Source organism: Mustelus asterias, chromosome 12 (assembly GCF_964213995.1).
Source record: "Mustelus asterias chromosome 12, sMusAst1.hap1.1, whole genome shotgun sequence".
Taxonomy (NCBI): domain Eukaryota; kingdom Metazoa; phylum Chordata; class Chondrichthyes; order Carcharhiniformes; family Triakidae; genus Mustelus; species Mustelus asterias.
The window spans coordinates 66,762,740-67,051,097 of record NC_135812.1 but is presented as its reverse complement, the minus strand read 5'-3'; the positions used below and the strand labels follow the sequence as shown (position 1 = coordinate 67,051,097).

The window sequence follows — 288,358 nt, the reverse complement described above, 5'->3', positions numbered from 1 at the left end:
CTAGCAGAATTTCTTGAGGGCGACAACATTCCTTTTCTTCTTTGAGTAGTACACTGGGATCCATTAAATTCACTTCAGAGGGCATTTGGGGTTGAGTATTTCATCATAAAGGCAGCACCAGCACCAAATGTCAGCCCAAATTATATACTCCAGTTTCTGGAGGGAAGTCAGAATCCACATCAAATCAGGGGTGGGAATAAAGCCAAGACTGATCAAGAATGGGGTCAGTTTAAACCAACCCTCTTGGTGGGATGGGTTGAATCAACAGCTTTACACCTTGTACAATTTTACTCTTCAATGACTTCAATACAGAGTAAAATTGGGTGGGCTATAAAAAGATTTCACCCAATCCTTCTGATAGGGGTGATTAAAATTCCATCCATTATATTTGGGGTGTACCAAAAATGCCTTTTATTTGAAGGACTATTATGTTGCAAATATACTATTATGGTACTGATATGTTATAGACATTAGTTTATGGAAATTACCAGTTTGAGGACACCAAAACCATTGTTTGGCAGGAGTGACACTACAAATACACGTGCACATTAAATGAGGAAGATATCCCTCTGTGGGCACAGTGTAGGTCATATTTACGGCTTCACTGGGGCCTCGTCGGGGCCATTTTCATTACAGGGAGTGACTCCAGGAATGGCCCACCTTCTCTCTCAGCTACATACCTAAACACCCAAAAGGCCACAAGTATTTTTTAATTGTTTGGGGGGAGGAGTTTAGAAAAATTGAAACATTGGGCAGAATCTTCATTTCCCTGACATGAAGAGGTTGAAGTGGTTGGGAGTGGACAGAATTCCACAATTCGGGATTGCCCAATACGCAGGGTGGAATTTAATGCCCTCTCCAAAGGTGGGTTTGGAGGTGGGATGGCATTTAATCAGGCAGAAAAGTGGCATGCGGAAACTTAGCTGCCTTTGCACAATTCCCTAATTAAGTCCGTGAGGGAAGGTTTCTTCCCATCCCATCACTAATTGTGGTCCTTCAGTGAGCAATGAATGCATTCAGGCACTTAGTGCGTGATCGAGGGACCTGGTATTGGGAAAGGCATAGAGTCTGCTGGGACCTGCTCCCCTGACCGTGAATGCTATAGGAACAGGATTTTTTAGATAGTGTAATGGAGGAATAGATCTGATGTAATCTTTATTAATCTCCTCCCATATACCTCTGCCCTGTACCGATACTCCAACATATGAGTGCCAGTAAGAAAGAACCCTCATGATTTTGTGTACAGTCTTCTTAGGCTTTTCACGTCTAATGAAGCATGAGGCAGACAAAGCTCACATGCTTATGCCTTTTTGATTTGATTTATTATCATCATATGTATTAGTATACAGTGAAAAGTATTGTTTCTTGCGCACTATATACTCAAAGCATACCGTACATAGGGAAGGAAAGGAGAGAGTGAAGAATGTAATGTTACAGTCATAGCTAGGGTGTAGAGAAAGATCAACTTAATGCGAGGGTCTATTATTGATAATCAATCTGTTTTGATACACTATGAGCAGACTTTCTTTGACCATCATGTTCTGAAGTGGGACTTGAACCCAGAAGCTTCTGGCTCAGAGCCAGGAATGGTTAACACACTGCAACACAGATCTTTACACATGCTTTAATTTTTGAACCAAACCCTGCAATACATCATTCTCTTGTGATGAGCTAATACTCGCATCCAGCATCATAACCCAGGATTTGAATGTGAATCCATTGGTGTGAACTGAATCAGTCTGCCTCCCATGTACTGATAACCATCACCTTTATAATTACATGGCAATGATTTATTTGGAGAACCATTTTATAAATGTATGAAACTTGTGCTAATGTGCATCCTCCTCCCTGCCCTAAGAAGCAACCAAGGAGTTCCATTGGATTGGTCCATGGTAATTCTTGGCAAAGTGCTGCAGTGGTTTGCCGTTGCCTTCTGCAATATGGCTGCCCAGGAACCTCTGCCATTCATACTGCTTGCCATCAGGATTTACAGGCTGATAATCAACCTGTTTGGCTGTGTTATGAATGCATCTTCCATGACCATCAAGTCCTGAAGTGGGACTTGAACTCAGCTTCAGACACAGAGGTAAGGACGCAGCCGACTGCACCACAGGACCTCCAGCTGGTGAGTATACATGTGCAAATAAATTCTTTAAAGCTGGTGCACACAACAGGAGGAATACAGAATATTGTGGAAATGGTATGTAATGTTCTAACAATGTTAGGGATTGTAGGTTTTAACAGAAAAAGAAAAGACTTGGTTTGCACACGTAGATTCAAAGTAATACACAACAGACTTTATTGAAGAGCTGCTCTCTGCACTCCATCAAGTACAAAACTGAAAGTAGAACAGCAGCCTGAGCACACACCCGAATGACATCACCATCAAGTCATGTGATCAACTCTTAAAGCAACCAGCAACCCCTTTTAATATATAACAGTTAGCACTGTGGTAATACTTATTTTCTACTGCATTGTCTTTGGATTGGACTCAACGTGAACTCTGTTTTCTTTAAAGCTGTGGCTAGTTGGTGTGCACGGTCTGCAATGGCAAATGGGATTCAAACTGCAAGATCCGGGCTGGGAGCTAACTACACATTGTCAGTATAAGGGACTTTAATAATGAGAGTCTTTCAAACGGAAAGCTAACCTGACACGCACTTTACCTTTCCAGATGGGCATCAAAGGTCCCATGGCACTATCTACGGTGAGATTGGCAAATTTCAATCCAGTTCACATTAGGTCTGGGTCAATTAGGCAATCCTCTGCTATTGAGATAATAGCCTTAACAAAATGAAACAGGAAAATAGAAGGTAATGCACATACTGGTAAATACATATTCCGTGAATAGTATTGAAATAACTAAATCAAAAACGATTGAAGGATTTTAGTCAGCTCAATTCTCAATGTGGCCAGATTGTTAATTTCACTTTAGATTAAATTCCACAAACCAGAGACAGGGGGTGCGATCTTATCAGCCATTCACGCCTCGCTCCCACTGCAGCAATGTCTGAGATTTTGGCGGGCAGCCAAATCTCCGTTCACTGCGGCGGGATGGGAAAATCGGTGTGAACGGTGGTAAGATTCTGACCAGTGGATATTTGTTTCATGCTATTATTGGCTCCCTGTTGTATAAAAAATATTGAAAATGCTTTGATTCAATTGATCTGCTAATGTTCCTCAAAATGCTTTATTATTCGATAGTACTCAACATGATCGAGAATGTAATCAAGGCATAATTCATTGTTAAAATCTGACTGAATGTAGCCTATGTCCATATTGGTCAACTCATCTAATTAGATTATTTTACTTTAAAAGGAGTGGGTTGATGTCTGCAAAACATGCTTAAATGCAACATGGGTGGCACGGTGGCACAGTGGTTAGCACTGCTGCCTCACAGCGCCAGGGGCCTGGGTTCGATTCCCGGCTTGGGTCACTGTCTGTGTGAAGTTTGCACGTTCTTCCCGTGTCTGCGTGGATTTCCTCCAGGTCTCCGATTTCCTCTCACAATCTAAAGATGTGCGGGTTAGGTTGATTGGCCGTGCCAAATTGATCCTAGTGTCAGGGGGATTAGCAGGGTAAATACGTGGGGTTACGGGAATATGGCATGGGTGGGACTGTGATCAGTGCAGACTCGCTGGGCCAAATAGCCTCCTTCCGCATTGTAGGGATTCTATGATTCTATACATGGCTTTGAATCATAACCATATATTACTTATAAATTGGGGTTAGAAATGAAATAAACTGATATTGTTGGAGTAAATTGCAATGTAATAGAACCTAGTGTAAGGTATTTCATATGAGAAGATAAAAGATCATCACAAGACTTCATGAATAGTGTTGACATTATTAAATTGAAAGAGATCTAAGGTACCCGGCAGACCCAAAATTTAATATGTTCAACCACTGCAAAGCATCCATCAATCAAGAAAAAGGAATGCTGCACTTTGAAACGTGTCCTAATGTCAGTGTCCTGCAACTATAGTTCTGATTCCCTCTGCCTCAAGACCCTGATCTCGGGATTGCCGGGGTTTCGCCTGTTCTAGGTGTGCCATTCTATAGAGCGCAAAATCTAGCAATAGACAAGTACTACTTTCAGGCAAGTACAGCTAACTGCAAGTGTAGGACAAGGAATAGAATAGAATCCATACAGTGCAGAAGAGGCCAGTTAGCCCATTGAGTCTGCATCAACTCTCTGACAGAGTATCTTATCCAAGCCCCCTCCCCCGCCCTATCCTTGCAGCCCCACACATTTCCCAAGGCTAATCCATCTAACCTACACATCTTGGGACACTAAGGGGCAATTTAGCATGGTCAATCCACCTAACCTACACATCTTTGGACTGTGGGGGGGAAACCGGAGCACCCAGAGGAAACCCACACAGACGCGGGGAGAATGTGCAAACTCTACACAGACAGTGGACAAAAGGAAACAAGTTCAAAGCAATAAGGGGAAATTTAAGACTGATGTCAGAACATTCTTCACAAAAAGAGTCATCATTTATGGAATGAACTTTAGATGAGTTAATAGGCATGAATCATTTAAGAAACATTTAGGAACTGCACGTGGCAGGGTTTAAGATAAACTAAGATAGACTGTATCGCCTTCCTCAAACAAAATTATCCGATGATTCACTATGGGTTTAAACACGCTCAGTTGTGGTTGTAAAACACAGTGTCATAAGGCAACAGAAAAGTCTTCAAAATGGAACTGGCCTCAAAGTGTATCCAGAACAAACAAAATGTCCTGGAAACTCAAGAAGGAGAAACAGCACCATTGCAGGCCAGGTAAATCTGAAAGTCCCTGTCACCATCCAGACACAGGAATCGCTAGATCAAAAGACCAATGTCGATCTCAAACTGAAGTAAATTTCTGTAGATGTCGGAAATTTGAAGTAAAACAGAAAATGCTGGAAAAGCTCAGCAAGTCTGGGAGCATCTGTAGAGAGAGAGATACAGTAAGAAGTCTCACAACACCAGGTTAAAGTCCAACAGGTTTATTTGGTAGCAAAAGCCACTAGCTTTCAGAGCGCTGCTCCTTCGTCAGGTAAGTGGGAGTTCTGTTCACAAACAGGGCATATAAAGACACAAACTCAATTTACAAAATAATGGTTGGAATGTGAGTCTTTACAGGTAATCAAGTCTTAAAGGTACAGACAATGTGAGTGGAGAGAGGGTTAAGCTAGTGGCTTTTGCTACCAAATAAACCTGTTGGACTTTAAGCTGGTGTTGAGACTTCTTACTGTGTTTACCCGAGTCCAACGCCGGCATCTCCACATCGAGAGAGAAATAGTCAGATCAATCAAAACTGGGAAAGAAAAGTCAGGTGTTAAGCAGCGACAGCGGTGGTGGAAGGAGAGAGGTCTTGTGCTGCAGCAACAGTGACCGTGCCTCTGAGCCGGAAGCTCTGGGTTCAAGTCCCACCTCGGGATTTGATGACATGGGAAGGTGAGTGCATTCATAACGTGACCAACAGGTTAAGCATCAACCTACAAGTCCTTCCAACACATGCTAATGGGAGGTTGTAAGAGCAGGAGGGATTCCTGGGCAGCTAGATGATGGATGAAAATCTCTACCATCATATAGCTCGAGACGATACATATAAAAATGCATGTTGCCATAGCAACATAGATTTCCTGTGTGAACTCTATCACATCACCACCACAGAGGCCTGGGAAGAGGAAGGTGTCGAGGAGGAAAGAACAAAAGGAAAAGTCTGTGATTGTGATGGGAAACATTAAGAAGTCAGGTGAGTGGCTGATGAAGGGGCAGTGCTCCAAAAACTCGTGATTCCAAATAAACCTATTGGACTTTAACCTGGCATTGTGTGACTTCTTATTGTGCCCACCCCAGTCCAACGCCGGCATCTCCACATGATGGGAAACAGGAGTAAGTAAATGACAAAAGGCATTCAGTTCACCTATTACAATCCTGATAGACTCATAATCCATCAGCAATGGAGTTGTTGATTTATCCATAGCAATCAGTCTCTAAACTAGCCCACAACAGACCCAGACATAAGGGGCTGAATTTTGAAGCCCTGGAGGAGGTAATCATGGAGGCATGTGAGTGTGAAGTTTCTCCTTCCACTGTGGTGGGCTTTTTTTATTTGAAATTTTAAAAAGTTGGAAAGAAGGCACCTTTTTCTTGGTCTCTTTTCCTCATTCACCATCTTCAGTGCTAGAGGGCCAGTCCATTCCTTACTAGGCCAATGAGCCTGCCCTGTGTGTACTACTTGGCCAATTTAGGGAAAATCTCAGCTGAGAAAATATTCCCCACCCAGCAGTGGGCTCCTGATCCCCATTTTAACCCGATGGCGGGATCCTGAAACCTACGGGAAAAATACTGCCCAAGGTGAGAAAAATCTGCCAGACTTTTTCTTTTGTTCTTTCCTCCTCGACATGGGTAGCTTTGAGAACTATGGAGTTTCTTTTTGTTCCACCTAGTTTATGCACCCAGATTCCACTCTAATCAAACACACCATCACAAAAAATTGGGGAACTTTAATTGCAAGCAAGTTATATCCCAGACCATTTGCCATCCTGTTTCCCACAATTACACTGGTTTAGGTTTCAATTTGTCCAAATCAGGGCTGTTCCCACCCACAGACCACAACTGCAGATTAAAACTGGGAGATTACATTGATTGTGTTGGTTCAGTCAAGCTCTTCAAATGATGTTCCCTTTTTTAGATGCGTGCACACATTTTAAAAGCTTTATCAAAAAATATTTAATCTACTAAGAAACTGGCACACCAGTGAAACTATGAAATGGTTCGCTGTGGTTTTTAAAGACATGGAGCAGAATTTTCCCATATTGCCCACCACAGGAATCGTAGCGAGCAGAGCAGAACATTTGGCAGACCATTTAAAGGTCCGCTGACCTCCGATGGGAATTTCGGTCTTGGGGCGCGTGTGGCTGGAAAATCCCATCCATTATTGATGATTTCAAATCAAGTTGCTGACAGGTGGAAGACTAAAAGTTCTTATTTTTGGTGTTAATCCCATTTTCATTATATTAATCAAACTGCACAAGGTACATCCAGGGATACTTTATAATCAAAAGAACAAAGAATTTATTACAATCTACTATACTGTCTTATTGTGCTGCTTTATGGAAAACTTTGACTGGAATTCTCTGGTCTTTTGTGCCTTGCCACCACTGGCAGCGAGAATGGAGAAATTGACACTCAGCCAAAACTTCATTTACAGCAGCGGGACTGGAGAATCCCAGCCATGTGCAAGGTTGGAGAATTCCAGCCTTTATGTTAGAAGTCATGCAAATTCCTTTTAGCGAAAACTTGAAACTGTAAACTAACCAAAACAATTTCAAGCTCATTTTCTGAATACATCCCCTACAGAATCTTCTGTAGAAGGAGTACATAGGGCTGAAACGTTGGCCGGAATTTGATCGTCCTGCCCACCAAAGGAATTAGAGTGGAAGAGGGGCGGACCGTGGAAAGGTCCGTTGATCTCGGACGGGCTTTTACAGTTTCGGGACAAACGAGCCCGTAAAATCCCACTCGATAACTCTGTTTCTCTCTCCACAGATGCTGCCAGACCTGTTGAGTTTGTCCAGCATTTTCTGTTTTTATTTCATGGTGAGAAAAGCAGGGTGAATGTTTTTTTAAATATTGAATCAAATGCTTCCTTGATGATGGTTTATCATCAAGGAAGCACTTGATTCAATATTTGCAGAGAAGGTTCACCAGGTTGATACCAGAGATGAGGGGTGTTGATTATGAGGAGAGACTGCGCAGATTGGGTTTGTACTTGTTGGAATTTAGAAGGCTGAGGGGGGATCTTATAGAGACCTATAAGATAATGAAGGGGCTGGATAGAAAGGAAGCTGGAACTAGAGGGCACAGCCTCAAAATAAAGGGGGGTCAGTTTAGGACAGAGTTGAGGAGGAACTTCTTCTCTCAGAGGGTGGTGAATCTCTGGAATTCTCTGCCCACTGAAGTGGTGGAGGCTACCTCGTTGAATATGTTTAAATCACGGATAGATGAATTCCTGATCGGTAAGGGAATTAGGGGTTATAGGGATCAGGCGGGTAAGTGGAACTGATCCACTTCAGATCAGCCATGATCTTATTGAATGGCGGGGCAGGCTCGAGGAGCTAGATGGCCTACTCCTGCTCCTATTTCTTATGTTCTTATGTTCTAACCACACCGCTCCTATTATTAGGGGCCAAGCTGGTTCGGACAGTGAGGCAGCAAGTCTTGTGATAATCTGTATTTGATAGATATATTTTAGATAGTTATACCATAAACAGAACACATGTTGCTTAATTTGAACGTCGACATTGACATAAAGTTTAGTCTTTTATATGTTCTAACACAGGAAACAACTGGAAGGTTTGACAGCTAACTATCAGTTAGTATAATTAGATTTTTCACATTCCCATAAAACAAGAAAGACAATTGTTCAACATTCAATCCTTGTGCAATGTTGACATAGGGCTGGATTTTCCAGGCATTCCTGCCAGTGGGATTTTTCGGTCCCACCATCCTAATGTGGGATGGGCGAGGTGGGCAAAATGCTATAAACATTGTTGGAACCAGAAGATCCTACTGGCGGCCAATGGTGAGGCGCCTCCACCACCAGAAAGCACTTTGGTGTGTGGTGTGTGTGTGGTGGGGGGGGGGGGGGGGGGTGGGGGGTGGGTCGTGGGGCGTGGGTGGGGGGTGGGGGGGGGTGGGTGGGGGAGGGGAATCCCGCCCATAGCCTGGAATTTTATCATCCCGCTCGCCACAGGAGTCGGAGGGGGCGCGGGGGCGGACCATGAAAAGATCCATTGACCACGGGTGAGATTTTACGGTTTCGAGACGAGCGAGAGTCCACCTAACCCATTTAATTTGACAAACTGAACACACTGGGAATAAACTGTTCATTTTATTATAATCCAATGACATTTGCTGCTCCAGACTGATCTTGTGGTTTGCAGCTGATCTTGGAAGCTGCCATGGCCAAGTGCTGCATTTAACAACACTAATGACAGACATGTTCAGCTGCTGATCACTTTCTCACTACTGGATGAATAGGGATTCATTTGTTGCATTTTCCTTCATTCTGTGACAATGATAATCAGGCTGGTATCCATTAATCACCAAAAATAAAAATTTATTGTAAAGCTAGTTTGGGAATATTAGTAGGTAAGCATTATCTGCCACTCAACCAGTTTCATCTATCATAAGAATGTGTTAAGTGTTCAGAGGCTAATATTGCAAGAATACATTATTTATTTTTGCCTTCATGAACTTAAGAGTCATGGATTCATAGAGATATACAGCATGGAAAACAGGCCCTTCGGCCCAACTCGTCCATGCCGACCAGGTTTCCTAGTCCCATTTGCCTGTGTTTGGCCCATATCCCTCTAAACCTTCCCATCCATGTACGGGCAGCACGGTGGCACAGTGGTTACCACTGCTGCCTCACAGCTCCAGGGACCGGATTTGATTTCCAGCTTGGGTCACTGGTTGTGCGGAATCTGTACATTCTCCCCGTGTCTGCGGGGGTTTCCTCTGAGTTCTCCAGTTTCCTCCCATAGTCTGAAAGATATGTTGGTTTGGTGCATTGGCCATGCTAAATTCTCCCTCAGTGTACCCGAACAGGCGCTGGAGTGTGGTGACTAAGGGATTTTCACCGTAACTTCATTGTAAACCTACTTGTGACACTAATAAATAAACTTAGCTCTCCAAATGTCTTTTAAATGTTGTGACTGTACCTGCCTCTATCACCTCTTCTGGCAGCTCATTCTACATATGCATCACCCTCTGTGTGGAAAAATTCTCCCTTAGGTTCCTTTTAAACCTTTCCCCTCTCACATTAAAGCTATGCCCTCTGGTTTTGGACTCCCCTACCCTGGGGAAAAGACCTTGGGACAATTTTACCACTTAGCTAATTGATGGGCGGGGTAAACTGGTAAAATTGCGCGAGAGCTGAGAAATCAGGTTCACACACGATCTCTTGGCTCTCACGATCTTACCGACACCGGATATCTGGCACACTCAGCATCCCGCCAATTCTGGTGAGAGGCTGAATAAGTTATTTAAATATATTTAAATGTTCATTTTAATGTAATTAACCAGCCCAGATCGCAATCGTCCAGGGTCACTCACCTTTGTGGCCTCGCCAGGAGAGGTCCTTTCCGACAAGACTCATATATGGTCCCCACGAACGGGGACCAGTCATGATGACCTCGCCAGTAGAACTAGAGCCCATTGAGGCCCCCCAGGAGGTTGAGAGCAAGGGGGGTGCCCCTTGGGCAGTGCCACCCTGGCTCTGCCAGCTTGGCTCCCTGGCAGTGCCAGCCAGGGTGCAGGCAGCACCTTGCACTTATCTGAATAAAACTCCACCTGCCATTCCTCAGCCCACTGGCCCAGTTGATCAGGATCCCGTTGTAGTCTTAGATAACCTTCTTCACTGTAAACAAAATGCAAGTCATGATGTGGAGATGCCGGCGTTGGACTGGGGTAAATACAGTAAGAAGTTTAACAACACCAGGTTAAAGTCCAACAGGTTTATTTGGTAGCAAAAGTGTGGCTTTTGCTACCAAATAAACCTGTTGGACTTTAACCTGGTGTTGTTAAACTTCTTACAAAATGCAAACCATGTTAAGATTGAAATTGAGAGTTTGTAAATTTCTTTGTGAATGTTGATCCAACGTTAGAATTGTGAGTTGTTCGATCCTCAATTTGATTTCCTCAGTTGATTAAATTTGACAAATGTTCAACTAAAAAAGTTTTGAATTATGTTTGTACAGTGTGCTACTGCTTGCATAATGTCAAGAATTAAATGGTTTTGCAGTTTCTTGTTTGAATGGCTGATGATATTGTCACCTACAGAAGGTTGCTAATTTGCAACCGTTTTGCGCATTAATTTTCAGTTAAAGTGGCCTTAAATTGCCTAATCAAGGTTCATAGAATCATAGAATCCCTACAGTGCAGAAGGAGGACATTTGGCCCATCGAGTCGTGTGGGAGGAAACCGGAGCACCTGGAGGAAACCCACGCAGACATGGGGAGAATGTGCAAACTCCACACAGACAGTAACCCGAGGCCGGAATTGAATCTGGGTCCCTGGTGCTGTGAGGCAGCAGTGCTAACCACTGTGCCACCATGCCTCCCCAAGGTTATCTGTGTGATTTTGGTTTTACTCAATTTTCACATCATTTGAAATATTTGCGGTCTAGTAAATTGATATACTACAGAATGTCTGTATCATAGATATGTGGGGAAAAGGATACAGATTGAATTGGTTGAGACCCACATGACTCTGGGCCCCAAAGGAGGAAAGAACCTTAAGATGGACATGTTTCTTTACCTGAATAAAAAACCTTCATTAAGCAGTTGGTGATGAGCAAGTTGGATATGTGGCATCAGACCTGAGACATCTAGAACACCAATGCTGAAATCTGCATGATGTAGTTCCTTCCACTGTGCATGGGGACAGACATCCATCATAGAATGCATAGAATCCATACATCACAGAAGGAGGCCATTCGGCCCATCCTGTCTGCACCGACCACAATCCCACTCAAGCCCTATTCCCGTAACCCCTCATATTTACTCTGCTAATCCCCTGACACTCGGGTTAATTTACCATGGCCAATCAACCTAACCTGCACATCTTTGGACTGTGGGAGGAAACCGGAGCACCCAGAGGAAACCCATGCAGAGACGGGGAGAAAGTTTAAACTCCACATAGAGAGTGACCCAAGGCTGGAATTGAACCTGGGTCCTTGGCGCTGTGAGGCAGCAGTGCTAACTCATGCAGCTAATGAGTAAATTCAGTTGATTTCCTGACCTCATCACCTTTCAACCAAACTTTCTGCTGCTGCTTTCCTCCTGGACAGGTAGAAAGAGGAAACCTGAGGGTAACTGTCAATGTCAAAATTATCTGCCAGTCAATTTTGGTTACTCAGAGGAGAAGCCACTTCAGTGTTTACGAAATGATTTATTTAAATGAAAGCTTTACTTAATGTAACACCAAACAGCTTTGAAAAATAAATGGCATTCATATTACCAATTGTTGATAATTAGGGCAATATAAAATTGTATTTGTACACTTTATATGTGACCATCCAAAGTTTATTTTTCTGTATTCATGCTGAATATTATTTGAAAATGTTAATGCATGTAAAATGCTGATATCTGCACAAAGATTTACACCTTTCATTTTCAATCACAGACGCTCAGAATCATGTGAAGCAAAGCAGCTTTGATGAAAAGTACTATTCATGGCATTGGCTGGGTTAGTTCAGGCAGTGATAGCTCTATAATTGACAGAGCAATTCACCCCTTTTTCTATTCATTCGTGGGACAAGGGTGTCACTGGCTGGCCAGCATTTATTGCCCATCCCTAGTTGCCCTTGTTCAGAGGGCAGTTGAGAGTAAACCGCATTGCTGTGGCACTGGAGTCACATGTAGGCCAGACCAGATAAGGACGGCAGATTTCCTTCCCTAAAGGACATTAGTAAAGCAGATGGGTTTTTCCGACAATCAACAATGGTTTCATGGCCATCAGTAGATTCTTAATTCCAGATTTTTTTTTTTCATTGAATTTAAGTTCCGCCATCTGCCGTGGCAGGATTCAAAACCCGGGTCCCCAGAACATTAGCTGAGTTTCTGGATGAATAGTCCAGCGATAATACCACCAAGCCATTGCCTCCCGTCCGCATGCATGGAGGAATGAATGGAAAAATAAATCAGTACAATATATTGACACATTTGTGCTGCAAAGTTCACATCTGCCAATGTTGGGTAAGAACGACGTTGAGGTCTGCCATGCTGCCACCCTGGCCTGACATCACTCACCAAGACTACACACACGAGTGAGCACTTGGGTGCACTACTGAAGGTGCGTTAGCTACATAGGCTGTCAGTACCTAAGGAGCTGTACCACATCAGAGCAGTAACTGGAGGAGAGTACAGAGAGGTACATATGTAAGTTATACAACTACTGTTATAACACTGGATGGAGAAATTTATCCTCTTTCTCGCATTCTCTTGAACCGAAATAGAACTCATTATCCACCACATCGCCCTTATTCCTGGCTCCACTCTGACCAAGATTGTAAAATTGCTGCATTTAGACAAGCAGGATGTCAATAGAACAGCTGATGATTCACTGAGAAAGTGAATTGGCAGCTGCCTTCTAAATGGAAAGGATCATTTGAGCTGCAGTGACATTTGGATTGTTGGCATTCTTTTAAAGTGTAAGTGACAATTGGGTTAAGAAAAGGGAAAGGACTATAGATAAAGCAAGGTAACTGGGCAATAAATGCTGGCTAGCCAGCGACACCCACATCCCATAAAAATAAATTTTTAAAAAACTAATATACCTTTACAAAAAAAATTAATATACAGTGAATATGCTTGATAAATCAGAGTCTGGATATATTTGGGTAATAATATTCATTTTGAGGATATTGAAAATCAATCTCTTATCATGTTCAAAAGGCTGTCTTCTAGAAAAGGTCTTTATTCTCTACTTTGCGTAATGCCAAATTTACCCAATTTACAAAGAAAAACTATTCTAACATTTTTTCTGTTAGCAACTTGGAGATGTAAATAAAGAAGTCTGTGTTCTTTATATAAGTGGACTACATCCTTATTCAAACAAAAACAGAAAATGCTGGAAAACCTCAGCAGATCTGACAGCATCTGTGGAGAGAGAACAGAGTTAATGTTTCAAGTGTCTTAAGAGTCTGGATGACTCTTTGTCTGAGTCAGATTCTTACTGGCAGAGGTGACAAAATAGAATATATTTGCATGTAAATTTACACCAAGGTTATAAAACACAACAGATACATCAATAAGTTCCAATGTTTCTGCAATGTTTTTTCATGCTGTCCTCTCTTTGAATGTACAAAAGTTCGTGAATATAGCCCAATCCATCACGCAAACCAGCCTCCCATCCGGGTGTCTGCGTGGGTTTCCTCCGGGTGCTCCGGTTTCCTCCCACAGTCCAAAGATATGCGGGTTAGGTTGATTGGCCAGGTTAAAAATTGCCCCTTAGAATCCTGAGATGTGTAGGTTAGAGGGATTAGCAGGTTAAATATGTGGGGGTAGGGCCTGGGTGGGATTGTGGTCGGTGCAGACTCGATGGGCCGAATGGCCTCCTTCTGCACTGTAGGGTTTCTATGATTTCTATGATTTCTATGACTCTGTCTACACTTCCCGCTGCCTCGGTAAAGCAGCCAGCATAATTGAGGAGCCCACGCACCCTGGACATTCTCTCTTCCACCTTCTTCTGTCGGGAAGAAGATACAAAAGTCTGAGGCCAAGTACCACTGTAACACTACATTCTGCACTCTCTCGTTTCCTTCTCTATGTATGGTATGCTTTGTCTGTATAGCGCGTAAGAAACAATACTTTTCACTGTATGTTAATACATGTGACAATAATAAATCAAATCAAATCAAATCAAAATTCATTGGTCTAACCCTCCTTCGTATTGCCTCCTGACTTTTACCGTATGACCGCTACATTTTCTCATCTACCACAAAAAGTCACATCCCACGTGAATTGAATCAAGAGCTTGCGCACAAAACACAGCAACAATTGACTTTGTTTTTAATGGCAATTTAGTTTAGAAAATGTCCCAAATCATTTTACAAAGGCATAATGAAAGCATGTAGACTAAGCTAAATAAATACATGTTAATAGAGATGATTAAATATTTGGTCAAAATGATGGATTTTAATGAAGATCTTGAAGGAGGAGAGGTTAGGGCTGGTTAGTACAGTTGGTCAGTGTATGGTTCTTAATGACATCGATGGCATGGGTTCAATTCACAAACTGGATGAGGTAGCTCCATGGGCCTCTCTCTTCTACTAGCCCCACATCATAGAAAGAATGTGGTAATATAATCAGGGCCTAGTTTTAAGGCTGATTAAATTGGATATCCTAAATTAAAGAATTGGGCATATTAAAATCAAACACAGTCAAACCTCGGCCAGGCAGACTTGACTAAGGTCAAATATACAAACACACAGAAACATGTCTGGGCCTGGCCCATCAATTACCCATCAAAGATCATCGCACTCTACTGAGACCCAGCAGGAAATCATTGCACCCCATTGAAATGCACCGGCCTATTGTTAGAAGCCCAGATCGGGCCAGACTTTCTTTCACCTAGACTTCCTGGAGTTATCTTACATAGCAACAGGTTACATGTGTGCAACACCATGGAAATGGACACCTGGGGATGGGCCCTGGTATCCTGTCAGACAGATATCAAGAAACCCACTGGGCATTGAGACCCCCTCCCAAGACCTCATTGGCTGGAAGCCAGAGAAGTTTCTGGAAAGGCAGGCAAGCAGGGGGATAAAGGTACACATCTCAGACACACCAACAGTGAAGACACGATGAGGGAGGCGATCTTGACCATCTGTAAGACTGACCAGAGAGGAAGGAAGGAAGAAGCTGTCATCGAGACTCACTTTCGTGACGATGGACCAGAGGGACTCAGAGAATCAGGCCTGCAGTTTAACCAAACCATCTTTGCGGGTAGTATACTTGAATCTGGGGTATCCTCTTGTTTTATGTGGGTAATTTAAGGGTTAATAGTGTTATTATTAATAAACTTATTGAACCTTTACTTGTGTTTGTCCTTTGTCCATCTTGCCAATAAGGACACCGGGGTAAAACCTTGGAGTAAGCAAACTGGTCGAAAGTATCTGAGAATTACAGGTACAAGAAGAAGATATTTTAAAAAGACTGCTAGAGAAGAGTGGAGAGATAAGGATTGCTATCCTCTTACAACTGAGAGAAAGGAGGAGAGTGAGGTGAAAATATGGGCTGGAATTTTCCAACCATTCAAGCCAGTGGGATTTTCCCATTCCGCTGCAGTGAACAGAGATTTGGCTTGTGCCAAATTCTCTGTCTTCACTGCAGCGGGAACGTGGCATGAACGGGCGGTAAGATTGCTTGGGGAGCAACAGAAACGTTGGCTACTACTGATGAGGTGAAGGGAGGACTGATACTAGACTCAAAGAAGTGGATAGTTCAAGGATTGGAGGGGTTTCAGCACTGGAGGAGGTTACAGAAATAGTCAGGGACAAATCCATGAATGGATTTAAATACAAGGACAAGAATCAAAATTCTGAGGTATCAGGAAATGGGAGGTAAATTTAAGTCAGTAAGATGAGGGGTATGCAGGACTTGTCGGATAAAATACAGATCTTTTGGTTACGCTGAAGCTTAGGGAAGGTGGAGAATGGGAATTTGACCAATAGAGGGTTAGAATAATTGAGTTTGGAGATAATAAAGACATGGAAGGGGGTTTCAGGAACAGGGGATGGGGGTAGGTATGGAGCTTCATTGTGGCACGAGAAGCAGGTGATGAAGAGGATATTGGTTTGGTGGCTTACCTTGGAATCATGTAGAATGTTCTATCTGAAACAGCATCCAGTGAGGGAAATGGAGTCAATAGTGATGTAGAGAGTCTGTGGAAGGGAAAAATATGTTATTTTAGCTGGAGGATATTTATCGCTTACCCAAGACCAACAGCACAGAGGCAGAGTGGGGGATCCATTCTAACTCTCATCTACCTCTCGTTACCCCTCCTCTATCTCAATGTGGTTGTCTCTCAACTGCCCTCGGACAACTAGGGATGGGTAATAAATGCTGGCCAGCCAGTGATGCCCATGTCCCATAAATGAATTTTTAAAAATCTCAAAATCATCAGATCATTTGGCCGACATGCAGAACTAGAAGATATCCTCCAAGTAAATATTGAGATGGTAGAAGACATCGTTTCTGGATGTCATCCCAAACTCTGTTCCCTCACCACTGACTCCTGTTACAATCCCAATTGGTGTTATAACTGGACAGGAAGATCCTAGAATGGAACACTCAAAAGACAGTAACTTTTTAAAAATCAAACATGGAGGAACAGAATCACAGGACCACGATTTAGTTTTAACAATAAAAAAAAATATTTATTAAACGTGAAAAAGTTGGATTATAATTAAAAATCCCTTTACTCCTCCCTTAGCTTAACAAATACACACAGGTTTTAAGATTATCACAGATGATTCAGTACATTTGAAGCTACAATGATCTCATTAGCATACAAAGTCCCTTTGATGCACACAAGTAGACTTTGGTCAAATACCTACTCCACTCAAAATCTAAGTTAGTGTCTGTGGATTTCTCCTCAGAATCTCCCCAGATGATTGTCACATAAGAGTTTCCAAATTCCACTCATAAAAATCCATCTGGTTCACTGATATCCTTTAGGGAAGGAAATCTGCCATCCTTACCTGGTCTGGCCTACATGTGACTCCAGACCAACAGCAATGTGGTTGACTCTTAAATGTCACCTAACATGGCCCAACAAGCTGCTCAGTTGAAAGGCAATTATGGATGGGCAATAAATTCTGGCCCAGTCAGTGATGCCCACATCCCATGAATGAATTAAAAAGATAAGCTGATCTCTTGTCATATTATAATGCCCAGGAGGAAGTTCCCATTATACTGGGAGCAGAAAGAACCTTTTCTGAACAGGGAAGTGAGAACAGATCAGAACTGGTGTTCCGGTAGAAACCGCCAATTCATGGTGCCTAGAAGCTAATTGATAGTGCCCATAATAGATAGCTCCCATTGGTCCAAGTTAGTTTTTTTTCCAGTTTATTTGAAACTCTATTACAGTTAATAGAACAAAGGGACAGTACAGAGATAAAAAAGAGGAAGGTACCAGGAATGGGTCCATGGGTAAACACCACCACCTCTCCCAGGGGTATGGTAACAAAATGGTTATGTTACTGTTTAGTAAGCACAGTAAGAAGTCTCACAACACCAGGTTAAAGTCCAACAGGTTTATTTGGTAGCAAATATGTATTTGCTACCAAATAAACCTGTTGGACTTTAACCTGGTGTTGTGAGACTTCTTACTGTGCTTACCCCAGTCCAACACCAGCATCTCCACATCATGACTGTTTAGTAACCCAGAGGTCTGCACTAATGATTTAGAGACACAAATACAAATCCCTGCATAAATAGAACCTCTACAATGCACAAAGAAGCCATTCAGCGCATCGAGTCTGCACCGACCACAATCCCACCCAGGCCCTATCCCTGTAACCCCACAAATGTACCCTGCTAATCCCCTGGCACAAAGGGTCAATTTGTTATGGCACCTAACCAGCACATCTTTGGACTGTGGGAGGAAACCGGAGCACCCGGAGGAAACCCACGCAGAGACGGGGAGAACATGCAAACTCCACACTGACAGTCACCTGAAGCCGGAATTGAACCCGGGTCAATGGCGCTGCGAGGCAGCAGTGCTAACCACTGTGCAACCGTGCACCCCACAACCCCCTCCCACCCTCCTCCTCCCCCATGGCGTGTTTTGCGGCAACCCGCCATTGGCTGAAGGTGTGATATTCTGTTCCTGCCGCTGTCAATGGGGTTTCCCATTGTTTGCAGCATTGTTTGTGTCGGGGAGCCTGCGGTAGGGTGTCACCATCAGCAGTACCGGAATAGCCCGAAAATCCTGCCCGATGTTTGGTTTCGAATTTCTGGGAAGTGTTCCTCAGCACACCTTTGGGATACCCCCCCCCCCCCACCCCCCCCACCCCCACCCCCACCCCCTCCCCACCCCTGCCCCACCCAACCCCCCCCCCCCCACCCCCCCCCCCCCACCCCCCAATCTGATGCGCAGACGTTAATAGGTTAAAGGATAGATTTTGAATATTTTTTTTGTGACGCCTGCTATTCAGAATGGAATTGGGACTGGTAAACTCAGGTGTTCATCCCTCAAGGGTCCTGAATGAGACACTGCTCCCACACTAGTCACCAAAATGGAAAAAAAAACATGCTCTTACCTCTTGCTTCTCCAATACCTCGCTATGGCCAACTGGCCTAATTCTGCTCCGATACCTTCTGGTCTTATGGTCTTATGTTCTGAAAGGTCTTCTGCCAATGTACATATTCCTGCACACGTGGATTTTTCCTGCAAGAGAAGAAGAGTCATACAGGATTCAAAACATTAACTCCGTTTCTTTCTCCACAGATGCTGCCAGATCTGCTGAGTTTTTGAACACTTTCTGTTTTTATTTCAGATCTCCAGCATCTGCAGTTTTTTATTTCAATTTCCTGTGATTGGTTTCCCATTTTGCTGATGAGAAACAGTTATCCAGAACTTGAAAATTGACAAGTGGTTCCACAGTTGCCAGTTATTCTCCACGACTGAACCAATGACTGTATCTGGTCACCATCGCATTGCTCTTTTTGCTGCATTTCCTACATTACCAAAGTGGTTGCATTTCGAAAAAGCCCTTCATTAGCTGTAAAGTGCTTTGGGACTTCCTGAAGTCATGAAAGGTGCTCTCTCAATGCAAGTTTTGTGTTCACTTCGTAGGCACAGAGGACTCCTTCTGAAGCAGGAATTAAATATAGCCCTTGGGCTGAAAGGAATCAAAGGATCTGGGGGGAAGGCAGGAACAGGCAATTGAGTTGGATGATCAGCCATGATCATAATGAATGGCAGAGCAGGCTTGAAGGCCTCCTCCTGCTCCTATTTTTTATGTTTCTATGTAACAGGATTAGACCATTCAGCCCTTTGAGCCTTCTCCACCATTCAATGAGACTACTTAATAATGGGCAGCACTGTGGCACAGTGGTGAGCACTGCTGCCTCAGAGCGCCAGGGACCCGGATTCAATTCGGGGTCACTGTCTGTGTGAAGTTTGCACGTTCTCCCTGTGTCTTTGTGGGTTTGCTTCGGGTGCTCCGGTTTTCTCCCACAGTCTGAAAGACATGCTGGTTAGGTTGATTGGCCATGTTAAATTCTCCCTGAGTGTAACCCAACAGGCGCCAGAGTTTGGTGACTAGGGAATTTTCACAGTAACCTCATTGCAGTGTTAATGTAAGCCAACTTGTGACACTATTAAATAAATAAATGAAATCAGAACCTCTATAATAAAGAATGCAGTCCCTGCCATCTCTCATAAGCCACTACTGGGTCATGCACCAATGGAAAACATAAAGGATACGTAAGCCACTAAAGCAAAATCAATACTTACATATTATACACTGTAACAACAAATGAACATAACATAATAATGTATTAAGTGTCACACAGAAATCAAACAATACAGGGATGAAAGGAAATAATGTCACCCGTGAAAATCTCCTTTGTATTCATGGTGACTTTAACTTATGCCAATGAGTGCTGTATCTTGGTGCCTTCCCCTTGCTGGCGGCCTGGCTGATGACTGTCATGTTGGTCCTGATGACCTTGTCAGTTGTCTTCTGGCCAGCGGAGCCCGAGCAGGCACTGCTGGGAATGGTGCGCCCAGTGACATGGCTGGGCACTCCTCAGCCATCAACCCCTCCACAAATGGGATAGTCACTGGCAGATGGGCAGAGGCGCTGCTGCCCTCATTCGGAGCACCCTGTGAGGAGCCCACAGAGCTGACAGGAGCTCATCCATCAGCCTGCGGTTGGGTTGCACCTGCCTGCTCACCATTGACAGACAGGCATCTAACAGAGTGATGAGGTGCCTCATCCATCTCTCATCTGGGCTTGCAGGTCAGAATCCCCGATTCTGTTCCAGGAGCTGCCTCCCCATGAGAACCGCCAGTCTCTCAATAAAAGAGGCTGTGTGCTTGGTGCTCAATGTGGTGCTCAAGCTCTTCCTGGACTCCTCAATAGCAGAGACCAAAGCATGCAGATCCTCTGGGATCCCTGCCAGATCTCCCCACACATCCCACTGGACATCCAGCATCTGCTGTCTGATGGACAACCCCAGAGGCTCATCATCTTCCTCGGACTGAACTTCATCCTGTTCTCTAGTAGTCCTCTGATAGCTGGCACCCTAGGCACTCTGCCTCCAGCAGCTCCTCATGCCAGTGTACTGTCCCCTCCTTACAGCCTACAACCATCTGAGCCACCGAACTAAAGCCCACCGACTGGCTTGTATCTGAGCTGGTGCCTGGTAGAGAATGGGCGTGATGTGAGTGGCTCCTCTTCCAGTGTCAATGGAGGGTCCTCAGCATCCCAAGTGCCTCTGAGGGAGGAATATAAAAAGTCAGTGGTATCAATCATCACACAGTCAATATGCATACTAGGCAGGCTGGTGAGACTATGGACAATTGCATCATGGTGACATTGTCATTGCTGGATGACTTGGAGACTTGCTTAGAATTTTGCATTTGAGATGAGAGGACACAACATTGCTCTCACTCTCCACCAGTCTCTCATCTGTCCACTGGATTGTTTCCTTTCTCCGAGAAGCCTGCCTCTCTGCAACAAGGGTCATTCCCTCCAACCATGGCTCCTAATCATAGTTATTTCTAGTTGAGATATTTTCATCAGAGTTTTTTGTTTAACTATGTTTTTCCATGATGTTATCTGTTGATTCTTTGTTATTGCATTGTTAAACAGAATAAAAGTCTGTTTATTATTTAAGTTTTGCCCATGCTTCTTTCTATTTGCTTCATTGTAATGATCAGTCCACCTGAAGATTGTTCCAGATCCTCAATCCACTTCCGAGCAGGGGATGGGTGGGTGGTGTTGGCGATAAGACCCTGACTGGGGTTTAGGTTATCCAAACTGCTGATTCACCAGCTGAACCCTGATCTTCCTGGCCCCTGCCAATGTGTCCTCTTCCAGGGGGCCACGCCCATGTCCCTCGAATGAATTAAAAAAAACCTGCCGGATCCACCCAAACTGGCTGTCGGCCACCCATTCCCTCTCTGCCTGAAAACCCTTAACCTGCAGGTTAACCACCTTTAGAAACATGCTATCAATGTAGCTCTTAGCTTTGCACAGGCACCACAGTTAGCCCAGCTGCTATCTGACGTGGCTTAAGTGCACTGTCTGCATGCACAGGTCCTCTCACAGAATCTTAGATAGCATCTGTTAGCCTATACACTCTCTGTGGGGGTGAAAATAATAAGAGATCAGTCTCAGGACATTGTGTGTCAAATCTCCCTCTGCTTCTCTTCCAAGTTGTCCATCCTGATCGAGAATGGGAGAATAGCGCATGGATATCGTATTGCAATGCTTTCACTTTCCTAACATGTAGAAAGAAAGAGGTAAAATTAATTGCCTTCAGACATGAACAGGGCTCTGGATGTCAAAACTGCCCATAAGAAATGATGTGAATTGGAACGAGGAAGTACTGAGAACAACTTCTGGATTGCTGGGATGAAGCTCTATGGCCTTATGACCTTCATGTTGGTCTTCCAGGTTGACAGTCAAGTGAGGGCCATGAATTTCATTTCTACCAGTTCACCCACCCCATTATTTTTCACTCCAAGTGCCTGAGAATGAATAATTCGGCAACTCCACCAATTTTGCGAACACCTTTGACACTGCCGGCACTCCGAGTGGTAAGAACAAATTTTTGTTGGCTGAGTTGAAGCTATTGCTGGAACGACATAAATATCCCAGCAAATTACATTGTTATGCAACTAATGGCATAACTCGATTAATGGATATTTGCTGAACTTTTCTGCATACCTTTAGTGCGTCATTGCCATAGGTTTCCAGCAGATTCAGCTCAATGTGCCTGAACTAAATTTGATAATTTTTCATTCATTTTTATTCATGAGGATGTTGATGGAAAGGCAAGCAGTGATGCACATCCCTAGTTGTCTTTGAAAAGGTAATGGTGAGATGCCTTCTTGAATTCTCACATAAAGATGCCTCTCGTTGAATCCTGAAAACTAATAGTGGCACATAAATTGACAGCTGTTCATATCTTGGCTGCCACATGGAAAGCAAGGCTGATGAAAGACTCTTCCTACAGATGATTATTTAGGAAATGGTGTTGGTTTCCAACAACTGTCACCCACCAACCCCTCTCATCCCCCGAATTATTGTTTTTATTCCGTATTTGGCTGTTGCAAATATATGTTGAAATAACTGTTAAAAGGATTAGCAATAGGCCTCAAGGCAATTTACAGAATATCTGGACGTTTTAATACTTATTATCTCCTGCACTTTGTACTGAAATTTCTTCTAAATTTGTCTAATTTTAGCTAGGTAAAATGTCAAGAGATATGGGGAGAAAACAGGCAAACGTAGGTGAAATAACATCAGTCAAGATCTAATAGAATAGGTTCAATGGGCTGAATGGCCTACACCAATTGTCATGCATGTTATCATATAACTAATTGGCATTCTTGCATTTGTTCTGTGAGTGCAAAGAAAAATCTTCAGCACCATGTTTCTCTTTTCAACTATCTTCAAGTATACCTATTTCTAACAGTCAGAGGAACAAAAATTCGATCTAAATTTGATTCAACATCTATTAAATATGAAATTGAAAAAACAGAAAAAACTAAATATACCCAACAGGTCTTACAGCATCTGTGAAGGGAGAAAGAGAGTTAACCCTCTATTGCAACTGGAAACTGTCAGAGAAGTAACAGGCTTGGAGACTGTCGGAGTGCAAGAGTCAAGGGAAGAATGTGTATCATAGAATCATAGAATCCCTACAGTACAGAAGGAGGCCATTCGGCCCATCGAGCCTGCACCGACCATAATCCCACCCTATTCCCGTAACCCCACATATTTATCCTGCTAATCCCCCCAAAACTAAGGTAAATTTAGCATGACCAATCCACCTAACCCACACGTCTTTGGACTGTGGGAGGAAACCAGAGCACCCAGAGGAAACCCACGCAGACACGGGGAGAATGTGCAAACTCCACACAGTCACCCAAGCCGGGAATCGAACCCAGGTCCCTGGCACTGTGAGGGAGCACTGCTAACCACTGTGCCACCATGCCACCCAATGGCACAATGAGCAATGGTGTTGATGTGCTACAGTTCACTCCTGGGTTGCCGTGGCAACATACACTTTTACATGCATATTGTAGTCTGGAGCTATGGTCAGTGATGGTTAAGGCTCCAACATTCTTTCTATCACTCGGCAGACCAGGAATCTCTCCTGCTCTTACCACCTGCTGCTTGTTGGAAGTATTTGCAAGTTGATGCTTGGCTGTGTGATGGACGCGCCTTCCTTGGCCATCAGGTCCTGGGCTAGGACTTAAACCCAGATCTTTTGGCTCAGATGAAATGAACTTCCCACAAGGCCTGCAGAATGGACAACAGGAGTGATTAAACTGCAAGGGAAACAGGAGAAGCAAAGAAACAAAAGATGGGTCCAGAGGAGATGATTATGGCGGTATTATTGCCAAAGAAATGCGAGCAACAATTATCATCTGAAATTATTTAACTCAATATTGAGTCTGGAAGACTGTAAAATTCTTACTTGAAATTGTTCCTTGAGCTTCCATTGAGCTTTGTTCAAATAGCAGAGGAGGCAAAGGACAGAGAGGTCGGTGTGGGACTGCAGCGGAGAATTAAAATGGCAAACAACCGGAAGCAGAGGCTCAGGGTCACAATTGTAGACTGAATGAATGTATTCCAGAAAATTTGGTGCCCTCAATGAAGAGAGATTGTAACATGGAAAGTGAATACAGTGAACTAAATTGAAATAAGTACAAGTAAATTACTGTTTCACTTGGAAGGCCTCACAGCACCAGGGACCTGGGTTCAATTCCGGCCTCGGGTGACTGTCTGTGTGGAGTTTGCATGTTCTCGCCGTGTCTGCATGGGTTTCCTCAGGGTGGTCCGGTTTCCTCCCACAGTCCAAAGATGTGCAGGTTAGGTTGATTGGCCATGCTAAATTGCTCCTTAGTGTAAAGGTAGATTAGCAGAGTAAATACGTGGGGTTACGGGGATAGGGCCTGGGTGGGATTGTTGTCGATGCAGGCTTGATGGGCCGAATGGCCTTCTTCTGCACTGTATGGATTCTATGATTCTATGAATGTTTCAGACCTTGGGCAGTGAGAGTGGTATAGGACAGCTGTTAGATCGCCTGTGCTTGTACAGGAAGGTGTCATTGGAAGGGAGGAGTTAGTGAAGGTAATGGTCGAGTAGGTTAGAATGTTGGGGAGAGAATGCTCCCATTGGATAGTTGAGAGTGGAGGGGAAGCTGTGTTTGGTGGTGGCATCTCTCTGGAGGTGGCAGAAATGTCAGAGGGATGGTCACCAGAATATGGAGTTTGCTCAGATGATAGGCAAAGTCAGGGGATTTGTGGTTCTGGGAAGATGGGATAAGGGTGAGAGCAGAAGTGAGAGAAATGGGGCGGATGTGGTCAAGGGCCTTGCTTACCATGGTGGCAGGCAATCCTATGTTGAGAAAAAGTGTGTGTGAAACATCTGATACACCTTTTTTAACCCCCCCCCCGCCTCTCCCTAACACGTAGAAACCAATAACTTTATCCCAATGGCACTGACAGAAATAACTGGAGGACAAGATTTCACATTTAAAGAACTTTTACTATAACAAACATACTAAAATCAAACATTACTAGAGTAGTAAAAGAGAGAAATAATAAAATTTAAATTAGGGTTACTGTGCATGTATTTTTATTTATTAGTGTCACAAGTAGGCTGACATTAACACTGCAATGAAGTTACTGTGAAAATCCCCAAGTTGCCACACTCCAGCGCCTATGTGCATGGAGTGCAGTAAATAAGATCGGTGAGCTGCAGGCGCACATATGATGTTGTAGCTGTAACAAAGACCTGGCTCAAATAAGGGCAGGGCTGGATATTAAAAATTCCTGGATATATGGTGTTCAGGGAAGGTAGGAAAACAAGGAATGGGGTAGGGGTTAAAGTTAAAATTTTATTTATTAGTGCACAAGTAGGCTTACATTAACATTGCAATGAAGTTAGTGTGAAAATCCCCTAGCCGCCACAGTCCAGTGCCTGTTCAGGAACACTGAGTGAGAATTTAGCATGGCCAATGCACCTAATCAGCATGTCTTTAAGGCAGTGGTAGGAAACCGGGGCACCCGGAGGAAACCCACGCAGACATGGGAGTACGTGCAGACTCCACACAGACAGTGACCCAAGCTGGGAATCAAACCCGGGTCCCTGGTGCTGTGAGGCAGCAGCGCTATCCACTGTGCCACCGTGCCATTCCTTGGGTAATCTTGGGGAACATTGGAGCATTGGAAAGAGATGATGCCCCATCGGGATCAAGGGCATAATTGATCTGGCGTGGGCTAAGGATCAAAAAATGTGCAATTATCAACTGGTGGAAAAGATATAGAGGAATAAATTGACATGGAAATTACAGAGAAGTGCAGGAAATGTGGAGTAGTATAATGGGAGATCTTTAATTATAGACTGGGATAGTACTGTTATAAAGGGCAGAGAGGGGTTGGTGTTCCTTAAGTGAGTTCACAAAAATTTCCTACAGCAGTATGTTTCCACTCCAACGAGAAAGGAGGTATTGCTTGACCTGGTTCTTGGGAATGAGGTGGGCCAAGTGGATCAAGTGTCAGTAAGGGAGCAATTATGGAACAGTGACCATTATATCACAAGGTTTACGTTAGCTGTGGAAAAGAACAAGGAACAATTCAGAGTAATAATGATGAACTGGGGAAAAGCTAACTTCAGTGGAAAAAGAATGGATCTGACTGAGATAAACTGTAATTAAAAGGTTGGCGGGTGAAACTGTAACTAAGCAATGGGCTGCCTCTAAAGATGGGATAGTTCAGGCACAGTCAAGATATATTCCCATGAGGGAGAAAGGTAGGGCGAGCAAATCCGGAGCTCCCTGGATGACAAAACTGCCAAAGATTAAAGGCCATAACTTCCTGGCTCCCCAGCGTCACATTTGGTGAGAGGGAGAGAGTAGTTGTGGTGGTGGTGGTGGGGGAGGGGGGGGGGGGGGGGGTGCGGTGGCTGGGGAAGATACCCCAATGATGCACTGGAGAATTCCTCTTGGAAGTTCCCACGTCAGGACAATTGTCCAGAAAGGCTAATTTCCCCTGGACAATTGAACTGGGCTGGGAACCATCCAACAAAGAGATTTAAATCACTAACTTCAGATGTTTCAGCCAGTTTTACCCTCATAGTTACTCTGATAGAGTTAGAAAGATAAAAACACTTCTAACTTCAGAATAAGTACTTTAAACACCTGTGAGTCCTGCATGGTACACCCCTGATAGCCCGTCCCCAAGGGGATCCACATAACCCTCACCCTTGAGCCCACAGAACCCCCCCTTACACCACCCCACACCAAGCACCACCTATTCAGGTCTGACTCCGACTAAGATAAAAGGAAATCCAAAAGTCCTTCATAGGCACATAAATAGCAAAATGATGGTAAAAAGAGGAGTCAGGATGATTAGGGATTGAAATAGGGATTTACACATGGAGGCAGAGGCATAGCTGGAATACTAAATTAACACTTTATTTCTATCTTTACCAAGGAAGAAGATGCCACACAGAGCGTGGTGAAAAAGGAGGTAGTTCAGACACATGAATGTTTAATATTGGAGGGGTGGTACTTGATAGGTTGTCTGTACTAAAGCTGCGAAGGCACCAGAACTGGACAAGATGCATGCAAGGATACTTGAGGCAAATGAGTTGGCAAATGGAAATTGAAAAGACACTGGCCATAATTTTCCAGTCTTTTTTAAGACTTGTTCAAGAAAGGATGTAAAGATAAACCCAACAACTACTGACCAGTCCATTTAACCTTAGTGGTGGGGAGGGTTTTAGAAATTATAATTCAGGACAAAATCAATAGTCACTTGGGCTAATTTGGGTTAATTAAGGAAAGTCTGCATGGATTTGTTAAGGGCAAATTGTGTTGAACTTTTCTTGAGTGTGGTAACAGAAAGGGTCGATGACCATAAGAAATAGGAACAGGAGTAGGCCATTCAGCACTTCAAGCCTGCTCCACTATTTAATAAGATCATGGCTGATCTAACACTCACTAAGTCCACTTACCTGCATTCTCTCCCTTAATTCCCCAACTGATTAAAACCTATCAATCTCAACCTTGAAAATGTTCAAGGACTCAGGCTCTACAGTTTCCTGGGGTAAAGAACTCCAAAGATTCATCACTCATTGAGAGAAGAAAATCTTCCTCAGATTCATCTTAAACGAGCGCCCCTTAATTCTGCGACTATGCCCTGTGGTCCCACACTCTCCCATGAGTGGAAACATCCTCCCAACGTTTACCCTGTCTAACCCCCCTAAGAATCTTGGGGGCGATTCTCCCAGCCCGCTCCAGCAGCGCAGTAGGCTGGGAAACATCAGTGGAGGCTGGTTAGGTGGAATCCCCACTGGGTGCCACGGCCTTCGTGTGTCACCCACCCAGATGAAGATATTTTGCGTAATCAGCTCCATGCTGGAAATGAAGTAGAATTTGGTGCACAGAGCACAATTTCAAAATTTGCAATTTCAAAAATGATGCATTGCAATGAGGAGGATAGTTTAGAACTTCAAAAGGACATAGACAGGTTGGTTCAGTGGGCAGGCAAGTGGCAGATAACATTTTATGCAGAGAAAGACAATGTGATTTGTTTTGGTGGGAAGAATATAAAATAAAGGATACAATATAAAATAAAGGATAAAATAAAAATATATAAAATAAAGGATACAATCCTAAAGGTGAGAGAGCAGAGGGCACTGAGTATAAATGTGCATAAGTCATTGAAAGTGGCAGTACAGGTTGAAAGAGTGGTTAATAAAGCTTACAGCATCCTCGGTTTATTAATAGGGATACAGAGTACAAAAGCAAGGAAGTTATGTTAAACCAGCATAAAACACTGGTTCAGCCTCAACTGGCATGTTGCATCCAGTTCTGGGTACCACACTTTAGGAAAGATTTGAAGGCATTCGAGAGGGTGCTGAAATAAATCATGAGAATAGTACTAGAGTGATGGACTTCAGTTCCATAGACTGGAGAAGTTGAGACTGTTCTCCTCAGAGAAGAGAAGGTTGAAAGGAAATTATTTCGAGGTTTTCAAAATAACGCAGCATCTGGACTGAGTAGATATGGAAAAACTATTCCCTTTGCTGGAAATATCAAGAACCGGAGGGCACAAGATTTTAAACAATTGGCAAAATGAACAATGGTGACATGAGGAGAAACCTTTTCACACAGCAAGTGGTTTGCATTTGGAATGCGCTGCTTGAGAGTGTGGTGGAGGCTAATTCAGTCAAGGCATTCAATAGTGAATTGATTATTATCTGAAAAGGAAGAATGTGCAGGGCTATGGGGAGAAGACAGGGAAAATGGCACTCAGTGAGTTGCTCATGCAAGGAACCAGCACAGGCATGACGGGCCAAATGGCCTCCTTCTATGCTGTAACCCTTCCATGATTCTATGATTCATTCAATAACATAGATAAAACATTAATTAACAGGCAAATGACACATCAAACTGAAGAGAAAGATAAAATTCACATTATCAACTAACCCAATCAAAATATCCCTTCTTTAATGCTTTAACTCTATGTCATGCATCTGGCAGATACTTAGCATTAAAGATCGGCCTCATAATCACACCTTGTTCTGGGAACTCAACTATTCCACACTTTCTGGGGTTTCCAGATCCGGTTATCACCAGCAAGGCACATCTTGATGAATCCTCCTCTTACTCAGGTCACGACAATCCTGATGATTGAGAATTCCAGCGATTCTTGGGATCTGATAGAGTGTTTTCCCAACAGAACGTTATGTTTGCTACAGAACAGAGAAGACCTTGTCCCCACAAGAGTTCCAATTCCTTCTGCCCTGCCTGTCTGCTCTCTGAGTTTTTATGAGTGATGCTATGCATTGCAACTCTACATTTCAGTCGGTTTCTGTCTGAGCTTCTCTTCCCTCTCAACTCCCATCCCCATGGCAACCTGAAGACACATGCTTCAGGTTGCCATGGGGTGTTTATCAAATGGAGGTGTTTACCAGGAATTTACCAGGAATACCCACCTGTTCAGAACTATCTATTTTACTTTAAATTAAATGAGCATTTTAATGCAGAATTGTTTTAAGTTCAGTATCCGTGCTGTTAAGCATCACTAGCTTTTCTGAGTGAGTTGGAGAAAGATTCAGGATTGGAACAGAACAGCAACAGAGTTACATTTCTACCTGGCGATGGCTTTAGTTTTTTTTGTGTGTATTTTAGTATCTACTATTTAAAGATATTGTCTGTATCTGAATTTGAATTTCTACAAATGAACAAGAATTGTTGCAAACCATAACCTGGGGCCCTATTTTACCATTTTGATCCTAAGTGCTGGGCGGATTTGAATCTGGGAGTATTTCAGATCTGACTTTTAGACCCGTTCTCAGGCGCCCCCATACGCACTCTGCCTGAAAAAATATCAGCGATTCCAAATCGCACTGCAAAAGCCTGTGGGCGGGGCTTAATGCACCCAAAACCCTGCAGCTCCGATTGGTGCCTCCAACTGCGCATGCGCAGAAAAAAAAGATAGAATGCTGTTCCCCTGCCACATCTCTCCCGGGCCGGATAATGCCTCCCCCTGGCCTCCACAGACATTGCCCCACCTTCCATAACATTACTGACCCCCTTATCCCCCACCCAGACCGATCACGGGCTCCTCCCCCTCCTTCCCCCCCACTGATCTCAGGCAGAGTGGCAGCAGACCCCCCTTCCCCCCCACCGATCTCAGGCAGAGTGACAGCGCTCCCCCCTTCCCCCCTGCCCCCCCAACCAATCTCAAGCAGAGAGGCATCGGATACTCGGTACCTACCTCCTAACTAACTGGAGCACCCAAATCGGACTTCTATGGAGCATGTCTGTTTCGCGCCGATTCTGGATGGGTGAACACGGTGGTAAAGGGGGAAGTGCCAATAAAGTTGGGCGTGCAGCCCATTTAGTCAATTTAAATGCATTAAAATGCATTTAAATGGTCATCGCACCCATTTTGGGTGCGATCCCAATCGCGGCCATTTTCGGGCCTTGGTAAAGGGGGAACCAGCGTGGAGGCGGGCATGGATTGAGCTACTGGCCTCATGCCCGACTTTACCAAGTTTTCGCGCCCAAAAACAGGCGCAACGCGATGGTAAAATCAGGCTCCGTAGTGTCAGGAATTGAGCTAATTAGAAACATAGAAACTAGAAGCAGGCGTCGGCCATTCTGCCCTTCGAGCCTGCTCCACCATTCATTTTGATCATGGCTGATCACCAAACTCAATACCCTGTTCCCCCCTTCCTCCCATACCCCTTGATCGTTTTAACCCCTGGAGCTATATCTAATTTATTCTTGAAAGTACACAATGTTTTGTCCTCAACTACTTTCTGTGGTAGTGAATATTACACATTCACCACACTCTAGGTGAAGAAAGTTCTCCTCACCTCAGTCCTGAAAGGTTTACCCCTTATCCTCAAACTATGCCCCCCAGTTCTGGACTCCCCCACCATTGGGAACATTCTTTCTGAATCTACCCTGTCTAACCGTGTTAGAATTTTATAAGTTTCTGTGAGATCCCCTCTCACTCTTCTAAGTTCCAGTGAATATAATCCTAACCGACTTAGTCTATCCTCATATGGCAGACCAGCCATCCGTTACGCAATGGAGAACACTCAGGCCATCTTAAGTCATGATGCTCGTTTGGAGAGCTGGTGCAGACATGATGGGCCAAATTCATAGAATCATAAAATCTCTACAGTACAGAAGGAGGCCATTTGGTCCACCGAGTCTGTACCAACCACAATCCTACCCAGGCTCTATTCCCGTGACCCCACACATTTACCCTGCTAATTCCCCTGACACTAGGGTCAATTTAGCATGGCAAATCAACATAATCCGCATATCTTTGGACTGTGGGAGGAAACCGGAGCGTCTGGAGGAAACCCAAGCAGACATGGGGAGAAAGTGCAAACTCCACACAGACATTGGCCTGAAGCAGGATTAAAACCCAGGTCCCTTGTGCTATGAGGCAGCGGTGCTAACTATCGTGCCACCATGCCGCCTTCTGCTCTGTAACAACTCTGATTCTGTGATCTTGGTGACGTTAGAGCTATAGAGGGATGAAAAGGAGAGGGTATGGGCCAGGAAGCTGTAAGCCCTTAAAATAGTGGAGGGTGTCAGAAGAGTCACAGGTGTAGGTAGGGAGAGAGTGACCAAGAAGAATAAAAGTAAATTTGATATCAAATGAAATAAGTTCTCATGGGGAAGGCACAGAATGAAATGATGGGTCTATCAGGGCAGATTTGTTTGTTGATGATGGGAAGGAGGGTAGAAGGGGGCTGCACAAGATTGGGTCAATGATGTTGGACACCTTGGAGGAAGACTTCCAGAGGAGATTAGGTCAGTAACAGTCTGGGAAATGGAGGCTTGATCTTCAATAGTGGGCCCATCGGAAGCTGGGGGGAGTGTCAAAGTTGGAACAGAGCTTTCGCAAGGTGGAGGCTAGTTCATCAATCAATAGCAACAGCTCCACTCCAGTCAGCAGGTTTCATGACAACATGAGAGTTGGATCTGAGAGAGAATGGAATGCTGCAAATTTGCAGGAAGCTGGACTCGAGGGAGCGAGCAGAATAAAAAAATCAAAATAACCAACATCATGCCGCCTGATCTCAATGAAAAGATTTAGGGAGGATAGAGGGAGCGGTTCAGATAGAGGCAGACTTCTGAAGGCAGGAGAAAAGGTCTGCTGTACAAGAACAAGACTCCTGCCATAGAATTAGACACAGAGTTGATGGAAGTAGAAATCATCGTCAGCTTATCGAAATTCACTGAGGTGGGGGCAGAACGAGGTGAAACTGAGGCCTTTGATGAGGGTTGATAATTCAGGGTCAGAAATGGAAGGTCAGCGGGAAGTGTAAACATGCCAAAGGCTGAGATTGGGAGGAGAGGTACAATCGGAGGTCAGTGAAGGATTCAGTGTTGTCCAGATATCCAAGTGTTACTGAAGCGATGTTGGTGCTGCTGATTTAACTTTGCTCTGCAAGCTGATTTTTAAAAAATAAGAGGTAATAACAAATCATGAGCTGCTGCATAAAGTACTCGCTGCCCACTGCAATCATTGCTGAACGTAGACTGCTCCTGAATAGGAGAGGAAAAGGGGACTTTGAATGCAAAGGCTGCATCTACTGAGTTCTTTTCATCTGTTAAGTATTGAAAAGCTACTGCAATACATGAATTTGACAGAAATGAAGATAAAAAGGTATCGAATGTAGATGGTCCTCACCAAGGTGAATAAAGAGAGTTTGTAAGGAGAATTTGATATTCAACCAAAAGTACATTCACTGCAGCAGGACTGGAGAATCCCAGCTGCAGGCAAGATCGTAGGGTGGGATGTGGAACACTGCGCCTGTGCACGGATTAGTAAATGGAACTATCACCAGGCTGATGATCTTCGTTGAAAAGCACACATCAGATGAGAGCTGGTGTTAAAGACAGCCCAGTCTGAATGTGGGACACATCTGCCACTTGTGAAGGATGGCTCCACCGGCAATGGAGAAGTGTGGAGGAAAATAGAAGAAATTATTACATTGATGAAGTTATATTTCACATGTTTTCCTGATCAGTCCCAAGGTCTTGGTTGTTATTTTGGGTGTTCTAATTCACAGGAAACATTTGTCAATTTTAGAATCATAGAATTCCTATAGTGTAGAACAGGCCATTCGGCCCATCTAGTCTGCACTGACACACTGATAGAGCATCTTACCCAGGTCCTCACTACCACCCTATAACCCTATCAAACTCTTTACAGTGGACTGAAAAATCCATATTTTTTTCACACCAAAATTAAACTTAAAGCGAATTGAAATGTTGATCTGGTATTAGAAGGGTTAAAGACATCATTTGTATAATCACAGCTAACAGCCTTTAGCAAGGGGATTCAAATAACTGATACAGGGTTTGTTCAATATCTCAAAGATATCATAGAATCCCTACAGTGCAGAAGGAGGCCATTCGGCCCACCGAGCCTGCACCGACAACAATCCCACCCAGGCCCTACCCCCATAATCCCACATATTTACCCTGCTTGTTCCCCGACACTAAGGGGCAATTTAGCATGGCCAATCCACCTAACCCGCACATCTTTGGAGTGTGGGAGGAAACCTGAGCACCTAGAGGAAACCCACGCAGACACGGGGAGAATGTGCAAACTCCATACAAACAGTCACCTGAGGTGAATCGAACGCAGGTCCCTGGTGCTCTGAGGCAGCAGCGCTAATGACTGTGCCACCGTTCCACCCAAAATCCTCGAGGCACATTCTCCATCTATAATTACAGATAGTATTATGTACAGGCAAAAATGCACCGTAATAAAAGAGGTAATGAGATACAGTAGAGGACAAGAGCCTGAAGTAAAAGTCAATCAATAGTACCTTGCTGCAGGGAGCAAAACTTTAAGATATTTTAATATTGGCGATGACAACACCTGTTGGCCTTACATGAATGATCTTTTTTATAAATCAGTTTGAGACCTTTGGAATTAATGTGGACAGTTTTGGAGGACACACTTTGCAACTCCAAGGATGCTCAACATTCCCAAGATCCTACACCCCCACATGTGTGTTCTTAAATCTCTGTCAGCACTTTTAAAACAGAAACATTACAACATTGTTAACCCCCCAGCGCTGGCCAGGGTGAAGAAACAGGACCACATGTTCACCAATGACAATCAAGGTTATTCAATGTGTAAAACTAGATGTTACTAATTATGGCCACCCTACCTACCTGTGGTGAAATTACATTGCACTTTCTTTGAATTCTTCATCAATTAAGCACACCAGACCAGATATCTGGATTTGAACTATAAGTGCATTCTTGAAAATGAAACAAAGCTTGCAAATTGTTGATGGAAGTAATAGTAGAAGCTAATAATTGAATCATTTGTGTGTTTTTTTTTGTTTCATATATACCTGTTTAAGGTACGAGTGACATTCTACAAAAAGACCCCGTTTATGAGGATATTCCAAATGAAGAATGCAACTGCATTCATTTCCTTTTTTTCAAACGAAATCTTAGTCCACTGCCAAAAAAAGCGAACGCGATAGTGTTGGCTGGCCGCTGATCGATGTAGAATGACATTGTTGAGATATTTTATCGGCCAATCGGCCAATAAAACATTTCTAATTATATCAGATGATATCAAAAAATGACAGCAAATGCTGCGAGCAAAAATGGAGCCAACCAATTGCAAAGATCGCCTCTCCGGGAGAACCTCCCTATAAAAGTCCAGATCCGTCTCCCACTGACTGGGTTCCTCAGTTCACCATTCAGTGTAAGAATTTGACACTGAGGCAGAAATGATGTTGGACGCGGGGAGGGGCGATGATTACTTTTGTCCCAGATTACAATACCTTGCAGCCTCTAGGCTGATTGTTTTATAGAAACAATAACTTTTGAGAGTTCCTATCGATTTTTGTTTAAAATTGCAAAAGTCATTTGAATTAAGACTCGAGTTCAAACAATGTAAAATCCTTCACTCCACGATCACATGCATTTAAGATAGTTCTGTTACTGTTTATTTGCACGGTGGCCTATTGTCTAAACATCTGTGTCTTGTCTCTTACAGTTACCAACATCTGTCAGGCCCTCTGCTCTTGTTGCACCAGGTAAGGATCGTATCTATTTCCAGTCAAGTCCAGCAGTTTGATACATGATGGACTCTCCTGTTACCCTCGGCACTGATTTACTGGAAGGGTTCAGTGGAGAGACACAGACTTGCGCGGGACTGAGAGGGCAGAACGACTCATTTCTATTGGTGGCCTTCTTTATGGGAGGTGGGAAGAGCAGGTATCAAACAGTGAGCATCTATTTTCAACGCACAGCAGTGCAAACTGTGCAGGTTAGGCAGAATAGGTAGTCCAAAGATGGGCAGGTTGGGGGATTAGCCATGGAAAATGTGTGGGGTTATGGTGATAGGGGGGTAGTGAGACATGGGTAAGATGCTCTGTCAGAGTGTCAGTGCAGACTTGATGGGCCGAATGGCCTGTTCCACACTATAGGAATTCTATGATTCTAAAATTGACAAATGTTTCCTGTGAATTGGAACACCCGAAATAACAACCAAGACCTTGGGACTGATCAGGAAAGCATGCAAAATATAACTTCATCAATGTAATAATTTCTTCTATTTTCCTCCTTCTCCATTGCCCGTGGAGCCATCCTTCACAAGTGGCAGATGTGTCCCACATTCAGACTGGGCTGTCTTTAACACCAGCTCTCACCTGATGTGTGCTTTTCAACAAAGATCATCAGCCTGGTGATAGTTCCATTTGCTAACCTGTGCACAGGTGCAGTGTTCCACACCCCACTCTACGATCTTGCCTGCAGCTGGGATTCTCCAATCCTGCTGCAGTGAATGTACTTTTGGTTGAGTATCAAATTCTCTGTTCTCACTGGCAGCAGTAGCGGGGCGTACGAGATCAAAGAATTTGGGCCATTATATATTTGAGATGTTTACTCTCCATCAAGACAACTTTATCATAGAACCCCTGCAGTGGACAAGGAGGCTACTCAGCCCTTCGAGTCTGCACCAACTCTCCGACAGAGCATCCTACCTAGGCCCACCCTATTCCCGTAACTCTACGTATTTACCCCGCCAATCCCCCTAGCCTGCCCATGTTGGGACACTAATTTAGCATGGTCAATCCACCTAACCTGCACATCTTTGGACAATGGGAGGAAACCGGAGCACCTGGAGGAAACCAACACGGACACGGGGAGAACATGCAAACTCCACACAGACCATCACCTGAGGCCAGAATCAAACCTGAGTCCCTGGCACTGTGAGGCACGTGTCGCCCTGGGAAACGTGTGCTTACTGTGATTCAGAACGGCCACATATGGCATTTTTGCTCTCTGAACCTAGGAGTCTTCTTTCCGAAAAAATCATTTTAAACAAAACAAGTTACTGCAGCTGAGTATATTTGACTACTTTATTTCATTTCAGTACATTCTGGTTATTATTATCCAGTTGCCAGATAGAAAGCTGGACTTATTTTCTTGAACTGCAAAGGTTGTCTACTCTTTAAATTTTGTGCTTTACTGTGCAACAACAATATTTTAACCAGAGCTACACTAATATTTAGTTGCAATTAATACAGAAATTGATATTATAATATTTGAGTATTGCTGAAAAAAGAGAAATTCTATCAAAGCTTTTTGTCATGCATTGGTCAGGACATATGCATGAATACCAATTGTAAAAAGAACAACAATTTATACTGCATAAGAAGAGAATGGTGATATGTTGGCAAGTTGACTCTGCTACCATGGAGAATTCACCAGGGAACAGTTAACAAAACTCTATTAGTTTCCTGGGCATTATTGTTGATGCAAACTTTTTAATTCCAGACTTATTTAGTTAACTGAATTTAAACTCTCAGCTGCTCTCATGGGATTTGAATTTATGGTACCAGGTTTCTGGATTACCAGCCCAGTAACATAAGCACTATTCTACCCTACCCTCTAAGCTGAGGCAGGGCAGAGCTAAGTAAAATTACGGAAGTGGAGGCAAGTGGTATTGGTGATGGTGCAAATATGTGGTCGACAGCTCATCTCGGGGTCAAATACAACAGCAAGATTGCAAACTGAGTGGTTGAGCCTCAGACTGTTGCCAGAGGAATGGATGAAGTTGGTGACTAGGGAGCAGAGTTTGTTGTAGGGACCAAATACAACGGCTTTAAGTCTTCCCATTATTTAGTTGGAGGAAATTTCTGTTCATCCAGTATTGGACGTAGGACAAGCAGTCTGATAGTTTAGCAACACTGGAGGGGGTCAAGAGTGGTGGTGGTGAGGTAGAACTGGGTGCATCTGTGAACATGTGGAATCTGAAATTATGACTTCAGATCTTATCACTGAGGGAGCTGCGAAGAAATAGGAGGGGTCCAAGGATAAAGCTTTGGGGAGACCAGTGATAATGGTGTGGGAATGAGGAGATGAGCCATTCTGGAGATTCTCTGAGCGAGTTCGGCCTCACCGAACTGGATTGTGGAAGAGAGGCATTGGAGGATGATTATGTGGTCAACCATGTCAAAGTCTGCAGTCAGGTCAAGAGGACAAGGAGAGTGGTTTACTTTTCTCGCAGTTTGGGATGTCATTTGTGACTTTGATAAGAGCCATTCTGAGAGCCATTGTGGCAGGTGAAGAAACTGGATTGGAATTCCCAGAAAGATTGACAAGGATCTGGGAAGTGATAGCATGTTCAAGAACTTTGGAGAAAAAAGGGAGCTAGTGGATTGGGGATGATACAGTTATTGGCTTTAAAATAAAGTCAAAGTTTATTTATTACTCACAAGCAAGGCTTACATTAACACTGCAATGAACTTACTGTTAAATTCCCCTGTGTAAATATTGTGTGCAAAATACAAATTGTTGTATTCGAAGTCTAAGATGTGTGTGCTGAGGCAATGTTTACAATACTATGGGTTCAGTCAGGCTGATCAAGTTTGCAATTAGTGGCAAATTGAATTTGTTTCCCATTTATTAATTTTGGAATGTACTTGGATGGCAAGGCCTCAAGTGATGGCCAAATGAAATGGAATCAGACACAGTCTATCATCTCAGGTCAGTTCATTAGGCTACAATCATACTGTAATTTCAGCGAGGGATTGGAATGGGGATAAGGGAGTGGGAAGCCAAACTACCTCCCCTTAATTGAGTAATAACTTGGCCGAATGGTCTAAGGCACTGGGTTCAGATTGCAATCTTTATGGAGGGGGTGTTCGAAACCCAGCATTGCCAAAGTTTCATGTTTGGGGCAGCACAGTGGTAAACAGTTAGCACTGCTGCCTCACAGCACCAGTGACCTGGGTTCAATTCCGACCTCGAGTCACTGTCTGTGTGGAGTTTGCATGTTCTCCCCATGTCTGCGTTGGTTTCCTCGTACAGTCCAAAGATGTACAGGTTAGATGGATTGTCCATGCTAAATTGCCCCTTAGTGTCAGGGGGAATTAGTAGGGTAAGCACGTGGGGTTACGGGGATAGAGCCTGGGTGGGATTGTTGTCGGTGCAGGCTCGTTGGTCAAATGGCCTACTTCTCTACTGTAGGGATTCTATGACTCAATGACATCTATGACTAATTCTATAACCAGACTGAATTCATCTCAATTTATCTTGATTAGTAACATTAACCTTGATGTAAAACATAGGAAAAAGAGTCTGTTCAGTGTCCATTTCAAGAATCTGAAGACCATATCTGAACTTTAGACAGAGGCAAATGTTCACCATTAAATGCCATTATTTCTTTGTCTTTTTTTAAAAACAGTAAACCGCAAAGATGAGTTCCGACGCGGAAATGGAGGTTTTTGGAGTGGCTGCTCACTATCTCCGCAAAACGGAGAAAGAGCGGATTGAAGCGCAGAATAAACCATTTGATGCAAAGACATCCTATTATGTCACTGACCCAGTCGATTTATACATGCCGGGTACAATCAAGAGTCGGGAAGGTGGCAAAGTCACTGTGGAAACTATAAATAAAAAGGTCAGTGAGCACTTAATGAAAGGTCAGGGAACCCATGATACGAATTCTACCATTTAATTGAGTATGTGACGCTTTCCTTTGATTGTACGTGCAACTAAATGGTAAACATATTCTAAATTTTCAATTGTCAGTGGAGGAAATATTCATGGAAACATTCCCCATTGTCACTGTAAATAGGGACCAGAAGAAATGTTAACCCATTTACTAAGTGGTCATCTTTCAGATGCTAATTTACATATGATACACATCCAACGTTTCTGTACTGTTAGATTTTCAAAAGCTGTGATTTTAGCTGCAAGGGTGCAGTTTAACTATTTTTGGGCAGCATGGTGGCACCGTGGTTAGTACTGCTGCCTCACAGCGCCAGGGACCCGGTTCGATTCCCAGCTTGGGCCACTGTCTGTGTGGAGTTTGCATGTTCTCCCCGTGTCTGCATGTGTTTCCTTTGGGTGCTCCGGTTTCCTCCCACAGTCCGAAAGACGTGCTGGTTAGGTGCATTGGCCATGCTAAATTCTCCCTCAGTGTACCTGAACAGGCGCTGGCGTGTGGTGACTGGGGGATTTTCACAGTAACTTCATTGTAGTGTTAATGTAAACCTACTTGTGACACTAATAAATAAACTTAAACTTGTCCTTGCAAAGTGATGTCGGCTGGAATTCTCTGAACCGTAACTGGGATTCTCCAGTCCCGCTGCAGTGAATGGAGTTTTTTGCTGAGTGCAAAAGTGGGGATGAGAATGCCAAAGATTAACAAGTCTCTGAGAGAACAAATTCTTCCTCAACTCCATCTTAAATGGGAAATCCCTTAACTGTGCCCCATAGTTTTAGATTCCCCAGGGGAGGAGACATCCTCTCTGCATCCACCCTGTCACAATCTCATATGTTTCAATGAGACGGCACGGTGGCACAGTGGTTAGCATTGTCATCTCACAGCACCACAGAGACCCAGGTTCAATTCCAGTCTTGGGTGACTGTGTGGAGTTTGAACATTCTTCCCATGTCTGCATGGGTTTCCTCTCACAGTCCAAAGATGTGCATGTTAGGTCGATTGGCCGTGATAAATTGCCCCTTAGTGTCCCAAAATGCGTAGGATAGGGGAATTAATGGGGTAAATATGTGGGATTACAGGGATAGGGCCTGGGTGGGATGCTCTGATGGAGCGTTGGTGCAGACTTGATGAACTGAATGGCCTCCTTCTGCACTGTAAGGATTCTATGATTCTAAGATCAATTCTGTCTCTTAGAAGCTCCAATGATTACAGGCCCAACCTGCTGAATCGTTCCTCATCAGATAAACCTGCATCCCCAGAGTCAGCCCAGTGAACATTCTCTGGACTGCTTCCAATGCAGGTATATCCCTCCTTCAGTAAGGAGACCAAAACTGTACACATTACTCCAAGTGTGGCCTCATCAATGCCTCTTACAGTTGTAGCAAGATTTCCCTACTTTTATGCTTCTTTCCTCTTGCAGTACAGGCCAACATTACATGTCACCTAGGTCCTGTTGACTGCTTCCAGTTGAACAGTGTTTCGAAGGTGTTCAAAACAGTTCACTGTTTCACTCTTAGGATCTCTTCAATTCCATCCTCCCACCATATTTTATTTCAGGGAACTGAACATTACAAGTGAACATATTGCTAGTTGAAGCAGAAAATCTGCGATCATTGAACAACTAATAACTCAACTATATAACATTTTTAAAGCTTTTGTTTGAAAAAGGATGAGCATTGTACAATGGGACTTTGATGATTGTGCCCCACAGAAATGATCTTACTACAGTTTATCTGAAGCCTTGGATGATACCAACATATCTTCCAATCATTGGAATCAACTCAGTTTGTCTGCATGTTCATTTTTTTCAGACAGTAACTGTTAAAGAAGACCAAATTTTCCCAATGAACCCTCCAAAATTCGATAAAATCGAAGACATGGCCATGTTGACCCATTTGAATGAAGCATCTGTGCTGTTCAACCTCAAAGAGCGTTATTCAGCCTGGATGATCTATGTAAGTGCAGTTGAATGCATAGCAATGTTATGTATTAATGGAATTGTGATAAATAATCTATACAAATGCATATATGTTATTTTCCAGACCTATTCCGGGTTGTTCTGCGTCACTGTGAACCCCTACAAGTGGTTGCCAGTGTACGATCCTAAAGTTGTGGCTGCTTACAGAGGCAAGAAGCGTCAAGAGGCTCCTCCACACATCTTCTCCATCTCTGACAACGCCTATCAGTTCATGTTAACTGGTAATAGTGCACGCTTTTTAATGAACTTTATGGTTCTTATTTTCTGCATGCAGCAAATATATGCACTTTGCTATTCAGAATAGATTAGCTCAATTCACAGAAATTTTCAACATTTTTCCTTCCATGTCTGTGATTTTTATTACACAGATCGTGAAAACCAGTCCATTCTGATTACGTAAGAACCAATATTTATAATTACAATGATCAGAAAATGCAATATTCAACATTTATGGCAATTTGTTTGGTTTTTATAATTTGTCTGCTCATTCCTTCCACTCTAGTGGAGAATCCGGTGCAGGGAAGACTGTGAACACGAAACGTGTCATCCAGTATTTTGCATCAATTGCAGCCAGTGGTGATGCTCACAAGAAAAAGGAGACTAAAATGCATGTCAGTGGTGAATACAATCTTAATTCATACACATGTGCTATTTATAGGAACATAAAAACAAGAGTGGTCACATCAATTCAGATCCATGTGGCTGCCTTGGATCAATTATCCTTTGGTCGGAATTATCCGGTCTCGCACGCTGCACTGATGCTGCCAGCGAGAACGGAGAATTTGGTACTCAGCCAAATCTCCATTCACTGCAGCGGGACCGGGGAATCCCAACTTCAGACGTGGTTGGAGAATTCCGGCCGATGACAATTTTGCCCAATAAATATATACCCATCTCAGTCCTGGAAAACTCAATTTCCTCAAAGACACAGTCTTTTGGAAAGCAAATTCTAGATTTCTATTGGACTTTTTGTGATTGTGATTTTTGGTTTCACTTTGTGATTGGTCAAGCTCCAATTATAATATCATGCCCTGTTGTTGCAGATTCTTCCACCAGAGGAAATTGTTTCACTGAGCATGTTCCCCTTCAAATCCCTTCCTCATTTAAGTACTCAGACGAGGTCACTCTGTAAATGTCCAAATTGGAACATTTAATGTTCAATTTTTGTTATCTGCAGCCTTTGTAATTGATAAAATGCTGGCTTTTGAATGCTTGTGACATTTTTTAGGGAACTCTGGAGGATCAAATCATCCAAGCTAATCCGCTGCTTGAAGCTTTTGGCAATGCCAAAACAATGAGAAACGATAATTCGTCTCGCTTTGTAAGTTTCGTTAAACTTTATTTCTATAACATTTGTAACATATCGCGGTACAAATACTGGACTGAATTTTGCCGTGTTGGTGGAAGTGCTACTGCTGGGGCCAAATGTAGGAGACAACCCCGTTTTGACCAGTGAAGAGAACCAGGAAGGCATGTTCTCAGGTGTAATGACTTCAATCAGGCCATTGAGGTTGGCCTATTGGAATATGAACTCTGTGATTAAGGAGTCAATTGATGGGCCAATCAGGGAGTCTTTTCCTTGTATTTAACTGTGAGTGTCAGTTCCTCTCGCACTTCCAAACTTAGAGTGCTGACTGATAGCACTTTGTGTACTGCTGTTGGAATTGTAAATAAAGGGTTTTTGGTGAAGAGACTTCTACCTCTGATGACTTATTACACCAGAGCAACCATCTAATTAAATGGTGGCCAACTCCCAGCCAATCAGAGAGCCACAACTCAACAGCTTCAACAGTGCCACCGCTAATGGGGGCCAGAGCAGAAGTTGCAGCTTCAGGGAGAGGGTGCCTCAATGGTCAGGCACCCTTGAAGAGAAGTAAGTGGTTTTGGGGTTGCTGAGGTCAGCAGGCAGGTTGCTGAGGTGGGGTGGGTTTCGGTGCACAGGAAATGCTGTTGCCATGTGGGAACTATTGAAACTGGGGGCCCCCCATGGACTATGGTGTGGTCATAAGGGAGAACCTTTCTGGAGGCCGCCATGATTCACCTGGCAGTATCCCCACCTGGCAATGCACCACTCTGACAATGATAAAGTGCCTCAGAGACAGGAAATCATATAATCATAGAATCCCTACAGTGCAGAAGAAGTCATTTGGCCCATCGAGTCTGCACCAACTCTCTAACAGAGTATCTTACCCAGGCCCTCTGCTCCACCTTATCCTTGCAATCCCACACATTTGCCATGGTTTATCCATCTAACCTACACTAAGGGGCAATTTAGCATGGTCAATCCACCTAATTTGCACATTTTTGGACTAAGTGATCTTTAATTGTACAGTAAGTGGCTCAATTGGAATCCCGGTGGGTGGTTGATCTATCAATTTTCCCATAGCTGGCAAAATGCTGGTAGAAAGATTTTAAGAAGTCTCACAACACCAGGTTAAAGTCCAACAGGTTTATTTGGCAGCACAAGCTTTCAGAGTCTCAGAAAGATTTTGCTCGCTTTCCGCCTGTCAGCTCATTGGCAAGCAACTAGTAAAATTCTATCCATTGTTTGCAAATTCAATAATATTCCAACAAACACAGACAGCATACAGAGCGCAGCATTAGCTGGAAACTGTTCAGGAAATTAAATTCAAAAGATGGCTTTAACACTAACAGGAACATTTTCTCTTAATACCAAGGGTAAATTCATCAGAATCCATTTTGGGGCTACAGGAAAACTGGCTTCGGCTGATATTGAGACCTGTAAGTTATGAGTATATTTTGATTATTTGTGATCTGTGTGATTTTACTTTTTTCCAAAAGTTTTAGCTACATCAACTCAAACATAAATGTACTCAACAGATCTGCTGGAAAAATCTCGTGTCACTTTTCAGTTGAAAGCTGAAAGAAGTTATCATATTTTCTACCAGATTATGTCCAATAAGAAGACGGAACTCATTGGTAAATCAAAATGAATTTTGCCTTTCCGGTTACGTTTGAATGAACAATTTGATACTAATATACAAGAGTTATCATAGAATTCCTACGGTGCAGAAGTCGAGTCGAGTCTGCACCAACCACAGTCCCACCCAGGCCTTATCCCCATAACCCCATGCATTTACCCTAGCCTGTCCCCCTGACACTAAGGGACAATTTAGTGTGGCCAATCCATCTAACCCACACTATGGGAGGAAACTGGAGCATCCCGAGGAAACCCATGCAGACACGGGGAGAATGTACAAACTCCACACAGACAGTGACCCAAGCCAGGAATCGAACCTGGGTCCCTGGTGCTGTGAGGCAGCAGTGCCAATCACTATGCCACCATGCTGCCCAGTTAATATAAGATATGAAGACATTTCAAGTAATGTTGAGTTTTGCAATCAACATTTCTGAAATTCTTGAAAGTTCTCCAAAAACATATGTAACTAATTTGCAAATTCATTAAATCTTTACACTTCAGAAATGTTGCTGATCAGCACCAACCCCTACGACTTTCCATTTGTTAGTCAAGGAGAGATCACTGTCCCTAGCATCAATGACCAAGAGGAATTGATGGCTACCGATGTGAGTCAAACTATTCAGACAATAATTCAACTACTGGTGCCAAAGATTCTGCAGCAATGATGATGTTATTTCTTTGATCCTCTAGGAAGCCATTGATATCCTGGGTTTTACTTCTGAGGAGAAAGCAAATATCTACAAACTCACTGGTGCAGTAATGCACTATGGTAACCTCAAGTTCAAGCAGAAGCAACGAGAGGAACAAGCTGAACCTGATGGCACTGAAGGTGAAATATTTATATTATTATTAAAAATCTTCGGCTGGATTTTACAGCCTCACTTGACCCGAAACCGTAAAATCCCCCCGAGGTCCACGGACCTTTCCATGGTCCGCTCCTTGCCTGCTCCGTTTCTCATGGCAGATGGGAGCGTAAAATTCCGGCTCTTGTGCAGAAAATCAAAAGCTTACTCCCTATTGACCAAGCTGACTTCAAGTTTTCACCATTTTTCATAGAATCATGGAATCCTACAGTGCAGAAGGAGACCATTCGACCCATCAAGTCTGCACCGACCACAATCCCACCCAAGGCTTATCCCTGTAACACCATGCATAATTTTGTTACAGTTATCCATCAACATTAATCTTTGTAAATTGATGTGCTGACATTTTGTCACGCTTAATACAGGCATGTCACATTATGAACTTACAGTCGATACTTTTAACAATTGAAAACAAGCTCTGAAGATGGCTACTGCAAATCATGCGATGTTTGGTGTTTGGACTACAGATGATCTTGAGACTCTGTTGAATACCTCGTAACCTCACGGCCTGCTAGGAACCCTTCACTTTACAACATTGAATCTCAAATCCCTTCAAGGGACCAGAATTTGTAAATCAGAGATTTAATTAACTGTAACGTTAAACAATGCACTCTCTTTATCTGTACCCTCTTTGTCTGTGTGTGTGTGCTTGTGTATGTGATATTGCATTAATTCAGAGTATGTGTGAGAGAATAAATAACCTTTTATTTAAAAACCCACAAAAATGTGCTGCTGAATTATTTACCTGGAATACATAATGACCACATAATCTGTCTTTGTGATGTTGTTGAAGGATCAATATTTTTGTAAGTACAAATGCAGAGAGGATTCTCTTGGCAGTTAGATTCCCCTGGATAAAGCATAGTAAAATCCTGGTCTTTTACACTGTATTTTTCAATATGTCTCAGCTCTAATGTGGCCATAGCTAAATTAACAGATCTTGTTTTTTTAACAGTTGCTGACAAGGTTGCTTACCTAATGGGCTTGAATTCAGCAGAATTGCTAAAATCTCTGTGCTTCCCAAGAGTAAAGGTCGGCAATGAGTTTGTAACCAAAGGGCAAACTGTACAACAGGTATCATATCTAACTATTATTTTGGCATTATATCAAATTGTACTGTTTGAGTGATTCTGTAAAAAAATCCTGAATTTTGCTACATCCAGCTCAAATTTCTAAGGTTTACAATCCTTTTTCTTTGGCGTTGTTTCAAGGTGCACTATGCAGTAAGCGCACTGGCAAAATCTGTGTATGAGAAGATGTTTTTATGGATGGTTACACGAATCAATCAACAATTGGAGACAAGGCAACCCAGACAATATTTCATTGGTGTGCTGGATATTGCAGGCTTTGAAATCTTTGATGTAAGTCCAAAAGACAAAATGATTTTCGGAATAAGCACATTGTTTTCTGTTAAGCTTGCATGTTTTCATTATTATTTTTCACAAATTTCAGTACAACAGCTTGGAACAGTTATGTATCAACTTCACCAACGAGAAACTGCAGCAGTTCTTCAACCACCACATGTTTGTTCTGGAACAAGAAGAGTACAAGAAAGAAGGAATTCAATGGGATTTCATTGACTTTGGAATGGATCTGGCTGCTTGCATTGAACTCATTGAAAAGGTAAGGGAATGAAGGTAAATCCGATAGAGTTGAAAAAAAAAGAAATTTAATGTTGTAAAGCAAAGTCACACAAAAGGATTCTCACGGTGTAAGAAACCTTTTCGTTACATTTCAGCCTATGGGCATCTTCTCAATCCTGGAAGAGGAGTGCATGTTCCCCAAGGCCTCAGACACTACTTTCAAGAATAAGCTGTATGATCAGCATCTTGGTAAGTCAAACAACTTCCTGAAACCCAAGCCTACCAAAGGAAAGGCTGAAGCTCACTTCTCACTGGTCCATTATGCTGGCACTGTGGACTACAACATCAATGGCTGGTTAGAAAAGAACAAGGACCCTCTGAATGAAACTGTTGTTGGCCTATATCAGAAATCTTCAATGAAGCTTCTGTCTTCACTCTTTGTTACCTTTGCTGGTGATGGTAAGATATTTTAACTCAGCAAGAGCTATTCATTCATTCCCTTGCTGACCAGAGAAACCGCATTTACCACTATCTGTTCTCAATTTTGTTCCTGATAGATACCGGTGCTCCTAAGAAGGGTGGCAAGAAGAAGGGCTCTTCTTTTCAAACTGTGTCTGCACTCTTTAGGGTATACCTTCAAACTTAATGTTTTCACAATTATTAATACTTCACTAGCATCATTAACACAGTAGAAGACTCAAATACATACCGGAAGTAAAGGGTAACCAATGGGTTAACAAGAGAGATGTTTGAAGTTATTAATATCAATAGAGATAAAATATTGAGAAAATACAAGAGTTCAAAAGCCAACAAATTTTTGGGGACTAATCGCCTGCATTCCCAGAATGCAAAAGAGGTAGCGGTAGCTATAGTGGATGCACTGGTATAATTTTCCAAAATTCTTTAGTTGTTAGAAGTTTCCTAGCAGATTCAAAATTAGCATTGCTATTCAAGAAAGGAGCATGGGAGAAAACAGAGACCGACAAACCAGTTAACCTGACATTGGTCATTGGGAAAATACTAGTTACAGATTGTGTATCCGTTATCTGAAACACTTGGGGCCGATTATGTTTTGTTTTTCAAATATTTTGTCTTTTAGGATCTACCATACATACGGTGGGTCTAGGCCTATTTATATTGCAATGGCCTCCGTCTTGGCTGGCTAGAGTCTACAAATTCTAGGTTGTTTCTCCATTTGCGAACCCATGTACATCCTACTTTTTAACACTTACTACACCTGCAATATACTATTACATTGCTTTATTAACATGCATATTAACTGCAAAGCTGTTTTAAAAAAAAAGTTCGGTTTCCAGATGTATGGATAAACAATATTCGACCGCTGTCTATTATTAAGGAAGTCTTAAGAATGCACTAAGAAAATCATAATGTGATCAGATAGAGTAAACATGATTTGATGAAAGGAAAATCACATTTATCAAATTTGTTAGAGTTTTTGAGGATACAAGTAAGGTCAAAAAAGAGGAACCAGTGAATAATTTGGATTTCCAAAAGGCATTTGACAAGGTGCCAGACAGAAGATTCTTATATAAAATAAGGACTCATAACTTGGGGAAAATATATCAGCATGGACAGAGGCTATTTTAATGGACAGGAAGCAGAGAGTAGGGATGAATGGGACATTTTCAAGTTGTGACGCTTGGAGTACCACAGGGATCAGTGCTGAGGCCTCAACTACTTACAATTTATATTAATGACTTAGATGAAGAGACTGTGTTTGCTGATGATACAAAGCTACTTGGGAATGTAAGTCATGAGGAGGACACAGAGGTTGCAAAGTGAGTATGCAGCAAGTTGGCAGAGAGAGTATAATGTATGGAAGTGTGAGGCAATTTACTTAGGAGCAAGAATAGAAAAGCAGAATTTTTTTTTAAAGGCATGGAACTTTTAAATGGTAGTGTGCATTTGTCCAAGGGACTCAGAAAGTTAGCAAGCAGATACAATGAACAATTAGGAAGACAAATGGAATGTTGACTTTTATTGCAAGGGGATTAGAATATAAGAAGAAGGATGTCTTGCACAAATATACAGGGCTTTGTTGAGACCACACCTGGAGTAATGTGCACAAATTTGCTCTCAATATTTAAAAAAGGGTATACATGCTTTGGATACAGAAGTGAAGGCTTGCCAGATTGGTTCCTATGATGGGAGGGCCATCCTATGATGAGAGGCTGAGTATACTGGGCTTATACTGTCTGCATTTGAGGCGAATAAGACTTGGGAGAGCAATTCTGCAGGTGAAAATCCGATTATGGCCAGAGACTCTCGTGAGAGGGGCCATAACGTGAATTGCGCTGGGGGAACTCATTTTGAGTTTCTCCCCAACCCCGGCGGCAATGTAATCTAGTTCGCACCCAATGAGGCCATGAACCAGATTAGCATATTTAAATCTTTATTTAAATATGCAGGATCTGTTTTAAGCTGGATTCACCCGGCTCCTGGAATTTACCCACCCTCCAACGCAATGTTAAGCCAGCGGGAATCGCTATTGGTCTCCACAAACAGAGTCCAGACGTGATAACGACACTGGGGGGTGCTCAGAGGCCATTGGAACCCCTGGGCTGGTCAGGGAATGGCTGGGCAGTGCCCAGGCACTGTCTCCTAGCAACATGGCACTGCCAACATGGCACCGCCAAGGGGTGGGGCCCAAAGGGGCAGGGCCTGAAGGGGTGGGGCCTGAGGGGGGCCTAAGTGTGTGGGGGGAGGCCTTTGGCCACCCCATAGCAAGGTGTCGCACACTTGGGGAGGTGAGGGTTAGCACCTGCGATTGGGGGGGGGGCGGTGAGCCTCAAGCCAGCTTTTGGGGGCTACCTGAGCTGCTGTTGGGGTTGGGGAGGAGATGCCTGTCATGTTATTTTGAGACCGGGTGCCTTTAAAAATGTCGGCTGGATCTCTGAGGAGCCAGCCTTGCTTGCACATCTCTTTCACAGAGCAAATTACCCCAACCTCCAAAAAACAGTCTAACTGTGGGTGGATTGCAATTGGAATCTCACTGACCCACCTGGCTGGAATCACACTGTTTCCTGCCGGACACCACACTTTTCACTACAATTCTTGGAGGAGAATTGCACCCTTGACCTAATTGAAACCTGTAAGATTCTGAGGAAGTTGTTTTCCTCCATTGGGGAATTTATAACCCAGGGGGCACAGCCTCAGGATAAGAAAGAGTCAATCATTTCACAGAATCACAGAATTGTTATGGCACAGAAGGAGGCCATTTGGCCCATCATGTCTGCATCGGCTCTCCAAATGAACATCATGACTTAGTGCCATTTGGACTGAGAGGAGGAGAAATCTCTTCACTCCGAGGGTTGTGAATCTGTGGAATTCTCTATCCCAAGGGGTTGTGTATACATCATAGAATCCCACAGTACAGAAAGAGGCCATTTGGCCCATCGAGTCTGCACTGACCACAATCCCACCCAGGCCCCATCCCCATAACCCCATGCATTTACCCTAGCTACACTAAGGGGCAATTTAGCATGGCTAATACACCAAACCCGCATATCTTTGGACTGTGGGAGGAAACTGGAGCACCCAGAGGAAACCCATGCAGATAAGGGGAGAATGTGCAAACTCCACACAGACAGTGACCCAAGCCAGGAATCGAACCCGGGTCCCTGGCGCTGTGAGGCAGCAGTGCTAACCACTGTGCCACCGTACCACCCATTACTGTTGACCGTATTCAAGGCAGGGCTAGACTGATTTTTAACCTCGCAGGAATCAGGCAGATAAATCATGATCATAGTTGAGCAGCCTTGAGAGAATGAATAATCTACTACTGCTCCTATTAATTATGTTCTTATATCTTAAAAAATACTAAGAAAAAACCTTTCACAAGTAATGAACTAAAATGACATCAAATTGTTGAGAAAAAAGGTAATTTGGTTTTCCTTCTGGTTTTTGTGATAAAATAATCCCTCTGGTGTATTGCAGGAAAATCTGAATAAGCTGATGACTAATCTAAGAAGCACTCATCCACACTTTGTACGTTGTATAATCCCCAATGAGACAAAAACACCAGGTAGGAATTTTCAGATAATGTGTTGACTCCTGAAATGCTATTCTGTTTTCTACCTGATCTGCATTGATTCAACTGATATTACACTCCCCATTTAGGTGCGATGGAGAATCACCTAGTCATCCATCAGCTGAGATGCAATGGTGTGTTGGAAGGTATCAGAATCTGCAGAAAAGGATTTCCAAGCAGAATCATCTATGCTGACTTTAAGCAAAGGTAACAATTTGAAATATAAAATGAGATAGAAGGGACATCGACAAAGCAGATGGACTTTAAACTAAATGGGGGGGTGGGATTGTTCTGGAGAGGGAATGCGTACGCTTACAAAACAAACAGATATGGCACCATTGCAAGGCAGCTCTTTAAGTAGTGATACCCAGAGTGTACAAACACAAATAACTGCAGCAAATAAAGTTAAAGTTTATTTATTAGTCACAAGTAGGCTTACATTAACACTGCAATGAAGTTACTGTGAAAATCCCCTAGTTACCACACTCCAGTGCCTGTTTGGGTACACTGAGGGGTAATTTAGCATGGCTAATGCATCTAACCAGCACGTCTTTGAACTGTAGGAGGAAACTGAAGCACCCAGAGGAAACCCACGCAAAGAACAAAGAAAATTACAGCACAGGAACAGGCCCTTCGGCCCTCTAAGTCTGCACCGACCATGCTGTTCAACTGATCTAAAACCCCCTACCCTTCCAGTGACCATATCCCTCTATTCCTATCCTATTCATGTATTTATCAAGACGCCCCTTAAAAGTAACTATCGTATCTGCTTCCACTACTTCCCTTGGCAGCGAGTTCCAGGCACCCACCACACTCTGTGTAAAAAAAAAACTTGCCTCGTACATCTCCTTTAAATCTTGCCCCTCTAACCTTAAACTAATACCCCTGACTCTTCACCCTGGGAAAAAGACACGGGGAGAACGTGCAAACTCCACACCGACAGTGACCCAAGCTGGGAATCGAACTCGAGTCCCTGGTGCTGTGAGGCAGCCATGCTAACTACTGTGCCAATGGGGTCAAAAAGGGAAAGAAATGGTAACAAAGCTACATTAATTGTTCTTAAGTGCATGCAGTATTCTGCACAAAATATATGAATTAATGGCACAAATAGAGGTTAATGGGTATGATCTTATAGACATTTTATTGACATTGTTACAAGGATATCAAAACTGAGAAATAAATATTCAAGGATATGTGACTTTTGATAAGGACAGGCAGGAAGGAAAGGGTGGTCGGATAGTTTTGTTGGAATGAGATGGTATAAGTATGATAGCAAGAAATAATTTTAGATCAGAAGATGTAGAATCCATATGGGTGGAGGTAAGAAATAACAAGCAGAAGAAGACACTGGTGCGGGTAGTCTATAGGCGCACTAAGAGTAGTTATATTGTAGGATGGAGAATAAAGCAGGAGATAATGAAGGCATGTAAAAAAGGCAGTCCTTTAATCATGGGTGGCTTTAAGTTTCATGTAGATTTGGAAATTCAAATTGGCAGAGATAGCCATAAGGAAGAATTCATAGTGTATTCAGGATGGTTTCCTAGAACAATATGTTGTAGATCCAACCAGGTATAAGAGTTAATGTGAAAATGTGTAATAAGGTAGGTTTTATAAACAATCTCAGAGCAAAAGACCCCCTAGGAAACAGTGACCATGGTGGAATTTAGCATTCAGTTTGAGAGTGAGAAACTTGGGTCAGAAACAACAGTGCTAAACTTAAATAAGGGTAATTATAAAGGAATGAGGGCAGAGTTGGCAGGAGTGGACTGGAAAAGGAGTTTAGCAGAAAAGATGGCTGATCAGCAATGGCAGACATCTATGAAAATAGTTCATGACTCACAACAAAGATATATCCCGATGAGGGCGAAGAATTCTAGGAAGGGGATAGATCAATCAGGGTTAACCAAGGAAATTAAAGGTAGTAATAAGCTGTAAAAAACATACACTGTGGCAAAGATTAGAGGATTGGGAAAGTTTTAAAAACCAAGAGAAGATGACCAAATAAATGATAAAGAGAGAGAAGATAAGCTCTGAAGAGAAACTAGCAAGTAATATAAAAATGGACAGGAAGAGCTCCTTTAAATATATACATTGGAAGAGAGAGGCCAAAGTAAACATTGGCCCTTAGAAAAAGAGACTGGGGAAATAATAATCAGGAAGCAGGAAATGGCAGAGGAGTTAAGCAAATACTCTTCTGGAAGACACTAGTAACATTCCAAAAATACTAAATAATCATGGGCAAAAGTGGGGAGGAGATAACGACAATAACCATTACAAGAAAAAAAAAGTACTCGGGAAACTAATGGGGCTAAAAGCTGATGGACCTTGGACCTGATGTGTTGCATCCCAGGATATTAAAGGAAGTAGCTACAGAGATAGTAGATGCACTGGTAGTAATCTTCGAAGAATCTTTAAATTGGGTGAGTAAATTGGGGCTGTACTCATTGGAGTTTAGAAGAATGAGAGGTGACCTTACTGAGACATATAGGATTCTCAGGGGGCTTGACAAGGTAGATGCTGAAAGGTTGTTTCCCCTTGTGGGAGAGTCTAGAACCAGAGGGCATAATCTCAGAGTAAGGGGTCACCCATTTAAGACAGAGATGAGGAGGAATTTCTTCTCTGAGGTAGTGAATCTTGAGTGGTGAATCAGAGAGCGGTAGAGATTGGGTCATTAAATATGTTCAAGGCTGAGATGGACAGATTTTTAATCGGTAAAGGAATCAAGGGTTATGGGGATAAGGCGGGAAAGTGGAGTTGAGGATCACCGTATCCAATCATTCATGATCCCATTGAATGGTGGAGTAGACTCGATGGGCCAAAAGGCCTACTTCTGTTCTTACGTCTTTTGGTGTAGAAACACCACTACCTGTAGGTTATAAGAACATAAGAACATAAGAAATAGGAGCAGGAGTAGGCCATCTAGCCCCTCGAGCCTGCCCCGCCATTCAATAAGATCATGGCTGATCTGAAGTGGATCAGTTCCACTTACCCACCTGATCCCCATAACCCCTAATTCCCTTACCGATCAGGAATCCATCTATCCGTGATTTTAACATATTCAACGAGGTAGCCTCCACCACTTCAGTGGGCAGAGAATTGCAGAGATTCACCACCCTCTGAGAGAAGAAGTTCCTCCTCAACTCTGTCCTAAACTGACCCCACTTTATTTTGAGGCTGTGCCCTCTAGTTCTAGTTTCCTTTCTAAGTGGAAAGAATCTCTCCACCTCTACCCTATCCAGCCCCTTCATTATCTTATAGGTCTCTATAAGATCCCCCCTCAGCCTTCTAAATTCCAATGAGTACAAACCCAATCTGCTCAGTCTCCTCATAATCAACACCCCTCATCTCTGGTATCAACCTGGTGAACCTTCCCTGCACTCCCTCCAAGGCCAATATATCCTTCCGCAAATAAGGGGACCAATACTGTACACAGTCTTCCAGCTGCGGCCTCACCAATGCCCTGTACAGATGCAGCAAGACATCTTGCTTTTATATTCTATCCCCCTTGCGATATAGGCCAACATCCCATTTGCCTTCTTGATCACCTGTTGCACCTGCAGACTGAGTTTTTGATTCTCATGCACAAGGACCCCCAGGTCCCTTTGCACAGTAGCATGTTGTAATTTTTTTCCATTTAGATAATCCAATTTGCTATTTCCTCCAAAGTGATAACCTCGCATTTGTCAACGTTATACTCCATCTGCCAGATCCTCGGCCACTCACTCAGCCTGTCCAAATCTCTCTGCAGACCTTCTATGCCCTCCACACGATTCACTTTTCCACTTATCTTTGTGTCGTCTGCAAACTTTGTTACCCTACACTCAGTCCCCTCCTCCAGATCATCTATATAAATGGTAAATAGTTGAGGCTACTCACCATCCTGACTTGGAACTATATTGCCGTTCCTTCACTGTCGCTGGGTCAATATCCTGGAACTCCCTCCCGAACAGCACCGTGGGTGCACATATCCCACATAGACTGTAGTACTTCAAGAAGGCAGTTCACCACTACCTTCTCAAGGGCAGTTAGGAATGGACAATTAATGCTGGCCTAATCAACCACCCTCACATTCCATGGAAGAAGAAAACAATTGGCACATGATTCTGACAGCTATGTGATATTCCAAAGCATTTTGTAGCTATTTATACAGTTTTCAAATGTAATCACTGTTATAATGTGGAGAAAATGGCGGCCAATTTACAAGCTTCAAGGTCCAACAAACTGCAATGAGTTTTATGGCTGGCTAATAGAGTTTTAGTGAAGTTAGTTGAGGGATATGTATGACTGAGTATAACAGAAGAACTCACCTGCTCTTATTGAAGTTGTGTTACGAAATGTTTTTATGTCCACCCAAGATAGCAGATCAGCTTAATGTCTGACCCAAAACACGGCACCTTCAACATAGCAGCACTTTAACGGTGATATGTTAAGGTATCACTCGGGATAATGCGCTCCATCCTCTGAAATGGTTCTTGAACCTATAACTATCTGACTCAGCAGTAGAAATGCTACCACTGAGCCAAGGCTAGCTTCTGCCTCTTAATTCCACAATAGATCAATGAAATTATGGTTGCATTAAAAATAAATCTATCTTCTTTTGAAAACGCAGATACAAGATCTTAAATGCAAGTGCCATACCCGAAGGACAGTTTATTGATAGCAAAAAGGCTTCTGAAAAACTGCTGAGCTCCATCGATGTGGATCACAACCAATATCGGTTTGGCCATACTAAGGTAAATGTTCAGCCTCCAAAGAGTCATCTGCTAGAATTAGATGATCGTGAGCCACTGGTAACCCTTAAATTCAATGCATTATTTATCCTATTAAAGGTATTTTTCAAGGCTGGTCTCTTGGGTACTCTTGAAGAAATGAGGGATGACAAATTGGCTCAGATCATCACACGCACTCAGGCCATTTGTCGTGGACACCTAATGAGAGTCGAGTTTCAGAAGATGATGGAGAGAAGGTAAATTGATAGCTTTTCGTCGTGTAGATAAAGCAATGCAAGCAATAACACTTCTGTTTAATGCTATTCTACAGAGATGCCATCTTCACCATACAATACAACGTCCGCTCATTTATGAATGTCAAACATTGGCCGTGGATGAAATTGTATTTCAAGATCAAACCTCTCCTGAGGAGTGCAGAAACGGAAAAGGAAATGGCGAATATGAAAGTGGAATTTGAAAAGATTAAAGAAGCACTGGCTAAATCTGAAGCGAGGAGAAAGGAATTGGAAGAAAAAATGGTTAGCCTGCTTCAGGAGAAGAATGACCTGATGCTTCAAGTTCAGGCAGTAAGTAATGCAAACAATGGAAGTAGTTGTTTGAACCTTATTTTTTCTGTAATTTGACCTTGGCTTTCGTACAGTTCTAGGAAAATTGGGTGAAATTGTATGAGATGCAGTTCTTCTCAATCTGTTTTATGTTAGGTTCATTTGTCTGTTCAGGAAATATTCTGAGAGTTATTAAACTGCTAGAGCAGGACACAGAAATTGCACTTTTGGAATTTGTATTTTACTAGATAACTATTTAACCATAACATATTCCAAACCCTCCCATAGCCGGCATTCACTATTATTGAAATGCAAACCAGGCAGCAACTTCAGTTGAGTGCAGGTACACAGTTAAACACCAAAATCACTTACATTAACACTGCAATGAAGTTACTGTGAAAATCCCCTGGTTGCCATATTGTGGCGCCCGTTCGGGTACAGTGAGGGGGGTCACTGTCTGTGTGGAGTTTGTATGTTCTCCCCGTGTCTGTGTGGGTTTCCTCTGGGTGCTCTGGTTTCCTCCCACAATCCGAAAGATGTACTGGTTAGGTGCATTGGCCATGCTAAATTCTCCCTCAGTGTACCCGAACAGGCGCTGGAGTGTGGCAACTAGGGGATTTTCACAGTGTTAATGTAAGCCTGCTTGTGATACACATAAATACACCTAAAAAACTTAAGATGCACAGTTCCACCCTAAACTCCACCAAGAAGGACAAGGGCAGCAGCTGCATGGAAACATCATATTCTGTGAGTTCCCATCCAAGTCACACACCGTCCTGACTTGGAAATACATCACTGTTCCTGCACCGCTCCTGGGTCAAAATCCTGGAAATCCCTCCCTAATGGCACAATAGGCATACTGACACCATGGGCTCAATTTTACCATTTTGATTCTAAGTGCCGAATCTGGGCATCGTACAGATCCAACCTTGAAACCTGCTTTCAGCCGCGCCCATACGCTTTCAGCCAGCTCCAGTCCGATCCGTGCTGTGGGCGGAGCTTAGCGCTGCCGGAACGATCAGAGCTCTGAACTGCACATGCGCAGTTTGAAAAAAATTTGAAAAAGCGCGCCCGGGTTGGGAAAGAAAAAAAAAGAAGAAAGCGGAGAGAGTGACTCTCTGACACAGATCATCCTCTGGGCGAGCGGTTCATTAAATCGATTTAAATGCATGCTAACGTGATAAAGGCCTCACACCCGATTTTACCGCGATTTCGCGCCCAAAAACGGACGCAAATTGTTGGAAAAAATCGGGCCCCATGTGGACTGCAGCAGTTCAGGAAGGCAGTGCAGATTCTCAAGGATAATTAGAGATGAGCCCACCTACGATCCCAAAATCTGCCCTGCAGCATTTTGACACTGAAAGCGTTAAATGCTTTAAGGCCAGTCGTCAGTCCCTTTCCAGGAGGAAATCCCACCATAGTGATTTGCCTGCTAACAGGATGCCTCTTTATTTGAATAGAAACAATGTGCAGGGAGGTACGGGGAAAAGACAGGGGAGAGCCAGTGCTGACACGATGGGCCAAATGCCCTCCTTCTGCACCATAACAATTCGGAGATTCTTTATCATAGAATTCCTACAGTACAGAAGAGGTGATTTGGCCCATCAAACCTGCACCAACAACAATCCCACCCAGGCACCATCCCCGTAATCCCACATATTTACCCCGCAAATCCCTCTAACCTACGCATCCCTACACTAATGGGCAATTTAGTGCGGCCAATCCACCTAACCTGCACACCTTTGGACTGTGGGAGGAAACCGAAGCATCCAGAAGAAACCCACGCAGACACGGGGAGAATGTGCAAACTCCACACAGTGACCCAAGCCAGGAATCGAACCCAGGTTCCTGGTGCTGTGAGGCAGCAGTGCTAACCACTGTGCCACCATGTCGCCACACTCTGTAGTCCCAGTAGTGCCAGCTGTGAATGGTAGCCATTGCTGGGACTACAGGCAGACTTATCACACTGAGGAGCCCAGGTAAAAGGAGGGTCATGGAAAATTTTGTGAATAAGCTGTTTGGACAGAAAAATGTTTTCTTTTGTTCCCGAAAGGAAGCAGATGGCCTGGCAGATGCGGAAGAAAGATGTGACCAGCTCATTAAAAGCAAAATCCATTTGGAAGCAAAGGTTAAGGAACTCAATGAAAGGTTGGAGGATGAAGAGGAATGTAATGCAGAACTGACATCCAAGAAGAGAAAACTTGAAGATGAATGCTCAGAGTTGAAGAAGGATATCGATGATCTGGAACTGACATTGGCCAAAGTTGAGAAGGAAAAGCATGCCACAGAAAACAAGGTATTTATTTGTATCTGAAACAAAATTGTTTAATTTGTACAAAGTGGTGGAAACTATTGACTAACTTAAAAATGGGGTTCACCCAAAGGTTAAGAATCTTACAGAAGAAATGGCCACTCTGGATGAAAGCATTGTCAAACTAACCAAGGAGAGGAAAGTCCTCCAAGAGGCCCACCAGCAGACCTTAGATGATCTCCAGGCAGAGGAAGACAAAGTCAACACTCTGACCAAAACCAAAGCAAAGTTGGAACAACAAGTCGATGATGTTAGTATTTGCAGACACATAACTTTGAATCTTTGTGCTTAAGTCTCGATCAGTATTATGCTTTCCCTTCACAAAAACAAAAGATGCTGGAAAAAATCTGCTAACAGCATCTGTGGAGAGAGAATAGAGCCAATGTTTTGAATCTAGAATACAAGAGCAGTGATGTACTCCTGAAGCAGTATAAGGCTCTGGTCAGACCCCATCTGGAATATTGTGAGCAGTTTTGGGCCCCATACCTAAGGAAGGATGTGCTGGCATTGGAGGGGGTCCAGAGGAGGTTCACAAGAACGATCCCAGGAATGAAGGGTTTGTCATATGAGGAGCGGTTGAGGAGTCTGGGTCACACTCGATGGAGTTTGGAAGGCTGAGGGGGCATCTAATTGAAACTTGCAGAATACTGAGAGGCCCAGATAGAGTGGATGTAGAAAGAGGATGTTTCCACTAGTGGGAGAGATTAGAACCCGAGGGCGCAACCTCAGTGAAGGGACGCTCCTTTAAAACTGAGATGAGGAGGAATTTCTTCAGCCAGAGGGTGGTGAATCTGTGGAACTCATTGCCGCAGAGGGCTGTGGAGGCCAGGTCATTGAGTGTCTTTAAGACAGAGATAGATAGGTTCTTGATCAACAAGGAGATCAAGGGTTTCGGGGAGAAGGCAGGAGAATGGGAATGAGAATCATATCAGCCATGATTGAATGGTGGACCGAATTCTGCTCCTATATCTTATGGTCTTATGGAGTCAGGATGACCCTTCGTCAGAGCTGAACCCTTCGCCATCCAGACTTGAAACGTTGGCTCTATTCTCTCTCCACAGACGCAATCAGACCTGCTGAGATTTTCCAGCATTTTCTGTTTTAGTTTCAGATTCCAGCATCCGCAGTATTTTGCCCTTAACCTTGTGATTTTCCTTGATGGTTGTAGCTTGAAGGTTCTCTGGAACAAGAGAAAAAGCTGCGCATGGACCTAGAAAGAGTTAAGAGGAAGCTCGAGGGGGATTTGAAGCTGATACAGGAATCATTAATGGATTTAGAAAATGACAAGCAGCAATTGGAAGAGAAAGTGAAGAAGTAAGAGATGGTCTTGCTTTTGCAGTATATTCACAGAATGCATGCTATAATAGATTTTAACCTTCACTATACTTACCCTGCAGGAAGGATTTTGAAATAAGCCAGTATCAGAGCAAGATTGAAGATGAGCAGCTACTTGGGGCCCAGTTGCAGAAGAAAATCAAGGAACTCCAAGTATGTTTAAATCCGAGAGGTCTGAGCATGTTTGGTTACTATCAGAGGTAAAGAACTTACATAATGTCCAACTATTCCAAATTCTAGGCCCGCATCGAAGAACTCGAAGAGGAGATTGAAGCTGAACGTACAGTTCGTGCTAAGACAGAAAAGCAAAGGTCTGACTATGCCCGTGAATTGGAGGAAATCAGTGAGAGACTAGAAGAAGCTGGCGGTGCCACTGCCGTCCAGATTGAACTGAACAAGAAACGCGAAGCAGAATTTCAGAAGATGCGCCGCGATCTGGAAGAAGCCACCCTGCAGCATGAGGCCTTGGCTGCAGCTCTTCGTAAGAAGCAGGCTGATAGTGTCGCAGAACTTGGAGAGCAAATCGACAACCTGCAACGTGTCAAACAGAAACTAGAGAAAGAAAAGAGTGAATTGAAGATGGAAAGTGATGACCTCGCTAGCAATATGGAAATGGTTTCTAAATCAAAGGTATGTCACAAATTGTCTTTCTGTTGTAAAGTGAGGTATTGCAGACAAACCTTTATTGTCTACACACTGTTTATGTGCCAAAAATGATTGAATTACAGAGTATTCTTGAAAAGAACTGTCGAACTTTTGAGGACCAACTGAATGAAATAAAGACAAAATATGAAGAACAATCACGTCTTACGAATGATATGTCAGCACAACGGGCTCGATTACAGACAGAAAATGGTACGAACCTCATGAACTGTACGCTTAATGATCACTTGAGTTTCAATATTAAGATTGGGTTTTTACTTATTACCTATTTTGCATCTTTTCTATCTGCTGCTATGCAATGTTACCAGTCTCACAATAGGTGTTTACCACAGAATGGCTGACTATAAAATGCTGGTTAGGTCACAGCTGGAATCCTGTATACAGTTCTGGTCACCACATTATGGGAAGGACATAATTGCTCTGGAGAGAGTTCAGAGGACATTTCCAAGAATGTTGCCACTTGGGCTTGAAAATTCTGGCTCTGAAGTAAAATTGGATAGAAACACGGAAACAGAGAAGATAGGAGCAGGAAGAGGTCATTTGACCCTTCAAGCCTGCTCCGCCATTCATCACGATCATGGCTGATTGTCCAACTCAATAGCCTAATCCTGCTTTCTTCCCATAACTTCTGACCCCGTTCGCCCCAAGTGCTATATCTGGCTGCCTTTTGAATACATTCAATGTTTTGGCATCAAATATTTCCTGTGATAATGAATTCCACAGGCTCACCATTCTTTAGGTAAAGAAATGTCTCCTCATCTCCGTCCTAAATGGTCTACCCCGAATCCTCAAACTGTGACCCCTGGTTCTGGACCCCCACCATCAGGAATATCCTCCCTGTATCTACCCTGTCTAGTCCTATTAGAATTTTATAAGTCTCTATGAGATCCTCCCTCATTCGCCTGAACTCCAGCAAAGACAATCCTAACCTAGTCATCTCTCCTCATACATCAGTCCCGCCATCCCCAGAATCAGCCTGGTAAACCTTCGCTGCACTCCCTCGAGAGCAAAAACGTCCTTCCTCAGATAGGTTAGTGTTGTTTTCCTTAGAACAGAGGAGGCTGAAGGCTGATTTGAGGTGTACAAAATTATGAGTGGCCTAGATAGGGTAGACAGGAAAGACTTACTTCCCCCTCGCTGAGGGGATCAATTATCAGGGGACATAGATTTAAAGGTGATTGGCAGAAGGATGAGGAAAACCTTTTCACCGAGGGCTGAGGGCATCTGGGATCCACTGGCTGAATTGGTGGTTGAGGCTGAATTGCTCAACTCAATTAAACATTATCTGGATCTGCACCAGAAGTGCTGGAACCCGCAAGGCTACCGACCAGGGGCGCGATCTTACCACCCATTCATGCCATGCTCCTGCTGCAGCGAGGTCAGAGAATTTGGCTGCCAGCCAAATCTCCATTCACTGCAGCAGGATGGGAAAATCCCACTGGCGTGAACAGTGGTGAGATTCCGGCCAGGTACTGGAAAATGTGATTAAAATGAGCGACTAGCTTATTTTTTTCTCTTTTTTTGGCCGGTGCAGACACAATGGTCTCTTTCTGTGCCACAACTTTTTGATGAATGTGATGCCATTAATATTATTATTTTGTTCTAATTGCATTTTCTTTTAATTTAAGGGGAACTAACTCGCCAGGTTGAAGAAAAGGATTCCCATATTTCACAATTTATCAGAGGGAAACAAGCATTTACACAACAAATTGAGGAGCTAAAGAGGCAATTAGAAGAAGAAGTTAAGGTGAAAACTGTGGTGTGATCATATCTTAGCATCCAGCAGATAATGAAAGCAATTCCATAATTACTTGGGCCTGAATTTTTCCAGTGATGAGGTCTAGTTCTCAGCATCTTGAAAAGTCAGCGGGGAAAATCCCCATTGACACCAAGTATCCCGTGACCATTTCCTGCTCAAACGAGTGTTGAGTGGCTGCAGGAGGGAATTCTGCCTCTCGCTCAGGAGGAAGGCCCACCTGAGAAAGCTGGCAGCCAATCTGACTGGCTGGCAGCTCTCCAGTTCCTGCAGCAATAGCGCTGCAGTGGACAGAAGTGTACGTTCAGGATGGTACCTGAGACTAAGTTTGGGTACTGGATGCCCTGGTAAGTTCAAGACGTCCCAGGACAGGGCGGCTAGGGAAGGACTGGGCAGGTACGAAGGGGCTATCGGGGGAGAGGCCAGGGTGTCAAAGAGGAAGGTCCAAAGGCCACTGGACCTGAAGAGAAGGGCACCTGACTTCGGGGGGGGGCTTCTGATTAGCTGGCCATGTAAGGGCCTCAACTGTGGCAAGGGTGGGCTTCCCGTCTGAGACCTTGCCCACCCCAACACAAAATCACTGTGATCGGAACAGGTGAGAACCCAAATGGAATCCAGTCCCTTCAATTTCACACTTGCCTCCCACCTAAAAATCTGGTGGGTGAGCATCAAATTCTGGTCTTGATCTATTTTAGAACTGCTATCAAATATCGCAGATGCTTTTGTTTCTATAAATGATCATTGTTTGGCAATTGTTTTAACACATAAGGTAATAAAGGATTCATTCTGGTAATAGACTACTTTTATTTGATCTTGTAACCTGCGATTTAAGCACATGGACTGAACAAGGGTTATAAAACAAGGTTTGTTTATTCCACTAGCATCAAAGTAATATTGACTCTTGAGAAAGCATAATTCCAAGAAACAACTATTTACAGAGAATAGTCACTGCCGATGCCTCAGAGCTCTGTCCTGTTCTGGGCCTTGCATCCTCAATGCAATCACTCATCATGTTTGTTCCTTTGCCCAGCTTCTGGCTGTAGTCCTGTTCCCCTCTCTCTCACACTCTCACTAAAGGCTTCTCAGACTCAGGGATGCTGCTCGTCAGTTTGAATAGGTTTCCAATCTCCTTCCTTACTCCTTAACCACCCTCAGGGGATTCACGCTGTGCTAGGCTCCTGCCACTCACAAGCGCCGGATCAGTCCTTGTTGCTTTCTCCCACGTTTCATGGTATCTAGTCCCATACTTTAGCTTGTCAAGGACACTACTTCCGAAGGGAGGGGCCCACAAGGACTGACCAGCTCCCCTGCTTGGTGTTCTCCCCCAACATCACCACCTTCTGCTGGAGGGACCACTACGACCTGAAAAAAGTATTTTACATTTACTTAAATAATATTTTAACCAGTAGCTTCCAAATTAATATATTTCAGGCTAAGAGTGCCTTGGCACATGCTCTGCAGTCTTCCCGCCATGACTGTGACTTGCTCCGTGAGCAATATGAAGAGGAACAGGAGGCAAAGGCCGAGCTCCAACGTGGCATGTCCAAGGCCAACAGCGAAGTCGCTCAGTGGAGAACAAAGTACGAAACTGATGCAATTCAGCGCACGGAGGAACTGGAAGATGCCAAGTAGGTGCATTAAGAGAACATGAGTTTATACTTTCTTTGGGTGAATTTTGGCTGTTTTGCTGATAGTTAAGTGGATCATTATTGTCTTCAGGAAGAAACTGGCACAGCGACTTCAGGATGCTGAGGATCACATTGAAGCAGTGAATTCCAAGTGTGCTTCGCTGGAAAAGACAAAGCTGCGGTTGCAAGGTGAAGTGGAGGATCTAATGATTGACGTGGAGCGAGCGAATGCTGTTGCTGCTGCTCTTGACAAGAAACAGAGAAACTTTGACAAGGTACAGTCACAACAGTTGGGCTGTTTAGAGGAGGGTACATGTTGTTTTAAACGACATTCTGACTGTGGGTTACTGTGACATCCTAGATCCTGGCAGAGTGGAAGCAGAAATATGAGGAAAGCCAAACCGACCTGGAGACAACTCAGAAGGAATCCCGATCTTTGAGTACCGAGCTGTTCAAGATGAAGAATGCTTATGAGGAGGCTTTAGAAAACCTGGAAACCCATAAACGAGAGAACAAGAACCTGCAGCGTGAGTGTTTTACCAAGTGATGACGTGTCCCTTTGCTACAAGCACGTGCACACAAAACTGAATGGAAAACTGTCCCTAACCTACTTCAAAGCAATATTTCTTTCTTTATACAGAGGAGATCTCGGACCTTACTGAACAGATTGGGGAGTATGGGAAGACTATCCATGAGCTGGAAAAGGCCAAAAAAACAGCTGAGCAGGAAAAGTCTGACCTTCAAGCTGCACTGGAAGAGGCTGAGGTTTGCTTACTGGTTTTAGCTTGCATTCACTGAGTCCTTGCTGCAATATCTTTCAATACGCACTTTTAGTTAGAACTCTCCCTGCATCCATCAACTCGAAGGGTGCAATCTTACTTGCCATTCTTGCCACATCCCGCTGAAGCGAGGTCAGAGAATTTGGCAGCCAGCCAAATCTCCATTCACTGCAGTGGGATGGGAAAATCCCAGCAACATGAACGATGATATGATTCCGGTCAAATATTTTAATTTTCTATCTAGCTTAACTGCTTATATACGGACTCCAGAATTTGTCGTCAGTTTTTTAAAAACGATGATAGTAAAGACTGACAATTTTGATGATATTACCAGTGCAAATTTGTCAGTTTTTTAAAAACGATGATAGTAAAGACTGACAATTTTGATGATATTACCAGTGCAAATTTCAGCCCATTAGCTGGTCGAATCAAAATTACCACAGGTTCGTAGGAATGCTACCATTTTAATAAGCTAGTTTTTGTATTTAGGGCAGCATGGTGGCACAGTAGTTAGCGCTGCCGCCCAACAGACCCAGGGACCCAGCTTCGATTCCCGGCTTGGGTGACTGTCTGTGTGGAGTCTACACGTTCTCCCTGTGTCTGTGTGAGTTTCCTTTGGATGCGCCGGTTTCCTCCCTCGGTCCAAAGATGCGTGGGTTAGGTTGATTGGCCATGCTCAATTGCCCCTTAGTGTCAGGGAGATTATCATAGAAATCATAGAAACCCTACAGTACAGAAAGAGGCCATTCGGCCCATTGAGTCTGCACCGACCACAATCCCACCCAGGCCCTACCCCATATCCCTACATATTTTACCCACTAATCCCTCTAACCTACGCATCTCAGGACACTAAGGGGCAATTTTAGCATGGCCAATCAACCTAACCCGCACATCTTTGGACTGTGGGAGGAAACCGGAACACGCGGAGGAAACCCACACAGACATGAGGAGAATGTGCAAACTCCACACAGACAGTGACCCAAGCCAGGAATTGAACCCAGGTCCCTGGAGCTGTGAAGAAGCAGTGCTAACCACTGTGCTACCGGCAGATTAGCAGGGTAAATACCTGGTGTTACTGGGATAGAGCCTGGGTAGGATTGTTGTTGGTGCAGGCTCGATGGGCCAAATGACCTCCTTCTACACTGAAGGGATTCTATGATTCTATTCTATGATAATGGTGATTATAGAACAGTCAATTGAACTTCTGTGATTCTTTTCTCAGGATGTTTTCGAGAATTGCATCATATGGTGGCTGCTGTAAGATATTACCCAAATTAGTAGTTTAAGTTGTGCTATGTCATGTGTTTTAAGGCATCTCTGGAACATGAAGAAAGCAAGATCCTGCGTATTCAGCTCGAACTGACCCAGATAAAATCAGAGGTGGATAGGCGGATTGCAGAAAAAGATGAAGAGATTGAGCAAATAAAGAGGAATTATCAACGGACAATGGATGCCATGCAGACTGCTCTGGATGCTGAGATTAGAAGCAAAAATGATGCCCTGAGGGTCAAGAAAAAGATGGAGGGGGATTTGAATGAAATGGAAATCCAGTTGAACCACGCAAACCGTCAAGCTGCGGATGCTGTAAAACATTTTCGAAACTTGCAAGTCCAGTTCAAGGTTTGTGCAGCTTCATTTCTCGCAGTAACAATTGAGTTAGTGTCAATGAAACAAAGGCTTTTGTGATTAAAATTCAAATTTTGTTTTCTTTAATTTATGGGATGTGACCATCGTGGCTAGGCCAGCATTTATTGCCCATCCCTAATTGCCCTTGAGAAGGTGCAGACCGTGTGGTGTAGGTACACCCACAGTGCTGTTAGGGAGGGAGTTCCAGGATTTTGACCCAGCGACAATAAAAGAAAGGCCATATATTTCCAAGTCAGGATGGCGAATGAATTGGAGGGGGACCTTCAGGTGGTGGCGTTCTCTTGTGCCTACTACCGTCCTTGTCCTTCAAGATGGTAGTGATTGTGGGTTTGGAAGGCATTGCCAAAAGAACATTGGTGAGTCTTGTAAATGGTACACACTGGTGCCGCTGTGCATCAGTGGTGAAGGGAATGAAAGTTTGCAGAAGAGATGCCAATCTAGCGGATTGATTTGTCCTGGATGGTGTCAAGCTTCTTGAGTGTTGTTGGTGCTACACCCATCCAGGCAAGTGGAGAGTATTCCATCATACTCGTGACTTGTGCCATGTAGATGGTGGACAAACTTTGGAGAATCAGGAGGTGAGTTACTCGCTGCAGGATTCCCCTGACCTACTCTTGTAGCCACAGTATTTATATGTTTAGTCCAGTTCAGTTTCCGGTCAATGGTAACCCCCTCAAGGCTGTTGATAGTAGGGGATACAATTAATGTAATGCCATTGAAAATCTGGAGGCAGTGGTTAGATTATTTTTAGTCATTGCCTGGCACTTGTGTGCAAATAGTACTTGTCAGCCCAAGCCTGGATTTGTCCAAGTCTTACTGCATTTGGACACGGACTGTTTCAATATCTGAAGATAAGCAAATGGTGCTGAACATTGTCCAATGATTCTGTGCACCAGATTGATCTTCAGAAGCAGTAAAGATGATTTATTTCCATTATGGCCATAATGTGTCATCAATAGGCACATGCAAAACTTGTTATTTAACTTCCAGGAACTTTCAAAGCTGACTTAAAGGTTGCAACAGACATGAGTAATGCTTAAATGTACCATTTGTTTGGATTGGATTATGTGCGTGTATTTTTATGGTACAATTAATTAATATCAATCACCAATCTGATTTTAAGGAATGCCAGTTGAATCTTGATGAGGCTGTCAGATGTCAAGATGATCTCAAAGAACAACTGTCCATGACCGAACGAAGGTGCACCCTCCAGCTTGCAGAAATTGAAGAATTAAGAGCAGCACTCGAACAAACTGATAGAGCCCGCAAAGTTGCTGAGCAGGAACTGGTTGATGCAAGTGAACGTGTGCAGCTCCTACATACCCAGGTAAAGATGATGACAGCAATTTTTCAGGCTGATTCAGTAGCTGTGCAACATTATGGAACATGGCCCATAGCAACTCTGATGAATTCTTCCAACAGAACACCAGCCTAATCAACACTAAGAAGAAACTGGAAACTGATATTAGCCAGCTTCAAAATGAATTGGAAGATGCTATTCAAGAGTCAAGAAATGCAGATGAGAAGGCGAAGAAAGCCATAACGGACGTAAGGCCCTGAATGCAATGTTAATAGTAATCTCAAAAGCTTGTTAGTTATGACATGTTTCTTCCTATATATTAAGCCAATAATGAAAATGTTGTTTTATAATGCCGTAACAAGGCTGCTATGATGGCGGAAGAGTTGAAAAAGGAACAGGACACCAATGCCCATTTGGAAAGAATGAAAAAGAATCTGGAGCAGAGTGTGAAGGACCTGCAACTCCGTCTTGATGAGGCTGAGCAGCTTGCAATGAAAGGTGGAAAGAAGCAGCTCCAGAAACTGGAGGCTCGGGTATGGGATCTTCAATATACTCATTACGTTATATATGATCTAGATCTGCTTCCTGTTTGTTACAATCACTTCATGCGATCTTTAGAAGAGAAAACTTTACAATGCTTTCATTGGACCAGATATAAATGTGTTTAGTGTTTAATGTTCAAAGTGAATTCATTCTCTCTGTAGGTACGTGAGCTTGAGAATGAACTTGAAGCTGAGACAAAGCGATGTGCAGAGGCAATTAAAGGTGTTCGCAAATATGAGAGGAGAGTCAAGGAGCTCATTTACCAGGTAGGCAGATTTATTTTGGTTTGACTTTTAATATTTTAAACAGCAAACACTTTCTCCCCTCCTCTTCTGAAACTACTGACTCCTACTGTGATATAAGAACATAAGAACTAGGAGCAGGAGTTGGCCATCTGGCCCCTCGAGCCTGCTCCGCCGTTCAAAAGATCATGGCTGATCTTTTTGTGGTCTCAGCACCACTTACCCACCCACTCACCATAACCCTTATTTCCTTTACTGTTCAAAGATTTATCTATCCTTGTCTTAAAAACATTCAATGAGGTAGCCTCAACTGCTTCACTGGGCAGGGAATTCCACAGATTCACAACCCTTTGTGTGAAGAAGTTCCTCCTCAACACAGTCCTAAATCTGCTCCTCCTTATTTTGAGGCTATGCCCTCTAGTTCTAATTTCACCTGCCGGTGGAAACAACCCCCCTGCTTCTATCTTATCTATTCCTTCATAATCTTATATGTTTCTATAAGATCTCCCCTCATTCTTCTGAATTCCAATGAGTATAGCCCCAGTCTACTCAGTGTCTCCTCTTAAGCCAACCCCCTCAACTCCGGAATTAACCTAATGAATCTCCTCTGTATCCCCTCCAGTGTCAGTATATCTTATCTCAAGTCAGGAGACTAAAACTGTACTCAGTACTCCAGGTGTGGCCTCACCAGCACCTTATAAAGCTGCAACATAACCTCACTGTTTTTAAACTCCATCCCTCTAACAATGAAGGACAAAATTCCATTTGCCTTCTTAATTACCTGCTGCACCTGCAAACCAAATTTTTGTGATTCATGCACGAGAACACCCAGGTCCCTCTGCACAGCAGCATGCTGCATTTTTTTACTATTTAAATAATAGACCATTTTGTTGTTATTCCTACCAAAATGGATGATCTCACATTTATGATTTTAGAAAGTACTTCAACCAAGTACTGTAGTCATTTTATGTGAAATCCTTGCCAAAGTATATTGGCCAGCTGCCATCTGCAAGACATGTGATGGAATACTCTCCACTACCTTGGTGAGTACAGCTCCATCAACACTCAAGAAGCTCGACACTATCCAAGACAAAGCACTCCGCTTAATTGGCACCCCATCCACTACCTTCAACGTTCACTCCCTCCACCACTGACACACAGTGGCAGCAGTGTACAATCCACCAAGGCTCCTTAGACAGCACCTTCCAAACCCAGAACCTCTACCTCCTAGAAGGACAAGGGCAGCAGGTGCTTGGGAATACCATCATCTGCAAGATCCCCTCCAAGTCACACACCATCCTGACTTGGAACTATATCACCATTCCTTCATAGTCACTGGGTCTACATCCCTAACAGCACTGTAGATGAATCTACATCACATGGACTGCATCAGCTCACCACTACATTCTCAATTAGTGATGGGCAATAAATGCTGGCCTAGCCAGCGACACCCATCTCCCCTGAAAGTAAGAAAAAGCTATTTAACTATGATAGCAACATAATAACCAATTCTGTGCTCTTTTGACATTCTCATGTCATACTTTCTAGCAGTTGACACTGGATAGTAACATGAGCAGGATCTATGCCTGATTTTCCCTTCTTTGGCTAAGGTGGCTATAGGAAATTGCACATCCAAAATTTCCAACCTGATTGAGATCAATAGAAGGTGGAACCTATTGGTTCCCAACTACCCACTCAAGCACCCGACTACCCCTTTCCTGACTACCCAATCACCCACCTCACCCCCTAACTGCCTATCCAACTCATCACCTGCCCACACTATCCACCTACACACCCACCAACCCGCCCTACCTAAGTACCCACCGACCCAGTCACCTTCTCACCTATTCACTAACATTCAGAATGGACATTTCAATCTACCACACAGCAGCTAGTGCCATAAAAAAGGGGCCTGTCCTTTCTTCCCCAACCCTGAACTCGGCTCGGACAGAGTTTCCCAAGAAACACTGCACTGCGTCTTTTTCTATAAAAGCCAGGATCAAAAGATCCCAGAAGAAACGTGCAGTCACATTGGGTCAGGGTGTTTTTGAGTGCGGCAGCAGTCCGACCATCATTGCCGCCGCTGGAAATATCCAGGCCCTTGTACTCACATTCCATTTCTTGTTTCTCATCACTTTTCACTCTTCTTAGGACGTGATTTGTTGAGATTGGCTCCACGCACCCTCACCAAATTATCATCAGCCATGTATATCTCTGGACAGGCATATCCATGGTGATAATTTAGTTACACAATGTCACAGCCAAACCTGATGCAACCTTGTGCTAACCCATTGTCTACAGATATGCAGTAACCCCAGGAGTTATTTTTAAATTTTTGCACACCATGGATGGGGAAAACCCTTAATCCATCTCCTTTCTTATTCCAAAAACCAATTCAAATTACATGGTCTCTACAAGAGAGACATACATGATCCAAGCTGACAGGAAAAGGCACTGCATCTGATCCTGGGCTTAATCTGACACTTGTGCCGGAATTGGGACAGGCGAGGCTCGCGGAATGGCATTTTCCGTTGGCCTCGGGTGGGATCTTACAAGCCTCAGGCGGGTAAGGCAGTAAACATCTGGCATCAATCTTAGCCATATAGCCGAGAAACCCCAGTAACTGAATACTACCCAAGAGGGAAGCATTGGCTAATGCTCTCATTCCCTCACCCATCACTATTAAGGCCACATTGTGCCACTTCTCTTACTCAGATCAGCCAACTCAAAGAGCCTGCAGCTCAATCCTGGGATTTTCCTACTTGACACTCCCCGTCCAGGGAGAGTTAGTTTGATTACTCATCTTGAATGTTTTCATACAGAGATATAAATGAAGAGCTTTTCAAATAGCCATGTATTTAGTGCACTTTTTCAATACATTTCTGTTTATAAATTCGGAATGCAGACTGAAGAAGACAGAAAGAATAATCTGAGACTTCAAGACCTGGTTGACAAACTGCAATTGAAGGTTAAAACCTACAAGAGGCAGTCCGAGGAGGCTGTAAGTGACACTTATACTTTCAATTGCCAGCAGGTAGCAAAGGAAATGTAATCCACCTTGGCCCATGCTTTTGCATTTATGCATTTATCCTTTGGACCTTTAGTTTTAAAATTAGAAGTAAAAGCTCCTGTTTATTTTATTTCAAATATGTGATTAACTGCAAAAAACAAGTTTTGAATCAACAACCACAACCTGCATTGATGTAGTACCATTAACACAATAAAATGTCCAAAGACAACTTCACAGGAATGTTATCCAACAGTGGGCGGAATTTTACAGGCCCGTTGTGGCAGAGGCAGGGCTGTAAAATGAAGTGAGCCTTCAGTGTCACACATTGATTGGGTGGTAAAATTCCACCCAATGTGTGACACTGATGCACATCAGGGGGTTTGAGGGCAGTTGTCCAAAATATTGGAAAAGTTGTCTTAAAGAGAGGGACGAAGATTGAGAGCTAAAGGGAGAGAATTCCAGAGCTTCAGGTTTCAGCATCTGAAGGAAAACTGCCAATGGTGGGGCGATTAAAATCAAAGGTGTGCGCACAAGGTTGTAAGTAGTCGAGCACACAGGTTTGCAGGGAATTACGGAGATAGAGGGATAAGACCATAGAGGGATTTGTAAACAAGTGGAGGCGTTGTGGGATTGGGAATCAATGGAGGTCAGTGAGCACAGTGGGGAATTGGTGAACAGGATTTAATGCAAGTTAAATATTGCGGATACTGGAATCTGAAACCAGAGGATGCTGGAAAAACTCAGCAGGTCAGGTTTCCGACATCCTCTGTTCTGGATTTTATGTGAATTAAGGACATGGGAGCAGAGTTTTGGATGACCTCATGTTCATGGGGAGGAGAAAATGGGAGTAGTGGATTGGAATAGTCAAGTCTGAGGTTCCAAAGGCATGGTTCAGTCTTTCAGCAGCAGATGAGCTGAGGCAAGGCTGAGATTGAACTAAGTTGTGGTGGTGGGAATAGGGAGCCTGAGTGATGGTATGGAAAGAATTTGGAAGCTCATCTTCACGTCAAATGTCAGGTTGTGGTGGGGATTGAAGATAAAGGGGGGGAATTTTCCCATCCCGCCTGCCATGGGAATCGTAGAGGGTGGGGGTGGACCATGCAAAGGTCTGTTGACCTCGGGTGGGAATTTCTGGCCTTGGGGCGAACGCGGCCAGAAAATCCCACCCAAAGTCTTTCCAAAACTTCGTTGGAGGAAATTTCTGCCCGTCAGTGCTGGATGTCAAATAAGCAGTGGGACAATTCAGGGAGAGTTCAAGAGAGGTGGTGGTAAGGTAAAACTGGGTGTCTTCAACATAGAAGTGGGGACTTTTTGGATTATATCACTGAGGGGTAGCATGTGGGTGAGGAATAGGGAGGGGTGAAGGTTGGATTCCTGGGGACCATCAGGCCCGAAAGCAGGGTTCAAAAGGGCCGGCACGGTAGCACAGTGGTTAGCACTGCTGCTTCACAGCTCCAGGGTCCCGGGTTCGATTCCCGGCTCGGGTCACTGAAGGGTGGAGTTTGCACATTCTCCTCGTGTCTGCGTGGGTTTCCTCCGGGTGCTCCGGTTTCCTCCCACAGTCCAAAGATGTGCGGGTTAGGTTGATTGGCCAGGTTAAAAATTGCCCCTTAGAGTCCTGGGATGTGTAGGTTAGAGGGATTAGTGGGTAAAAATATGTGGGGGTAGGGCCTGGGTGGGATTGTGGTCGGTGCAGACTCGATGGGCCGAATGGCCTCCTTCTGCACTGTAGGGATTCTATGAAACAAAAGAGTAGACAATCTAGGCGATTCTCTGGCTACAGTTGGACTGATAAGAGCAGATAGTACATTATTTGTGATCCTAAAGTGCTAAAACCAGTTAGCAGAGGTGAGGAAAATGCAGTACAACTACTTTATATTTTCCAATTAAATTGATGTTACACATGAGATAAATATGATGCTTTCACAACTATAAATGCAGCTGTCAGTATTTAGCTGGTCGCATCACCCCTTATCTACTTTTCCTTTCAGGAGGAACAAGCCAATGTCCACTTATCCAAGTTTAGGAAGGTCCAACATGAATTGGAAGAGTCAGAGGAGCGTGCTGATATTGCAGAATCACAAGTCAATAAACTCAGGGCCAAAAGTCGTGACTTTGCCAGCAAGGTAATGTGTGTGTTGTAAATTCAAACTTAATGTGTTGGTGCACAAAGAACAAAGAAAATTACAGCATAGGAACAGGCCCTTCGGCCCTCCAAACCTGCACCGACCATGCTGCCAGACTGAACTAAAACCTCTACTCTTTCCGGGACCATATCCCTCTATTCCCATCCTATTCATGTATATGTCAAGACGCCCCTTAAAAGTCACTATCGTATCTGCTTCCACTACCTCCCCCGGCAGCGAGGTCCAGGCATCCACCACCCTCTGTGTAAAAAACCTGCCACTTACATCTCCTTTAAACCTTGCGCGCGCACCTTAAACTATCTGCGGATTAGCCAAAATATTCATATAAGTGACCAGAGGAGTAGCAGGGTGTATAATGATGTCTGCCAGTAGTTTAGAAGAATGAGGACTAGAACTGGGGGGGGGGGGTACATTTTAAAAAAGAGGGTCTCCAGAGAGCAGTCGAGGCAGGGTCATTGAATATTTTTCAGGCTGTGTTAGATAGATTTTTGATTGAAAAGGGAGTCAAAGTGGACAGGAAAAGTAGAGTTGAGACCACAAGCATATCAGCCTTGCTCTTATCAATTGGTGGAGAGGCTCAAAAGGCCAAATAGGAATATATGAACATAGGAATTAGGAGCGGAAGTAGGCAAATTCAGCTCCTTGGGTCTGCTCCGCATTCAATCAGATCATGGCTGATCTTTCCGTGGTCTCAAATTCACCTCCTTACCTGTTCCCTATATCCCTTTAAATGGCCTACTTCTGCTCCTAATTTGTAAGTTTATATGAAGGACAGAGCATAAAAATGAGTCTCGCTGACAAAGGGCGGCATGTTGGCACAGTGGTTAGCACTGCTGCATCACAGCGCCAGGGACCCGGGTTCGAGTCCTGGCATGGGTCACTGTCTATGCAGAATCTGCATGTTCTCCCCATGTCTGTGTGGGTTTCCTCCCACAGTCCGAAAGATGTGCTGGTTAGGTGCATTGGCCATGATAAATTCTCCCTCAGTGTACCCGAACAGGTGCCGGAATGTGGCGACTAGGGGATTTTCACAGTAACTTCATTGCGGTGTTAATATAAGCCTATTTGTGGCACTAATAAATAAACTATAAAAAGACTGCAGAAAAGGATTAAAGGGATGAATTCATTGTCTAAAAATATATAGAAAGAGAAACAAATGCAGGGGAAAGAAAGATTGGATTAAGAGACAGCAAAAAAAATGGGTACACAAAAAATTTGACATTTTTAAAATTTTTCCAAAATAATTCAAAACCTGGTGGGATAAGACTCCACAATGCAATGGTTAATTTTTTACCATCAGGAGGCAGATTGTCCACAATTAACAAGTAACAACAGTTTAAGAAGCTGATAATGGAGAGGTGGAACTCTGACTGTGACTTTTGGATATTTATGTTGAGCTGCACATTTACCCTTCGCTTGCAGTTGCTGAATCTTTTAGGTATAAATAACAATGAGTGCTATTAACCTCATCGCTACTTAGACAGAAAATTCTTGCCCAATAGATATGAAAGTATCAATAACAGTTTTATATTTATGCATATTGGCCTTGGTGTAACAATTGTTTCTAATTTTACTTTACAGAAAGGACTTGAAGGCGAAGAGTGAACCTGATTTGGAAATTCAGCAATGATTACAAGAAATCTGCATAATGTGAATTTCTTTGTATTCAATTGAAAAAACAATAAAATCTTGATCTCCTTGCAAATCCATATCTTTATCTGCTTCAGCTGATAATAATTTATGACATTTTATTGATCCTTTGAACCTCCCTTTCTATCATAGTTAACTTCCATAGTTCCTATTTGCTATTGAAAAGATTGGATAGTCTTTTGTTCCGCCAACCTGAATGAAAAGTGTGATATTTATGTTGATATATTTTGTATGTGATGGGGAATGTCAGGAATAGGTTTTATAGTTTATCCATTTTTGTGAAATACTCAAAATTAGAGTTTTTTTGTGAAACCATGAGCATAAATCCAGTTACCAGAAATTGATTGCACACTTCTTATTGGCTTCAGGAGGATTGGGCATCCCTACCTTGAAAGGAATTTTGCATTCATTTGATATACCCAAGCTCTGTCAGTGATTTGACTGTTATTATGCACTGTTACAAAAGATCTGAAACCACCTGAGAATTTGTCAATAAAATTTTGAATATTCATGCTAACAAGAACTGGCTAACCTGACTGGTCACCCCCAACATTAAAATGTAACCAGCAATTGGAGACTAGTAATCAGAGCTCTCTGCAAGCATGAAGGCACAGAGTTTGAACTTACCTTGGAAAAGTGACAAAGCTGCTCAGCAAAGCTGCAAGAAGACCCCTAAATCATTTCCTCTTCTTGAGCTCCCTCCCAGAAGGCCGGTCTGCCCCACAGCACTTTGACCTCCACCATGCGCAGAGCAAGGAGGCAGGTTCCGAATCCACCCCACTGGAACAGGGTGAGGGGATAGTCGAACCTGTCACATGACTGACCAGGAAACTCTCCCGCTCTCACCACCTGTCATTGGCATATGTTGGAAGGATTTACAAATTGATACTCAACCTACTTGACAATGTTATGAATGCACCTTCCTTGGCCATCAAGTCCAGTACTGAGACTTGACTTGGGAACTTCCAGCTCAGAGGAAGGGATGCCACCCAGATTCCAGAAGAGTTCCTGTCCTTAAGCCACCTAAACTTAACCAGATATAGAATTTTATTGAAAGCAAATGTTAACTGAATAATTACTGTCCTGGGGCTGCCCTACTGATGCACCACATCTTCCACATGTAACTAACCACAGCAAAAAGCACCAAGTTTGGTAGGTTTAGCATTGGCTAATAATTTCCCATTTTCCTCACATACACAGAAGCTGGAATGGAATCCACAAGTCATGTCCTAAAGTTTATATAATTGATATTGATTGGCTCACCTTTAAACTGTCATGCATTCTCTCTCTTCAGGTACCATGCCCTAAAATGTATTGGCAACCATGGACTTCTATGTGTCAGTTCATGAATATGTTTGGCAAGGTACTGCAGTGATCTGCCTTGGCCTTCTACAATAGGGCTGAGCAGGAAACTCTCCCACTGTTACCATTTGCCATTGGTGTACTGGAAATTAATAGTCAACCTGCTTGGCCACACCATGAGCATATGTTCCATGGTCATCAAGTGGGACTCAAACCCAGAGCTTCAGTCACTACCCACTGCACCACAAGACCTCCCTGTCATACATTACCCAGGCCAAATGATCTCAATTGTTGCATCCAAAGCCAATCACCATACAATACCATGTATATTGCTATGATGTCAGTTCATTGTTTGGTGACAGAATCAAAGACAAAGTCAGAAACAAAGATGTATTACGTAGTGATACTTTATTCAACAACATAAAATACTGAAAATACTCAACAGGTCACGCTGCATTTGTAAATAAATATTATTTATTTAACAATATCTATAAACATCTATGAAAGCACAATTAATCCCATGACAAAAGTTAAGTACTGTGGAATACATGTGATTAAATACTGGAGTCTAAATCATTACAAGCTGAAAGGTAGGTTTTATTCCAGCTTTTCAGCAGTAGTAATTGAATTTCTCAATTGGAACAACAACTTGTATTTCAGTTTGAAAAGATGGCAAGATTAGAATATATCTTAGCAAGGTTACATTTTCAGCGTATATTCAGTGTATCACTGGTAAGTTCTAAGGTTTGAATATGCAGGATATCGCTCTAAGTTAGAGAGTAAGAAGTCTCACAACACCAGGTTAAAGTCCAACAGGTTTATTTGGTAGCAAATACCATAAGCTTTCGGAGCGCTGCCCCTTCGTCAGATGGAGTGAAAATCTGTTCTCCAACAGTGCACAGAGACACAGAAATCAAGTTACAGAATACTAATTAGAATGCAAATCTCTACAGCCAGCCAGGTCTTAAAGGTGCAGATAATGTGGGTGGAGGGAACATTAAACACAGGTTAAAGAGATGTGTATTGTCTCCAGACAGAACAGCTAGTAAGATTCTGCAAGATCAGGGCATTCACGGGCATTCAGCCTTGGATCTTCAGGTAAGCGTTCTCCAAGGCGGCCTTCACGACACACGACAGCGCAGAGTTGCTGAGCAGAAACTGATAGCCAAGCTCCGCACACATGAGGACGGCCTAAACCGGGATGTTGGATTTATGTCACATTATCAGTAACCCCCACAGCTTTCCCCCTGATCTTGCAGAATCTTACTAGCTGTTCTGTCTGGAGACAATACACGTCTCTTTAACCTGTGTTTAATGTTCCCTCCACCCACATTATCTGTACCTTTAAGACCTGGCTGGCTGTAGAGATTTGCATTCTAATTAGTATTCTGTAACTTGATTTCTGTGTCTCTGTGCACTGCTGGAGAACAGATAACTACTCCATCTGACGAAGGGGCAGCGCTCCGAAAGCTTATGGTATTTGCTACCAAATAAACCTGTTGGACTTTAACCTGGTGTTGTGAGACTTCTTACTGTGCTTACCCCAGTCCAACGCCGGCATCTCCACATCTAAGTTAGAGATACAGTGTACAAATCTTGTCCTTCTAGTTCATTAGGTATTTTGGTCTTGACGATGCTGAACGTTGCTCTGGAGATTATCTGTTGTAAACAATGACATTATCTTCTTTCTTCAAATCCCCTCAAGCAGTCAATCTGTAGTAAAAACAAACATATATTTTGCCTAAATCAAAGACAGACATTCATTTAATAACTTCTTAAAACAATCAAATTGCTCACAAGTAGTTCTGGAGTTTTGGAACTCAATTCATGGCAGGCTCAGCTGTAATAATAAACCATTTTAACTAATAGACAATGAAGCATTTTGAAATTGAAAAAAGAGCTAACTATCCTTTTTTTTCTAAGCTACACCAGATGTCCTGCCTATCAATGCAATGCAGGCATCTTATTTTCTCCAAATGAAAACTTAAATGTCTGAAAGATTTAATTCACTTCAGATCATGTCACTTAAGAATTCCAAGCAGTGTTTTCTTGAGTTTTCAGTGGGAGAAGTAATCTAATGCATCTCAACATATATACAATGATATAGTGGTCAACTTACCTTTGCAGGACAGAGCCCTATAATCAATGACTGCAGTAAAAGCACACTTATAGTGCGAGATAACAGCTAACTATTGAAACTGAAAGAAACAGACCTTTCTTTTGTATTTCAAAGCCGGTCAATTAAAAAATTTCAGGAGCAGATAACGTTTCCTTTGTTCCCTGGCTCGGGCGAGGGTAGTATGGTGGCATTGCTGCCTCACGGTACCAGGAACTCAGGTTTGATTCTAGCCTTGGATGACTGACTATGCGGAGTTTGCACATTCTCCCTGTGTCTGCGTGGGTTTCCTCCGGGTGCTCCGGTTTCCTCCCACAGTCCAAAGAGGTGCAGGTAAGATGGATTGGCCATGCTAAATTGTCCCTTTATGTCCCAAAGTGTATAGGTTAGGGGAATTAGTGGGGTAAATATGTGGGATAACAGGGATAGGGCCTGTATAAAATGCTCAGCCAGAGAGTTGCTGAATGGTCTCCTTGTACATTGTATGGATTCTATGACTCGGGATTCCCCCATTGTGCATGACTCCTCGAAGTTACCATAAAACATATAATCTTACCACATGTGAGTGGGCTACCTGCACCCTTATGCAAAAATAGCTGGATACAGGAATGGAGTCAGGAATCCCAGAATTAGGTCTCAAAGAACAAAGAAAATTTGAACAAAGAAAATTACAGCACAGGAACAGTTCTTTTGGCCCTCCAAGCCTGCACCGACCATGCTACCCGACCGAACTAAAACCCCCTACCCGTCAAAGAAAAGAACAAAGAAAATTACAGGAACAGGTCCTTCAGCCCTACCATCTGACATTAGAGGGCTCCTGAGTCAGGCCAATTCAGCAAAAATCTGGGCCAGAGAGAGAGAATTGGGCAGATGGAGATGAGCACAGGCACACTTAAAAACCAACAACTGTAATGGAACATTACAAGCCAATCTGTAACTTATTTGCCCTAATGGCTATGGATGCTGGGCCAATGGGAATTTTCAGCACTGGGATCAATCAATTTACCATTTTAATTTTGCATCCCAATCTGATGTCTCTGTCCTTGGCTTTCTACACTCTCCTAATGAAGCTCAACGGAAGTTTGAGGAACTGGACCTCATCTTATAGGTTACCAGACTTAACACTGAGGTCGACAATTCAGATCACAAGCACCATTCCCATTTTTTGGACTGGTAATGATTCTGTTGTCAATTAAACTCCTCTAGAATCACATTTTGTTTCTTTCCTTATTCCTATTCGCACCCCCTTTTGCCTTGCCTCATCATTCCATTTTCCATTTAATCATCTCTGACTCCCATCCTATCACAGGCATTCCCTTTTGTTAATTCCCTCCCTCCCCATATTCCCTGCCTCTCTACTTGCTCAGGATCTGTTATATCCTGGCTTTGCCAATACTGATATAAGGTCAATGACCTGAAACACTGGGTGGGATTTTAATTCATTTAAAACTCATTCATTCACACATAATTAAACATGGTCCCATTAACTCTGTTACTCTCTCCACAGATGCTGCCAGGCCTACTGAGTATTTCCAGCCTTTTCTGTTTAAATTATTGACAGATAAGGTTGTAAAGGGACATGGAACAATGGCAAGTAAGTGGACTTAAGCTTTAGATGAGGAATGATCTAACAGAATGGAGGAACATGTAGAGGGGCTGAATGGCCTATTCCTGCTCCTGTATTTTTTTTATACTTTTCCAATTCAATCAAATCAAGTCCAATTCAGAGTCTCAACAAGTTGAGACATTTCCGATCCAAGCTGACAAGACAGGGCAAGCGACCATTTACCCTGTCCTGGGCCTGATCTACATGAGCCAAGCTGATAGGAGCAGGTGGAGAATTCCTCCTCCAAGGCTTGATCTCATTTGCATTCGTGCTCCTGTATTACTTCATGTAGAGAATTATATCAGGTCAGTTAATATATAGTTCTGAGTAATTAAGCTGTGGTAGGAGGTTAGTGAATACACTTCAAGGATGCCCTCAAAGAATCACTAAAGAATTCATATGTACCCGCTAACTTGTGGAGACCCTGGCTGTTACCAATCAATATGGAGGAGGTTCATTCAGGAAGGTACAAAGCACATTGTGAGATTTCATCAGGAACATGCAGTGGCAAGTTTGATGCATGGGAGTTAGTGCACAAACCTTCAAATAACCCACACACCCAACCCATCAAGCAACACCTGCCCACAGATAGCAGAGTCTGCAGATCACATATTGGACTTATCAGCCATCTCAGCACTCCTCGAACCAAAGTGGAAACTAGTCATCTTCAATCCTGAGGAACTGCCGAAGAAGAAGAAGGAATATTAACATTTCCTAATCCTTAAAATGGTACTTTGGAATTTTTATTGACATTCTGGTGAATGAATTATAGAACTCTGTCCATTATCCCGTGAAAACTGTGAATGAGTGACAAAGAAAAACACAGGAACATTGGAACAAAGTGGGTATTAGTGTTGTAGTATTTTAATAAAGCAGCCTGCTTAATTGGCACCCCTCAAATATCTCCAACACTGACACACAGTGTCAGTAGAGTGTACCAAATCCAAGACGCCCTGCAGCAACTCACCCAGGAGCTTTTGACAGCAACTTCCAAACCTGCAACCTCTACCTCCAAGAAGAATAGGGGCAACAACTGCATGTAAAACCAAAACCTGCAAGTTTCCCTCTAAGCCACAGGCCATGCTGACTTGGAACTATACTGTCATTCATTCCCGGTCACTGGGTCAGAATCCTGGCAATCACTTCCTCTGTGTGTACCTACAGCACATGACCTGCTTGGGTTCAAGAAGGAGGCTCACCATCACCTTCTCTAGGGCACTTTGGATGAGCAATAAATGTTGGACTGACAGCAATGCCCGCATCCCATGAAAGAAAAAAAATTGAAAGTTCCTTGTTTGAGCAGTCCTATCTGCTGCCAGCACGAGGGATGGTCCTGGCCTTTTGTACACTTGTTATTTGTCAGAACTGAGATGAAGGTTATTGACAGTAATAATTCTGCACAAAGCACTGGGATTTAGCAGCATCTAGCATCTCTGCAGGGATTTAGCAGCATCTAGCATCTCTGCAGGGATTTAGCAGCATCTAGCATCTCTGCAGGGATTTAGCAGCATCTAGCATCTCTGCAGTTTGGCAGATCTGTGAAGATGATCATAAGGTTTGGCGCAATTGGGATAATGAATCTCACTGGCAGATTCTGGACTCGACCTGTAGAGTAGTGAGGCGAACGGACCAAGAGCATTGATTCGGGATCCCATTGCGAACAATACTGATTTTTCCCTATCTAAGGGATCTGTTTCAAATTGAACTTGGCTATGTTTGCACCACCATTGAAATACTGCAAATAAACCCTTTCAGATGAAGGTCACCCATGTGTGACTTTTACAACGTAATGGACAGAGTATGGAATTCAATCCTCAAAGCACCAGTAAAAATTGCAAAATGCTACTTAGTAAAATGGAATTTGATTTATTCAGCCACTGTAAACCAGTGACCTTGATCTTAATCCCCTCAGGGCATAATACATTCCTATTATGATTATGATTTTAAAAAAGTATATCTGCTAACTCACCATGAACAATAATGCAGGTGATCCGATAGTTTTTAATTAAAACTAATAATTCCAAAGTCTCACTTTGCCTCATTGCACGCTCCAAGTTTATGGGCACTTGGCAGCATGAGGTCATAGGCCCAGCCTATAACCACTGTGGTTAGCACTGCTGTCTCACAGTGCCAGGGACCCAGATTCAATTCCTGGCTTGGGTCCCTATCTGTGCAGAGTCTGCACGTTCTTACCATGTCTGCATGGATTTCCTCTGGGCACTCCGGTTTCCTCCCATAGTCTAAAAGAGGTGCTGGTTAGGTGCATTGGCCATACTGAATTTTCCCTCAGTGTACCTGAACAGGTACCGGAGTGTGGCGGCTAGGGGATTTTCACAGTAACTTCATTGCAGTGTTAATGTAAGCCTACTTGTGACACTAATAAATAAACTTTTTTAAAAACTTATTAAAGTTTGCCGTAAAATAAGTACTAGTTAGTTGTTAGCTCTAAAAAAAAGAAAACAAGTTACATTTATATTGCACCTTTCACGAGCACTGGACATTTCAAAGCACTTTACAATCAATTAAGTACTTTTGACCTGTAGTCACTGGTGTAATATATGAAACATGGCAACCCCAGTTTGTATACAACAAACTTCCATAAACAACAATGTGATAATAAACAGATTATCTATTTTTGTGATGCTGGTTGAGGGATAAATGTTGCCCAGGAGACCAAGGGGTGGCACGGTGGCACAGTGGTTAGCACTGCTGTCTCACAGAGCCAGAGACCTTTGTTCGATTCCCGGCTTGGGTCACTGTCTGTGAGGAGTCTGCACATTCTCCCCGTGTCTGTGTGGGTTTCCTCCGGGTGTTCCGGGTTCCTCCCACATTCTGAAAGATGTACTGGTTAGGTGCGTTAACCCGAACAGGTGCCGGATGTGGCGACTAGGGGAATTTCACAGTAACTTCATTGCAGTGTTAATGTAAGCTTTACTTGTGACTAATAAATAAACTTTAAGGATAACTCCCCCGCTCTTCTTCATAATAGTGCAATGAAATCGTTTACATATACCCAAAAGGGCAGACAGGGCCTCAGTTTAATGACGCTTCCAAAAGACAGCACTTCTGACAGTGCAGCACTCCCTCGTGTATTTGGACAGAAGTAGCAGCTTTCAATTTTTTGTGTTCGAGTCCTGGAATGGGAGCTGATCCATAACATTTTGACTCAGCCGTATCCTTACTCTGCAGCTTTTAAGAATAACTTGTGAAAATGTCTGTTGTATGCATCTATCCTTGACTGATGAAGGGTTTTGTAACCCAGTTGTGGAGTGTACCACAATTGTAATAAAATCAATAAAAGGTAGGAAATAGCAATTTGTTGCCAATATTATCTGTTGCTCAACAAATTTAAGAAGGAGATAGATAGGTTTTTAATTAGTAGGGGGATGAAGGGTTATGGAGAGTGGGCGGAAAGGTGGAGTTGATGCCAAGATAGTATTGAATGGCGGAGCAAGCTCGAGGGGCTGAATTGTCCACTCCAAGTTCTTATGCTTATATATATGGGTGACATAATTGGGCTCTCTAGCCCCTCTGATACCAATGCTCCAGAAGCCCAAAAGAAAAAAGATTACGGCGACATGGCAACCTGCTGCAGTTTAATTAATACAACTAAAAATGGGTTTATCACAAAGAAATAAGCATTTAATCAGTCTCTAGTCCACCACTTAGAAGTAACCAATTTTGAATAACTGAAAAAGACTTTAAAATGATAATAATTTACAGAAATCATCATTTTCATGCACTAGTCCCTTAGTGCCCTTGACCCTGAGAAACCAACTTCACCTTCAGAGCCTTCTCATAGGCTCATAAGTTAGAGGAAGATTGTGATGGTGATTAATTCGATCCAAGGGAAGCCTCCAGTTTCTGCGTTGCTGTGGTCTGGTTATGCAATTGATTATATATCTTTAGCTAGATGTTAACCCGATTCTCCAGAAGCAGCAGTGGAATATCAGTGTAAGATCGGGTCAGCGTTGTTTGGATTTGGCACATGAATGTTGGACTAGTGTGCAGCTGGATTTGAAGTGTACCGGGATTCTGGACAGTTTACAGATTTAAGCGCCCGGCTGCCCGATACCCCAAGATATGGATAAAACACACTCCCCGAGTCAGATGTTAAAAGGTTGTTGGCGGCGGTGCTGTTGAAAGGAGAAGGTTCTAATGTCTTGCAGAGAGAATCCTTCTTTGAGAAACGGGAAAGTTCCAGTGTCAACACTGAAAATACAAAACAGTGACTTAAAAATTGATCCAAAGTGACTGGCGGTTGAAGTAACCGCGCCTCTTGCGATTGGATACCTAAAGATTTGTGTTGTGAACACGATTGGAGACAGAGCTGGAGCGGGCAATGCAGCCTTCACACTTTCAATTCATTTTACTCTGATTTAGTGTGGAATTTGTGATTCAACCTTCTGCGATTTCCTGCATCATTCTGTCCCAGCCCGTGTCAAAACGCTTTCTACTGCTGATGGAATCTGAACTGGCACATTCTCCTCTCATTTCTCTCCACCTCCCCCCTATCCGGCTCCACAACTGGGTTTTATGTTAATCGCTTCTTAGCCGAGGCGACGAAGCGGTAAATGAAACACTTCCTAACTACGGAGCTCCTCAAATAGATCTCGACACCCAGTTCACATCCAAAGCCCATATTCACCTCCCATCTTTCAGCCCCTCACACAGACAAGGACAGCACTTTAAGCCTTTAATCTGGCAGCCCCACATGTTCAGAGGCATGAGCTCCGCGGCAGTGAGTTAACTTTGCCCACTCATACAATAAGACCATTAGACTTAATGGGCCGAATGGCCTAGTTCTGCTCTTGAATCTGTTCTGTCATTCAATAAGATCACAACTGACATGATCTTGGGCAGCACGGTGGCACAGTGGTTAGCACTGCTGCCTCACAGCGCCAGGGATCCAGGTTCGATTCCCGGGGCTTGGGTCACTGTCTGTGTGGAGTTTGCACATTCTCCCCGTGTCTGCGTGGGTTTCCTCTGGGTGCTCCATCCAACAGTCCAAAGATGTGCACGTTAGGTGGATTGGCCATGCTAAATTGCCCCTTAGTGTCAGGAGGAGCTAGGGTAAATGTATGGAGCTATGGGGATAGGACCTGGGTGGGATTGTGGTCGGTGCAGATTCGATGGGCCGAATGGCCTCCTTCTGCACTGTAGGGATTCTATGATAATCCTCAACTCCACTTTCCCGCCTTATCCCCATAACCCTCCATTCCCTCACGGAATAATCTGTCTGTCTCAGACCTGAACATAACTAATGATGTGGAGATGCCGGCGTTGGACTGGGGTAAACACAGTAAGAAGTTTAACAACACCAGGTTAAAGTCCAACAGGTTTATTTGGTAGCAAAAGCCACACAAGCTTTCGAGGCTCTGAGCCCCTTCTTCAGGTGAGTGGGAATTCTGTTCACAAACAGAACTTATAAGACACAGACTCAATTTACATGAATAATGGTTGGAATGCGAATACTTACAACTAATCCAGTCTTTAAGAAACAAAACAATGGGAGTGGAGAGAGCAATGAGAGTGGAGATGCTCTCTCCACTCCCATTGTTTTGTTTCTTAAAGACTGGATTAGTTGTAAGTATTCGCATTCCAACCATTATTCATGTAAATTGAGTCTGTGTCTTATAAGTTCTGTTTGTGAACAGAATTCCCACTCACCTGAAGAAGGGGCTCAGAGCCTCGAAAGCTTGTGTGGCTTTTGCTACCAAATAAACCTGTTGGACTTTAACCTGGTGTTGTTAAACTTCTTACTGCATAACTAATGACCCAGCCTCTGCAGCCCTCTGCGGTAAAGAATTCCACAGATTCACTACCCTCTGAGGAGAAATTCCTCCTAATCGCTGTCTTAAATGGGTGACCCCCTACTCTGAGATTATGCCTTCTGGTCCTAGACTCTCCCACAAGAGGAAACAACCTCTAAGCATCTACCAATCTTTTTGGCACCTCTAACCATCTACCCTGTCCTGAGAATCCTAGATATCTCAATCCGGTCGCCTCTCACAATAATTACACATTAGCGAAATTTCTGGATAGCTGATAGTGTTTAGATCAGGTCGGGGAAGAAGTAGTTCATTAAACACTGGCGCTCGAAGTCTTCATCCCCGCTTCGTCATTAAACAGTATGTATTTTAACCAACTAAATACAAACTTCTTGCTGCAACCAGTGGCTGAAGTTACTCACCAGAAAGTCACTGCCAGTCTGCGCTGTCCTATATCTTTCTCTCTCCTAAAGCAGCTATTTACTCGAAATCGAACTGGGTTTGATTTTATTTGATTCTTACATTGGGGGATGTTCCCTGCTGCAGTTGGAAAAGTAACAAGCCTCGAGCTTTCTGCAAACAAGGTCTGCGCTCCATCCGGGCTGGAGAAAATCACTCGACTGCCACCTAGTTATAATCCGGTGAGAAACTAACTCCACGTGATAGAGAGTGTGATAGAGACAGCCCACAGTGATCTGAATTCAGCGTTGAGCAAATAAAACACAGGGCAGACGGAAGGAAAACGAGTTGTCTGTTGTCTAGCGGACTGATTTGAAGGGACTATGGCTTATGTGTTAGTAATGTGTGTGAAGCAAAGGGGACTTCAATCGAACATTATAAAATATTACACCTCTCGCGGCGCCAGGCGGTTCTGCTATATTTGCATTTAACCAGACCTCAATTTCTGTCTCAATCCTTTTGTTCTTATTTGTTCCTGGCATGTGAGGGTCGTTGGCAGGGCCGGTATTTGTTAACCCGTCCCTAACTGCCTATTAGAAGGTGGTGCGCTGCCCCAGGTGGTGTAAATACATCCCTGTGCTGTTAGGGTGTAAATATATCCCTGTGCTGTTCTCGTCCCGCCCGCCCCGGCAATTGCCGCGGGCGGAGGCGCGGACCATGTTGACCTCGGGCGGGGGATTTTCCGGTCCTGGGGTGAGCGCGGACGGAAAATCCCGCAGAAAGTAATTGACGCAAGAAATCTGAAAGTTAGAAACTCGCCACAAATTCTGTGTGGAGAGGTGTTGGTTGTCAGAATTCAACCTTGATCTTAAATAGCGGTAGGATCACAACAGAGCCAATGTTACTCTGATTTATTTAAAGATCTGTTTAACTGTATTTTGAACCGCTGGAACACCATTGTACCGGATTATTTGCAACCCAGATTAAATTCTGTGGCAGTTAGGAGCAAAAGGAAATTCCTATTTTATGAGATGTTCCAGAGAAAGGGTTTTTACGTTCAAGTTTGCTTTTTTGCAGATGTGGCGTTGCACAAAAAAATTAGGGGGAGGGGCGCTTCTGAAAATGGGAATTCTTACACCCAATGATGTGTCTCTTTCCAAAAAATTAAGAAAAACCCACCACAGAATAATTTGTTCAATAAAAGTATAATGACAGGATGCTGAACATCCAAAGATGGATTGACCATGCTAAATTGCCCCTTAGTGTCAGGGGGACTAGCTAGGGTAAATGGATGGGGTTATGGGATAGGGTCTGGGTGGGATTGTGGTCGGTGCAAACTCGATGGACCGAATGGCCTCTTTCTGCACTGTAGGATTCTCTGATTCTATGGTTTTGGATTTTCCCATTGGGAACTCCCAGTTGATTCGGGTTAAAGCTGTGATACTGGAACCGGTTGAAGGAAGACCGTGGGTAAAATTATGGCCACACTCCCTACGTGTACATTGCTGCAAATGCCCAAATTAAACCAAGAACAGCAAGTTCCCCTCCAACATGCTGACTTTGGTACAATGTTCCTTTGGCTGGCTCAAAACTCATGTTTCTCCCACCCTAACTGCCCTGGGATGTATTTACACCGTCTGGGGCGGCACTCCCCCACCTTCTCCAGGGCAATTAGGGACGGGGTAACAAATGTTGGGCTTGTCAACGACCCTCACATGCCAGGAACAAACAAGTCTATTACACTGACACTACCCCATTCACTCACGCTGGGTTTAAACGATATTAACTACGTATACAAAGCAGTATTCGTTTGAGCTTCATAACAAATGATGCATTAATTCAGAACAGACATCATCGCGGCATCACTAACACACAAGTTAGCATCGGTATCACTCACTGGGTTTATATAACCACCTCTGTGGCTGTGGAAACCGCGTCAGATAGGCCGACCTTTTTTTTAATGGCAGCAAGATTTACGACTTGATCATTCCAATATCTGAGGGCTTACACACTTTTCTACTAATTATAACTCTCCCCTCTGAAAATGATAGTTGACAACGTCGCCAGAAACAACGGATCAGGCCAATTGTTGCCCTCTCCATATTTGGAGATGACAGCCGCTGAGTCGGCAACATTCTTGTTTTAAAAGCCAGTGTAGTGGATGCACTGGGCATCCTCCAATTGGGTGGAACAGCAAGGTAGGTTCTGATGAGTCCTCTCTCGCCCAAGTTATGCATCCATCATGGAATGGGCTTAATTATTTAACGTTAGCTTTGCAATCGTTAATGCTGTTGGAAAAAAACATCCTTAGGGAAATAACAAAAATACTATTTCTATTTGTTATATCGATACTACAGACCCCAGCCCATAGTGCACGTTTTAACATTTTCTTTTAACCACATTACCTGTCTGATTGCCTTTTTCCATTGCCTCTTCGTTCCTATCCTGTTTAATGTGCCTCGATTTTTAAAAAAAATAATCAATAATTATCCCAGTAGAGTTGAATTGCAACAATCGCATATTGATTGAATAGCCTAGGTAGATACTAACCAGCAGCGAAGCCATGTCTATTGCTGCTCATGTATCCTGCAATCAGACTCGAAACATCGAAGGAAACTTGATGGGTAACACTGGGGAACATCTGACTCTGAAGCCACGTTATAAAACGGTGAGCTGCAGAAGGAAGTTCCGCCCATATGTTGGCTAAACAGAGCGGCAGAGCTGTTATCTGTTGTACTGAAAGGAATGAGGTGGGGGAGACCTCCTAAAATCGCGGTCGAAGCGCACTCTCACCTTACTACGGACTTTCAGTCCCTGTTCAAAGCAAAGTCTTTCCCCGTCAATGCAACACATTCACACTTAACACTTCTCTTTGCTTGTAAATACAGCTTCTGGCGGCTGTCTAAGGTCTACTATTTCCAGCTACTTGAATCGAACAAGGTAAGATTGTGTGCGCATGAACTTTGCTTTCTGATGTATCAAATGAACCGAGTTGGTTGTCAAAGCGGCTGCACCCTATGACATTAGGGATGGTGATTGTATGTGGCGTTACAGGGGCATAACATGCTCAAGATGTCTCACTAAGATAGTTCGCGTTCAGCAAATCGCACTTGCATGCAGCCGAACAAACATAGGAAGACTTTTTCTTCTTGTAAATGTAGACATCACACAAAAGGGAATCGAGAAAGATGAGCTGGAACGGCGCACTGTGTCTACTGGTAACTACTCTGGAAATGCATTGTTGCTAAACACAAATTGTCGCCTTCAAAGAGCAACTGTGCAATTGTGTGAATAATGTGGATGCCAGTGCTGCTTCTGAATGTGATACTAACATGTATCAGTGGCAGTACAAAGATGTAGGGCAACAGCAGGTGCTGTACAGAAAGAAACAACCTAGCTAGCTTTACAAAGTCTCGTAACAAACGATACTTCCATTATTGGAGATATCTTGCGGTGTGCAATATATATTCGGAGAATGGTGAATGGTTTACTGAAATGTATTTTAAAACTTTAAAAAAAGCCTGGAGTTCCTGTAACTTTGGTCAACATTGTGAGTCGCTAAGTGTTTGGCTTGACTTCTTGCCAAAAACAAAGATATTGTTACAAGTATTCTGCCTTTCTCTGATGGTACCAGCAAGGAATATTTCAGGCGTAATTAATACGGAGACTATAGATCTCAGATCTGTAGGGATTTGACGCTGGATGCTCAGCAGACTGACTCCACAGATGCTGCCCACATTTTATTGCTGCCACTCCAGTTATACCACAACTGCTGGCCTGAGACCAGTATCTGCAGCCTGTTAACTCAACTACATTGCTTTGGGCACGGGCACGCATGCAGAACTAAAGTTATGAGTATGGTGGCACAGTGGTTGGCACTGCTGCCTCACAGCGCCAGGGACCCAGGTTCAATTCCAGCCTTGGGTGACTGTTGGAGTTTGCACATTCTTTCCGTGTATGCGTGGGTTTCCTGCGAGTGCTCCAGTTTCCTCCCGCAGTCCAAAGATGTGAGCGTTAGGTTGATTGGTCATGCTAAATTGCTCCTTAGTGTCAGGAGGATGAGCAGAATAAATGTGTGGGGTTGTGGGAATAGAACTGGGTGGGATGTGGTCGGTACAGATTCGATGGGTCGAATAGCCTCCTTCTGTACTGTTGGGATTCTATTCTATGATGGTATGTGTGTTTCGTCCAAAAGCTCATTGCCAACTGATGTTTCACCCTGAGCCATTTTCTGGGCACCTTCTGGCAGTGATGGATTTAGAATAATAGAACCACTAGATTGCAGAAAGAGACTATTCACCCATTGAGTCTGCACCCATTCTCCAAAAGTGCATCCCACCCAGGCCCTTCCCTCCGATCTATCCCCATAACCCTGCATCTTTGCCACAGCGAATCCACCTAACCAACACATCTTTGGACACTAAGGGACAATTTAGAATGTCCAATCCACCTAACTGGCACATCTTTGGACTGTGGGATGAAACCGGAACGCTCAGAGGAAACCCATGCAGACACGGGGACAACGTGCAAACTCCACATAGACAGTCACCCAAGGCCAGAATTGAACCCAGGTCCCTGGCACTGTGAGGCAGCAGTGCTAACCACTGTGCCACCGTGCCGCCCACTCTCAGGGATACCAGCATTAAAAACACAATGCAGAAACAAGGAAAGCAAGTTGGCTCACCTCAACTCATCCGTTTAGAAAATCTACAACCCAGCCCCAACTTGTCGCTTAAGTCATTGCAAGACTTTATCTCCACTATGCCAGCTGGGAGCCTACACCAAGTCCTAATAAGTGGGCACCTGAACACTTTTAGGATCTGGCTTGAACTCCGTGTCTGTGAATCCTATTAGAGAGGATTTGACATTTCTCGTTTCCCAATATTTGGCAGGCAGACTGACTCTCTGTGTCACTTTCATGTGGAAAGCATTTTGCATGGGTCAGGTCAATTGGTATCAGAATTGCTCACATACAGTGTGTATAAAGAACTCTTATTTACATGGCCAGAATAAAAATAAGATTGAAGTGATCTAAAGACATGCAGCAAGATCCTGCATAAATCAGTACAGAGAATAGATCAGTATCGCATCTTTGATCATAGATTTGGAATGGAAACCACTGCAGCAAAGGAAGGAGAGAATTAGACTGCCATGTTCTTTAAAATACTGTGGAATTGGCAGGAACAATTACCTGATCTCCTCCAATGACAAAACACAAGGTAGTCATCCATACCAACTACAAAGTCCATTTGTATCCATTTGCGTATCAACAATCTTGCTTTCCCGTGACAATCCTGGAATGGAACAAGCTACCAAAGGAAATAGCCACAACATCATCACTTTTCTTTAATATGAGGCTTGGTCAGCATTTATTGCCCATCTTTAATTGCCCTTGGTGGTAGTGAACCACTTCCTTGCACCATTGCCGCCCATGTGGTGTCAGATAGATACACCCACAGTGCTGTAGGAAGGGAGTTCCAGGATTTTGACCCAGCATCAGTGAAGGAACAGTGACATTGCTCCAAGTCAGGATGATGTTGTTTACTTTGCCTAGGTCAATCCAGGTGGTCCTTCCAGTTTCATTCCCTTTCCTGCTTTCATTTGCTGTAATTTGATGCAACTCAATGGTTTGCAAGGCCACTTAAGAGTTAACCACATTGCTGTCATGGAAAGGCCAGACCAGGTGAGGATGGCAGACTCGAGGGAACCAGTGAACCAGATCCGTTTTCATCACCATGGGAATAGAGGGATATGGATTGTGTAGAGAAAAAAGGTCTTTAGTTTAGAAAGGCGTAATATGTCAGCACAGGCTTGGTGGGCTGAAGGGCCTGTTCCTGTGCTATACTGTTCTTCGTTCTTTGTTTCATGGTCGTCATTACTAGCCTTTAATTCCAAATTTATGAATTGAATTGAATTTCAACCAGCCGCCATGGTGGGAATGTAAACCTCTGTCCCAGGAAGGTTAGCGCTGGATCGCTAAAGTCATGTGACATTACCACTATAACACACATCCCCTCTTGAAATCGTCAAGAAACATCTTTAGCATATTTCCATTTAAACGTTTTGTTATCAGGACCATCATCTCAGCAGGTCCTGTCTGCTTCCACCAGCACTACCTACATAAATGTTGGGAGAATACCAGTATTAGTCTGTGATTCCGGCACAATTAAAACAGAAGCAAGGACTAAATGCCCCCACCAGGAATTTGTCAACATTTTGGTTGGCATAGTGTGTTTGGAGAGTTGCCTGTGTGGAATTTGCACCTTTCCCCATGTCTGCATGGGTTTCCACCCAGTGCTCCAGTTTCTTTCCACACTCCAAAGATGTAGATTGGCCATGCTAAATTGCAACTTGTTGTTCAAAAGATGTGCAAGTTGGGTTGATTAGTCATGGAAAATGTGTTATGGGGGAGGCAATGGTGTAGTGGTATTGTCACTGGATTATTAATCCAGAGAACCAAGGCAAGATCTGGGGACCCAAATTCAAATCCACCATGGCAGATGGTGATATTTGAATTCAATAAAAATTTGGAATTAAAAAGCCTAATGATGACCATGTAACAAAGGGGAATTAACCCAAAATAGGCTAATTTCTTGTAGTATTTGGAATTACCTACCGAATTTCCAGTATTTTTGTGCTTTATTTATTTAATTGAGGTGGTGGCATAGTGGTATTTTTACTGGTCTAGTAATCAGTGAAACCAGGGTAATGCTCTGGGGCCACATGTTTGAATCCCACTAGAGCAGATGGTGGATTTAATTCAATAAAAATCTAGAATTAAAAAGTCTATTGATGGCTATGAACCATTGTTGATAGTCGTAAAAACCCATCTGGTTCACTGATGTCCTTTAGTAAGAAGTCTCTCAACACCAAGTTAAAATCACGAGCTTTCAGAACGCTGCTCCTTCCTCAGGTGAGTGGTCAGGAGCAACATTCCAAAAGCTCCTGATTCCAAATAAATCTGATGGACGTTAAACTGGTGATGTGAGACTTCTTACTGTGCCACTCCCCCGCCCCCCACACACCAGTCCAACGCTGGCATCTCCACACAATGTACTTTAGAGAAGGAAATCTGCCGTCCTTACCTGGTCTGGCCTACATGTGACTCCAGATGCACAACAGTGTGGTTGACTTTCAAATGCTCACTGAAATGAAGGGCAGTTGGGAATGAGCAAAAAATGCTGGCCCAGCCAGCAATGCCCACATCCCGTAAATGAAAGAAAAAAAGCTAACCCAGTTCTTTAAAAAAAATACAACTATTGTCCTTTGCAGCTTAATGGATGCAATGCAAAATGGACATGTGGGGGATACAGGCGAACATTGTTATTGGGCTGAAATTCATTAAAAAAAAATACCTTTCAATAACATTCTGGAGTTTGGTTTTGGTTTTGACAGTAAACTGCGACCATGAGCTCGGATGCGGAAATGGCCGTGTTTGGGGTGGCGGCGACTTTCCTCCGAAAGCCTGAGAAGGAACGAATTGAGGCCCAAAATCGCCCCTTCGAGGCGAAGACTGCGTGCTACTGCGTCGACCCAAAACAGGAATTCACTAAAGGCACGATCAAGAGCAAGGATGGTGGTAAAATCGTCGTTGAAACCCAGGACAAGCAGGTATGTACTTCAGGGGGGACAGCTTAGTTAAACTTTAAGGAAGTTTTAATCGTATCACGTTCATTTCCCACAGAACCTAAGATCGAGATCTTTTGGTTCTTTTTGCAGACTGTGACTCTTAAAGATGACCAGGTCTTCCCAATGAATCCTCCAAAATTCGATAAAATCGAAGATATGGCCATGATGACCCACCTGAGTGAACCAGCCGTGCTGTTCAACCTCAAAGAGCGTTATGCAGCCTGGATGATCTATGTAAGTCAGTCCTCCATTGAGAGTTCAAAGCACAAACACTACTTGTTGCAAGAAGGTTTGAACAGAATTTTGAAGCGCTTCTCTGATTTTCTGATTCTCTTACTGTAGACCTACTCTGGGTTGTTCTGTGTCACGGTGAACCCTTACAAGTGGCTACCAGTGTACAACCCCGAGGTGGTGACCGGTTACAGAGGCAAGAAGCGACAAGAGACTCCTCCACACATCTTCTCCATCTCTGACAACGCCTATCAGTTCATGCAAACCGGTAAACTGGATTTATCATTTGTAATTGCAGCAATGAACATCTAGTTTGGCATTTCATCAGTTTAAATTAAATCCCGCTGATTTTCACGGGAGTGGGTGGGAGGGGTGGATGGGGAAATGTCCCCATTCTCCATCATTGCCCCTCTGCCCTTTGATAAGCAAGAGAACTGCCCCTGAAAAAAATTGATATTGACCAGGTGTTGATTAATAATTAATTAGCAGATTTCTTTAAAAAACTATTTGAAAAGTCAGAATATTTTATCTTCTACCTTTATCCCAATCTTTAATTTGCTCTGCCTAAAAATATTTTAAAGTGATTTTATTTTCCTGATTGGAAGTTGTGGAAATCCTTTAATCTGGTTGGCTGCTGAAACGCCTGATGATCTCACTGCTGACCAATGCCAGTAAATGCCCAGAGATGATCATTACAATCAGTTAGTCATAGAGTTATAGAGATATACAGCATGGAAACAGGCCCTTTGGCCTAACTCATCCATGCCGACCAGGTTTCCTAAACTGAACTCATCCTATTTGCTTGCGTTTGGCCCATATCCCTCCAAACCTTTCCCATCCATGTACCTGTCCAAATGTCTTTTAAATGTTGTAATTATACCCTGCCTCGAGCAGCACCTCTGGCAGCTCAGTCCATATACGCACCACCCTCTGTGTGAAAAGGTTGCCCCTCGGGTCCCTTTTAAATCTTTCCCCTCTCACCTTAAACCTATGCCCTCTAGTTTTGGACTCCCCTACCCTGGGGAAAAGACCTTGGCTATTCACCTTATCTATGCACGGGGAGGGGGGCTGGAGGGGGTGAGGTTGGGGAATGACAGTGTCATCAAAGCGATTGCTCGATTCTTCAGCCAGATTTACTTTGCGGCCAATGGTGAAAGGCCCTGCTTTGACTGCAAAATCCATGTCATGACATTTTGCACGGCTGGGTTCTTTATTTTCATAAAGCACGATAGCCAAAGGTTTGATGTTGATCCACGTTAGTGGCAGTGAGTTAACTTTATCCAACACAAAGTAAGTCTTGATATGCTGCAGCATTCAGGTGGTATTTTACAAGTTATATATGAGAATCATGTGTCCTCATTTTTGGCTTGTAAAATAGTTGTAGAGACAAAGCATCTGTACAACTAGCATTTCCTCCAAGTGTCTTGATCACTCCCCATGGCCTGAATATCTAGCTTGTTCTCTGTTCTCCTCAAATTTTCTATCTTGATCATTTGTCTTCCGTTTTTGTACCCCCTTTCTATTACCCAAGGCCACAACATTTCACTAGACCAATCATTGACTTACAACCATTCACCAATTATAGGCATAGCTCTTATACAAGAGGGCTTGACTCACGTTTCAGTCTAAAAACCCTTGATATCACTTACTTTCCCACTGCTGGACCTGTGATCAGTGTGGCTCTGCCATGTATTTATACAATAGACATATAATGGCCATGATGGCACCTTACCTTTACTCTTTATCATATTCCAACTAAAACACCCAGCTTTGGTTCTCATAGGAATGAAGTTGTCTCTCCTTGCTGTTTGCTCTTTTATTTTGGCTTGTCTTTTTAATTTAAATTATTTAACAATGTGACCCATTGCCCTCTTTTAATTATTTGTTTGTCCTTTCCTCATGTAATCTGCACCTTCAAGGAATAGTGGTCTCTTAGGTTGATGCAAAATGAAACAAAACTTGCATATGTATATAGATATTCCTGGGATTACATGATAGCAGTATTCTAACAAGAACATTTTCTATTTAGGTGCTTATCCTTGTAAGTTATTAATGTGTGTACTGGACGACTTCTAGACACTCTAAGTTATACTTGTTTTTTCTTTTCACAGACCGTGAGAATCAGTCTATTCTGATCACGTAAGATTTTTAAGTTCTTGTATACATACTTAGCACCTGGAACTTATGACTTCATTTTGATTTTTACAAAAGACCTCTGGAATGTTTTTCATTTTTTCCCTTTTCTGCCCCTAGCGGAGAATCCGGTGCCGGGAAGACTGTGAACACGAAACGTGTCATTCAGTATTTTGCCTCAGTGGCAGCCAGTGGCGATGCCAAAAAGAAGGAGCAAGCTGTCGGTTCACTCAAGGTAAATCAACACCCTCTGATTCAAGGGCATGGTTAAACTGAAGAAACCCCTCAAGGTTCAGATATAAAATGGCAGGAAATCCCTTGCTGATAATGTAATGGAAATAGTTTGCAGGCACAAGGTGATCAGCAGCACATCAGAAGGGTGTACATTTGGATGCAACTATGCCATGGTCTTTGATTAACATTTTACATAAAATGATGTTGGAAGTGCAACATGGAAAATGTCACTAGGCTTAACTAGCTAGTGTTGGTGATCATCGTCCACATGACTTAAAGTTCTATCTGTTCCCATTCCCCTGGGTGAGGAATGTGGAATGTGGGGACACAGTCTGAGAATGAGCGGCTGAACATTTAGGCCTGAGGTGAGGAGAATGTTCTTTCTTCAAATTATTGTGAATCTTTGGAATTCTCTACCCCAGAGGGTTGTGGTTTCTCCATTGTTGAATGTACTTAAGGTTGAGATGGACAGATGTGGGGGCGAAATTTTCCTGTCCCGCCTGCCACGGGAATCATAGCGGGTGGGACACACACCATGCAAAGGTCCATTGACCTCGAGTGAGATTTTCAGGTCTTGGGGCGAGTGCAGCCAGAAAATCCCACTCTTGGTCTTTTATGAAATCAAGGGTATAAGGGGAGTGGGGTGGAAAGTAGAGTTGCAGCCAAAGATCAGTCATGATTGTATTAAATGGCAGAGAAGCACACAGAACTATGAGATCTGCTCAGGCTCCTGTTTCTTTGTTCTTATCCTCCCCTTTCTTCAAGCATCTACTTAACCAATTGCTCAGCAATTCTATTCTTAAATTTTGACATGGTCTCAACCGCAGGTTTTATTCATACATCACAGTTAAGTTAATAGGACGGCACGGTGGCACAGTGGTTAGCACTGCTGCCTCACAGAGCCAAGGACCCGGGTTCGATTCCCGGCTTGGGTCACTATTTGTGTGGAGTCTGCACGTTCTCGCCATGTCTGCATAGGTTTCCTCCGGGTGCTCCGGTCTCCTCCCACAGTCCAAAGATGTGCAGGTTAGGTGGATTGGCCATGCTAAATTGCCCCTTAGTGTCGGGGACTAGCTAGGGTAAATGCATGGGGTTATTAGGATAGGGCCTGGATGGGATTGTGGTCGATTCAGACTCGATGGGCCGAATGGCCTCCTTCTGCACTGTCGGATTCTATGATTCTATGATAATGAGACATTCCAAGGTGCTTCCCAGGTGCATTACTTAACAAAATATGTCACCAGGCCACATGTCTGTGTGGATTTTGCACATTCTCCTCGTGTCTGCGTGGGTTTCCTCCGGGTGCTCCGGTTTCCTCCCACAGTCCAAAGATGTGCGGGTTAGGTTGATTGGCCAGGTTAAAAATTGCCCCTTAGAGTCCTGGGATGTGTAGGTTAGAGGGATTAGCGGGTAAATATGTGGGGGTAGGGCCTGGGTGGGATTGTGGTCGGTGCAGACTCAATGGGCCGAATGGCCTCCTTCTGGACTGTAGGGTTTCTATGATTTCTATGATAAAGAGATATTCAGATGGACAAATGTTTAGACAAGGAGGCACGTTTTAAGGAGTGTTTAAAAGGAGAAACTGAGGTAGAGAAGTCGAGGGAGGGAATTCCAGAGCTTAGGGCCCGGACAGCTGAAGGCACAGCCACCAAAGGTGGAGTAATTAAAATTGGCGATACCAGAATTAGTTGAGTGAAGAAGTTGGTGGGGCTGCAGCAGATTATAGGAGAGGCAAGACCTTGGAGGGGTTTGAACCCAAGGATGAGAATTTTAAAGTCAAGACATTGTTTGAGTGGGAGCCAATATAGGTCAGCAAGCACAGGGGTGATAGGTGAATGGAACTCAGTGCGAGTTATGACATTGGCAGCAGAGTTTTGGTTGACCTCAAATTTATGTCGGGTAGAATGTGGGAGACCTACCAGGATTGCATTGAAATAGTTGAGTCCAGAGGTAACAAAGGCATGAATTAGGGTTCCAACAGCAGCTGAGCTGAGACAGGTACAAGGACAGCTGATGTTATAGAGGTGGAAATAGGTGCTGTTAGTGATGGTGCCAATATGCGGTCAGAAGCTCATCTCAGGATCAAATATGTTATAGACAGTCTGCATTAGCCTTGCAGTGGCCAGGGAGAGGGATCCAATACTCGATGTCAGATAAACAGTCTGACAATTTAGAAACAGTGCAACTAACACGGTGAAAACTAACACGGTGCTTTTGGATGCCAAGGGATAACAGGTATATGAGAAATAGAACGGGTCCAAGAACAGATCTTTGGGGAACTTCAGGGGTACCGGTGTAGGTATGAGATGAGAAGCCATTGCAAGTGATACTTTGGCTGAGTTTAGCTAGTTACGAATGGAAACAGGCAAGAGCAGTCACTGCATCTATCTCAGGTAATACATTCTACAGCCTCACAGCCCCCTGAATAAAAAGAAAGTTTATTCTCCCTGTTCCAAGTTTTTATATCCTTCATTCTGGACCCCTTGACTACAGTTTGTTTTCTGTCCCATCTCTTAAACATCTCCAGCAAATGGCTTTGTAATCACATTTGTTCTCACAAAGAAATCAAACCCGATGTTTCCTTTTTATATACATGCCAGTTAAATATTCATGTGTTTGCATCTTTGATTCAAGTTAGTTAGTTTTTTAATTATTAACACTTGTCAAATCTACTTCCAGGGAACTCTGGAGGATCAAATCATCCAGGCTAACCCCCTGCTGGAAGCTTTTGGTAATGCCAAGACAGTGAGAAATGACAATTCATCTCGCTTTGTAAGTATTTGGGCAGCATTAACATGAGATGTTAAGAGACTTCACTTATATCTATAGGAAATTGACTACAAAAAAAGTCCCTAGTCATGCACATAACACTCCGTTTGTGAGACATCGCTCGAGCAATGTTAACCAGTGTTTTCTGTCATTCTAATTCTAAGGGTAAATTCATCAGAATTCACTTTGGAGCCACAGGAAAACTGGCCTCCGCTGATATTGAAACTTGTAAGTATTCATCTGGTTCACATGTACGAATTGAAGTTTTAAATGTTGCAATTAACTTACTGGGGAGGCAGTGTTCTTAATTAGTTCTGATGCTCCCAATGCAGATCTGCTGGAAAAATCCAGAGTTACATTCCAGTTGAAAGCTGAAAGAAGCTATCACATTTTCTACCAGGTTGCATGCAACAAAAAACCAGAACTTATTGGTAAGTCTTAACAGTAACTTTCTTGAAAGTTCCACCAATTGTTGTTTTTTTTTTATTAAGCTATTAATGTTAGCACTGCTGTCTCACAGCACCAGGGACCTGAGTTCAATTCCTGGCTCGGGTCACTGTCTGTGTGGAGTTTGCACGTTCTCCCCGTGTCTGCGTGGGTTTCCTCCCACAGTCCAAAGGTGTGCGTGTTAGGTGGTTTGGCCATGCTAAATTGCCCCTTTGTGTCAGGGGGACTAGCTAGGGTAAATGCATGGGGTTATGGGGATAGGGCCTGGATGGGATTGTGGTCAGTGCAGACTTGATGGGCCGAATGGCCTCCTTCTGCACTGTAGGATTCTAAGATTCTATGAATGTGCTGCAATCTAAATCTGTTGTTTGATTTCAGAAATGTTACTGATTACCACCAACCCCTATGACTTCCATTTTGTTAGCCAGGGTGAGATTACTGTTGCCAGTATTAGTGATGATGAGGAGCTCATGGCTACTGATGTAAGTTAAATCTCCATGGCTGTTAATTTAAAATTCAGTGCATTTTCAGAGCACTATAATTTTACTGGATGTTCCTGTTGGCCTCTAGGAAGCCATTGACATTTTGGGCTTTACAAATGATGAAAAGATCGGCATCTACAAACTCACCGGTGCAGTAATGCACTATGGCAACCTTAAGTTCAAGCAGAAGCAACGAGAGGAACAAGCTGAACCTGATGGCACTGAAGGTATCATGAAAGCAATTTCATAGATTTGGAACATTGTAAAGCATCAAAGATGATATTTTTTGCACCTCAAATTTTAGACACAGCACAATTGGATGGTAAATTTTCATAAGTGGAATGGGGCAAAGGATATTAATTCATCAGTGTGAACTTGACTTCATCTTCAGCAGATGCATTGGTAATAGAACACAATTATCCACCTGTTTTGAGGAATGACCTTTTGTCAAATCTGTGCTGTTGGTGCATGCCATCTCTTATATTAATCCTCTCATTAAGACTACACTCAGCTGTTCGTGTGCTATTTTTAATAACAAATTGTGCTTGCTAACAATAAGGGATTTCAAATGTTCTACTGATGTTAGATTGTTCAGTGAGAATTTGTGCTAAGTGACATGCTGCAGTGCTACCGTCATTTGCATGGGAGGGCAACATTCCGTGTTTCATGTTCTCTTGTTTTGTGACGAGGCTATTTGGCCCATCACATTTGTGCTGCTTCCTTGGTAGAAGTGCCCAATAATCCATTCCCTTGTTTTTTCACCCATAATCCTCTAAGTGTATCCCCTTCAACTATTTATCAAATTCACTTTGAAAGTTACTGTTGAATCTGCTTTGACCAGCCTTTCAAGCAATGCATTCCTGATTATACAACTAGATAAAAGATTCCTCCTAATACCTCTGGTTCACATGAGAGAGGAAAAAAATAACAAATACACTTAAATTTTGTGATTTGTTTTGAGCATTATTCTTAATTCATCATGTCCTATTGCTCCCCATGACTGTTTTTCTATTGGGATCAAAGGTTATGGGGAAAAAAGCAGGATTAGGCTATTGAGTTGGATGATCAGCCATGATCATAGTGAATGGCAGAGCAGGCTCGAAGGGCCAAATGGCCTCCTCCTGCTCCTATCTTCTAAGAATATGTTTATAAGACAAAGGTAGGTATATTTTCACCAATGCTTCACTTGCATGTTACACAGTTCAGGTTTGTGAATTACTATTTGCGCAGCTGGGATTTCTTTTGATTTGAATGGAGATAAATCTGGGAATTTCACACAACCACCAAGACACTTCAGCGAAATCCTTTCGGCAGCACTGGGGCTAAATTTCCTCAGGGTTTGTCCCAATCCATTGCAATAACTATGATGTAGGTTCAGAAGAAACCCATAACCGTTAGGTTATGGTAGTAAACTGAGATATTAGAACATTTCAAAGTGCCTCACAGGTTCAATAATAAGTAAACTTTGACGGCGAGCCACAGAGGGGTCTTCATCAAAGAGGTAGGATTTTAAGAGATCTTAGAAGAGGTGAGTGAAGTGGAGATGATAGACTTGACATGGGAATTCCAAATCCGAACAGGAGAAGGAGGGAGGATTGAGCAGAGATTACGGAAATAGGGTGGGGGCGTGGGCATGAAGAAATTTGGACACAACGATAAGAATTCTAAATCTGAGGTGCTGCTGAATAAATAAAGTGACATAAATCCAAGATGAAACTTCAAAGTGGAACAAAGTGGCTCGAGGAAAGGAAGGCATGGAACAGAGGCAAGGCAGATAACTGTGAAGGGATGAATTTTGATTGGCTGAAGGAAGAGAAGCAATGTAAACAGAATGGCACAGAAAGAGTTTAGCAACAGAGCTATCTAGGGGTGCATGCCCACAAATCTTTGAAAGTGGCAGGACAAGTTGAGAAAGGTGTTAAAAAACCTCCTGGATCCATTGGCTTTACAAATTGAAATGTCTAATGCATAAGCAAGGAAGTCATGCTAAAGCATTAGAAATCACTGGTTAGGCTCTAGCTGTTGTAATGTTGTAAGCATTTCTGGGCACTGTAATTTAGAAAAGACTTTAAGGCATTAGAGAGAATGCAAATGAGATTCACTGGGACATTCAGACAGCGTCTGTGGGCAAAGAAGAAAGACTTACATTTATATAATTTTTTTGTCATGACCACTGGATGTTTCAAAATGCTTGACAGCTAATGAAGTACTTCTGAAGTGCCGTTACTGTTGTAATGTAGGAGAATGGCAGCCAGTTTGCATACAGCAAACTCCCACAAACAGCAATGAGGTGATGGCCAGATCATCTATTTTTGTGATGTGGATTGAGGGGTAAATATTGATCGGTACACTGGCAATACCTGAGAGAGAAACAGAGTTAACAAGGGGATTTTCTGGCCTCCCCATGATGTGTTTCTCATGACGGGAGGTGGCATGACATTCACTGGTGACGGGATCCACTGTTCCCGCTGCTATCACTGGGATTTCCCATTGACTGTACCTCACGCTGCTGGGAAACCCACAGTGGGGGTGCTTCATCAGTGGGACCAGAAGATCCCGCCGGTGTGAACTGCAGGAAAACCCTGGACAACGTTTCAGGCCAGTGATCTCAAAGACCATCGATCTGAAACGGTAACTCTGCTTCTCTCTCTACAGCTGCTGCCTGATCTGAACACTTCTGACAGCTTTCTATAGCAGAGGAAGTGAAGGAAAGATATGATAGAGGTCTTCAAAATCATGGTGGCACAGTGGTTAGCACTGTTGCCTCACAGCACCAGGGACCCAGTTCAGTTCCCAGCTTGGGTCACAGTCTATGCAGAGTCTGCACATTCTCCCCGTGTCTGCGTGGGTTTCCTCCAGGTGCTCCGGTTTCCTCCCACAGTGTGAAAGGCGTGCTGGTTAGGTGCATTGGTCATGCTAAATTCTTCCTCAGTGTATCTGAACAGGTGCCGGAGTGTGGCAACTAGGGGATTTTCACAGTAACTTCATTGCAGTGTTAATGTAAGCCCACTTGTGACACTAATAAATAAACTTTAAAAAAAACTTATTTTGATAGAGGCAGTAGAAAGTATTGCCAGCTGCAGAAGGTTTGGCCATCAAATAACAGGGTTTCTAAGATAATTGGCAAGAGAACAAGTAATGAGATGAAGAGAATTGCTCTTTACATGATTAGTTTTACTATCTGGAATGCATTGTGCACAGAGTGGCAGAAGTAAATTGAATAGTAACTTTCAAAATGGCATTGGATAAATGCAGGAAAGAGGAATGTTTTCAGGACTATGTGGAAAGGGTAGTGGGATTAATGGGATAGTTCTGTCAAATAGCTGGCACAGGCATGATGGCCAGTCTCATTCTCTGCAGTGTGATTGAACCATTTTTCTCCTTTTTAGTTGCTGACAAGATCGCTTACCTGATGGGTCTCAATTCTGCTGATTTGCTCAAAGCTTTGTGTTACCCACGAGTAAAGGTCGGCAATGAATTTGTGACAAAGGGTCAGACGGTGCAGCAGGTATCGATTCCCCTCTGATACTAAAGAGAGAGTCTTGTGAAAATGCTTCTGAAGATTTAACTGAAGTTGCTGATACACAGTCTGTCACTGATGCATACTTTGTCTTGTTAGGTGAACAATGCTGTTGGTGCCCTTGCGAAATCAGTCTATGAGAAAATGTTCCTGTGGATGGTTATCCGTATCAATCAGCAATTGGACACCAAACAGTCCAGGCAGTACTTCATTGGTGTGCTGGATATTGCAGGCTTTGAAATCTTTGATGTAAGAGACAATACATAACTTTTAGCAATACCTACCCTCCTATATCTATTTATATGATATTACCTCCATTTTGTAAATGGAAATCAATACCCAGTGTACTCTTCAGGTGACAGAGTTAGAGTATGGGTGAATAATTGCTCCAGAGTACACTGATCAAAGTAATCCTCTGTTTAAAGTAATCCATTTTGTCTTATCTTTTTATTTCCATTATACATTTCTAGGTACACGTTTAAAATGAAAACTGTTTATGTAAATTCGTCATGTGGCATTACTCCCATCTGCTGCTGGCATTGTAGTTCCTCTGTTTGGAGTATGAGAGTTCCTACTGTCAGTGTGGACTTGATGGGCTGAAGGGCCTCTTCTGCGCTGCATGATTCTATGGTGTCAGTTATGGCTCACTGATTGGCAGCACTCGCATATTTGAATCGGAAGGATGTGTGTTCGAATCCCATTTCACAGACTTAAGCATGCAATCCAGGCTGACACTTTAGTTTGGCACAAGAGAATATTGTGAAGTTGGAGGTGCTACTTTTAAGATAAGGCAGCACAGTGGTTAGCACTGCTGCCTCACAGCATCAGGGACCCAGGTTCGATTCCCAGCTTGGGTCACTGTCTGTGTGGAGTTTGCACATTCTCTGCGTGGGTTTCCTCCGGGTGCTCCAGTTTCCTCCCACAGTCCAAAGATGTGCGGGTTAGGTGGATTGGCCATGTTAAATTGCCCCTTAGTGTCAGGGGGACTAGCTAGGGTAAATGCATGAGGTTATGGGGATAGGGCCTGAGTGGGATTGTGGTTGGTGCAGACTCGATGGGTCAAATGGCCTGATTCTGCACTATAGGATTCTATGATTCTATAAGGCATTAAACGGTGACTCCTTTTGTTTTCTCAGGTAGATGTAAAAGATCCCACTGCTATTCAAAGAACAGCAGGGGAACTTGTCCAGTGTCCTAAACAGTAATTTACCCTCAGCTCACACAAATTATCAGGACATTGCTGTTTGTGTGACCTTGCACTGTGCAAATTGTTTGCCTTGTTTCCTACATTACACCAATGACTGCGGTACAAAGCATCAAATTGGCTATCAAGTTCTTTGAAAAATGCTGAGGTCATGTGAGGTGCTAAATCAATGCAAGTTGTGACATCTTACACGGTGACAAGTTTACATAGGTACTTTTCATTAAAATAATGGACATGTGATTTTGTAACATAAAGGTCGGAATTTTACCACCCTGACCACCACGGAAATTGGAGCGGGCAAAGGGCGGAACATGGAAAGGTCCAGTGACCTCGCATGGGATTTTACTGTTCGGGATGGGCGAGGCTGTAAAATCCCACCCAAAATATTCATAAGTTGTGCAGCTGTTGTATTATTTTTTAATATGTCACTAATCAATTTCTTGTCAAGATCATGAGCAGATTTCAGATAAAGTTAGGTTAGAGAACAATAGTGGGACCTGGTGTACAGATGTATTGTAATCTTCATTCTGTTGCTATTTTCACATGTACTAAAAATGTGTAGGTTTACATATATAATGATTGGAATTCCTGTGTAAACCTCTCACCCAATAAGTGACACAAAAGCACCTCTACTGGGGTAGGGTGCAATTACAGGGTGATGAATGTAAATGGACAATTTCCATTATAAATGCAGACGCGTATACTCGAAAAGGGAAACATGAGAGAAGAATTATTTACAAATGTAAAATGGTGCATACCTTCTCTATGAATTTAGTTTAAACAACTTGGATGATCCAATGACTAAATAATACTTTAAATTGCTCCATATATTCAGTACAACAGCTTGGAACAGTTATGTATCAACTTCACCAATGAGAAACTGCAGCAATTCTTCAACCACCACATGTTTGTTCTGGAACAAGAAGAGTACAAGAAGGAAGGAATTGAATGGGAATTCATTGACTTTGGAATGGATCTGGCTGCTTGCATTGAACTCATTGAAAAGGTATGGAAATCAAAATACATTACATATAAGAATTACTGCTAATAATGGACACATAATACAACTGTAGCTGTCATATATGCTTACAATTGAATGAATATCTGATGCACTTTATTCCAATACATCTATATTTCTGTTAATAGCCCATGGGGATTTTCTCCATCCTGGAAGAGGAGTGTATGTTTCCCAAGGCTTCTGATATTACTTTCAAAAATAAACTGTATGACCAGCATCTTGGCAAGACTAAAAACTTCCAGAAACCCAAGCCTGCAAAGGGCAAGGCTGAAGCTCATTTTGCCTTGATCCACTACGCTGGCACTGTGGACTACAATATCACTGGTTGGCTGGAAAAGAATAAGGACCCACTGAATGAAACTGTTATTGGGCTGTTTCAGAAGGGATCTCTGAAACTCTTGCAAGCACTTTACACTGGCCATAGTGCGGAAGGTACGATTTGATGCACTCACAATGGTTTTATTAATTTCGAGAATATGCTGACAAACTGCTAATATTTGTCTGTCACTTTCCATTACTGATTACTGAAACTATCCTTTGCAGCTGAAGCTTCTGGCAAGAAGGGAGGCAAAAAGAAGGGTTCATCTTTCCAGACTGTCTCGGCTCTGTTTAGGGTATGTTTTCCTTATAATATGTCAGGACTGCATGATTTTAGTCATGGAGTGATCATTTCCCAGAAGGAGGCTATTCGGCCCACTATGTCCATGCCCCGGTGGGGGGGGTGGAGAGAAAGCTATACATAGTCATAGTGTTTCACGATTGTAATTAAAAAAGAGTAGAATGGAGCTTCAGTATGGGGAACCTTCTGTAACTTTCCCACGCTGGTTACATTGTCTGTTAGAATAAAAAAACAGATTCAAGACTAGACGGATTAACCACTGATTGGAACAGCCCCATAAATTTGTAACAATACAGTATAATATTGCATTCAATTTCATGGAAATGCTTGTAAGTAATCAAGATAAATTGTCTTCTACAGGAAAATTTGAACAAGCTGATGACTAACTTGAGGTCCACACACCCACATTTTGTGCGTTGTATAATCCCCAATGAGACAAAGACTCCAGGTAATTGAAGTAGACTGTATAAGTCAAACAAAACAAATCTTGTAGTAAAGTAAAACATAGTCTTTTCTTTTCCCAGATTTTTTGTACTCGCTCATGAATATCCAATTAATTTGATTTCTGAAACAAAAATGCAGCTCAAGCAAAACAAAAGGAATTTGTTCTCATCATTCCTTCCATTTCTTAGGTGCCATGGACAATCACTTAGTCATGCACCAGCTCAGATGTAATGGTGTGCTTGAAGGAATTCGAATTTGCAGAAAGGGATTTCCAAGCAGAATTCTATATGGTGACTTTAAGCAAAGGTAAGGAATTAATGTAATTTGAATTCAATAAAAATCTGGAACTAAAAGTCTAATGATGACCATGAAGCCACTGTTGATTGTTGGGATGACACAGTGGCACAGTGGTTAGCACTGCTGCCTCACAGTGCCAGAGACCTGGGTTCAATTCCTGGTTTGGGTCACTGTCTGTGTGGATTTGCATGTTCTCCCCGTGTCTGCGTGGGTTTCCTCCCACAATCTGAAAAATGTGCTGGTCAGGTGGATTGGCCATGCTAAATTCTCCCTCAGTGTACCCGAACAGGTGCGGGAGTGTGGCAACTAAGAGATTTTCACAGTAACTTCATTGCAGTGTTAATGAAGTCTACCTGTAACTAATAAATAAACTTTTACTTTTTGATTGTCGTAAAAATGCATCTAGCTCACTAATGTCCTTCAGGCAAGGAAATCTGCCACCCTTACCTGGTCTGGCTTATATATGACTCCAGAGCCACAGCAATGTGGTTGACTCTTTAATGCCCTCAGGGATGGGCAATAAATGCTGGCCCAGCCAGCGATGCCCACATCCCATGAACAAATAAAAAGAAAATGCACAATGATTCATTGAAAATAAGCTGTAAAGTTGCATTTCTTAAGATTCTCAAATGTTGTATATAACAGATACAGGATTTTGAATGCAAGTGCAATTCCTGAAGGACAGTTCATCGACAGCAAGAAGGCATCTGAAAAACTCTTGGGTTCCATCGATGTTGATCATACCCAGTATAGGTTTGGCCATACTAAGGTCAGAAGCTGTTTTGTAAATGTGCCTGACATTTTACCATTTGCCAAAGGGACTTTTGTCACTATGTGAAATTCTTTGTTGAATTAAAGGTGTTTTTCAAAGCTGGTCTCCTGGGTACTCTTGAAGAAATGAGAGATGACAAGTTGGCAGAACTTGTTACCCGTATACAAGCCGTCAGCCGTGGACATCTCATGAGAGTTGAATTCACGAGGATGGTGGAGAGAAGGTGAAGTTAATCTACGTGCACGGCAATACCTATTGTTTTAAGTGATGGAAAACCAAGAAAGGTGCATACTGACATTGTTTGTACAATTCTGTTTACTATTGTTTCCTCCAGGGAAGCTGTCTTTACCTTGCAGTACAACGTCCGTGCATTCATGAATGTCAAGCATTGGCCGTGGATGAAACTGTTCTTCAAAATCAAGCCTCTTCTAAGGAGTGCAGAATCTGAGAAGGAAATGGCGAATATGAAAGTGGAGTTTGAGAAAACTAAAGAAGCACTTGCTAAATCTGAAGCAAGAAGGAAGGAATTAGAGGAGAAAATGGTGTCTTTGGTACAGGAAAAGAATGACCTGCTTCTTCAAGTACAGTCGGTAAGTTTTCTTATTGCACATATTGGGGCGGCACACTGGTTAGCACTGCTGTCTCACAGCACCAGGGACCCAGATTGGATTCCAGCCTTGGGTGATTTGATTTGATTTATTACTGTCACATGTATTGGGATACAGTGAAAAGTATTGTTTCTTGCGCACTATACAGACAAAACATACCATTCATAGAGTACATAGGGGAATAGAAAAGGAGAGGGTGCAGAATATAGTGTTGCAGTTACAGATAGGGTGAAGAGAATGATCAGTTTAATATATGATAAGACCATTCTAAAGTCTGATGGCAGCAGGGAAGAGGCTGTTCTTGAGTCAGTTGGTACATGTTTTCAGACTTTTGTATCTTTTTCCCAACAGAAGAAGGTGGAAGAGAGTATGTCCAGGGTGTGTGGGGTCCTTAATTATGCTGGCTCCTTTTCCAAGGCAGCAGAAATGTAGACGGAGTCAACTGGGTGACTGTGTGGAGTTTGCACATTCTCCCCGTGTCTGCGCAGGTTTCCTCCGGGTGCTCCGGTTTCCTCCCACAGTCCAAAGATGTGTAGGTTAGGTGGATTGGCCACGCTAAAATTGCCCCTTAGTGTCCAAAGATGTGTAGGCTAGATGGGTTAGTCAAGGTTTACAAGTCCAATGATGTTTTTTTATATTCCTTCTTGTTATTGAAAAGTAGTAAGAATGCACATTTTATCTGTCAGGAAAGTGAAACTCTGGCAGATGCTGAAGAAAGATGCGAGGGGCTCATTAAAAACAAAATTCAGCTCGAGGCTAAGCTTAAAGAATCAAACGAAAGGCTGGAGGATGAGGAAGAAATAAATGCCGAGCTCACAGCCAAGAAGAGAAAATTGGAAGATGAATGCTCAGAACTGAAGAAAGATATTGATGACCTGGAGCTTACCTTAGCCAAAGTTGAAAAGGAGAAACATGCGACAGAAAACAAGGTATGAACAGACATTGATTCCTACAGCTCATAGATTCCTACTGCCTACACTGCATGGACTGCAGTGGTTCAAGCAGGCAGCTCACCACCACCTTCTCAAGAGCAATGAAGGATGGACAACAAGTGCTGGCCTAGCCAGCAATGCCCACATCCCTTGAATGAATATAAAAAAAGATTAAGGTATTATATTTTCAGGCACTGGGCGACATGTTCATTTTATTTTTCAGAATATTAAATATTGACAATTTTATAGAATGGTGAAACACATGGATGTTTTTCCCAGACCGTGATAAAATAATTAACGACTCTGGATGTTGTAGAAAGCAGTGGAATTTACATGTTCTTTTGTTCAAAACAGGTCAAAAACCTTACGGAAGAAATGGCTACTCTAGATGAAAGCATTGTCAAGTTATCAAAGGAAAAGAAAGCTCTACAAGAGGCCCACCAGCAGACGTTGGATGATCTCCAAGCTGAGGAAGACAAAGTCAACACTCTCACCAAAGCCAAAGCAAAGCTGGAACAGCAAGTTGACGATGTAAGTGTCTGTAAATGTAACATAACTCGATTGCAGGTCTTTTCTTCTCTTCTTCCTGAACTCATTCTGAATGTGTGTGCTTGCCTTTAATCTATACCTATCAGCTCGAAGGGTCTCTGGAACAAGAGAAGAAGCTGCGCATGGATCTTGAAAGGTCCAAGAGAAAACTGGAAGGTGATCTGAAACTAGCTCAAGAAACTATAATGGATTTGGAAAATGACAAGCAGCAAATAGATGAGAAGCTGAAAAAGTGAGAATAATTGACCCTGCTCTTTTCAATTGCTGCATTGTATCATTTTTCAGTATGCACTTACTTAAATTGATCCATTTCTATTACAGAAAGGAATTTGAAATTAGTCAACTATTAAGCAAGATTGAGGATGAGCAGGTCCTAGCCACTCAGCTGCAAAAGAAAATCAAAGAGCTTCAGGTAAGTCGTGATATATAAAGAAAGTTCGCAGGATTTTAAGCAAATTGTGTACAATGAGAAATGTAAGATGTATCAATACTTATTTTAGGCTCGTATTGAAGAGCTTGAAGAAGAAATTGAAGCTGAACGTGCCACTCGTGCCAAGACTGAGAAACAGAGAGCTGATCTTGCTCGGGAACTTGAAGAGATCAGTGAACGTCTAGAAGAAGCTGGCGGTGCCACTGCAGCACAGATTGAAATGAACAAGAAACGAGAAGCAGAATTTCAGAAGATGCGCCGCGATCTGGAAGAGTCCACCCTACAGCATGAAGCCACGGCTGCTGCTCTTCGCAAGAAGCAGGCTGATAGTGTTGCAGAACTTGGGGAACAAATCGACAACCTGCAACGTGTCAAACAGAAACTAGAGAAAGAAAAGAGTGAGTTGAAGATGGAAATTGATGACCTTGCTAGCAACATGGAATCTGTGACTAAATCTAAGGTATGGTTCCAAAACCCTTTCAATCCCTTAAGAAATGATAAATTTCTTTAGTTTAATATGTGTAATTGACTGTGGCTATTTCCCTAAAGGCTAATTATGAGAAGCTCTGTCGTACCCTGGAGGACCAACTTAGTGAGACAAAGGTGAAGAATGATGAGAATGTTCGCCTGGTTAATGATCTATCTACCCAGAAAGCTCGCCTGCAAGCTGAAAATGGTATTCATTGCAATAAAGTCAGAATTTCTACCAGTTCAATGTTGCTATTTGTGCTGCATTTTTTAAACCAGGTTGCTGACAATCCTTAATTTATTCCTAGGCGAATATTCACGCCAAATGGAAGAAAAGGATTCCTTGGTTTCTCAACTGACAAGAGGAAAACAAGCATTCACTCAACAGATTGAGGAATTAAAGAGACAACTGGAAGAAGAAATGAAGGTATTTAACTCTGCAGGCAGTCAGAGTGTGGCAAAACCATAGAATCCCTACAGTGCAGAAAGAGGTCAAGCGGGCCATCGGGTCTACACTGACTCTCCGAAAGAACATCCCACTCAGGCCATTCCCTCTTCCCTATCCCCGCAACCCTGTGCATGTACCATGGCCAATCCACTTAACCCACACATTGTTGGACGCTAAGGGGCAATTTAGCATGGCCAATCCACCTAACCCACACATCTTTGGACACTAAGGGTCAATTTACCATGGCCAATCCAACTCACCTGTACATCTTTGGGCTGTGGGAGGAAACCAGAGCACTCGGGAGGAAACTCAGTCAGACATGGGGAGAACGTGCAGACTCCACACAGCCAGTCACCCAAAGCTGGAATTGAATCCAGCTTCCTGGCGCTATGAGGCAGCAGTGCTACCCGCTGTGCCACCATGCCACCCTCTTCTGTGTGATATACATAAAATAAACTGCTTAACAAGATGCCAAGTGCATATACCAAGTTTTGAGGAAAAATATTTGGCACATATTTTTCCATTCAGCTGGTTGAAAATAGGGAAAACTCATAATGTAGTGTGCGTTAACTGACCAAATGGATGTTGTATTAGTGCTTGTATCAGACTGCATGGATTCAACAAATTAATGAAGCATGCATTTGCCAGTTAGGATTATAATAATTCTTAAATTCCATTTGCATATTCAAGTATTTGAAATACAAGATTTTTTCGACATTTCCACTTGATCATTTCCTTTTATTTATATCTTGTTTAAAGGCTAAGGGTGCCTTGGCACATGCTCTGCAGTCTTCCCGCCATGACTGTGATTTGCTCCGTGAGCAATATGAAGAGGAACAGGAAGCAAAGGCCGAGCTCCAACGTGGCATGTCCAAGGCCAACAGTGAAGTCGCTCAGTGGAGAACAAAATACGAAACTGACGCAATTCAGCGCACGGAGGAACTGGAAGATGCCAAGTATGTCCTGACCACCATATTTTGTTTTTACATTAAATTTACAACACAGAAATAAGGTCATTTTGCCCAGCTGATCCATAGCAGTGATTTTATGCTTTATACAACCTGCCTTTTCTAACTCCAATCAGTGTGTCCCTCTATTACTGTCTCCTTCATGTATTTAGTTAGCTTCTCTATGAACACATATATGCTATTTGTCTCTGTGTTAGTGAGTTCAACATTCAAAACACTCTCTGGCCAAAGAGGCTTCTTTCAAATTTCCTTGAAGATTTATTGGTGATCGTTGTATAATTATTGCTCCTAGTTTTGAACTCCCCACATCATAGAATCATACAGTGCAGAAAGAGGCAATTTGGCCCATCAGGTCTGCACGAGCCTCCGAAAGGGCATCCCACCCAGACCCTCCCTTTGCCCTATCGTCATAACCCCATGCATTTACCATGGGTAATCCACCTGATTTACCCATCTTTTAACACTAAGGTCCAATCAACCTAACTTGCTCATCTTTGAACTGTGGGAGGAAACTGGAGCACCTGAAGGAAACCCACGCAGACAAAAGGAGAACATGCAAATTTCACACAGACGGTGACCCAAGCCGGGAATCGAACCCGGCTCTCTGGCGCTGTGAGGCAGTAGTGCTAATCGCTGTGCCACTGTGCCATCCCATCTCTATGTCTAGTCTATAAAATCTCTTCATAGTTTTAAACCAAGTAACCTTTCAGCCTTGTCTTTGTTAGAGGAAGTGGCCCCAGACCAATATTTCCTGATTGGTATAAGCTCTCAGTTCTAGTATTATCCTTGTAATTCTTTTTTACATTACCTCCAGTGCCTCTAAATCCTCTAATGAAAATGAAACCAGAGTTTTGAACAGTACGATAAATATGGGTCTTTACATATTTTTACATAACTTCTCATAGAATCCCTACAGTACAGAAGAAGGCCATTCAGCCCATTGAGTCTGTACCCACCACAATCCCACCCAGGCCCTATTCCCGCCAGCCTCATTTACCCTACTAATCCTCCTGACACGAAGATAATTTTAGCATGGCCAATCAACCTAGCCCGCACATCTTTGGACTGAGGGAGGAAAACGGAGTGCCCAAAGGAAACCCACGCAGACATGGGGTGAACGTGCAAACTCCACACAGGCAGTGATCCAAGGTCGGAATTGAACCCGGGTCCCTGGTGCTGGGAGGCAGCAGTGCTAACCACTGTATCACCTAACTACTGCCCTTTCTCTGCTCTTCAATTCTGTTCCTCCGGAAATGAGCCTCAGTGTCCTTTCTTATGTGAGTTAATCAATTCTTTGTCCATGATTTTGTCATGTTTCAATTCTGCTTAATTTTGCAACGTTATTTTCCAGAAAAAAACTTGCCCAGCGACTCCAAGAGGCTGAGGATCAAATTGAGGCAGTGAATTCCAAATGCGCCTCACTGGAAAAGACCAAGCAGAGACTGCAAAATGAAGTGGAGGATCTAATGATTGATGTCGAGCGAGCGAATGCTGCTGCTGCTGCTCTTGATAAGAAACAGAGAAACTTTGACAAGGTGAGGTGGTGACATAGTGGTAAGATCCCCGGACTTGTAATCCAGAGATCCAGGCTAATACTCTGGGAGCCATGGGGTCACATCTCAATTAATTAATAAATCTGTAATTAGATGTTAGCCCCAGGAATGGTGATTGAATCCATTTGTCGACTGTTGGAAAAATACTATCTGATTCACTATTGTCCTTCAGGGATGGAAATCTCGCTAACCTGATCTGGCCTACATGTATGTAAATTCAGGCCCACAGCAATGTGGTTGGCATTAAATGGACTAGTTGTTAAATTAAATGCCACTCAGTTGTACTAAACTGCTACAAAGTCAAAAAGGATTGAATCCTTATGAATCACCCTACATCAGCCCAGTATGGTAGATCCTACAAAGTCCTCCTTACTCACATTTGGGCGTTCTACCAACATTGGGAGAGTTGTCCCACAGACTAGTCAAGCAACAGCCTGACACAGTCATGAATCACATATTGCAGACAATGTCTCAGACACCAACATCACCATCCCTGGGCCTGCCTTGCCGATGGGACAGGACACAGCAGTATACAGTCACACACCATCCTGACTTGGAACTATATGACCGTTCCTTCACTATCGCTGGGTCAAGATACTGGAACTCTCTTCCTAACAGCACTGTGGGTGTTCAAGAAGGTGGCTCACCATCACCTTCCCAAGGGCCATTAGGGATGGGTAATAAATGTTGCCCTAGCCAGCGGCACCCACCTCCTGTGAAAAGGTTAAAAAAATTGGATCTGTAAAACTGATTTGTGAAGTAGAAAAGTTATAAAAGTTTCAGCCGAGGAGTAATGACAACCTTTTAATTCTTGTGTACTGACAGATTCTGGCAGACTGGAAACAGAAATATGAGGAATGCCAGTCTGAACTGGAGGCATCTCAGAAGGAATCTCGTTCTTTAAGTACCGAACTCTTCAAAATGAAGAATGCTTATGAGGAAACTTTGGACCAACTTGAAACACTCAAACGAGAGAACAAGAATCTTCAGCGTGTGTTATTTTTCAAATTTATAATATTCTTTTAGTATTGTGTATTAACCTCTTGTGCAATACCAATTTAAATTACTCCACCACTGATGGCCATGCCTCCAGCTTTCTAGGCCTTTAGCTCTGAAATTCTTTCCCTAAACCTTGTCACCTCTCTTCTTTAAGATGCTGATTAAGCCTTCCTCTTTTGGCCAAGCTTTTGATCAACGAACATCTCCTTCCTGGAGTACCGCTTCAGGTGATGGTGTCCTGTTAATGGCCGGAATTCTCCGATTTCACTCCTGCTACCAGCCAGGTCTCCATTCACTGCAGCAGGACTGGAGAATCCCAGCTCTGAGCGAGGTCAGAAATTCTGGCCACTGTCACTGGCCTTGTAATCCAGAGGCCCAGGCTAATTTTCTGGGGGCATGGGTTCAAATCCCACCATGACAGCTGGTGGAATAGGGTGGCACGGTAGCACAGTGGTTAGCACTGCTGCTTCACAGTGCCAGGGACCCAGGTTTGATTCCTGGTTTGGGTCACTGTCTGTGTGGAGTTTGCACATTCTCCCCGTGTCTGCGTGGGTTTCCTCCGCGTACTCCGGTTTCCTCCCACAGTCTGAAAGATGTGCTGGTTAGGTGCATTGACCTGAACAGGCGCCGGACTGTGGCGACTAGGGGAATTTCACAGTAACTTCATTGCAGTGTTAATGTAAGCCTTACTTGTGACTAATAAATAAACTTTAATTTAAATTCAATTACTAAATCTGGAATATGGAGCCGGTCTCAGTCATTGTTGCAAAAACCCATCAGATTCATGATTAGGGAAGGAAATCTACCACCATTACCCAGTCTGACCTACATGTAACTCCAGGCCCACAGCAATGCCATTTGGTTTCAAGGGCAATTAAGGAGGGGCAACAAATGGTGGCTTTGCTGTCGACATTTATATCCTGTGAATAAATAAAGAAAGAAAATAGGCTCAGTGTCAAATTTTATTTTATAGTACCACTGTGAAGGTGTTTAGAACAGTTTGAAGCTACAAATGCAAATGTTTGTTGTCGTAGAGAAAGCTGATTTACTGTCATGTTTTTTTAAACAGAGGAGATAGCAGATTTGACTGAACAACTTGGAGATAGTGGTAAGGCACTGCATGAGATGGAAAAGGCTAAGAAACAGGCCGAGGCAGAAAAGACTGAAATCCAGAGTGCTCTGGAAGAAGCAGAGGTATATGAATAAATGGTCATGGTTTCCATTGAGATCACACTATTTCCAACAAATCTGAAGGTGGGTTCAACAGCATCCAAGACTTTGACTCACTTGCATATTTTTTTGTCCCTCTACTTAGGCATCCCTGGAGCACGAAGAAAGCAAATTGATGCGTATCCAGCTGGAACTGAATCAAATAAAATCAGAAGTCGACAGAAGGATTGCTGAGAAGGATGAAGAAATTGATCAAATTAAGAGGAACAGTCAGAGAGTTGTGGACACTCTGCAAGCTTCTCTGGAGGCAGAAATCAGAAGCCGAAATGATGCTCTGAGAATCAAAAAGAAAATGGAAGGTGATCTAAATGAAATGGAGATCCAGTTGAGTCATGCAAATCGCCAGGCTACAGAAGCTATAAAGCATCTCAGGACTGTACAGGCTCAACTTAAGGTATGGGCAATGTTGTTCATAGAATCATAGAAGCCTGCAGTGCTGAAGGAGGCCATTCGGCCCATTGAGTCTGCACCGACTCTCTGACAGAGCATCTTCCAAAGGCCCTATCCCTGCAACCTCACATATTTACCCCACTACTCTTCCTAACCTACACATCTTGAACACTAAGGGTCAATTTAACATGGCCAATCAACCTAACCTGCACATCTTTGGATTGTGGGAGGAAACCAGAGCACCCAGAGGAAACCCGTGCACACACGGGGAGAACATACAAACTCCACACAGACGGTCACCCAAGGCCGGAATTGAACCCAGGTCCCTGGCAACATGAGACAACAGTGCTAACCACTGTGCCACCGTGCCGCCCCCTGTTCCACTGTAGCCCTTCAAATACTTGCAATAAATATTAAAATTGGGTTAAATGACCTCTGCAGGTACTAAGTAATTATTTACAACATTAACTAGTGGTTTCATCAAATGTAGAGAATTGCAACTTAACGAAAGTCCCTCGTTATGCTATTCAGGATGCACAGTTGCAAATAGATGAAGCTGTGAGGAGCAATGAGGACCTCAAGGAGCAGCTGGCTATGTCTGAACGCAGAAGCAACCTTCAGCAGGCTGAAATAGAAGAACTGAGAGCAGCATTGGAACAGACAGAAAGATCTCGCAAGATAGCTGAACAAGAACTTATTGATGCTAGTGAACGTGTGCAACTTCTGCACTCGCAGGTAATTTGCTGTCAGAAGATTGAAGAGTATTATCTAAAGGCTTTTCATGGAATACATTTTTGCTGCTTCTCTCATGTAATCAGAACCATTGTTTCGTTTCTGATAGAACACCAACCTCATCAATACTAAAAAGAAGCTTGAAGTCGACATCGCCCATCTTCAGTCTGAAGTAGAGGATGCCATTCAGGAGGCCAGAAATGCTGACGAGAAGGCGAAAAAAGCAATTACTGATGTAAGTTCTAAATTCAAAGTGTAGTGACACTTAGGTCTTTCATGCTGATTTATACAAATACATGGGATAAGAGCATCATTGGCTGGGCCACCACATTGTTGTAGGGGGTTATAGTCACAGAGAGCAGACTTTCCGAGGACAACGGATTTCCTTCCCTGAAGGGCATTAATGAACCAGATGGGTTTTTATGACAATGATTATTAGATATTTGATCCCAGATATTTTTAATTGAATTCAAAATTTACCACTTGCTGAGGTGGGTATAATAACTCCACGGGTCAGTTGTGAAGAAACCGTGCTTTTATTGCACAAATGAAAATAAACAAGAACCTCAAGCCTATGGTGAACACAACAGATCCAAACTGCAACCAAAAGGTTAATAGGCCCTCTCAGGATCTTGCTTTATATAGGGCTTGATATACGAGTTCCACCTGGTGGACTAATTATCAGTCCTCAAGGAGCTCATATTCTACAAGCCCAACCGATGATTCCCCATGCAGATCATGAGAGTTATCACAGTGGGACTTGAACCCAGGGTCACTAGGCTAATGACAATACCACTACACCACCGCCTCACCTAATACATTTATTGTACTTAATTACTGCAAGGCGGCTATGATGGCTGAAGAGTTGAAGAAGGAACAGGACACAAGTGCTCACCTTGAGAGAATGAAGAAGAACCTGGATCAGACAGTGAAGGACCTACAACATCGCCTGGATGAGGCCGAACAGTTGGCAATGAAGGGAGGAAAGAAGCAGATCCAGAAACTGGAAGCTAGGGTATGTAGTAATACTGAACCCTGAATGACATGTCTGAATAGCAGAATGGAAACATGGAGCATTTACTTTGAAAACACAACTGTTTGTATTCTCCGACACTAGGTGCGTGAACTGGAGAATGAATTTGAAGCTGAACAGAAACGTAGCGCAGATGCTATCAAAGGCGCTCGCAAATATGAAAGGAGGGTCAAGGAACTCACCTATCAGGTATGGAAATAAAATTTTAAATAGAGTCATAGAGGTTTACAGTATGGAAACAGGCTCTTCGGCCCAACTTGTCCATGCTGCCCCTTTTTTTTAACCATTGAGCTAGTCCCAATTGCCTGCGATTGGCCCATATCCCTCTATACCCATCTTACCCATGTAATTGTCTAAATGTTTTTTAAAAGACAAAATTGTGCCCGCCTCTACTATTACCACTGGCAGCCCGTTCCAAACACTCACCACCCTCTGTGTGAAAAAATTGCCCCTCTGGACTCTTTTGTATCCCTCCCCTCCCACCTTAAACCTTTGGATAGGCAAGGGGAGTCTAAAATTCATTCTAAAGATTATAAAAGTAGACCAGAAATGATTAATTCTGATATTCCACCTTTGCTTACAAGGTAAGGACTAGAATTACATGGTTCTTGTTTCTATTTTTAACAGTCTGAGGAAGATAGAAAGAATCTCCTGAGGCTGCAGGATTTAGTTGACAAATTACAATTGAAGGTTAAAGCCTACAAGAGGCAATGCGAGGAGACGGTAAGTAATTCGGAATGGCATCCAGTGCTGTATTCCCATTTCAAGAATTGAATTCTACTTTTAGAGATGTATGCCTAATCATCATTCTTTTTGACACCATTCCAGGAGGAACAGGCTAACATTCATCTGTCCAAGTTCAGAAAGGTGCAACATGAACTTGAGGAGGCTGAGGAGCGTGCTGATATCGCGGAATCCCAGGTCAACAAACTCAGGGCTAAAAGCCGTGACATCCAGGTACGTTTTTTGTTTCAAGTACAGTAGGTATATTGTCACGTAGTCCCACAACTGTATATTATTCCAATCAATTGACATTAACTCTAAATACCAATGTGCAGGTAGCTGTAGCTTGGAACTCCAGCTTGACAGAGCTACACTTAAGTTGCAAAGCTTTTGTCTGACTGCAACTATAATAAATGTAAAGTTTATTTATTAGTGTCACAAGAAGGCTTAGGTTGACACTGCATTGAAGTTACTGTGAAAATCCCCTATTGCACCTGACCAGCACGTCGTTCGGACTGTGGGAGGTAACTAGAGCACCCGGAGGAAACCCCTTGTAGACACGGGGAGAACGCGCCGACTCCACACAGACAGTGACCCAAGCTGGGAATCGAACCCGGGCTCCTAGCGCTCTGAGGCAGCAGTGCTAACCACTATGCCACCATGCCGCCACATAATAGTCTTGTCCAGGAGGGAGTTGTTGGCTTGCCTTGACACAGGGAAGGGTAGAGGCCTCAATAAAAGTTTTAAAAATTCAAAGTTTAGAAAGTGAGGATCTAAATGTTTAAGATGATGGAACTAGGACTCTGAGCATTCTGCAAACCAGGTTTGACAATACACTAGATTTAGGCCGGAATTCTCCTGTCCCGCACACTTTTTACCGCTGCCACTCAGCCAAATCTCCATCTACTGCATCGGGACTGGAGAATCCCAGCCTCGAGCGAGGTCAGAGATTCCGGCCTTGAACTCTAATGTATAAGCTAAACACTGCGGATGCTTGAAATCTGAACAAGAAATGGAGAATGCTGGAATTACTCAACAGATCTGGCATCATCTGTGAAGGGAGAAACATAGCTAACACTTCAGGTCAATAACTCATTGTCCCGATTGGGAGTACTTAGAGACTTAGAGATGTGCCAGTTTGTAAGCAAGGAAATATGGCTGGGGGTGGGGGGAGGGGGGGGCGGGTGGGAGGTGGGGGGGCGGTGTAAAAGAACAAAAAGCAAGGTCTAATAGAACGGGGAAGCTGGAGAAATTGATTGACAAAAAGATGATGTTGCATGGTAAAAAGAACTGGCAATGGGACAAGCGAAGAAAAAAATGTGTGAACGGGTTAGGCAGAATTATGAAAGCTGCCATCCGAGAGCAAAAGAAGAAGGGCAGGGGTAAGGGTCTGAAGTTGTGGAAATCAGAGTTGATTCTGGAAGGTTGTAAAGTGCCAAGTCAGAAGCAGAGTTGATGATCCTTAGCTTACATTGGAATAGCATAGGAGGCTGAGGACAGAAAAGCCATAATGGGAATGGGATGGAAAATTAGAATGACAGACAACCAGAAGCTTGGGGGGGTAGGGGAGTGGGGGGGGAGTCATGCCTGCAGACTGAATGGAAGTGCTGCGTAAAGTGATCACCCAGTCTGTGTTTGGTCTTCCCAATGTAGTAGAGAATGGATTGTGAGGAACAAATACAGTATGCTTAATTAAGGAGCAAAAGTAAATCATTGTTTCACGGGAGTGTTCAGGGCTTTGAACAGTATGAATGAGGAGGCAAACGTTCTCCTGTGCCAACATGAGTAGGTATCATGGAGAGGAGGCTGTCAACATGATGGGGGAGGGGTATGGTGTTCTCAGGCAAGGAAGAAAGAAGACATATTGGAAATTGCAGAGAAAGGGTGGTTTAAAACAAGAGTTTCCCGAACCTTTCGAGCCAAGGAACTCCTAGTGACCTCCCAAGAGTATCGGGGAACTTCAAACATTCACATAATGTTGATACCCCTTTTTTTGCCGTGATATATGTGCAAGCAGAGAAATCAAATGTAACACAGTTGCAAATATATTCACCAGCTACATAGCCCTCTCACATTAACCCCAGGCCAAGCCACACGCCCATGACCCCTTAAAATAAACCCCTGATCCCTGGAAGTAGTACCCACTTTAGGAATGGGTAATCTAAAAACCAACAGGTTTATTTGGAATCACGAGCTTTCGGAGCGTTGCTCCTTCATCAGGATGACTCACGAGATGAAGGAGCAACGCTCCTAATATTGATTCCAAATAAACCTGTTGGACTTTAACCTGGTGTTGTGAGACTTCTTACTGTGCCCACCCCAGTCCAATGCCGGCATCTTCACATCAGGGTAATCTAAAAAGTCATCTTCTTATTACCAAAAAATTTAAGTCATTTTCTTCGTCATTTTTAATGGGAGGAGTGATGCTAGAAAGCACACACACACACACACACACACACAGGCGCCCCTCCACATGAGACTTGCTCTGGACCTCCTCCATCCCATCCCATGTCCGGGACCCACTCCGAGTTCCATTCCCAGACCTTCTCTTCCCATCACTTTGCTGTCTGCGCTTCCCTAGAAATCAACCGCTGACTGGACAAGCAGCTCCTCAGCATTTTTCAAATTTTCAAATATGCCTGTCTTGTCACGGACCGCCTGGGTGGCTCCCCCCAGTTTGGGAACCCCTGGTTTAAACTCTGGCTTGTTTCAAGCTGAAACAAAGTGAAACTAAGCCTGGGATTTTTAGGCCCTGTCATGACAGGACCCTTCTTGGCTCAGCCAAAAGTTTGTTAAGTTCTGGCAGGACAGGATGTTCCCGGTGGAGGACAGGGCTGAAAAATCCCACCTGAAGTCCTTTGGAGACTTGGCCTCTTACTGGTATACTGTTAGTTTAGCATCACTGCTCAGCAGCAATTGCTTTGTACTGAATATACATGCAACTGTAATTACAGTGCTTTCCCAGAAATTATAATACTGTCTATACAAGAATAGAATCATTTTAAAATAAAGTTTACTCACTGGATCTTGTTTGTTATTTTACAGAAGGTAGTGCAAGCTGAAGAGTAACTACGAGCTTGAAGAGTTCACTGAAGAGATCCACAAAATGTGTATTTCTTTGTAACTTATTTTTCTATGTTGTGTTAGACTTACAAGTTATGTGTTACCAATAAAGAAAGCAGCAACATGTTGAGATTTGTCCTGTCCTAATTTCTTCAGTTAGGATAAATCAATGGAGAAAAACAAAGATAAATCAAATATTTGACCAGAAGTATAATTAAAAGTCAAATTGGTATGTAAGCCAATTGTATTCTCATTGGTGTTGCTAACATTTTATTCTCAAATACAATAAATATACCTGCTGATAAGAAATATGAAGAAGGTTCCCTGATACCTCAGTTATTTATCCATTGACGGGCAGAGTCAGATAATTAAGATTGGCAAGTTAAATGCTCAGTTAACCATTTTCATTCCAGCAAGGAAGGTTGCTATAATTGTCTAGTGAGAGGTAGAACAGTCAGAAGCAGCCTGTGCTGCACCCCTCCTTCATTCCCACAGTGACATTAAGCCAAATGGACTGCTTCATAATGGAGTAGTAAGGTGCTATAATTCTGCCAGCTGGGGTTTGGCACCTTCAGCACTTGATGCTCTTGTTGATTTTTTTACCCTCCACGACTTTCCCCAAATGATCACTCCTCATATGCTACTCTAGCAAATGAATGTAACCCTGCACATTCTTCCTTTCGAAGTATATATCCAAACTCCTTTTGAGAATGACCATTAAATCTGCTTGCTCGGCAGCGCATTCCTGATCATAACTTGCCCCCACGAAAGGGTAAATGCATTAGTTAGAGTTCTGACAGCATTGAGGGGGCAGGAGTGGTGGCAAGTAATGTTTCCAAAATAAAATGAAGAGTTTTGGAATGGGTGTTATTTGTATATTAATTGTGTTTAATTGTATGCAGGTAATAGACATTAATTGGGCTTTAACTTGAGAATATATGTAAAAAGACACTTACTGAAACTCGAGTGTGTTAAGTTTAGAGGTGAATGCTTGCAATGTTTCACTGTTATAAAGTTAAGAATGGACAAAGATACTATTCTTCACCTACTGGCTCTTTGGAATAACATGGTTTCAGAAGATGGTTGCGTACAGGTGAAGGTTGAAAGCTTTTTTAAAAAAAGGCTGCACTCCTTGTAGCCAATGTGAAAAGTTATAGAAATCACGTCAAAATTGTTGGGTCTTGATTACTCTGCAATGTTCTTGAAGACTGGCTGATATGACAATGGAAGTATGTTGTGGATGCAGGTCACGTCCCTGCAAAGAGGAAACAAGGCATGGCCTTGGCATTGTTGCTTCTCACCAGAAATATCATCAGGAATAAAGTATTTTGTGCGCAGGATGCCGGTCAATTGGATTATGATGAAGGTTTGAAGCATCTATTGGAATTATTGGATAAAATTTACAAGGTAGATGACTTTTGAAATGCCCATGAGGCATGGTCTGACTTCGCTACATTTTGAAAAACAGGTGGTTATTCAATGGAAGAATATATCATGGACTTTGACGGACAATATAAGAGAGCCTTCGTTCAGTCCTCATGGTTAAACTGCTGGATCGTGCTAAGGTGTTACATTATGGACTGACTTCAGGTTCTAACTGGTGTTCAGTTCTTGGAGATGGGCTCCCTATTGGAATGGATATCTGCTGCCTTGAAACAATTCCTGGGGAAACAGTAATTTTCTGCAGCCTTTGTGGAACAAATGGGACTTCTTGTGGTGGATGGAGGACTCAATGATCGCCTGATTTTAAAATACTGGATGCAGTACAATGGAAGGGTTGGAGACAGGCAGGATGAGGAAGCAAGTGCCTATCGTGGATCTGGCTATTACAGCAGTAGAATTGAAGTAAGCAAATGAATATGCAAGCTTCAGGTGTAACTCAAAATGGTGTTGTGATGAAGAGCCCAAAGCGGAAACACATGATCCTCAACATGACACAAAGAATTCTGAGGCAGCTGTAAAGATAATGATGAATCTGAATGAATTGTACTGGTCACAAGGAGCTTTAGACCTATGATCAAAATGTCAGTTATGGACTCATTCAACTGAACTGTGCTAGATCGCACCTGCACAATATGTTGAAAAGATTTGTTTAAATGTTAAATAAAAACTGAAAATGCTGAAAGCGCTCAGCAGGTCTGGCAGCAGCTGTGGAGAGAGAAAGAGAGTTAACATTTCAGGGCTGTGACTTTTCAATCAGGTCACAGTTCAAAGTTGTAAGACCTGAAACTCTGTTTCTCTCTCCACAGATGGTGCCAGTCCAGCTGAGTATTCCCGGTATTTTCTGGGTTTTTTTCAAATTTCAAGCATTCACAATATTTTGCTTTTAGTTAAATGTTATCTAGATTTGCCAGATAGTGGATATTGATGAAAAGTGGAGGGGTATGAAAGTACAATTTGCTATTTTATCAGTAGCACTGCAGTCTCTAGTGAGATAGCTGTGCTGTCAAGTAAACCATCTGTGAAAAATGCACAAATGAAACTTGACCAATGCATGATCTGGCAATTATTTTTGAAAAGTCAATTCATTGTCAGGATATTATTACATCTCATTAACAAAACCTGATGTTTCTTGTCAAGTGATAGTCAAGCACTAATCACACGTGAACAAAATCAGAGAGAAAAAAACACAGTGGGCGCGATCATACTGGCCGTTCACACCACGCTCCCGCTGCAGCGAGGTTGGAGAATTTGGCGTCCAGCCAAATCTCTGTTCACTGCGGCGGGATGGGAAAATCCCACCGACATGAATGGCCATAACATTCCAGTCTTAAAAGTCACAGAAAAAGTTTTTCATCCTCCTTGTCAAAGATTTAAAACCTTGCTAAAGGATGCAGCTATGGTTGATGAAGAATGTAAGAGGCTATTGAAGAGATTAGAGAGAAGGGCGAAGCCTGTATAGATCAGGAGACGTCACCATATCACAACCTTCCATTGGCTTGTTATTTTAATCCAATAGTTGCCTTGAACCTAAAAGCATAGACAAAATATTTTCATTTTACATTTTATAAATATGGCAACTAAATTTACTCTTTCTGGAATAATACCTCGTGAGGCCAAAAGGTGATAACAGACAAAATTATGGAGAAATGGATAGCGACTAACCAAACTTCTGACTGATCATGGAAAAAAGATTTTCAATGATGCATTCAAAGACATATGTGAAAACATGAACATTATAGTCATTTGGGGCGGCACGGTGGCACAGTGGTTAGTACTGCTGCCTCACAGTGCTAGGGACCCAGGTTCAATTCCCAGCTTGGGTCACTGTCTGTGTGGAGTTTGCACACTCTCCCCGTGTCTGCGTGGGTTTCCTCCGGATGCTCCAGTTTCCTTCCACAATCTGAAAGATGTGTTGGTTAGGTGCATTGACCCAAACAGGTGCCAGAGTGTGGTGACGAGGGGAATTTCACAGTAACTCCATTGCAGTGTTAATGTAAGCCTTACTTGTGACTAATAAATAAACTTTTGAATACAGCAGCTGAAAGTCCTTTCTGCAATAGAATGCATGAAAGGAATCGTGTGGTGATCAACAAAATTCTGCATAAAGTTTTGCCTCTTATGCAAAGAATCCACTTCATATGGTTAAAACTAGTCCCTATCAATTGGTCTTTTGGCGAAATCCCAAGTTGCCTTCCTTGCTGTGTGATAAACCTGCTGGTCTGGAAAGAACTAGATAGTTCCATTTTTTTCTGCGCTTTTGAATACTTAGGTGGAAGGATATGGGCTTTCATCAAACCTGAGATCTCTGAGTAAATCTGGAGTGCTCTGAGACATCACATAAGACCATCCAAAGCTCAATTAAATTCAGGATATTTGATGTATTATAAAAGAGAGGGTCACAGAGAATGGAAAGGACTGGGTAAAGTATTGGGTCAGAATCATAGAATCACATGATTACAGAACTGAAGGAGGCCATTTGGCCCGTCATGCCTGTGCTAGCTCTCTGAAGGAGCAATTTACCCTGGTGTCACTTCCCTGCCTTCACATAGCCCTGCACATTCTTCCTTTTCAGATAATAATCCTATTCCTCTTGAATGCTCAATATTTATCACACATGGCAATCAAAGTGATAAGATTCAATCCTCGTGATTTATTGGGATGAGTTACAAAATCTCAGACTCTGAGTACCTGATAGAAGGAAATGAGAATGGAGAAATGGATAGAGACTAACTAATTTTCTGACTGATTCTGGAAGAGAATTTTCCAAAGACATATGTGAAAACATGAACATTATAGACATGAGTGCCACAACCAAAAATCCTTTTTGCAATAGACTGCATGAAAGGAATTGTGTGATCAATAAAATGCTGCAGGATTATAAAATGTAAAATGAAAATATTTTGTCCGTGTTTTTAAGTATTTCATTCAATTATCTTTATCCAGTACTACATCTATTTCCAAATTTGAAAAAACTATTTGCAGATGACTAAATCCACTATTACTTTGTGTTAGGAGTCAGACTGACTCTTGGGGGATTTTTCTGTCCCGCCCACCACAGGAATTGTAGTGGGCCGGGGGTGCGTGGGGGGGGGGGGGGGGGGTGGTGAACCATAGAAACGTCCGTTGACCTCGGGTGCGATTTTCTGGTTTTGGGGTGAGCGCAGCCAGAAAATTCCACCCAATATTTCTTTGCTCTACCCCTTCATTTTGTTCAGTTGCATGTACGGTCTGACTTTCAGTCTAAATTTTCTTGGGTGCTGATTGGCTTACTGTGTATTTCCAGAAGTTCTCTAATATGTACAATACATGGTATATTTTAAAGTGGAGAGATAACTCCCTGGCCTAGAAATTCAGTTCTGTGCATTTTCAGACACCAAGGGCAAAAGGGGTGCAGTCCTTGGGACTGAATGGTGAAGTTCAATCTTGGACTTCAGGCTTCAATTCCATAAACCAGGGTATCAGCCCCTTAAACTCCGCAGCTCACCTGAAAAGTCTCCTTGAAGGTCAGGGTGTAGTAATGCTAGCAGCAGACCTGAAGTGCGGCACAGCGCCAGGGACCCGGGTTCGATTTCCCGGCTTGTCTGTCTGTGCAGAGTTTGCACTTCTCCCCGTGTCTGCGTGGGTTTCCTCCCACACTCTAAGAATGCACGGGTTGGGTTGATTAGCCGTGCTAAATTGCCCCTTAGTGTCAGGGGGACTAGCAGGGTAAATACGTAGGGTTACGGGGATAGGGCCTGGGTGGGACTGTTGTTGGTGCAGGCTCAATGGGCTGAATGGCCTCCTTCTGCACTGTTGGGATTCTATGAGTAAAGATGGTGATGACCAGAGTCCTTTGGTGGGAGGAGGGCTGGGCAGTACAATTGTCAGTGCAGGCAGCATGGGAAAGCTTTCTTGAGAGTGGACACTTAGAAGCCAGTGAGGTGAAGTGTCATTGGCTGGGGTGGAGGAGTGATTGGGGACAGGGAGACCTTGGTTGAGCTGGGCGCAATTACTGACTGAGAATTGAGGCTTGGAGGAGATTGGGCCTCAGGCCAGGGCTACACAATTGGTCATGTTGGAGGGAATCAATAGCCAGCCGGAGGACAGGTTTGCCTGCCCGTTTAAGGTGATTGGTCAGCTGTGGCAATTGATGGCTGGATTGGAGGGTGGGGTGGTGGTGAAATTGGCCAGTAAGGTGGGAGTTTTGCAGACATCACTTTCTGTATGTAGAATTAGGAATTGCATTCTGTCCCTACCGAGTGTTTCCAGAATTTTGCACATTCAGATTCAGAGGGGGTCTTTCAACACATTAGTGCCCCCTGGTGCTATGTTAGTTCAGCACATGGAAGGTGAAATACTGTGATATCTGAGAATAAAGGACGGGGCGTGCAAGAATAATAAAAACTATAAATTGTGACTGATAGTTTCAGTGATGCAACAACATTTGGATTTTAAACATTGCATATACAATAAATGTATTTTTAGAACTCAATTGCTCTCCAGACATCTGTGTCCACGTTCAAGAATAACAACAGAGAATTTTTGGAGTTGCAACTTTATTTCTATGAACAGGGCTAACTTTAATTAATATTAGTTACAAAACGGTGTGTCAAAGAAATGCACATTTTGTGTATTTCTTCTCTGGAATATTTCAGCATTTTGTTCTACTCTTCGGCTGCCTAATGTGAAAAAGAAAATGCAATTAAGTGATACAATGACAAAAGTGCTTTTAAAATATGATTAACATACTAGAAAATCAACCCAATACTTAGAATAAACTGCAGTTACACTAAAAGATATCAGTCTCAGACGATATTTATTCAATGCAATGCTCAGCTGCAGGTCCTGAATGATACAGCTAGTGCATCTTGCAGCATCAAAAAGGAATTTAAAATGTGCAATAAATGTGATTTGTGCTACCTCAGTGCAAACTTCATAAGATGCAAGACTACTTTTTCTTTGGTGTCATGCCTGTTTCGCAGAGTCTACTCTGATTTTGTGTTGCCATGTACTCAAATGGCTTTTCCTTGATGGGGTAGTGTAAGTAGCTGTATTGTAATGCAGTATTTATTATGTAACTTAATCTGTTTTTAAATTACTTGCTTCACCTTGCCAGCACCAACATCACGGCTTTTAGCCCGAAATTTGTTGACTTGGGTTTCTGCTATATCGGCACGCTCTTCAGCCTCTTCTAGCTCATGCTGGACCTTCCTAAACTTGGCGAGATGCATATTGGCTTGCTCCTCCTAAAGAAAATACATACAAGAAATATCAGTGCAAAATATTTCGCATTGCTTAAAATTGATGAATAGTCACTGAAAAGTGCATTTAAATGAAGAACAAAGAAACAGTAAATAGTAAATACACTTTTGCAACAGAATAACTTACAAGATCGTGATTGAGCTCAAGATAGAATTTTAGGTAAGGGGCCTTTGGTTTTAAGTGCTGACTTGTGCGAGGACTTGAAAATTTGAGAATACAATGGATCATCAATCTGAGATTGATCATGGAGTTCCCAAACCATCACAAAGTCCCTGAAAATCAGCAGCTACACAGTGGAGTTCCTGTGCCAAGACAAATTCAGTCAGAACGTGGCAGCTATAAGGGCATTAGATTGGTTTCCTTTGAGAACAATTGGCAAGGCCACTTTTTCTCATTGTTTACATAGTTGCTAATTTAGGTGGAGCTCAGAGAGCAACATTTGTTTAGCACAAAAGCAAAATACTTCAGTTCGTGGAATTTGAAATAAAAACACAAACTGCCAGAAATACGCAGCATAAGACCATAAGGTATAGGAGCAGAATTAGATCACTCGGCCCATCGGGTCTGCTCTGCCATTCAATCATGGCTGATATTTTTCTCATCCCTGTTCTCCTGACTTTTCCCCATAACCTCTGATCCCCTTATTAATCAAGAATCTATCTATCTCTGTCTTAAAGGCACTCAATGAGCTGGCCTCCACAGCCTTCTGCGGCAAAGAGTTCCACAGATTCACCACTCTCTGGCTGAAGAAATTTCTCCTCATCTCCTCATTTAAAGGATCGTCCCTTTAGCCTGAGGTTGTGTCCTCTGATTCTAGTTTTTCCTACCAGTGGAAACATCCTTTCCATGTGCACTCTATCCAGGCCTCGCAGTATCCTGTAAGTTTCAATAAGATCCCCCCTCATCCTTCTAAATTCCAATGAGTACAGACCCAGAGTCCTCAACCGTTCCTCATATGACAAGCCCTTCATTCCAGGGGTCATTCTTGTGAACCTCCTCTGGATCCTTTCCAAGGCCAGCACATCCTTCTTTAGATACGGAGCCCAAAACTGTTCACAATACTCCCAATGGGATCTGACCAGAGCCTTATACAGCCTCAGAAGTACATCCCTTCTCTTGTATTCTAGCCCTCTCGACATGAATGCTAACATTGCATTTGCCTTCCTAACTGCCAATTGAACCTGCACGTTAACCTTAAGAGAATCTTGAACAAGGACTCTCAAGTCATTTTGTGCTTCTGATTTCCTAAGCATTTTCCCATTTAGAAAATAGTCTATGCCTCCTTTCCTCCTTCCAAAGTGCGTAACCTCACACTTTTCCACATTGTATTCCATCTGCCAATTCTTTGCCCACTCTCCTAACCTGTCCAAGTCCTTCTGCAGCCCCCCTGCTTCCTCAATAGTACCTGTCCCTCTACATATCTTTGTATCATCTGCAAACTTAGCAACAGTGCCTTCAGTTCCTTCTTCCAAATTGTTAACGTATATTGTGAAAAGTTGTGGTCCCAGCACCGACCCCTGAGGCGCACCACTAGTCACCGGCTGCCATCCTGAAAAATACCCCTTTATCCCCACTCTCTGCCTTCTGCCAGTTAGCCAATCCTCTATCCATGCCAGGATCTTACCCTTAACACCATAGGCACTTAATTTATTTAACAGTCTCCTATGCGGCACCTGATGAAAGGCCTTCTGGAAATCTAAATAAATCACGTCCACTGGTTCTCCTTTATCAAACTTCCTTGTTACCTCCTCAAAGAACTCTAACAGATTTGTCAGACATGACCTCCCTTTGACAAAGCCGTGCTGACTCAGTCCTACTTTATCACGCACTTCTAAGTACTCCGCAATCTCATCTTTAATAATGGACTCTAAAATCTTGCCAATGACCAAAGTCAGGCTAACCCGCCTGTAATTTCCCGTCTGCTGCCTCCCTCTCTTCTTAAACAATGGTGTTACATTAGCTACTTTCCAGTCCTCTGGGACCCTCCCTGAGTAGGGAATTAATGTTTTGGGCCAATATGCTTTCATCAGATGAAAGTCATCGACTTAAAACATTAAATTTGTTTCTCTCTAGATGCCTGCTGGGGACTTACAATATTTTTTGTTTTGTTTATCACATCATTGCTTCTCCTACATTAATGCAGCTATTGGAGAGCTGCCTGTTAATCCAAATGTACATGCCTTGCAACTGAAATTCATTTGTCTATGTGTGCACCTCACATAGTGAGAGGAGAACCACTTAAGAATTATTGAAGGAGTGTGCTTGTGGCCAGAATCAATAAGCCTGAAATGTGATGAGAAAAGCATTAACTCTGGTTTGCTACTGATGGGGGAAAATTGATGGGCGTTAATGTCCAAGCTGTTAATGGCATGAGGTACGTCAGTGATGGCATGCTATGCCTTAGTCTATTCCCCAAGTACTTTTTGCAAGATAATATTTATATATATATAAAAATCAAGAGCAGAAGTCCCCAGAGGAGTATTAAAGAAACAAAGAATGAAATAATGATCAGGCACCTGGGAAACAACATAAAATTCCCAAAGAGGTGCAGGAGATAATGAAAGAAAAATAGGAGTTCTCTGAAGGCAGGAGCTCAGCTTGATGTCTGGAAATGTTACTTTGACATTACAGAAAGGAGAGAAATAAGAAATTTAAAATTACTACAACTATGGCGGTTAAACCCGAGGGTTTAATTCAGAACGCCATCAGAGGTCATCTAAAGAGCCAGAGGTCATAAAGATTGGTCAGGATGGATTCAGGAAATAATCATGTCTCCCAAAGCTGCTGGAATTCTTTGAGGAGCAACTAAATTACAAGACGAAGGTCTTCTAATGACATAAAAGAGCTTACTTGGCTTTGACTAATTTTTAAAAAGTCAATTAGCAGGGGACTTGTAACAAAGTCATGTGACAGGAAGCTGAATGATCAATGAGAAAGCTGTGAATGAGAGCAGGGATTGTGGAGATTCACAGGTCTCTGTTGAGTCCTCTGTTGTTCACAATGTTTGAAAATAATATGGTTGGGCAATTTTTCTTGTAATATAATAAAATTTACTCTTAGTGTGGCCAGATGGCAAATATAAGGATAATAAAAAGAATCAAAAGATCTAAATTAAGTAATAGCAGCTGTATTTAAAAGTAGGTAAATGTAAAATAATGCATATTGAAACAATGCAGTAAATACAGAAATGTTGAAAGGGTGTCTTATCGGCAAAGTTAAAGAAGGAAATGTTAGGTTGTGATTATCAAGAATTCATTGTAGATTTTCTGTAATTATTGTGAAACCCATCCACCAAATCAATCAAATAATAAGATATGTGCTAAGGTTTAGTTAATGCTAAATTGAGAGAAGTTATTCTAGTTTGAAGCAGATCACTGAAAATGCTTTTGGAATGTTATGGGCAATTTTTGGCACCCTGCCTCTCAAATTACACTGATACAGCAGCTTCAGATAAGTGAAGCAGGTTAACTGCAACTCAGGGCTCTTTTCTATAAGGATTCACTCACAATTATGGATTTTTCATTAGGCAGAAGAAATTTTAGGGACATGGTTCATGTCTTCAAAATGTTGACATTAATATAAGATTTAGGCTGCAAGCATAGAATTAGAAGAACTGTTTAAAGTTTAGGAGCCTAAAGCTGACTCTCAACAAAGCATTTGGCTATTAGTGCATTCAAAAAGGGTCTGATTAATTAATGGCTGGTTGGAGACTGGAAAGGAGGTTAGCGCAATAACCAAGATGATTGTAATCTCTTTATTCAAGAAGGGCGGGAGGCAGAAAACAAGAAATTACAGAATCATGGAATCCCTACAGTGCAGAAGGAGGCCATTCGGCTCATCAAGTCTGCACCAACCACAATCCCAACCAGGCCTTATTTACCCTGTAACCGCACATATTTACCCTGTTAATCCTCTGACCTGAGGATCAATTTAGCATGGCCAATCAACCTAACCCGCACATCTTTGGACTGTGAGAGGAAACCGGAGCACCCGGAGAAAACCCACGTACATACGGAGAGAATGTGCAAACTCCGCATAGACAGTGGCCCGAGGCCGGAATTGAACCCGGGTCCCTGGCGCTGTGAGGCAGCAGTGTTAATTAACCACTGTGCCATCGTGCCAATTAACTTGACGTCTGTTGTAGGAAAGGTGTTAGAATTGATCGTTAAGGAGGTTATAGCTGGGAACTTAGAGAAACTCAAGGTAACCGTGAAGAGTCAGCATGGTTTTGTTAAAGGGACACTATTTTTAACCAATTTATTGGTTCTTTGAAAGAGTAATGTCTGCTGTGCATAATGGGAAGCCTGTGAATGTGCTGTACTTGGATTTCCGGAAAGCATTTTTAAAAAACCTCATGGTGTAGGGGGCAACATATCAGCATGGATAGAAAATTGGCTGGCCTTTTCTGATTGGCATGATGTGATGAGTGAAAAGCCACAGGGGTATGTGCAGGTGCCTCAACTCTTACAATTTATTTTTCACAGTGCTAACCACTGTGCCACCTTGGGGCGGCGCTGTAGCACAGTGGTTAGCACTGCTGCCTCACAGCAGCCAGGGACCTGGGTTCGATTCCTGGCTTGGGTCACTGTCTATGTGGAGTTTGCACCTTCTCCCCGTGTCTGCGTGGGTTTGCTCTGGTTTCCTCCCACAGTCCAAAGATGTGCGGGTAGGTGGATTGCGGGTAGTGTCAGGGGGACTAGATAGGGTAAATGCATGGGGTTACGGGGATAGGGCCTGGGTGGGTTTGTGGTCGGTGCTGACTCGATGGGCCAAAAGGTCTCCTTCTGCACTGTAGGATTCTATATCAATGACTTTTATGAGGGGTGTAAAGGCATGGTAGTTAAATTTGTAGATTACACAAAGATAGGCAGGAAAGTATGTTGTGAAGTGGACATAAGGAGGTTGGAGACAGGTATGGGTGGGTTGACTGAGTGGGCAAAAATCTGGCAGATGGAATATAATGTGGGAAAATATGAAGTTTTCACATTGACAGAAAAAATAAAAAAAGCAGAGTAGTATTTAAATGGAGAATTCTGAGGCACAGAGGGATCTCGGTGTTCTAGTGCATGAGTCACAAAAAGTTAGTTTGAAGGTACAGCAAGTAATTAAAGAGGTTAATGGAATGCTAGCCTTTATTATAAAAGAAAGTGAACATAAAAGTAAGGATGTTATGCTTCAGCTATGCAAGCCATTGGCAACTCAAATATTGCATGCAGTTTAGGTCTCTTTATTTCAGGAAGGATGCAAATGCATTGAGGGCAGTTTGGAGGAGGTTCACTAGATTGATACCTGAAATGAACAAGTTGTCTTATAAGGAAAGTTTAGGCAGGCTGGGCTCATTTCCACTGGAGTTTAAAAGACTAAGGGATGATTTCATTGAAATATACAAGGTCTTGAACAAAATTGTCAAGGTGGACGTGGAAAGGCCGTTTCCTCTTGTGGGTGAGTCCAGAACTAGGGAGCACTATTGTAAAATTAGAGGTCACCCTTTTAGGACAAAGATGAAGAGGAGTTTTTTCTCTCAGAGGGTTGTGTGACTTAGGAATTCACTGCCTCAGAAGGTGATGGAGGCAGGGTCATTGAATATTTTTAAGGCGGAAGTAGATATAATCGTGTTAGGCAAGGGAATCAAAGATTATCGGAGTAGATAGGAATGTGGAATTCGAAACATACACAGATCAGCCATGATTTTACCAAATGACTGAGCAGACTCGAGGGGCCAAATTGTCTACTTCTGCCTCTATTTGGAATGTCCATATCTATCACTTATAACACAGACCAGGTTAATTTGTGCTTTTGACATTAGGATGGAGGCAGAAATATGTGTAAAACAGAATGAGGTGTGGCTAAATGGTACAGATGGGGCAAAAGATAAACTTTGCCTTTAGGCTTCTTTAGGAACTAGGGAGAATTTAGAACATTCCTTTGAGGATAAACTAGACAAGTATATTTCTTACTAAGGCAATTTATCTATAGCTTGTGGAAAGAGAGGCTTGATGAGCCGAATGGTCTTCACTCATCTAATATTTTCTTACATAAACATGAGTTGGTGATGATTGGTGGATACGGTAACTGTTGGATATTCTTTGTAGCTGTTATTAAAAAAACGATTGAACAACCTTACTATAAATTTTTATAAGATAATTTCATTAAAATATTTTAAAAGAAATACAAATACACTTGGACATATACATATATATGTATATATATTATCTTTGAAATTTAAAAGGAAGAATTACTTACAGTTTCTTCACATTGTCTCTTGTAGGCTTTAACCTTTAACTGCAGTTTATCAACCAAGTCCTGCAGTCTCAGAATATTCTTTCTATCTTCATCTGACTGAGAATAGTACAAAAGAGCAAAACTTATTTATATATCAGAAAACAAATAATTAGACTTGGATGACAATATATTGTGCTTATGCAGATAAGAAGATTGTACAGAATTCTGAAATTAGCACCAGAGAAAACTACAATACCTGATAGGACAGCTCCTTGACTCTTCTTTCATATTTGCGAACACCTTTGGTGGCATCATTGCTCCGTTTCTGCTCAGCTTCCAATTCATTTTCCAACTCACACACCTAAACCAGTCACCAATTTGTAGTAGTTGTTTTATCAGCATGTAAATTCTACACTGATTTTTCAAATTATTATTTCCTCCAAGTTATTTCAATACAACTTGTATTCAATAATATTGCTGAGCATAACATAGTCATGCCACTTACCCTAGCCTCCAGTTTCTGGAGCTGTTTCTTTCCTCCTTTCATTGCCAGCTGCTCAGCCTCATCCAGGCGATGCTGCAGGTCCTTCACTGTCTGCTCAAGGTTCTTCTTCATTCGTTCAAGGTGAGCACTGGTATCCTGTTCCTTCTTCAGCTCTTCAGCCATCATGGCAGCCTTATAACCGTGAGGTAATGGAGCAAATCATTATTCAAGCTCAAACTTGAAATAGTATGAACAAAGTAATTGAGTGTGACAAATCACCATTTGTGAAAATGTGAACATGTAATTAAGTTAACTTGTGGCTTACATCTGTGATAGCCTTCTTTGCTTTATCTTCAGCATTCCTCGATTCCTGAACTGTGTCCTCCATTTCAGTTTGGAGATGATTCAGATCAGCATCCAGCTTCTTCTTGGTGTTGATGAGACTTGTGTTCTGCAAGGAAAGTCAGTCTGTAAGAATATGTTTTGTAAAATCTGTAAACTATTAGACTGCACTTCTATTTGGTCCAAAGTTGACAGTGCGAGGACAAACCTGAGCATGCAGCAGCTGTACTCTCTCAGTGACATCAATCAGCTCCTGTTCAGCCAACTTGCGAGATCTATCTGTCTGTTCCAGTGCTGCTCTCATTTCTTCAATCTCAGCCTGCTGCAAGCCACTTCTGCGCTCAACCATAGCCAATTGCTCCTTCAAGTCTTCCTGGCCTCTGACAGCATCATCCAGACGTAACTGGGTATCCTATTTCCAACATAGATGTATTAGAATGTAAACTTTTATTGGAAACCAACCACTTACATTGTTTGCAACATTTACAGCAGGTTGCAGTGAATAAGTTTTCTTCTAACTTTTTATTCAAAATGCTTACAATTTGATTACCTAAAGGCACTGGCAAGCTTGCTTTCACCAATTGTTTTTAAATGTGATTACATGAAAACCAAACAGAAATGCTCTATGAAACAGACCTTTAGTTGACCCTGCAGGTTTCTGAGATGTTTCTGAGCTTCAGAAGCCTGACGGTTCGCATGTCCCAACTGAATCTCCATTTCATTCAGATCACTCTCCATTTTCTTTTTTACTCTTAGAGCATCATTTCTGCTCCTGATTTCAGCCTCCAAGGAGCTCTGCATTGTGTCTACAACCCTCTGATGGTTCCTCTTCAGCTGGTCGATCTCCTCATCTTTCTCTGCAATTTTCCTGTCAACTTCAGATTTGATTTGGTTCAGTTCTAGCTGAACACGGAGGATCTTGCTCTCTTCATATTCCAGAGAAGCCTGCAAAAGGGTATCATCTATGTCACCCATTTGTAGTTATAAGAATTGTATGAGTTACAATGACAGGATATGTTAGCTTTTAATTATGTAATTGGATGCGATAACTGTTAAACTGTTATTTTAAGAGCGATAATTTGAACTGCTTAATATCAAGAGCCCTTACACTTCAGATACCAGAGTTTGAAATATGCAACTAGATTATGCATGATGGCTCAACACACCAACATCCTCACTGTTTCGGGGTCCCAACCCCATTCCAAGAGGGAAGCAGTGACGGGATAATGATTTTCCCGGAAGTTGGCCCGAATCAGCTACTGACTAGGTTGCCGGGCCCTGCCTGCTCCCTCATCAGCAAAATCACCGACTGTCGGAATGGCGTCTGGAGAGGAGCATGACTGTCAGTGTTGGAAAATTAACTGGCTGCCTGCCTCAGTTCCCACTCCCATTTGGCCACCAAAGTCCTCCATCATGTATTAATAATTATGACCGTGCCTTGTCAGGGTTATGGATCTAGGCAGGATGTCCCCATGGTGAGCAATCAGGGATTACTTCAATGATTCCTATCTGTTTACTTTGCTACTTCAACAATGAATAGAAAATTAACATTAGAATGAGAATATATGAAAAAAGGGTTGCGGTCTGAGTTTTAAAGGTTTAGTAATTTGTATCGCAGAAAGTGTGATTCATATGGATCAAATCTATTAAATGCTGCCATGATTGAACAATTTAGATCTTGCCCAAAGTTAAGTAATTTTGATTCTTAAAAGATCATTCACAAAATCCTCTTAAGGAGTACTGTTCAGTGCATGAGTTGGTGATGTCTTTCAAATGAGCAAAGTGATTTTTTAAAAATCCAATACATTTAAACTAATTCTGCAGCACTATTGCCTCCAAAAATAAATTAACCAATAGACATTCTGTGGCTTTCCCCCGACCTCTCTTCCTGTGTGATCTGTGTGCCCTTCTCATTCTTTAGTTTAGTTTATTGATCAGTGTCACAAATAGGCTTACATTAACACTGCAAAGAAGTTACTGTGAAAATCCCCCAGAAGCCACACTCCAACGCCTGTTCGGGTACACCGAGGGAGAATTTAGCATGGCCAATGCACCCAACCAGCACGTCTTTGAGAGAGTGGAAGGGAACCTGAGCACCTGGAGAAAACCCACACAGACACGGGAGAATGTGCAGACTCCGCACAGACAGTGACCCAAACCGGGAATTGAACCCGGGTCCCTGGTGCTGTGAGGCAGCAATGCTAACCGCTGTGCCACCATGTGATCCACTGACCTCTCTCTCTTTTGCTCTCTTTTGTCATGTTTTCTTCCCTCTCTAATCATTGGAAATAGGCCCACCTTTTGTACCAATTTAAAGAAAAATTTAAAGGGTCAAGGGTATAAAGATCAGGGAGCAAGATACTCTTTTTTACCATTTTGTGCAGCTGATAGAAAGGAGAATGGGACCTAATGTTATTCAGAGTGCACTGAGTCAGAGAATTATATAATATTTACAGCACAGTAGGAGGTCATTCAACCCATCAAGTTCTCGCAGGAGTGACTCATCTCGACCCACTCACCTGCCTTTTTCCAATAGATCTGCAATTTTTTCTCTTCAGATATAATTCTCTTCTCAATTCTCTTTTGAAAGCCTCAACTAAATATGCTTCCAAACATACTCAGGCAGCGCACTCCAGATCCTAATGAATCAACGTGTACAAAGGTCTTTTCTCACATCACCAATGCTTCTTTTATAATTAACTTAAATGGGTATCTTCTTGTTCTCCACTCTTTCTCAATGGGGAAGTTTCTCGCTATCTACACTGACTGGACCTCATGATTTTGAATACCTTTATCCAATCTCCTCTTAAGCCTGTCTTCTTTAAAGAGGATAATCCCAGTTTCTCAAAATTATGCACTCAACTGACATTTCTCATCCCTCAAACTGCTCCCGTAAATCTTTTCAGATCCTTTAATGTCTTAACACCCATCCTAGAGTGTTGTGCCCAGAATTGGACATAATACTCCAGTTGAGGCCAAACCAATGTTGATGTAGATTTTATTTTTTTTCTTAAAACCCCTAAAACTTGAAATCTTGATGTTGAATTATTCCCATCGGTCACTGGCAAAGGCATATCTCTTCTTAAAAATTAGCAGCCTTTGCAGGGACCATAAGAACGGGTAAAATCAATTGGAGACGCAGACAAACTTTATATTAAATAGTTAGCTACATGAAATAAAATAATAACTTAAGTACAACTTGTGGATTAGATACCTGTACTGGCTGTAAGATTTCTAATGTAATATAGAAGTTTTTAATGAATATTGATTTCAAGAAAAGATGTTCTCAAGTACAATTTGCAATATGAGATACAAAAATAAGAATTATTTTTACCTCTGCTTCCTCCAAAGCAGCCTGCATTTCACTTTTCTCCTGCTCAGAAGTTTTCTTTGCTTTTTCTAGTTCATGGAAGCTCTTACTGTTTTCAGCGATCTGTTCAGTAAGATCAGAGATCTCCTCTGTTTTAGGAAAAAATTGCAAATTATATTACTCTATTATATTATTTATAGTTATATTATTCTCTATTATGTTATACATATTACTCTATCACATTAACTCTCTAATTAAAGCATTCTATAGTAGATGTAGTAATTTTAAAATGCCGAGTATAATATATGGTTAAATAACAAAAGATCAAGATTTACGCTGCAGGTTCTTGTTTTCTCGTCTAAGAGTTTCTAACTGATCCAGAGACTCCTCATATGCATTCTTCATCTTGAAAATCTCGGTGCTCAAACTGCGGGTTTCCCTCTGTGTTGTTTCCAGTTCAGCCTGGCTTTCTTCAAATTTCTGCTTCCACTCTGCCAGAACCTTTATTATACAATTGCAATAGTTATAGAAGAAATAGAAGAGAGAAAGAGGGCAAATATAACTGTCTTTGGAATATGACTCATACCTTGTCAAAGTTCTTCTGTTTCTTGTCAAGAGCTGCTGCTGCTGAGTTTGCCCTCTCCACATCTATCATTAGATCCTCCACTTCATTTTGCAACCTCTGTTTTGTCTTTTCCAATGAAGCACATTTGGAGTTCACAGCCTCAATGTGCTCTTCTGCATCCTGCAAGCGCTGAGCAAGCTTTTTCCTAAAATGTTACAAGACCAAAGATGTTGTAATATCATCTCAAATTATGTTTTATGTCAAACTCTCATTTCATTCTAACATACTTGGCCTCCTCCAGTTCCTCTGTGCGCTGAATTGCGTCAGTTTCGTACTTCGTTCTCCACTGAGCTACTTCGCTGTTGGCCTTGGACATGCCACGTTGGAGCTCGGCCTTTGCCTCCTGTTCCTCTTCATATTGCTCACGGAGCAAATCACAGTCATGGCGGGAAGACTGCAGAGCATGTGCCAAGGCACCCTTAGCCTGAAATAGTTATCAAGTTAGTGGTAATAGTTAATACACCATCACTTATTATTGTAATAATAAATCTTGAATCTCCCTTGTGGGGAGTCTCGAACCAGAGGGCATAATCTCAGAGTAAGGGATTGCCCATTTAAAACAGAGATGAAAAGGAATTTCTTCTTTCAGGGGGTAGTGAGTCTGTGGAATTGTTTACTGCAGAGGGTTGTAAAGGCTGGGTTGTTAAGTATGTTCAAGGGGAGATAGGCAGATTTTTAATCAGTAAGGGAATCAAGGGTTATGGGGATAAGGCAGGCAAGTGGAGTTGAGGATTATATCAGATCAGTCATAATTTCATTAGATGGCGGAGCTGGCTGGATGGGCTGAATGGCCCATTTCTGCTCCGATGTCTTAAGGTCTTATTTTGCTTATGGACATATTGGAAATATTGTCACTCATAATGGTAGCCAGTTACTAGACAATTCATCACCAAATGTAATATTTTATAATGTTGCAATTTGGATCATTTAAATTGTGGCAAGAATAAATTTTAAAAATGAAAATTAATTTACCATATTTCAAATAATTTTTTCCAAAACTAATATGGACAGTTTACTTAAATTATTCTGTTACCTTTGTTTCCTCCTCCAGTAGTCTCTTAAGCTCCTCAATCTGTTGAGTATGCCCTTGTTTGCCTCTTGTCAGCTGAGATACCAAAGCTTCTTTCTCCTCTACTTGGCGATTCAATTCACCTGCAAATCAGAAGAGATTCCAAGCAAAAACATTACTAAATTCATAAGATTATATTAATTGTATTCGATTCAATGCAGGTAATGGAAATTAATTGGAAATTCACTTAGCACAGAAACAGGCCATAACTATGATTGATGTCTTCAGACTTAAGACTTTAGTTGTAATGTTTAACTCTGGAAATAAAGATGGAAGTGTGCAATGATTGGCTCTAGATCACTAACTGGCTTTCTGGAATAGAACAAAAACATACTATCTTCTAGAATTTGAATAATAATTGATAAATACCGTTTTCTGTTCCAAGGCGTGCTTTTTGAGTTGATAAATCATTGATCAAACGCTGATGCTCATCATGTTTGGTCTTCAGTTCACTGACCTGGTCCTCAAGAGTCCGGGCCACTTTCTCAAGGTTTGCCTAAAGGCAATATGCAGAATTGTCAAAAGATGCGAAACTAAATGGACAATTATTAAACATAATTATATGAAAGAGTTGGGTTTAGCAACATTCAGAACCATACCTTGCTTTTAGACACAGATTCCATGTTGCTAGCAAGGTCATCAATTTCCATCTTCAACTCACTCTTTTCTTTCTCTAGTTTCTGTTTGACACGTTGCAGGTTGTCGATTTGTTCCCCAAGTTCTGCAACACTATCAGCCTGCTTCTTGCGAAGAGCAGCAGCCGTGGCTTCATGCTGTAGGGTGGACTCTTCCAGATCGCGGCGCATCTTCTGAAATTCTGCTTCTCGTTTCTTGTTCATTTCAATCTGTGCTGCAGTGGCACCACCAGCTTCTTCTAGACGTTCACTGATCTCTTCAAGTTCCCGAGTAAGATCAGCTCTCTGTTTCTCAGTCTTGGCACGAGCGGCACGTTCAGCTTCAATTTCTTCTTCAAGCTCTTCAATACGAGCCTGAAGATGAATATGTATTGATTGTAATTTTAGAACAAGTAACATCAGTTCATGCACAGAACCTTTACAAAGGATGGATCGCTAATGTTATTGGACATATAAATCACCTGTAATTCTTTAATCTTTTTCTGCAATTGTGAAGCCAAAGCCTGCTCATCTTCAACTTTGCTTTGAAGTTGGCTGATCTCAAATTCCTTCCTTTAATAATATAAATGAAAAAGAAAATTACACATTTTGAACATTTTTAAACTCAAAAAGAAAGCTTTGAAGTGATAAGGCAATAAAATATTTAGGATAGCTACAGAATACTTAGAATGCAATATTAAATCCTGAGTTAAAACCATATTAATATGTGAGAAATGTGTTTCCATGAGCCAACTTATCTAATCACAGATGTTTCGAGTGCTCCAAGGGTTAGATTATGGGGAAACATTACATAAAACCTGCTTGAATTTATTTCAGGTTAAGGGGTGATCCGATTATTTTTGGGATCTTCAAAGGAATCGAAAGGGTTGGTAGAGGTACATAACCCTAAAATCAGGGCCAGACTATTCAGAAGAAAAGAAACACTACTTCACACAAAGGTTAGTACAAATATGCAATTCTCTTCTGCACAAAACAGTAGAAGCTGGTTCAATTAATGAATGTTAACTGAGATTTCTGGATTTTTATCAGCACAGAGTATTATGGGATATGACAAGATAAAGTCACCATAGTTCCAGATGACCATAGGCTGCTCTTCCTTTTGAAAGATAATTTAACCTGAGGATCACCACACTTCATGCAAGGTTGAGAAGGTTGGCATTCATGAATAACCTCAGCTGGTATGGGAATTGAACCCACTCTGCATCACAAACCAGCTGTCCAGCCAGCTGAGCTAACTGACCCAAATCAGGTAGATGGAATTAGGAGACAAACCAGCTAATTTTTGTTCCTACCTGTTTATGTGCTCAAGGGCAGAAAAATCAGCTAACTAAAGTACTGGCCATGCAAGGATCTGCAGCTAGCCAACTATATACCGGGTGGATTAAGAGCTCAAGCAATTATGTGAATAAAGGAGTTATTGCCAGGATTAATGGTAAAATGAAGACTGACTTTTTTAGCTTCTCATCTAGTTGCTGCTTATCATTCTCCAAATCCATCATGGTTTCTTGTGATAACTTCAGATCACCTTCAAGCTTTCGCTTAGCACGTTCAAGATCCATGCGAAGTTTCTTCTCCTGCTCCAGAGAACCTTCAAGCTATTAAAGGAAAAACATGTTTTGTCAGCATTTGCTTCAAACAAGGTGATCTTGTCAAATCCACTTGGTCTGGCTGCGTTTAAGAAGACTTACATCATCAACTTGTTGCTCCAGCTTAGTCTTTGTTTTGGTCAGAGTGTTGACTTTGTCTTCCTCTGCCTGAAGATCATCTAAGGTCTGCTGATGGGCCTCTTGGAGGGCTTTCTTTTCCTTAGTTACTTTTGCAATGCTTTCATCAAGAGTAGCCATCTCTTCAGTGAGGTTTTTCACCTACATTCATTAAAAACAAAACAATAGAGTTTTTGAAGTATCGTCAACCAATATGAAGAGCCTTTCATGAGTTCTATATCTATCATACATAAAAAGTACCTATTCCTACCTTGTTCTCTGTTGCATGTTTTTCTTTTTCAACTTTGGCTAAAGTGAGCTCCAAATCATCAATATCTTTCTTCAGTTCTGAACATTCATCCTCCAGTTTCCTCTTCTTAGCTGTAAGTTCAGCATTTATCTCTTCTTCATCTTCCAGTCTTTCATTAGCTTCCTTTAATTTAGCCTCCAGTTGAATTTTATTCTTAATCAATCCCTCGCATCTTTCTTCTGCATCCACCAGAGTTTCACTTTCCTACAGAAAAGTGATACAGTTAGTTATATCAGGCTACATTTTTATATGTTGTATAGAAACTTGCGATAATAAAATTGTAAACATTGATACCGATTGAACTTGGAGTTCAAGATCATTCTTTTCCTGTACAATAGCCACTATTTTCTCCTCTAATTCCTTCCTTCGTGCTTCAGATTTGGCAAGTGCCTCCTTAGTTTTCTCAAACTCATCTTTCATATTTGCCATTTCCTTCTCAGTTTCTGCACTCTTCAGAAGAGGTTTGATCTTGAAATACAATTGCATCCATGGCCAATGTTTGACGTTTGTGAATGAACGGATGTTGTACTGTAGAGTATACAGTGCTTCCCTGAAGAATACAGTTATTCGCAACACAGTTCATAACAATCTTTCTACAGATTTTGTGTAACAGTAACATCATATAGTATTGCATAAGATATATTTTACTGGCAAATACAGCTTGTATATTCATACATGAAGATATTTACCTCCTTTCCATCATTCTCTTAAATTCAACCCTCATTAGGAATCCACGACAAATAGCCTGGGTACGGGTCACGAGTTGCGCCAACTTTTCATCTCTCATCTCTTCAAGTGTACCCAAGAGGCCAGCCTTAAAGAACACCTTAAAGAAATTAAAGTAAGTGTTTACGTTTCATGATCAATGCACAAAATAAAATTTAAAATCAATTTGGTTTTACGTTGTTGAATTGATATTAGACTTTTTGTGTGTGCAAACGGTTCATCCCCATCCAAATGTAGTGGGTCTGGAATAGCTCCATATATCTAACCCCCATAATGATGCAGGAACAATAAGGCAACTTTTATGCTTCCAATTTAAACTCAAGGCTGCGAGTATAGTTGCATCGACATGTTGGCCGCGATTCTCCCATTGTGATCTGCAACTTTTCTGTTGGGACGCAGTGGGAGAAAGGCATCTCCGGCCTTGAACAGGGATTTGCGCATGCGCATGTGAATGCATGCACATCTCCCAGAGCTGGCGAACAGTCGCCAGTCAGGCCATGCTAGAAACGGGCGGAAAGGCATTTTTTGCATGTATTTGAAATGTGTATATTAGTTAATTATCGGTTGAATCTCCCACCCCACCAGGAGTACTTTATTCCGGCAGGGTTCAGACTGGCTCCCCACGTTCGGGGAACTGGGGGGAGACTTCGCCGGAATGAAGGGGGGGCAATCGGGCCACCCCAGGGGGTCTGCGGCGGGGTTTGGTGCCCCCTGGCATAGGCACCCTGGCAGCGGAAGCCTGTGCCCCCGGGCCCAAGGGGCAAAGTGCCCATGCCCAGGAGGCACCTTGGCATTGCCCACTGGGGGTGGGGCCGATTGTGGGTGGGGCCTAGGAGCAATTGGTGGGGGTGGGGGGTCCTGCTGCCTCTCTGCAGACAGGATCAGTCTGGCTTGGAGGGAGGGCAGTGATTGGGGCGGGCTGGGGATGGTGGTCTGCCTCCAGGTGGGGTCTGCCTCCGGTGGGGCGGGTGGGGGGGGGGGGGCGGCAGCGGTGGGGGGGAGGTGGGGTGGTGTGCCGGAGTGAGGGGTGTGGGGGGATCACCACTGCTGGGGGGGATGGGGCCTGGACATCGGGGCGCTCCGAACCGGGAGGGTGTGCGGGGGCGGGGGGGGGGGGGTGGGGTGGTGGATCAGGATTGGCCCAACAATCGGGCCACGCGGGGTGGGGGCAGTGGTTGGAGGGGCAGCACTGTGGGGGTCCCGGGCTGGCCAGTGATCAGACTGACCAGCAAACGGGGAGTCTGACAGATCGGGACCACTGCTCACGCGCAGAGTTCCAGAACTGTCAAACTCCGGTGCGAATGGGTTTTTAATGAGATTCACGACTGGGACCTCTTCAGTGCACAGAGTGCAGAGATTCAGGTGAGAAGCTGAACTGACAAAACAGTCGGGATTTAGAACAGTCCTCCCACCAATTCAGTACTTTTGGGAGAATCGCAGTCGTTATTTCACAGTGAGAAATGTCAATTTTAAATCTAATTACCTTTGTGTGTCCAAATTTGTACTGTGTATGATCTACGTCAATGGATCCCAGTAACTTCTCAGAAGCCTTCTTGCTATCAATGAACTGGCCTTCAGGAATGGCACTTGCATTAAGAATCCTGTATCTGTTGCATCAGAGTTTTAAGCACGTTATTGTTTATCTCTTTAAAATTCCACATACTTACAATTCCATAGAATAGAAAATTTAGGTGCAGTTTTTAAGTCCCATTACCTTTGCTTGAAGTCACCGTAGATGATTCTGCTTGGGAATCCCTTTCTGCAGATTCTGATGCCTTCAAGCACACCATTGCACCTCAGCTGGTGAATGACAAGGAAGTTATCCATAACACCTGATGAATGCAACAGAATGATTAAAATGCAGCACATCAAACAATTATCCTAAGACCTGAAAGGTTGACAACAATTGACTGCATCCATTAGTATATAGCAAGGGAATCACACTTGCCTGGTGTCTTTGTCTCATTGGGGATTAGACAACGCACAAAGTGTGGATGTGTGGTTCTCAGGTTAGCCATCAGCTTGCCTAAGTTTTCCTGTGAGTTGAACAAAAAAGTAATTTGATCTCCAGTTTTGTCCCAATATTGATCCCGATATCTGTCCCATGATATTTGTAATAACAATACAAGACCAACCGACAAACACTGATCGTATTTGACACAATCAATATTTTGCTAGTTGACACAAATTTATTTTTAAAAATTTACTACACATTGTAAATATATATGTCAGAGCAACTCACCCTAAACAGAGCAGATACAGTCTGGAAGGAAGAACCCTTCTTTTTGCCACCTTTCTTTCCCGCGGCTTCAGCTACAACAAAGCAATGAATTAGTTTGTTCTAAACTGATTGGGAAAGGTGTGAACACAATGTTAACAAAAAGCAATATCAATATTTGAGTGTCTTAGAAATTTACCTTCAGCGGATGCAGCGTAGAGATGAGCCAATAGTTTCACTGATGATTTCTGGAATAGGCCAATTACAGTTTCATTCAGGGGGTCCTTGTTCTTGTCCAGCCAGCCAGTAATGTTGTAGTCCACAGTGCCAGCATAATGGACCAGTGAGAAGTGAGCTTCAGCCTTTCCTTTGGCAGGCTTGGGTTTCTGGAAGTTGTTTGACTTACCAAGATGCTGATCATACAGCTTATTCTTGAAAGAAGTGTCTGAGGCCTTGGGGAACATGCACTCCTCTTCCAGGATTGAGAAGATACCCATGGGCTGGAGCAATTATAAAGGTAGTTAACATTGAGACACTTAATAAAATAGGGTCCACATAAATGTATTTCAGTTCTAATTAATGTCTTGCATGATATTACTGACCTTTTCAATGAGTTCAATGCAAGCAGCCAGATCCATACCAAAGTCAATGAATTCCCATTCAATTCCTTCCTTCTTGTACTCTTCTTGTTCCAGAACAAACATGTGGTGGTTGAAGAACTGCTGCAGTTTCTCATTGGTGAAGTTGATACATAACTGTTCCAAGCTGTTGTACTAAATATACAGAGCAAATTAATGTCTCATTTAAGTGTTGGATTGTGATTTTTAGTGCAGTAAAGTTTCAGTAATTTATTTTGTTGATATTTATGTTTCTGATTCTTACATCAAAAATTTCGAACCCAGCAATATCCAGCACACCAATGAAGAACTGTCTGGCCTGTTTGGTGTCCAATTGCTGATTGATACGGATAACCATCCACAAGAACATTTTCTCAAAAATGGATTTGGCAAGGGCACCAACTGAGTTGTAGACCTGAAAGAATACAATATGCAAGTTAGTTAAAATAGCAGCCGAAATCAAATGTGTTAAATGTTTACATACATATTGCTTTACGAAAATGATAGGAAAATGTACCTGCTGAACAGTTTGACCTTTGGTCACAAATTCATTGCCAACCTTTACTCGGGGATAGCATAGAGCCTTCAGCAAATCTGCGGAATTGAGTCCAGTCAGGTAAGCAACCTTGTCGGCATCTGAAAAAATACAGGAAACATATCTGTGAGCCATGTACAGAATTGACGTTAAATTAACATCAATTAACAGTAAATAAAGTTTTCTGCTGCTTGATTAAATTACTTATATATTTTAAGTGTTGAGCATCTGCAAACCTTTCAGGTTAATAATGCTGTACTCGTATAACCAAGATGAGTCTTTCTGTGTTGTGTTTTTTATATGACTTTTGCTAAACTTGCTGAATGAAAAACAGATATTTTCTCATGCTGTACCATGACCTTTGTATGTCCTAAATCTTTTCATAAATAATTAATTGCTTATGAAAAGCAGTCAGTAGTTTTAAAAGGTTAAAGCAATTTGGAAATTTGCAGTAGTTAGGTATATTTTGGCAAATTTTAGATTTGACTTTCGCAGCCTATTGGAAAGTCAATTGGAGGGGCAGAGAGGTTTAATCAGGAAATTCTAGATCTTGGGATCTATGCAATTGATGGCATGGTTACCAATGGTGGAGCAATGGGCGGCACGGTAGCACAGTGGTTAGCACTGCTGCTTCACAGCTCCAGGGACCTGGGTTCGATTCCCGGCTTGGGTCACTGTCTGTGTGGAGTTTGCACATTCTCCTCGTGTCTGCATGGGTTTCCTCCGGGTGCTCCGGTTTCCTCCCACACTCCAAAGATGTGCGGGTTAGGTTGATTCGCTATGCTAAAAATTGCCCCTTAGTGTCCTGAGATACGTAGGTTAGAGGGATTAGTGGGTAAATATGTAGGGATATGGGGGTAGAGCCTGGGTGGGATTGTGGTCGGTGCAGACTCGATGGGCCGAATAGCCTCTTTCTGTGCTGTAGGGTTTCTATGATTTCTATGAATTAAAATTACGAGTATCTCAGAGAGTTGTGAGGCTGTTGAAGATTACAGGGGAAAGGAGGGGAAAGGTCATGGTTGCAACTTGAAAACAAGGAGGAAAATGGTAAAGTCAAGGCATGGCTTAACCCGGAGCCATACTAAGTCAGCAAGTACAGGGGTGATAGGTGGATGGGATTTGATGCAAGGTCAGACATGAACAACAGAGTTTTGGATAACTTCAAATTTTCAGAGGTCAAAGATGTCCAAAGATGTGCAGGTTAGGTTGATTAGCCATGCTAAATTGTCCCTAGTGTCAGGTGGTTGGTATGGTAAATAAGTAGGGTTATATGGATTGTGGTCAGTGCAGACTCGATGGGCTGAATGGCCTCCTTCTGCACTGTAGGGATTCTATGATTCTATGAAATGTGGGAAGCTAGCCAGGGGTGCGTTGGAGTAGTCAAGTCTAGAGGCAACAAGAACATGGTTGAAGATTTAAGCAGTAGATCACCTGAGGTGGATGATGTTCCAAAGGTGGAAATAGGCAACCTTGGTGTTGGCATAGACCTGTGGTCAGAAGTTCAAACTGAGTCAGATATCACATAAGGTTGCAAACTGTCTTGTTCAGGCTCAGACAATTAAGAGGGAGAGAGATAAAGTTGGTAGTGAGGGATCAGAGTTTGAAGTTGACACCAAAGACATTGGCATATATCTTCCCAATGTTTAGTTGGAGGAAATTATGCTGGATGTTGGACAAACAGTCTGCTTATTTAGCAACAGTGGAGGAGTCAAGGTTGGTGGTGGTGAGATGGAGCTGGGTGTCATCAGTACATGTATGAAAACTGACCCTGTGCTTTTGGATGATGTTGCTGAGGAGCAGCAAATAGATGAGAAATCGAAGGGGCAAGGATGGATCCTTGGGGGACACCACAGGTATGGTAGTGGGAAGTGATGCCATTGCATGTGACACCTTGGCTAAAATTAGATAGTTCAGAATGAAAGCAGGTGAATGCAGTTCCACCCAGTTGGATGACGCATTGTAAGATTGTATGTTCAATCATGTCAAAGGCTGCAGACTGCTTGAGAAGGTCAAGCATGATATAAACTGGATTTCTGGCAGCTCCATGCTCACTCCAGACCTGACTTTCTAACATCTACATGTTTCAAACTTCAGCTGCATATCTCAGCCGCAGCACATATATTATCTGCTGCTGTTTGGTTACCAAAAATAGATTTTAATACGGTTAAGATGACAAAATATTCGACTTGCATCCTACAATATTAGTAATTTCTGGTGACAGAGTAATCCTTTTAACCAGGAGCAAAATAACTGAAAAATCAGCGACGAATGCAAGTGTGAGCTTAGACCAGGTTAGGGAGATGCAACCAATGGAGTTAAGATTCACATTTAGATGCCAGGCATTAATTATATAGGTGTATATATATATATATATATATATATAGAGGAAATAGACTACTTTTATGATTTATTACTTATTCCATAAATAACAATTCCAAGTGTTATAGTACTGTGTACATGTCTGAATTGAAATGTTATTTTGAATTGATAAATGTTAATATAGTATTAAAGGGAGATGTACGAAACTGTTACCTTCTGTGCCTTCTGGCTCGGCCTGCTCCTCGCGTTGTTTTTGCTTGAATTTCATATTCCCAAAGTGCATTACTGCACCAGTGAGTTTGTAGATGCCGCATTTCTCATCACCGGTGAAGCCCAGGATGTCGATGGCAGTCTTTAAACCCAAACAATAGATTCAAAATCCAACAAAAAGATTTATGCTGAAACAGTTTCAGCAGCTTCCTTGTGGAAACTTCTGCAATTTACTTTAACAGGTTTTTATGCTGAATCTTCAACTTCAATCGTTCTAAATTTTAACTTTGCAGGAAGGGATTGCAAGTATTAAGTTTTTAATTAGTATCATTATCTATTTATATTCTATATCATCTTCATTCTGTGGAGATGCTGGCATTGGGCTGGGGTGGGCACAGTAAGAAGTCTCAGAACATCAGGTTAAAGTCCAACGGGTTTATTTGGTATCATGAGCTTCCGGAGCACTGCTCCTTCATCAGGTGAGCACTTACCTGATGAAAGAACAGCGCTCCGAAAGCTTGTGATACCAAATAAACGTGTATCTTCATTCTAGATGTGTGTATTTTTAAAAAAATTAATTATTGGTGCTAACTGTCTAAAATGGATATGCTTTACGATACAAGTGTCCAGATAAGAAATTACAACTAAAGATACACAACAGCTAAAACTCACATCAGTTGCCACCAATTCTTCTGTATCATCGATACTCTTAACTGAAATCTCACCCTGGCTGATGAAGGGATAATCATAGGGGTTGGTGGTAATGAGACAACTCTCTGTAGATAACAAAATAAGTTAAGTTTTGTCAGAATACTATTGAGTGACTGAATGAAAGAAATATACTGTATCACCCACTTTTACAGTTAGAATTCCCCTCCTCCATTCAACTAAAGTATCAAATACAGCTTTAATTCAACATTTACCAGGTAGTTGCTATCCTAAATCACCACTGAAAGCATTATGGACAGGACATAAATACAATGTAAATCAGATGAAGTTGAAAATAAAGTATGAAAAAAACAATTGAATTATAACAATGGGCACAAGGATTTTATTTCTATCCATCTAATTATACACTGAGATAAAGGTGTATTGCAAAAATTAACATGTTAGAACCAATAATTCTTGTGTTAACAGGCAACAAAAATTCAAGGTAGCAACTTGCCAAAACTCCCATGCTTACCAACAATTTCTGGTTTATGATTGGTCATCATCTGATAGAAAATGTGGTAACTCCTTTCCGCTTTTAGCTGGAATGTTACTCTGGATTTTTCCAGTAGATCTAGAGAGAATGTACACACACAAATATAGATTCACTGAAGAACCAGCGCATATGTTCAAAAATTGATTGACGGCTGATATTTGCAAATAAAATTCAGCAGAACTTACAGGTTTCAATATCTGCAGAAGCCAGTTTCCCAGTGGTGCCAAAGTGAATTCTGATGAACTTACCCTGAAATGTAAAGATTTTTTCAAATCGGTGATTTGGAAGGCAATTTCACAACGTGGATGCTGTACAGTTCACGTTATTGAAAAATGCAGATTGATATTCTAGTTAGGAACACAGTAACAGGAATAGGCCATCTATCCTCTTGAGCTTGTCCTGTCGTCATTGAATGAGACCGTGGCTGATCTGGGATATATATCCGCCTTTGCCCATTTGCCTTAATATTTTGGATAACACAAATCTATGAAACTCAGCTTTTACATTTAATTTAAGTAGCACCAATTGCTTTCTGTGGAAAAGAATTCTAAACTTTTATCACTCTTTGGATGGAATTTAGTCCAAAAAATGCATTCTTGCTGGTGGATCCAAGAGTTGGTGGGATTCCTGAGTCGGCAGGAAAGGACTGGCCAACTGCAATTATGCAGTGTCATTTAATTAGGGAAAGTAACATATGGGATCCATCTGATTACATAGAACAGTACAGCACATTACAGGCCCTTCGGTCCTCGATGTTGTGCCGAGCTTTGTCCGAAACCAAGATCAAGCTATCCCACTCCCTATCATTCTGGTGTGCTCCATGTGCCTATCCAATAACCGCTTGAAAGTTCCTAAACTGTCCAACTCCACTATCACAGCAGGCAGTCCATTCCACACCCCAACCACTCTCTGCGTAAAGAACCTACCTCGGACATCCCTCCTATATCTCCCACCATGAACCTTATAGTTATGCCCCCTAGTAACAGCTACATCCACCCGAGGAAATAATCTTTGAACGTCCACTCTATCTATTCCCCTCATCATCTTATAAACCTCTATTAAGTTGCCTCTCATCCTCCTCCGCTCTAAAGAGAAAAGCCCTAGCTCCCTCAACCTTTCCTCATAAGACCTACCCTCCAAACCAGGCAGCATCCTGGTAAATCTCCTTTGCACTCTTTCCAATGCTTCCACGTCCTTCTTATAGTGAGGTGACCAGAACTGCACACTATATTCCAAATGTGGTCTCACCAACCTGTACATTTGCAGCATAACCCCACGGCACTTAAACTCAAACCCCCTGTTAATAAACGCTAACACACTATAGGCCTTCTTCACGGCTCTATCCACTTGAGTGGCAACCTTCAGAGATCTGTGGATATGAACCCCAAGATCTCTCTGTTACTCCACGTTCCTCAGAAACCTGCCTTTGACCCTGTAATCCGCATTTAAATTTGTCCTCCCAAAATGAATCGCCTCGCACTTATCAGGGTTAAACTCCATCTGCCATTTTTCGGCCCAGCTCTGCATCCTATCAATGTCGCTTTGCAGCCTACAACAGCCCTCCACCTCGTCCACTACTCCACCAATCTTGGTGTCATCAGCAAATTTACTGACCCACCCTTCAGCCCCCTCCTCCAAGTCATTGATAAAAATCACAAATAGCAGAGGACCCAGCACTGATCCCTGTGGTACACCGCTGGTAACTGGTCTCCAGTCTGAAAATTTTCCATCCTCCACCACCCTCTGTCTTCTATGAGATATGATGTGGAGATGCCGGCGTTGGACTGGGGTAAACACAGTAAGAAGTTTAACAACACCAGGTTAAAGTCCAACAGGTTTATTTGGTAGCAAAAGCCACACAAGCTTTCGGAGCTCTAAGCCCCTTCTTCAGGTGAGTGGGAATTCTGTTCACAAACAGAGCTTATAAAGACACAGACTCAATTTACATGAATAATGGTTGGAATGCGAATACTTACAACTAATCAAGTCTTTAAGAAACAAAACAATGTGAGTGGAGAGAGCATCAAGACAGGCTAAAAAGATGTGTATTGACTCCAGACAAGACAACCAGTGAAACTCTGCAGGTCCACGCAACTGTGGGAGTTACAAATAGTGTGACATGAACCCAATATCCCGGTTGAGGCCGTCCTCGTGTGTGCGGAACTTGGCTATCAGTTTCTGCTCAGCGACTCTGCGCCGTCATGTGTCGCGAAGGCCGCCTTGGAGAACGCTTACCCGGTAAGCGTTCTCCAAGGCGGCCTTCGCGACACACGACAGCGCAGAGTCGCTGAGCAGAAACTGATAGCCAAGTTCCGCACACACGAGGACGGCCTCAACCGGGATATTGGATTCATGTCACACTATTTGTAACTCCCACAGTTGCGTGGACCTGCAGAGTTTCACTGGCTGTCTTGTCTGGAGACAATACACATCTTTTTAGCCTGTCTTGATGCTCTCTCCACTCACATTGTTTTGTTTCTTAAAGACTTGATTAGTTGTAAGTATTCGCATTCCAACCATTATTCATGTAAATTGAGTCTGTGTCTTTATAAGCTCTGTTTGTGAACAGAATTCCCACTCACCTGAAGAAGGGGCTTAGAGCTCCAAAAGCTTGTGTGGCTTTTGCTACCAAATAAACCTGTTGGACTTTAACCTGGTGTTGTTAAACTTCTTTCTATGAGATAGCCAGTTACTTATCCAATCGGCCAAATTTCCCTTTATTCCACACCTCCTTACTTTCTTCATGAGCCGACCATGGGGAACCTTATCAAACGCCTTGCTAAAATCCATGTATACGACATTGAAGGAGGGAAAGGGTTAATGTTTTCTGTACTCAATGTATTTTGTACCTAAAGGGTTAATGTATTTGTACCTAAAAGGTTGAACATTGTACTTAGAATGTATCACAAGCATAACCCTTCATTATGGCTAATCCCCTTGTTTATACTGCTTCTGACATTAATACAAGTTAACTTTTATTCTTATAACAATAGATAGTCAAATGTAAATGTAAATGTGAATGTGTTTGCAGACTTGCAAGTCTTACCTTTTCTACAGGCTTGCATGGCAAACGTAAACGGAAGAAAGCAATTACAAGATGTGGATTGCGATATCGGCCGTTTGAAGAGGAACTCCCGCTGAGGCAGCTGGAAGAGCGCCGGAACTTCAAAGGAAAATCGCAGGAAGAACAGGAAACAGAAGACCTGTGCTTCGTGAGCTGAGAATGCCAGATACACTGGTTTATGGTCAGAAGCTATCAATGTATTTTTGATTTGTAGCTGGTCTGGAAGCTTGCTTCATGACCAGCAGTTGTAAATTGTATTTTTGGGTCGTGACTGGTCTGGGGTTGATTCGTGACCAGTATTAGAAGCCATGTTGTATATATGTCCCCACTTTTCTGTGTTCAGGGAGAACTTTGGCTTCCGCTTTCAAGGGGTCAAGTTCTCCCGCAAGCTTGTGAGAATAAAGCCGACTCTATTTTGACTCATACCAGTCTCAAGAGGTATTTTGTACCTACTACAATTGGTGCCGAAACCCGGGACCCCGGGATCTGTTTGCGGGGAGTCTGTTTGCGGGCTCAGGTTGAACGGCCACAACCTGGGTGCTTGAATAGAGTTCTGAACCTAATAGGGTGAGTCAAACTACAGTGGGCTGATCATATGTGATGAGAGAGTGTGAGAGTGAAAGATGTCTGAATTGAACATATACAGACAAGGAGGCATTTGTCTTTAATACTCAAGTGAGTTTAAAGACTGGAGAAAAAGGTGCCTAAGATGTGATGTTCAGACGTGAGTGAGAAAGAGAGACTGTCTGAGTGACCACCAGAGTAAAAGCCGGCTTAATGGTGTAAGCTTAATAGTGTAAGCGGTGGTACGGAGGGATTTGATCAACCCTGACAGGTAACACCGGACTCCGATAAGAGCGACCTCGGAGTGGGAGAGTGAGAAGGGAGAATAGAAGGCTCCAGGTGGTGAGTATAAAACCTATCGGTATTCTGGCAGGATCACAAAGACAGTGGGGACCTCCGGAATCCCTGATACATGAGTGTATGACTAAGAGGAACAAATTCATTAAACAGATGAGAAAAGGGGGGCGGAACTTATCCTACCCTCTGGGCCAACAGCATAAGTGGTTGGTTAAAGAAAAGAGAACCATGACAAAGAAAATAGGAGTATTGTTAATACATCAGTTAGTTGGTCTAATTGAGCAAGTAGTCGCCTCTACTAAGAAGTGGAGTGAGGATAAAGAAAGGATTAGGGAGTTAGAATCCAGAGTAAGGGAACTATTAGAAGAAAAGCAATGGAGAGGGGAAACCGTTCCTCTACCTCCTTATGAGTCCACACAACAGGGACTAACCGCTCCTCCAGAGGAGTGGGAAGCGCTAGAACACAACTTAGTGCCAGTAACCCAAGGGGGAACAGATGCGCAGCCAAAAGTAAATTATGAACCATTCACCCCAGGTGAGAGACAGCAGATAATGGCTTCTCTGGGTAAATTACAACCTAGAAGCGTAAACACTAAATTCTGGGAAGAATTAGACACAATCTGGGTAGGACACCTATTCCACCTGAGAGATGTACACCAGCTGGTAAGGGCAGCCTGTCTAGCGGGTAAGTGGAGGCAGGTAGCAGGTGGACCCGCTGCTCCTCCAGCACAGGATTATAGTGGGGGACGGTGGGCACATGTAGTCGGCCTAACATCAGAAATAGATGCCCAACAGACACCCTTCGCCCAGTTTGAAACTCTGAGAGTGTTAGGGAACGCTCCTACTAACTGGAGCAGAATAACTACAACGAAACAGTTAAAAGGGGAAGGAGCTTCTGAATATGCGGAATGGTTGTTCCAGGTATATCAGGAGTGCTCAGGACAAGGAAACCCAGATCGAGGAGATCAAGCATTCATCCAGGCTTTTAAGGATGAATCCTTTAGTATTCACCAAAAAAATCCTTAAAATGGGAATTCTCAGTACCCCGAACTATGATGAGTTGGTAGAATGAGCTAGTGGCATACCTGGAGGTGGATAGGAGAGATCTTAGTTTTTGTATTTGTGTGTTTGTGTGATCTGGTTGCTAGTCAAATGTAGATGGTTGTTGTTGTATTAGATTGAGAGCAGGACTTGTTGAAGCCTTTGTTTGCTCTTGTGGAGTGTTTCTTGCGGGTAATAAATGACCTTAGCTTAGCCTCAGGAGAGCTGGGGAGGTGTTAAAGATTAAAGTGATAAGATTTCTTGAATTTACTTCTGTTTTGAGTTTAATTACAGTTTGGAAGCAAGAAGAATAAAAGTGACTGTCTTAATCCAAGTTCTGTATTCTTTTAAATGTTTTACTTACATCTCAGTTTAAGATGTTAAGTTTGAATGAATGTTGGAAGCTTCCATGTGTGTTTATGTGTGTGTTTACCAAAGTTGTTTGCTTTGGTGTTTTTACAATAGTGGGTTTGATACAGAGTTTAAATAAAATTGGAAGGTAAATTGAAATTTCAAAATCAAAGTACATAAATTGAAGTTTGAAATAGCCAATTTGAATTTTGAATAAACTTGTGTTTGAATTTTGTTAAGAAAGGATTTAAATCTTGGAGGGAACCATGTGCTCTCTCCTTTGTCTTGAAGTGAAGATTATGAGAGAGTTAGTTGAGAAATTGGGAAAAGAAAATAAGTAATTTTATGGAAAAGTAGATAAGCAAGAACAAAAGAATGTGGTAAATGTACTGTCTATGAGTCAGTTTAAAATATTTTAAGTTAAATGAAATGAATTGTAATTTTGCTTATTTCAAGTTCCAGCAGGAGATTAATCAATTAAATCTTAGTTGCCAATGCAAATTGCCTTTACGAATGTCTGATAGTTTAATATTCTGTAACTGGTTAAAATTATGCACTGCCGTTGGAATTTTATGCGCTATCTATTGTTCAAAGTTTGCCAAATATAAAATACTGCAAAGCTTAAAATCTAGCCAGTTAAAATCAAACCAAAATGTTACTGATTAGTTAACTAGTGTATGTATTGTACCTACTTTGGTTTTGATTTGCCGCCTGTTGTTTTCCTCGAGTGCGGGGGTTTTGATCTGGAGCTCAGTTTAAAATTGGAAACGGCTTGGATTAAAAGGGTTTGGATCTCACAGTTATGATGTGTAAAGTGGTATGATACTACTGCCGCTTGATTATTTTTATTATACAGTATAGCACTGCTATATAGACCCAAAAATAAAATAAAATCCTGAAAAGCCTTCACCAATTTTGTATAACATAGTTATATATTATATGTTGTGTATGGATAAAACATAATTCTGTAGGAGCTTCCTGTTTTCCTCACCATACAAATGATTAAATTAGAGATAATGTCGGGGTACATTATATAAAGATTGGAGCTGTATGGTATGTGATTTTAATGGGGAATGCGATGTCTTTTAATGAAATTACATACAAATGAATGGATGTCCCACTGCAGCCAAGAGGCCAGTGTAAAGTATTAGTTAATTCACACTAAGCTTTCTATGGAATGGGAGTGTGTAGTTAACTGTATAATGTACTAGCTAAAGCCATACAGATATCGGGAAATTGTGGACAGAGATACTGCCCACTTTACTGATGAGATTAAGAGTTACCACAAACCGGACAACTGGATTAACCCCTTATGAATTAATGATAGAATGGGCGATGATGTACGTTCACTAAAAGATGAATTCAGGAGATATGTTTTGGAACTAAGCACCCAATTAAAAGGGATGCGCAAATTGGTAAAAGACAATCCGGAACAAAGAGACACAGAGAGAGAGAGCTTGAAATGCTCCCTGATGGGCGGGAAGTTTCGTCCTAGAAATCTGGGTTCGCCCCTAAATGAGAGGGCCCCGATGAGGTTAAAATTGTGTAGTGTGCTTAATTCACAGATATGCTAGACGGTTGACCTCCAAGCAAGCTGAACGGGTTCGCGGGCAGTGGCGCGCGGGCGGTATAGCCTTTGGACCATTGTATAACAGTCGCGTGGGTTATTAGTTAAGTGATAGGATGATTTTCTTGCTGCTTCTCACGACCCTTGCCCTGCTAGTTACGGAGGGGAAGTATAGATGGAATTGTGTAGATTTGAGGATAGAGCATCGTAAGCATCTCTGTAACGATGGCTCTGTCTATTTTAACCTTCCGACACATGGAATAAGTCCCTGGGAGGTAACCCGTAGGGACCGATGCTTGGGATTCCTTAACCATGCCATGTTGCCAACTCTGTTGGAGGGGCGAGGTGATTGGGGTCTCCCATGCAATGTAACTTGATGTAACTGGAATTTTTGGTGTTTGGTTGAGGGACCGGGGTGGACCTGTACCCAGCATCAGCAGAGGGCTCGAGAGGATGAGTACACGAGATTTGGCCGATCCAAGTGATCATTGTACCAATCCTTTAAAATCCGACCCTATCACATGAACACTTTCATGTATATGTCTCACTTGTATGTATTGCAGTCACAATTTTGAGCAAGTGCTGGGTCTGCTTACATATTCCCATGCACGGAGGAAAGGGGGGAAAATCCTTTATTCCCTCTCCCTTTGTCAACTCCGGGAATGGTAGAGGGGATTTTGAATCAGAATGGAACCCAAGACGGGACAAGGAAAGTGACATTTAAAACCCCATCAGGCATGTTGTGAAAACCCAACAAGGGGGGATCTGTCTGCTTGGTAGGAAACGGAACCATACTTGTTGGCCGTAGCTACTGTACCCAGCAGGTTAATGTCACCAGTCGTGCCTGGGCTTTGGTGCAACAGATTACAATCCATTGCCCCATTGATGATGTCCTGGTCAGCCTCTCCTCTACTTATATGAGCAGCATGACTGCATATGATGGTACCTGTTTTGTCTGTGGAAACAATGCCTACCCATGGCTTCCTTGGGATTGGGTAGGATCGTGTTATTTGGCATATGTGGTACCCTATATTCACCATTAGTGAGACAGAACAGTTCTTCATGATAGCTTTCCCACTTTATGGGACAGCAAAAGCAGCTCAGGAACTTATACATATGGCCTCGACCTTAGAGAGAATTGCGAATGAAACTAGAGACGGGTTCGAGGAGGTGAGCACTGCCTTCTCTGAAGTATCAGCCGAAATTGTAGCTATCCGGACTGTTGCTTTACAGAACCGATTGACACTTGATTATGTGTTGGCTTTCCAGAGAGGAACGTGCGCTCCGAATGCTGCACGTATATTCCAGATGTTTCGGAAAATATAACTCGTTTGGCAGATCATATCAAACGAGTGGTGATGACAATACAAGATGAAGGGAGGCAATATCATAATTACAACCCTCCGGGATGGCTAGGGCAATGGTTCGGGTCGTGGGGATCATACCTGATGCATGGGTTGATTGTATTAATTGTCATTGTTATTGCTTGTTGTATTTATATGACATTATTGAAGGAACAGCCCGAATTGTGCCGAGTGCAAGTGTACAGGCAGAAGGGGCAGTCTTCCTGACGAAGGAGGTAGGCCCATATATATTGGTAATCTTTGGCTCTGAATTGGTCATGGGGCCATGTTTGAACTTGTCCCCGACCAAAAGGGGGGATTGAAGGAGGGAAAGGGTTAATGTTTTTTGTACTCAATGTATTTTGTACCTAAAGGGTAAATGTATTTTGTACCTAAAAGGTTGAACATTGTACTTAGAATGTATCACAAGCATAACCCTTCATTATGGCTAATCTCCTTGTTTATACTGCTTCTGATATTAATACAGGTTAACTTTTATTCTTATAACAATAGATAGTCAAATGTAAATGTAAATGTGAATGCGTTTGCAGACTTGCAAGTCTTACCTTTTCTACAGGCTTGCATGTTAAATGTAAACGGAAGAAAGCAATTACAAGATGTGGATCGCGATATCGGCCGTTTGAAGAGGAACTCCCGCTGGGGCAGGTGGAAGAGCGCCGGAACTTCAAAGGAAAACCGCGGGAAGAACAGGAAACAGAAGACCTGCGCTTCGTGAGCTGAGAATGCCAGATACACTGGTTTATGGTCAGAAGCTATCAATGTATTTTTGATTTGTAGCTGGTCTGGAAGCTTGCTTTGTGACCAGCAGTTGTAAATTGTATCTTTGGGTTGTGACTGGTCTGGGGTTGATTTGTGACCAGTATTAGAAGCCATGCTGTATATATGTCCCCACTTTTCTGTGTTCAGGGAGAACTTTGGCTTCCGCTTTCAAGGGGTCAAGTTCTCCCGCAAGCTTGTGAGAGTAAAGCCGACTCTATTTTGACTCATACCAGTCTCAAGAGGTATTTTGTACCTACTACAGACATCAACTACTCTACCTTCATCTACATACTTAGTTACCTCCTCAAAGAATTCAATCAAATTTGTGAGGCCAGACTTCCCCTTCACGAATCCGGATTAAGCTGCATCTTTCCAAATGGTCATAAATCCTATCCCTCAGGATCTTTTCCAATAACTTACTGACCACCGAAGTAAGACTAACCGGCCTATAATTGCCAGGGTCATTCCTATATCCTTTCTTGAACAGAGGAACAACATTCGCCACTCTTCAGTCCTCTGGCACTATCCCCGAGGACAGTGAGGACCCAAAGATCAAAGCCAAAGGCTCTGCAATCTCATCCCTTGCCTCCCAAAGAATCCTAGGATACATCTCATCTGGCCCAGAGGACTTATCGACCCTCAGGTTTTTCCAAAATTGCTAATACATCTTTCCTCAGAACATCTACCTCCTCCAGCCTATCAGCCTGTATCTCACACTCATCCTCAAAAACATGGCTCCTCTCCTTGGTGAACACTGAAGAAAAGTATTCATTCATTGCCTCTCCTATCTCTTCTGACTCCATGCACAAGTTCCCACTACTGTCCTTGACTGGCCCTAACCTCACCCTGGTCATTTTTCTATTTCTCACATAAGAGTAAAAAACCTTGGGGTTTTCCTTGATCCGACCCGCCAAGGACTTCTCATGCCCCCTCCTAGCTCTCCCAAGCCCTTTTTTTTAGCTCATCCTTGCTACCTTGTACCCCTCAAGCGACCCAACTGAACCTTGTTTTCTCATCCTTACATATGCTTCCTTTTCCCTCTTGACAAGACATTCAATCTCTTTTGTGAACCATGGTTCCCTCACTTGGCCATTTCCTCCCTGCCTGACAGGGGCATACCTATCAGTATTTGTTCCTTGAACAAGCTCCACTTTTCATTTGTGCCTTTCCCTGACAGTTTCTGTTCCCATCTCATGCTCCCTAATTCCTGCCTAATAATTACCCCTCCCCCAATTATAAACATTGCCCTGCTGTATGGCCCTATCCCTCTCCATTGCAAGAATGAAAGACACCGAATTGTGATCACTATCTCCAAAGTGCTCTCCCACAAACAAATCTAAAACTTGGCCCGATTCATTACCCAGTACCAAGTCCAATGTGGCCCCACCTCTTGTCAGCCTATCCACATATTGTGTCAGGAAACCCTCCTGCACACACTGTACAAAAACTGCCCCATCCGAACTATTCGACCTATAAAGGTTCCAATCAATATTTGGAAAGTTAAAGTCACCCATGACAACTACCCTGTGACCTCCACACCTATCCATAATCTGCTTTGCAATTTCTTCCTCCACATCTCTATTACTATTTGGGGGCCTATAGAAAACTCCTAACAACGTGACCGCTCCTTTCCTATTTCTAACTTCAGCCCATACTACCTCAGTAGGCAGTTCTTCCTCGAACTGCATTTCTGCAGCCGTTAAACTATCCTTGATTAACAATGCTACTCCTCCACCTCTTTTACTACCTTCCCTACTCTTACTGAAACATCTATACCCCGGAACTTCCAACAACCATTCCTGTCCCTGTTCTAACCATGTCTCCGTAATGGCCACAACATCGTAGTCCCAAGTACCAATCCACGCTCCAAGTTCACCTACCTTATTCCGGATGTCGCTTGCATTGAAGTAGACACACTTCAACCCACCTTCCTGTCTGCCGGTACACTCCTGCGACCTTGATACCCTCCTCAGTACCTCACTACACTGAACACTGGCTACTGGACTACAGCTTGTTTTCCCATCCCCCTGACAAATTAGTTTAAACCCCTGCGAAGAGCCGTATCAAATTTCCCTCCCAGGATATTGGTGCCCCTCTGGTTCAGGTGCAAACCATCCTGTTTGTACAGGTCCCATCTTCCCCAGAATGTGCTCCAATTATCCATGTAACTGAAACCCTCCCTCCTACACCATCCCTGCAGCCATGTGTTTATCTGCACTCTCTCCCTGTTCCTCAACTCGCTATCACGTGGCACCGGCTCCCCATTACATGTGGGGATAGGCCTTTTACTGCTCTCACTGATAATGGTGCCTCTAATACCAACAGACATCTGTCTCAGCACTTTTCCACTCATGCATCCAACATTGTATTCTTCATTTAAAAAGCAGCGTTATGCTATTTGGAGAATGACCAGCATTAATCTTGTTCTATGTCATAGTGTTGTAAAATTACTCTTAATTTAAAAAAACTGACAGGTCGTTGCATTCTATAATACAAAGTTGTCCTGTTATTGGATCATTTTAATGATATTTTATATTTCCCACAACCCAGGCTCCAAGTAGCGGCACGGTGGCACAGTGGTTAGCACTGCTGCCTCACAGCGCCAGGAACCTGGGTTCGATTCCCAGCTTGGGTCACTTCCATGTGGAGCTTGCACATTCTCCTTGTGTCTGTGTGGGTTTCCTCCGGGTGCTGTGGTTTCCTCCCATAATCCAAAGATATGCGGGTTAGGTTGATTGGCCATGCTAAATTGATTCTAATTTCAGGGGGATCAGCAGTGTAAATATGTGGGGTTACAGGGATAGGGTGGGATTGTTGTCTGTGCAAGCACGATGGCCAAATGGCCTCCTTCTGTACTGTAAGGATTCTATGTCCATGAAGTTACGCCTCGCTGAGATTAACTTGACTAAAAATGGCACTGGCTGGTGCAGCTGGATTGGAAGTTCTGATCTGTAACCCATAGACTGTTCCATCAACCTGTTCCCCCATCTGATCAGTGTTCCTCAGACAGTTCCACCAGGTAGTTCTCTCCCCTTATCTGTGTTCCTCAGACTGTATCATTAGGCTGTTTCCCCCTTTGATCTGTGCCCCTGGGTCTCCAACTTTTTGAACTCATTCCTTTATTCCTGCGGAAGGCAGCAGCAGAATTGCTGCTCCTCTAGCTGCTCATTTGAATACAGCCAGCTTTCATTTGTCAGGGATTTAACCACCCATTATCCTTGCTTGTCACTCGCTTAATCCCAAAAGGCATGCAATATCATTCAGCAGCAAGAAAATGATTGTTAACAGACAATTCCTAACTATCTAAATGGACTTGGCACAGTGACACAGTGGTTAGCACTGCTGCCTTACAGTGCCAGGGACCCAAGTTCAATTCCGGGCTCAGGTGACTGTCTGTGTGGAGTTTGCACGTTCTCCCCATACCTGCATGGGTTTCCTCTGGGTGCTCCGGTTTCCTCTCACAGGCCAAACATGTGCGGGTTAGGTTGATTGGGCATGGTAATTTGCCCCTTAGTGTCAGGGTATTTGCAGCTAAATACATGGGGTTAAGGTGTCAGAGCCTGGGTGGGATCGTTGTCAGCGCAGGCTTGATGGGCCGAATGGCCTCCTTCTTCATTGTAGTGCTTCTATGATTTCCCACTGCACTGATCCAGGTTCACCACATCACTGCCTTCCCACCCGCCATCTAAGCTTGCTCTAATTTCTACTCTTCGTGTATTTCCTAGTTTCACTCTTGAAAGTCTGGCTTTAATTCTTAGACAAAGTCTCCTCGACCAAGACTCCCCAGCAAAGCCAGCAGAAACAGTTTCTCTCAATATATACCCTATCTGTTAAACAGAATCATGCACACTTGGGGCTACGATTTATGCAACTGCAGGAAATGTGCAGGAAACTTACGAATCGAGACGAGTTGTCATTTCTCACGGTCTTGGCATTACCAAAGGCTTCCAGCAGTGGGTTGGCCTGGATGATTTGATCCTCCAGGGAGCCCTGTAAAAATATCAGGAATTGGAGCATTTACCGAGTCAAGAAATGAATTACAGCCAAACAGCAAGAAATTGGCGAATTTTACTGTATCGATTTTCTTTTACCTGCATCTTTCCGGATTGTTGAGCCTCTTTCTTCTTGGCATCCCCGGAAGTACCAACTGATGCAAAGTACTGGATGACACGTTTCGTGTTCACAGTCTTTCCGGCACCAGATTCTCCGCTGGACGGGGCAAGAGTAGAAAACGAAGAAATCGAGAATTATTGGACATAAAAGATGATTCGAAAATATTGGAGTCAATTTCAATTGCATTAACAACTCTGCGGGAATATGTTGAAGCAGCAACACTTACGTGATCAAAATGGACTGGTTTTCACGATCTGTAATAAGATGACCATGAAACCAACACTCAAAATTCAGACAACAGAAAGTTTTGCTGAAATTTACTCTGATTTTCAATAGAAACAATGAAAACAATTCTGCACTCGATGCAACGAATTAAAACCCACAGACTCACCAGTTTGCATGAACTGATAGGCATTGTCAGAGATGGAGAAGATGTGTGGAGGAGCCTCTTGTCGCTTCTTGCCTCTGTAACCGGCCACCACCTCAGTATCGTACACTGGCAACCACTTGTAGGGATTCACAGTGACACAGAACAACCCGGAGTAGGTCTAAAGTCAAGGAAGGAATTAAAGGTCTTTAGGGCCCTATTTTACCATTTTGATTCTAAGTGCTGGGTGGACTTGAAACTGGGAGCGTTTCAGATCCGACTTTTAGACCCGTTCTGAGGCCCCCCATACGCACTCTGCTTGCAAAAATATCAGTGAGTCCGAATCGCACTGTAGGTGGGGCTAAATGTGCCTGAAACCCTGCAGCTCCAATCGAAGCCTTCAACTGTGCATGCACAGAACAAAAAGATAGAATGTTGTTCCCCTGCCACATCCCTCAAGGACCGGATAGTGCCTCCCCTTGGCCCCCACAGACATTGCCCCACCACGACAACATTACTGACCCCCTTATCCCCCCACCCCCTCCGCCACCCAGACCGATTGTGGGCCCCTCCCCCCCTTCCACCCCCCCGATCTCAAGCAGAGAGGCAGCGGACCCCCTTCATTCCCACTGATCTCAGGCAGAGTGAACCACCCTCTCACTTCCCCCTCATCAATCTCGGGCAGAGTGGCAGCGGACACACACCCCCCCCCTCCCCCCCCCCCCCCCCCCCCCCACCGATCTCAAGCGCGATTCGGACTCACTGATATTTTTGCAGGCAGAGTGCGTATGGGGGCACCTCAGAACGGGTGGCAGTGGACCCCCCTCCCCCCACCTCCACCCCCACTGATCTAAAGTAGAGAGCTGTTGGACGCTAGGCACTTAACTCCTCACTAACCCTCACTGATTGAGCGCCCGAATCAGACTTCTGTTTCACGCCGATTCCGGATGGGCGAACGCAGTGGTTAAAGGGGGGAAGTGCTGGTAAAGTGCATACATTTAAATGGCCGTTGCGTCCGTTTTGGGCACGGTCCTAATCGTGGTCATTTTTGGGCCTTGGTAAAGGGGGAACCGGCGCAGAGGCGGGCATGGATTGCACTATTCGCCTCATGCCCGACTTTACCAAGTTTTTGCGCCCGAAAATAGGCGCAACTTGATGGTAAAATCGGGCCCTTAGTGTCTTCAATTATCGTTTTCATTTAGCAATCTGAAGTTTCTGTACTTACATAGATCATCCAGGCTGCATAACGCTCTTTGAGGTTAAACAGCACGGATGCTTCATTCAAGTGGGTCATCATGACCATGTCCTCGATTTTATCGAACTTCGGAGGGTTCATTGGGAGGACGTCATCGTCTTTGACAGTCACTGTCTGAAAAATGATCCACAAGCCTAATATGTTATTTAAAGAAATGTGAGGTTTGTGAAAACACTAAAGCGTTTCAGGATGATTTATTTAAATTTTTCAACTGACCCTCTTGTCCAAAGTCTCGACGGTGGCTTTACCACCCTCTCTACTCTTCACTGTAGCTTTCACGTACAGTTCTTTCTGGTCAGGGACATAGCAGGCTGTTTTAGCCTCGAATGGTTTGTTCTGAGCCTCCAATCGCTCCTTGTCACATTTACGCAAAAAGGGCGCCGCCTTTCCAAACACTGCCATTTCCGCATCCCCCATGGCTTCGGTTTATTGCTAAAATAGACAGGTGTGTTTATATGATACAATCAGCATCTTATATTGCATCATTTCTTGACACGATTAAATCATTCCTTAGTTTATCGTAAGCAAGATCCCTCACATTTGAACTTAATCAAATTTAACTACTGCTTATAGAGGTAAAAGCATCAATTCCTATCCATTTATTTCAAAATTGTGATAAAGCCTTGTTTAAATGTATTGTGTTGCATGTCGCAATAATTAATACATTTTCTAGCTTCCTTTATTATCCCATTCATACTTTTAAATTCGTTCAAATAACTGGTGTTTTGTGATTTGAATGGGATGAGATTGCAAAATACAGTTTAACTGTTCAGGGCAATAAGACTCTATGAATGAGAAGCTATCGTTACCTGTTTCTCATATGAAATATATTTGTTGCTATTTTCCTGGCCATGTTTTAAAAATAGGAACACAAACACTGCTCCTATACTACTGCCAAAAGGCTGAAGGTGGGTCTAAATGTTCAAAACTACAGCAATTGTGCATCGCTTGATTTAACAGTGGTGCAAGTAATTCTGGAGTCCCTTGTTAATGGCATGATATATTTAGATATATATATTTATGTTGCCTGGCAATTAAGATTTAAATATCAATCAGTGCAATGTAAATTATATTGGCACATGTTTCATTACACCAAATTCTTCAGGATGAAGTGCTCTGTAACTCAAGGAAATGGTGATTATTCCGTCACTGTTGTATAGAATGTGTGCAATACTTATGAATCATTGAACATGGTATTGTGCTTATAGGTCTGAACCAGCTGCCTGTAATGTAATACTGGAAAACGGTTGAGAGTTATCAAAGCCTGATGAACATGTAATTAAACTTGCTGCCCTCTGTCTGAAAAATAACCAGCACTTAGCATCAAAATCAATTTCAAAAAATGACATTAAACTTATCTGATTAATTTTCTATTCAAGCTATGTAGTTCACATTTGCTTGTCTGAACATTGGTTACCTTTCTCAGATCAGGCAAGAAAAAAATCCTCCACAGCAATTCTACCAAGACAAAGGACAAAATAGATTGATTAATTTTATTTCTTTGGATCTGAGTTAAATGTACCAGTTAGATTTGTGTCATTTGGCTTCTATTTATCTGGAGATAATTTTCCAGATCTTTTTCCTTTGTTATATTATTTAATATTTTATATAATTTCCCCCGTTTCACTGGCATAATTATCAGTCCCCTAATTAAGATAAAGAAAGTTAGTGAGAAACTTACCCCGATGCTTGGACACCAGCAGCATTTTGTGTTCTCTGAGCAACGTATATATATGTTTTTTCCTGTGGGCACAGCAGGTCTAGTTTCTATATTTAGTGTACCAAACCTGATTAGGAGATTTTCTTATTGAATTAACTGAAATTCTAATATCAGGATACAATTACAGAAGCAATGTCAGCAATTTGGTTTGGAATTCTTTAGCATTAATCCCAATCATCAGCATGTGTGGCCATATAAGTTGAACACATAAAGTTGACATCTGACAGGTCGAGTTTTTAGAATCTGAGCCTTTAAAATAGGCTCATGCTGACCAGGTGGCTCTATCTTGGGAAGTGTGGGTACACTTATAGTTTAGAAATTTGTTCACCAGAAAAACAAAACCTTGCTTCTTATAAATCCACATAGTCCTTCATTGCTAATATAGGTTTTGAAAGTACGGTCTCAAATTCTTATTTCAATTTGTAATATTTAGCTGCAGTTTTTTTAAATTAAAATGCAAAATTTTGTATATATATATTTCCAAGATGTCATTAAGTGCCTTTCATACAGGCTCTGTTTGTACATTGTTCCAATAATTAATAGATATATAATGGTGTTAAAGACACTGGCCAATAATTGTGCTAAAATTGGCAATTTGTGCCAAAGATATGTTGCCAGAGTTTATTCTTAAAACAATGATGAGGCTAATAGTGTATGTTATTTACATGCAAATGATAAACTTCAGCTGAGAACCAGCTGCAAGTTAAACTTAAAAATGTAAAAGATGCTGTCCAATTCACTTTGCAAAAATGCTATGTCTTTATCTGCCTCAACAGTGAAATAAGTTTATTTTATTTATCACAAGTAGGCTTACATCAACACTGCAATGAAGTTACTGTGAAAATCCCCTAGTCGCCAAACTCTGACACCTGTTCTGAGGGCGAATTTTGCACAGCCAATGCACCTAACCAGCACATCTTTTGGACTGTGGGAGGAAACCAGAGCACCTGGAGAAAACCCACGCGCACACGATGGGAAAATGTGCAGACTCCACACAGACAGTGACCCAAGCCAGGAATCTGGCGTTGTGAGGCAGCAATGCTAACCACAGTGCCACCATTAAGTTGCAGTATTTCCTGTAGTATAAAAGCAACGACACTTCACAAAATATTTAATTGGCTCTAAAGTGCTTTTGGATATCCAAAGATCATGATAAACAAGGGCAGGGAAAAGCCATTTTTGGCCCTTCAAGCCATGGTTTCCTAATCTACCATAACTAACTTACCTTGTATTTGTTTTGTTCCAATTTAAGACTATATGATTTGCCTAACTGAAGTACTCTGAACTTCAATATAAAATTTGATTTGACTTATTGTCACATGTATTAGTATACAGTGAAAAGTGTTGTTTCTTGCGTGCTATACAAAGCATATCGTTCATAGAGGAAGAAACAAGAGAGTGCAGAATGTAGTGTTACAGTCATAGCTGTAGAGAAAGATCAACTCAGTGCATGGTATGTCCATTCAAAAGTCTCATGGCAGTTGGGAAGCTGTTCTTGAGTCAGTTGGTACGTGACTTCAGACTTTTGTATCTTTCCTGATGGAAGAAGGTGGAAGAGAGTCTGTCCGGGGTGCATGGGATCCTGAATTATGCTGGCTGCTTTCTTGAGGCAGTGGGAAGTGTAGACAGAGTCAATGGATGGGAGGTTGGTTTGCATGATGGATTGGGCTACATTCACGACCTTTTGTAGTTCCTTGCGGTCTTGGGCAGAACAGGAGCCATCCTAAGCTGTGATACAACCAGAAAGAATGCTTTCTATGATGCATCTGTAAATGTTGGTGAGGAGTCATAGCTGACATGCCAAATTTCCTTAGTCTTCTGAGAAAGTAGAGGTGGTGGTGGGCTTTCTTAACTATAGTGTTGGCATGGGGGGACCAGAACAGGTTGTTGGTAATCTGGTCACTTAAAACCTGAAGCTTTTGACCATTTCTACTTCATCCCCATTGATGTAGACAAGGCATATTCTCCATTACGCTTCCTGAAGTCGATGACTATCTCCTTTGTTTTGTTGACATTGAGGGAGAGATTATTGTTATCACACCAATTCACCAGATTTTCTATCTCATTCCTGTACTCTGTCTCATCATTGTTTGAGTTCCCATCCACTACGGTGGTGTCATCAGCAAACTTGAAGATTGAGTTGGAGGGGAATTTGGCCACACAGTCATAGGTGTATAAGGAGTACTGAGTAGGAGGCTGAGAATACAGCCTTGTGGGGCACCGGTGTTGAGGATGATCGTGGAGGCGTTGTTGCCTATCCTTACTGATTGTGGTCTGTGGGTTAGAAAGTTCAGAGTAATTAAAATAAATTTATTAATTTATTATAATTTAAAATAAAATGAGTATTTTATTAAAGGCCCCTGTTAGGTTTGGGACCCCAGCCTGGAACTGATGCAGGGGTCTCAACACCAGCCTGAAAATTCAACCCACCATGTCAGGACAGGTGAACGAGGTTGTAGATCGGGGTAGAAAGCCTGATTCTGAAATTGCAACAGCTATGTTTTGTTTTGTGGCTCTTTTTCGGGAAAGGTGCACGACGTCAAAACTCAACAGCACAAAATAAAGCCGCTGCAACAAAGCTGCGCATGCTCTAATCTGGGACCAAACCGCGCATGCGCCTTTCTGGGGCTCAGCTGCGCGCGCTGCACTGTGGGGCCCAGCTGCGCGCGCTCCACTCTGGGGCCCAGCTGTGCGCGCTCCACTCTGGGGCTCAGCTGCGCGCGCTCCACTCTGGGGCCCAGCTGCGCATGCTGTATTCGGGCTTCCTTTGACAGCAGGTGGTCATGATGGGGTTGGAGATGAACGTTGCCTAGGCGACTGGTTGTGTGGCACGAAGGCCCCACCGTCGGGGTAGCATAAGAAAGATGGATCTGGGTGTTGTTTTGGATGAATCGAAAAAAGTAACGTGCAGGTACAGCGACTAATAAGGAAAACAGAAGGAGTTTTGACAGTTATAGCTAAAGGAATAGGATATAGAAGTGAGGATTTGTTCCTGCAAATATATAAGGCATTAGTGAGACTGCACCTGAAGTTCTGTGTACTGTTTTGGTCCCATTTCTTAAGGAGGGATGTAGATGCATTAGAGGCATTTTAGAGGAGGGTCACCAGATTGATTCCAGAGGGGTTTGTCTTATGAGGAGATTAAGCAGTTTAGGCCTAAACTCCTGGAGTTTAAAGAATGAAGGGAGATCTAATTGAGGTATTGAAGAGGCTAAAGGGGATTGACAGACTCCATGTGGAGAGGATGTTTCCTTTTGAGAGGGAAATCTAGAATTAAAGATCATAGTTTTAGGGTAAGGGGTAGCAGATGTAAAACAGATGAGGAGAAATTGTTTCTCTCAAAGGGTCGTGGATCTGGCATTCACTACCTCAGAGTGCGATGGACGCTGGGATATTGAGTAAATGTAAGGAGGTGATAGACAGATTTTTAATTAGTAATAGGTTGAAGGGTTATGGAGACAGGCTGGAAAGTGGGATTGAGGCCGAGACAAGATCAGCCATGATTCTATTGAATGGTGGAGCAGGCTTGAGAAGCTTGCTAGATGGGGCAAGGTCAGCGCTTGATGACCGGTGCAGGTCTCTTTCCGTGCTGTAAAGCCCTTCGACTATTGTTGAATTGCCTACTAATTCCTAGGCAATTCTGGAATTGCTCCTAGTTCTTATAAGGTTGCTAACTCTAGTACTGTCGAAGTTGGGGTGCAGAGAACTACCAGGAGCAGTAGCTCCTCAGTGCAGCTGGGAATTGGGGGCCCTTTCAAATCTACAGACAGTGCAGCTGTTGGGATTTATAAAAGTTGAGGCTAACAGGATCTCACAGTGGATTTTACTATACTTAGTGAAAAGCAGAATGTTTTGTCAATTGCAATTACTTTTCTGGCAAGGGAAGATTTATCCCTGAATGATTTGCAATAATTAACCAAAGTTAGGTTAATAGAATTAAAACCAAACATAATTGAAACAATAGCACAGCATTTGGAAGAAGAAGAAAAGTCTGACCCAGTTAGAACACAGTTTGTGTTGACTAGAATTCACTTGCAACTTGAGGTAGAAAATAAATTATACAGCTTGAACTGTGAAAAAATGCGAGGGCTTGAACTTGAACTCGAGAGCAAAGTTAGTAAAGGAGAGAGAGGTAAACAAAAAGATTTCCAAAGTGATAAAGAAATCAGACAGCATGAACTAACTGAAACAACTTGGGTTATGGGGTGAAAGAGAAACTAAAGTTCAGATGATAAATCAAATTTAGAGGGATTTAACTCAAAGAGCTTGATGCCCAAATTCACTTAAGGAGTTGAGAGATATTTTATCTCACTTGAAAAAGTGGCTACAAAGCGAGGATGGCCAATTGATATACAAACTCTTATTTGACAAAGTGTTTTGGCAGGGAAAGCAACATATGTTTTATTCTAGTCTTTTTGAAGAACAATCCTCAAATAATGAGACAGTTAAAATTGCCATACTTAATGCTTACAGGCTTGTTCCCAAAGCATATCAATTAAAATTTTGGGCTTTGAAGAAAATACAGAATGAAATGTTTGTAGAATTCACCAGGGAGAAAGAAGTGTGGGACCGGTGGTTTTGGGCATTGAAACTTGAACAGAATTTCAAGATTGTGCGAGTGGTAATAATAATGGAAAATTTTCAAACTGTGTCTCGATAAGCATTAGTTCTGACTGGAAGAAATAAGGGAAGGAGAGGTTCTGGAAGATAGATATGGTAAATCACAAAGGAAACGAGGGAGCAGTAAATCTTCAGTTTAAACCCACAGGAAAAATGGAGTAATAGGAAAGATTTCTGCTGGGAGAAGGTGAATAAAAAGAATATAGAGAATAAAAACGATATAAAGAAACCAGTATGCTTTCAATGCTTTAAGACAAGACTTGAAAAGCAAATTGTTAGAAGCTGAACGTTAAATTAGTGGCAGTGATAGGAGCACCTGTCGAAATCTCGACTTCCGAGTTTGACTTTAATACAAACACACATTAATACAAGATACTTAACCAACAGATTGTCTTTATTTACTTGCTAGCAAGGGGAGGATCTTGACACAATGGGTCAGAAACATCACTCCTCCGGGTCAAAGAAAATCATCCTGGTTTATACAATTCTGCAGCTCACAGTCAGTTGGACATAGTCCAATCAAAAGTGTTACAAATGACATACTTTAGATATTGATCCAATAGAATGAAAATACTGAACCACCCTGATCTATGAGATTACGATACCTCGTGGGATACCCCAATATATCATCCCTAAGCCTGTCCTCTTGTCTCTTAGTCAGACATCATGTCTCTATATTGATAGTAGCTTCACAAAGCATCTTCACTAAAACAGTTTCACATGGGTATCCTTTAATTGATAAAGGGGACCTACAAAAGCCATTAGTATTTTATGGCCTTGTCAATGAAATTAACTGAATCTCTCAACTTGCCTTCAGGATATTCCCCGATTGTTGCCCTGATAAGTTTGTTTATTGCCAAAATAATGAAGCACATGCATACATTGCTTATCAATCCAATGACTGACTATTTCGAAGGGTATCATCAGGTTACCATTAATCCTTGTCAGTTCCTACCCTAACTTTTTCATTAGCTGTGACAATGTCTTTCTGACTTTGATTTGATTAGAAACTGTGAAGGCAGCCTCATTAAAACTCACTCCTGTATCAGTTGTTTCTGATAAGGTGTCTGGTAAGGCAATTAAGTGTCCTTTATGGTCTTGTCATTCCAACAGTTGGGTGCTTTAAAGGAATGTATCTAACATATGTTTAGTATCAAAGGGCACTCTGTAACTGTGCATCTAAGTTTCTTTGTTTAACTTCTAAAAATGTATAGAAGATATATTTATATGTATGGATTAATTAAAGGTATTACATATACCTTTAAAACTACAAAGTATTTAAAACATCTAATTACAATTACTAACAAACTTACTCCGCATTGATAAAGTGAATTCTACATCTAAGTTGATTAAACAAAAACCGTAGCAGAGTTTGGCAATTTTATAGTAGCCCCTTTCTTTTCTATCTTTCTATACACCTAAGTAGTCTGTGATAGGACTGTAGCAGCAAAGGAAATGGGTGTTATAACATTGGCAGTAGAACAAGTGCAAAGTGATGCCTCAGAACCTACTAGAGTGGTTCAAGATAGTCAAGGGAATTCTTCTCTGGATACTGATGAAGTGAGTCAGGTTACTGAAGATTGCAGATATTTTGTCTCTAAGGAGGAAGTATCCTTCAACAAAACAAGTAAACAGATTAATGTTTTGAGAGACACAGGTCAGTTCAGCCACTGATGGTGGTGGATGATACAATTTGTGTTCCAGATGGCTTGATGAAAGAAACCATATTAATAGGGGTTCTCATGAGACTCATGAACCTGTTCCCTTGAACAGAGTTAATTTGTGAAGTGACATAATAAATGGAGCTGTTGGAGCATGGAGCAGGAATTGTTCCTAGTGTTATGATTCAGGCCAGAAACTTCAAAGTATTTTATGGAGCCTGCCCGCATCATAAGTTTTGCATCTTGAATTTGGCTAGGATAAGCATGATTCAAATGACCCACGAGGGAGCTTTTATCAAACTAATTTTATTTAAGAATATAATTAACATGTATAGTAAGAAAATTAGCAAGAACTCTTATCAATTACAAACAAGAAGCAAAACAACCACTATAATGGATAACCCTTAACGTATATATCTAATGTGTTCCAATCAAACCAATCCTGTAGACAAAAGACCCTTTTTACAGGTTTAACACACCAAAGACTAATGCTCACGTGATAATGGTTTTGGGACCTTTGGATGAAATCTGCAGTTCTCTGGATAGAATCAGAATAGTTGGAAGTCAGAACAGCTTCCCAAAACAACAGGGACTTTAGACAAGCCGCCAACAGCTGATTCCCCCCCTTCAGAAAGGCAAGACCTTGCTTTCAGACCACTGGGGAACCCAGGGAGAGAGAGACTTCTTTTCAGCTTGATGCCCCTTCTAAAACCTCAACTCTAACTGCAGCCAAACAGAAAATGAAACCTTAAACTCATTAGAAAGGGGAAAAAAGTCCAAAAACACATGATTGACCTCCAAACAATGCAGGATTGTAAAACAACTCATTTAAGCGACTGAAGTAGCAATAAAAGGAGCTCTTCATTAAAGCTGGTAACAAATGACATCCACTAAGGCTATGAGCTAAGAAAATACTGGAGCTATGAGAGCTGCAGAGATCATGATTTTAAAAAAAACTTTCTTAAAGGTACACTAACATCACACTAGTTTACATATTGAAAGGTCGATTTTATGCTAGGTAATTATTTAACTGGTGCAAATGTAAACATGGTAGCACTTGTTTGACCATGCTGTACTTGCTAAACTCTCCAAAAGTATTGTGGCCAAACTCAAAACATATCACTGATAAAGAGACAGATGGAACTACCTTAAAAGCCAAATGTGAGCAATTTTAAAAATTGACCGTGAGAAACAATATTTTAAAGTGAAAGAACAACTATCCTTGGCATTAAGAAAAGTTAGTATCTGAGATGCAAGAATGCAGGAAGCACTGTGTGAGGAACTAAGATCTGCAAAGGGAAGCTAATGGGGAGAACCTACTTTTAAGCAGAAAAGGCAAGTTAGATAATGACGAATGAGAACTGGTGAGAAAACTTGAGTGTTGGTCACTGGAAGTGTGACAATTAAATGAGAATTTGAAACATCTCAATGATAAACTTGTAGAAGCAAATTCAGCAAAGACAGATCTTATATTAAAACTTGATGGACTTCAAGTATCAGAAGTCAATTAAATATAATGAAAATGTATCAAAGCAGGAAAATGAATTCCTGATAAATCAGAACTATTTGTTAAATGCAGAATTAAAAACCAGGACCTACAAACTACTGGAACTTCATTGTGAAGAGAGCAATAAAATTGATGAACTCTGATGCAATCTGGAGAACAAAAATGTTTAGATATGCAGTATGAAAGAGCAGATCCAGACTTTAAAAGCAGTTAAGGACAATTTTATGAAACAGATTGAGGATTTAATGAGTAAATTGAAAGAGTCCAAGGGGCAGTGGGCAACCATGGAAGAAAAATTCCAAAATGAATTGACTGCCCTTTAAAGTTGTCAAACTTGTATACAGGTTTCGCAGGTGATTCTGGAACAATGGCAACTGAACTCACCACAGCAGTTGAGGAGCTTCAGAGGTTACCAAGCCAAGCAAATGGAGCCTATAAATTCACTGAAGATTTATTGGTTGACGTAGATACCTCCAAGATCAGTGCTGTGCTAAAGCTGTAGGAAAATAATAAAAACTTGAAAAAGGATTGGAAAATAAGAGAGAGTAAACAAATATGCGAATGAAATTGTGAAAGAAGGGTAGATGAAGGTTACACATCTGAAACATCAATGGGAAGAGTATGAACATGTGGCGAAGGCTGTGGAACATTGTTCAGCTAAACTAGTAAGAAGTTTAACAACACCAGGTTAAAGTCCAACAGGTTTATTTGGTAGCAAAAGCCACACAAGCTTTCGAAGCTCTAAGCCCTTTCTTCAGGTGAGTGGGAATTCTGTTCACAAACAGAGTTTATAAAGACACAGACTCAATTTACATGAATAATGGTTGGAATGCGAATACTTACAACTAATCAAGTCTTTAAGAAACAAAACAATGGGAGTGGAGAGAGCATCAAGACAGGCTAAAAAGATGTGTATTGTCTCCAGACAAGACAGCCAGTGAAACTCTGCAGGTCCACGCAACTGTGGGCGTTACAAATAGTGTGACATGAACCCAATATCCCGGTTGAGGCCGTCCGCGTGTGTGCGGAACTTGGCTATCAGTTTCTGCTCAGCGACTCTGCGCTGTCGTGTGTCGCGAAGGCCGCCTTGGAGAACGCTTACCCGAATATCAGAGGCCGAATGCCCGTGACCGCTGAAGTGCTCCCCAACAGGAAGAGAACAGTCTTGCCTGGTGATTGTCGAGCGGTGTTCATTCATCCGTTGTCGCAGCGTCTGCATAGTTTCCCCAATGTACCATGCCTCGGGACATCCTTTCTTGCAGCGTATCAGGTAGACAACGTTGGCCGAGTTGCAAGAGTATGTACCGTGTACCTGGTGGATGGTGTTCTCACGTGAGATGATGGCATCTGTGTCGATGATCCGGCACGTCTTGCAGAGGTTGCTGTGGCAGGGTTGTGTGGTGTCTTGGTCACTGTTCTCCTGAAGGCTGGGTAGTTTGCTGCGGACAATGGTCTGTTTGAGGTTGTGCGGTTGTTTGAAGGCAAGAAGTGGGGGTGTGGGGATGGCCTTGGCGAGATGTTCGTCTTCATCAATGACATGTTGAAGGCTCCGGAGGAGATGCCGTAGCTTCTCCGCTCCGGGGAAGTACTGGACAACGAAGGGTACTCTGTCCACTGTGTCCCGTGTTTGTCTTCTGAGGAGGTTGGTGCGGTTTTTCGCTGTGGCGCGTTGGAACTGTTGATCAATGAGTCTAGCGCCATATCCTGTTCTTATGAGGGCATCTTTCAGCGTCTGGAGGTGTCTGTTGCGATCCTCCTCATCCGAGCAGATCCTGTGTATACGGAGGGCTTGTCCGTAGGGGATGGCTTCTTTAACGTGTTTAGGGTGGAAGCTGGAGAAGTGGAGCATCGTGAGGTTATCCGTGGGCTTGCGGTACAGTGAGGTGCTGAGGTGACCGTCCTTAATGGATATGCGTGTGTCCAAGAATGCAACCGATTCCGGAGAGTAGTCTATGGTGAGCCTGATGGTGGGATGGAACTTGTTGATGTCATCATAGAGTTGTTTCAGTGATTGTTCACCATGAGTCCAAAGGAAGAAAATGTCATCGATGTATCTAGTGTATAGCATCGGTTGAAGGTCCCGTGCGGTGAAGAAGTCTTGTTCGAACCTGTGCATGAAGATGTTGGCATATTGAGGTGCAAATTTGGTCCCCATGGCTGTTCCGTGTGTCTGGATGAAGAACTGGAAACGCCCACAGTTGCGTGGACCTGCAGAGTTTCACTGGCTGTCTTGTCTGGAGACAATACACATCTTTTTAGCCTGTCTTGATGCTCTCTCCACTCCCATTGTTTTGTTTCTTAAAGACTTGATTAGTTGTAAGTATCCGCATTCCAACCATTATTCATGTAAATTGAGTCTGTGTCTTTATAAACTCTGTTTGTGAACAGAATTCCCACTCACCTGAAGAAGGGGCTTAGAGCTTCGAAAGCTTGTGTGGCTTTTGCTACCAAATAAACCTGTTGGACTTTAACCTGGTGTTGTTAAACTTCTTACTGTGTTTACCCCAGTCCAACGCCGGCATCTCCACATCATGACTACCATCGACACCGCAAACTACCGGCTCCAAGTGGGGAGGATCGCCAAAAAGATTGCGCATATCGACACAGACATCAAGTTTCTACAAAGATGCAAGAAAGCAGACAAGATACCGAAAGGACTACAGATCACGAACCCACTCAGGTCAACCTATAACACAGACTACGCTGAGAGACTTTGCCGTCGCACCTCTCTCACCCTCCTCAAACACCTCATACACCAACTCTACAGCAAACGCCGCAGCCTGGAAACCAAGATCGAATCCATATTCTCAACTTGCGCTCAGGACGCAGACCAGCTGCGAAACTCTGCCAAGCAGACGAGACAAAGGAACTACACCATCTACATGCACACCAAGAACAGGAAACTGGAGAAACTCGGCATCACCACCAGCAGCAACCAAGCCTCCCCCGGTACCACAGTAGAAAACAGTACCACTGCAGGGAAGTCCATTGTCAACTTATCCGACTACACACTTCAACCAGATGAAATCGAAGTTCTCAGCCGAGGGCTTAATTTTTGCCCCACCACCAAAATAGACCCCATCAGTCTCGCAGCAGACACAGAGGAATTCATCAGGCGAATGAGGCTGAGGGAGTTCTTCCACAAACCCCAAGAGGCCAACAACGAACACAATGAGACAGCCAATGAACCGGAACAGCCGACAGAGAGATCCGCAGTGCATCCGAAGAGGAAAGAGTCGAATTGGACTCCTCCGGAAGGCCGCTGCCCTCGACTTGACATGTATGCCCAAGCCGTCAGGAGGTGCGTCAACACCAAATTCATCAGCCGCACTCACAAGACAGCCCCGAACATCACCCAAGCGCAACGTAACGCCATCCACTCTCTCAAGACCAACCGCAACATTGTCATCAAACCAGCAGACAAAGGAGGGGCCATCGTCATACTGAACAGAACAGATTACTGCAAAGAAGTGTACCGACAACTCAACAACGAGGAACACTACAGACAGTTACCTGCAGATCCAACCAAAGAACACACCCGTCAACTCAACACTCTGATCAAGACCTTTGATCCGGACCTTCAGAACACCCTCCGTGCTCTCATCCCACGTACTCCCCGCGTTGGAGATCTCTACTGCCTCCCGAAGATACACAAGGCAAACACACCCGGCCGTCCCATCGTATCGGGCAATGGGACACTGTGCGAGAACCTCTCCGGCTATGTCGAGGGCATCCTGAAACCCATTGTACAAAGAACCCCCAGCATTTGTCGCGACACGACGGACTTCCTACAGAAACGCGGCACACATGGAGCAGTTGAACCAGGAGCGCTCCTCGTCACAATGGATGTCTCGGCACTCTACACCAGCATCCCCCATAACGATGGCATTGCTGCAACGGCCTCAGTGCTCAGCGCCAACAACTGCCAGTTTCCAGATGCAACTTTACATCTCATCCGCTTCATCCTGGACCACAATATCTTCACCTTCAACAACCAGTTCTTCATCCAGACACACGGAACAGCCATGGGGACCAAATTTGCACCTCAATATGCCTCAACCCACACACATGCTGTAGCTGTAACATGTGAGCAACCTGTACTTCCCTGGTTGTTGTGTGGTGGGGTGGCATGTGGGTGCAACTTACTGAGAACATTGGTTGAATGCCCATTCTAATCTACCTGCCAGGGTCTGTATTATGCCTGCTCACTCATGGTACAGATATGAAAGCCAGAAATAAAATAAAAATGAAGCATCCCAGTTGAAACCAGACATTTCCAGGTCTCCCACAATGTCGTGTGCGTGTCGTCTGCTAATGCAACTCCACCCCTAACAGTTCCACTATCATGCCTCTGTTAGTGTTGGTGTCATCGAATAAAACCACTTTGCAAAGTTATGTTCGGGCATAAAAGCTATCATGTTTAAGCTCGCTTGGCTTGAGACATCGCATTGGCACATAAATTAAATACTACACGTTACTCAAATGACTAAAACAACAATATATTTTGGCCTTGATTTTCACCATTCTTGTAACTCTTCCATTAGCATGTCAAATCAGGGGCAAGTCAATTCATCATCACTACTAAAGAAGCCATAATCATACCAGAAATATCTTAACGTCACTTAATATGCTTACATGCTGAAGAGATAACTGCCTTGTTACACAGAATAGAAACACAGAAAATTTATGCACAGATGGAGTTCAGTTCATCTTATTTCTGCCAGCCAAAAAAAAGTTATCATACTTAATACCACTTTCCAGCTTTTGTAATCTGCATTTTAAATGATATCCAAATTCTTTTGAATGGGATTGGGGCTTCTGTCTCTACCAGCCTTTCGGGCACTGAGTTCCAAGCATTTCAATTACTTGTTATGGTACTTTAATTATAAAGTTAGTGTTTTAATGTTATTAATGGTTTATGTTGAGTACCTATTATTTGCCAAGATAAACTAGCACATAAACTCCCGCGGTAATGGCTGCATCCAGAATGACCTAAACAATGGGATTCACATTAATTGCTGGCTTCCTATAGAAACCAAGTGCCATCGATTGCACATAGCTTCTAACTCATCCAAAGCATTTGTGAACTGCAAGAAAATTTAATTCTGTCAATGTTCAACTTGCGTGCGACAACAAAAAAAATGGTTTATGCAGGCCCGAACAAGGTAAAGCCGCCATTGTCCCAGGTGACAATAGACTGATGGTGATTTAACTTGAGGAACAGCATAATTCTGGCATAGGGCAAGGTTGAGCAGACGGGGCCTACATGAATAACCTCTGCCGGCACAGAAATTGAGCCTGTGCTGTTGATGTTGCTCTGCATCATGAACCAGCTGTCCAGCCAACTGATCTAACCAAATCTCTGGGCCTGAATAAGATTTCCAGGGAGTGGTCAGCATGATTTCATACTGGCCAATGTGACATCTAATCACAGAACGATTACAGCATAGAAAAAGGTCATTTAGCCATCACATCCTGAGGAGTCCTGCATCGTCTCTGCAACGTTTATCAGTGAGTCGCAAGGATAATCACTATGTTGTGTGCTACACAATATAGCACAGAGATATGGAGATTGGGCAACAATGTGGAGTTTAGGTCAAAGGTCAGCCACGAGCTTACCATTTTCAATGATCAAGGAGAGAGTTACTGCTTATATCCAAAGTTTGTTTACGCTATCAGGTAAACTTCAACAATTGTTGGGTGTTTGCTATTGGTTTTTGCCTTGCCCTCAGCATTTAGTGTTTCCTTTTTCTACAAGAATTGCTTATCAGAGCAGTGCTGAGGAATGGGTGCACCTCAAAGATGCAGAGCAGGCAGTGATGGTGACAATCCAGCACAAGTGGGATTGATATGTATTGAGGAATGTGTTGACAGTGGTAGTTGAGGGCATGTGCTAAGAATTGGGGTGGGGAGGAAGATATTTGAAGTGGATTTGATTAGGGGTGGTGACTTGCTATGGTCAGTGGAGGAAGTAGTTGAGGATGTAAGGTTGAGACAAAATGCAGGTATGCAGTAGGACAGGACCTGATGAAAGTGAAATGAATATGAAAAGTGCTGTGAATTACAATTAGAAAAAGAGTGAGAGAATGTTCATTGAAAGATGCAGGGCTTTCCTCATCTGGTTAGGTCACTGAACTATTGCTGCACTGGATCCAAGACCTCTTGATCCCCTCTTCTGCATGTCCATCTATCCATGCCATGGTGGCAGTAGGTTTTTCATTCCACTGCTGGGATAAAGCATGTCCATCCTGACCTTAACTGCATCCCAGCACGACATCGAATGAAATGTCTATGAACCTGGAGGCAGCCTTCCCACTACTTGCAGCAACATCACACCTCTTTGTCTTCTTCTACAAAGAAACAAACCTATTTTTCATTTCAATTCTGCACTGGGTCTTTGAAGAGTCACTAGGGAATGGAGATATTAGGGTGGACATCATATGCCCTCATGCTCAATTCAGCCACAGATCCGATTAAAATCAGCCAAGGTTACCCACTTCATGATGAACAATTGTCACAAGCTAACACCCCTAGCCCTGTTCCCTAATTCATCCCTATCTCCAAATTAATATTTCAGCTTCACTGTATTGGCAACATAGTTTACATGTACTCATGGAGTGAAGGAGCAGCTTAGTAGCATAGAGTATCTTGGTATCAAGCCACTAATATCTTTGAAGTGAGCTAAGTTTCAAATAAATTCTGTCACTGCTGTATGATGGCTAAATTGATTGTTGCCTGTCAAGAGATGGAGTATCACACAGATTCCAGACCTAAAATTAGATGTCAAACTCCAAACTCAGCCATAAATTCTTTATCTTCTTACTTCCTGATGTGACACAAGATGATGCATGGTCAAGTGAAATCTGTGGTTTAGTGAAATAACAAAACTGTAAAACAAATGTAGAATGATAGTTGGCTTGATAGATTGGCATAATCAGTTTCATCTAACTACCAATAACTTAAATATTTCTATGAACTGTTGTGCTTCACTGATCACAAAACTGTGAATGCAAATATCTGGACTAAAATGTCCGCCAATCCTTAAATTTCTGTCAAAAATATAATGCTCCTTTTGATCAATATCTTTATGTAACAACATAATATTTAATATGGGAAGTTAGTGGCTTAGTATGGGGAGGCAAGTGACATAGTGGTATTGTCGCTGGATGAGTAATCCAGAGACCCGGGGCAGGTGGTGAAGTTTGAATTCAATAAAAATCTGGACTTAAAAGTCTAACCATGAAACAATTGTGGATTGGTGTAAAAACCCATCTGGTTCACGTGAGAATGTGTATAAGGTAGATTAAGAAGAGGAAAGGGTTAAAATTGGGATGCGTAACTAGAAATCAGTTGAGGGATAAACTGGTTTTGGAAAGGGCCTGAGGCGAGGGCGACACGCGAAACTAATGATCCCGTTAAAGAAACTGCTAATAAGTAATTGTGGTTCTGGCTTCGGAGGGCAGGGCCTTATCGATTGGCCTTTTGTCCTTGAAAATAATCTAATCAGAAACTTTAATAGCCATGTCTTTACGTGGCTATCGCTTTTTGTTCTTGAAAGTAATCTAATCAAAATGTAACAATACAGCTATGCCCTTGTTGGCTAACAGAAGTATGTGGATGTATCTCCGTCAGGTATAACTGAAAACTGTTTTGTAAGTCGGACAGAGACTCACAAACCCATGCTGGATGTGCATGGTCTTGTGATCTCTCCTCCGATGCAATAAAGAAGGCTTTCGGAGAAACCTGTGTCTCTTCAGTTTTTGATCCGACTTCTGAAAAACGAATTCTACACACGAATGCCCTTTAGGGAAGGAAATCTGCCATCCTCAACTGGTCTGGCCTACACGACTTCAGATCCACCATGATGTGGTTGACTCTTAAATGCCCTCTGATATGGCCTAGCAAGCCGTTCAGTTCAAGAATTAGGGATGGGTAGTAACAGCTGGCCCACCCAATAATGCCCACATCCCACGAATTAATACATTTAAAAAAAATTAAAGTTACATGACATAAACCCAACTGAAATAGTACTTCCAAAATAAGGTGAGAGCACAGCTGAGACAGGTTAGCTGCTGTTCCTTGGAAATTTAAGAAAGTGAGGCAATATTGCCCATTCATGCAACACTAAAGCCCCAAACTAGCAATGAATGTTCTCCTAGTTTTAGCCCCTTGTTCGCAGCCTTCAAATTCCCTCAGTATGGTGGAACTGCAGAGCTTGTGAATGATAGGACAAGGCTGAAAAGCTCCTTAAAAACGTGGCCATGCATCAGTTACAGAGAAGCCGCTCTGGACCCCCTAAATTAATCTCATGCAGTCACTGAACATCCACCCTCGTGTTTAGTCCATTCAGTGAAATCTTAGAGTGCAGGTAATGATGATCACAGCACCTAGATTGAAAGCAGAACATCCAGTTGTCTGGCCAAAGCAGTTGGTTATGTGGTCTTGGTGGGGAAGGGCCTTGTGGGAATTTTGATGTGCAACTTGCATTGGCCATCAATTCAGGAGTCAGTACTTTCTGGCAGGCAGAAAAAGACTTTGAGGCCATAATCACTGACAATGTCTTGGCACAACGTAGTCCTTTGGAAATAAAAGCAGAGTCTTGTTTGTTTTTCACTGATATGCAGTGAGCAGACCAGAAGATGGAGGCTGGTGTTATCACTGCTTGCATTATTACTTGTAGGCATGAGAGAAAAAAAAGAGAAATTTGCAATGGAAGAGTCTAGTTCACCAAACCGAGGCGCAAAAACCAAGTGGCAGTCGGCCCCCTCCCGACGCAGAGGGTGAACTTCAGAGAGAGAGATGTGATTCGTAGGTGTCTCGCTAGACCCAAAGTGACTAGGTGTCGCATGTGCTATCTACAGATTAGCATGAACCAGTGCAGCCAACACCTCTGCATGTCAAAAGATCTGGTGACTCATCTTCAACACATTCTGCAGGATTTGGGACCATGGGGACTTGGAGGGCATTCGCTGCCCATGTTCGTGAAAGTAACTGCCGCACTCAACTTCTATGCCAGTAGCTCTTTGCAGGGCTCCAGTAGGGCCCTCTGCAACATCCCCAGACACAAATGCATTCAAAAGGCCCAAGATAGTAGAACCAGGTGACAGAGGTATGTGTCTCTATGCTGGTGGAAGTGGTGGTGAACACTCTGCATAGCACAATTACAGCTCTCTAGCTGCTCTGAGCAGAGCAACACCACCATTGCTTTGCCTCCAACTGCCAGATTCACAGAGCCAGTAATCCAGGGATTCTCTGAGATTCTCTGAGACCAACTCCCAAACACAGAGCTATTAGCTGCTGCTAGGCTTCTCTGATCCCCAGACTGCCATGAGCTTCTCTGAGCCCCAGCTGCAAGGAGCTAGCAACCAGCTCCTAGCTAAAAACTGTACCATGGATTATTTCCCATGCCAATCCCAGGTACCACAGTCAGGTTCGCACAATGCACACCAACTCACATGGCAACTTTTCCCACCCCACCTCCCCGGCCATCAAAGGGAATCCAAACATATGCATCTGTTCATTATCATTCATTTAACTTATTTTTGATGAAATCAGAAAGAGGCCTCACTTGCACTAGGACCCAGGCATGTAGTCCTCAGCTTCCACTGAAAATACCAGATAAAATCCATAAACATGGATTCTCTCACAATTTTGCACCTTGGGAAAAGGAAGCTACTCCAAAGTGAAGGTTTTTTTTAATACTAGTTCTTTAAAACAAGCTCTTATCACCAACTTCTAACAAATAGCTCAATAAATAGTGTACAAGTGAACTTTTCATTTTTCATAATTACACATATCGTATTTACAAGTAACAAGTAGGATTAGCAGGAATTTAACATTATAGAATGGTCAGAAATCAGTGCCTGCATTTTCTCCTACATTCTTTCTTCCAACTCACAACAGAACATCATCAATTACATTGAGTTTTCCAGAATCTTTTCATAGTCAACCAAGTATGGTGAAGATACAATGAAGTTTCATAGAACAGTACAGCACAGTACAGGCCCTTCGACCCTCGATGTTGTGCCGAGCTTTGTCCGAAACCAAGATCAAGCTATCCCACTCCCTATCATTCTGGTGTGCTCCATGTGCCTATCCAATAACCGCTTGAAAGTTCCTAAAGTGTCCAACTCCACTATAAGAAGTTTAACAACACCAGGTTAAAGTCCAACAGGTTTATTTGGTAGCAAAAGCCACACAAGCTTTCGAGGCTCTGAGCCCCTTCTTCAGGTGAGTGGGAATTCTGTTCACAAACAGAACTTATAAGACACAGACTCAATTTACATGAATAATGGTTGGAATGCGAATACTTACAACTAATCCAGTCTTTAAGAAACAAAACAATGGGAGTGGAGAGAGCATCAAGACAGGCTAAAAAGATGTGTATTGTCTCCAGACAAGACAGCCAGTGAAACTCTGCAGGTCCACGCAACTGTGGGAGTTACAAATAGTGTGACATAAATTCTGATTCTAGGATCGCATGATAAAGACTCAGGAGGAAAAAAGCAGAAATATTTATGTGAAATAGTGTGACATAAACCCAATATCCCGGTTGAGGCCGTCCTTGTGTGTGCGGAACCTGGCTATCAGTTTCTGCTCCGCGACTCTGCGTTGTCGTGTGTCGCGAAGGCAATTCGTGTGTCTGGAGACAATACACATCTTTTTAGCCTGTCTTGATGCTCTCTCCACTCCCATTGTTTTGTTTCTTAAAGACTGGATTAGTTGTAAGTATTCGCATTCCAACCATTATTCATGTAAATTGAGTCTGTGTCTTATAAGTTCTGTTTGTGAACAGAATTCCCACTCACCTGAAGAAGGGGCTCAGAGCCTCGAAAGCTTGTGTGGCTTTTGCTACCAAATAAACCTGTTGGACTTTAACCTGGTGTTGTTAAACTTCTTATAGTGGAGTTGGACACTTTAGGAACTTTCAAGCGGTTATTGGATAGGCACATGGAGCACACCAGAATGATAGGGAGTGGGATAGCTTGATCTTGGTTTCGGACAAAGCTCGGCACAACATCGAGGGTCGAAGGGCCTGTACTGTGCTGTACTGTTCTATGAAACTTCATTGTATCTTCACCATACTTGGTTGACTATGAAAAGATTCTGGAAAACTCAATGTAATTGATGATGTTCTGTTGTGAGTTGGAAGAAAGAATGTAGGAGAAAATGCAGGCACTGATTTCTGACCATTCTATAATGTTAAATTCCTGCTAATCCTACTTGTTACTTGTAAATACGATATGTGTAATTATGAAAAATGAAAAGTTCACTTGTACACTATTTATTGAGCTATTTGTTAGAAGTTGGTGATAAGAGCTTGTTTTAAAGAACTAGTATTAAAAAAAACCTTCACTTTGGAGTAGCTTCCTTTTCCCAAGGTGCAAAATTGTGAGAGAATCCATGTTTATGGATTTTATCTGGTATTTTCAGTGGAAGCTGAGGACTACATGCCTGGGTCCTAGTGCAAGTGAGGCCTCTTTCTGATTTCATCAAAAATAAGTTAAATGAATGATAATGAACAGATGCATATGTTTGGATTCCCTTTGATGGCCGGGGAGGTGGGGTGGGAAAAGTTGCCATGTGAGTTGGTGTGCATTGTGCGAACCTGACTGTGGTACCTGGGATTGGCATGGGAAATAATCCATGGTACAGTTTTTAGCTAGGAGCTGGTTGCTAGCTCCTTGCAGCTGGGGCTCAGAGAAGCTCATGGCAGTCTGGGGATCAGAGAAGCCTAGCAGCAGCTAATAGCTCTGTGTTTGGGAGTTGGTCTCAGAGAATCTCAGAGAATCCCTGGATTACTGGCTCTGTGAATCTGGCAGTTGGAGGCAAAGCAATGGTGGTGTTGCTCTGCTCAGAGCAGCTAGAGAGCTGTAATTGTGCTATGCAGAGTGTTCACCACCACTTCCACCAGCATAGAGACACATACCTCTGTCACCTGGTTCTACTATCTTGGGCCTTTTGAATGCATTTGTGTCTGGGGATGTTGCAGAGGGCCCTACTGGAGCCCTGCAAAGAGCTACTGGCATAGAAGTTGAGTGCGGCAGTTACTTTCACGAACATGGGCAGCGAATGCCCTCCAAGTCCCCATGGTCCCAAATCCTGCAGAATGTGTTGAAGATGAGTCACCAGATCTTTTGACATGCAGAGGTGTTGGCTGCACTGGTTCATGCTAATCTGTAGATAGCACATGCGACACCTAGTCACTTTGGGTCTAGCGAGACACCTACGAATCACATCTCTCTCTCTGAAGTTCACCCTCTGCGTCGGGAGGGGGCCGACTGCCACTTGGTTTTTGCGCCTCGGTTTGGTGAACTAGACTCTTCCATTGCAAATTTCTCTTTTTTTTCTCTCATGCCTACAAGTAATAATGCAAGCAGTGATAACACCAGCCTCCATCTTCTGGTCTGCTCACTGCATATCAGTGAAAAACAAACAAGACTCTGCTTTTATTTCCAAAGGACTACGTTGTGCCAAGACATTGTCAGTGATTATGGCCTCAAAGTCTTTTTCTGCCTGCCAGAAAGTACTGACTCCTGAATTGATGGCCAATGCAAGTTGCACATCAAAATTCCCACAAGGCCCTTCCCCACCAAGACCACATAACCAACTGCTTTGGCCAGACAACTGGATGTTCTGCTTTCAATCTAGGTGCTGTGATCATCATTACCTGCACTCTAAGATTTCACTGAATGGACTAAACACGAGGGTGGATGTTCAGTGACTGCATGAGATTAATTTAGGGGGTCCAGAGCGGCTTCTCTGTAACTGATGCATGGCCACGTTTTTAAGGAGCTTTTCAGCCTTGTCCTATCATTCACAAGCTCTGCAGTTCCACCATACTGAGGGAATTTGAAGGCTGCGAACAAGGGGCTAAAACTAGGAGAACATTCATTGCTAGTTTGGGGCTTTAGTGTTGCATGAATGGGCAATATTGCCTCACTTTCTTAAATTTCCAAGGAACAGCAGCTAACCTGTCTCAGCTGTGCTCTCACCTTATTTTGGAAGTACTATTTCAGTTGGGTTTATGTCATGTAACTTTAATTTTTTTTAAATGTATTAATTCGTGGGATGTGGGCATTATTGGGTGGGCCAGCTGTTACTACCCATCCCTAATTCTTGAACTGAACGGCTTGCTAGGCCATATCAGAGGGCATTTAAGAGTCAACCACATCATGGTGGATCTGAAGTCGTGTAGGCCAGACCAGTTGAGGATGGCAGATTTCCTTCCCTAAAGGGCATTCGTGTGTAGAATTCGTTTTTCAGAAGTCGGATCAAAAACTGAAGAGACACAGGTTTCTCCGAAAGCCTTCTTTATTGCATCGGAGGAGAGATCACAAGACCATGCACATCCAGCATGGGTTTGTGAGTCTCTGTCCGACTTACAAAACAGTTTTCAGTTATACCTGACGGAGATACATCCACATACTTCTGTTAGCCAACAAGGGCATAGCTGTATTGTTACATTTTGATTAGATTACTTTCAAGAACAAAAAGCGATAGCCACGTAAAGACATGGCTATTAAAGTTTCTGATTAGATTATTTTCAAGGACAAAAGGCCAATCGATAAGGCCCTGCCCTCCGAAGCCAGAACCACAATTACTTATTAGCAGTTTCTTTAACGGGATCATTAGTTTCGCGTGTCACCCTCGCCTCAGGCCCTTTCCAAAACCAGTTTATCCCTCAACTGATTTCTAGTTACGCATCCCAATTTTAACCCTTTCCTCTTCTTAATCTACCTTATACACATTCTCACGTGAACCAGATGGGTTTTTACACCAATCCACAATTGTTTCATGGTTAGACTTTTAAGTCCAGATTTTTATTGAATTCAAACTTCACCACCTGCCCCGGGTCTCTGGATTACTCATCCAGCGACAATACCACTATGTCACTTGCCTCCCCATACTAAGCCACTAACTTCCCATATTAAATATTATGTTGTTACATAAAGATATTGATCAAAAGGAGCATTATATTTTTGACAGAAATTTAAGGATTGGCGGACATTTTAGTCCAGATATTTGCATTCACAGTTTTGTGATCAGTGAAGCACAACAGTTCATAGAAATATTTAAGTTATTGGTAGTTAGATGAAACTGATTATGCCAATCTATCAAGCCAACTATCATTCTACATTTGTTTTACAGTTTTGTTATTTCACTAAACCACAGATTTCACTTGACCATGCATCATCTTGTGTCACATCAGGAAGTAAGAAGATAAAGAATTTATGGCTGAGTTTGGAGTTTGACATCTAATTTTAGGTCTGGAATCTGTGTGATACTCCATCTCTTGACAGGCAACAATCAATTTAGCCATCATACAGCAGTGACAGAATTTATTTGAAACTTAGCTCACTTCAAAGATATTAGTGGCTTGATACCAAGATACTCTATGCTACTAAGCTGCTCCTTCACTCCATGAGTACATGTAAACTATGTTGCCAATACAGTGAAGCTGAAATATTAATTTGGAGATAGGGATGAATTAGGGAACAGGGCTAGGGGTGTTAGCTTGTGACAATTGTTCATCATGAAGTGGGTAACCTTGGCTGATTTTAATCGGATCTGTGGCTGAATTGAGCATGAGGGCATATGATGTCCACCCTAATATCTCCATTCCCTAGTGACTCTTCAAAGACCCAGTGCAGAATTGAAATGAAAAATAGGTTTGTTTCTTTGTAGAAGAAGACAAAGAGGTGTGATGTTGCTGCAAGTAGTGGGAAGGCTGCCTCCAGGTTCATAGACATTTCATTCGATGTCGTGCTGGGATGCAGTTAAGGTCAGGATGGACATGCTTTATCCCAGCAGTGGAATGAAAAACCTACTGCCACCATGGCATGGATAGATGGACATGCAGAAGAGGGGATCAAGAGGTCTTGGATCCAGTGCAGCAATAGTTCAGTGACCTAACCAGATGAGGAAAGCCCTGCATCTTTCAATGAACATTCTCTCACTCTTTTTCTAATTGTAATTCACAGCACTTTTCATATTCATTTCACTTTCATCAGGTCCTGTCCTACTGCATACCTGCATTTTGTCTCAACCTTACATCCTCAACTACTTCCTCCACTGACCATAGCAAGTCACCACCCCTAATCAAATCCACTTCAAATATCTTCCTCCCCACCCCAATTCTTAGCACATGCCCTCAACTACCACTGTCAACACATTCCTCAATACATATCAATCCCACTTGTGCTGGATTGTCACCATCACTGCCTGCTCTGCATCTTTGAGGTGCACCCATTCCTCAGCACTGCTCTGATAAGCAATTCTTGTAGAAAAAGGAAACACTAAATGCTGAGGGCAAGGTAAAAACCAATAGCAAACACCCAACAATTGTTGAAGTTTACCTGATAGCGTAAACAAACTTTGGATATAAGCAGTAACTCTCTCCTTGATCATTGAAAATGGTAAGCTCGTGGCTGACCTTTGACCTAAACTCCACATTGTTGCCCAATCTCCATATCTCTGTGCTATATTGTGTAGCACACAACATAGTGATTATCCTTGCGACTCACTGATAAACGTTGCAGAGACGATGCAGGACTCCTCAGGATGTGATGGCTAAATGACCTTTTTCTATGCTGTAATCGTTCTGTGATTAGATGTCACATTGGCCAGTATGAAATCATGCTGACCACTCCCTGGAAATCTTATTCAGGCCCAGAGATTTGGTTAGATCAGTTGGCTGGACAGCTGGTTCATGATGCAGAGCAACATCAACAGCACAGGCTCAATTTCTGTGCCGGCAGAGGTTATTCATGTAGGCCCCGTCTGCTCAACCTTGCCCTATGCCAGAATTATGCTGTTCCTCAAGTTAAATCACCATCAGTCTATTGTCACCTGGGACAATGGCGGCTTTACCTTGTTCGGGCCTGCATAAACCATTTTTTTTGTTGTCGCACGCAAGTTGAACATTGACAGAATTAAATTTTCTTGCAGTTCACAAATGCTTTGGATGAGTTAGAAGCTATGTGCAATCGATGGCACTTGGTTTCTATAGGAAGCCAGCAATTAATGTGAATCCCATTGTTTAGGTCATTCTGGATGCAGCCATTACCGCGGGAGTTTATGTGCTAGTTTATCTTGGCAAATAATAGGTACTCAACATAAACCATTAATAACATTAAAACACTAACTTTATAATTAAAGTACCATAACAAGTAATTGAAATGCTTGGAACTCAGTGCCCGAAAGGCTGGTAGAGACAGAAGCCCCAATCCCATTCAAAAGAATTTGGATATCATTTAAAATGCAGATTACAAAAGCTGGAAAGTGGTATTAAGTATGATAACTTTTTTTTGGCTGGCAGAAATAAGATGAACTGAACTCCATCTGTGCATAAATTTTCTGTGTTTCTATTCTGTGTAACAAGGCAGTTATCTCTTCAGCATGTAAGCATATTAAGTGACGTTAAGATATTTCTGGTATGATTATGGCTTCTTTAGTAGTGATGATGAATTGACTTGCCCCTGATTTGACATGCTAATGGAAGAGTTACAAGAATGGTGAAAATCAAGGCCAAAATATATTGTTGTTTTAGTCATTTGAGTAACGTGTAGTATTTAATTTATGTGCCAATGCGATGTCTCAAGCCAAGCGAGCTTAAACATGATAGCTTTTATGCCCGAACATAACTTTGCAAAGTGGTTTTATTCGATGACACCAACACTAACAGAGGCATGATAGTGGAACTGTTAGGGGTGGAGTTGCATTAGCAGACGACACGCACACGACATTGTGGGAGACCTGGAAATGTCTGGTTTCAACTGGGATGCTTCATTTTTATTTTATTTCTGGCTTTCATATCTGTACCATGAGTGAGCAGGCATAATACAGACCCTGGCAGGTAGATTAGAATGGGCATTCAACCAATGTTCTCAGTAAGTTGCACCCACATGCCACCCCACCACACAACAACCAGGGAAGTACAGGTTGCTCACATGTTACAGCTACAGCATGTGTGTGGGTTGCGCGCAAATATTTTTGATTTGCTTTATTCTTGTCACATGTATTAACATACAGTGAAAAGTATTGTTTCCTGCGCGCTATACAGACAAAACATACCGCTCATAGAGAAGGAAACGAGAGAATGTAGAATGTAGTGTTACAGTAATGCAAGGTAAATCTATTCAAAAGTCTGACTGCAGCAGGGAAGAAGTTGTTCTTGAATTGGTTGGTACGTGACTTCAGACTTTTGTATCTTTTTCCCGAAGGAAAAAGGTGGAAGAGAGAATGTCCGGCATGCATGGCGTCCTGAATTATGCTGGCTGCTTTGCCGAGGAAGAGGGAAGTGTAGACAGAGTCAATGGATGGGAGGCAGGTTTGCGTGATGGATTGGGCTACATTCACGATCTTTTGTAGTTTCTTGCGGTCTTGGGCAGAGCAGGAGCCATACCAAGCTGTGATACAACCAGAAATAATGCTTTCTGTGGTTGCATCTGTAAACGTTGGTGAGAGTTGTAGCTGACATGGCAAATTTCCTTAGTCTTCTGAGAAAATAGAGGCATTGGTGGGCTTTCTTAACTATAGTGTCAGCATGGGGGGACCAGGACAGGTTGTTGGTGATCTGGACACCTACAAACCTGAAGCTCTTGACCCTTTCTACTTCGTCCCCATTGACGTAGACAGGGGCATGTTCTCCTTTACGCTTCCTGAAGTCAATGACAGTTTCCTTCGTTTTTACATTGAGGGAGAGATTATTGTTGCCGCACCAGTTCACCAGATTCTCTATCTCATTCCTGTACTCTGTCTCGTCATTGTTTGAAATCTGACCCACTACGGTGGTGTCGTCAGCAAACTTGAAAATCAAATTGGAGGGAAATTTGGCCGCACAGTCATAGGTGTACAAGTATAGTACGGGGCTGAGAACACAGCCTTGTGGGGCACCGGTGTTGAGGATTATTGTGGAGGAGGTGTTGTTGCCTATCCTTACTGATTGTAGTCTGTGAGTTAGGAAGTTCAGGATTTAGTCGCAGAGGGAGGTGCCGAGGCCCAGGCTACAGAGTTTGGAGATGAGTTTCATGGGAATAATAGTGTTGAAGGCTGAGCTGTAGTCAGTAAATAGGAGTCTGACATAGGTGTCCTTGTTATCTAGGTGTTCCAGGGTTGAGTGCAGGGCCAGGGAAATGGCATCTGCTGTGGACCTGTTGCGGCAAACTGTAGTGGATCCAGGTCATTCGGGAGTTGATTCGTGCCATGACTAACCTCTCGAAGCACTTCATAATGATGGATGTCAGAGCCACCGGCCGATAGTCATTAAGGCACGTTGCTTGGTTTTTCTTAGGTATTGGGATGATGGTCGTCTTCTTGAAGCAGATAGGGACCTCAGATTGTTGTAAAGAGAGGTTGAAGATGTCTGTGAATACCTCCGCCAGCTGATCCGCACAGGATCTGAGTGCACGTCTGGGTACCCCATCCAGTGAGAAGTTTAACAACACCAGGTTAAAGTCCAACAGGTTTATTTGGTAGCAAAAGCCACACAAGCTTTCGGAGCTCTTAGCCCCTTCTTCAGGTGAGTGGGAATTCTGTTCACAAACAGAGCTTATAAAGACACAGACTCAATTTACATGAATAATGGTTGGAATGCGAATACTTACAACTAATCAAGTCTTTAAGAAACGAAACAATGTGAGTGGAGAGAGCATCAAGACAGGCTAAAAAGATGTGTATTGTCTCCAGACAAGACAGCCAGTGAAACTCTGCAGGTCCACGCAACTGTGGGAGTTACAAATAGTGTGACATGAACCCAATATCCCGGTTGAGGCCGTCCTCGTGTGTGCGGAACTTGGCTATCAGTTTCTGCTCAGCGACTCTGCGCTGTCGTGTGTCGCGAAGGCCGCCTTGGAGAACGCTTACCCGAATATCAGAGGTCGAATGCCCGTGACCGCTGAAGTGCTCCCCAACAGGAAGAGAACAGTCTTGCCTGGTGATTGTCGAGCGGTGTTCATTCATCCGTTGTCGCAGCGTCTGCATAGTTTCCCCAATGTACCATGCCTCGGGACATCCTTTCTTGCAGCGTATCAGGTAGACAACGTTGGCCGAATTGCAAGAGTATGTACCGTGTACCTGGTGGATGGTGTTCTCACGTGAGATGATGGCATCTGTGTCGATGATCCGGCACGTCTTGCAGAGGTTGCTGTGGCAGGGTTGTGTGATGTCGACACAGACATCAAGTTTCTACACCATCGCTACCCCATCCAGGCCATTTGCTTTCCGTGGGTTGACCTTCAAGAAAACTGCTCTGACATCCGCAATGGTGACCCTAGATACAGGTTCATCCAGGGCTTCCAGGGTAGAGGGCATGCTCTCGCTGACCTCTTGCTCAAAACGGTAGAATGCATTGAGCTCATCAGGGAGAGGTGCGTTGGAGCCGGCGATTTTACATGTCTTCATCTTGTAGCCTGTTATGTCTTGCAGACCTTGCCATAGTCGGTGGGGGTTGGTGTGGCTAGCCTGGGATTCTAGCTTGGTCTGGTACTGTCTTTTGGCATCTTTGATGGATCTCCTTAAATCGTATCTGGCTTTCTTGTATAGTCATGATGTGGAGATGCCGGCGTTGGACTGGGGTAAACACAGTAAGAAGTTTAACAACACCAGGTTAAAGTCCAACAGGTTTATTTGGTAGCAAAAGCCACACAAGCTTTGTTTCTTAAAGACTTGATTAGTTGTAAGTATTCGCATTCCAACCATTATTCATGTAAATTGAGTTTGTGTCTTTATATGCTCTGTTTGTGAACAGAATTCCCACTCACCTGAAGAAGGGGCTTGCAGCTCCGAAAGCTTGTGTGGCATTTGCTACCAAATAAACCTGTTGGACTTTAACCTGGTGTTGTTAAACTTCTTACTTTCTTGTATAGGTCAGTGTCGCCTGATTTGAACGTCTCAGACCTGGACTTCAGCAAGCAGTGGATATCCCTGTTCATCCATGGTTTCCGGTTGGGGAACACACGGATTTGCTTCTTTGGCACACAGTCTTCTACACACTTACTGATGAAGTCAGTTACTGTAGTGGCGAACTTGTTCAGGCTGGTCGCAGAGTTTTTAAATACTGACCAATCCACTAACTCCAAGCAGTCCCGTAGGAGATCATCCGATTCCTCAGACCAACATTGCATGAGTCTCTTTGATGGATTCTCCCACTTCAGCTTTTGCTTGTAAGCTGGAAGCAGGAGCACAGCCTTGTGGTCTGATTTGCCAAAGGATGGGTGGGTGATAGAGCGGTAGACATGTTTGATATTTGTGTAGCAGTGGTCTAGGATGTTTGGGCCTCTGGTGGAACAGAAGATGTGTTGGTGGTAACTTGGTACTACACTCTTGAGCTTGGCCTGATTGAAGTCCCCAGCCACGATGAACAAGGCCTCTGGATGTTTTGTCTCAAGGCTATTCGTAGTGGTATATATTTTGTCTAGTGTGATCTTCATGTCCGCATGGGGTGGGAAGTAAACTACCATCAGGATAACGGAGGTGAACTCCTGCGGAAAGTAGTAGGGCGGCATTTTAGCGTCAGGTATTCTAGGTCTGGGGAGCAGGAAGTTGCCAGTGTTGCTACATCTAGGCACCATGAGATGTTGATTAGGAAACAGACCCCACCTCCCCTAGCCTTGCCTGAGGCCACTGTACGGTCCATTCGATGGATTGAAAAGCCCTCTGGTTGTAGGGCAGTGTCCGGTGAAGCAGGAGTGAGCCACGTCTCTGTGAAACAGCAGTCCCTCAATTCTCTATGGAAAGTGAGTCTGGCTCTAAGTTCGTCTAGCTTGTTTTCCAGAGACTGGATATTTGCAAGGAGTAAGCTTGGGACCGCGTTGTTTCACTCTCACCTGCAGGCCTGCACGTTTTCCACGTTTTCCAGATATAAATATTTATAGGCAAAGTGTTCTAATGAACAGGTCATACACAATGAAAAGAATTTGCAGGGACATTCCTACCAACTGATGTCAAAGCTGCTCTCCCTTAGAATAACAGGATGGATGTTCCATGGCCCAGGAGAAGGAGGGAGATTAGAATACTAACTCAACTCAGAGTTGGCACCCATGCCTACCCTGAACTAATACCCGACATACTGCCCCTTCTCCCAAAAGTGCTGATGAAGCTGTAATTAATAGAGCCCTCAACAAGTCCAGCACCCAGATGTTGTCAACAAAAGATACCTCAGAAGTCAGTGCAAGGAGACTGCTACTGTAGATAGCTCAAAAAGAGAGAGACTCCATAATTCACCAAAGTTTAAAACATGGGTCTCTTTGAATATTTATTAATGTGGATTATTTGTTACATCATATTTAATTAATTATTTTTCACCAGTTTCCAATGTTCCTCATTCTTGAATGGGCCAGCAAAGTTCCAACTCTGCATTCAGTTATTTCCTGTTTAATGTGGAGTCATGGGTTGACAGACACCAGCTGTGAATAGATGGATAAATAAAGGATTGCTTTTGTGTGGGAAGTGGGGTGTGAAGAGAGCAGGAAACGTTATGGTTACTTTAGCCTACAGTGAGAGACTAACTGAACTTCCAAGCTATTATGACATCTCTGGCATTTCAAGCAGCAATTTGATTGGCAGATCTGGTGTTGAGAATCCCATCTGCTACCTCAATATTAGGGTGGCACAGTGGCTTCCGGGTTCGATTCCCGGCTTGGGTCATTGTCTGTGTGGAGTTTGTGCATTCTCCCTGTGTCTGTGTCGGTTTCCTCCGGGTGCTCCGGTTTCCTCCCACAGTCCAAAGATGCGCAGGTTAGGTGGATTGGCCATGCTAAATTGCCCTTTAGTGTCAGGGGGGCTAGCTAGGGTAACTGCATAGGGTTACGGGGATAGGGCCTTGGTGGAATTGTGATTGGGGCAGACTCAATGGGCCAAATTGCCTCCTTCTGTACTGTAGGATTCTATGATTCTATCCTCATTGGATGAGGGTTGCTGAAGTGATTGTTCTTCCTATTTATGATCCTTGTTGGTGCATTGAGACCTGCAGCAAACTTTGGTAGAAGCATCATTTAAAATTGGGCTCCCATTGCATCATAGGAGCCTATATTAATGCCACACTGGCCTCTGCACACTGGGATACCCGAACACCCCAATTTCTAAATAGTCCAAAGAGACTTATGGAGCCCATGCACCTTGATCATAGCATGTCTTGAAAAGGTGAATAAAACAGTAAGGCTAACGGATATCTGATCTTTATATCGAAGAGGACTAGAATACAAGACGATAGAAGCCCCAGCAAATCTATCCAAAGTCCTGATCATATGACAGCTAGATTGCTGTGTTCAGATCTGGGCATCACATCTTTAGGCAGGATTTATTAGCCTTGAAGGTTTATTAGAATTATAAATTTCTCTAATGTTACATTATGAGGAAAGATGATACAAATTAGGTTTGTATTTCTTAAAAAAAAACAGGAATCATACAAACTCAATGTTAACTCTGTTTCTCTCTCCACAAATGCTGCCAGACCTGCTAAGTTTATCCTGCATTGTCTTATTATTTCAGATTTCCAGCATCTGCAATATTTTGTTTTTATTTTAGTAACAAATTGAGTTGGCCCCTCAAGCACTACTTCAGTTGAGATAGTTCCCGGTGAGTGGCTTCGAGAAATCAGGAAGCCATATCCCAGATGGTGAGAAGATATTCCCTCTTTCAGTTTTGATAAGCGTTCCACAGAGTTCACCAATGCTCTGCTGAATAGTTCTTCAAAAATGATATAGGAATTAGGGAAGCAGGTTTATTTGCAGGTTGGGATTTCCCCACAACCTGATGTGTGTGACTTGTTTTACAGAAATCCACCACATCCTTGTGGAGGTATGTGCAATAAAAATGTTGACTATGCAGGCATACATTTTTTGGATACTGACATGGCCAGCCGTTAGGATTTTGTGGGAAATCCTCAATATTACCCAATGGTATTTCGGAGGAACTGCTACCTGTGGACACTGTCCATAATTTGTCCACAGGCCTCTGAGGAGATCTCCATTTTCTCATCAGAACCTCACTCTTTAAATAGTAGCACTGTAGAACTCCCTCAGTTTCAATTGGCCAACTGTGCTAACTTGTTTAACACTTGGTTGTCTTGTTGTTCCTTGACTGAGGAAAACCATAATACTTTCTTTGGTTAATCTAAATTTCCAAAGGAGGTTTTGGCCAACCAGACTGCAGAGTCATTCATCTGCAGTGCTGGTTCAGCCTCTTCTGGTGGAGCTTGTTTGGGCATGGATTGGGTTACCACGCAGTAGGGAAAATGCAAGAAACTGCTCCTGTAACTGCTGTCTTCCTGACTTCTTTCAATTTCTGTAAGAATATTGGGGAAGATGCCACCTTTGCCCCTGCCAGGTCATTACGTAGGGGCAGGTTGATTCCCCTCTATATGTAAACAAGGGATGATCCCTTCAGTTACCGGTCTTGAAATTATGTCACACTCCAGGTATATTTGATATAAAGATTCAAGTTTGTTAACAGAAGGGATTGGGTGGCTCCTATGTCCATAAGTAGGACTATGGGATTACTTGCCTCATTTGAGGGCTATGAGGTCATTTCCTCTTTATACACAAAATCCTGGTCCTTTAGGAATTCTGTTAAATTCTATCAGTTTTTTGTTTGCAAAGGTTTACAACTGCAGTTAGAGTCACCACCATGGTTGCTGTGCTTTCCATCAGGGCATCTTTGCCTGCACTGGTCAGGTTTTCTTTTTAATGTCCAGCTTGGAGGTGACCTACTTTATTACAATGAAAAAGCACAAGCTTTTGGGCATCATTCCTATTCTCAGCATCTTAATTTTGGCCAGAGTTGGGGCCCTTGTGCTTCCACTTTTATTTGCCCACTGTTGGGAAGGATTTGTCTCGGGGCAAGAGTTTGTGAACAAACGTGTAATCATCAGCCATAATCACGATGGATTGGCTTTGGAGACCTTTGCTCTTCAAAATGTTTCTTTATGGAAAGGAAGAGCAAATTTTTGAATTCCTCGGGGAGAATCTCTTTTTCATATATGGGATTTTTCTTAAGTACCCATATTCATCATTGAAAGCAATTTGCTTAACTTTTTGAACTCCATGAAAGTTTGCTTGTCGCATCTGAGAAGTTCAAAATTTTTGGTGGTATACCTCTGGTACTAGCTTGTAGACACTCAGATTGGCATTTTTGGTTATTTGGTAGTCTGAAGAACTCTCTGGAATTCTAGCAGAGAAGCATCGTGCAACCTTGCTGCAGGCTTCTCAAATGACACAAATAATGCTTCAACAGCCTCTGTAAGAGAGAAATAACAAATATGGTTTATTACAATTTATTAGGGCACATATGAATATAGTTTATTAAGGAATGTAAGTGTTAAACATCTCACCAAAAGGGACTAGGGAATCTATGTAAAACTGTTAGAAGTAAGTAAAATACCACAATCAGAGGAAAAGAACATGTTGATTTAAACAAAGCTTGCTTACGTGATTGAGCAACTAGCTAGTATGTCTAGTGACTCTGTACCACCTCAAAGCTGGCAGTGCAAGGCCAAGCCTAGTAATGGCAAGAGATCAGGAAGACACAAATCTTGGAGCAACAGATACCTTGCCACGTAATGTCTATAAATTGATTAATGTGAATCTAAACAGGCAATGTTGGAATTTAAAACTGCTTACCTGATTTTCAATACATAAATATCTCAAAGTTTTTTTAGTGGGGTAGAGTCTGCTTCAGAAGCCTTCCTCTGAAGTAATACTCTCCCTGCATATGCTTGAATAAAAGATCGTGACCTGATCTGAGTCACCTGTGATTAGTTCATAAGAAATCAGCGCTAATAAGTTCATAAGATAAGATAGGCCGAATGGCCTAATTCTGCTCCTATCGAGTCTGCTTCGCCATTCAATCATGGCTGATATGCTCCTCATCCCCGTTTTCCTGGCTTCTCCCCATAACCTTTTAACCCATTACCAATTAAAAATCTGTCTAACTCCTTAAATTTACTCACCTTCCCAGCATCCACCGCACTTTGGGGTAGTGAATTCCACAGATTCACAACTCTTTGGGAGAAGTAGTTTCTCCTTAACTCTGTTTTAAATTTGTGACCCCTTATCCTAAGACTATGACCTCTCGGCCTATAATGCCCCACCAGCGGAAGCATCCGCTCCATGCTTACTTTATCCATAAGTGAAATGATTTGAAAGAATGAAGGATTTTTTTCGTTTAAGAAATTAAGATATATAGATGTGGCTATATAAAATGCCTTGAATAGAGATTGAATAATTTTAAATGGACATAAGGTTTTGTGAAAGTTGTAGCAAATTTTGTTCCATAAACAACTGACACTTCAAGATCTACAACTATCCCTTGAAAGATTGCTACTTGACACTAAAATGTGGATGGTGCAAATATTAGGGCTGCTATTAACATTAGCGGCTAGTGTTTGGATTTCAAACTGAAACGAAACACCCTTTGAGCTAACGCTATCAAGTAACTTTGTAATATAATATTTAAATTAGAAAAACATGTGTCCAGTATTTATGTCTGTTCCGCAAGACATTATGCAATAAAGTGATGGATTGCCAATTTAAGAAAACGAGGCTTAAAATTGGTTTGCATTTGATTTCAGTCATGTGGTTTGTAATTGATGATTAGAGTGTATCCAGTTCCTGAGAAGTAAACAGCATGCAAACTAGGACTGAAAGTTTCTCGTCTCGCCCGCCGTGGAAATTGTAGTGGGCAAGGTAAAATTCAGAGGACCATTTAAAGGTCTGTTGAGTTCGGGTGGGAATTTCTAGTCTTGGGGTGCCCGCAGCCAGAAAATCCTGCCCATGGTTTCTGAAGAAGAGTCATCTCGACTCAAAATGTTAATTCTGTTTCTCTCTACAGATGCTGCCAGATTTGCTTAGTTCAGCATTTTCTGTTTTTATTTGCGCAAACATGGTGCAGCCTTGCACTGGGTTTGTAGCATTTAGTCAAGTGCAACCCATGCTGCTGATGGCTGAATGCACAAAAGGGGACCCAGTAGCTTGTGTGGCTAGCACATGATCCCGCTAGCCTGCACGTCTTAAAGGCAACCTATTCCTCTTAAAACCCTGCTGAAGGAGATTGTGCTCAACATCATAGAGCATACTGTGACAGATATTGCTGTATCCAGTGCTGATGAGAACATGCAGGATGATTATCTGTTTCTGTTTCATGCTCCTTCTGAACTTCAGCATTTTTTTTATTCATTCGTGGGACATGGGAGCCGCTGGCTAGGCCAGCATTTATTGCCCATCCCTAGTTGCCCTTGAGAAGGTGGTCGTGAGCTGCCTTCTTGAAGTGGGTTGACTCACAATGCCGTTAGGGAGGGAATTCCAGGATTTTGACCCAACGACTGCGAAGGATTAGCAATATATTTCTAAGTCAGGATAGTGAGTGGCTTGGAGGGGAACCTGCAGGCGATGGTCTTCCCATGTATCTGCTGTCCTTGTCCTTCTAGATGAAAGTGGTTGTGGGTTTGGAAGGTGCTGTCTAAGGATCTTTGAATTTCTGCAGTGCATCTTGTAGATAATACACACTGCTGCTACTGAGCATCGGTGGTGGAGGGAGTGGATGTTTGTAAATTTGGTGCCAGTCAAGTGGGCTGCTTTGTCCTAGATGGTGTCAAGCTTCTGAAGTGTTGTTGGAGCTGCACCACCCAGGCTAATGGGGAGTATTCCATCACACTCCTGACTTGTGTCTTGTAGATGATGGACAGGTTTTGAGGAGTCAGGAAGTGAGTTACTTACCACAGCATTCCTGTTAAAATCCCAGTTGATGTTATAACTGGACAGGAAGATCCCAGACTAGAACCCTTGCTCAAAAGACTAACTTTTATTTTTTAGAAAACATGGAGGAACAGAGTCACAGGACTGTCAATTAGTTTTTAACAAGAAAAATACATTTATTAATCATGAAAAGTTTGACTCTAATACAATGCTCCTTCACTCCCACAAATCTTCAAAAGGTACACAGATTTCAAGATAACACTGAAACCCCTCTGAGACCCAGGCGCCACTCAATCCAAAATGGGCGGCACGGTGGCACAGAGGTTAGCACTGCTGCCTCACACCGCCAGGGAGCCGAGTTCAATTCCAGTCTCGGGTCACTGTCTGTTTGGAGTTTGCACATTCTCCCTGTGTCTGCGTGGGTTTCCTCCGGGTGCTCTGGTTTCCTCCCACACTCCAAAGATGTGCAGATTAGGTTGATTGGCGTTGGTAAATTGACCCTAATGTCAGGGGGATTAGCAGGATAAATATGGGGGGTTACGGGAATAGGGCCGAGGTGGGATTGTGGTCAGTGCAGACTCGATGGGCCGAATGGCCTCCTTCTGCATTGTAGGGATTCTATGGAATTGAACTCCTGCGGATTTCTCCTCAAATTTCCCTGAGATGATTGTCATACAAGCGTTTCCAAACTCCGTTCTCAGAAAGACGCACTTTCAAACAATGCCTACCCTCAGCTCTTTTCATCAAGGATTTGCCACCAGGTTTTCGAACTATTCTTTCAAACAAGACTTCGTCTCCACTGTGTTAACAAGGATTCACCTTCAGGTTTTCCAAATCACCTTTCAGGATTTCCTTTGTCTTGAATTACCACAGCATCCAAACGTCTATACAAAAATTCAGGTACACAGTCCCCAACAGAATACTATAGTTTCCGAAGGCTGGAAATAAGGACACCAAACTTACGATTGCTTCTGATCTTTGACTTTTTGTAGCCAATTTTACCTAGGTCTGAACTTCCAGCTCTGCCTTTAACTTCATTGACCAGTACCCTGTTCCAATGGCAGTTCGTCTTTATTCCTTTAATTTCTAACTTCCTGGAAACTTCCTAGTTTCTAGAAGTAACTAACATTTAGCTCCTCTGGACTTGCTTTCTAGCTCATTACTCCACTATATGACTTCCCTGCTTCCAGCAGAGCTGAGAGCGGTACATGTTCTAGCTTCTTATTTCCAACTGCGTGGATCCAGTTAAAAGCTAAAACTCAAAATGACTTCTCCTTAAAAGTGACCCCTCGTTGCTAAGTAACATCGCATTCTTTCCCCAATTTCGTATTTACTTTACACATCGTAAACTCTCTCAGCACAATTGAAATGCAGTTTCAACTGAATCCAAAACCCCCTGTACATGCAAACACCTTTGTTTAACATGAATCTAATTAGAGTTGTGCCCTTTTCTGCACAAAACACTAAATTAAACCCACTATAAACTGTACTTTATTTCTAATATTTGACAATGCAAATGTCGATCACTTAAAACTAACTCTGTTTCCATGACAGTGACCATGAACCTCATATTGAGTTAATGCTGTTACTGCAGATTTTTCCTGATTGAGTGCTCGCTCATACATATCCTAGCACAAAACTTACACAATACATAAGGCTGAGTTGCTATAAGTATGTTGAAATGCGAGAAAAAACTAAATTTACCAGTTAGTGTAGAAAGAGCAATTTAATTCTTTGTGAGTTAAGTAACAAATAAACTACTACTAAAGGTGCATTACACTTGACTATCGGGAGTGACTCTGATTCTTAATTAAATAATTATCATGCAAAGGAATCATAGAATCCTACTGTGCAAAAGGAGACCATTTGGCCCATCGAGTCTGCACCGACCATAATCCCACCCAGGCCCTATCCCCACAACCCCATGCATTTACCCTAGCTAGTCTCCTTGACACTAAGGGCAATTTAGCATTGCCAATTCACCTAACCCGCGCATCTTTGGACTGTGGGAAGAAACCGGAATACCTGGAGGAAACCCACGCAGACACGGGGAGAATGTGCAAACTCCACACAGACAGTGACTCAAGCCGGGAATGGAACCCGAGCTCCTAGCACTGTGAAGCAGCAGTGCTAACCACTCTGCCACCATGCCGCCCCAAGTTCCAAGCTTAAAATTAGACCTCTCATTACGACCTCTGTCATAAAACTCATTAATTTTTTCTGTATGTAATTATTGTATTGAGTACAGACCTTCCATTCAATCCTACCCACCTCCAACCTCAACTCTACTTGTCTGCATTTCTACATTCAGTTACCCAGCCAGTGGTACCTGAGAATGAAGGGCCAGAAAAAAAGAACACTTCTGTCTGTTGTCATTGTTGTGGGTCATTGACGAGTTTTCCTTGGTCAAGCTTGATGGAGACATCTGCAGGCAAGAGGTGAAATCATGATCGAGAAGGTGGTTTGCACTTGTCAGGGGTGCACTTCTCGGCCTTTTGGGTGCAAAACCTTTTCTTGTCAGCTTGGATCTTGTACATCTCTCTTGTGGGGACTATGAATTGGATTCAATTTGAATTTGGTTTTTGGAGCAAGCAAGGAGATGGATTAGGGTCTGCCCAGTCTGCTCTGCGCATTGTCTTTGTAACTTTAAGAATGGAGTAAGGCTGTTGGTAACCTTTACCTTTAATTGAGCATTCTACTAACTATTCACACCACAAAGCTTAGCACAGGACTTCACATAGAACGATCTCAGCGTACTCTGTGCCATGTGATCTTGCATCACTGGTGATGTAGACTGTCGTCTTACATATGGAGCTAAGTTATGCGAGGAGCCACAGGAAGTGGGTGAGATCCTTAATGAGTACTTTGTATCGGTATTCACCAAGGAGAAGGACATGACAGATGTTGAGGTCAGGGATAGATGTGTGAACGCTCTAGAGAATGTTAATATATCGAAGGAGGAAGTGATGAATATCCTAAATTGCACTAAGGTAGACAAGTGGGATAGGATCTATCCCAGGTTACTGTGGGAGGCAAAGGAAGAAATAGCTGGGGTCTTAACAGATATCTTCGCATCCTGTTTGAGCACAGGTGAGGTTCCAGGGGACTGGAGAATAGCCAGTGTTGTTCCCTTGTTTAAGAAAGGAAGCAGGAATAATCCAGGAAATTACAGGCCGGTGAGCCTGACGTCAGTGGTGGGGAAGCTTTTGGAGAAGATACTGAGGGACAGGATATATGCACATTGGGAAGAAAATGGACTAGTTAGTGACAGGCAGCATGGTTTTGTATGGGGAAGGCCATGTCTCACAAACTTGATTGAGTTTTTGAAAAGGTGACAAAGATAATTGATGAGGGAAGGACTGTGGATGTAGTTTATTTGGACTTTAGTAAGGCATTTGACAAGGTTCCACATAGCAAACTGCTACAGAAACTAAAATAACATGGGATTCGGGGTGGGATGGCTAGATGGATACAGAACTGGCTTGGTCATAGGAAGTTTAACAACACCAGGTTAAAGTCCAACAGCTTTTGGACTTTAACCAGGACTTTAACCTGGTGTTGTTAAACTTCTTACTGTGTTTACCCCAGTTGCTGATAGTGCTGGGGATTGTCAGAGGATACAGCAGGATATAGATAGATTGGTTTGATTTGATTTGTTATTGTCACATGTATTAGCATACAGTGAAAAGTATTGTTTCTTGTGCGCTATACAGACAAAGCATACCGTTCATAGAGAAGGAAACGAAAGAGTGCAGAATGTACTGTTACAGTTATAGCTAGGGTGTAGAGAAAGATCAACTTAACGTAAGGTAGGTCCATTCAAAAGTCTGATGGCTGCAGGGAAGAAGCTGTGTTTGTGTCGGTTGGTACGTGACCGTAGACTTTTGTATCTTTTTCCTGACGGAAGAAGGTGGAAGAGAGAATGTGCGGGGTGCATGGGGTCCTTAATTATGCTGGCTGCTTTGCTGAGGCAGCGGGAAGTGTAGACAGAGTCAATGGATGGGAGGTTGGTTTGCATGATGGATTGGGCTACATTCACGATCTTTTGTAGTTTCTAGCGGTCTTGGGCAGAGCAGGAGCCATACCAAGCTGTGATACAACCAGAAAGAATTATTTTTATGGTGCATCTGTAAAAGTTGGTGAGAGTCGTAGATGACATGCCAAATTTCCTTAGTGTTCTGAGAAAGCAGAGGCGTTGGGCACAGACTCTACGAGACTTGGAGACTTGGGCACAGAAATGGCGGATCGAGTTTAATCCGTACAAATGCAAGGTGATGCATTTTGGAGCATCAAATTTAGGTGAGAATTATACTGTAAATAGGATGGCACGGTGGCACAGTGGTTAGCACTGCTGCTTCACAGCTCCAGGGACCAGGGTTCGATTCCCAGCTTGGGAGTTTGCACATTCTCCTCGTGTCTGCGTGGGCTTCCTCCGGGTGCTCCGGTTTTCTCCCACAGTCCAAAGATGTGCGGGTTAGGTTGATTGGCCATGCTAAATTAACCCTTAGGGTCTTGAGATGCGTTGGTTAGAGGGATTAGTGGGTAAATATGTAGGGATATGGGGTAGGGCCTGGGTGGGATTGTGGTCGGTGCAGACTCGTTGGGCCAAATGGCCTCTTTCTGCACTGTAGGGTTTCTATGATTCTATGTAAATAGCAGAACACACTTAGGAACATTAACATACAGTGGGATCTGGGCGTGCAGGTCCACAGTTCCCTAAAAGTGGCAACACAGGTGAGAAAGCATATGGCATGCTTGCCTTATCAGCTGGGGCATTGAGTACAAGAGTTGGGAAATCATGTTGCAGCTATATAAAACCTTGGTTAGGCCGCATCTGGAGTATTGTGTGCAGTTCTGGTCACCACACTACCAGAAGGATGTGGAAGCTTTGGAGATAGTGCAAAGAAAGTTCACCAGGATGTTGTCTGGTCTCGAGGATGTTGGCTATGAGGAGAGATTGAATAAACTAGGATTGTTTTCACTGGAAAGATGGAGACTGAGGGGAGACCTGATAGAGGTCTACAAAATTATGAGAGGCATTGATAGATGCAATTACAAGGTGGCAGAGGTTTAAGGTGAGAGGGGGAAAGTTTAAGAGAGATGTGCAGGGGAATTCTTTCACGCAGAGAGTGATGGGTGCCTGGAACGTACTACCAGAGGAGGTGGTGGAAGCAGGCACATTAGCAGCGTTTACGAGGCATCTGGATGGGTTCATGAATAGGGAGGGATTAGAGGAATATGGACCAAGTAAGGGCAGAATGTTTTCTCTTTAGTTAGGGCATCATAATCGGCACAGGCTTGGAGGGCCAAAGAGCCTGCTCCTGTGATGTACTTTTTAAAGTTTTTAAGTTTATTCATTTATTCGTCACAAGTAAGGCTTACATTAACACTGCAATGAAGTGACTGTGAAATTCCCCTAGTCGCCAGAGTCCGGTGCCTGTTCGGGTCAATGCACCTAACCAGCACGTCTTTCAGAATGTGGGAGGAAACCGGAGCACCTGGAAGAAACCCACGTAGACACGGGGAGAACGTGCAGACGCCACATAGACAGTGACCCAAGCCAGGAATCGAACCTGGGTCCCTGGTGCTATGAAGCAGCAGTGCTAACCACTGTGCCACCATGCCGCCCCTTTGTTTGTTTGTTCTTTTATTATTTAACATTAACCCTTTATACTGCATCTCCTCCAAGTCTCTGGCCCCATTGAATGTGTAGTAAGTGCAATGATTGGTAACCACCAGTTAGCTGATGAATAACACCGGGTTTATTACTATTTACACTATTTACAGTATTATAATGTCATCATTCCACAGCACCAGGATCACACTGGCTGCAAAAGCCCGCACTCAGCTATAAGGACCCCACACTCTTTCCCCATTGGACAATTGGGTCACATGATCCTTCTAATGCACACCCCTTAAAGAGTAGCCAACTGCCACATCCCTCCCCCTTTAGTTCCCTTATTACCCAGTACGTTCCAAAACATTAGCAATAATAAACATTTGTAGACGGAGTATTAGAAACTCAGTCTGTCAGGGGAATTTCTCTTTCTCTAGAGCTACGTTGCTCAACTGATTGGGGTTCACTGTAGAGGTAGGGATGGGGCAGGCTTCACTCGGACCCTCTCCAGCTATCAGTCCATCACTTCCCACTATTTCCTCGGTGTTCAGCCACTTCACTCCTTGGACAAACAACAACATGGGGCGGCACGGTAGCACAGTGGTTAGCATTGCTGCTTCACAGCTCCAGGGTCCCGGGTTCGATTCCCGGCTCGGGTCACTGTCTGTGTGGAGTTTGCACATTCTCCTCGTGTCTGCGTGGGTTTCCTCCGGGTGCTCCGGTTTCCTCCCACAGTCCAAAGATGTGCGGGTTAGGTTGATTGGCCAGGTTAAAAATTGCCCCTTAGAGTCCTGGGATGCGTAGGTTAGAGGGATTAGCGGGTAAATATGTGGGGATAGGGCCTGGGTGGGATTGTGGTCGGTGCAGACTCGATGGGCCGAATGGCCTCCTTCTGCACTGTAGGGTTTCTATGGTTTCTATGATTACTTGCTGGCACAATTGGATCTGGCTGTGACACTGGTCCATGGATTGACACCTGTCTCTTCAAACGAACTGTGTGTTTCTTCAAAAATATATCTGCACCTTCACTTTCTAGGACAGTGGCCCCCATCCTGGCCCCCACAACTCCAACTTGGTCTGCTGCCAAAATTCTTGACAAAAGCTAGATAATCTATTTCAAACACTCTCTTGACTTTCAGTGAATCATGGTTCCTTTTCTGACAACTCTCGCTTGTCTCCACCCTTCCCACAAAGTTTGGAACTACCAGAGTTAATCTGGTTCTCGAGCGTCACTACTCTTATGGTGGTGTATGGGGTAGTCCTGCAGGCTAACAGAAACTGTGCTGTCTTGGTGTCTGGCGACACAGGAGTCTGTTTCTTCATTCCAGCCTTGAAGGTCTGAAATGCGCAGTCAGCCCATTTGATGACGGATGATATGGTGCAGTTCAAATGTGCTTCATTCCATTAAATGCCATGAACTTGCAGATGCCGTTCTGTTGTCCTGTACAAGTACTTCTGGTACACCGTTGGTTGCAAAGCATTGCCGCAGTTTTCCCACTGTGCCGTATGAAGTTGTGACTTCTATTTTGAACATCTCCTATCATTTTTAATGGGCGGCCGTGAACAAAAGGAATATGGTGCCCATAAATAGGCTCACGTAATCCATGTGAACCCTCACCCATGGCCAATCTGGCCATTCCCAGGAGTGTAAAGGGGCTGTGGCAGGCAATTTATATTGTAATTCGCACTGGTCACATTGTTTCATGATCCTTTTCATATCAGCATCAATGCCTGGCTACCAAAAATAACTTCTTGCCAGCATCTTCATTTTGGAGATACCTGGATGGGCACTATGTAACTCTTCGAGAAGGAATTCTCTTCCTGGTCTGGGGTGACCACTCTGGATCTCCAAAGGATGACACCATCCTCATAGCTAAGCTCATCTTTCCTATCTGATAAGGTTTGATTTCTTCCAAAACAATCTTATTATTCTACCATCCAAACATTACCGTATGTTTGATCTTCGATCATAGTGGGTCTCTATTTGTCCGATACGTAATTTGTTGTGTAGTCACTGGCAAAGTGTCCAGACAGTTTAAGGCCATTAAGGTCTCTTCCGGCACTAGAGGGGGTAGTGCACTCTCTGGCAACGGGAGACGATTTAAGACGCCCACATTAGCTATGTGTACCCCAAGCCTATGCTTGAAGATATATTCATAGCCCAACAGGAACAGGGCCTATCATTGTATTCTAGCAGAAGCAACTGGTGTCCTCCTTGAAAATCTGCAATAGTGGCTTGTTGCCTGTGATGAAAGTAAAATGTCACCCATATATGTATTGATGAAACTCTTTGATCCTGTAGATAATGACTAAGTCGCCTTTTCTAGCCTTAAACACCCATATTCCAGTTTGCTAGGGTTCTTGATGCTTATCCAATGGGTCTTTCATATGGGGAGGTGAAGGCCTGGTGGTATTATCGTTGGACTATTAATCCAGAAACTCAGCTAATGTTTTGGGGACCTGGGTTCAAATCCTGCCATGGCTGATGGTGGAATTTGAATTCAGTAAAAAAGTATCTGGAATTAAGAATCTACTGATAGCCATGAAACCATTATTTATTGTCGGAAAACCCATCTGATTCACTAATGTCCTTTAGGGAAGGAAATCTACCGTCCTTACCCAGTCTGGCCTATATGTGACTCCAGAGCCACAGCAATGTGGTTGCCACTCAACTGCCCTCTCAACAAGACAACTAGGGACGGGCAATAAATGCTGGCCAGTCAGTGACGCCCATGTCGAATGAATCAATTTTAAAAAAAATCCATCATCCATTCTATGGGATAGAACAGCCTTAATCCTATATGGATGCACAATCGTCTTTGTGGGGTCGCATGATGAATGGGGTGCCTGCTTCACTTGGTTAGAAGCTTCTATAACAACATGTACTGGAAATGTTGATAGATTTGGGAGGAACCACCCACAATAATTGACCATTCCGAGGAAGGATCTAAGTTCCGAGGTGTTCCTAGGGGCCAGTGCCTCCTAATCACTCTCACTTTGTCCTCCATGGGGTGTAGCCCCTCTGCATCAAATTGATAATCGAAATAAGCTACCTTCTTCGCCTTGAAAGTGCACTTTTATCTTTTTAGGCGCACTCCTGCCTCAAGAAAGCTACTCAAAACTTTGTCCAAATTCCTCTTCGGAGGATCCTGTAATTAAAACATCGTCCAAATAAACAACAACTTTAGGCAAAACTTGTAGCAAACTCTCCATGGTGTGTTGGAAAATGGTACGAGCCATTGGAACAACTCCTTAGAAGTATTAATGGTGGTATATTCACTTGATGCATCATCCCAATTATAACTGCTGGTAAACGTGGCTTATGGTATATGTCAGACTCAGTACTCAATGCTGACAACTGCCAGTTTCCAGATACAATTTTACAACTCATCCGCTTCATCCTGGACCACAATGTCTTCACCTTCAACAACCAGTTCTTCATCCAGACACACGGAACAGCCATGGGGACCAAATTCGCACCTCAATATGCCAACATCTTCATGCACAGGTTCGAACAAGACCGCTTCATCGCACAGGACCTTCAACCGATGCTATACACTAGTTACATCGATGACATTTTCTTCCTTTGGACTCATGGTGAACAATCACTGAAACAACTATATGATGACATCAACAAGTTCCATCCCACCATCAGACTCACCATGGACTACTCTCCGGAATCGGTTGCATTCTTGGACACACGCATCTCCATTAAGGACGGTCACCTCAGCACTTCACTGTACCGCAAGCCGACGGGTAACCTCACGATGCTCCACTTCTCCAGCTTCCACCCTAAATACGTTAAAGAAGCCATCCCCTATGGACAAGCCCTCCGTATACACAGGATCTGCTCAGATGAGGAGGATCGCAACAGACACCTCCAGATGCTGAAAGATGTCCTCATAAGAACAGGATATAGCGCTCGACTCATCGATCGACAGTTCCGATGCACCACAGCGAAAAACCGCACCGACCTCCTCAGAAGACATACACGGGACACGGTGGACAGTGTACCCTTCGTCGTCCAGTACTTCCCCGGAGCAGAGAAGCTACAACATCTTCTCCGGAGCCTTCAACATGTCATTGATGAAGACGAACATCTCACCAAGGTCATCCCACACCCCCACTTCTTGCCTTCAAACAACCGCACAACCTCAAACAGACCATTGTCCGCAGCAAACTACCCAGCCTTCAGGAGAACAGTGACCACGACACCACACAACCCTGCCACAGCAACCTCTGCAAGACGTGCCGGATCATCGACACGGATGCCATCATCTCACGTGAGAACACCATCCACCAGGTACACGGTACATACTCTTGCAACTCAGCCAACATTGTCTACCTGATACGCTGCAGGAAAGGATGTCCCGAGGCATGGTATATTGGGGAGACCATGCAGATGCTACAACAACGGATGAATGAGCACTGCTCGATAATCACCAGGCAAGAGTGTTCTCTTCCTGTTGGGGAGCACTTCAGCGGTCACGGGCATTCGGCCTCTGATCTTCGGGTAAGCGTTCTCCAAGCCTTCACGACACACGACAGCACAGAGTCGCTGAGCAGAGACTGATAGCCAAGTCCTGCACACATGAGGACGGCCTCAACCGGGATCTTGGGTTCATGTCACACTATCTGTAACCCCCATAACGACTTGCCTGGGCTTGCAAAATCTCACTAACCATCCTGTCTGGAGACAATGCACATCTAGAACATAGAACATTACAGCGCAGAACAGGCCCTTCGGCCCACGATGTTGCACCGACCAGTTAAAAAAAAAAACTGTGACCCTCCAACCTAAACCAATTTCTTTTCGTCCATGAACCTATCTACGGATCTCTTAAACGCCCCCAAACTAGGCGCATTTACTACTGATGCTGGCAGGGCATTCCAATCCCTCACCACCCTCTGGGTAAAGAACCTACCCCTGACATCGGTTCTATAACTACCCCCCGTCAATTTAAAGCCATGCCCCCTCGTGCTGGATTTCTCCATCAGAGGAAAAAGGCTATCACTATCCACCCTATCTAAACCTCTAATCATCTTATATGTTTCAATAAGATCCCCTCTTAGCCGCCGCCTTTCCAGCGAAAACAATCCCAAATCCCTCAGCCTCTCCTCATAGGATCTCCCCTCCATACCAGGCAACATCCTGGTAAACCTCCTCTGCACCCTCTCCAAAGCCTCCACATCCTTCCTGTAATGTGGGGACCAGAACTGCACACAGTACTCCAAGTGCGGCCGCACCAGAGTTGTGTACAGTTGCAACATAACGCTACGACTCCTAAATTCAATCCCCCTACCAATAAACGCCAAGACACCATATGCCTTCTTAACAACCTTATCTACTTGATTCCCAACTTTCAGGGATCTATGCACACATACACCTAGATCCCTCTGCTCCTCCACACTATTCAAAGTCCTCCCGTTAGCCCTATACTCAACACATCTGTTATTCCTACCAAAGTGAATTACCTCACACTTCTCCGCATTAAACTCCATCCGCCACCTCTCGGCCCAACTTTGCAACCTGTCTAAGTCTTCCTGCAAACTACGACACCCTTCCTCACTGTCTACCACACCACCGACTTTGGTGTCATCAGCAAATTTGCTAATCCACCCAACTATACCCTCATCCAGATCATTAATAAATATTACAAACAGCAGTGGCCCCAAAACAGATCCCTGAGGTACACCACTTGTAACCGCACTCCATGATGAATATTTACTATCAACCACCACCCTCTGTTTCCTATCCGCTAGCCAATTCCTGATCCAATTTCCTAGATCACCCCCAATCCCATACATCTGCATTTTCTGCAGAAGCCTACCATGGTGAACCTTATCAAACGCCTTACTAAAATCCATATATACCACGTCCACTGCCTTGCCCCCATCCACCTCCTTGGTCACTTTCTCAAAAAACTCAATAAGGTTAGTAAGGCACGACCTACCTGCCACAAAACCATGCTGACTATCACCTATCAATTCATTACTCTCCAAATAACTATAAATCCTATCCCTTATAATTTTTTCCAACATCTTGCCGACAACAGAAGTGAGACTCACCGGTCTATAATTCCCGGGGAAGTCTCTGTTCCCCTTCTTAAACAATGGGACAACATTCGCTAACCTCCAATCTTCTGGTACTATACCAGAGGCCAACGACGACCTGAAGATCAGAGCCAGAGGCTCTGCAATCACTTCTCTTGCCTCCCAGAGAATCCTTGGATAAATCCCATCCGGACCAGGGGATTTATCTATTTTCAGACCCTCCAGAATATCCTGCACATCCTCCTTATCAACTGTAATACTGTCTATTCTACTCCCTTGCAACCCAGTGTCCTCCTCAGCTATATTCATGTCCCCTTGCGTGAACACCGAAGAGAAATATTGGTTCAATGCTTCACCAATCTCCTCCGGTTCCACACATAACTTCCCTCTGCCATCTATAACTGGCCCTAAACTTGCCCTAACCAACCTTCTGTTCTTGACATACCTATAGAACGCCTTAGGATTCTCTTTAACCCTATCCGCCAAAGTCTTCTCATGTCCCCTTTTAGCCCTTCTAAGCTCGCTCTTCAACTCCCTCTTAGCCAATCTAAAGCTTTCTAGTGGATTACCCGAGTGCTCACGTCTCATCCGAACATAAGCCTCCTTTTTCTTTTTAACCAACAAAGAAACTTTTTTGGTGCACCACGGTTCCCTAGCCCTACCAATTCCTCCTTGCCTGACAGGGACATACCTATCACAGACTCGCAGTAGCTGCTCCTTGAAAAAACTCCACATGTCGGACGTTCCCAGTCCCTGTAATCTCCTAGTCCAACCTATGTTTCCTAATTCTCTCCTAATAGCCTCATAATTACCCTTCCCCCAGCTAAAACCACTGGCCCGAGGTTCATGCCTATCCCTTTCCATCACTAAGGTGAACGTAACCGAATTGTGGTCACTATCACCAAAATGCACACCAACTTCCAAGTCTAGCACCTGGTCTGGCTCATTTCCCAGCACCAGATCCAATATAGCCTCACCTCTAGTTGGCCTGTCTACATACTGAGTCAAAAAACCTTCCTGCACGCTTTGAACAAAAACTGACCCCTCTAACGAGCTAGAGCTATAACAATTCCAGTCAATATTAGTCAAGTTAAAATCCCCCATAACAATTGCCCTATTACTTTCACTCCTAAGCAGGATTGACTCCGCAATCCTTTCCTCAACCTCTCTAGAACTTTTAGGAGGTCTATAAAAGACTCCCAACAGGGTGACCTCTCCTCTCCTATTTCTAATCTCCGCCCATACTACCTCAACAGATAAGTCCTCATCAAACCTCCTCTCTGACACTGTGATACAATCTCTGACCAATAATGCTACCCCTCCCCCTCTTCTACCTCCTTCCCTACTTCGACTAAAACATTTGAACCCCGGGACCTGCAGCATCCATTCCTGCCCCTGCTCTATCCATGTCTCTGAAATAGCCACAACATCGAAGTCCCAGGTACTGATCCACGCTGCAAGTTCACCCACTTTATTGCGAATACTCCTGGCATTGAAGTATACACATTTCAAACCCTGCTCCACCCCACCTCTGCAATGCCGTGCATTGCAGTCCCCATCCATGCATCCCTCACTTTCAGCCCCACTACTCAGGATCCCTCCCCCCCCCCGAATCAGTTTAAACCTCCTTGCATGGCCTTAGCAAATTTACCCCCCAGGATATTGGTCCCCTTCTGATTAAGGTGTAGACCATCCTTCTCATAGAGGTCACACCTTCCCCAGTACGAGCCCCAATTGCTTAAGTACCTGAACACCTCCCTCCTGCACCATCCCCTCAGCCATGAATTCAAACCTTCCCTCTCCCTATTCCTCTCTAAACTATCCCGTGGTACAGGCAAGAGTCCAGAGATAACCACTCTGTCAGTCTTGGCCTTTAGTTTCCACCCCAACTCCATAAATCCCTGCCTAATATCCCCTTCCCCTATCCTCCCTATGTCGTGTGTCCCCACATGTACAATAACTTGTGGTTTATCTCCCTCCCCCCTAAGAATCCTGAATACCCTGTCAGACACATCCCGGACCCCAGCCCCTGGTAGGCAACACACCAACCCTGAGTCCCTACCTTTAGTTCCGACCCTCCTATCTGTCCCCTTAATTGTGGAGTCCCCAATCACAAGGCCCAGTCTTTTACAGCCCCTAACCACCTGAGCTTTCTCACTCGGCTCACCCCCAGAGATCTGCTCTCTATGCTCAGTTGATTCCTCCTCAACTGTAGCCTCCAGCACCGAAAACCTATTATGGAGGGGAACCGCCCCAGGGGATTGTCTTCCCGATTGCTTCTTACCCCTCCTCCTGGCATTGACCCAAGCCTCATTTCTAGGAGTTACTATTTCTCTATAACTCCTATCAACTTCCACCTCCGCCTCCCGAATTATGCGGAGTTCCTCTACCTCCCCCTCCAGCTCCTTTACACGCTCCTCCAGAAGCTGCAATCTAATGCACTTCTTACAACTAAAATCTCCTGAAACACTACTGGATTTCCTCACCACATACATCCCACAGGAGATGCAGCATACTGCCTGAACTGCCATCTCTTTAACCTGTGCTTAACGCTCTCTCCACTCACGTTGTCTGTACCTTTAAGACTTGATTACCTGTAAAGATTCGCATTCCAATCATTATTTTGTAAATTGAGTTTGTGTCTTTATATGCCCTGTTTGTGAATAGAACTCCCACTCACCTGACGAAGGGGCAGCGCTCCGAAAGCCAGTGAATTTTCCTACCAAATAAACCTGTTAGACTTTAACCTGGTGTTGTGAGACTTAATATGTCAGACCACCAGCCAACTTTGCATAAATCCTCTATTTTGGAGATGGGGTAGCTATCCAGTTTCTCGGCCTGATTCACCATTAGCTTGCAGTCCCGACAGATATGAACAGTCTTGTCTGGTTTGACGACTGGCACAATGGGCACTATACAGATCTAATGATGTCTAGGTCTTCTTGTCGTTTTAGCTCTATCTCAACCTTCTTTACTAATGCATAGGGCACAGGCCGCGCCTTAAGGGTTACTTCTGGATCTACATGGATTTTTGCCTGCAATCCTTTGATCTTCCCCAGTTCCCCGTGGAACACATCCTGTTTTTTTAATGACTTTGTGCAGGTCCCCCCTGTTCTATTTTAAAAGTTTCCAGCTCGTTCAACTTGATCTTTTGAAGCCAATCATATCCCACTAAGCTTGGTCCTTGGCCCGACACCACTATCAAAGGTAATTGTGCAGACTGTTGTCTGTAACTCACTGGAGTCATGGTCGTTCCTGTTATTTTAATGCCTCCCCAGTAGACATAGCTAGTCTAGCTGCAGTATTTTTCAACCTCAGGGATTGAACCCCTTCTTGGAAATACCAATAGGTCTGTTCGCCTCTGCCCGTGGCTTACGCCCAAGTGTCTACTTCCAGCGACCATTTACTAACAATATTGCTGAAATGGGGGCTACCTTGCTCACTTTTAAATTATCTAACAACAAAATGTTCCATGCACCTGCTGGATAATCCTCCACACTCTGCACTGGTACCCGTTTATTTGCTCTGCTGGTGCTAGGCAGGCCCTGCTTGTTTTTACACTTGTGCCTCAGATGTTCTTTTCTTCCACATTCAAAGCACTCTGCTTCTCTAAATTTACACCTTTGTAGGGAGTGACTTCTCCCACATCGATAGCACTCTGCATTATTTCTAGGCTGTTCCATAAACCATGTATATTTTTCTAAAAATCGTGTGGTTCGCTAATGTCCTTTAAGAGAGGAAATCTGCTGTCCTTATCCAGTCTGACTTGCATGTGACTCCGGACCCGGAACAATGTGGCTGACTCTTAAAACACCCTCTGAAATGGCTGAATAAGCTACTCAGTTTAAGGGCAATTAGGGATCGGCAATAAATGCTAGCCCAGCCAGTGCCCGCCCCCCACATCCCATGAATTAATATATTAAAAAAAGCCCCTCACCCTCCACCTGCTATCCTTCCCCCTCACCAATTTACATAGAACATAGAACAGTACAGCACAGAACAGGCCCTTCGGCCCACGATGTTGTGCCGAGCTTTATCTGAAACCAAGATCAAGCTATCCCACTCCCTATCATCCTGGTGCGCTCCATGTGCCTATCCAATAACTGCTTAAATGTTCCTAAAGTGTCTGACTCCACTATCACTGCAGGCAGTCCATTCCACACCCCAACCACTCTCTGCGTAAAGAACCTACCTCGGACATCCTTCCTATATCTCCCACCATGAACCCTATAGTTATGCCCCCTTGTAATAGCTCCATCCACCCGAGGAAATAGTCTTTGAACGTTCACTCTATCTATCCCCTTTATTATTTTAGAAACCTCTATTAAGTCTCCCCTCAACCTCTTCCGCTCCAGAGAGAACAGCCCTAGCTCCCTCATCCTTTCCTCATAAGACCTACCCTCCAAACCAGGCAGCATCCTGGTAAATCTCCTTTGCACTCTTTCCAGCACTTCCACATCCTTCTTATAGTGAGGTGACCAGAACTGCACACAATATTCCAAATGTGGTCTCACCAAGGTCCTGTACAGTTGCAGCATAACCCCACGGCTCTTAAACTCCAACCCCCTGTTAATAAAAGCTAACACACTATAAGCCTTCTTCACAGCTCTATCCACTTGAGTGGCAACCTTTAGAGATCTGTGGATATGGACCCCAAGATCTCTCTGTTCCTCCACATTCTTCAGAACCCTACCTTTGACCCTGTAATCCACATTTAAATTTGTCCTACCAAAATGAATCACCTCACATTTATCAGGGTTAAACTCCATCTGCCATTTTTCAGCCCAGCTTTGCATCCTATCTATGTCTCTTTGCAGTCTACAACAGCCCTCCACCTCATCCACTACTCCACCAATCTTGGTGTCATCAGCAAATTTACTGATCCACCCTTCAGCCCCCTCCTCCCACTTTATCCTCTCATCCACTTACCTGCCACCTTAGTCCCTTTATCCACTTACCGTACACACTTAATTTCTCTCTGTAGCTTCTCAAAGTGGCTTTTGGACTTTTAAACACTCTACTTAGTGAAATATGGGTGCTGCAAAATGGGAGCTTGGACAGTAATTCTCTCTTTCTCTCTGCAAGGATTGCAGCACTGTGTGAACTTAGAAGGATTTTCCATCAGAAGACGGGCCCAGAAAATCCCAAAATAGGGATTCCCACCCAGATGGGAATTTTCCTGTCAAATAGGTTGTCCAGACAAGATCACTTATATCATTAGGTATGTATCATCTGAACAAAATCCTCCAACTCCACCCGCACTCTGCCTTCTCAAATCTACTTCAGCGTATCAGTCTTCAAACCAACTTACTTTTCAGATGTATCCATTCCTTCTAGCCTATGCACTTCCTCCCCAACATAGACACTCATCCTGATCCTTATGCAATGATATGCATCCCTCATTGTCACCCTCAACAAATGCTTTCCATCCATTTGGTAAATTCATGCCATTACTCTCACTCAAAAGTCCCCTTTGCTGAACACCTGCCCTCTTCATGTGCCTGGCCATCAGAGCTGGGGTCCCGTGCTTGTGCTGGTGATGGAATTGAATGTTTGTCAACCACATGCCAGACAGCACTCAGTCACGTTGACTTGATGTCAATTCCACGAAAATATTATCATGTGCATAATGGCCACTTCAAGTTTATTTGTAATTAGAGCGCCCATTTGTGACTTTTATTGTGCACAGGGCCTGTACACATCTAGTGGGAAGTGATCGAGGTCGCCCATGACAATGATGAGGAGCTTACTCATCCTGAGTGTTCTCCATCACAGAATTTATGCAGGCCATGCACCAGCCCAGATAATTCCAGGGGTAAGTGAGAGAGATAGCTGGGTTTCCAAATGGTGAATCACACTTTACAAAGGAGCATGAGCAAATGGTGGAATCAAGGACAGCAGTAGATAGTCCAGGTGATTTGCCAAGCTCTGTTCAGCTGGACCCAGATGCTGTATCTTGGGGGTTGATTGATAAACAGAATACTTCTTGAGTGACAACAAAGGATGTGCAATATTCCAGAAAGCATTCCAAATGAAATGTGTGCCATCGCGTAGAAATTGGAGGAGTTCACCTCTCGCACAAGTGACATGCTAGCCTTTGTTGATATCTTCTTCCATGAGAAAAGTAGAGTGGCCAACTGCATAGCGCAGCACAATGACATGTGTGCAATCAGACCTCCCACTGCCTCCAAACACACACACACACAGACAGTTCATAATAAACATGCTGCCTCATGTCCTTGCACAGCAATAGGTGGAGCAATTTTTTGGCTCTAAAATCCAGGGCCAATAGTATATAAGAACATAAGAACATAAGAAATAGGAGCAGGAGTAGGCCATCTGGCCCTTCGAGCCTGCCCCGCCATTCAACAAGATCATGGCTGATCTGAAGCGAATCAGTTCCACTTACCCGCCTGCTCCCCATATCCCCTAATTCCCTTATCGATCAGAAAACTATCTACCCGTGATTTAAACATATTCAACGAGGAAGCCTCCACCACTTCAATGGGCAGAGAATTCCAGAGATTCACTACCCTCTGAGAGAAGAAGTTCCCCCTCAACTCTGTTCTGAACCGGCCCCCCCTTATTTTGAGGCTGCGCCCTCTAGTTCTGGTTTCCCTTCTAAGTGGAAAGAATCTCTCCATCTCTACCCTATCCAGCCCCTTCATTATCTTATATGTCTCTATAAGATCACCCCTCATCCTTCTAAACTCCAACGAGTACAGATCCAATCTGTTTAATCTCTCCTCATAAGCTACACCCCTCATCTCCGGTATCAACCTGGTGAACCTTCTCTGCACTCCCTCCAGGGCCAATATATCCTTTCGCAAATAAGGGGACCAAAACTGCACACAGTACTCCAGTTGCGGCCTCACCAGTGCCTTGTACAGTTGCAGCAAGACCTCTCTGCTTTTATATTCTATCCCCCTCGCGATAAAGGCCAACATTCCATTCGCCTTCTTGATCACCTGCTGCACCTGCAGACTGAGTTTTTGCGATTCGTGCACAAGGACCCCCAGGTCCCTCTGCACAGTCGCACGATGTAATTTTTCTCCATTTAAATAATATTCCAATTTACTATTACTTCTTCCAAAGTGGATAACCTCACATTTGCTAACGTTATATTCCATCTGCCAGATCCTCGCCCACTCGCTCAGCCTATCCAAATCTCTCTGCAGACTTTCCGCGTCCTCCACGCAATTCGCTTTCCCACTCACCTTCGTGTCATCAGCAAACTTGAATACCCTATATTCAGTCCCCTCCTCCAGATCATCTATGTAAATGGTAAACAATTGAGGCCCCAGCACCGATCCCTGCGGCACGCCACTGGTCACCAACTGCCAACCAGAAAAGCACCCATTTATCCCAACTCTCTGCTTCCTGTTAGATAGCCAATCCCCAATCCACGCCAACACCTTACCCCTAACTCCGTGTACCCCAATCTTCTGCAGCAACCTTTTGTGAGGCACCTTATCGAACGCCTTCTGGAAATCTAAAAACACCACATCCACCGGTTCCCCTCTGTCAACCGCACTAGTGACATCTTCATAAAAGTCCAGTAGATTCGTCAAACACGACTTTCCCTTCATGAATCCATGCTGCGTCTGCTTGATCGAACCATTCTTATTCAGGTGCTCTGTTATTTCCTCTTTAATAATGGACTCTAGCATCTTCCCAACTACGGACGTTAAGCTAACCGGCCTATAGTTACCCGCCTTTTGTCTACTTCCTTTTTTAAACAGCGGCGTAGCTGTTTTCCAGTCAGCCGGCACTACCCCAGAGTCCAGCGAATTTTGATAAATTACTACTAACGCATCTGCTATTACCTCAGCCATTTCTTTCAGTACCCTGGGATGCATTCCATCCGGGCCCGGGGACTTGTCTACCTTCAGTCCTATTAGTCTACCAAGCACCACCTCCTTAGTAACAGTAATTGTATTAAGGACCTCCCCTCCCACCAACTCTCGATCTCTAATATTCGGCAAACTATTTGTGTCTTCCACCGTGAAGACCGACACAAAGAACTTATTTAAAGTCTCAGCCATTTCCTCGTTTTCCACTATTAAATCCCCCCTCTCATCTTCCAAGGGTCCAACATTCACTCTAGCCACTCTATTCCTTTTTATATACTTGTAAAAACTTTTACTATCATTTTTTATATTTTGAGCTAGTTTAGTTTCATAATCTATCTTTCCTTTCTTAATCGCTTTCTTAGTCGTTCTTTGTTTTTCTTTAAAGCTTTCCCAATCCACTAATTCTCCACTATTTTTGGCCACTCTGTACGCATCTGATTTTATTTTAATACTCTCCTTTATTTCCTTCGTTATCCACGTCCGGTTATCCTTTTTCTTACAGTCCTTCTTTATCACCGGAATATATTTTTGCTGAGTACTTAAAAAAATCTCCTTAAAAATCCTCCACTGTTCCTCAGCTGTCCTACCTACCAGTCTGCTCGCCCAGTCTACATTAGCCAATTCCACCCTCATCCTATCGTACTCCCCTCTGTTCAAGCAGAGGACACTGGTTTGGGACCCTACTTTCTCATCCTCCATCTGTATCAGAAATTCCACCATATTATGATCACTCATCCCAAGAGGATCCTTCACAAGAAGATCCTTAATCCTACCTGTCTCATTGCACAGAACCAGATCCAAGATATCAATAGTAAGAGCAGAAATATGAGTAAACCTTACACTGCTGAATGCTACGAAAAGGAAGAATAACAATTTGTAATTACACAAGTGTATGTCAATGGGTGTGTTACACAATGTTGAATTGATATGTTTCTGCTGTCTGTTTGAGCTAGCTAAATATTATTCTTTTCCAGCAGTTTCTTGTATTGCATTCCTGGTTGTTGGCTGGCAAATTTTCAGTTGTGTGATGATGAATGGGAAAATGTGAATTTATGTCAAGCAATGGGGCAGTATAAAAGGCAAGCTTGTTTGCTTGTAGGACTGTTTTGTGTTAGTGAAAATTGGGGTGAAGCAAAAGTGGCTTTTGCAGATGTTTGTCAGATGGGCATCCAGGTGAAACCTAAATGGAAATTACAACTGAGGGCCTCCTGGTGGTGCGTCGTATGCATTTTCTATGCATCTCCTGTCCCTCCTCCTTGGAATAATCTAAAGAGTCTCTGTCATCTTCCTGTTCAAGGTCTTAACTTCGCTGCTGTACATGGTTCTGCTGAGTAATGCACTCCACAACCATTCTGGAAAGCTTGGAGGGCATGTGGTGGAGGATATCTCCAGATCTCCTGGCCCCTGAAACACATCCTCAACACGCAGAAGCTTTGTTTAATGATGAATTTGGTGATCTTGCGACATTCATTGTATTGTTCCTGGGTCTCATTCCTTTGGTTTCTGATAGGGTTTTTTAGCTAAGTTTTAAGCAGTATTCCTTGTTTCTGACCAGCCGGCTAATAATTTATCTTTAAGGTGGGGAAAGATTAGGAAGGATGGACTACCATAGGAGGAAGACATAATTTTTCATAATTTTATTTTTGGCAGCTGCTTGACATAATTGCTGGTCCTGGCAAAGGAGATATTACTCATCTGTCACATCAACTTGTGTGCAGTCAACTTTGAGACCCTAAAAATGTCTTTAGCAGAGCCCTGAAAAGACCCAGGAACAAAGAAGGTATTGGCATGGTGACTTTGACAACCACTGGTAAAGTGTAACTGACAGGATCAGCTGATCAGCAGGTCTTGTTCTAACAGCCTTCAAATTCCTGCTACCATCTGTTGCAACACTCTTAAATCTCCCTAGTCTCTGGTGTTCTGGCTTGGCAAGTAAATTTATTTTTTCCCTGTAGACTCTGTGTGCCTGCTATGGCCTTCTCTAAGCTTCAGCTTTCTGCTAATCCCAATCCACTTGTGAAGCATCAGGCTGTTGCTGGTTCTACTGATGCGAGTGGTTCGCCTGCTGCTGATCATCTTCGTGTTCTTTTTTTGGGCATCACTGGATAGGCCAGCATTTATTGCCCATCCCTGATTTCCCTTGAGAAAATGGTGGTAAGCTGCCTTCTTGAACCCCTTCAGTTGATGTGGTGTAGGTACACTCACAAGGTACACTTGACACCACCTTGCAATCTCTCTAAAGTGGTTGAGCAATCTTGCCTTGAACACTTTATCCATTGTGTATTTCTAAGAGGTTTTGGATCTGTCTGTCTGTGACAGTCATTGTTTGAATGTCGAGTACTTTGCATTTCTTAATGTCTCTTCCTTAGACGTTTATGAGTTTCAAAGGGTGCCTGGACTATAGGAAATGTCTCTTTTCACATTCCCCTGGGGGAAATTTGTTTCTCTCCTTTACATTGGGATGTTGCATTGCGTTTTTAAGCAGTTTCCTCTGTCTCAGTTCAAATTGCAAAATTTCCAGCCAGTTAAAAGTGGAGGGGTTCAAAGCATGTTGTGATAGAGCTGAGTGTCATTGGTATACAGGTGGAACCTAATGTTGTGTTTTTAGAATTATATCACTGAGCGCAACACACATGGATGAGAAATATAAGGAGGGCCCAGGGTAGATCCTTGGGGACTCCAGAAATAACAGAATGGAAAGGGAGGAGAATCCATTGCAGGTGATTCTCTTGCTATGATTAGATAGTTAGAAATTGAAACAAGATAGGGTCGTTCCACTCAGCCACAGTTCAGAAAAAATAAAGTAAAATTTATTCGTTAGTGACATGTAGGCTTACATTAACACTGCAATGAAGTCACTGTAAAAATCCCCTAGTCGCCACACTCCGGCGCCTGCTCGGATACACTGAGGGAGACTTCAGCATGGCCAGTGCACTTAACCAGCACATCTTTCGGACTGTGGGAGGAAACCGGAGCACCCAGAGGAAACTCACGCAAACACGGAAAGAATGTGCAGACTTCACACAGACAGTGATCCAAGCTGGGAATCGAACCCGGGTCCTTGGCGCTGTGAGGCAGCAGTGCTAAGATGAGGATGGCACATTCAACTGTATTGAAGGTTGCAGGTAAGTTGAGAAGAATACAAAGGGATAATTTATCATTGTTACAGTCACAAATATAAGTTGTGATTTTAACAAAGGACCATTTCAGGACTATGGCTGTGCCAAAAACCTGATTGGAGGGATTCAAATGCGGAATTTCAAGAAAAATAGGCCCATTGGCCCTCCAAGCCTCCACCGACCATGCTGCCTGTCTGAACTAAAACCCCCTACCCTTCTGGGGACGATATCCCTCTACTTTCATCCCAGTCATGGATCTGTCCAGACGCCCCTTAAAAGTCACTATCCTACCTGCTTCACTACCTCCTCCGGCAGCGAGTTCCAGGCACCCACCACCCTCTGTGTCAAAAACCTTGCCTTGTACATCTCCTTTAAACCTTGCCCCTCACACCTTAAACGTATGCCCCCTAGTAATTGACTCTTCCACCCTGGGAAAAAGCTTCTGACTATCCACACTCTGTCCATGCCCTTAGTAATCTTGTAGACTTCTATCAGGTCGCCCCTCAACCTCCGTCGTTTCAGTGAGAACAAACCAAGTTTCTCCAACCTCTCCTCATACCATAAATCTTTTCTATACCCTCTCCAAAGCCTCCACATCCTTCCAGTAGTGTGGCGACCAGAATTGAACACTAGATTCCAAGTGCGGCCTAACTAAGGTTCTATAAAGCTGCAACATGACTTGCCAATTTTTAAACTCAATGCCTCGGCCGATGAAGGCAAGCATGCCATATGCTTCCTGATTACCTTCTCCACCTGCGTTGCCACTTTCAGTGACGTGTGTACCTGTACACCCAGATCCCTCTACCAATCAATACTTGTAAAGGTTCTGCCATTTACTGTATATTTCCCATCTGTATCAGACCTTCCAAAATGCATTACCTCACATTTGTCCAGATTAACCTCCATCTGCCATCTCTCCGCCAAGTCTCCAACCGATCTATATCCTGCTGTATCCTGTGATGGGTCCTCATCGCTATCCGCAATTCCACCAACCTTTATGTCGTCTGCATACTTACTAATCAAACCAGTTACATTTTCCTCCAAATCATTTATATATATTACAAACAGCAAAGGTCCCAGCACTGATCACTGAAGAACGCCACTAGTCACAACCCTCCATTCAGAAAGGCACCCTTCCACTGCTACCCTCTGTCTTCTATGACCAAGCCAGTTCTGTATCCATCTTGCCAGCTCACCTCTAATGCATTGCAACTTCACCTTCTGTACCAGTTAGTAAGTGCAAAGGATCAAGTTTGCTTTTAGCATTTATCGACAAATTACTGTTCAAGTTAAACTTCTTCCAGTTTTGGGAATAAGCTCCCTGCTGGAGAGGTTGCTACGGTTAGTTAATTAGGTAGCTTGTTAGAATTGGTTTCACTAGCCTGCAGTGCCAGACTCATCTTTGTATAATTTTAGCTTGTATAAGTATAGATAGTCTCGCTAAGCGCACAGAGTAAGCATGCATGAAGGTAGCAGCTCCAGACAGAGGGAAAGTTTTGGGATTTTTGTAAGTGAGGGAATTGGGTGCAGTGAGAGAAGAGGTGATGTTCTGACTTTTTACATTTATAGTTTAGCCAGTTAAAACCACTTCATATAACTGTAGTTAATCATCAAGTGAAACTTTTAAACCTAATTTGTTAAATAAAACACTGTAAAGGGAGGTGATATGTTGCAGTTGTAGCATGTGGGTGCTGGTGAACATGTGTGATCTACAGCAGCCACATTCGAAATAAGTGTCTGTAACTTGAGGAACTTTGGCTCAAAGTTGATGAACTCGAGTCTGAGCTTCGAACCCGAATGTATCAGAGAAGGGAATGTTTCCTGGACACTTTGTTCCAGGAGATAGTAACACCTCTTACACCAGAATTTAGTCTGTGGTCAGGGACAGAAGGATATGACTGCACTTGGGGCAAATAAGAGGATCCAGAAGGTAGCACTGGAGGGGCCACAGCTCTTTCAATTTTCCAACAGGTTCTTGGTAGCTTGTTTGGATGAGAACAGGGACTGCTTTTGAGAGCAAACTGACCTTGGCAATGTGGTCCAGGGAACTGTTCAAGTGGGGGGCTTTAAAAGCAATATAGTTGTAGGAGGGGATAGTAGTTAGCAGGATAGACACAGTTCTCTGCAGCCGAGAGCGAGAGATCCACAAGCTGTGTTTTCTGCCCAGTACCAAGGTTAAGGACATCTCCTTGGGGCTGGAGAGGAATTTGGAATGGGAGGAGAAGGATTAAATTCTTGTGCTCCATGAGAACTGATGACTAAGAAAGTCTTGCTAATGGAGTATGAGTGCTTAATTTTTAAAAATTTCAATGGATGGTTAATTATTAACAAAGGTTAATAATCTTTGGATTACTACCTGAGCCATGAGCAAATTGGCATAGGTTAAATAAGACCAGAGAGTTGAAAGTGTGCTCAAAGATTGGTGTGGGAAAAATGGGTTTTGATTCACGGGGCACTGACACCAGTACTGGGGAAAGAAAAAGGTATAGCTTTATCTCAACTGTGCTGGGACTAGTGTCCTGGCAAATTATTGAATTATATAACTAGGGTTGTAGAGAAGACTTTAAACAGAATAGTAGGAGGGGTGGTGGCATGTGAGGGTAGATACATTAAGTTAAAGTGAAAGGATACGGCAATACTGCAGGAAGGGACAGATCCTATAAATATAAGTGCACAAGGAGAAAGGTCAGAGTAGGCAAAAACAATAAAAATACAGAATTAAAGGCTCTTTACCTGAAAGTTCACAGCATTTGTAACAAGATGGAGGAATTTATAGCACTAATAGAAATAAAGAAGTTTGAAATGATAACCATTATGGAGAAATGGTTGCAAGGTGACCAGGGCTGGGATCTGAATATTCAAGAGTATTTGACATTTCAGAAAGACAGGAAGGGAAAAAAAGGTGGAGCAGTTCTGTTGGAGAATAATGTCAGCACAATAATGAGACAGAAGATCAAGATGTAGAATCAATTTGAGTGGATAAGAAATAGAAAATTAAATAAGTCATAGGTGTGAGTAGTTTACGTGACCACCTAACAGTAGCTATACAATAAGACAGTGGACATCAAAAAGTAATGGGACTTTGCAAGAATTGTGGGTAACTTTAACCTTCATATCGATTGGACAAATCAAAATGGCAAAGGTAGCCTGGAAGATGAGTTCATAGCGTGTATTTGGGACAGTTTCTTGGTACAATGTGTTTTCAAACTACAGGGACCAAGCTATTTTGGGCCTGGTGATGTGTAATGAAATGGGATTAATTAAATACCTCATACTAAAAGATCCTTCAGGCAAGGGTGATCATAGCATGATAGAATTTCATGTTCAGTTGGAAAGTGAGAAATGTTGGTCCATGACTTGAGTATAAATGTAAATTTAAGATAAACACCAGGATGCATCATCTTTGGCCAACCAAACCAGCCTCCCATCCATTGACTTTCTCTACACTTCCCGCTGCCTCGGCAAAGCAGGCAGCATAATTAAGGACACCATGTACCCCGAACATTCTCTCTTCCACCTTCTTCCTTCAGGAAAAAGATACAAAAGTCTGAGGTCACGTACCAACTGACTCAGGAACAGCTTCTTTCCTGCTGCTGTCAGACTTTTGAATGGACTTAACTTGCATTAAGTTGATTTTTCTCTACATCCTAGTTATGACTGTAACACTGCATTCTGCATTCTCTCATTTCCTTCTCTATGAACGGTATGTTTTGTCTGCGCAAGAAACAATACTTTGTCACATGTATTAACACAGTAAGAAGTTTAACAACACCAGGTTAAAGTCCAACAGGTTTATTTGGTAGCAAAAGCCACACAAGCTTTCGGAGCTCCAAGCCCCTTCTTCAGGTGAGTGGGAATTCTGTTCACAAACAGAGCATATAAAGACACAAACTCAATTTACATGAATAATGGTTGGAATGCGAATACTTACAACTAATCAAGTCTTTAAGAAACAAAACAACGTGAGTGGAGAGAGCATCAAGACAGGCTAAAAAGATGTGTATTGTCTCCAGACAAGACAGCCAGTGAAACTCTGTGGGTTACAAATAGTGTGACATGAACCCAATATCCCGGTTGAGGCCGTCCTCGTGTGTGCGGAACTTGGTTATCAGTTTCTGCTCAGCGACTCTGCGCCGTCGTGTGTCGCGAAGGCCGCCTTGGAGAACGCTTACCCAAATATCAGAGGCCGAATGCACGTGACCGCTGAAGTGCTCCCCAACAGGAAGAGAACAGTCTTGCCTGGTGATTGTCGAGCGGTGTTCATTCATCCGTTGTCGCAGCGTCTGCATAGTTTCCCCAATGTACCATGCCTCGGGACATCCTTTCTTGCAGCGTATCAGGTAGACAACGTTGGCCGAGTTGCAAGAGTATGTACCGTGTACCTGGTGGATGGTGTTCTCACGTGAGAAGATGGCATCTGTGTCGATGATCCGACACGTCTTGCAGAGGTTGCTGTGGCAGGGTTGTGTGGTGTCATGGTCACTGTTCTCCTGAAGGCTGGGTAGTTTGCTGCAGACAATGGTCTGTTTGAGGTTGTGCGGTTGTTTGAAGGCAAGAAGTGGGGGTGTGGGGATGGCCTTGGCGAGATGTTCGTCTTCATCAATGACATGTTGAAGGCTCCGGAGGAGATGCCGTAGCTTCTCCGCTCCGGGGAAGTACTGGACAACGAAGGGTACTCTGTCCACTGTGTCCCGTGTTTGTCTTCTGAGGAGGTCGGTGCGGTTTTTCGCTGTGGCGCGTTGGAACTGTTGATCAATGAGTCGGGCGCCATATCCTGTTCTTATGAGGGCATCTTTCAGCGTCTGGAGGTGTCTGTTGCGATCCTCCTCATCCGAGCAGATCCTGTGTATACGGAGGGCTTGTCCGTAGGGGATGGCTTCTTTAACGTGTTTAGGGTGGAAACTGGAGAAGTGGAGCATCGTGAGGTTATCCGTGGGCTTGCGGTACAGTGAGGTGCTGAGGTGACCGTCCTTAATGGAGATGCGTGTGTCCAAGAATGCAACCGATTCCGGAGAGTAGTCTATGGTGAGTCTGATGGTGGGATGGAACTTGTTGATGTCATCATAGAGTTGTTTCAGTGATTGTTCACCATGAGTCCAAAGGAAGAAAATGTCATCGATGTATCTAGTGTATAGCATCGGTTGAAGGTCCCGTGCAGTGAAGAAGTCTTGTTCGAACCTGTGCATGAAGATGTTGGCATATTGAGGTGCGAATTCCCTAGATGCTGGAAAGTTCCCTTGGATTGGAAAACATGCAAATGTAACAGCTCTGTTGAAGAAAGGAGGGAGATATAAAGCAGTCTAACATCTGACTTTGGGAAAATACTAGAATCCATTATTAAAATAACAGTTAGAAAATTATAATACTATCAGGCAGTGTCAGCGTGGTTTTGTGAAAGGAAAATCGTGCTTGACAAATTTATTAGAGTTCTTTGAGGATGTAACAAATAGGATGGATAAAAAGGAACCAGTAGATGTAATGTACTTGGATTTCCAAATGGCATTCAATAAGGTGCAACATAAAAGATTACTGCAAACAATAAGTGCTTCTTCGAATTAAACAATAAGCAAGGGGTGAACAATAGCTCCCTGGTGCATTTTGCATAGCAATACCTCAATCAATTAGAGCCAACTTGTCAACCAATCAGCATCCTTTTCTCATGCAGTTGTGAGGGACCAAGACCTTACTCTTTATATTTTTAGTAAATATATATAAATATCCTCATGGCTATTTCTGAAATAAAAAAAACTGAACAAAGATCCTTAAAATGGCTGAAACTGTGTCTGTCTGTGACACAGTAAGAAGTCTCACAACACCAGGTTAAAGTCCAACAGGTTTATTTGGTAGCACAAGCCAAGTGGACTTCAACCTGGTGTTGTGAGACTTCTTACTGTGTTTACCCCAGTCCAACGCCAGCATCTCCACATCTGTCTGTGACCCCAGAACAAAAGAAGCCACTTTGCAATTTCAGAACTCTCACACCTCATTATCTCTGAGGAGCAGTTAATAATTACCTGTGGACAGCACAGTCTAATTTCAAAGGGAGCTACATTGGAGGCCTTTTGTATTTGATAATCCTTGGGTGGTCAGTGGAGACAGAATATTTACCAAGACAATGGCCTCTAAAACATTCTTGTTAATCCATAATGGCTAAGACACAAAACCAATTTCCAAACAGTTAATTGAAGATGGCACGGAGAGCTAAAATCACATGATCGAGACCTCTGTCTTGCTGAACAAGTAATATTGCCTTGCTGGGCTGAAAAGCTTAGACTGGTGTTTAATACCTGGCTAATAGGCCACATCAAAGGAGCTCCGGTTAGATACCTGGCAGCCCCATCTACCCTGCTGAATGTTCTGTACCATTGCCTACAAGGATAACTCATCTTTGCATGCCAATCTCATCAAATGAAGTTAGCGTCACTGGAAAAGTTTGGGTTTCAACCCACTGACATTTGTGAAGGAATACCTCATTAGACAGTAATTATGGACTCTGGAATCCATGTGAAACAATATTTCTTTACTCTGTGGTCTCTGTACTGTAAATCTTTCTTTTCTCTATCCCTCTCTTTACTATCTGAAAGTGAAGTTTTCCTTTTGAGTTTTGAGTGTGTTCAAATAAAATAACCCTTAGAGTTCATCCTATCTTGAGTTTGCTGTGGCGTTGTTAATAAAAAATTGGATCACACAAAAGCTGAGTGGTTGGGAAATAGCCCACTGTTACAAAGATGGAAACAAATCAAAACACCTTTCTGCTTATAGATGGGCTATAAGTGGAGAAACTGGTGCTGTTCAAATTCACCCTCCTCTTGTCTGTAACACAGTATTCATTGTTGGGCCCTTTGACACATTCTTGTGTCGGTCTCGATGTGTGTAAGGCTTCTCTTTTATTCAGCTCACAAGCCACAAGAAGAGTAACAAGAGTCGGGGGACCAAGGAGAGCATCAGAGGGTTGTAGGTAAATGGGCTGCACCCGGCAGGGATGCTCACTGTCATCTAATTACACAGTGCTTTTGAGAGATTTGTTTCACCATTTAACTATAGGAATTGGACACACTCTGCAAGTCCCTTTCAAACGTGGGGACAGCACCACTAGGCCAGCTGTCTGAGCTGCCATTGCAGCAGTTTGCTGTTCCATGGAAGCTGCAATCTCAGTCATTAAACACTGTTTGAGGTTGAACTTCAGAAGTTCAGAAGAAATCGCTGCATTGGCCTGCTTCTTATTACAGCAATGGGTCCCAGATTTTACATGCAACTATTGACCAAGAGGGAGGTGAACCCCCTTATTCCCTTATATTAGCGACAACATATAGGCTCCCAGGCACACTCCCCATTGTACCAAGCATTTGGTTTGTCTTACTCTTCAGTCTTAAGTTTGGCCCTGCAAAGTCCTCCTCCAACTCCTTTGCAACAAGAATGCAACCTTGCCCTCCAAGGTGGCATCGTTGGTGTCTCTAACACAGTGCATGACTACTGCCCCCAGTGCATCATATTGTGAGGATCCTTTTTGAACTCATGCCTGTTATGCCCGGTGGCAGTTTCTTCAGTTAATACCTAACATAGTGGTTCCCATTGATGGATCATCCATGATTGTATTGAGAGGTGGAGCAGGCTTGATAGGCTGAATGGTCTACTCCTGTTCCTATGTCCTATTTTCCACATAGTGAGTGGTTCAGGTATGGAATGCATTGCCTGGAACTGTGGTGGAGGCAGGTTCAATTGAGACATTCAAGAGGGCAAGAGGTGATAATTAGAATAGAAACAATGTACAACGATACGGAGAAAAGGCAGGGAATGGCATGAATTCATGATGCTCATTTACAGAGCCAGTGCAGGTATATTGGCCAAATGTAACAATTCTGTTATTCTGCTGCTCCTCTTCCTCTGGGTCGAGTTGGCTGTTGCTCATCTTGAACTTATTCCAATGTGAATCTTGTTCTTGGAAGTTTGCAGTGGTAAAGTTGCACGGATTGTGGCGGAGTGCACGTGACCACTATAAGAGGGAATGTGTTTTGGGACTATCTGGAGATTGGCAGTGAGGATGGGTGATTAGCATTACAGGAAATGTTGTGCAGCTGTAGCTGTGGTGGCCACAAACCTGTTGTTAAGATGCCGAATAGTTCGGATGGGGCAGTTTTTGTGCAGTGTGTGCAGGAGGGGTTCCTGACACAATATGTGGATAAGCCGACAAGAGGTGGGGCCACATTGGATTTGGTAATGTTAAATGAACCGGGCCAAGTGTTGGATTTGGTTGTGGGAGAGCACTTTGGAGATAGTGACCACAATTCGGTGTCTTTTGTTATTGCAATGGAGAGGGAGAGGGCCATGCGGCAGGGCATAGTTTACAATTGGTGGAGAGGTAATTATGATGCAATCAGGCGGGAATTAGGAAGCATAGGATGGGAACAAAAATTGTCAGGGAAAGGCACTAATGAAAAGTGGAACTTTTTCAAGGAACAAATACTGCGTGTCCTTGATAGGTATGTCCCTGCCAGGCAGAGAGGAAATGGCCGAGTGAGGGAACCATGGTTCACAAAAGAGGTGGAATGTCTTGTCAAGAGGAAGAAGGAAGCGTATGTAAGGTTGAGAAAACAAGGTTCAGTTGGCTCGATGGAGGGTTACAAATTAGCAAGAAATGAGCTGAAAAAGGGGCTTAGGAGAGCTAGGAGGGGGCATGAGAAGTCCTTGGCGGGTCGGATCAAGGAAAACCCCAAGGCTTTTTACTCTTATGTGAGGAATAAAAGAATGACCAGGGTGAGGTTGGGGCCGGTCAAGGACGGCAGTGGGAATTTGTGCATGGAGTCAGAAGAGATAGGAGAGGTGATGAATGAATACTTTTCTTCGGTGTTCACCAAGGAGAGGGGCCATGTTTTTGAGGAAGAGAGGGTGTCACAGGCTGATAGGCTGGAGGAAGTAGATGTTCGGAGGGAAGATGTACTCGCAATTTTGAATAAACTGAAAGTTGATAAGTCCCCTGGGCCTGATGAAATATATCCTAGGAGTCTTTGGGAGGAAGGGATGAGATAGCAGAGCCTTTGGCATTGATCTTTGCGTCCTCACTGTCCACGGGGGTGGTGCCAGAGGACTGGAGAGTGGCGAATGTGGTTCCTCTGTTTAAGAAAGGGAATAGAAATGACCCTGGTAATTATAGGCCGGTTAGTCTTACTTCGGTGGTCGGTAAGTTGATGGAAAAGGTCCTCAGGGATAGGATTTACGACCATTTAGAAAGATGCAGCTTAATCCGGGATAGTCAGCACGGATTTGTGAAGGGCAAGTCTTGCCTCACAAATTTGATAGAATTTTTTGAGGAGGTAACTAAGTATGTGGATGAAGGTAGTGCAGTTGATGTCATATACATGGATTTTAGTAAGGCATTTGATAAAGTCCCCCATGGTCGGCTTATGAAGAAAGTAAGGATGTGTGGGATAGAGGGAAGTTTGGCCAATTGGATAGATAACTGGCTATCTAACAGAAGACAGAGGGTGGTGGTGGATGGAAAATTTTCGGACTGGAAACCGGTTACCAGCGGAGTGCCACAGGGATCAGTGCTTGGTCCTCTGCTATTTGTCATTTTTATAAATGACTTGGAGGAGGGGGCTGAAGGGTGGATCAGTAAATTTGCTGATGACACCAAGATTGGTGGAGTAGTGGATGAGGTGGAGGGCTGTTGTAGGCTGCAAAGAGATATAGATAGGATGCAGAGCTGGGCTGAAAAATGGCAAATGGAGTTTAACCCTGACAAATGCGAGGTGATTCATTTTGGTAGGACAAATTTAAATGTGGATTACAGGGTCAAAGGTAGGGTTCTGAAGAATGTGGAGGAACAGAGAGATCTTGGGGTCCATATCCACAGATCTCTAAAGGTTGCCACTCAAGTGGATAGAGCTGTGAAGAAGGCCTATAGTGTGTTAGCTTTTATTAACAGGGGGTTGGAGTTTAAGAGCCGTGGGGTTATGCTGCAACTGTACAGGACCTTGGTGAGACCACATTTGGAATATTGTGTGCAGTTCTGGTCACCTCACTATAAGAAGGATGTGGAAGTGCTGGAAAGAGTGCAAAGGAGATTTACCAGGATGCTGCCTGGTTTGGAGGGTAGGTCTTATGAGGAAAGGTTGAGGGAACTTGGGCTTTTCTCTTTGGAGCGGAGGAGGTTGAGAGGAGACTTGATAGAGGTTTATAAGATGACGAGGGGGATAGATAGAGTGAACGTTCAAAGACTATTTCCTCGGGTGAATGGAGTGGTAACTAGGGGGCATAACTATGGGGTTCATGGTGGGAGATATAGGAAGGATGTCCGAGGTAGGTTTTTTACTCAGAGAGTGGTTGGGGTGTGGAATGGTCTGCCTGCAGTGATAGTGGAGTCAGAAACTTTAGGAACATTTAAGAAGCTATTGGATAGGCACATGGAGTACTTCGGGATGATAGGGAGGAAATAGCTTGATCTGGGTTTCAGACAAAGCTCGGCACAACAACGTGGGCCGAAGGGCCTGTTCTGTGCTGTACTGTTCTATGTTCTATGCCCCTGCTCTATTTCTGGCCATGATGTCTCACACTCAACTCCCAATCAGGACCAACACTGCAATCTCAAAGGGAGTGGGGTCATGAAGAAATAGTTGACCCCCACTGTAGATAGAGAGAAACTGTTCCTGCTCATAAAAGGATCAAGAATGAGAGGGCACAGATTTAAAGTGATTCACAAAAGAAGCAAATGCGATTTGAGAAAAACCTTTTTCCCGAAAATGTGAGGTAATCCACTTTGGTAGAAAGGACAGATGAGCAGAGTATTTCCTAAATGGTAAAAAAATTAGAAAGTGTAGATGTGCAAAGGGACCTGAGTGTCCTTGTCCATAAGTCATCGAAAGCAAACATGCAGGTGCCGCAAATTATTAGGAAGATGAATGGAATGTTAGCCTTTATCACAAGAAGATTTGGGTACAGGAGTAGCAAATTCTGCTTCAAATGTATAGAAGCTTGATTAGACTGTGCATGGAGTATTGTGCGCAGATTTAGTCCTCTTACTTTCAGAAAGGATATTATTGTCATAGAGGGAATGCAATGTAGGTTCGCCAGACTTGTTATGGGAATGGCGGGCCTGTCTTATGAAGAGAGATTGGGCAAACTGGGCCTGTATTTGCTAGAGTTTCAAAGAATGAGAGGTGATCTCATTGAAACCTACAAAACATTGAAAGGAATCGACAAGGTAGATGCAGGTAAGATGTTTCCCTTGGTTGGGGAGTCTAGAACCAGGTGGTACAATTTTAAAATAAAGGAGAAGCCACTTCGGACCGAGATGAGGAAAAATTTATTTACAGAGAGGGTTGTGAATCTTTGGAATTTTCTACCTCAGAGGATCAAGGAAGCTCATCATTGAGTGTGATTAAGATCGAGCTTGATAGATTTCTGATTAACAATAACACAAAGGGTTTGGGGATAGTTGATGTAAAAGGCATTGAAGTATTCGATCATCCATGATTGTATTGAGAGGTGGAGCAGGCTTGATAGGCTGAATGGTCTACTCCTGTTCCTATGTCCTATTTTCCACATAGCGAGTGGTTTAGGTATGGAATGCATTGCCTGGAACTGTGGTGGAGGCAGGTTCAATTGAGACATTCAAGAGGGCAAAATAATTAGAGTAGAAACAATGTACAACAATACGGGAAAAAGGCAGGGAATGGCACAAATTCATGATGTTCATTTGCAGAGCCAGTGCAGATATATAGGCCAAATGTAACAAAACTGTTATTCTGCTGCTCCTCTTCCTCTGGGTCGAGTTGGCTGTAGCTCATCTTGAACTTATTCCAAGGTAAATCTTGCTCTTGGAAGTTTGCAGTGGTAAAGTTGCAAGGATTGGGGTGGGGTGCACGTGACCACTATAAGAGTGAGGATGGGTGATTAGCATTACAGGACACGTTGTGCAGCTGTAGCTGTGGTGGCCACAAACCTGTTGTTAAGATGCCCCTGCTCTATTTCTGGCCATGATGTCTCACACTCGACTCCTGATCAGGACCAACACTGCAATCTCAAAGGGAATGGGGTCGTGAAGAAATAGTTGACTCCACTGGTCAGGCCCTGCATGTGCTTTTGTTTTCCGGGAAGAGAATGAGTGGGAATTGTGAATGGGTCTATTTGTAGTTTTTTGGAAGCATCATATGATTGGAGAGTTGTGAGATGTGTCTAAGGTGTGAGTAATGTTTGTGAAAAGTGTGGTGCTGTATGAATGGGAGTGTAAAATTATACATTGGCTGGGTATTCCTAGGTTATGGTGCTGATGGTTCAGTTACTGAGAGCTATGTTTGTGGGATAGAAATCTTATCCTGACCACTTGTTAAGTAGTTAGATTTTGTGCGATAGTACAAGCATGCCATGGGCCCAGGTATCCTGGTTGTGACCTCGCAGGTGATCTCTCACATGCAACCTATCAGCCACCTCTGTGGCTTCTTTTCCCCTGTGGGTAGAGGACATCCCTCCTTTCTATTTCCTCAACCCAAACCATCAGTGTTGCAATGGAGGCGAGGCCATTCCCTCACTCTTCTTGAGACATCTTCAAGTTTCAACCACCGCACTCCCCCTTCACTGGCAGTGAGTTACATAGGTTGCATATTGAATTCTTGGAAAATTGGGCCTAATCTCTGTTTAGTTACGAACTCCAAATTTTCAAACAAGCGTGCCTTATTAGCATGGATTCTATTTAGTGCCTATTTTCACTCTTTGGCCAAAATAACCCAGTTGAATTCGATTTGCACTTGCGCTGGCCAAGAAAGAGCCAGTGGCTGATATTTAAGGTTCGATTTGTTGCAAATCCTGTGCTTAATAAAAATTGCCACGTGCGTGCTTAATTGTGGAGACACTTGAGGAGGACTGGATTAATGGCTTAATGATTCCGCACAAAATCCCTGACAATGCTTCTCTAATTTTACCCTGACGTGAAAACACCAGAGTTAATGTAATAATCAAATCCGCAATACCCCGCCTGGATGTTCACATACCAAATAGGGATTGGACCGGCTGAGCGGGCAAAAAAAATGTGTATATAAGTTGCCCGCCAACACATTGGACGCTGACCCCTCAAATCTGTCCATTGCATTCATCACGCGCATTAGGGTATTCATTATTATAATAACACTGAATGATATTCGTGATACTGTGTGTTAGTTATTTAGACATCTCATCGAACTTAACATGTTATTGTGTCATTTTATAATTGTTTTTAGACTGGCATAAAGTGAAATTATTTTGTGCAATGTGACATATCATTTCTAAGCAGCGCCTTCCGTTTACAGTCATGACATGGGGACGATTCACCAATGTTTTATTTTCTTTTGTTACAGTTGCTGTGCACATCTCTTTCATTAGGCGAATCAGTCAAGGTAAGAGATGCTTGTACGGCCGAATCTAAACTGCACTGCATAAGGATAAAATAAACGTTAATGGATTAAAATGGAATTTTTTAAAAATCTGATTATTTGATTTCCAAAGAAAGGCAAGAAGCTCACCCGCATGTCAGTCACTGTCGCTCGCACATTGGCGGTCACCCAACACCTTTCTTATGAGCTGCCGGTTCAGTAACTATGTTCACAAAATATCACAGATCTAATTCAATGACAGCTGATCTTGTACGTATCCATCTGTCACAAACATTCAGCGTTCTCCAACTTTAGAAATGAAATGGATGCGCGAGTCACTTCCCTATCCTGAAAAGTCTTAAAAATAAGTTGATCTGTCCAGCATTATTTGATACGTTAAAATTCGATTAAAATGTAGCGTTAATGTGGTATTGACCGCTAACGCAGCCCCCCCCCCCCCCCCCGCTTTCATTGCCTTTGTCACATTATTAAAGCAGTGTTGTAGAGCGTGCAAATGTATTGACTTCAAATTGAAAACCGTTTTATAGTGTAAAAAGTAATGGAGAAGAGTAAAACTGAACCATTTTATAATAAAGTAAACATATTGGATGTGGTACTACATTTCAACTTTCAGCTATAAAATAGCATGCAAGATATCTGCGAAGATGTCCAAGGTATTAAAGTGCCCATAGTCCCAGATGACCATAGGTTGCTCTCCCCTTTGAAGGGGAGAGCTGACTGGTGGTGATTTAACCTGAGGATCACCACACCACAGGCGAGGGGCAAGGTTGAGAATAACGTCAGCTGGAATTGAATCCATATTGTTGGTATTGCATCAAAAATCTGCCGTCCAGCCAACTGAGCTAACCGACCCCCGCCCCAAAGATATTGAAGGTAATGTTGCAGTATAGGCAGTGGAATGACTGATGTGTCAAAGAATAAATGGTAAGAATAAATAAACTGACAAGCCTTGAGTCCTGCACAAACATCAAAAGAGCAAATTGGGAATCCCTGGGGTGGCACCAGGTTATTTGCTGCTTGGGTGAACCTTCAGACTAGTGCACTAATTTCCCTCAGCACCGCTCACTCCCACATATCTCATGAGACCTCAACATCCCATCTCTACCACTTTCTGAATGGAAACACGGAACCGGCTTTTCATCAACCAGCATCACCCATTTCCCATGTGTGCTTAGTAGGTAAACTACCTTAAAAAATTTTAACTTTTTTATATTTGTGCTTTCTAATGAAATGCAATCCAAAGAATGCACAAGCTTCATTTGTATAGTGAACTTTAAAACACATTTATTTGAAGTTCATGTTTGAAGGTCATTATTTAAATGAATGAATTAAATATTAATTTGAATTAATTTTACCTGTGTGATTGGGGCAAGGTTCACTGACACTTGGGTGAGTGAAACATGAAGATGCAATTTTAAAAATTATTCTTTCATGGAATATGGACATCGTTGGCCAGGCCTGCATTTATAATCCATCTCTAATGGCCCTTGAGAAAGTGGTGGCAAGCTGTCTTCTGGAACCACTGCAGTCCGTGTGGTGTGGGTACACCCACAGTCCTGTTAGGAAGGGAGTTCCAGGATTTTGACCCAGTGATAGTGAAGGAATGTTGATATCGTTCCAACTCAGGATGGTGAGTGGATTGCAGGGGAACAAGGTGGTGTTCCCTTGCACCTATTGTCCTTGTTGTTCTAGGTGGTAGGTTTGGCAGTTGCTGTTGACGGAGCCTTGTTGAGTTGCTGCATTGCACCTTGTAGATGGTACACACTGCTGCCACTATGGTGGAGGGCGTGGATATTCAAGGTGGTGGAAAGGGGTGACAATCAAGCAGTTTGTTTTGCCCTGGATGGAGTCAAGCATCTTAAGTGTTCTTGGAGCTGCACTCATCCAGACAAGTGGAGAATATTCCATCACAGTCCTAATCTGTGCCTTGTGGATGGTGGGCATGCTTTGGAGAATCAGGAGGCGAGTTACTCTCTGCAGAGTTCCCAGCCTCTGACTTGCTCTTGTGGCCACAATACTTATATGGCTGGTCCAGTCAGTTTCTGGTCAGTGGTAACCCCCCGGGAAGTTGATAGTGGGACATTCAGCGATGGTAATGCCATTGAATGTCAAGGGGAGATAGTTGAGCCTTCTTGTTAGAGATAATCATTGCCTGATACTGGTTTGACGCAAATGGTACTTAGCACTTATCAGCCCCAGCCTGAATTTTATGCATTTGGGCATAGACTGCTTCAGTATCTGAGGAGTTGCAAATGGTGTGGAGCATTATGCAACCATCAACGACACATCTCTATTTCTGCCTTTATGATAGAGCCAAATTCATTGATGAAGCAGCTGAAGTGGTTTTGCATAGGACCCTACCCTGAGGGACTTCTGCAGTAATATTCTGGGACTGAGATGATTGACCTCCAACAACCATGACCATCTTCCTTTGTGCTAAGTGTGATACCAACTGGCCAACAATGTAGTGGGTCGAATCTCAAACAACGACGAGAAGGAGTACAGGAAAGAGATAGAGAACCTAGTGAAATGGTGCGATGACAATCTCTCCCTCAACGTCAGTAAAATGAAGGAGCTAGTCATCAACTTCAGGAAACATAGTGGAGGACATGCCCCTGTCTACATCAACGGTGATGAAGTGGAGATGGTTGAGAGCTTCACGTTTCTAGGTGTTCAGATCACCAAAAATCTGTGCTGGTCCCTCCACGCCGACGCTATAGTTAAGAAAGCTCACGAATGCCTCTGCTTTCTCAAAAGGCTAAGGAAATTCGGCATGTCCACTATGACTATCAACAATTTTTACAGATACACCATAGAAAGCATCCTATCTGGATGTATCACAGCTTGGTAGGCTCCTGCTCTGACCAAGACCACAAAAAACTACAAAGGGTTGTGAATGTAGCCCAGCCCATCACACAAATCAGCCTCCATTCATTCCGTTTACACTTCCTGCTGCCTTGGGAAAGCAGCCAGCATAATCAACCCACTCACCCCGGACACACTCTCTTCCACCTCTTCCATCGGGAAAAAGATGCAAGAGTCTGAAAACACGCACCACCAGACTCAAGAATAGCTTCTTCCCTACTGCCATCAGACTTTTGAGTGATCCTATCATATATTAAGCTGATCTTTCTATTCACTCTACCTGTAACTGAAACACTATATCCTGCACCCTATCCTTTCCTTCTCCCCAATGTACTCTCTGAACAGTATGTTTTGGCTGTATAGTGTACAAGAAAAATTGTCTTCACTGTATCCTAATACATGTGACAATAATAAATCAAATCAAAGAGGGATTTCTGCTGACATCAGTTTTGCTGGGGCTCCTTGATATCAACGGCAGTCACTCTCACCTCGCCTTTTGAGTTCAGCTCATTTATCCATGTTTGGACTAAGGTTGTAACGAGACCAAGAGCTGAGTGGCCCTGGCAGAATCAAAACTGACTATCAGTGAACAATTTATTACTGAGTAAGTGCCGCTTGATTGTACTTTCAACAACCCCTTCCATCACTTTGAGAGTAGATGGGGCAACAATTGGCTGGGTTGGATTTTGTTGAACAGAACATACCTGAGCAATTTTATACATTGCTGGATAAATGCCAGTGTTGTAGCTATATTGGTATCGCTTCACGAGGGGCGTAGCTAGTTCCGCAGGACAAGTTTTCAGTACTGTTGCTGGAATATTGTCAGGGCCCATAGCCTTTGCAGTATCCAGTGCCTTCAGCATTTGTTGATATTACGTGGAATTAATCAAATTGGCTGTAAACTGGCATTTGTGATGCTGAGGACCTTCTGGCTGAAGATTGTTGTCAATGCTTCAGCCTTGTCTTTTGCAGTGACGTGCTGGGCTCCCCATAATTGAGGATCGGGATATTTGTGGAACCTCTTCCTCCAGTAAGTTGTTTAGTTGTCCACCATCATTCATGACTGGATGTGGCAGGACTGCAGAGCTTAGAACTGGCCTGTTGATTGTGGGATCACTTAGCTCTGTCTATCGCTGCTTTTGCTATTTGGCGTGCAAGTAGTTCTGTGTCGTAGTTTCACTAGATTGACACCTCAATTTCAGGTACACCTGATGCTGCTCCTGGCATACCCTCCTGCATTCTTCATTGAACCAGGGTTGATCGGGGATATGCCAGGCCATGAAGTTACAGATTGCGGTTTTTTGCAAGTGTGCTGCTGCTGATGGCCTACAGAACTTCATGGCTGCCCAGTTTTGAGTTGCTAGATCTGTTCTAAATCTACCCCATTTAGCACAGTGATAGTGCATCAAAATACATTGGAGGGTATTCTCAATGTGAAGATGGAACTTTGTCTCCACAAGGACTGTGTGGTGGTCACTCCTACCAGTGCTGTCATGGACAGATACATACGTTACAGCCTGAATAGTGAGTGTAATGACTCAGGAAGCCCTACTGGAAAGGAACACGGTTTATTACAGAATGCAAATAAAACCACTACATAGTGTTCACACACACACGTCCCTGCCTCAGACTATAGTGCAGCAGGCCCAGGGGAACTCATACTCAACGAGTCCCACAGGAACATCAATCAGTGATTCCCCATGGGCCTAATGGGGGTTATCATAGTGAGGATGAGGTCATGTAGGTTTTCCCTCTTCTTGGTTCCCACACCACCTGCCACAGACCTAGTCTCAGCAGCTATGTCCTTTCAGATTTGGCCAACTCGGTCAGGGGTGATGCTATGGAGCCACTCTTGGTGATGGATATTGAATTTTCAGATTGAAGAGCCAGCCAAATAGCCTTCTTCTGTATTGTTTCCCAGCTTCAGTATATTTTGAAGTGCAATTCTAATATTCTTCTTTCAATCATTAATGAATGAATCCAGCTGCCTTGACAGAATTCCTTATTTTACATGGAGGTTTTTTGTCCTGCCCTTGTAGAGTTGCGATATGCCTTTCCTTCCCTCTTGTCTCTCTCTCTCAGTCTGTCTCTCTCTCTATCTTTGTTTCTCCCTTTGTGTGGCTCTCACTTTGTCTCTAGCTTCCTTTCTGTGTTCTCTCTATTTCTTCAAATGTCTCATTCACACGAGAGCATAACGAGAGACTGCAGTGATTACAGCCTACCATTGATACAGTAACCTTCTCCTTGGTTCTCATTGCATGGCACAAACAACAGCACAGTTTATAAGTTTATTAGTGTCACAAGTAGGCTTACATTAACGCTGCAATGAAGTTACTGTGAAAATCCCCTAGTCACCACACTCCAGCGCCTGTCCGGGTACACTGAGGGAGAATTTAGCATCACCAATGCACCTAACAAGCACATCTTTCAGACTGTGGAAGGAAACCGGAGCATCCGGAGGAAACCCAAGTATACACAGGGAGAACGTGCAGACTTTGCACAGCCAATGACCCAAGCTGGGAATTGAACCCAGATCCCTGGTGCTGTGAGGCAGCAGTGCTAACCATTGTGCCACTATGTTGTGGCAATTTTGAACCAATTTCAGTCAACGTAACATCAGCAATTCAGTTTGGTACAACAGGGATACATTTCCCCTGAAAAATAATGATTGTTCATTGCAAAAAACAAATGTCTTTTCTGATGTCTCACGTACAATAATGCCCCTATAATGTTATGAGAAATCAAATTAAAACAATATTAACAGTATTAAAGTTAGCCAGAAACAAGATGGCATCTTTACAGTTTCAGAGATTAACACTTTTCTGGATGATGAACTGCAACCCAATCTGATGAAACATTGACTGGTTAACCTTTAACTTTCAGCATTATTGAGGTTTGCTTAAAACAGCTATATTTGCAGCATTAAATTTACAACATGCATTTGGGAATCACTAGCACGGTTATTTCTCATTTATAGAAGTAGAAAACATTTTAAAATCCGAGTGAGATTATCTGGTACGTCCGAGATTGTTTTGCAAAGTGTCTGGTTGGACTCGATGGGACCTGGCAGCTGGCACTCTGTTTGGCTGATTGAGTCAGTTATCAGGAGAAAGTTTGGAGACACTGTGGATTTTGTGCAGCTACACAAATGCCAGATGTTAAAACTGGTGCTATGTTGTTGGTGACTTCCAGTATAGTTCATAGGCATGCAGTAATGTTTCTACCACGTGAAGTGCACAACCAGAAACTGATTTATTTTTCCAATGATGTACTCATATGTGACAAGCCTTTCACATGTAAAAAACTAACATTCTTGCTTTTCAATCCACCTGCACAATCAGGAACATTAAATAAATAATTACAGTGAGTTTCAGTCCAAGATGAAGCTGAGTTACAAAAATTAAAACGAGAAATGGGAATAAAAGTAACATAATGAGATTTAAGAGTCATGGAAATAACAGTAACACAATAAAGTTGTTGATGATGTTGTTAGTTGTAGCACTGTGTTGAACATCCCTTTAAAAACTGAGGACTTTATGAGGTTGTTGTGTCAGTAGATGAAAGCTGTTTATTTAGTATCTGACTTCCTCGAGCATAAATCATAACTTTCACTCTTGGCCTCAGCCAAGCCAATCAACTTGTACTCACATCATAAAATACACAGCCCTGTAATCTGAACTCAACCACCCCAGCTGGCTCATTGCCAATCAGATGTGCTTTCACGGAAACATTCAAGTCAGCAAAATTCTACTGACCACAAATGAGAGCCACAAATTCATTTGGTCACTGGATGAATACTGACAAGTATCAATAGCTAGTGAATCTCCCTCACTGATCATGCACTTCAAAAAGTCCCTTTCTTATACAGAGTTGTGATGAGTCACTTTCTAGCTTCCTGTTACAGTAATTAACACCTATTCAGGTAAGAGCTTTCAGGTGATTGACAGATAACTGCCATTTCACAGCTGCCTGAGACGGGATAATCATACAGTTAGACAAGGAAGGTCGAGTCATTGTCTTTGCTGTGAAATGGTTTAACTCAGTACCTTCATGGTTGTTCATTGACGATATATATCAACCATGAGCCATTGATGAATCTTTTCAGTGAATCCAAGTACATTCCTCCCATGGTCGCAGCAAGAATTCAGCACTAGGCTCTCACATTGTCAACCTACTGGTATAACATTGAGTATAGAGCAGGGAAGGACAAAGCAAATGCAGATGCATCGAGTTGACTTCCTTTATCAGACATGCCCACCAAGATATTATTTCCTCCAGAGATAATTTTCTTGCTTGAGAGATGTTCACATTTTCCATTAAGCAGTGGATGTACCAGGACCCCACTCTATCTCAGGTAAAGAGGTTCCTTATGCAGGGATGGCCTACAGTTATAGGGGATGATGAATTGAGGCCATATACAAAGTGGAAAGATGAACTGAGTGTGCAGGATGGTTGCATCCCTTGGGGGTCCAGGGTGGCCATCCCACCCCCTAGTTGTTCCCAAGTCTTGGATGAAGTTCATGAGGCTCACCCAGGTGCCTCCCGAATGAAAAGGTTGTATGTTTGGTGGCCTAACATGGATTAGGACTTGGAGAACAAGGTGAAATCCTGTTCTGCGTCTCCATCCTCTCTGCTCTAAGTCAATGTTAAATCAGGAGATGTCTCCATCTCTGCAGTTCAGAATCGTTGAGCTGGATGTAAATTGGAGAGACTCCCACACATATGAGAGGGGTAAGAATTTCTGGACAGTTTTATCAAGAAAACAGTCTCACCCCCAAAGGAAAACATAGGTTAAGAAAGGGGAGGGTGTAACTGTTAGCAAGCTGGGTAGCCAGGAATTAGCAGAAGTTGAGAAACAGGTCCTGTAGACAGTCATTCTGTCCAAAGGTACTTGCTACCTGTGAGTACCAGAAGATAGTCTGCATTGTGACTGTCCTCTCTGCAATCTAAGGTACCACAATTCAGAAGGCTGCTCATGGTGGGGAAGAGTAGAATAGAAATGTGGTGGTAACGAGGTAGCCTATAATTGGGGGATAGTTTCCTTTGCAGCTAAGAATGAGAATCCTGAAAGATGTGTTGCTTACTCAGTGCCAGGGTGAGGGGTATCTCATGTTGGTTGGAGAGAAAGGGAGTGAATCTAGTTGGTGTGATCCTTGTTGAAACAAAATAGATAGAACAGGATGGAGATTGCACTTAAAAATGGACTTGGGGTAGGATCTAAACCTATGGATTATTGTAAAGTTTTTCAAGTTTATTTATTAGTCACAAGTGAGGCTTACATTAAAACTGCAAGAAAACCAACTGGAAATTGGCTACAGAAGAATCTTCTTTAGCCATATAATGACACGAAACTTACAACCACTTAGAGAGATTGATATGAATAGCATAGATACATTTATGAGGAGGCTAGACATGCTTTTAAGAGGCTAGGGAATAGATAGATTGAGGTGAGGAAAGATGGGAGGAGACTTGAATGGAGCACGACATGGACATGGACTGGTTGGGCCAAATGACCTCTTTCTATGTTCTATATCTTCTACAATCCCTTTTAATAAAATTAAAACCTAATATTTTCAATATGATCCTAAAGGTATGACAAATTCCTGATTAAATGTGCACCATTCTAATGGCTTCTCCTTTTTATAGTCGCGTCAAACTTTTGTTGATGATGTAATTTAATTGGAGTCTTTCTTTGCAGCACTTTTGTTCCTAGCATGTTCATTAAGTAAGCTAACAAATTTAAGATGACACAAAAAGATTTTTCAGAGTTGCACTTTTATTTCTACTGACAGAGCTATCTTTATAAAACTATGTTACAAAGAAACACACATTTTGTGGATTTCTTCTTTGGACCATTTCAAATCGTCATCTACTCTTCAGCGGAGGCCTAATCAGAGAAAAGCAAATGCAAATAGTTAAATCAATACAATTCAGAGACTGCTCTTAAATTATTATTTATTTCTTGAGCTCCATTAGTTATTCAGTTTCAAAAATCAGTTATATCTTATATACCTTCGCACTTATGTCACGGCTTTTACTTCTAAGTTTGTTGACTTGAGACTCTGCAATGTCAGCACGTTCTTCGGCTTCCTCCAGTTCATGCTGCACTTTCCTGAACTTGGACAGGTGAATGTTGGCCTGTTCCTCCTAAAGGGGATATAATAGAAGAAATGATCAGGTTTCAGACTAGAATGTTGACTGTGGGAGAATGTGAACTGCCACTAGAATAGTACAAGCGCAAATTGTTCAGATGCTTTTTGACTATAGCCAAAAGTCATTATGGGTGGAATTTAATACCATCCCCTGTGACAGGTTTGGTGGTGAGAGGGCATTTAATGTGGGTGAGAACCCACCTCTGTCCTGTAGCTTATGGATGGCCTTATAGTGGATCAAGGTAGATAAATCCCTGGGACCTGATGAGGTGTATCCTCATCAGGACATTGTCGGAGCCGAGGGAGGAAATTGCAGGTCCCCTCGCAGAGATATTTGAATCATCAACAGCCACAGATGAGATGCCTGAAGACTGGAGGGTGGCAAATGTTGTGCCTTTGTTTAAGAAGGGCTGTAGGGAAAAGCCTGGGAACTACAGGCCGGTGATCACAACTGCAGTGGGTAAGTTGTTAGAAGGTATCCTGAGAGACAGGATCTACAGGCATTTAAAGAGATGAGGACTGATTAGAGACAGTCAGCATGACTTGTGAGTGGAAAATCATGTCTCACAAATTTATTTGAGTTTTTTGAAGGCGTAACCAAGAAGGTAGATGAGGGCAATGCAGTCGACATTGTCTACATGGACTTTAGCAAGGCCTTTGACAAGGTACCGCATGGTAAGTTGTTGCATAAGACCATAAGATATAGGAGCAGAATTAGGCCGTTCGGCCCATCGAGTCTGCTCCGCCATTCAATCATGGCTGATTTTTTTTCTCATCCCCATTCTCCTGCCTTTTCCCCATAACCCCTGATCCCCTTATCAATCAAGAACCTATCTATCTCTGTCTTAAAGACACTCAATGACCTGGCCTCCACAGCCTTGTGCGGCAGAGTTCCACAGATTCACCACTCTCTGGCTGAAGAAATTCCTCCTCATCTCTGTTTTAAAGGATCGTCCCTTCAGACTGAGTTGTGCACTCAGGTTCTAGTTTTTCCTACTAGTGGAAACATTCTCTCCACGTCCATTCTATCCAGGCCTCGCAGTATCCTGTAAGTTTCAATAAGATCCCCCCTCATCCTGCTAAACTCCAACAAGTACAGACCCAGAGTCCTCAACAGTTCCTCATACAACAAGCTCTTCATTCCAAGGATCATTCTTGTGAACCTCCTCTGGACCCTTTCCAAGGTCAGCACATCCTTCCTTAGATATGGGGTCCAAAACTGCTCACAATACTCCAAATGGGGTCTGACTAGAGCCTTATACAGCCTCAGAAGTACATCCCTGCTCTTGTATTCTAGCCCTTTCAACATGAATGCTAACATTGCATTTGCCTTCCTAACTGCCAATTGAACCTGCATGTTAACCTTAAGAGAATCTTGAACAAGAACTCCCAAGTCCCTTTGTGTTTCTGATTTCCTAAGCATTTTCCCATTTAGAAAATAGTCTATGCCTCCATTTCTTCTTCCAAAATGTATCACCTCACACTTTTCCACATTGTATTCCATCTGCCACTTCTTTGCCCACTCTCCTAACCTGTCCAAGTCCTTCTGCAGCCCCCCTGCTTCCTCAATACTACCTGTCCCTCTACATATCTTTGTATCATCTGCAAACTTAGCAACAGTGCCTTCAGTTCCTTCCTCCAAATCGTTAATGTATATTGTGAAAAGTTGTGGTCCCAGCACTGACCCCTGAGGCACACCACAAGTCACTGGCTGCCATCCTGAGAAAGACCCCTTTATCCCCACACTCTGCCTTCTGCCAGTCAACCAATCATCTATCTATGCCAGAATCTTACCCTTAACACCATGGGCACTTAATTTATTTAACAGTCTCCTATGCGGCCTTATGAAAGGCCTTCTGGAAATCTAAATAAATCACGTCCACTGGCTCTCCTTTATCTAACTTCCTTGTTACCTCCTCAAAGAACTCTAACAGATTTGTCAGACATGACCTCCCCTTGACGAAGCCATGCTGACTCAGTCCTACTTTATCATGCACTTCCAAGTACTCTGCGATCTCATCATAAAATTAAATCTCACTGGATCCAAGGTGAGGTAGCCAATTGGAGACAAAATTGGCTTGATGACAGAAGCCAGAGGGTGGTTGTAGAGGATTGTTTTCAAACTGGAGGCTCGTGACCAGCGGTGTGCCTCAGGGATCGGTGCTGGGTCCACTGTTATTTGTCATTTATATTAATGATTTGGATGAGAATTTAGGAGGCATGGTTAGTAAGTTTGCAGATGACACCAAGATTGATGGCATAATGGACAGTGAAGAAGGTTATTTCGGATTGCAACGGGATCTTGATCAATTGGGCCAGTAGACTGATGAGTGGCAGCTGGAGTTTAATTTAGATAAATGCGAGGTGATGCATTTTGGTAGATTGAACCAGGGCAGGACTTACTCAGTTAACGGTAGGGCTTTGGGGATAGTTATAGAACAAAGAGATCTAGGAATACAGGTTCATAGCTCCTTGAAAGTGGAGTCACAGGTGGACAGAGTGGTGAAGAAGGCATTCGACATGTTTGGTTGCATTGGTCAGAACATTGGATACAGGAGTTGGGACGTCTTGTTGAAGTTGTACAAGACATTGGTAAGGCCACACTTGGAATACTGTGTACAGTTCTGGTCACCCTATTATAGAAAGAATATTATTAAACTATAAAGAGTGCAGAAAAGATTTACTCGGATGCTACCGGGACTTGATGGTTTGAGTTATAAGGAGAGGCTTGATAGACTGGGACTTATATCCCTGGACCATAGGAGGCTTAGGGGTGATCTTATAGAATTCTATAAAATAATAAGGGGCGTGGATCAGGTAGTCAACAGCTTTTCCCAAAGGTAGGGGAGTTTATAACTAGAGGGCATAGGTTTAAGGTGAGAGGGGAGAGATACACAAGGGTCCAGAGGGACAATGTTTTCAAACAGAGAGTGATGAGTGTCTGGAGCAAGTTGCCAGAGGTAGTAGTCGAGGCGGATACAATTTTGTCTTTTAAAAAAGCGTTTAGACAGTTACATGGGTAAGATGGGTATAGAGGGATATGGGCCAAATGCAGGCAATTGGGACTAGCTTAGTGGTTTAAAAAAAAGGGCAGTATGGACAAATTGGGCCGAAGGACCTGTTTCCATGTTGTAAACCTGTATGACTCTAAGTTGTTGATTATCCTGAATGTCCTTTAATGTAGGTTTCATGAATGTTTGATGTAGAAAAATATCTCAAATATGTAAATTGAAATACTAGTTTTACGAAATAATTTTCATAAAAAGCTTTGTAGAATAAATGCAACCACAGTCCTCAGTTACTTACAGTCTCCTCGCATTGCCTCTTGTAAGCCTTAACTTTCATCTGTAGCTTGTCAACTAAGTCCTGCAGTCTCAGAACATTTTTCCTGTCTTCCTCAGACTATAAATAATGCAAAGGAGGAAACATTCATGATGATATTTTAAGAAAACAATAATTACTACTAGTTAGCAAATGGTTTCTCATTCCAAATAATCAGCTTAAAAATACCTGATAAGTCAGTTCCTTGACTCTTCTTTCATATTTGCGAACACCTTTGACGGCATCAACACCTCGTTTCTGCTCAGCTTCCAGTTCATTTTCCAGCTCACGCACCTAAACCAGTCACCAAATGGTATTAATTATTTTACATTTGTGCAAATTTCATATTGACTTTTAAATTATCATAGCTCAAAGGGGATGATTTTTTGAGATTATGTTAGGAGTCTCTGAAGTAGCCCAGAGGGTTCAGAAGTTGTAACACCTGTTTAGCCTGTGTTTAGCGCAAGACGCAGTACTGGTTTTTAAAAAAAGTTGAATTATGCCACGTGACAAGAGTGTCCGCCATAGAATTGTTTATCAGCTGATTGCCAATCAGCTTGTCTGTTAGCATTCATTAGAAGGCCGACACTGCATTTTGATGACTAGCACATAAATTAGCAATGTCTTCTAAAAGCATTCAACTAAACAGAATTGAACAAGCTGTGGTGAGGATTTCGAGTGTTATTTAGTACACATGTTCAGTTTTCACTGTTCACTGGAGGTTTGATTTATTATATACATTGAGAGATTGTCTTGGACAGTTCTACAGTTATTCTGGAAATTTATGAGGATTTCACCTAGAAAGATTTAATGCTTCACTTAATTGAACATCTCATATGAGAATCACCAGAAGGAAGGGAATGCTTGATCATGGGGAACTTCCCGGAGGTCCCTTTGCAGTTTTTAGGTGGAATGGAGGAAGGAGATGTGACAGGCAGAGCAGCAGCAGCTGCTACAAGAGAGAAAAGGACAGCAGAGTGAGATGGACTTCTTCACACCGTATAGGTACAGTACATCATTAGTTCCTCTAGACCTCCTCCACCAGGAACTCCAGTGCCTCGCATCAGAACTTTTGATCCCTCTTGCTTAGGACATGAGCCAGCCTGAAACCTGCCAGTGTGTGTCAGATAGCCTACTCCACACCTTTGGTGGAAGTGAATGTAGTGCTGACCAATATTGCTCCACAAAGAATTGCTCTAAACATGATCCAAGTGCTAAACCTATTTTACTATCTGCAGGCAAGGTCAAATTATGGTAATCAAAAAGGCATGCCTGTTTAACACAGCACCCACTTAGTGCCTAACTTCCACCTTTCACTAAAATAACCCTCTCTTATTTTTGCTGAGGCTTCAACGTGTTCATAAACCTTAGCAAGCAGCACATGATAACACAGTTATGCCACTTACCCTAGCCTCCAGTTTCTGGAGCTGTTTCTTTCCTCCTTTCATTGCCAGCTGCTCAGCCTCTTCCAGGCGATGCTGCAGATCCTTCACTGTCTGCTCAAGGTTCTTCTTCATTCGTTCAAGGTGAGCACTGGTATCCTGTTCCTTCTTCAGCTCTTCAGCCATCATGGCAGCCTTATAACCGTGAGGTAATGGAGCAAATCATTATTCAAGCTCAAACTTGAAATAGTATGAACAAAGTAATTGAGTGTGACAAATCACCATTTGTGAAAATATGAGTATATAATTAAGTTAACTTGTGGCTTACATCTGTGATAGCCTTCTTTGCTTTATCTTCAGCATTCCTCGATTCCTGAATTGTTTCCTCCATTTCAGTTTGGAGATGATTCAGATCAGCATCCAGCTTCTTCTTGGTGTTGATGAGACTTGTGTTCTGCAGGAGACATCAATTTGTAAGAACATGTTTTGTAGGGTTTGTAGACTGCAAAAACAAAAAGGCTGCTGCCTCGATATTAATCTCATGCTGGGCAAATTGGAGCCTGATTTAAAATTATTTATTGTTGCTGCTTAGTTCTCAGAAGTCAGAACCTCAGCAGTGAGAAGGTAGTAAGTGTTCATAAGCGTTGACTTTGGCATTCCTTCAGAGGCAAGAAGGAGCAGAAGTGCTTTCAAAGAAGCCATCAGCCTCCCCAGGCCCGTTTACAAGCCACTCCCAAGCTCTCATGCTCATTGACTTGATTGCCAACATATTGCTGGCCCTAGTTACTAGTCAGTGCATCTTCCTGACTGCAGACTTTTCCTCCCGGATTACAGGTCTCTGCAACTTCCCAGACACAAGCCTCTCCCCATCATTGTTGGAGCTTCCTCCAAGGGTCCTGCTCTGGTCCTTGCTCCTGCCAGCAGCCGAGACTGTCCATTTGGCTGGCTGCTAACCATGAAACAGAGTGTAAAAGAGGTTCTGCCATTCGGTTTTCTATCTACCAAGAGTTCTTTGGCTATTTTTGTCCTCACCCACATCCTCTCATGGCTTCTTTGGAGGTATAGCCTGCATATCTGTTTCATCCAAGGTGACACTAGTAGGTGGACAAACCTGTGAGTGCAGCAGCTGTACTCTCTCAGTGACATCAACAAGCTCTTGTTCAGCAAGTTTGCGAGATCTATCTGTCTGTTCCAGTGCTGCTCTCATTTCTTCAATCTCAGCCTGCTGCAAACCACTTCTGCGCTCAACCATAGCCAATTGCTCCTTCAAGTCTTCCTGGCTTCTGACAGCATCATCCAGATGTAACTGGGTATCCTATTTAGATGGCAGAAATATTTTGTCAGGAGATGTCATAATATTCATATGACACAATAAAGTGGAATTAGCTTTTTGAATAAAATTTTAATAGTTTGAAACTAGTACCAAATTTACCAACAAGTTAGATTAAGAGAAAATGCCATTATGTTTCCACAATTGACTGGTGACACAATTTTTAAAGACATTTTTTAAATAACTATAAATCAAAGAGAAATGCTCTATTAAATAGACCTTTAGTTGACCCTGCAGGTTTCTGAGATGTTTCTGAGCTTCGGAAGCTTGACGGTTCGCATGTCCCAACTGAATCTCCATTTCATTCAGATCACTCTCCATTTTCTTTTTGATTCTTAAAGCATCATTTCTGCTCCTGATTTCAGCCTCCAAGGCACTTTGCATTGTCTCTACAACCCTCTGGTGGTTCCTCTTCAGCTGATCAATCTCCTCATCTTTCTCTGCAATTTTCCTGTCAACTTCAGATTTGATTTGGTTCATTTCTAGCTGAATACGGAGGATCTTGCTCTCTTCATGTTCCAGAGAAGCCTACGTAAGGAATAAAATGAAAAGTTAAAAATTTTGTTTATTGTGCTCTTCTTTTACTTCCAACCTTTGATCTTTACAGTTTTTGAAACAATTCCAGCTTCATACTTCTGGAAGTTTCCTGATTTTCCCCATTTATTGACCAACATCTTTGAACAACTGTGGTGAATACAGTGCTGCAGCAGTTGATTTCCCTTTTACCGTTGGGAGGTCTCCCAGAATATTGAATTAATCATAGGAAGATGGAACAGATTCATGGTAGTCTTAGGCTTTGGGACCAAAATTTCACATCCACAAATTCCAGTGGGAATTCAGATAAAAGGAAATTCTAAGCTTTCATACAAAATATGTTAGTGATGAGGTCAGACAGTTAATTTTCTTTCAAGGTCCTCTTATCGGGTCAGTATTTGTGTAAATTCCAGCATTTAATTGATACCCAGTTATTTGTCCCGTTATGGTTTTCACAATGTTATTGATTTAGAGTGACTGCTACTTTTACTTACAAAGTAAGTTGCTGCTCTCCAAAATGTAATTCATTGTTTTAATCACTGAGATATTTTCAGTTGGGTATATGGACATTTATTTAGATTAAGTAGCCAGAAAACATTTGAAGCTTCATAACCATCTACTTCATCCACTTCAGGGTTACAAATCAAATTGCATTAAGCAAAAAGAAGAATTGTAACTTTTGAGTTTTAAAAGCTTATCATTCTGTCATACAAAAATATTAATCCACTGACGTGATTCAAAGCTATACCAACCAGTTATAAACAATATAGATATCCAGTTTTTCTGTTATTCCAAATATAAAGAAAACCATGCTCTGGAAAGATCTTTCAATAATTACTCTCAATACTTGCAATTTAGACCATTTAGTGTATTCCTTTTGAACTGATGATGTTTATGTGGAAAATACTATTATTCTAATTTTCAACTTTTAATGTGTCCTGCTAAAATAATCATTCGTTTTACCTCTGCTTCTTCCAGAGCTGCTTGAATTTCACTCTTCTCCTGCTCAGCTGCCTTCTTTGCCTTTTCTAGCTCATGGAGGGCCTTACTGCTTTCAGCCAGATGCTCAGTCAGATCAGAGATCTCCTCTGGTTTATGAAAAATATAAAGATTATGCATATTTTATGAAGATGAAATTAATATTACATAAGAGATATGGGGCTGGATTGATGCTAAGGATGTGAGGCTGATTTCTGGAGGCTTCAAAGTGCAATTGGCAAGATAAAATCTTACTGTAGGTGTTAAAACCAAGGAAAACACATAATTTAATAATAACATTTTTAAATGTGTAAATGATAAGAAAGGTTTAACAATTACGCTGAAGATTCTTATTCTCTCTTTTAAGAGTTTCAAGTTGATCCAGAGACTCCTCGTATGCATTCTTCATCTTGAAGAGCTCAGTGCTCACACTGCGAGACTCCTTCTGAGCTGCTTCCAGTTCAGCCTGGCTTTCCTCAAATTTCTGTTTCCAGTCTGCCAGGACCTGTAGTGGACAATTGAAAAAGTTATAACTTAAATATAAGGCTGCACTTGTGTATCAATACTGAGTGGAGATGATAGCTGGGAAGTATGCAAGATTGAAACTAAAATTGGGCTGCAAATCATATTAATGGCCTCCTTCTGTGTTGTAAATAACTCTGTGGTCATGAATTTTAGGATGGTGGGGTTTGCCTTCCAGCCATCCAGTGAGTCAGCGAAGAAAAGATCCCTGCTGATACTGCCTGCCCTGTAACCAATTCACATTCCAACAAGTGTTAATTGGCTGGTGGTGCGGCCTCTGCCCCTCAGTCAGGAAGAAGTCCTGCCTCAGAAAGCTGCTGGTCAATCTGAATGGCCGACAGCTCTCTAGTCTCTGCGGGACCAGAAGCTGCAGTGACTCCAGAGGTACGATTTGTGGGTCTCAGGGTGTGGTGGGGAGGTGAGGCCCAGCCAGGAGTTGGGGGGAAGGAGGAGGTGCAGAGGCCAGTTTTCCCCAACCAGAGCCATTAACGGCATTACTTTTCAGAATTCCCCATTTCCTCTGAACTCTTCCCATGAGCCTGAAAATTTATACTGGTAGGGAAATGGCTCTAAAGTGGTCAATAATTGGCCACTTACAGGCCTTAGTTTGAGAAAGGGCAGGCAGGCCAGGCGAGGCCACCCATCTCAGCGCAGAATTGCAGAGAGATCGGAAAGGAAGGCAACTCAGTGGAGAGGCCATCTAAGATGTTTTACAGCTAGTCCTGCCTAAACACCTGCTGGCGGGGGGGATGTTAAATTCTGTCCCATAACTCAATCACACCACCCAAAGTGGCCTTTTGGCTGCCTCTCCAAATTATCTATCCTGCACACCATAATCCAGGCCTCTGACTCTATTCTGCCTGTCACAAGAGACTTGATGCATGCATGTTTAAATAGAAGCACAAACGTCTGCTTCCAAACAGCTGTATTTTGCGACAACAGTGCAGGGGACAGCATTTGTCATCTTATAATATTAGAAATGTTGAGTAATAACTTTTAAAATGCCGAGAAGAAGGAATTTATTGTCGGAATACATTTTAAATGTGTTTTCAAACATTGGAAGAGGAATGGGCTTTTCAGCCTCTTGAGTTATTTCTGTCATTTTATTAGATCGTGGCTGATCAGTACCTCCGCTTAATTTACCCCACCCCCACACTTGTATCCATATCCTTAGATAAATTTACCCAACAAAAGTTCATCCATCATGGACTTGAAAATAAGTTGACCATGAGTCTTCAAGGAGAGAAAATTATGAAACGAAAATATTGTTAGTTGGGTTCTTGGAGGACTTTTGTCCATGAAAGAATTATTCTAATTCTAAAACAGTAATACTGCCACTTGTGCTATCCACAGCTAATTCATTTCATGACGATCCACAACTGAAATTACTTAATATTAAAATTAGTATTACAAGTCGTTAAAATCTCAGCAGGAGTAACAAGGCCACAACATATTCTTACCTTGTCAAAGTTCTTCTGTTTCTTGTCAAGAGCTGCTGCTGCTGAGTTTGCCCTCTCCACATCTATCATTAGATCCTCCACTTCATTTTGCAATCTCTGCTTTGTCTTTTCCAGTGAAGCACATTTGGAGTTCACAGCCTCAATGTGCTCTTCTGCATCCTGCAAACGCTGAGCAAGCTTTTTCCTAAAATGTGCAAAAGCAAAGATGTTCTAATAACATCATCTTAAACAGCATTTTGTAGGAAACCAAACTCTCATTTCATTATAACGTACTTGGCCTCCTCCAGTTCCTCTGTGCGCTGAATTGCGTCAGTTTCGTATTTTGTTCTCCATTGAGCAACTTCACTGTTGGCCTTGGACATGCCACGTTGGAGCTCGGCCTTTGCCTCCTGTTCCTCTTCATATTGCTCACGGAGCAAATCACAGTCATGGCGGGCTGATTGCAGGGCATGTGCCAAGGCACCCTTAGCCTGAAATAAGTAATAAGTTTGTGATGACATGATAGTTAGTACACTTGTGATTATTACTGCTTTAATAAATCTTGATACATTGAATCCCTATGTTGCAGAAGGAGGCCATACGGCCCATGAGTCTGCACTAATTCTCTGACAGAGGCCAGAATTTTATCGGCCCACCTGCCATGGGAATCGGAGCGGCAGAGCGTGGGAAGGTCCATTGAGCTCAGGTGGGATCTTCCAGTTTCTGGACCAGCGAGGCCGTAAAATCCTGCCCAGAGTGTCTTACACAGGCCCTCTTCCCCGCCCTATCCCCGTAACCCCACACACTCACCATGGCTAATCCATCTAACCTACATATCTTTGCCTAGGAACACAATGACGAGGAGTATTCACTCTTATAATGGTAGAATCTGAGGTCAATTACTGGACAATCAAACCACAAAATGAAATAACTTTTCCGTTGCAAATTGGACAATTTAAATTGAATATATAATATTTTGTTATAAAGCTTGTATGAATTCGTTACTTAAATTATTCTGGTACCTTTATTTCCTCCTCCAGCTGTCTCTTGAGCTCCTCAGTCTGCTGAGTATATGCTTGTTTGCCTCTTGTTAGTTGAGATACCAAGGCTTCTTTCTCCTCCAACTGGCGATTCAGTTCACCTGCAAATCAGAAGTGATTCCAAGCAACAAAATTATAAATTAACTTTATATTTTCTAGACACCAAAGAATAAATGGTTATGCAACTAATAAATACCATTTTCTGTTCCAAGGCGTGCTTTGTGAGTTGATAAATCGTTGATCAAACGCTGATGCTCATCATGTTTGGTCTTCAGTTCACTGACCTGGTCCTCAAGAGTCCGGGCCACTTTCTCAAGATTTGCCTGAAGCCAATATGCAGAATTGTCAAACGGTGTGAAAATAAACAGACAATTATTTGGCATATTTATAGGAAGGAGGTTTAGTAACATTTGGAACCATACCTTGTTTTTAGACACAGATTCCATGTTGCTAGCAAGGTCATCAATTTCCATCTTCAACTCACTCTTTTCTTTCTCTAGTTTCTGTTTGACACGTTGCAGGTTGTCGATTTGTTCCCCAAGTTCTGCAACACTATCAGCCTGCTTCTTGCGAAGAGCAGCAGCCGTGGCTTCATGCTGTAGGGTGGACTCTTCCAGATCGCGGCGCATCTTCTGAAATTCTGCTTCTCGTTTCTTGTTCATTTCAATCTGTGCTGCAGTGGCACCGCCAGCTTCTTCAAGACGTTCACTGATCTCTTCAAGTTCCCGGGAAAGATCAGCTCTCTGTTTCTCAGTCTTGGCACGAGCGGCACGTTCAGCTTCAATTTCTTCTTCAAGCTCTTCAATACGAGCCTTAAGATGAATATGTATTGATTGTAATTTTAGAACAAGTAACATCAGTTCATGCACATAACCTTTACAAAGGATGGATCGCTTATGTTATGAACATATGAATCACCTGTAATTCTTTAATCTTTTTCTGCAGTTGTGAAGCCAAAGCCTGCTCATCTTCAACTTTGCTTTGAAGTTGGCTGATCTCAAATTCCTTCCTTTATTAGTAAGAGTGAACAATTCAACAAATGACTGAGTAAGGAAATTTCTGTATTACTAATGAAATCACTGCAGAAAACTATTTCACTGACAGGCTGAGACGTGGCGCTATTTAAAATGCAATTTTAATTCTTGAGTTAACTTCATATTACTCACAATGAAGAGAACATTTGTTTGAACAGTGACACGAGAATATATACACTAGATGGGTAACTAATGTTTCAATGACTAATGTTTCATAACGTCTGAAATCTGTTTTCATTGACATGCTGAAACTAGGGAATACATATAATGCATCATTAATAATCATCAAATTATTTTCTATGAACAGTACTCTGGTTAGAATAATTATGTTAGAAAACACAAAATCAGAAAAGAATCACAAGATCAAATGGTTGAGTTAATATCTTCTGATTGAAGATACAATGTCACCAATACTGAGTTCTATTTTCTTATCAACAGGGCAAATAATAAAAATATTCAATGGAAGGTGAGCACAAACTAAGATCAATACTGACTTTTTTAGCTTCTCATCCAGTTGCTGCTTATCATTTTCCAAATCCATCATGGTTTCCTGTGCCAGCTTCAAGTCACCTTCAAACTTTCTCTTAGCACGTTCAAGATCCATGCGAAGTTTCTTCTCCTGCTCCAGAGAACCTTCAAGCTTTAAAGGAAAAGAAAAATATTTGATCAAAATTTGGCACAAACAGTGATTGTACCCTCAAATCCATTTGCTCTCGTTCTGTTTAAGAAGACTTACATCATCGACTTGTTGCTCCAGCTTAGTCTTTGTTTTGGTCAGAGTGTTGACTTTGTCTTCCTCTGCCTGAAGATCATCTAAGGTCTGCTGATGGGCCTCTTGGAGGGCTTTCTTTTCCTTAGTTACTTTCGCAATGCTTTCATCAAGAGTAGCCATCTCTTCAGTGAGGTTTTTTACCTGTGTTCATCAAAAGTCAAGTGCACAAAATAATTTTATAAAGTGTAATCAACAGATATGAGCATCCTGTAGTGAGTTACAGATCTACTATACATTTTAAAGACCGCCTCTTCATACCTTGTTCTCTGTTGCATGTTTTTCTTTTTCAACTTTGGCTAAAGTGAGCTCCAAATCATCAATATCTTTCTTCAATTCTGAACACTCATCCTCCAATTTCCTCTTCTTAGCTGTAAGTTCAGCATTTATCTCTTCTTCATCTTCCAATCTTTCATTAGCTTCTTTCACTTTCGCTTCCAGTTGAATTTTATTCTTAATCAATCCCTCGCATCTTTCTTCAGCATCTGTCAGAGTTTCACTTTCCTGCAGAAAATTGATACAGTTAGTTATATCAGGCTATGGTTTAATATGTTGTATAGAAACTTTCCATAATAAAATTGTAAACATTGATACCGCTTGGACTTGGAGTTCAAGATCATTCTTTTCCTGTACAATAGCCACCATTTTTTCTTCCAATTCCTTCCTTCGTGCTTCAGATTTGGTAAGTGCCTCCTTAGTTTTCTCAAACTCATCTTTCATATTTGCCATTTCCTTCTCAGTTTCTGCACTCTTCAGAAGAGGTTTGATCTTGAAATACAATTGCATCCATGGCCAGTGTTTGACATTTGTGAATGAACGGATGTTGTACTGTAGAGTATACAGTGCTTCCCTGAAGAATACAGTTAGACAGAGGAACACAGTTCATAATCATCCTTCAATAGATTTTGTATCAGAAGAAACTCATGAAATGTACAAACATTTTTACTGACAAATATACTTCTTTGATGTTCATATATGAAGATGTTTACCTCCTTTCCATCATTCTCTTAAATTCAACTCTCATTAGGAATCCACGACACATAGCCTGGGTACGGGTCACGAGTTGCGCCAACTTATCGTCTCTCATCTCTTCAAGTGTACCCAAGAGACCAGCCTTAAAGAACACCTTAAAAAAATTAAAGTAAGTGTTCACATTTCATGATCAACGCACCAAATAAAATTTTAAAATCAATTTGGTTTTACATTGTTGAATTGATACTAGAATGTTTGTGTGTGCAAATGGTTCATTCTCTCCAAATAGAGTGGTCTGTAGTGGGTCTGGATTAGCTCCATATATCTAATCCCATAATAGCGCAATAACTATAAGGGAATTTTTATGCTTCCTAATATAAAAGCAAAGCTGTATTTATAGGTTAATTAACATGTTATTTCACAGTGAGAAACGTCAATTTTAAATCTAATTACCTTTGTGTGTCCAAATCTGTACTGTGTATGATCTACGTCAATGGATCCCAGTAGCTTCTCAGAAGCCTTCTTGCTATCAATGAACTGGCCTTCAGGAATAGCACTTGCATTAAGAATCCTGTATCTGTTGCATCAGAGTTTTAAGCACATTATTGATTTTTCTCTTTAAAATTGCACATACTTACAATTCCATAGAATAGAAAATTTAGGTGCAGTTTTTAAGTTCCATTACCTTTGCTTGAAGTCACCGTAGATGATTCTGCTTGGGAATCCCTTTCTGCAGATTCTGATGCCTTCAAGCACACCATTGCACCTCAGCTGGTGAATGACAAGGAAGTTTTCCATGGCACCTGATGAATGCAACAGAATGTTTAAAATGCAGCACCTCAACCAATTATCCCAAGACCTGAAAGGTTGACAACAATTGACTGCATCCATCAGTATATAGCAAGGGAATCACACTTGCCTGGTGTCTTTGTCTCATTGGGGATTAGACAACGCACAAAGTGTGGGTGTGTGGTTCTCAAGTTAGCCATCAGCTTGCCTAAGTTTTCCTGTGAGTTGAACAAGAAAGTAATTTGATCTCCAGTTTTGTCCCAATATATTTGTAACAATAATACAAGACAAACAATTTATTAATCAATATTATGCTAGCTGACTCAAATTTACTAAAATTTCGTTTGCTACATGTTGTAAATATATATGTCAGAGCAACTCACCCTAAACAGAGCAGATACTGTCTGGAAGGAAGAACCCTTCTTTTTGCCACCTTTCTTTCCCGCGGCTTCAGCTACAACAAAGCAATGAATTAGTTTGTTCTAAACTGATTGGGAAATGGGAGAATACAATGTTAACAAAAAGCAATATCAATATTTGAGTGTCTTAGAAATTTACCTTCAGCGGATGCAGCATAGAGTTGAGCCAATAGTTTCACTGATGATTTCTGGAATAGGCCAATTACAGTTTCATTCAGGGGGTCCTTGTTCTTGTCCAGCCAGCCAGTAATGTTGTAGTCCACAGTGCCAGCATAATGGACCAGTGAGAAGTGAGCTTCAGCCTTTCCTTTGGCAGGCTTGGGTTTCTGGAAGTTGTTTGACTTACCAAGATGCTGATCATACAGCTTATTCTTGAAAGAAGTGTCTGAGGCCTTGGGGAACATGCACTCCTCTTCCAGGATTGAGAAGATACCCATGGGCTGGAGCAATGAGAAAGATATTTAACATTGAGACACTTGATTAATAAAGTCGGGTCCACATAAATGTATTTCAGTTCTAATTAATGTCTTGCATGATATTACTGACCTTTTCAATGAGTTCAATGCAAGCAGCCAGATCCATTCCAAAGTCAATGAATTCCCATTCAATTCCTTCCTTCTTGTACTCTTCTTGTTCCAGAACAAACATGTGGTGGTTGAAGAACTGCTGCAGTTTCTCATTGGTGAAGTTGATACATAACTGTTCCAAGCTGTTGTACTAAATATACAGAGCAAATTAATGTCTCATTTAAGTGTTGGATTGTGCTTTTTAGTGCAGTAAAGTTTCAGTAATTTATTTTGTTGATATTTATGTTTCTGATTCTTACATCAAAAATTTCGAACCCAGCAATATCCAGCACACCAATGAAGAACTGTCTGGCCTGTTTGGTGTCCAATTGCTGATTGATACGGATAACCATCCACAAGAACATTTTCTCAAAAATGGATTTGGCAAGGGCACCAACTGAGTTGTAGACCTGAAAGAATACAATAATCATCATAGTCAAAAACCTAAAGTAAATATATTCAGGGTTTACATAGATGTCACTTTACAAAATTCTTCAAAGTTTACCTGACGAACAGTTTGACCTTTGGTCACAAATTCATTGCCAACCTTCACTCTTGGATAACATAAAGCCTTCAGCAAATCTGCAGAGTTGAGTCCAGTCAGGTAAGCAACCTTGTCGGCATCTAATAAAATAGAAATGACAATCCAGTATATTTGTGTATAACATCTAATTTTAAATATGGAATGCTGCTCTGAAATGAACATTGAGAAATAAAATTCAATTTGCTTGGTTAAGATGTCTTACATCACTGCTGGGAGGTCTTGTGTCACAATGACTAGCATCCCTGCCTTAAGGTTCATACCCCACTGCAGGATTTGATGGCCATGGAAAGTGCATTCATGATTTTGTCAAACACATTGCAAATTCTTTCAACACGCGCCAATGGTAGGCAGTAACCATGGGAGAGATTCCTGGTCAGCCAGGAAGGAATGTTGGAGCCTGTACTATCTGTAACTCCAGACTACATCAGGTAAAAGTGTATGTGGCTGTAGAAACCCAGACTCCCTGAGTCATATAATACACCACTGGGGACCTTGAGATCAACATGCACAAGTGTTCAAGGCAAGAATGCTATCAAGATATCAGATTGGGAAATGCAAAGTTTGTTCCTGTATAAAGTAGGGAATGTTACATTATGTCTTTCTTTTATGAGACTTTAGCTCAGTTGGCTTGGTGGCCAGATTGTGATGCAGAATGACATCTACTGCATGGGTTCAATTCCCATACCGGCTGTGATAGTTCATTCCGGTCTGCTTTCTTATCTTGCCAACACTTACGGAGAAGTACTCCAAGCTATGTATAACCAATGGTCTCTTTTAAAAGGTCATCCGGACTCAAAATGTTAGCTCTATTCTCTCTCCATAGATGCTGTCAGACCTGCTGAGTTTTTGCAGCATTTTCTGTTTTTGTCTCTTTCTCACTAATGGAGAGGGATATACCTATGGTCCTTTTTGGACTAAGGCTAAATTGCTTCAATGGATAATGTAAAATAAGGACAGTACTTGCACATGTTTATATCACAGGATGTCACACTTTACACTAAAGGGTTACTTTTTAATTGCAGCCGATTATGTTTCTTGTTATACAGAGTAATAATTGAACATTTGGTTTAAGGTGTATCCTGAAAAGAATTCCTCTGCTATATTTCAGACACACATGCACAAGTAAAGGACACATTTGAAATTACTGTGTAGAAATACCCTAGTGAAATCTCAAAGCCTTCAGTTTGCAGAAACAACAGATTTGCCAGTCGGTAATGTTTAGCATATCTGAAGGAAATAACTGATTACAGGATAGTGTTCTCTATCTCTGCAATCTAACTGACTGAAGGGAGCATGATACTAACCATAGACATACAGGCACTGGACTAATAAAGGAGATGCAGATAATTCCTTCCACATTTAAGAATGGCCCACACTTTACAGTGATAATGGCAGCAAAGCTGTCAGTGTTCACCATTATTCAAGATTATTCAAGATTTCCCCAGAGTCTGTGACATTGAGTTCCCCAATCTGCCACCAAGGGAATTCAACGAATGAGCACTTCCTCTCTTATACTGATAGTTTCTCTCAAAATCCCTGAAAAAAGTATAGCTTGTTGGATGACATGTAACTGGGCTTTTAATTGTGTGTTAAATTCATAATTACTGTTGAACAGCCTCACTGGTCCTGGAAGATTAATTTCATACTTGTTCAATGTCAGATTTCATATATAACAATATATAAGAGGATAAATACTTCCACTTTTTACAAATACAAATAGGCTTTTTTTAAAGCACGATTACATGATATTTTAGCTTCTGTCTTGATGCAATCCTAATCATTAATTTCACTATTTGGAGATTTAAATTAAAAATCAGATGAAGTTTTTCTAACTTCCTGGTTATGGTCTGGAAGAACACTTCAGTGTAATTGGTTGATTTTCCTCCTTGGTGAACTCACTGCTGCTGCACACCTTGTAAACGCCTGAATTTGGCAGCAGATTGTCAGGAAGGGGAGGTTATTGCCACAGACATCACAAGAGCTTTCTTTGAGGTCAACAGCGCAGAATTGCCCCAGTATTGTTCCAGAATGTTAAAATAACGCCTGTATTGTATGAGATTATAAATTGAAATACACTATGTCACAGAATATTCTTCTGAATGTCCAGACTTTAGTAAATACTGTAGTGATGTGAGATGTATGAAACTGTTACCTTCTGTGCCTTCTGGCTCGGCCTGCTCCTCACGTTGTTTTTGCTTGAATTTCATGTTCCCAAAGTGCATTACTGCACCAGTGAATTTGTAGATGCCCCATTTCTCATCACCGGTGAAGCCCAGGATGTCGATGGCAGTCTTTAAACCCAAACAATAGATTCAAAATCCAACAAAAATAAATTACTTGTTATAACTGGAAACAGTTTCAAACAGTTTGAAATCTTTCATCTACTTAGTTAAGGATAAAAAGAAATTTACTTTAAAATATCATTCTGCCATATTATACTCAAAACATTCCACATTTTCATTTCAATTCTGATAAACATTGCTTGATTTTGTCCAGTCGACTTATATTCCATATCATCCTCATTCGAATCATAGAATCCTACAGTGCAGAAGGAGGCCATTTGGCCCATCGAGTCTGCACTGACCACAGTCCCATCCAGGTCCTATCCCCAGAACCCCATGCATTTAACCCAGCTCGTACCCCCACTGAGGGGAAAGTTAGTATGGCCAACGCACCTAACCCGCACATCTTTGGACTGTTGGAGAAAACCGGAGTACCTGGAGGAAACTCACAGTCATGGAGAGAATGTGCAAACTCCACATAGACAGTCACCCAAACCGGGAATCGAACCCGGGTCCCTGGCGCTGTGAGGCAGCAGTGCTAACCATTGTGCGACCGTGCCGCCCATTCTAGACATGTTTTGTGCTAGTAAAAGAGGGATTGGCGCTGACTGCCTGAATTTTTAAATACTTTAGAAGGCACGAGTCAGGATAAGAAAATACAACTGAAGATGCATGGCTGATACTCACATCAGTCGCCACCAATTCTTCCGTATCGTCGATACTCTTAACAGAAATCTCACCCTGGCTGATGAACTGATAATCATAGGGGTTGGTGGTAATGAGACAACTCTCTGCAGAAAGCAAAACAAATGTTTTGTCGGAGGAATTGTGCTGAAGGGAATGAAAGTTGTGTTTCACCCAATTTTATAGTCAGGCTTTCCCTCTTCCATTCAGACAACCTGTTAACTTCAGTTTCAATTCGCCATTTGACTGGTATTCATTATACTGACAAACTAATGGTTGGATTTGGAAGATGAATATCAGATAAAGTTGACAAATAACATGAATAAATTAGAAGAATACACCAGATTTTACTTCAAATGAGATTAAGGTATATTTACCATGTTAGAACTAATCATTTCAACCTGGCAAAGAACAGAAATAAAGGGAGCAACTTGCCAAAACTTCCACTCTTACCAACAATTTCTGGTTTGTGATTGGTCATCATCTGATAGAAAATGTGGTAACTCCTTTCCGCTTTTAGCTGGAATGTTACTCTGGATTTTTCCAGTAGATCTAGAGAGAATGTACACACACAAATATAGATCCACTGAAGAACCCGTGTGTATGTTGAAAATTTGATTGGCTGATATTTCCAAATAAAATTCAGCAGAACTTACAGGTTTCAATATCAGCAGAAGACAGTTTCCCAGTGGTGCCAAAGTGAATTCTGATGAATTTACCCTGGAAAGTAAAGATAATTTAAATCAGAGATTTCAAGCATAATTTCACCACAGGTGCACAATTGAGTTTGTGTTATTCAATCATCCATTGTGTTACACTTGGTTGCCAATAAGTGTCGCGCACACTCGGGGCTCCGATTTATGCAACTGCAGGAAATGTGCAGGAAACTTACGAAGCGAGACGAGTTGTCATTCCTCACGGTCTTGGCATTACCAAAGGCTTCCAGCAGTGGGTTGGCCTGGATGATTTGATCCTCCAGGGAGCCCTGTAAAAATATCAGGAATTGGAGCATTTACCGAGTCAAGAAATGACTTACAACCAAACAGCAAGAAATTGGTTAATTTTACTGTATCGATTTTCTTTTACCTGCATCTTTCCGGATTGTTGAGCCTCTTTCTTCTTGGCGTCCCCGGCAGCACCAACTGATGCAAAGTACTGGATGACACGTTTCGTGTTCACAGTCTTTCCGGCACCAGATTCTCCCCTGGACGGGGCAAGAGTAGAAAATGACGAACTCGTGAATTACCAGAGGCGATTAAAAATGCCGGAGTGAATTCCAATTTCATTAACAACGGTAGGGGGCATGGTAGCACAGTGGTTAGCACTGCTGCTTCACAGCTCCAGGGTCATGGGTTCGATTCCCGGCTCGGGTCACTGTCTGTGTGGAGTTTGCACATTCTCCTCGTGTCTGCGTGGGTTTCCTCCGGGTGCTCCGGTTTCCTCCCACAGTTCAAAGATGTGCGGGTTAGGTTGATTGGCCAGGTTAAAAATTGTCCCTGAGATGTGTAGTTAGAGGGATTAGCGGGTAAATATGTGGGGGTAGGGCCTGGGTGGGATTGTGGTTGGTGCAGACTCGATGGGCCGAATGGCCTCCTTCTGCACTGTAGGGTTTCTATGTTTCTATGTAACTCTGCTGAATATGTTAAAGCAGCAACACTTACGTGATCAAAATGGACTGGTTTTCACGATCTGCAAATCAAAAGAACGTGAGATCAAAGTTTAGATAACTGAGTTTCGCCAAAATTTATTCCGATTTTCGACGAGAATGATAAGCATTCCTCGCTGAACATCCGACACAACGAATTAAAACCCACAGACTCACCAGTTTGCATGAACTGATAGGCATTGTCAGAGATGGAGAAGATGTGTGGAGGTGCCTCTTGTCGCTTCTTGCCTCTGTAACCGGTCACCACCTGCGGATCGTACACTGGCAACCACTTGTAGGGATTCACAGTGACACAGAACAACCCGGAGTAGGTCTAAAGTCAGAGGAAGCAATTAAAGATCTTTAATGTCTACAATTATCGTTTTCATTTAGTAATCTGAAGTTTCTGTACTTACATAGATCATCCAGGCTGCATAACGCTCTTTGAGGTTAAACAGCACAGATGCTTCATTCAAGTGGGTCATCATGGCCATGTCCTCGATTTTATCGAATTTCGGAGGGTTCATTGGGAGGACGTCCTCGTCTTTGACAGTTAGTGTCTGAAAAATGATCCACAAACCTACCATGTTATTTAAAGTAATGTGTGTTTTGTGAAAACACTGAAGCGTTTCAGGATGATTTACTTATTTTTAAAATTTCAACCGACCTGCTTGGACTCAAGTGTCTCGACGGTGGCTTTACCACCCTCTCTACTCTTGACTGTAGCTTTCACGTACAATTCTTTTGGTTCGGGGACATAGCAGGCTGTTTTAGCATCGAATGGTTTGTTCTGAGCCTCCAACCGCTCCTTATCGCTTTTACGCAAAAAGGACGCCGCCTTTCCAAACACTGCCATTTCCGCATCCCCCATGGCTTCGGTTTATTGCTAAAATAGACAGGTGTGTTTATATAAATAACAGAATCAGCATCTTATATTGCATCATTTCTTGACACGATTAAATACTTCCTTGGTTTATCGGAAAGCAAGATCCCTCACATTTGAACTCAATCTAATCTAACTGCTTGTAGAGGTAAAAGTGTTAATTCCTATTTTAACAGTCACTCCGTTGCCGTGCTCATGTAAAGCCGACTTGTGACACTAATAAATAAACTTTAAAACGTAATGGCGAGCCCCTCTAAACATGAAAGCTATTCAGATCCTTAAAATGATTGATGATCTGTGATTTGATTGACACGAGATTACAAAATGCAATTTGTGTGTTAAAGACGATAAAATCTGAAAGACGCCTCCGCGAGCGACATGTTAGCACATTCAGGAGTAGCTGTTTCTCACATGAAGCCTATTGTTACGATTTTCCTGGTTTATTCATTTCTAGGAAAAGAAAACACATCTTTGGATTGGTGATCCCAGGTTACTGCCAAAAGGCCGGGTGTGCCTTGACATTTTCAAAACCAGAGCAATTGTGTTGTGTGCCGCTGAATTTAATAGGTTGGAAACGTCCTGTCATGTGAATTTGTCTGGCATCTGAAGAATGCCAAAGTGATTTAAATGTTTTAATGGTCCGGAATAATTCTGTGTTCAATGGTTTCCAAACTGTAGGAAGCAATGCGCGATCGCCCAGCCACTTTTACATAGACCGTGTACGGTATATGTGCCCTTGGTCTGATACATGGTGTTGTGCTTCTCGCAGCTGAACCAGCTGCTTGCAGTGAGATATTTATGAGGTAACAGCCTCTTTGGTACCATTAAGGCAAACTAGATGTGAAATGACCCTGAAGTCCTTTTGTCTGCAAGACCCACTGTCAAACCCAAACAGTGGCACTGACTTGTTTTCTATCCAAGAAGTTTGAGTTTACATTTGGCTGTCATAACATTCGTTACCTTTATGCGTCCCAGGTAAGAAAACTCCTTCACAGCAATTCTAGTAAAAAAAAAGCACAACAAATCAATTAATTTTACTTCTTTGGATCTGATTTTAATGGACAAATTACCTTCATGTCTTGTGACGCTTATTTTGAGATAATTTTCTGGATTGATTCATTCTGTTAAACTTTACATAATTTGATGAGATCATCTCTGTACTGAAAAATAAAATCAGTACCTTCACTCAGATACTTGAGAAAGTTAGCAAGAAACTTACCCTGATGGTTGGACACCAGCAGCTTTCTCTGTTCCTGGACAACTTATATACCTTTTTTTTTGTCGGCACAGCAGGTCCCTTCCTATATTTAGCGTACAAAAGCACGATGGTTGCTTTAAGTGGTATTCTAATGTCAGGATATAATTAGAGAAGCAAGTAATTTGGTTTGGAATCTTTCACCATCCATACAGAACTCGTCATGTGTATCCATATTAGTTAAACCCGTGAAACTGAATATGACAAGTCTTTTTCCTAATATCCTCATCGACTGAATCTCTAAAATAGGCTTCTGCTGACCAGGTGGAATTTCACTTGTAAGGAAAGACTGAATATATCGTTAAGAAATCTAATTGCAAACATGTAACTTGCCGTTTTTAAGTTTACTGCTTCCTTTGTGGCTAACATAAATTTTGGAAGTATCGCCACAACATCTTGTACATCTAACATTTTAATTAAAATACAAAATTGCTGAGATGTATGCTCTTTCTGAAATATCATATGGTAGAAACTGGCAACATTCTTACAGACATTGCACACATTATCTCAGGAATTGCTGAAAATATGGTGAATTAATGTTGCTCACTGTTAGTAGTTCACAAAAAATCCAGCAATATTTGAGGCAACCAAGTTATGTTGTGATTTTCAATTCTTCACAAATTGTTGGATGCTTTGTCTCCACCATTAATCTCAAAATACCCCCAAAAAGTGAACTTGCTGTAAGCTTTCCATGGAAATGGGTTGTTTTGTTGAATTCCATAAATATAACATCACTAATAAGTCAAATAAGGAATTAAGGAGAAAATATTTGCCCAGAAACAAGTTAGAATGTGGAACTCACTTATGCATGGATATCATAGATGCATTTGAGAGAAAACTGTACTTTACATCAGAGAGAGAAAGGTATAGAAGGATATGCTGATAAGGCTGGGAGGAGGTTTGTGTGATACATAATCAGTGGTATAGTTTTACATCTAGAACATAGAACATAGAACATAGAACATTACAGCGCAGAACAGGCCCTTCGGCCCACGATGTTGCACCGACCAGTTAAAAAAAAAAACTGTGACCCTCCAACCTAAACCAATTTCTTTTCGTCCATGAACCTATCTACGGATCTCTTAAACGCCCCCAAACTAGGCGCATTTACTACTGATGCTGGCAGTGCATTCCAATCCCTCACCACCCTCTGGGTAAAGAACCTACCCCTGACATCGGTTCTATAACTACCCCCCCTCAATTTAAAGCCATGCCCCCTCGTGCTGGATTTCTCCATCAGAGGAAAAAGGCTATCACTATCCACCCTATCTAAACCTCTAATCATCTTATATGTTTCAATAAGATCCCCTCTTAGCCGCCGCCTTTCCAGCGAAAACAATCCCAAATCCCTCAGCCTCTCCTCATAGGATCTCCCCTCCATACCAGGCAACATCCTGGTAAACCTCCTCTGCACCCTCTCCAAAGCCTCCACATCCTTCCTGTAATGTGGGGACCAGAACTGCACACAGTACTCCAAGTGCGGCCGCACCAGAGTTGTGTACAGTTGCAACATAACGCTACGACTCCTAAATTCAATCCCCCTACCAATAAACGCCAAGACACCATATGCCTTCTTAACAACCTTATCTACTTGATTCCCAACTTTCAGGGATCTATGCACACATACACCTAGATCCCTCTGCTCCTCCACACTATTCAAAGTCCTCCCGTTAGCCCTATACTCAACACATCTGTTATTCCTACCAAAGTGAATTACCTCACACTTCTCCGCATTAAACTCCATCCGCCACCTCTCGGCCCAACTTTGCAACTTGTCTAAGTCTTCCTGCAAACTACGACACCCTTCCTCACTGTCTACCACACCACCGACTTTGGTGCCAGCAAATTTGCTAATCCACCCAACTATACCCTCATCCAGATCATTAATAAATATTACAAACAGCAGTGGCCCCAAAACAGATCCCTGAGGTACACCACTTGTAACCGCACTCCATGATGAATATTTACTATCAACCACCACCCTCTGTTTCCTATCCGCTAGCCAATTCCTGATCCAATTTCCTAGATCACCCCCAATCCCATACATCTGCATTTTCTGCAGAAGCCTACCATGGTGAACCTTATCAAACGCCTTACTAAAATCCATATATACCACGTCCACTGCCTTGCCCCCATCCACCTCCTTGGTCACTTTCTCAAAAAACTCAATAAGGTTAGTAAGGCACGACCTACCTGCCACAAAACCATGCTGACTATCACCTATCAATTCATTACTCTCCAAATAACTATAAATCCTATCCCTTATAATTTTTTCCAACATCTTGCCGACAACAGAAGTGAGACTCACCGGTCTATAATTCCCGGGGAAGTCTCTGTTCCCCTTCTTAAACAATGGGACAACATTCGCTAACCTCCAATCTTCTGGTACTATACCAGAGGCCAACGACGACCTGAAGATCAGAGCCAGAGGCTCTGCAATCACTTCTCTTGCCTCCCAGAGAATCCTTGGATAAATCCCATCCGGACCAGGGACCTTAGAACATCAGCAAATTCCTAAATTTGCTGATGTTCTAAGACAGTCCCCATGGATTAGATAGTAACAAATGTTTAAGAAAAGAGGAGAAAGAAAACAGAATTATCAGCTAGTTAATATGGTATAAATAGGAGAAAAAATTCTAGAATTTTATGATTAAGGGCATTATAACAGAATACTTGTGAAATTGGAGTATTATTAGGCAGAGTCAGTGTGATTCTATGAAAGGAGAGTTGTGTTTGACAAAAATATTGGAGTCTTTTGAGTGTGTAATTAGCAAGAAGATCAAGTGCAACCAGTGGATGTCGTATATTTGGCCTTTCAGAAGGTATTCAATAAGATTCAATTGATTGTTAAAGAGATTGCCAAACAAGGTTCAGGCCCTTGGGATTGTGGATAATTTATTTACATGGCTTGAGGATCGGTTAACAGACAGAAAACAGAATAAAGAATAAATAGATAAATTTCAGGATGGTATGGTGTAATGGGTGAAGTGCTGTCAGAATCAAAGCTCAGGCCTCAGCTATTTATAGTCTATATCAATGAATTAAATGATGGAACTGCATGTTTTCTGAGGCAACACCGAAGGCACAGGGTGGGCCATTTCGGATTGAGATGAGAAGAAACTTCTTCACTCAGAGGGTGGTGAATTCTCCATCACAGTCGGCTGTGGTGGCCAATCACTGAATATATTTAAGACGGAAATAAATATATTTCTAGATTCTGTAGGTGTCATGGCGTAGGTGGAGAGCACGGGAGCGTAGCACTGAGATAGAGGATCAGGCATGATCATATTGAATGGCAGAGACATGAAGTGCCAAAAAAACCTACTCTTGCTCCTATTTTCCATGTTTTCTGTTTTTGTATGTTATGAAGGTGGAAGGGAGGCAAACACTTTGTTTCCACAGGGCCCAGCTGGTCCTGAAGGCACACGCTGAGAAGAGAATGAGAGCACGTGGGCAGATACCTCAAATCCCGGAATCTGACTCCGAGGACCTAGCTGCAGTGAAGGGAAAAGATCAATGACCTACTCAGGTGGTCAAAGTCAGTGAATGTATTAACATTCAAATACTCCACCTTATGCTCATAGCATGCACATTACCCAAACATATTGCAACACACACACTGAGATTCTTCCTTTTCTTTTGCAAGAGCAAATGGCTCATAACTTCAGAGAGTAGAAGGGAACCAGCAGGAGCATATATGGCTGCATCTCCTGATCTTCTGTAGAGGATAGGGTGCTTTGTATCTTGACAGTGGCTGGGACTGAAACCATTGCTGGAATGTTCAGAATGATGAAATGTTCCTGCCTTTTGCCACCTCTCAAATTGCACTGCATCCTCATTTTGCTATCTGTCCTGAAGGGCAAACTGTGACCATAGAAACAAAACCGGTCTGTGAGATTGCCTTCTGGGGTGCTGACAGGTGTACTATCAATTCCTCCGGCTTGGCTGCAGCCCACTTGTGCCTGGTTTCTCACCACATGCTGATCCTGACACTCTATTGCCTTGTAAACTTTTCCTTTATTCCAACAGTTATTGAACTTCAAGAGTACTTAGTTGACTGTAAAGCAATGTGAGATGTCTGGTGGTTACAGAAAGCACTTTGTAAATGCAGATTCTCATTTCTCCTTCCTAAAGTTCACATAGTCTCCTTTTCTGAGCTGTTGGCTTATATGTCAGAACATGTGATGGCGCTTCTTCACCAGATGCCTGGTGCAGCTGCAATCATTCATAAGAAAGCTGAAGTGCTGAAGTTCTTGGCTAACTGAAACGAGAAATGCAAAAAGAGAAGAAAGTCAGGGGATGGCGAGAATATGGCTTTTGAAAGCAGGTGATCTATGGTCACACAATACGGTGGACTCAGATGAGGCCTTCAGTGGGGCATTGTACAGGAGAATGACTGTGGATGCAATGGCTGGCCTGCAACACAGCCTCTTGTCACTGTCAAGGAACATGGAGGAATCCACTATCTATGGCACAGAGCTTCATACAGAACTTGGTTGACCAATTCCATGATAACACTTGAGGACCCACCCGGCTTGCAGGCATTTGGTGAACAATGTCTCAGCTCAGTTGCAGCACAGCAGTAGTACTCCACTGGTTGCAGGTTGCCATCCTGAAAATACACCTCTTATTCCAACTCTCTGTCTTTTCTCAGTTGGCCAATCCTCTGTCCATACTACTCCAAACATCATGGCTTCTTATGTTATTATGTAGCCTTTTGTATTTTACCTTATCAAATGCTTTTTGGAACTCCAAGTGCACTACATCTACTGGTTCCCCTTTATCTATCCTGCTCATTACCTCAAAGAATTCTGATAAATTTGTCAGGCATGATTTCCCCTTCATGAAAGCATGCTGACTCTGTTTGGTTATATTATATATTGACAATTGATACTGAGGATTATAGAATCCCTACAGTGCAGAAGGAGGCCATTCGACCCATCGAGTCTGCACCGACCACAATTCCACCCAGGCCCTATCCCCGTAACCCTAATGCATTTACGCTAACGAGTCCCCCTGACACTAGGGTCAATTTAGCTTGGCCAATCTACCGAACCCGCACATCTTTCGACTGTGAGAGGAAACCGGAGGACCCAGAGGAAACCCACACAGACACAGGGAGAATGTGCAAACGCCACACAGACAGTCACCCGAGGCCGGAATCGAACCCGGGTCGCTGGCGCTGTGAGGCAGCAGCACTAATCACTGTGCCGCCTTTACAATGTTTCCCAATGACAGATGTTAAGCTCACCTGCCAATAATTGCCTGTTTTTTTGTCTCCCTCTCTCTTTGAATAAGGGTGAAACATTGGTAGCTTTCCAATTCTCTGGCACTTTTCCAGAATTTAAGGATTCTTGGAAGATTACTACTTGTGCATGCACTACCTCTGTGACTACTTCCTTTAATATCCTAGGATGCAACCCATCAGGTCCACGGTACTTAGCAGCACTTAGATCCATTAGTTTTCCTTGGTTTTCTTTCTTTCATTGTGAAGACTGATGCAAAGTATTTAATTAACACATCTGCCATTTGCTGGTTCGACATTATTATTTCCCCAATCACAATCTCTTGACTTGAGAAATAGTTCAGCAAAATGACTATTTGCATGGATACTGTGAGTGTGTTTGTTGGCTTTTACTCCAGCATTTGTCCTCACAGGGCACACAATCAGAAATTCTTTTGGCAGCTTTTCAGATGGTTTTTAACCAATTTGTATATTCCAAGTGTGAAAGCAAATCCACAAAAATCCATCTGGGTATTACACAGGATATCCTGTGGTGAGATGATCATTATGTATCATTGTTTCTACCAGAGATGCCAATTAGTCCCTGAAAGTTCTGGTGATAGGGTGGGGTTCCGTTGTCTTTTAGAGAATTACCCTGCAGTAATTCAGCAGTGCGTTGTGCATCCATTAAAAAAGTCTCAGGTCTTATTTAAAGTTCAATCTTCCCAGATCTAATTCAGTGCTTTTTACTTCATTGTTATGACAATTCTCTTTTGAGCATCTTCTTATGGCTTTTCCTCCTCTTGTTCTTCTTCCTCCATCTGAGGTAACATCCAAAGTTGTGGTGGCAAGGGCTGTGCCCTCATGGTAGCAAGGTTATGGAGAATGTCTTAGAACACCCATTCCTGTTAATCCCTGGAGGCTTCCTATGAACAGTCCAGAAAGTGGAACTGTTGTTTCATTGTGCCAATGTTTTCTTGGTGCAGGATAGGTGTGTTATGGTTATTACCACTGTAGCAGATGTTCAAGAAGAATTATCTTTGAGGCAAGGTCGCTCACCGTGTGGCAGTGCTTGTGATTACGGAAAATCCTCCTGTTTACTTGTGGAGCTTGCCAAAGCCACAAGTGCAGTTGATTGTACCTTGCACCATTGTGAATCCTGCCAGTCTGGCAAATTCGTATGTTCTCTGGTCTTGTGTCTCTCTAGCTTGTAAGAAGATGACGAAGTCCCCTCTCATCCTACAAAGAAGCTTTGCCCACCTCTCTGATGTAGCAAACAACAGTGGCGGACTGAGAGATGTTACTGATGTTCCCTCTTCATGTCTGGAAGGATCCACTGGCATAGAAATTGAAGGCAGCGAGAACCTTGACAGCCACTAGCAGCATCATCCCCACCCTGATATAAGGCTGCAGGTCAAGTTGTAGGAAGTGCACAGTTCAGTAACCATCACCTTGGTGAAACACAGCCTAAGAAGCCGCACTGCTACTGGCTGAGGTTACAGCAGGAAAGATGCTTCTTTAAAACACTTTGAGAATAGGACTTTATATTGAGAATGCTCTTCCTCTCTCTGTGAAATGCATTCCCTCTACTTACTGTCCTCCATTTCCAAATCATACTGCAAGCCAGGAGGGACACAAGCTATAGCCTCATTACTGAAGCTGACTTCCTCCACAGGCCAACCAGTTCCTCTAAATACCCTTGTCAAGAAATAGCACTGCTCCTTGGAAAATCCAAAAATTCTCTAATAACACACACACAATATTTTCATCAACGCAGCACCAGCAAAAATAAGTCAAAAGTTGCCTGGATTGCCCTTGAATCGGCCAGAAATATTCTGGTAAACAATTTTCCACTTCAGAGTCTCCACAGTGCCAGCATCAGTGGTGCTACAGAGGCCAATTTTACAGCCTTAAAAGCTTGGCAAGAAAATAGCAGATGAGGTGCAATGTCAGGAAGAACAGAATTATGCTCTTTGATGGGAAGAGTACAAAGCAGAAACTTTTTAAATAATTAAGTGAAGAGCAAATGTTGAGATTCACGATTCAGAAGGACTTAGGTGTTGTACAGAAAATTTCATTGAAATTCCAGTGATATGCAGTGCAGTCAAAGTGCAAAGTGCAGGTCCTGGTAAAAGATTCAATTAAAGCCACTTGTCAAGAGTTACACAATTTCAGCAAATTTTGCACCAATGTGTTTTTCATCCTTGCCAAAGAATCAAAATACTCTCCTAAAGCCCATAAATGACATCCTCCAACTGACTATCCTGCACTTCTTGTCCTTGTCCTTCTTGTCTGCTCTGCAACCTTTGACATATTTAACAACACCATCCTCTTCCAACACCGTTGTTCACCTAATGGGGATATCTTTGCCTTTGGTTCTAAATGAAACTGATATGGTAGATTGAGGAAAATGATTTCCACTTATTGGGGATTTTAAGTGACACAGCCTTAAACTTAGAGCCATGCCATTCAGGAAGAAATGCAGAAAGAATTATAAAACCAAACATTGGTAGAAGTTTGGAATTATTTCCTGCAAATGGAATTAGATCCTAGGTCAGTTGTCAATTTCAAATCTAAAATAAATTGATCTTTGTTAAGAAAAAGTATTAAGAAACTTGTGACAAATCACAAATCAGATATGATCTCCCTGAATGGAGAATGGACTCGGGGCTTAAAGGACCTAAAGATTCCACTCTTGTCAGTCAAACCTTGGCCAGATCATCTGTAACAAAGTATTTTCTTCCCACAACCACACTGTTACCTCTGCCATTCTCCAAGCATCAATCCTTGGCACCCTGCTCTTCCTCACCCACATGTTGCCCTTGGCAGTATCATCAGAAAGTGCTTTTGGTTCCACATATACTGACAACACTCATTCCTAACTCACCACCATCTCTTTTTCAACTTTTCCATGCTTCCTGTATATGTGGACGATCTTTTAAGATTTAGATAAGGAGAGGTTTCTTCACTCAAAGGGTTGTGAATCTTTGGAATTGTTCATCCCAGACAATTATCAATGCCACCTTCGAAAACAGCATTCTGACATGTCTGCCTTTTTCATTAACTGTGGTTGAACATGGAATTCAACCGTGTCTGACCTGTCTCCCACAGCTCTGCCCTCACCCCTTCCCCTCCCTCCCTGAAACATGATGGGGTCCCCCTTATCCTCACTTTCCACCCCATCAGCTTCCAGATTCAAAAGATCATCCTTCGCTATTTCCACTAACTTCAGCATAATGCCATGATGATGCACATCTTCTCTTCAGCTCTCCCCCTCCCCCATTCCACAGGGACTACACCCTCTGTGACACCCTGGTCCACTCTTCCATCATCCTAAACCCCTCATGCCCTTCCCACATCACCTCCTCCATCCTCACTGTCTAAAGCCCCAGACACTCATTTTCGGTTAAGCTGCACAGTGTAATCTCCTCCACACTGGGGAGACAAAACGCGAGACAAAACGCAGACAGGGTGACCATTTTGTGGAACACCTTCACTCAGTCGGCAAGCATGTTGCCAACTTTCCTGTCTTTTTCCATTTCAACTCACTATCTTACTCTCATGCCCATCATTGGCCTGCTACAATGTTCCAATACAAACTGGAGGAACACCACCTCATCTTCTGATTAGGCAAGTGACAGCCTATTGGCCTCAGCATTGAGTCCAATAACTTTAGATTGTTAACTTTCTCCTCCATCTTGACCCTTTTTAAAAATCTATTTTTTTGTCCCAATGCACCCGCCCCCAAACAGTGTCATCTGTCACTTGCTCTTTAGGTTTGGTTTCATTGAACAGTGACCTTTGTTATCCTTTTAACACATACTGCTATCTTACCTTTATGCCTTATGCCATTATCAACACTTTCTATTGTCCTTAACACTGCCATTAACACTTCCTTTGCCTTGTGCCCTAAATATTTTTGTGCAATCCCTCCTAGCTCACACCTATCACTGACCTCTTTTGCTCCACCTGCTCCACCCCCTCTCTAATCGTATGAAATCTATCACATTTTTTCCTCTCTTTAGCTCTGAAGATGACTCACATGGACTCTAAATGTTAACTGTTTCTCTCTCCGCAGATGCTGCCAGACCTGCTGAGTGTATCCAGTATTTTCTGTTTCAATTTTGTATTTCCAGCATCTGCAGTATTTTGCATTTATTTTAGCCATTCTTTGAGGTTGTCTGCAGCTCTGAACAAGTCAAATATGAAGGACTGCCACAGTACAGAAGTATCAAGCAGCTCCTGGTAACTTTCACATAAGCCTGCATGAACCTTTTTTTATGGTTGTACAACAGCTGTAGAGTGATGAAATGAAATTCCTTGTGCTTGGCAAACATCCTGCTGGATCAGGGCTGCTCATGTGGCCATGTATATGCAGTGGATTGCATCTTGCTTCTGTGGCAAGCCAACCAGAGACATTAATCTGAGTGCCCACTCAGTCTGACTAATGTCATCACCTCCCAGCCCTGGCAAACAATTCATCCATCGTATGTTTTATGTATTTATGTGCTGCTGACTGTACCGCAAACCAAAGGCCAAGCGTCCCTGGTAATATGTGCCCGCAAGGTCCACTAAGCAATAGATCGTCATCTCAGAGCCTGGGGATATGTAATGTCCAGCTGAAATGTCAACCTCAGCCATCAATAGTGCTGCTTCTCTGAAACACGAAGGAAGCTGAGCCTCTTTAAGTGGGCAGTGTTTGCGAGGGCTCGGCCACTCTGTTGCTCCCTTCACTGCTGACGACTTGCAACTTCTTCCATAGTGTAGCATTGTTGCTGTAAATTATTGTCCTCCACCTCTGTTGAAGCCCAGTCAAGAGTAACTATGGCATCAAACAACTCTGCGTGGAGTTTGCACATCCTCCTCGTGTCTGCGTAGGTTTCCTCCGGGTGCTCCGGTTTCCTCCCACAGTCCAAAGATGTGCACGTTAGGTTGATTGGCCATGCTAAAATTGCCCCTTAGTGTCTTGAGATGCGTAGGTTAGAGGGATTAGCGGGTAAATATGTAGGGATATGGGGGTAGGGCCTGGGTGGGATTGTGGTCGGTGCAGACTCGATGGGCCAAATGGCCTCTTTCTGCTCTGCAGGGTTTCTATGATTCTATGATGTGCTACTCTATCTAATCAACTCAAGACTCTCAAACCAGCCACATTTGTCAAACTATATCCTAGAGGGAACTGAGAAATAGCTTTGAGCATGGAACCTCTATTGGGATTGGGCTTTTTGTTGTTTAACCACAAAAATGCTACACAATCTCATCTCCATTTCACTGTTGATTTTAGTGCTATTCTGAAACCAGTGTAGAGTCACTGTCAGTTTTACATGAGGATCCCAATGGCATTATAGGAGCCTGATTTACATTTGTTAATTATCATGTTGCTACTCTATAATGAGGTCTTTGAATGCCCTGGTATCTACTGCCATAAAAGAAGTGGTGGTTGTGATCATAATCTGGTCAAGTTACATTCTGCATATTTGGACGTGATCTTATCCACTCTCTGTGCTGGTCGCGAATTGGTTTGCTAGCCTCTTGGCCCTCTTTTGCCAGCGAGATCGGCTTTGCACCCAGAAAAGATACAAAGCTGATCAGCGAGAATTAAGAGTCCTAACTGCTGGTCTCCACCAGCGGAGACCAGGCGCCATAGCTATGTTGGGTGGATCGGAGGTCATTGAAGCTGCCAGAAGGTCAGTAAGGCATTGAACAAGTGCAAATGGTCAGCAATCATTCCACATGAATGATGAAAATAAATTTACATTTTGAGGACCGCACTCATGATTTCTATATTCTGCATCATTCATGACTCCTGTAAGCCTATTCTGATTTCCTCAGATGCTTATATGACACATGGGGATTTTGCAGTATGTCTCCAGATTAACAAAATAATAAAGTGATAAAATGATAACTGCCTTCTTCACGGATTGTATCATTTTACAGTTCAGCTTTCCCCCTTATCAATTTTTCCTTTTTGATTTTATTCATTCCTTCATGGGATGTGAGAGTCCCTGGCAAGGTCAGCATTTATTGCCCATCCCAATTTGCCTTGATGAAGGTGGTGGTGAGCTGTCTTCCTGAGCCACAGCAGTTCATGTGGTGGTGGTGTATCCACACTTCTAAAAAGGACAGAGTCTCGGTTGTTTTTCACCCATTGATGGTGAAGGAATAGCAGTATGGTTCCAAATCAAGATGTTGGGTGAGTTGCGGCGGTGTTCCCATATGTTAGCTGTCCTTGATCTCCTAGATGATAGTGGTCACAGGTTTGAAAAGTGCTATCAAAGGATCCATGGCAGTTGCTGAAGTGTATTTTTTGATGTAACACACTGCTGCCACTGTATGCTGGTGTTGGGAGGAGTGAATGTTTATGGTGGTGGATACAGTACACCAATCAGGCTGCTTTAACCTAGATGATGGCAAGCTTCTTGTTGGAGCTGCACTCACTCAAGCCAAGTTGGGAGTGATCGATCAAACTCAGGACTTGTACTTGTAGATGTTGAACACGTTCTAGGAGTCAGAAAGTGAGTTATTTGCTGCAGGCTTCCAAGCTTCTGACCTGCTCTTTTTGCCACAGTATTTAATAGCTGATCCAGTTAAGTTTCTACTCATTGGTAACTCTCAGGAAGTTGATGGTGGGGATTCAGTGATTCATTTAACTATAACCTTTTGGACTGTAAGTTTTGATTGAAAACAAATACTACCCGCCTGAGTGAACTGGCCAAGTTTGCCTTGAGAATGGATCTTCTGCGTGGTTCCTTTGTCACATTCAGAAGATACATTGCGAATATGATTCTCGAGTTTCCGCTGAGAAGAAAGACTCAGAATACTTCTTTAATCCTAAACTTTACGCATTCTTCCAGAAAGTTCTCTGGCACTCAGCCAATAATACCACCGGAAACTGATCACAATGTTTTATTACAGCCAATGGAGTTACTCGTAAACAACTCCCAAATATTTTTAACTAAGCTGCATGTAAGTTACATAGCCTCACCATTCGGAATCAATGACTCTGAGATGTATAGTATTCCTCCTAACAATCATCCTTATTTGCTCAACACAGCAAGTGTCAGGTCACATCTCACAGTACAGGTCCTGACTTGCTGCAGCCTTCTCTGAACACAACTTAGCTAAAATTCCCAGCATACCTGATTCTTGTTGTTACTGTTACCATCGCCGTTACCCATATGGCCACAACGGAAACTAGCATGTGGCTGAATTACTACACTATCAACGAAGAGAACTTATTTTCTTCCTCCATCTTTCACTCCAGACAACATCTGAACATCAAGAATTTCTCCAGGAAGAAAAGCTATTGGGCGGAATTTTACCGCCCCACCCACCACAGGACTTGAAGCAGGCAAGAGGCGGACAATGGAAAGGTCCGTTGACCTTGGGCGGGATTTTATGGTTTCGGGATAAGTGAGGCTGTAAAATCCTGCCCATAATGTCTCTTTTGGGGATGTTTGAGCCCTATGACACCAATGGGGCCCAATATACTGAGCGCTTGTGTTACTTCTTCCGTGCTAACAACATTGAAGGAGACAAAAAGCATAAAGTGATATTACTAACAGCATGCGGGGCACTCAGGGCCAGGTACCTCAGAGCCAGGCCAGTCCCTAACTCTGTGATGGAGAAGGCGGAAACTGAATGAGGGCACCTCAAAAGCTTGGGTGTAATAATGCTGGCTGCTGCAGTTTGCAGAATGGGCCGCATTCTGTAGTCCCTGTTCTTAAACCCAATAAATCAGTTTGCCTTTGTGGGGCAGCATGGTGGCACAGTGGTTAGCACTGCTGCCTCACAGCGCCAGGGACCCAGGTTCAATTCCCGGCTTGGGTCACTATCTGTGTGGAGTTTGCACATTCTCCCCGTGTCTGCATGGGTTTCCTTCGGGTGCTCTGGTTTCCTCCCACAGTCCAAAGATGTGCGGATTAGGTGGATTGGCCATGCTAAATTTCCCCTTAGTGTCAGGGGGACTAGCTAGGGTTAGTGCATTAGGTTATGGGGATAGGGCCTGGGTGGGATTGTTGTCGGTGCAGACTCGATGGGCCAATTGGCCTCCTTCTGCACTGTAGGATTCTATGATTCTATAAACAGAGGTCAGTTGGGTCTCCAAACTCGATAGTTACCCTATGCCCCGGATCGAAGATCTGTACACCAAGTTAACAAGTGACAAGACATTCTCCAATTTGGATAAGAGCCGCGCCTATCTCCAGCTTGAATTCGACGAGTCTTCTTCGAGATATGTGACAGCACACATAAGGGACTCTATGGGTACACTTGTTTGCCTTTTGGGGTCTCCTTGGCGTATGCCATCTTCCAGAGAGTTATAGAGGACATCCTTCAAGGGCTACCGAGGGTAGCAGTATATTTAGATGACATCTTGGTCACAGGGGCTTGTTAACAGGAATACCTGGCCAAACTAGAAGAAGTCCTGCAACAATTTTTCAGGGCAGCAGTCCGCTTGAAGAGGGGGAAATGTATTTTCCAGGTGGCCGAAGTAACCTATTTAAGTTGCTGAGTAGATGGCAAGGGGTTACATCCAGTAGAGGATAAAGTAAAGGCCATCGAGGAACACCACAGAGCTAAAATGCTTCCTAGGGTTAGTCAATAATTGTGGAAAATTAATCCCAAATTTGGCTTCCCATGCTTACCCCCCTTGCACGCCCTTCTACGAAAATATCACAGATGGCCTTGGGGAACCAAAAGTCAGTTACTGACATTCAACTTACTGGCCCATTTTGACTCGGAAAAAAAGAACTTATTGTGACACTTCCCCACACAGGGTTGTTGCAGTGCTGTCACATCGCGGGAAAGAAAGGACGGAGAAGCCCATCGCGTATGCCTCCAGGACCCTTTCGGATGCAAAGCAATAATATTCACAAATTAAGAAAGAAGGATTGCTGGTCATATTTGATGTGAAGAAATTCCATCAATAGGTCCACAGTTTTTTAAATTTACCAACCATTAACACTGACTGGGCCTCTTCAAAGAAGACAAAGCCATTCACCCTATCACCTCCGCTTGGATCCAGCACTGGCTTGTTATTGGCAGCCTACGAACATATTCTGGAACACCACCCCAGAACTTGGATAGCTAATGCGGACGGACTGAGTTGTCGCCCGTTGCCCAGAGGCCTGGCTACCTTACCAGCAGTAGAAGAGGTCGTGATAACCCTGAATTTTTTGGAGACCTTGACAGTGTCAGTAAGGCAAATCAAAGCCAGGACCTAAGAAGACCCAATCTTATCCAAAATTAGGCACATGATCCTACATGGGGGATTCCAAGGATGAGCCTCTGAAGAAATGAAACCCTACCTCACCAAGGAGTCCAGACTTAGTGTGGGAGATGGAATCATTCTTTGGGGGTTCGAGTAATTGTTCCGCCTCCTGGATGACATCCAACATTAAAGGAAGCACATAATGGCCACCCGTCTGGTGTCCTGGTCTTGTTTCCAACAGCATAGACTTGGTAAAGCAATGTGACTTGTGCCATTAAGATTTGAATCTCTCACCCTAGGGCTGCCCACACCCATGGAAGTGTCCTGGCAGGCCATGGGTGTGAGTACATGTGGACTTTTCAGATCCCTCTACAAGTTCTGTGGTTTTAATCATGGTGGACGCACAGTGCATGTGGTTGGAGGTGCATTGCATGAGCTCCACATAACTACTCAGACTACAATCGAGAAATTGCAGCAAAGCTTTTGCACATGTGGGACACTGGAAGTCCTGGTTTCAGATAATGGCATGGCTTTCTGTGGTGAACCATCGTTGGTTCCCACTAGATAGTACTGAGCCAGGGTCTGGCCAGTACTACAAGTATGTATATATGTTGCTGTTGGGGTTAGGGATGGGTTGTTCTACTTGTTGCTGTTGGGGTTAGGGTGGGGTTGTTACACCTTTGTATTGTAGTATTGTGGTACATCCCAGTCGGGCTCCGCCTCCTGGGAGAGGTATAAAGGTCCCTGCTCTGTCTGGGACACCTCAGTCTGGGATCGTGTATATAATTAGTAGCTGCCTTGATACAGCAAATAAAAGCCTTTATTTCCTGAGCATCAAGCCTCGTGTGTGATAACGCGCATCAATTTTATTTGCTGTAAATAAACTCTCGTCGAAGAAAAAAAAAGAGAGTATGGAGCAGATACTGAAGCCGGAACGCCTTACACTAGATCCACGTGCGGTGGGCGCCTCTAACACCTTCGACCACTAGCTGAAGTGTTTCGAGGACTACCTGGCAGCCTCCGCAGCGGTCACCACAGATGATGACAGACTCCGGGTCCTCCATGCGAGGGTAAGCGACACTGTCTACCTCGCGATCCGTGCGGCCACCGATTACACAAAGGCCCTCGAGCCTCTGAAGAAGCGTTATATTAAACCGCCCAACGAAATACACACTCGTTACCTCTTAGCCACTCGACGACGGCAGTCCGGCGAAACGATGGAGGAATACGCGAACGAGCTCCTACAGCTAGCCAGGGGCTGTAACTGCAAAGCTGTGTCGGCTGAGCAGAGTATGAACGACCTCGCCCGAGATGCGTTTGTGGCGGGAGTCGGATCGTCGTACATTCGACTCAAACTACTGGAGAAAGGTAACCTTGACCTTACCCAGGCAATAGAACTAGCGGAGATGCTGGAGACGGCCTCCAAAAGCCTAGTATTGTATCCTGAAGACCACGTGGAGACAACGTGGCAGGAGCAGTCGCCAATCCCTCCTCGTCCCTCGGGTTCGAGATGCTGCGTAATGGCGTGCTTACACTCGGGCCAGACGACGGCAGCAGCTCCGGGCGACCTGCGGTGTTACTTCTGTGGGGGAGCGAAGCATACTCGGCAACGGTGTCCCGCTAAAGCTGTGTTGTGCTCCGCCTGCGGAAAGAAGGGGCACTATTCGAAAGTGTGCCGATCTAAATCTGCTTGTAGGAACAGCAGTGCGGCCTGCGATTCCTCAGAGCCTGGTTCTTCGTCGTCGAAATCGTCGAGGGTTTCGTCCACGTGTGAGGCCAGGACGACGCCATTACGGTCGACGGAGTCGGAGATGTGTGACCACCAGGGGTCGCTGAGTTTGGCGCCATCACCCACGTGCGACTTATGGGAGCGGCCATGTTGGTCGGCACCGACCGCGAACGACCAGCAGGGGTCAGCCTCGTCAATTTCAGCTGCCTGCAGTGGCGCTCATGAACCAACGGTGGCGTTGATCATCCTGGACCAGGCCAAGCCTCATAGACTTGACAAGTCTATGATGGACATTCAGGTAAATGACCACTTGATTTATTGTCTGTTTGACAGCGGGAGCACTGAGAGCTTTATCCACCCAGACGCTGTGAAGCGGTGTGGACTCCGGATTCAACCTGTCAAACAGACAATTTCTATGGCATCAAGGTCCCGGTCTGTCACCGTGCTAGGGAGTTGCGTGGTAACTTTAACGGTGCAAGGCACAGTTTACAAGCGTTTCAAGCTCCTAGTGTTGCCGCACCTTTGCGCGCCAATACTTCTCGGACTAAACTTCATGGTCCACTTGAGGAGTGTAACCCTACAGTACGGTGGGCCTCTCCCTTCGCTTTGAGTGGGAGAACAGCAGCCTCCAAATTGCCCAACGCGCCCCGCCTGTAGCCTCTCGACGCTGAAGATCACCACACCCTCCCTGTTCCAGAATCTTGTGCCAGGCTGCAAGCCCATTGCGACTAAGAATAGGCGTTACAGCGCTGAGGATCAGATCTTCATTCGATCTGAAGTTCAGCGGCTCCTCAAAGAAAGGATCATACAACCCAGCGCTAGTCCGTGGAGAGCGCAGGTCGTGGTGGTCAAGAGCGGGAACAAACCCCGGATGGTCATTGACTATAGTCAGACCATTAATAGATACACGCAGCTGGATGCGTATCCCCTCCCGCGCATATCTGACATGGTCAATCAGATTGCGCAGTACCGGGTGTTCTCCACCATAGACCTCAAGTCTGCCTACCACCAACTCCCCATTCGCCCAGAGGACCGACAATACACGGCTTTTGAGGCGGATGGTCGCTTGTATCACTTTCTCAGGGTTCCCTTTGGTGTCACCAATGGGGTCTTGGTCTTCCAGCGTGCTATGGACCGAATGGTGGACCAGAACGGGCTGCGGGCCACCTTCCCGTACCTGGATAACGTCACCATCTGCGGCCATGACCAGCAGGACCATGACACAAATCTCCTGAATTTCCTACGCACTGCATCTCGCCTGAACCTGACCTACAAGAGGGAGAAGTGTGTGTTTCGTACGCGCCGTTTAGCCATCCTAGGATACGTGGTGGAAAACGGGGTCATTGGCCCTGATCCAGACCGTATGCGCCCCCTTTCTGAACTTCCCCTGCCCACTAGTGCAAAAGCACTGAGAAGATGCTTAGGCTTCTTCTCTTATTATGCACAGTGGGTTCCCAATTACGCGGACAAAGCCCGTCCGCTCATTAAGTCCACGACTTTTCCCCTAACACCAGAGGCCCGATTGGCCTTTGATAAATTAAAAGCCGACATCGCAAAAGCTACGATGCACGCTGTTGATGAGTCCATCCCCTTTCAGGTGGAGAGCGATGCATCTGATTTCGCCCTGGCCGCCACACTTAACCAGGCGGGCAGGCCCGTCGCTTTTTTTTCCGCACCCTCCAAGGCCCCGAAATTCGGCATTCAGCGGTGGAAAAGGAGGCCCAGGCCATTGTGGAGGCCGTCAGGCACTGGCGCCATTACTTGGCGGGAAAACGGTTCACCCTGATCACGGACCAGCGGTCCGTGGCGTTCATGTTTAATAACACGCAGAGGGGCAAGATCAAGAACGACAAGATCTTGTGGTGGAGAATCGAACTCTCCACCTATAACTATGACATCATGTATCGTCCAGGGAAACTCAATGAGCCCTTGGATGCCCTCTCGCGTGGAACATGCGCCAGTATACAGGAGGACCGTTTGCAGGCTCTCCATAATGACCTATGCCATCCTGGGGTCACTCGGCTCTACCACTTTATAAAAGCCCGCAATCTGCCCTACTCAGTGGAGGACGTCAGGTCCATAACAAGAAGCTGTCGGGTATGCGCGGAATGCAAACCGCACTTTTACCGACCTGACCGGGCACATTTAGTCAAGGCCACTCGTCCCTTCGAGAGACTGAGTGTCGATTTTAAGGGCCCCCTTCCCTCAACAGATCGGAATGTGTACTTCCTCAACATCATTGACGAGTACTCTAGATTCCCTTTTGTTGTTCCCTGCTCTGATACATCCGCTGCCACGGTTATCAAAGCATTCCGTGATCTTTTTACCCTGTTCGGGTACCCCGGCTACATTCACAGCGACAGGGGCTCGTCGTTCATGAGCGATGACTTGAGGCAATACCTGCTCTCATACGGGATTGTCTCTAGTAGAACCACGAGCTACAACCCTAGGGGTAACGGACAGGTGGAACGTGAGAATGCTACAGTCTGGAAGGCTGTCTTACTGGCGTTGAAGTCA

The 288,358-nt window shown here is 42.9% G+C and overlaps 4 protein-coding genes and 2 long non-coding RNA genes across 6 annotated transcripts; 3 read left to right on the top strand and 3 right to left on the bottom strand.

Annotated features, from left to right (window-relative positions):
* Positions 1–35,052: 35,052 nt before the first annotated feature.
* Positions 35,053–75,050, top strand: LOC144501535 (myosin-4-like). Its single transcript, XM_078225356.1, has 41 exons — positions 35,053–35,228; positions 35,332–35,371; positions 39,028–39,243; positions 41,103–41,246; positions 41,334–41,490; positions 41,638–41,665; positions 41,772–41,880; positions 42,498–42,590; positions 43,948–44,011; positions 44,111–44,209; positions 44,712–44,815; positions 44,901–45,039; positions 46,029–46,147; positions 46,285–46,434; positions 46,526–46,696; positions 46,812–47,115; positions 47,214–47,284; positions 50,614–50,701; positions 50,797–50,914; positions 55,317–55,440; positions 55,537–55,673; positions 55,748–56,003; positions 58,036–58,278; positions 58,367–58,543; positions 59,462–59,607; positions 59,691–59,781; positions 59,869–60,258; positions 60,357–60,483; positions 61,920–62,038; positions 63,479–63,675; positions 63,767–63,950; positions 64,037–64,202; positions 64,316–64,440; positions 65,766–66,074; positions 67,225–67,428; positions 67,524–67,649; positions 67,764–67,934; positions 68,106–68,210; positions 71,092–71,187; positions 73,188–73,322; positions 74,925–75,050. The coding sequence occupies exons 3-41, from the start codon at positions 39,040–39,042 to the stop codon at positions 74,946–74,948; spliced, it is 5,814 nt and encodes a 1,937-aa protein (XP_078081482.1). The 5' UTR covers positions 35,053–35,228; positions 35,332–35,371; positions 39,028–39,039; the 3' UTR covers positions 74,949–75,050.
* A 1,704-nt stretch (positions 75,051–76,754) lies between these two features.
* On the bottom strand, positions 76,755–86,373 carry LOC144501557 (uncharacterized). Its single transcript, XR_013499151.1, has 4 exons — positions 86,211–86,373; positions 80,577–80,698; positions 77,863–78,008; positions 76,755–77,060 (listed from the first exon to the last, which is right to left on the bottom strand). It is a non-coding gene; the product is annotated as an uncharacterized LOC144501557 (long non-coding RNA).
* A 1,986-nt stretch (positions 86,374–88,359) lies between these two features.
* Positions 88,360–122,240, top strand: LOC144501534 (myosin-4-like). Its single transcript, XM_078225355.1, has 41 exons — positions 88,360–88,385; positions 89,076–89,127; positions 93,583–93,798; positions 93,907–94,050; positions 94,159–94,315; positions 96,159–96,186; positions 96,301–96,415; positions 99,094–99,186; positions 99,348–99,411; positions 99,516–99,614; positions 100,009–100,112; positions 100,201–100,339; positions 103,502–103,620; positions 103,732–103,881; positions 105,672–105,842; positions 105,983–106,286; positions 106,398–106,468; positions 106,834–106,921; positions 107,106–107,223; positions 107,860–107,983; positions 108,073–108,209; positions 108,321–108,576; positions 109,281–109,523; positions 109,881–110,057; positions 110,162–110,307; positions 110,397–110,487; positions 110,576–110,965; positions 111,055–111,181; positions 111,282–111,400; positions 112,181–112,377; positions 113,741–113,924; positions 114,768–114,933; positions 116,011–116,135; positions 116,257–116,565; positions 117,093–117,296; positions 117,403–117,528; positions 118,138–118,308; positions 118,411–118,515; positions 118,954–119,049; positions 119,155–119,283; positions 122,095–122,240. Exons 3-41 carry the CDS (start codon positions 93,595–93,597, stop codon positions 122,116–122,118), a joined length of 5,814 nt encoding a protein of 1,937 aa, XP_078081481.1. The 5' UTR covers positions 88,360–88,385; positions 89,076–89,127; positions 93,583–93,594; the 3' UTR covers positions 122,119–122,240.
* Positions 122,241–128,078: 5,838 nt separating this feature from the next.
* On the bottom strand, positions 128,079–166,175 carry LOC144501538 (myosin-4-like). The gene is made up of 38 exons (XM_078225359.1): positions 166,038–166,175; positions 164,837–164,993; positions 164,672–164,699; positions 164,424–164,541; positions 164,230–164,322; positions 151,511–151,574; positions 151,305–151,403; positions 150,794–150,897; positions 150,125–150,263; positions 147,575–147,693; positions 147,323–147,472; positions 147,043–147,213; positions 146,640–146,940; positions 146,465–146,535; positions 146,171–146,258; positions 145,937–146,054; positions 145,706–145,829; positions 144,186–144,322; positions 143,791–144,046; positions 143,458–143,700; positions 143,172–143,348; positions 142,933–143,078; positions 141,945–142,035; positions 141,448–141,837; positions 141,218–141,344; positions 140,813–140,931; positions 140,007–140,203; positions 139,741–139,924; positions 139,490–139,655; positions 139,179–139,303; positions 136,481–136,789; positions 136,053–136,256; positions 135,828–135,953; positions 135,524–135,694; positions 135,275–135,379; positions 135,040–135,135; positions 128,643–128,780; positions 128,079–128,213 (listed from the first exon to the last, which is right to left on the bottom strand). Exons 1-38 carry the CDS (start codon positions 166,146–166,148, stop codon positions 128,199–128,201), a joined length of 5,577 nt encoding a protein of 1,858 aa, XP_078081485.1. The 5' UTR covers positions 166,149–166,175; the 3' UTR covers positions 128,079–128,198.
* Positions 135,835–253,267, top strand: LOC144501556 (uncharacterized). Its single transcript, XR_013499150.1, has 3 exons — positions 135,835–135,964; positions 136,065–136,211; positions 253,164–253,267. It is a non-coding gene; the product is annotated as an uncharacterized LOC144501556 (long non-coding RNA).
* LOC144501551 (myosin-4-like) lies at positions 246,909–268,428 on the bottom strand. The gene is made up of 39 exons (XM_078225410.1): positions 268,210–268,428; positions 267,959–268,102; positions 267,720–267,876; positions 267,559–267,586; positions 266,984–267,101; positions 266,790–266,882; positions 266,554–266,617; positions 266,351–266,449; positions 265,901–266,004; positions 265,084–265,222; positions 262,893–263,011; positions 262,648–262,797; positions 262,368–262,538; positions 261,961–262,261; positions 261,786–261,856; positions 261,533–261,620; positions 261,299–261,416; positions 261,067–261,190; positions 260,631–260,767; positions 260,236–260,491; positions 259,903–260,145; positions 259,609–259,785; positions 259,367–259,512; positions 258,757–258,847; positions 258,261–258,650; positions 258,035–258,161; positions 257,821–257,939; positions 257,093–257,289; positions 256,820–257,003; positions 255,177–255,342; positions 254,823–254,947; positions 253,545–253,853; positions 253,107–253,310; positions 252,324–252,449; positions 252,020–252,190; positions 250,803–250,907; positions 250,599–250,694; positions 247,153–247,287; positions 246,909–247,027 (listed from the first exon to the last, which is right to left on the bottom strand). The coding sequence occupies exons 1-39, from the start codon at positions 268,411–268,413 to the stop codon at positions 247,010–247,012; spliced, it is 5,814 nt and encodes a 1,937-aa protein (XP_078081536.1). The 5' UTR covers positions 268,414–268,428; the 3' UTR covers positions 246,909–247,009.
* Between the last annotated feature and the right edge of the window lie 19,930 nt (positions 268,429–288,358).

Excerpts from the sequence above, each read along its gene's own strand:
- LOC144501534 (XM_078225355.1), top strand. The coding sequence starts at position 93,595 with ATGAGCTCGGATGCGGAAATGGCCGTGTTTGGGGTGGCGGCGACTTTC. Across the intron at positions 99,412-99,515 it reads CTCCGCTGATATTGAAACTT|ATCTGCTGGAAAAATCCAGA; the intron begins GTAAGTATTCAT and ends CTCCCAATGCAG. Across the intron at positions 116,136-116,256 it reads GTGCTCTGGAAGAAGCAGAG|GCATCCCTGGAGCACGAAGA; the intron begins GTATATGAATAA and ends CCCTCTACTTAG.
- LOC144501551 (XM_078225410.1), bottom strand. The coding sequence starts at position 268,413 with ATGGGGGATGCGGAAATGGCAGTGTTTGGAAAGGCGGCGTCCTTTTTG. Across the intron at positions 259,513-259,608 it reads TGGAGCAACAAGTCGATGAT|CTTGAAGGTTCTCTGGAGCA; the intron begins GTAAGTCTTCTT and ends TTTCCTTTAAAG. Across the intron at positions 258,848-259,366 it reads CTGGATGAGAAGCTAAAAAA|GAAGGAATTTGAGATCAGCC; the intron begins GTCAGTATTGAT and ends TTACTAATAAAG.
- LOC144501538 (XM_078225359.1), bottom strand. The coding sequence starts at position 166,148 with ATGAACCCTCCGAAGTTCGATAAAATCGAGGACATGGTCATGATGACC. Across the intron at positions 150,898-151,304 it reads TCATAAACCAGAAATTGTTG|AGAGTTGTCTCATTACCACC; the intron begins GTAAGCATGGGA and ends TGTTATCTACAG. Across the intron at positions 136,790-139,178 it reads CTGCTTTGGAGGAAGCAGAG|GCTTCTCTGGAATATGAAGA; the intron begins GTAAAAATAATT and ends ACCCTTTTGCAG.
- LOC144501535 (XM_078225356.1), top strand. The coding sequence starts at position 39,040 with ATGAGTTCCGACGCGGAAATGGAGGTTTTTGGAGTGGCTGCTCACTAT. Across the intron at positions 50,702-50,796 it reads CAATGAGACAAAAACACCAG|GTGCGATGGAGAATCACCTA; the intron begins GTAGGAATTTTC and ends CTCCCCATTTAG. Across the intron at positions 62,039-63,478 it reads AATTAGAAGAAGAAGTTAAG|GCTAAGAGTGCCTTGGCACA; the intron begins GTGAAAACTGTG and ends AATATATTTCAG.